At 43.4% G+C, this 230747-nt stretch overlaps 2 protein-coding genes across 3 annotated transcripts; both read right to left on the bottom strand.

Moving 5' to 3' along the window:
• Positions 1-5072: 5072 nt before the first annotated feature.
• Positions 5073-29300, bottom strand: CRTAM (cytotoxic and regulatory T cell molecule). Its single transcript, XM_046638159.1, has 10 exons — positions 29254-29300; positions 23502-23645; positions 20389-20541; positions 18613-18756; positions 17513-17674; positions 13248-13331; positions 11390-11473; positions 9503-9649; positions 7815-7914; positions 5073-5844 (listed from the first exon to the last, which is right to left on the bottom strand). The coding sequence occupies exons 1-10, from the start codon at positions 29297-29299 to the stop codon at positions 5727-5729; spliced, it is 1182 nt and encodes a 393-aa protein (XP_046494115.1). The 5' UTR covers position 29300; the 3' UTR covers positions 5073-5726.
• Positions 29301-38258: 8958 nt separating this feature from the next.
• UBASH3B (ubiquitin associated and SH3 domain containing B) lies at positions 38259-173438 on the bottom strand. 2 transcript variants are annotated; one of them, XM_046637806.1, is made up of 14 exons: positions 172528-173438; positions 72481-72538; positions 71556-71742; positions 69977-70175; positions 66584-66753; positions 61952-62160; positions 57652-57784; positions 56154-56274; positions 55401-55523; positions 54018-54110; positions 52611-52755; positions 45597-45703; positions 44148-44257; positions 38259-42900 (listed from the first exon to the last, which is right to left on the bottom strand). In XM_046637806.1, exons 1-14 carry the CDS (start codon positions 172577-172579, stop codon positions 42763-42765), a joined length of 1845 nt encoding a protein of 614 aa, XP_046493762.1. In that variant the 5' UTR covers positions 172580-173438; the 3' UTR covers positions 38259-42762. The 2 variants fall into 2 exon arrangements, with proteins under 2 accessions (XP_046493762.1, XP_046493761.1); XM_046637805.1 differs by having other exon boundaries at positions 72485-72538.
• Positions 173439-230747: the final 57309 nt, after the last annotated feature.

The following is a 230747-nucleotide window of genomic DNA, read 5'->3' as shown; positions in this document are numbered from 1 at the left end:
AAGTTTCTTACAAGTCTTCAGTCCCACTGAGTTTTTCTGTGAGTCTTTCTTCAACAGCCATCCCTTTGGGTCCTATTAGCTTTAACGTTAGAATTCTGCATATCTGGTTATCAGGGCATCCTCAGTAGATACACCCAGACTCAATGGTGTCCATGTCATTATCTAAAATCAGTACAGGGAGAAAACAACGAATGTAAGGAGGAGGAGAAAAACACTAGCATTTGTTATATACTTACTAATCCTAGGCTAGACACTGTGCTGCCTCATTTAATCCTCACACTAATCCTGGGTGGGGAGGATTGTTATCCTCATTCGACAGATGAGGAAACTGAAGATACAACAGGTTATTCATGACCATAACCAACTAACACAATTTGAAAATAAGAAATTAGGGGGAAGAAAAGAGAGAGAGCATCCCCCCATTTTAAAGGATAATATTTATTTATTTATTTTTATGTTTGTCTCCAGTAAAGGGGTAATTCAGTCTGAACATTTGGTCTGGATGACTGTGGCTTAGTTCCCTCAAACCACACTGGAGGTCACAGAGTTTAGCATTTTTCTAAAGGGACATAATTTTTAGTTCACAAACTAGGACCTAATTCAAAGGCGGCATCCTGGCTTAATTAAAAATTGTGACCCATTGCAAAAGACCTGGCAGAATTATTTTCTCTTTTCAAATGTCAATACAGGGTATTTCCACAGTTAGGCCTCTCTAGCATTAGCCAGATATCTTTTTTAAAATAAACGGTGAGGGATTTAGGGAGAATATAAAAAGTTTTTGCAGCCTTAGTTTTGATTTGCCTCTATCTGAAAATAAGATGTAGTACAGAAAATGTAGGAAAAAATTAACATATTCCAACAGATCTAGGGTAATGATTAGTGAGGACAAATTTGCTCATGAATGCATTACAGGAAGGAAAAGGCTTCTCTCTAGAAGGTGTGACATTGTAAAAATAGAACTACATTTCATCTAGATCAAAACCCCTGGTAACTATAGCAAATTACCATGACTTCAACCAGGGGAAGTAACAGGAGATTATGTTGTTGAGTTAAACTAGTGGACTCATGAATGATTAGCAGTTCAAACAATCTTCTTGATCTGCAGGGAGCCTCACTACTTGACGCGTGCTCGGTCTGTTGGGTACTGCAATTTCACTCTCTGTTATGTTCACCTAATGATAAATATCACAGCTGATACAGAGTGCCGGAAAATTTTGGTTTAGGTTTTTTGAGTCATTTGAGGAAAAGTAATAAAAGCATCCTCTTGCCTTAGTCCTCGAAAGGTAAGATTAAGAAAGACCATTAGAGATTTCCTAGTCCTTTAGCTCCACCTTCCAGTGAGTAAGAAGTGAGCATTAAATGCTCTCTCTGGGATTTAGGTTAAATGTAAGGGAAGACGCAGAGTCCTGCTGTGGTCTCTTTAGGAGCCAGGAGACCAAGGTTCTAATCTCGACTGTCTTCCTAATTAGTCGCGTGGTCTTTGATGGCCAAAGAAAGCTCTCTGGGCCTCAGTTCCCTTATCTTTAATACAAAATGCTTGTTCTAGAGCAATGCTTCCCAAATTGTTTTGTTAGAACACGAATGTTCCATAAAAGAACTGTTTTGTAGTTTAACAGGTATTCCATTTAGGAGCTAAAAATAATTTAAAATCTGGCTCACCCAGCTTAAATAACAATATGGGAATCTTTATCTCACTTAACAAGAAGTTCTGAAATATTCCTCAGCCTAACAAAATCATCAAGGGTTTAGTTATACTCTGTCTCTTTTCTATGGCATCCTCACCACATTAGCTCAGAGTGCTTGATGGGGAGAGAATGGCTGTGGCAGTTCCAGGCATCACTGGCAGTTATGACAACATTATGGGGGAAGCAGGATGCTTTCATTCTGAGTGTCTCTCTTATCATTAGGAGAAATCTTTCCCAGAAGCCCTCTGGGAACTTCCACTCCTATCTCAATGGCCAGCATTGTTTTATGTGCCCAAGCCTAAACTGACCATCAGCAAGAGGAGCCGGACCATGACTGGTTCAAACCAATCATGATTTCTCTTGTTGGCTGGAGATGAGGCCCACCTCCCCTGAAACACAGGATTATACAGTGGCAGGTGGATGCTAGAACAAAATCACAGATCCACTAGAAAGGAGGAGAATATTGGCAGGGGGTCGTTGGGTAGGCGCCCATTGTCAACTGTTGTATGTAGTTAAGTAAGTTTGAGCTTTGCTGGATTAAACACAGCTACACAGATTCCCTTATGAGAAGACTTTCCAGAACCCTCACATGCATCACCTCTATGAGGGAGATATAGTGTTCAACGTTTTTCAAACTTATTTGACCCCAGAACATTTTTTTTCCCCCACAGAGTGCCTATTAGCAATTCTAAGCCACCATAGTTCCTCAAAATACATTTAAGGAATGCTTGAGATGAACTCTAAAATCCTTTCTAATTATAATATTCTATGATTGTGTATAATCTATATCTATAGATTATATCCATACCTGTAGATTCAAATTTGTTAAAATGCAAGGAATCTGTAAATATAGCTGTTATATTGGCTAGGGTCTCAGCAGGAAGCAGGTGACACATTCAAATTGGGAAATATGAGGAGATTTAATAAGTGAACTAGGTACAGAGCTTTGAAAGAACCACAAAGATAGTGCAGGATCCATCTAGGCTTGATGAGGTGAAGGAAGCAAGTAGATTCCAGAACCAGAGACAGAGACAACACCCTGACAGGAGCTGTGACCTCCAGTGGGGCGACAGCGAGTCCCTAGCAACCTTGCACACACGTTCTCTACTCATCTGCTGGAGGACATTCCATTCCCCAACTAGAATCCAGTGAGAGGGCAAGGAAGACCCCTGATATAGCTCAAAGTGTCAGTGTCCCAGGACACCAAGCAGGTAGAAAGGGTGGGGAGTGTGGAGGAGCAATTGAGTACAGCTGCCCAACATCTCATTTCCTCTTAAATGTCCCCCTGGGGTCATCCTAATATAGCAGTAGAAGGGGCACAGCATTCAAACCAGACCGACTCAGAACAGCATCTGGGCTCTCTCCTTAACTGGTGAAAGAAACGTGGTAGTCTCCTAAACCGTTTTGTAGCGTTTAGAGCATCTCTTATGTGTCAAATGTGCATTATAATACCTACCTTACAAGATTGTTGTGATGATTAAATTACTTTACTCATAAGAAGTGTCTGGCTCATTGTAGGTCCCCTGCAAATGTCATTTTTCTTTTTCCTGTCTCCCTCTGCTATTTGCTAAATATAAATTGAGAAACTACCGATTGAGCAGATAAGTAAATATGTCAAGGATAATGGGAGCTAGGTTTCTCAGAAAAGGTAGTTACAAATACAAAAAGGGAGAAAACTGGAATAAACTCATGGTTTTCAACAGATAGATTTAAATGTATATACACACAGACACATGTGTACATATATCTGTGTATATTCTCATATATTCCCTAGCTCTGTCTACTGAGATGACTTGAGAACAATGATACCCCAAAAGCAGTGAGTACATCTAGCACCTGGGTCTTGGCTTCTAAATCCCATCTTCCACTAAAAGGAAGCAGGGATCCCTCCAGAAATGGCTGATTACAGGGCTGGGGCAGGAAAGGTTTAAAATAAGCCTGGAATATCTTATATCAGAAAGTAACAAAGTGCTCAAAGATTGAGGATAAGAAGGCCACAAAAACCTGTTTCCCCAATTTGATCATCAAATCAGCAAGAGATAAATTTGATAGTAGTAGATTATAACCCAATAAATAACATAGTAACAGATTGTAACCCACTGAGTAACAGAGGAAACCATGAATCCATATAGATATAAATAAATAGATGAGTAACTTGAAAGTTGGATGAGGAACAGGTTATCTACATACTAACTTTAGAAAGGAGAAAAGAGTAACTTTACAGTGGAGAAGTCTGGCAGCCACCACCTTAATCAAGTGGTCAAAGTGAACCTCATCAATAATGAGGTAAAGAGAGTGTAATGTGATAAACACAACAACACTCCTGTGACAGTTCTGTCAAAGAGGCATAACCTGAATCTAACCATAAGGAAACATCCAGCAAAGCCAAACTGAGGGACAGCCTACAAAATAACTAGCCTGTGATCTTCCAAAATGTTCAGCTTATGAAAGTGAAGGAAAGATTAAAGAACTTTGAAACATGCGATTCTTCTTCTTCTTTTTTTTTTTTGAGGAAGATTAGCCCTGAGCTCACTACTGCCAATCCTCCTCTTTTTTGCTGAGGAAGTCTGGTCCTGAGCTAACATCTGTGCCCATCTTCCTCTACTTTATATGTGGGACGCCTACCACAGCATGGTGTGCTAAGCGATGCCATGTCCGCACCTGGGATCTGAACCAGAGAACCCCGGGCCGCCAAGAAGCAGAAGGTGCGCACTTAACCGCTGCGCCACTGGGCCGGCCCTGAAACATGTGATTCTGAACTGGATCCTCTATGACAATTGGAGAAACCTGAGTGGAGTCTGAGGCAGGCTGGTATAAAAATACCAGTGTGAATTTCCTGATTTTGACAGTTGCGTTGCGGCTAGAGAGGAGGGTATCCCTATTTGTAGGAAATACACAGTCATGTACTTGGGAGGTAATGGGACATCGTGTCAGCCTGCTCTCAAATGGTTCAGAGGGAAAGGTGCTATGTTCAATCTTTACAACTTTCAGTGATTTTGATGATTGGTGAAAAAATTTACCGAGAGAAAAAAATCAGCACAGCTGGATTTGGCCCCTGTAACAAATTACAAACTCTTAATATGAGTATGTGTGGTAGGATGGGGGTGAGGGGTATTATTTTGGAATTAGTTTATTCAGATCTAAACAATGAGAAACAAATCCATGGCAGAGTTTGCTATACCTTAATTAAACTGGTGTGGGGAAAAAGACATGTCACATGTGACTTTCACGTGTGAAAGTGAAAGTAGGAAGGAGAAATTGTAATACAGTCACTGGAAAAACAAATATATATTCTGCTCTTTATTAAATAATTCTTTAAAAGCATCCATTCGGTCAATAATCAGTAAATTAAACTCATTATTTCTTTTTGTACATGTTTAGGTAATGAAGCGTCCTGGTAAAAACTCTGTCACCAGGTCAGCTTTTGTGATTTAGCAAGAAAATCTAAGAAAATCGAAGCGCTGGGCCTACCTCGAACTAACGCTTGTGTCTTGGGGCATGAATCTTGGGGCATTCATGCTCGTCGGACTCATTCATTGCTATGCACCACTTCTCCCGGAGAGTGTCTGTGCTGGTTGCATCTTCTGAAAGTCTGCCTTGAAAGAAACTCCTAGGATTAGAGAATCTTTTCTAGGTCCTTTTCATCCCAAAGTTCTTTATTTCGAGACCAGAAGGAAAGATTAAAAAGAAATTTTTTTTATATAGTTCCATTAGAACCCAGCATCTAAAAAACTCCTGTTTCCTTCACAGTGAGATGTTAACTGGTCACATGGACCCTGATCCCCGAGCCTTAGGAGAATCCTCTTGCTCTGAAGTAGTGTCAGGTATAATAGCTATTTTTTTTTTTTTTAACTGGGAAGCTCTGTGTCCATGGTTTGGTCCTCATTTTGCTGCTCTGAATCCGGGGCACATGGGAGGACACCATCTTGCATTGCACTCGAAGTACGTTTTTCGTTACAGTAACTATGCTCCTTCTTGCGGGCTGCTCTGTTGAGGTGACGATGCAGCTGCCAGGCAGCATGTTCTTCTGCGGGGCACACGCTACACAATGCTCTCTGGTACACAGGTGGGATCTCCTTTGAATTTTGCTTGTTGTGCCTTCTCCTTCCCCTTTGTTTTTGCTTCGGAGTACAACCTTGTGATGTAACTCATGCAGCTGCTAGAGCGGGAAACTGAAAGAAAAAACATGGTGAAGATGAATATTTATTTTGAACAACATTGCACTCGTTTATTTGAAACATTTTGATCGCACATGATATTTTTAGGTCTATATATTAATGTCTTAAAAGATCGAATCTGAAATTCACATGTGCGTATAAATGATCTGAATGCGTTTAGTCTAATTTTTTAAAAAAATCTTGTTACATAAACAGTATACTAATAAACCTGAAATAAAATATGTAGACATTTCTGCCATAAAATAACATATGTGTTGCTGAAAAAAACCCACATTGCCTTCAGCAAAATTTCATACTAAAAAATAACAGGGCTTGAGGCCGGCCTGGTGGCACAGTGGTTAAGTTCGTGTGCTCTGCTTTGGTAGCCCTGGGGTTGCAGGTTCGGATCCTTGGCACGGACCTACACATCATTCATCAAGCCATTCTGTGGTGGCGTCCCACATACAAACCAGAGGAGATTGGCACAGATGTTAGCTCAGTGACAATCTTCCTCAAGCAAAAAGGAGAAGATTGGCAGCAGATGTTAGCTCAGAGCCACTCTTACTCACCCAAAACAATAAAAATAAATTAACAGGGCTTATGGGAAAAAAGAGGGTTGGGGTGTTGGGGTGGACCACTCAAAGCCTATGTAACTCTGTACACAGACAGCTCCAGAGGATATCTTTTAAGTGAGCTAAAACAATGGAGTTGAAATGCTGGATTTGAGGGCACTGTGGGAAGGAGGTTGGAAGTGGAGTTGGAGCCTGGGAGAAAGAGCAACCTCCCACAGCTGTGGCAAGCCCCTGGGGTTGGACTTTTCTCGGGAGGGAGCCCTGAGTGCAGGTGCTCATTGTAAACTTTCGAAAAGTTGAACTGTGAGGGCTTCTGGTTGTTCAGCTGCTGAACTGAGGGCTTTTCTTTTCCCGCTAAAGGTTATTCTACTCCCACTGTTTTGGTTCCCTTGCCTAGGAAAATGGGCAGAGGAAGCGACCCAACTTACACGTATTGCCATCATTGTCCTACTTGCCAGTCAAGCATGAGGGGATTGCTGTTACAGAAACAGGTGTTGCCGTACAACAGACTGTAGCTTACGCACATTTTCCCCTCGCACCCCCGGTTCTCACACAGTCTGCTCACTCGTGCCCCTTTCCCTGCTAGTAGAGCTGTTCTTTCTTTCCATTTCACACCCTACTAGGTCAAAACAAAAAAAGCCGGAGGTGTTGTAAAAGACACACTTCCTACGAAAACCTCAATAAAACCAATAGAAACTAGTGGCAGGGCTCACCTCATTGCTTGCAACTCCTGGCAGGTGAAATAAGTTAATTTGCACAGAGAAAACAAAATGATTGGAAGGTATAAGATTCTTGCTTTACAATAGTCCTAACTTCTGTCTACTGGATCTTTGTCAAGAATACACACACTTTCTTCCTGTTTAGACTCGTCTTTCACTTTCTTTAAGTATTGTGCATGAGCAATTGCAATGAAGTCACCCAAAAGGTTTGAAACATTTCTGCTTGAATTAGTTAAGCTTTGTATTCATTTATTCAATATGAATTTATCAAACACTTCATTTGTGCCAAGCTCTGTGCTAGGATCTGGGGACACAGAGAGAGCAAATCCATTTACTCACCACCTGAACGAGTATTGTGGTAGCTAAATCAACATGCCCAGAATGACAAGCTGGGTGCTTCATTGGCAAAGGTGTGTATAGGATACTGTGGAGCACAGGAGGGACATATAGTCCAGGGGGTGCCTGTGTGTGACAAGAGGACTCAGAGATGGCTTCTCAAGGGGCATAATTTCAGCTACATGGACTTAACTGCTGCTTTTCATTTTTTAAGATGCACTTCCTTTAGTTGTACAAGATGATGTATGTGGTTGACTTTCTAGAGCTAAAAATCAGACTTTGAGTTTTACGCTCCCCTTGAAAGACAACAAATTAATGAACCTCATTGTTCGAATCTCAGATCACATAGTTGACTTACTTTGGCTGTTTTTCTCTTGGGATGATGTTTCTTCATTAGTTGACCTCGATTTGTAACTTTCCAGAGTGTGTTCTGAAATTTCATTTTCTGCAAGAAAAGAAAATTAAATTATTAATTTCTGGTATCATAGACATCATCTGTATGTAGAAATGTATGTTTGAATAAGAGGATACCTCTGTTATTGTAAAATAGTAGACTTATCACTCCCCTCCCATACCTCCTGTCCTCATTCATTCAACAAATCCTTCCTTACTCTTTACTGTGATTCCAGCAGGCACTGTGCCAGGCAGTATAAAAGAGTTGCAGATGTCAAATGACAGTAGTTTAAAATCAAGTATTGTCCTTTGGGAAGGAACAATTCCAGTAGCCCTTAAAGAACTATGAGGGAAGGGCATTAATGGGAGAATTTGAAACACTACTATTGCATTTGCTTATTGTATATGTACAGCGGAAAAATCAGACTGTGTCTCTAGGTTGATTTATCATGAGAATGTTAGTCCATCTGAATAGCTACAGAGATTGATATTAAACTAGGAGAAGTGGTACTTTTAAGAGAGTCAGAGCCATTCAAAGATGTAGTGTTTTGCCTTGGGACATAGTGAATTCTCTGTCACTGGAGGCATTTGAGCCATATGTGGCTAAATCAGTGATGTCCAATAGCACTATAATGTGAGTCACGTGAAATTTTAAATTTTCTTGTAGCCATGCTCAAAAAGTAAAAGGAATCAGGTGAAATTAATTTAATAATATATTTTACTTAGTAGATCCAATATATTATCATTAGATATATTCTTCGTGCGTGTGTGTGTGTGTGTGTGTGTGTGTATACTGAGTCTTCAAAATTGGGTGCGTATTGTATCCTTACAGCACATCTCAAGAGTGACCAGCCACATTTCAAGTGCTCAATAGCCGTATTGCAGCTACTGTATTGGACAGCACAGGGCTAAATAATCACTCAGAATTAAAGAGGGGATTTAATCCTGGCACACATTTATGGAATGAATTGAGTAGACGGTTATTCTGGATAACTTCTAAGGTCACTTCCAGCTCTGATATGTGTTGAATCTATGTATCTTAATGGATATCTTCTATGGGAGCTAAATGATTTTTTTTGTTTCCAATGATAACTTTTTAATCAGAATGCTTAGGAAAAATTATTAACATATTATGGTTGAGGGAGGCTGAGTGCATGCTTTCAAAATAAGAATGGGACTGAAACACTCTATTATAGTCAGACTTTGATTGATCACTCCTAGAATATGAACTCCTTGAGAGTAGAGACCTGCTCTGCCTTGTTGACAGATGTGTCCCCAGTGCCTGGGACAGTGCCTGGCACACAGTAGATGCTCAGTGAATGCTTATTGAATGAGTGAATGAATGAATGAACGAACTCTCCATCTTGTATCCTTTTATCCTTGAATAGAAGCTTCTATAATTTAATGCCAATTCCTGGAGCTACCCTAGTTTCTCTTGGTGATGCACTCTTTGACTATACTCCCTGGAGATTCACACCCCATGTTTACTACAAAACAAACAATTGCTTATTTGAGTGACAACACTTATCAAATAGATTGTGGAGCATCTAACAGAAAAGCTTTAATTGACAGAATTTTCCTTTTTGCTAGCCAATTATTTCAGCATCTCATAGCCTTCATCAGGTTCTCTGCCCACTCACCTCTTTTCCATATCATGTGTGCTTTCCGAAGCTTCATTATGAAGAGCTGGACTATGATGAAGAGTATGAAAATGAGGAAGGACACGAGAGTGAGCAGCAGGATGCCACTTTTCTTCCTCGCCAGTCCCACATACTGACGGTTTGCTTCTATAAGGAAAAGGAAAGGATTTTAGACAGTTTGAGGGGTTTTGGGCCACTGAGGAATATACACAATAGTACTGTGAAGTATTCAGATGAAGAGACAAAGGAGAGCTTTACCCTGAAGGTAAAGAGATTCATATTATTTATTCTCTGAAAACAAGTAAATCGGCATACAAACAAATAAAGCAATTTTGTGGAATGATTTGAAAAATGTTTTTAAGTTACACAGATATCAAACTAATTTTTCATTTCTAGAGAAAACATATGAGAATATTGTGTTAAATTATTGTCAGAGGATTCAAATTAGCTGTAAGGAATGATTTCTTAGCAAAGTGTAGTTAAGTAGCAAGAGAGGTTGTTAAGGAGTTCGAAAAACTCTGCAAATAAAATGAAAATTCATTAATCTTGGCTAGGTTAAATGTGATCCTACATGAAGGTATTTGGAGATAAATTAGATTAGCTCTTAAAGGTCTTTCTAAGCCTAGAATTCTGATTCTATGGGCTCTCGTTTTGCTACATGTCCTGGTCTCTCATCTTAACCAACAAGCAATTAAGGAGTGCCAGTCATGTGTCTTGGAGCCGCATAGGAGACAATTCCTATGCTTTAGGGGGTAGTTCTCTCTCCATTTAAACAAATAAATTAATAAAAACAAACAGAAGTAAGATATCTGTGTCAAATTCTAGATCCATATGTGTTAATATAATAATGTGTTTAGTGATTCAGAGGCAGGAGTGGTCCCTAAGTTGGTCAGGAAAGTTTCAGTGATGATGCTGGCCTTGAAGGAGGGGTAAGGAGAGGAGTCACAAGGACTTTCCATTCATCAAGGGCAGTTCAGATAGATGAGGGCAGGGCAATCAAAATGGGATGATGTTTTCAGAGAAAAATGTGTACTCTTGTCAGGACTTCACAGAGACAGGACTGCAGAGGTAGGGGTGGTGTGCATCTTATGGAGGGTTGAAGGCTCCTGTTCTGTGTTGTAGACTGTGGGAAGCCATAGAGGTTTTCTGAACACAGGGGTGAAGAGCGCAAAGGGGTGTTTTGCTGATAGAATGCTAAGAATAGATACCAAGAGGAGAAACTGAAGTTACAATACTTCGTGCAGGAGATGACGAGGGTCTGGATCAGGGAGGTGGCGGTGATAGTGGACAAAACACATGGAAGAGAAGACTCAGAAGTCCTTGGAAGCTAATTTTATATGTGTGCGTGTACGCACACACATAGGAGTAAAGGATGACTCCAAGGTTTTGGGCCTGTGTGATGCTTTGGACAAGTGATTTTGTGGAAGAAGAAGCTGTTCAGTTTTCAGCCATGTTGAGTTTGAGGAGATGGCAGAAAATTCAGTTAGAGGTATGTAGGAAATGGGATGAAACTAAAGCTCAGGAGAATGTTCTGGAAATACAGGTAAGGAAATCTGCCTAGTGGCAACAGAAACAGTCTTGGGAGTGGGTAAACTTAAAGACAGAACCAAGGATGGAGAAGTAAAATCAGAAGTATATCCACATGTAAGAAGTCAGAGGAGGAAGGGAAGTTCCTAATGGAATGGAGAGGGAGAGGTAGCAGGACCAGGCAGAGTATGTCAAGGGAGCCAGGGAGTCAACTAAGTCAAGGAACATGGTAGTGATTAACCAATCATGTCATATAGAGCAGAAAGGTCAAAAAAAGAGGGCAGACAAAGGCCACTGGATTTATTGATTGAGAGATTAAAATATTAAGTGTTTATTCTAAATGCTGTGGGGGACACTTACCAGTGATCAAGTCAGGGTCTTGAGTGGTTTGTTCTTCCTCTTTCTTGTCAATCTCTGATGTACTAGAATCTTCTGTTACTGTAACTAAGGTGAAGGAAAGTAAGATATGATATATGCACGAGACTATATACACATAGTCATTCCAAAGCAGCAAAGGAGATTTGGAAGCCAAATTAAGTGCTCTTTGTTAAAAAACAACAATGAGGTCATTTTTCAACTATTGACTTCTTCCAAAAATAGTTGCAAATGACCAGGCTCACTTTGCCTTATTTTTTTTTAAGGTAAATGTTTATTGAACACTTTGTGCCAGGCCTTAAACTAAGCATTTGGTATATATTATTAATATGGAGTATATATTACTTCTCACAAGAGGTCTGAGCAAACAGAGGTTTAGAGAAATTAAGTAAATTGTCTAAAGTCCTGTGGCCAATAAATGGCAGAGCCAATCCTGAGACTCAGAAACGCAAAATTGAAACCGTCATTGTACATTTCCTTCTTGACTCAGGCCTACTGGTGAGAAGGTGTTCAGGATGCTTCAGGAGAACAACTGAGCAGCGCAGAATGACATCTCAGGCTCTATAGAGAGAAGACCTACAGCCTGAAACGCACACAGCAATGATTTTTATGTTGAAAAATGGGCTCAGTTGTCATTCAAACCTGTGCTTGCCTCCCTCTTAGAAGTTGGGTGTACTATGACTTTTTTTCTAGCTAAGGGAAATTATAAAAATAAGAGATCTTTTTCTGATTTTGTTGTTTATCCTCCCTATTTTCTGTTTTCTTTTTTTTTTCTCTATAGTCTCTTGCTTTTTAGCCCATTGCACAGCGCCACAATGTGGACCACGAGAGGAATGAAACCACCCATTCTACTAAAAATGGCTATTATTAGCAGTAATAAAATCACAGAAATTGAAAGCTGAAAGGAATTTTAGAAATCCTATTTTTAAAATCTTATATATGAAAAAGCAGAGCATAAAATTTGTTTAGTAGTGATGTAAGCCAATTTAAAGACAACTAGATTCTAAACACGTTTAAAAATACTGGATTATTGATGATGCTATGAAGGCACTTATCGCACTAAATGAAATTATTATAGAGACGCTCTTTGAAATAGAAAGAAGACGTGTAGGAATATATGCCTTTCTGGATGAGGCTGACTATCTTGCTCTGAGCCCCATAACATCTGCATGCATTCATCTATTCATTCATTCATTCATGCTGCATTTTCTGAGCACCTGCTATCGCCAGATGCTGTGCTAGGTCAAAGACAAAGGTAAATTCAATATACAGTCATTGCCCAGAGTAAACCACCTAGTGGGTTCACTGTCTAAAAAACTGGAATTATAGTCCAGGCTTCTAAATTCTTCCGCATTTATAGTTGAATCCCATCATCACAAACTATCTGAGTTCTGGACAATCAAGTAACTAATGAGCCTTGAAAGGTGCTCTTGTTATTCAGGGACGAAGAGCCACAAATCTCCAGGTCCTCATTCTTTGCTTGTTGTTGATACCAAGTCTTTATTTTGCGTTTAGTCTGTTCTAGACAGAAAAACAAACAAGTCTCCCCATAAATGAATTCAACCTTGCCCTTTACCACAGAGGAAATTCAAATGTCACAGTCTGTGTGTGTGTGTGTGTGTGTGTACAAGGCATTAGGTACCCTGAAGCCCATCCCACTAAGTGAGCACTCCTTATACGGCGCTTTTCCAGGACACCACAAAGCTGGAGCCTGTTGCAGTGGATCCTGTGTGGTCTTATTAAAAATTAAAGTAAAAATATTCTCAAAACTTAGAATGGGAACAATGACCTTCCCAAGGAGGCATGATTTTTTTTTTAAAAGTCTGACTGGTTCAGCACTTACCGGTGGTACTAGCGGGCTGCTGAGGGTCTTGAGAGGATAGAGAGCTGTTCTCCAGGGCATTTGAAGCCGTCTGTTGGTCAGCAACTAGGAAAGGGGAGAAACAAAATTCTGCTACTACGGAGAGCAATTTTACCCACATTGTGCGCAGTACGATAGGTCGGAGAAGGTATCTGACCGCTACCTGCTCATGGAGGTTTTGCAGAAACCTCAGAACTATGCGTTCGGCAGCTCCTGCTCTGGTTTTTAAATCTATATCCCGCTGATTGCCCATCTGCTAAGCTGCCTGGCGTAGAGGTCCAGCATGCTGGAGGGGTGCAATTGGCAACAGTAGGCAAAGGCTATTCACTGTCTCTATCTGTATCCATCTGACCATCAATCAGTCCCTCTGTCTGTCCATTCATTCACATATCTACCTACTTATCTCTTAGTTAGGTGACTTTGGAGTCAGGCTCAGCCTGGGTTGAATTGCAGTGCTGTTACTTGCTTGCTGAGAGTGAGTTTGGACAGGATGCCCAGTCTCTCAAATGCTCAGTTTTTTCTAACCCGTAAAATGGAGATACTAACAGCTTTTACCTTCTCAAGTTGTTTTGTGAGAATTAATGAGTTCATTCATATAATGTCTTTAGCGCGATGCCTCGCTATTTATTAAGCACAATGCTGTCAAAAGGTTATTGTATAATACAAAAAAATGTTTAGGAATGTTTCTAGGGGTTCAGATTAGCGTAGATTTGACGAGTCAATGAACATGCCTGCAACCCGGTTGCAGATTAACCCAGTTAATCTACAAATATTGATACTGATATATGACAAGTGGGTAATGTCTTTATGAAATGTGTGAGTGCTTCTCAGCTTTTTAATCAGTGAATTTTCTGAGATTTAAAAAATTTATTTTTTCAAATATTTAAAGTTTTGGAAAACTATAAAAATGCCTGAATTGCATGCAAGAACTCTGAGAGAAGGAAGAAGAACCACTATGGAAACATTAGAGAAATTGTAATGTACCCTATACAGCTAAAATGAGCTCTGTGACCACAAAGATGCCATAGTAAGCTGAAGAAAGAGGAGAGCTGTTGGTAATGAAAAGAGGTAACAGCTTAAAAGCCAGTCAAATAGAAGTACTGGGAGCCAGTTATGGGAAGAGCATAATATGGGAAATATTGGGGACATATAGAATAAAATTTGTCAGTAATAATTAAGATCTTCAAGAATAATGGATATTCTGAGAATTCAGATAATTATATGTTTATTTGTGTACATATATATTTATGTACAAAACAGGTTTTATATGTGTATACATTTAAATGTATATATATACACATTTATATATATATATATATAAACCAGAGGTTGTATTTATACTGATGTATCCTGTCAGTCAACAAGCTGCTAAATAGGTCAAGTTAGACTGCTGGTTGTTTTGACTAGGTGGACACTAGTCTGTTATGATTTATCTCCCTAGTTGGTGAGAATGTTATAGACCTGTGCTGTCCAATACAGCATCCACTAGCTACACTGACTATTTAAACTTAAATTAATAAAACAATAATATTAAAAATTTGGTTCCTCAGTTGTAGTAGTCACATTTCAAGTGAGAATTTTGTAAAATCTGTATCCACCACTGTGTGCTCGACAGCTTCCAAATACTTAAAAGACCTCTGATGAGATCAGTGAGGATGCTAATAGATGCGATTTTGATCCTGAAACGTGTCAACATTTGGAAGATCCGTATAGCTCAGTGAATCGACATTTTCCAAATGGCCAAGGCGAGGTGTTACAAAATCATGCCTGGAGGAAAGATCCATGCAAAGTGCAAGACTGTTCAATGGATTTTAATGTAATAGAGTACGAAAAGTTTATTGATGTCACTTTAGAGTCCACACAGCAATGACCTTTAAGAAACGACCTTTTGTTGAGTTTTAGGGCAGCATCAAAGAAGAATATCCACAATTATCTGAAATGGTGATTAAAATGTTCTTTCCCTTTCTGACTGTATATTTGTGTGAGGCTGAATTTTTTTATGTATTTCAAGCAAAACAATGTATTGCAGGAGATTCAATGCAGAATTTATAAGAACCTAGTTGTTTTTTATGAAGCCTGACATAAAGGAGATTTTCAAAATGTAATACAATGCCATTTTTCTAATTTTTTTGATGTTGCAAAATATATTTTTCCATAAAAATATCCCATTTGTTTTAATATGTAGTGGATTAATTATTTTTAAAATACGTAAGTATTTAAACATTTTTTTCAGTTTTGATTTCTAATAGGTAAGCTTTGACAAATATAATTCACATAAGTAAAAGTTCTTTGGGATCCTCAATTATTTGCAGGAGTATAGAGGGGTCCTGAAATCAAAAAGTTTGAGAACTGTTGCTAAATTTTTCTTTTAATCCTGTCTCTGGATAAGTAGTAGGAAATCAAGATTCCACATTTGGAATACTAGTGAGATGAAATAAATCATCTTGAAGATGGTCTAATGTATTCCTGTTCTGTTCTCCTTCTCCAAGCGTCACACTGTGGGGTTTTCAAAGGAAGCCATTTCCCTTTTTAGCCCCCTCACAGATAAGGTGCTTGCATGGTCTTCCTTTTCCCCAGGTCCTACCGCGCAGTGTGTGGAGATGAAAGGGGTCGGAATCTCTACCTGTCAACATGTTTTAAAGCATCCTCAGCTAGCAAACTTTTTCAACTAATTGGATGAACAAAATGTCTGTAATATCTGTGTGTCAAGGTAATAGCTTGCCAAAGGGAAAAAAGTCATAAGCAAATAGAAGTCACCCACAGCTGATCCTGGAGTTCCTCTTTGAATATTTATTGGAGATCTGCCAGTGGGTGCTAGACCGTCAGTAGCTAGATCATAATTAAAAGTCAAGTCTTATCCTATTATTATTATTGGAAACATTTTATGGCTAAGATTTTGAGTCATATAGAACTATGGCCTTAAAGGAGGAGAAACTGCAATTTTCCCCTTAGTAGTAAGTTTTTGCAGATGGCTTGACTAGTTGCTTAAAAGTAAAAATACATTTTTTAAATATGATTGGTGCTCTTATTTAAGAATGTGAATATCTTTTGGAAGCATTTAGATAAATAAAGTGTCATCTTCTCTTTGATGATTTTCCCACATCCCCCTTGTGCCCTATGCGCCTGTTCCACTGATGGGGGTGGAGGCTGGGGAGGGGAGTGAATCATAAAGGGGTAGGAACATTTACGTCAGATTACAGTACAGCCCCGTCTGTGGGTCCTTGAGCTTTCTAAATGCAGCTTCCTCAAGAATGACTTTTGGTTTGATGAGAAAGTGACCAGTGGAAAGCATGTGGTAGTGAGGGGGGACCTGTTAACCACAGCTGCAGCCCCCACAGGGCAGCACATCAGTTTTTCTACTGGGGGGTTCTCATTAACCAATGCCTTTCATTTCAGCTATTTCATTTGCTAAAGAGCTTTTTCAACAAACGCGTCATCAGCCAACATCTTCCTCCTTCACTGCTGTGCGTGAATCCTTGTGCTTTAGGAATTTCTTTTTACACTGAGAAGTACTTTATAAAATAATGGTCAAAATCCTATTAATTACAGGTGTGTGATTCGTCTACTTCTTTTAGGATACTTCTTGGCTCAAAAAGTCCTATACAGTTTTAAAATGATTTCTTTAACTTTTAATGAAGGAATCAGAGAGAGATTCTGAAAATGGAGGCAGTTCCTCTTCACATTTAATATTTGATGTCTTATTTATTATTATTATTATTTTTTGGTGTTCTGCTCAGAATATCAACATAGTGAAAGTAGAATCTTCAAAACAACTGCAACAAAATAAATCTAAAGAGTAATCATGATTTAATGTGATTGTGTGTTTTATATTAATGTAAAATGATATTGACAAGTTTAGATTTATTTCTGTTAATATTATCTCTTTTTGGGTCAAGTGCAAAGATACAGTATGCTTCATATTATCTCTCCAAAAACACAACTTCAATAAAACTATTTAAGGTCAAGTTATGCCAGCTGTCATTATCAAAAAGCAAGCATGACACTGTTTGCATATGGCGCTCTGCTAGGCTTTCTGCCCAACTGGTGTTCTTCTGAATACTGGTACAGTTGCAACCCTGTTGCCCAGATGGAGAAATTTCAATTATTAAAGGAATTGGCTATTAAGAAGAGCTGTGTTGACAGTGAACTCACCCTGAAGGACTTTTCCCACTCCATTTAATTTTTTTTTGATAGTGTAATATTAAGGTAGATTAAAAATAATAAAGACAATCATTAGTTCTTCTTACCCAAATCTTCAAACCGGAAAACTGCTACCAGTTTCCTTCCTTGCAGGCCTTTGTGTCGGACGATGCAGTCCACTGTTGAGTTTTTGCTATATGTGTGGACTCTGAGTATGCTGGTGCTGTTACATTTCTTCCCATCAGTTTCAAATTCACGGTGGTTTTTACCTATGGAGCAATTTAAAGATGTATATGAGGTTATGGCTATTTAATGCTATTGGATGGATTTGGTTTTCTAAGAGACCAACGGCCTTAACATCCTGGCAAAAATGTTAAACTTCTAACTTCATTCTAACCTCAGCCAGCTGCCTTGTACATGCCTGGCCCAGGCACAAAGGGAAGCAAGTGAATAAGAATGGATAGACTTCTATAAACCCTTCACTACTGGGAACAAAGTTTCAGCTTATAATAGTTATGCAAGAAGGACAGCCTGAGGTGGTTGTGAAACACAAAGACCCAGGACCTTACTCAGGTTGAAAGAATAAGGCAAATTAAAGGTAAGGTCTTATGATGAAGTAGACGTGGCACTAGCCTGAACCTACAATTATATAAAAATCGAATGTAATGTCTGTTGAAATGTAAACAAATTATAAATAGTTTCCAAGCATGACAATTAGTTAGCTTGCTTTAATCGAAAGGCTCAAAGTTTAGATTCTTGGTTACCATAATAGTCTTACCTGTCCTTGGGGGTGTGACACAGGACTACACTGTATAAGGAAGGTCACACCTGTTCTGGTAACACGTATCATATTAAGTGTATTTTCAATTTTATGCCTGCTATGCTCAGAGGTAATGGTTATACTGTACCTTTTTCATTTTATGAAATTTTGTCAAATTTTAGGAAACCATAATAAGTATTCCATTTTAGGTTTCTACCTTGTTTTAAGCAAAAACGTGTAATCATGTTTTCTGTGATTAGGCTTTCAAGATTAAGGCATAATATTGATTGGTTATAAGGATAATTTGTCTGGAAAACAACCAATGAAATGATTGAATAGTGTTTTCTGGCACCTCCTGCCACCAGAGGGTGCCAGAACACTGAAAAATCCCTTGGAAATTTCAGTAGGAAGGAAAACAAAGGAGGAAAGAATGATTTCTCCTCTTACCGGAGAGCTCCATGTCATTCCTGAAAAGCCAGGTGATCTGCGGAGGGGGCTTGCTTCTCACCGTGGAGCATTTAAGTATAACGTGTTCTTCTCCATTTTTCGTTTTAATAATCGATGCTTCCAGAGTCGGCTTGAGAGGAGTTGCTAGAAGAAAATTGATTTTTCTATGCTTAATTAGCTGGTCTACATATCTCAGCAAAGCACAGAACCTAATAATCTACAGGGATCATTGTAGAATGGTCTAAATAATGGGCATTTTTTTTACTTTTTTCCCAGAACACAGTTGAAGGGCTGTTATGTACTTGTAAAGCTACTTTGGCTATAATCAGATTGTTTGTTACTCAGTGTGTGATCAGTGTCTGGAAATTCTCAAACTGATTATGTTAGAACAGCATTCTTAAATTTGATATCTGACTGTATTTGATGGGTAGAGTACTACGTAAGGAATAGAGACCTGAATTCTAGTCCCACCTTTGTCACCAACTAGTTGTAAGAATTTGGGTAAGCCCCCCACCTTCTTGGTGTATCAGTTTCCTTGTCTGTGACATGAAGGGGCTGGTTTGTGAGTTGGCTATTTCAGCTCTAAACTTCCAAGAGAGCCTATGACTCACCTCAAGGTAAGTTCCTTCTGTCCCCTCCTAACATCAGAGATGCATTTCTCTTATAAAGGGCCTTTTCTTCCTACTCTTCTTTTGGAAACACCTTTTAGTTAGGCTTACTTCTTCCTCTTTCCCATTCTACTTCACACTCTGGTCCTGAATTGCACTCTTCCACATTTATTTACTCATCCACCTGCCTTCGAGACATTGTACGGTCAGCTCCAAGTACACACTAGATGTGTTAGATGCTGTCAGTGCGAAGGTGGAGAAGATATGGCCCTGCAAGGAACTAATAGTCTGGTGATAGACTCAGTCCCTAAACTGTTAACTAAAAGGTCATGAATGAGTGCCGTGATAGAGGTGCGTACAGCATGTTCTGGGAGCCCAGAAGAGCACACATCAGTCTGAGGAAGAGTGCTTTGAGGGCCAGTGAGGTGGGGAGAAGACAACCCCTGAGCTGAGTCACTTTGGTTTTCAAAACCCTTAGGGAGCCATTCTGTCCCAGATGCTTTTCCACCATGCCTTTCCAACAAGAGAAGTCTAAGAAATTCATTTGGTGATATGTAGGATAATGTTATTTAGAGATCAATAAAAAGCAATGTCTTTAATTGATCTGTTCTGCCCCCAAAAGCAAAAAAGTAAAGGTGGTAAGACTGACACTGAACGCATCTGACCATCTATAGAACTGAGCTAGGCCCAGATGATCAGGAGGCTGTCACTTCCTATCCACGCTATATGTCAGTGCCGTTACAGCTGAACTCATTCTCTCTTAGGATACGCTGTCATAAGGTTCTACTTTATTTTCATACGTGTTTTGTTTTCCTAAACTAGTGTGCGAACTCCTTGTGAGCAGAGATTGTGCCTAATCCATCTTTCATTCTGTAGAGCCTGCATAGTGCCGTGCACATGGTCACAGCTTATCCAATATGAACTCTCTTTTCCTTTAGTTCCCTGGAGAGAAAATTTAGTTGATGCCAAAGATGAATTTCACAAATTCACATTTTAATCTGGGGCTCGCCACTCAAAATACTCGGTTTTGTTTGCTTTCAACAAAAGATGGCAGAGGCACCCCCAGGAAATGGCTTGCTGTAAGCTTAACATTTCAGTTTAAAAATGATATATCGTGTTCTTAAGTGTATGGCTCCCATCCTGGGTTTAGTGGCTTCCAGGCACCTACCTAACACAATCACTTTCACTTTCTTTGTTCTCACGGGCTTGCTGTAGTGTAAACACTTGTACACGCCTTCGTCTTGCTGGGTTACGTTAGGCACGCCGATGGAGAGCTGATTGGGGGCGTGATGAAGAAGCTGGTATTTGGAATTTTTCAAAGCTGTACAAGAGGGAAAAAAGCTGTTGTAAGGAAAGGTATCAGATGCACACAGACTCTCAGTGGATGGATTATTCACAGGAATAGCTTTTGATTTTCACATTTTAAAGGAACAAATGTCACATCTTCGATTGAGCTGCCTTCCAAATTCTAGTGTTACCAGCTGGATGCCTCTCAATAGCTTGAAGTTAGTTTAGGAAATGAAATATTTTGTTACTGGGATTTGTGAAATAAGCAGTTTGCTTTATTTGTGCTTGTAGGAAATTAAGAACACTACGTTGGTGAAGGGTTCAGGTTATAGGAGGATTTCAAGGAATTTTTTTTTACCTTATGAAAAATGCTCCATTGTGATTTACCTCTTTGAAATCTGATTCATTTGAGGTTGTCTTGTCACATGAATGTGAAGAACGGAAGATAAATGTGCCGATATTCGTTGCTCTAGCTGGGTGCTTTCTATTTCGTTTTATAAAATTTTTTTTTGAGGAGGATTAGCCCTGAGCTAACATCTGCTGCCAATCCTCCTCTTTTTGCTGAGGAAGACTGGCCCTGAGCTAACATCCATGCCCATCTTCTTCTCCTTTTTTAATATGTGGGACGCCTACCACAGCATGGCTTTTGCCAAGTGGTGCCATGTCCACACCTGGGATCCGAACCGGCGAACCCCGGGTCACTGAAACAGAATGTGTGAACTTAACTGCTGCACCACCGGGCCGGCTCCTATTTTTAATTTTTAAAAGTTCTTTATTATTTGATGTTTCCCAAAGATTATGACTTAGTCCTTTCAGGTATTTAGCCAACAGTGCAAAAAACCCCTCAAAACCCCCAAAAACAAAAATGCAAGCTCCAGAAAGTTCCAGTCAATAGCAAGTGTTCCTCTTGATTCTATATTGACCTGGGATTTCTATCTCAGGTCAAAGGTCCCTTAGCAAATTGGAGGCTCCTGAAATGAGGGGTTAGGGTTGTCTTTCTTTCTTTTCTTTTTACTGTAAAGATATATAATATGAACAAGCCTAAAATAGTTAAACCTTGAATGGCTGACCAAGGAAGGTTGTTACTCATCTGGAACAATGGTTGTGTGTCCTGGGACACTGATGTTCCATGAGCTAGAATTCAAGAGTTCTCAAGCTCAGCACTGTTGACTTTTGAGTCCATAATTCTTTGTCGCCGGGGGTTAAACTGTACGTTGCAAGATGTTTAGCAGCATCCCTGGCCTCTCTACTCACTAGATGCCAGACCCCCCTGCTTTTCCCCAGTTGTAATAACCAAAACTATCTCCAGACATTGCCAAATGTCGCTGCAGGCAAAAAGTACCCTCGGTTGAGAACCACTGAGCTGATCAAGCCATTCCCCTGTAGAAATCTGAGAATGTCTATCTTCTGCCAGTTCACCAAAAATAAAACAAAACAACAAAAAGCGTTATTTAACAGAATTATCTCTACTTACAGATTTTTCTCTCAAAACTTTTAACGGTTAGTAGCTACTTATTCCATTGGAATCTAGTATTAATAGTTGACTTAACTTGAAATAATATATTGTTATTTTACATTTAACGTATCAATATTTAATAACGTTTTCAAAGGATATCTAAAATTTTAGAGGCTCTGCTTTTACAAAGCAGAATGAAATTTGCTGTTTTGGAGACTTTTCCAAGTATTTGGCAGTTCGGAATACTAAATGAAAATACAAAATGGTCTCAATATGAAAGGGAGGGTTTAGTAAAATCCTGCTCAAAGAAATAAATAGATTTTTTTTTTTGCTAAGGAAGATTTGCCCTGAGCTAACATCTGTGCCAATCTTCCTCTATTTTGTATGTGGCTCACTGCCACAGTAGGGCTGCTGATGAGTAGTGTAGGTCCATGCCTGGGAACTGAACCCAGGTTGCTGAATTGGAGCGCACTGAACTTAGCCACTAGGCCACGGAGCTGGCCCCAAATAGATTTTTAAGAATCTCTTTCCTTGGGGCTGGCACAGTGGCACAGTGGTTAAGTGCACACATTCTGCTTCGGTGTACTGGGGTTCGCCAGTTCGGATCACAGGTGCAGACATGGCACTGATTGTCAAGCCATGCTGTGGCAGGTGTCCCACATATAAAGTAGAGGAAGATGGGCATGGATGTTAGCCCAGGGCAAGTCTTCCTCAGCAAAAAGAGAAGGATTGGCAGCAGATGTTAGCTCAGGGCTAATCTTCCTCAAAAAAACAAAAAAAAGACTCTCTTTCCATAAGAAAAAAAATGTAACTATGTGAGGTGATGGATGTTAACTAAACTTAGTGGTAATCATTTAGCTATATATATATAAAATCATTACATTGTACACCTTAAACTAATACAATGTTATATATCAATTATATCTCAATAAAAGTGAAAAAAAAAGTCCCTTTCCATCTCAGACATCTAGGACTCACTTAATGCATGTTTGTGGAGAGAGGAATGACTGCTCTCCTTTTCATATGTGCTGTCAATTCTTATCATTTAGCGACCTTGATTTCATGTTCAGATCAATAGGAGAAGAGGCCATATCTGGAAGGGAGCTTTGTGATATGAGTTTGGATTGCCCAGATGGAAAACGAAGCAGCTGGCTCCAGATGTGGGCAATGGTGTTGGCTGCACGAGGACAAAGGGCCCCAAGTCAGTCTCCCACCCATCTATCATTGCGCCGCTGGTTGCTTCATGTCCCCCAAGAGTCAAAAAGTGATATGGGGGTGAGCTGGGGGCATGGAAATGTGCTTTGTAATTTAAGCCCCCTTTACCAAACATTCTGATGGGGTTTCCATTTCAGACTTCCTGTCAAAAAAAGTAGCCGTGAGTAACATAACAGGCTTCGGGGTGTGATTGACGTGTAACAGTAGGTGGGGCCAAGCCTATGTTGCGAATGACTCATACTGGCTTTCTGTCACACCAACCTGCTGGCCTGGAAAATCCCTCAGGTTGAGGTCTGGTGGTGAGTTGCTTTTCCTTCACTTACCAGGATGCTCATTTAAGAAAATGGTGAACCCTGACGGGGCCAGCCACTGCAGGGAGGCGTTCTCCTGAGAAACGACACAGTCTAGAATGAGTGTCTGGCCTTCCTCCACGGTGACAGTTTCTGTGTGGTTAGTCAGAAAGGCCTCTGCAGAGGAAGAGAATTGGGAACAGTCAGGCTGGCACCAGCCATTCCACTCCGGAGCTGGGGCAGGGACTCCTTATTCATTCACTCAATCATTTATTACACATTTCTTATAGAAACAAAACATAAGTCAGTACCAAAAAACGCAAGGAAAGGAGTGAGCACTATATGTAGGAGCAGTAAGGATGTCTCCTGAAGGAGGGCTGAATGAGGGGGGTGGTTTTGATAGGGAAAAAGGGGAAAGTGGAACAATATCTATTGGGTACTTGCTTCATCACATGCCGGGAACTGTGTCAGTCCGTGCTACCTATATTTCATTTAACTTTCAAACTAACCTATAAAGGAAGAATTATTTTGCTCGCTCTACAGATGAGGGAATAGAGGCTCAAGGTCACAGGTCCTGGAACTGGAATCTGTACCCAGGTCTGTGGCCTTCAGAGACCGGGTCGGACTATCCCAGTCACCAGCTTGGACTATCTAAGTGATGAGACCCTAGAAAACTCAACCTTTCTGGCCTCGGTTTATAAAACGGGCAACTTGTACCTTTAAGTGCAAGTTGTGTGTCTAGGATTCTAAGAAGGAATGTTCTAAGCCGTGCTGCTCTTGTGAATTAGGGAGCTGCCCTTCACTGGGAGCACTTCAGCCCCACCTGCATAAGAGCTTCTACACCAGAGGGAGGATGTTCTGAGATCTCTTCCGATTTAATATTACACAGCAGCACTTTCTCCAGGCAAATGGGAGAGTCTAATTTTCCCAAATCACAGCCCCCAGAGAATGGTAAACAATTGCTTCTAAGCAGCTGCAAATTTATCCTCCCAAAAAGGAAATTGATAGAAAAATAAATTGGTTTTACTGCTGATTTGACACATTTATTACTGTTTGTTGTTTCTTCAAGTTTTAAATTAAAAAAATTTTTTTTCCTGAGGACAATCTTATGAATGAAAGTAGCAAACACTTCTATAAACAGAAGAATACCATGAGGTTCTAAATTATGAATAGCAAATGTAATGAGTTTTACTGCATCATCTTAAACCTTAGAAAAGAAAAAAGCAAGAAAAAAGCAAGATGAGACTTTATTTCCTTGTCATAAATTTCAAGTATTAGGAAAAGTGCTTTGGAGAACTCTGGGAATTAATTGATGCAGACTTTTTAGTCTGTTCCATTCCCAGGTCATTAATTTCAATCTAGCCTCCGGCAATAGCAACCCAGAAATACTGTATTGTATTCATATTGACTTTCATGGAAAAACAGTTTGCTTGAATCCTAGTGGAAAAATACTCATATCATGAGCCAGTATACTACAATGCACAATGAAGAGTCAATAAAAAATGGTCATGTTTTCAAAAACTGTTGAGGCATAAAGCCAGAATTCTGCTTAGGTTGGATCATTTGGAAACACTCTCATCCATAAAATCAACTCAGAATTGAGTAATAAGGGTAATATCGGTACAGATTCTTTGAAGTGACAATGGAATTTCTTTCAATGTTAAGCAACTTCTGAGCCAAGAATTTGAATCTAGAACTAACTTCCATTGCTTCCATAATTGTCCCATTATGATTCCTGCTTTGCTCTCTAGTTCTTGTGCATTACCTTGCTTTTCACAAACAGATGAAAGTTTCTAGAGGGAATTGACTTCGTTTTCTATTTCTCTAGAATTCATTCCTTACAGAAACTCACAGTGTGAGCTTGAAAAGTAATGGTTTAATGCCAGCTTTCACGATGACGCTATAATGCACAGATATCTTTGCTCTCCTGTTGCTAATAAGAATACTGAGAGACAGGAGGGAAGTTACTACATTGAGTCAATGGTAGAACAAAGACCAGTGTTAAGCAACATGCTCTGATTTCATCCTTTCGGCGAGAAGTTGACACTTGGAAGTTTACCAATGTTCTTACCTTCGGTAAATGGCTGTCTAGACAGGAAGCCTGCATTTGGGGAAATGGGAGTTGTGAGATTTGTTTGCAGCCTGTTTTTGAATAAATGTCTTCCATTTTAAAGATGTATATATCACTGTCTTTTTCTTGGGATTCTGCTTATGAATTATATAGCATCATTTAATTCTTACAGTGTCGTCAAACTTGTAATGAAATGTAGTATGGCTTTTTATCACAGACTAAGGAATTGTGTCTCCTAAGATTAGTGTTTGCTCTTGCTGTTGAGAATTCAGTATCAGGCTGCTGACCACGCTGACCACAACCATAGATGCCTGATTTTCAGTTGAAAAGGGCTATGTTTGAGGCATAGAACATTAGTTGTTTCCTCTACTCTTTGCCTTAAGCCTTACTTTCTGCTTTACAGGCCTATTTATCTTTCAGTGTTATCATGTAGACCCCATGTTTAATTTAGAGACAGGAAATCCTTGCAGAAAGGAACAGTGGCCCCAGTGAGAAGCCACAGACCCACACAGCTTCAGCCATAGTGCTTAAAAATCTTGTTCAATGTCTAGGTCACATTAAAGGGGAAGAGGAAGAGAGCTGTGCCCAAGTTTTGATGGCACGTCTTCTTAGGGAAATGTTCCCCATAATCCTCTCATCACCATTGAAAACTAAACTGGAACTCATCTTAAAATTTTTTTTTTCAGCTAAGTTTGGAGTCAAACTTTTACCTTCTTTGTGGGAGGGATGGGGTGTGGGGTGTCTTTGCTTACCACTTCCTCCTTCGGAGTCTCTAAAGGCATGTATATCCTTATTCACCCTTAGCCTTTCTTGGGTAAACCCTGAATGCCTGAGCTTTCTTCCTGGTTCTCCCTATCCAGGCTTCAGAATTCCAGTCTGCAAACTAGCCCTACGTTGCTCCACAAATGCTGAGCATACAGAGCTTGGCAACGAACGACTGTGGTGCTTCTCCTGGGAGGTCGCCACTTACTACCGCTAAGTCCTGTTGACTGACCAGTGGATTATTGACTTCTGGGCTTGATCATGATCTCCACGCCTGGATTCATCCATCCATGCATGGTCCTGTGTTATGAGGCTGTAGTTGACTCTGGGGCTGTAGATTGTGACTGGTTTATATATGGAACTGGAACCTGTGACCTTCACCGTCATCTCTACCCACAACCCATAAACTAGTGGTCCTATCAGTGGAATGGCTTCATGCCAAGGCACATGTGATTGACCCTTGAGCAGAAGGACAAGCAGCAGTCACAGCCGCCTACCAAAGCACCCACAGACAAAACCTGTGCAGGTCTTAAGATTCCTTGATTTTCCCCAAGATTTTGGGAGTTGCCATGTGTGATCTCCACCTCGACTGTAGGTCATCATGGTAGACCATGGGAGAAAGAATAAAATATTCTTTCCTTTTCTTACCTTAATAGCCCAGTTATTGCATGCAATAAATTTAAAAACTGCAGAACAGAGCAAGTCTGTCCTTCATGGATCCCAAATTGGTCATGTCCAATTGGAACTGGTCATCTCTAGTGCCCCCTGTGCTCCACACACACCTAACACAGATATACCACCTGGTCCGTCCCAATGTTTCCTTGTATTCATTAATATCATCACCAGCCACGGCGTACCAGAGATTTGAGAGACACCCCAGCCTCCTCTCTCTCCAAAACATCTCTTCAATCGGTTTATTCCTCTTTTTTCATTACTATCGTTGCCTTAGCTGAGGCCTCCATTGTTTCTTTCTTGGACTTGCACTGACTTCCTTCTAGTCTCTCTTCCCTTCAATTTATCATCCTCATCTGCTTCTAGAATTACATTTAAAAATGTAAATTTGATCATATGTCTTCCTTCATTAGAATATTTGCTATGGCTCCTGTTGCCTGTAGGAATCAGGCCAAAATTCCAGATGACTTGACTCCTATTTTCTCCTTCAGTATCTTCTGTCAATACTCTCTTCCAGATGCTCCATTCAAATAGCCACTTGCCATTTCCAGAAAGTTCCAAGCTCAAGTAGATAGTTTGCCTTTGTCTACACTATGCTCTTGGCCCCAAATGCCTTTCTTATCTCCTTCAAGACTCAACTCAGATTACACCACTTTTGTCAAACCTGCCCTGTCAAACCATTCTTTAGCCTTCCTCCTCCTCACAATGATAAACTCTGTCCTCCAGATCCCCAAAGGCTTTGAATGGGCTTCTATTACAGCACTTAGCACATTACTTCATAATTATTTGATTACGAGTATGTCTCTGTGGACATTAGATTACAGACTCCTGATGGAAAAGTTGTTTGCCATTCACTCATTTTATAGTCTCAGGGCCTAGCACAAAGTAGGATTTTAAGTGTTAATTGAATTAATGGCTAAAAATGAGTAAATGTATATATACAGTAATAAATAGTTTAATAGGATACGAACTTTGCTCTTTAATTGTTATGTTGAATAAGAAAAACTAGAGCTAATTTAAACCAGAGACACACAATGAGTTGTCTTAAACCAGAGCCCTGTTTACATGACTTTTATGAGGCAGTAGGCAAAAATGTGCCTTAATTCAGATCCTTACCAAAAGGGATTATTATTATTTTTTTTTAGATAGAATCAATAGAGAAAACTACAGGTATGAAAATGAGTCTGACTTTGTCAAAATCAAATTATTTCCAGCATAGCTTTCAAGAAGCTCTCTCAATAATTTGTCAACAAACACGTGATTCTTTCCTGGTCAGAAGAAGCATCAACAGGACCCTAGTCACTTTGCAACTGTTCTTTAGGCTTCCTACAGCCTACCCGCCACTGAATAACCAGGATAGAGGGTACAAATTGGTGGATTTTCATCCTCCACAATATAGGTAAATTAGATGCAGTTCCATGGTGAATGCACATTTCCAAGGACAGGTGCATTACCGAAACATAACTACGGATTCAGTATTTGGAAAGAAACACACACACAACAAACAAGCAATTTATATGGGGTTTCTTTTGCAAGAATCTCATACAAGTTGCAATCAGAGATTCAGGGACACCTAAGCCCTGCCCCCACCATTGGGTAGGAATAATTTGACCTGTGCTAAAGAGGTCACTGTATCCTTCTTTAATTTTCATAATGCTACATTAGAACTAAGCATTAAAAATCAAATTTGAAAAGTCTACTAAAACGTAAAGTATTATTGACTCAAAAAATAAGCACAAAGTTTTCATTGGGCTCATTATTATCTCTGAACTAATTAAGAGTTGTGTAGCACTTTGCCATTTTCAAAGTGCTTTCACATTTGAAATTTGATCCTTGTAACAATCCAGGGAGTTTTGTAGATTAAATGTTGTTATCATCTTCATTTCAAGATGTGGAAACTGAGTTTCAGAAAAATTAAATTATTTGGCGAAGGCTTATACAGCAAGGACGCTTTTAAATTCAAAACCGATGCTCCTTCAAGTGGTACACCCTTAAAAGACAGAACCTAGTAAGCTTGTTACTTTTTCCATAACAGTGATCCCATGGAGACACACACTACAATGGCCCTTTCTATACAATTTAGCAATTGAACAAGAGATTAACTAAACGCAGTAACATTGCTCAGAGGTGTGACTCTGGCAGGCTGGGAAAGCGTTAGCAAACTTACCTGGTTGTCTTCTGCAGTGAGCCCTCCGTGACTGCAGTTGACTGACTGATAGGTAGATTTAGCAAAACGTTAGGTCAACTGAGCATCAAAGAACGTTAGCTCTAAGTCCTTACCTTGCAGGGGGAACAAAAGCAGCAAGCTGCAAACTCTCCACCACATATTGTGCAGTGCTGCTGTGACACTTTGTCGACTTCCTCTAGGTTCTGAAATAAATGGAGCAGAGTGGTTTCTTTTGAAGGGGGAGAGGCAGCAGCCCTGTGACCTCACGTGTCTCAACTCCTCCATCGGCTCTGGAAGCCCCCTCTTAGTTGGCTGCCCCCAAAATACCTCCCAGTGGAACATTTGGGGACCACAAGTGTCATCTCGATTGTGGAGAGGTGTGAATGATGTGTTGGCACAAATCATTCTACTACCCGTGGGTAGGAGTGGTAAGTCAACTAGTTACAAGGCTTTTTGGGGGAGGAGGGGTGGGAGAAATATGAAAATGTCCCCGTGTAGTGATGTTACCTTATTTTTACTTTTCTGGTTTGTTAGACAATTAGACAATTTTTGCTGAACCCTTGTGAATGTTTTACATTTATAACTCTGGCAACAATTTATAACGGTTATGAGGGGTAGAATTTATTCATTCACATATTTGCCCATTTAAAAAAATCTGTGTATCTATTTACCCATCCATCCACCCATCCATCCATCCATCCACACATCTCTTTACCTATCCAGCCATCTGGTATGCATTGCTCTCTAAGATATGATCAGATGTGAAAGAGAAATTCCTTGTTTCCTGGAGAATATGATCTAGTGGGGATGACAATGGGCAAATGAACTATTTTGGTATTTAATTCTCATTAACTGGGCAAATTGAGATAGATAGATAGACTTTATTTCATTTTTTCTTGGTACATACAGCAAAATACCGAGAGACATGTTTAGAAAATAGAAGCTGGTCTGCAATGTTTAGAAAGCTGTAAATGAAATAATATTTACTGATTATAATTGAAATGTGTTAATATTCTATAAATGTGTTGATAGTTTGGGTAGGGAAAATTTTATCTATCAAGAATGTCTTTTGGGGCTGGCCTGGTGGTGTAGTGGTTAAGTTCACATGCTCGGCTTTGGCAGCCTGGGGTTTGTGGTTTCAGATCCTGGGCATGGACATACACACTGCTCATCAAGCCATGCTGTGGCGGCATCCCACATACAAAATAGAGGAGGATGGGCATGGATGTCAGCTCAGTAACAATCTTCCTCAAGCAAAAAGAAGATTGGCAACAGATGTTAGCTTAGGACCAATCTTCCTCACCAAAAAAAAAAAAAAAGTCTTTTAAATATTTTACCTATTTATTAACACATAGAAAGAAAATGAAAAGAGGAGAGAAAAATAGAGCTTTCTTTTAGTGTTTAACAGGATGTAATGTAATGTTTCTCAAATTGTATGATGATATGAATGTCTTGGGCCTCCAGCTAAAAAAATACAGATTGCTAAGGTCAGCCCCAGATTGATTAAATCAGAATCTCACTTGAATGAGGAGCCACCTGCATGTTTATCAAGCCCTCCAGGTATCAAGGCAAGTTTGAACAATACTGATAGTGAGAATGTTCTGGAATGGAAATCAAAAGATGTGGGAGCTTGCCCTGACTCTCCTACCAGCTGGTGTGGCTAGGGTCGTAGAAGGTTCTCCATAAATGCTGTTGACTATAGTGAAATGCATTGACTTGCTTATGGAAACAGAGAATAAGGAGTTTTATTGTACCATTTTTAAAAATAGAGAATTAAGGCGTTTGCCTCAGGTGACACAGCGAGTCAGTGGCAGAACTGAGAATATAAACCAAAACTTTTGAGTCTTTGGTCATATTTTTTTCCCCCATAAGATTCCCTCCAGGAACTTCCATGGTTGACTTTCCTGCTTATGTCGTGTCCTTGCTTTAAGGTGACGTTTTATTTTTGTACCGTGTCTCCTACCCCCTTAAGAAAGCCCAGGGAAAGTGCATGTCTCTTTGGGCCTCCATGGAAGGTATGAATTGCCCATGGCTAGTTAATAATTCTCACATTTCCACCTAGAAGAGTGCTATTCTTTATAGGATTTTCTAATAGTTCCTGTCAAGGCACAGAGGAAATGGCTTTACCCTCCAATGGTGTCAGATGTGACATCATGGAGCCAGCAACCTGTCTGGACATAGATATTGGTTGACTTTCCAGATCTTCCTTCAGCTTATCATCTGACTTGAATGCATGAGGAGGTCAAAAGTCACTTTTACAAGAAACAAAAGTAAAAATGTCATCATGGGACTTGTATTTTAAGTCCGTGGAAAAAAACTTGGACCAGTTCTGAACTCAATTCAGGTAGGGGGCTGGAGAAGGGTCACTTTCTTCTCTCTTTTCCAGTTGTGGTTTTCTGTAATTTTCTCTGTTGGGGAAAAATGTATAGAAACATAGGTGAAAACAGTATGAATACAGGACTCAGGTGACCAGAGAATAAAATATTCTGAGGTGAAACCTAAATTTATAGTCTAGTCTATCCCAGATCTATTGATTGTATGTGGTTGTAGTGCAATACCTGTGAACGGAGGCACATGAAATTGGCCAGGTGTTCGTTTAACTGCAGACAGGTGGATTTGTCTTTGCTTTCCATTCTCTTTCTAAAACACAAATTTGATGTTAGTCTTCTGCTCAAAAACTCTCAGTGGTTTCCTTTTGCCTGAAGGTTGTGGTCCAAACTCTTTAGCAAATCATTCAAGGCCATTTACACCCTGGCCCCAATCTACCTTTTCAGCCGTCTTTTCCACCGCTCCCCAAAATATGCCCAGAGAAAGTTGTTGTTACATTTCAAGCACACATTTTCATAGCTGTAGTCCTACTGTGTCATGGTTCACGCTGCCCTCTCTGCCAAAAATGGCCTTTTCTTTCTGGGGAGACTCTATTCGTCTTCTAAGGCCCAGATCAAATGTGGCACTTCTCAGAGAGGAGCAGTAACTAGTGATTAAGAACATGGATTCTCAGGGGCCGGCCCGGTGGTGCAGCGGTTAAGTTCGCACGTTCCGCTTCTCAGCAGCCCGGGGTTCGCCACTTCGGATCCCGGGTGTGGACAGGGCACCGCTTGGCATGCCATGCTGTGGTAGGCGTCCCACGTATAAAGTAGAGGAAGATGGGCACGATGTTAGCTCAGGGCCAGGCTTCCTCAGCAAAAAGAGGAGGACTGGCAGTAGTTAGCTCAGGGCTAATCTTCCTCAAAAAAAAAAAAAAAAAAATTAAGAACATGGACTCTGGAACCAAAGCCTCAGTTTCCTCACCTGTGAAATGGATATAATGATAGCACCTATTTGTATGGTTGTTGTGAGAATTAAAGAACTTAATTACTTAGTGCCTGGCACATAGTAAATGCTATATGAATTAGCTGTTTACTGTCCTCCTTTCACCCAGAAAGAAATCAATTTCATCCTTTTTTGGCCCCATAATAGTTTATTTCTGTTTATCGTACTAGGTTTTATTCTGAGTTGCATTATATTTAGTTGGATGTGCACCTGTCTCCCTTCCTAGACTCTGAGCTGCATGAAAGCAGAGTTGGTTTCTCATTTACCTTAGTGTTCCTGAAGCCTGGCACAGACCCTTTCACAGTCATTTTAAAAATAGCTTTATTAAGGTATAATTGACATAGTGAGCTGTGTATACTTGAAGTGTACAATTTGATAAATTTTGACATATGCGCACACTCGTGAAATCATCATCAGAATCAAGAGAGGGAACATATCCACGACCCAAAGTTTCCTCCTGCCTGTCCGCCCCCCAACCTCCCCTCCTGAAGCAGCCACTGATCCGCTTTCTGTCCCAATAGGTTAGTTTTAATTTTATGGAATTTCGTGTCACTGGAATCACATAGTATGTACTTCCTTTTGTCCAGCTTCCTTCACTCGGCGTAATTATTTTGAGGCTCATCTGATGTAGCGTCTGTGGAGAGTTCGTTCCTTTCTATTGCTGAATAGTAATTCATTATATGAACACACCACAGTGTGTTTACCCAGTCACCTGTAGATGGATTTCTGGATTATTTACCATAGTAGAGTTTTTAATAATTGTTAATTAAATTGAATCAGTTGTAGGATAACCTTAAATCAAGAGAATCTGGTATGTTCCCATATTTGCTTTTCATGATAATCTAATTTAGTGAAAAAGTTCAAGGTTGGTAGGAGTAGTTAAACTAAATGCTGGTCCTTAGTTGGCACTTGGGGTGTACACTGTGGTGTGCTACCCAGATTTTCCCTTGATTCCTAAGCGGCTGGAAGGATGGGACATGTCAGCTGGGTCCTTCTCTGGGAATTGACCTCAGTGGGAGAAAACCACTTTACCCAAGGCCAAGCCTCTTTCATGGGGCACCCATGAGGGGTTTAAAGGTCCTGTCCCCTTGCCTCAATGCGGAGCAACGTGGGCAATCCAGCTCCAGAACTCCCCTGGGAGTCAGGATCTGCTGACTGCGTCTCAGTTTAGCTTCTCTGTCCAGCTGATCTGGCTTCCTTCACAAGTATTGTCCGGAGAGCATGCTCCTATAAACTCCCACACACAAATCTCCATCTCAGCATCTGACCCAGGGAAGCTGACCCAAAACAGCACTTGAAATAGATTGTCAAATGAGTGAGTGAATGAAAGAATTAATGAACTCTCCATTTGAGATATAAACACTGCTGTTTTTGCTCTAAAGTCTAAAAGGATGTTGACTTATAATTCTTCTAGAGCATTAAAGAAGATCTTACTTTAAGTTGCACTTTGAGGGGCCAGCCCAATGGCATAGTGGTTAAGTTTGCACACTCCACTTGGGTGGTCCGGGGTCTGCAGGTTCAGATCCTGGGCCTGGACCTAGCAGTGCTCTTCAAGACATGCTGTGGTGGCATCTCACATAAAAGAGAGGAAGATTGGCACAGATGTTAGTTCAGAGACAATCTTCCTCAAGTAAATAGAGGAAGATTGGCCACAGATATTAGCTCAGGGCCACTCTTCCTCACACATAAATAAACAAATTTAAAAAATAAATTGCCCTTTAAGCAATGATGAGTATATCTTTTTCACCCACGGGTATGATATTCAACTGGTCACAAACTTTGACAAATGTCACAATACTTCACGGGACTCAGAGATGAAAAATGGCCCGTGGGGGAAATGCTGCAAGGCAGGCTTGTGAGTGACACGTACTTGTGGTTTGCACAGTCCTTCCCACTCTCTCATAACCCCCACTTCAACCTACACCCATAGGGGGTTCAGCAGGCAAAGGCAGCTCATTGTGGCTGCTTAGCAGAGTGGAGGAAAATGATGAGGTTGGAGGCTAGTGGTCAGAGACTGCTCTTCTACCTACTTTCTAATGGAAAAGCATCTACTGACCACCTAGTATGTGGGAGGCCCACCATCGACAGCCAATTTGTCATTTTGATCCCAACTTCATGAAATCCTCATATTATGGTTCAGTACTAATAGGAAGGAACATTTGGTGGGGTGGTGATGTAAGGACAGATTTTAGAGAGATAAACAAACATCATCACCTTGGTCAACCTAGGTTGTCAGGGTGAAAGATAGACTGTTCGAAGGGTCAGAAAAGATAGGGAATTTCCCACGCGTAGAAGCCACTGGGGTTTTTGTTGTAATTACAGGAGGGGCCTCAACTTTCTTTTTGACCTTTCATGGCTCCTGTGAAGAATCTGTGGCCTTTCCCATGGCCAGGGCAAGAGGTGCCCTCGCCTGCATTTCCCAGCAGATGCCTGGGATGGCCAGTTCACACCTAGGGTTGGCATTCTTTGAGCCCTGTTCTGGACTTGTAAGAAGCAGTTGTGGAGTTTCTAAGCGAAAGCAGCAGCCTTTGTAACTAGTTATTGATTGAGAAAAAGGCTTCCTAGGAGCAGCAAAGCTTAGTGGGCTGAGTATGGGGGCAGGAGGCAGACAGACCTGGACTTGTCACCTGGGCCCTGTCACGGTAGCCGAGTATCCCTGAGCGGACCACTTGCTCTTGGTATCAGTGTCCTCATCTGTAAAATGGGGAGAATAATTACAGCATGAGGTGACTGGGAGGTATGAATTAAATACAGAATCCAAAGTGCCTAGCATGGTGGCACATGAAAGATCCTGCATAAATCTGTAGACCTCAGGTGGCTGGGGCTGCATCTCATCCCACGGGAACCATGGTAGGTTAGATGTGCCCGGAAAAGGAAAGGGACAACTCGACTTTTGTTCTTAAGGCTTCTGCCTAGAACTTAATCTAATCAAATGGATCATTCTGAAAACAGAACCCAAGTAAAAGCTGACTTCAGAAGGAAACTGTGATTTGGGGGGACAGGGGAATGTACAACAGAACAGCAAGCGCCAGCTTTAGGTCCCAGCTCACAGATCTCTCCCAGGACAAGTGACTTCCCTCGGTGTCTCTTCATCTGCAAACGAGGGGACTGGATGAGAGTTTTCCAACTGTGTTCTGAAGACCCCAGGTATCCCCTCGGCACCTCAGGGTTCTGCAATATTATTCTAAAAATTTCTTTAAAAAGTATTTTAAACCATTAGTCCAGGCTCTGAAACCAGACTGACATGGCTGGAATCTCAGCTCTAACACTTACTAGCCACGTGACTTTGGACAAATTGTTGAATCTTTCTAACTCATCTTCCTCTTTTGTAAATTGGGAATAATAATAATGATTGGGGTTGTTGAGAAGATTAAAGAAGTTTAAAGACTTAGAAAAGTGCCCCATATATATAGAGATACTGGCTGTCACTCTGCCAGTTACTGGATACCACCAATCTATTAATTCATATGCCAGGTAAACTAGTTTCTGTGCCACACTCTTTGGGATGAGAACAAAATCCAAATGCTTCACCATGGTCTACAAGAGAGGTCGGCAGACTTTTTCTGTAAAGGGCCAAGCAGTAAACATTTCAGGCTTTGAGGGCCATATGGCCTCTACTATTCACCTCTGCCCTTGTGTCCTAGAAGCAGCCACAGGTGACATGGAAATGAATGAGTGTGGCTAGGTGCCAATAAAACTTTATTTATAGATATTGGAATTTGGATTTCATATAATTATCATGTATCATGAAATAGCATTCTTCTTTTGATGATTTTCAACCATTGAAAATGGTGAAAACATTCTTAGCTTGAGGGCTATTCAAACACAGGCTGTGGGCTAGGTTCTGCTTGTGGGCATAGATTGCTGATGCCTGGTGTACAGGACCCCATGTCTTTGGGTCTGCCTACCTTTCCAGCCTTGCTTCTTCCCACTTTCTGCCATGCTTACTGAGCTTTAGCTCCCATACCCCTTCTTTCTAACCCAGTTAGCTCCCTGCCACTTGGGGCTTTTGTACTCATCCGATCTTCCCAGAACTCTCCACATTTAGTGCTTTACTGTGACCAGCTTCTACTCAGCCTGAACTGTTACTTTAATTGCCACTTGCTCAAGGACACCATACCTGACCATCCTGTCTACAATGGCACCCCTGTAGTTATTCTCTATCACATAACCCAGTTTTTTCCCTAAACAACATCGACCAACATCTATAAGGATCTTGTTTATTTATGGATTCATCATGTGTAGAGACCTTGCTTTCTTATTTGCCGCTGTAGCTCCAGCTGCCACCCTGCTAGGAACATAGTGTTCAATGACTATTGTAGAATGAAGAATGAATCCACACCATCAGTATCTTAGTATCTCTTATACAATGAGCTGGTTAATAATACCTAATCTCCTTACCTTGTAAAATTGTTACAGGGATCAAATAAGAATGTGTTTTTTAAATTACAGAATTAAACAAAGGGAAGGTGAGGCAGCCTCTTAGACCACAGAATTCAACCAATGCACCCACTTTTACCATTCTCCTCTTACTCCAGAAGTAAACTTGTGGGGAGGATACTAAAGTAATACCAGGGTGAATGAGGCCCTTTTAATTTCTTGTCCCTGATATTTCCCATAGATGAGAGGACTGGCTAGATGTGTGACTTGATCTTGACCTAAGCAAAAGCAATTATTTATTTATTATCATGTAGAATCTTATTATTAGAATGTAGTATTAGGATTTTATATTCATTATCCCATTTGATACAACCATGCTATAAGAAAATCTATGTGCCCATTTTATAGGTGAAATGAGTTTAAGGGATCTAGAAAGCAGCTGAGCCAGGATCGTAACTGAGCTCTTTCTGATTCTCAGTTAGGGCTTCTTCTCAGGTACATGAGGTTCTTCTCCAGTGATACACAGACTTTATGGGTTGCCCCATCAACACAATGGCAACCAGCAAGCTAAATAAACTTTGGCATCTTTTTGTGGCCAGGAGCAAGCCATCTGGGTTTTACCTGTTTATTTCTGGCAAAATGAAATATTCTGTTTCATTAGAAGGAAGACTGTTGGTCCTCAACTTTAAAAAATAAAGGCATTTTGCTCATTTCAGCTTAAACAAATTCCAAGCACGCTGATTCATTCTCTCTGGTCGTGCAGGCAGCCTTTACGTACATCACAAAAGGGCAAAATGAGTTTGGGAATCTGTAAAGCAGAGAACAGCTGAGAACCAGCCACAAGGCTAAACATAGCTTGGTCTTTTGTCGGATATGAGCATTAGCTGTTATGTGTCCTCGGGAATTAAACCCTGCCAGGGTAGTAGCTGGTCACGTCAATGAAAATCTGCATTCGTGTCCTGGATATAAATTTGCATACATGGCTTTTTAAGAAATCTATTAGCTTAACATATCATTACTTCAAAAATGGGGTCTATGGCTTTGAGTAGTGTGGAACCTAGTTTGAGCTGGATTTCCCCTCTCTCTTGCCGGAATTCTCACTCTGGATTGTTCCTGGTGTACCTATTCGAGGTGTAGTGGTGAGGGATGAAGGCTCGCACATGTGGCCGAGAAAGCATTTGGAACTTGCTTTTTCCCTCCTGGGTGGGTTTTCACCGCTCCAGTCTGGGTGACTCAGAGAGATGCTTGCCCAGAAGGGACCAGAGGCCCACAGTGCTGCTGGAGCATCCTCCCATTTCCATCAGCAGCAAGTGCCCCTCTTGCCCTGTGAGTGAAGAATCACACTCTTAACAGACATTTACGAAATAACGATGACCACAATCACATTTGAAAACATGGTAGGAATAGAGACCACTCAGAATTTAATATGAGATCGCTCTGGATCGACTGAGGACACAGTTCCTCTTTATTAAACCGTCTATGATCCACTTAAACGGAGATGCTCACAGAATGGAATGAACTAATTACAATGATGCCAGAGCTGTATCTAGGGGAAGAGCACGCAGCCAGGAAAACACAAATGCCACAGGTAGTTTACAAGGAATTTGGCAATACAATTAGGTGTGGTTTTCTTTTTTATAATTACAAAACTTTTTCTTCAAATAAATACACCTCAATCACATAGAAAAAAATGATACAATAGCCTTATAAATGAGAAAGAAACCAATATACCTCCCAAAACAGTAGGTTTAGAATGGTCTATGCATAACGAAAATGCTTCAGGATGGTGTTCCCATCTTGAGTGGCAATCAAAGAACCAGACACATTTCCCATTATACATGTGTATCCTGTACAGAGTCCAAGAATAGTTGAACAGCTACAAAATTCCAAATTTTTGTGTAATGGCAGCTAATTGGTACTGGGAAAACATTTGTAAGAACTGATTGTATATTAGGTTTGACTACTCATCACTATAATTTTAAACCTACATACACTGAACATAATATTATATGTATTTAAAAATCAGGTTATTTCTTCTGTATTTAAAGGCCATTTTTTTCATCCCCTTGAATTTTTGTTATAGCTAGTCACTTTCCTAGGAAAATTCAATATTTTGAAGTATTAAAGAGAAGCAAATCCAATTTTAATCCTATGTTTAAACATGAAAAGCATCTGCCCTCACCTATAAAATATCCCCCATCACCTTTGTAAAGTGAATATTAACCTAAATAGATGTTAAATCGCTCTTTTCCCCACCCTCCTCCGCCAGTTTCATCTCTCCTAGCAAGGCAGGCAACCGACTAACGCCTCTTCGTTCTCACACGTGTGCGGGACTTCAATTTAAATGCAAATAACCCTGCGCCTCATTATCTGAGAAGTTCGTGCAGACACAGTACAGTTGTGACTGTGCCTGTGAAAATTAAAGGCGGTTCATCTGTATTCTAACACACACATCACTTAGAGTAAATTCAAAAGAGCAATTCATCACTGCTTGCAAATTAAACACTGGAGTTGCGGAGTGCCTAGGTTTCGGAGGAATGCCTCCCTTTTTGCTACACAGGGACGCCTTTCTGCAAAGGCAATGAGATAGGAACTTCTCTTTATTGTAGCTCTTCAATTAGTTCCCAATGACACTAGGTAATGGAAATAAAAGACTTCGTTTAATACGAACACAGCTAGTTGAGTGGAAAAGATACATTGATGGCAATGCTAAGCACAGCTGGATGACAATCTACGTGTATTCCAAACACCACTGACAGGAAAATGACCGCATCGGCCTAAAATGCAAGAAAATTATCAACAATGATTTACCAAACCGACATCACTCCAGAAGATTTTTTTTATTTTTATTTTTATTTTTTGCAAAATCATCTTTCAAATATAAGGTTATTTTAAAATAATTCTTTGGTTAAAGTATAATTCAAATAAAAAGTAGAAACTCCTCCAAGCCTTTCACTATAGGGTGAAGAATACCCCCCCTCTTTCAGCCATCAGATGGCCATTTAATCAGCCATTCAGATTCTATGAATCTAAATGTAATGGAAACACTGTATTCTGAACTCCATACTGGGGTGAAGCAATAAGCTCCTAGCTACCAATGCAGTGATGGAGAAGAGAGCTTGGGAAATTGACCCCCCTAGCTTGTGCATTAAAATGTGCCAATTATTCTAGTCCACAGAGGAATAGATGTGGCATTTTAAAATCACCGAAACCAAAGTCCTATCTATGAATAATACTGGGGCATTAGCAGATTGACGTGGCACTTGTACAAGCAGCAAACTGTTTCAGACTTTCAATCCCAGATTAAATCTTTTAGTTAATTTCATCTCAGTTTGTTTCAGGTAATTTTCTACGTTAAAAAAATTCCTCTCTACAAGAAACCATTTGGTTCCTCTTATCTGGCATTTCCTTCCTTCCTTCCTTCCCTCCTCTCTTCCTTTCTTCCTTCTTTCTCCCCTATACCCCTTCCCCCACCAATATTTGTTCTTAATAGGCATCAGCCTCAGATCCAAAAGAACTAGCCTGAACTTCACTTGGAATATCAACCTAGAATTTTTGGATGAATATGAAATCATGTGATATAGCTGTCTGTTCCTTTAATTACACAGAAATTCAACATGACTTCCAAAGAATTTCCTCAGTTGGAGTCCAAGCTTAGTTTTTAAGGAGGTGAAAAGAGGATTTAATATGAATTCAGATCATTCAGGCCATTTTAATAAACAATCCGGATAATTAAAGCAGAGGAATAAACTGTTTTATTCAGGGTTTTCCACCTAAATTATTCAGAAAATTATTTCAGATCTCTGCCTCCTTTTGCTCATATAGACAGCAGCCTAAGTCTCTGTCCATATTGGACGAAGGACAATGGATTGTACCCCAGCTAAGCTGATCTATCAGGTCACCATAGGACTAAGACAACTGAGAGGGAGGGAGAGGCTAACCTATTTGAACTTTCTTCTGTACACACTGCTACAGTTTTCACAGAAATCGGATGAGAGCTTCCAGCATTATTCTGAGCGCTGAAAGTCCAGGAATATTTGTGGAGAACCACTAAACATTATAGATCTGATTAAACAGTGGATTCACTTCGCTATAGATAAAAGAATGAATGGCAGTGACATTACATTAGCTGTAATGTGATTTTTCTCTTAAAACTTTTAATGGGAATATTTCTCCCATTTTAAGGTTGAAACCTGTGTATTACTCAATGATGTCAGCACAGAGTTATTTCTGTACTCAGAAGCTGGATCAATGTTTGTGCAATGCTACGCTAGAAGAAATCAACATTTGATTCTTCAAATGTAAAATTCATGACATATTTCTTTGACTTAAAAAAACCCCAACTAGAATCCTCTTGCTGATTAGTATACATAGCCAGCATCCTTTCACTTCCTCTTCTTTTCAGGGATCATCAAATTCTGGTTTCAAATAGGAGCACAGATCCATTTTTATATGCCATATGTTTTATGTATCTGGGTTTTGAAGCTTATTCAATGCTACAATGTATATTGATTTGTTTTACACTAATGTTCCCTTTAAATGCCTGGGATTTCATTTTGCACACATATTCTACACAGTGAACGATTCCATACCAGACCGTTGTCTGTTGCTGTCAACAGTCAGCTAGTCACACAATTAAACAGACATTGATAACTGATGTTTTTGGTTTGATTGTCACTGATTTTTCTTTTAAATTAACTGCCTCTAAATTCAGGAAGTAGGTATGATAAGAGACCACAGGATGTAGCTCTCTCAACTCTCCTCGAGTAGCCCTACCTGCATATTTTAAATTATCGTAGAAAAACAAACACACAAATAAAAACGACAGCACAAGCAGCAGTGCAGTCGTGACTGTTATCATTTCAATTAGTTCCCTGACATCATTATACATCCCTGGTACAGCTGATGCATTTGTGGATGTTCTGTGGTGACTGACACGTACTGTAAGTGTACAACGACCTCACCCTTGGTATGGTTTGTAAAGATGTCCATATTGCACAAGAATGAGCTTCTTGCTAACTCAAATAATGCATCTAACATACGTCCTTTCAAAATGTCAACATCCTTAACTAGTTAACATAGCCCAGCCTCTAGGGGCAAAGACGAGCAAATCATGGTGATTTAGAAGTGCTGTGGCTCGTTAGGCTACAACACACATGATTCCAGGTCACTTTCTATTTTGCAAATTCTTTGCTCCTACAACTGAATATTTCACACATTTATCTTCCTCCTGAGTATCCAAAAGTGCTTTGTCTCCCCATTTCACACATAGAAGCAAGGGGGAAAGGCTGTAGCAAAAAGCCGTAGCCAGCTGCTCTAGAGAAAATGTGGCGGTACCAGGGTAAACGGTAGCGTCTTCAAGCAGGTGTCGAGCCAGCAGCATTGGTGTATATGGGTCACCTTGAGGGTAGAATTCGATGTGTAACCTAAGAACAACTCGCTGTGGGGGCATGTTTTCCAGTAACCTTAAAAGAATTCTTCAGCTTGGCTTTGCCTAACTGGAACATGGAGTTCAAAAGAAAATCCCCTCACCAAACTGGCAGCCCAGTGTCCCCCCAGCTGGATTCTGGACGTGCTCCTTCCTCAGAATGGGCTGGCATCTCCCTTTGGGAGGACTCAGGCTCCTTAGCCATGCATAGATGGAAGGAAGAGCACATTCTCTGCTGTGGCAGGTGCCTCGATTTCGGAAGACAATTCTCGAAAGCCTTGTTAAGAGTCCAGAGAGAATGCATTTTATCCCTGAATCAAGTCTTTCTCTCATTCACACAGTCTCATTAGAAGAGCTTTAAAGCATGAAAGGAAACATGCTCAATTATTCTGAGCTGTCCGCTTAGAATGTGGTGCAGAATTTTCCACTGTTACTAAAACACATGAAAAGACACTTCTCCCAAAGGCTTTCTAAAGCCTTCTCTTCTCGTTCACTGTGTGGTTTATTCTTGCAGCAAGGTCTCTCTCCAGTTGAAGCCCCCAGTTGGTCCATGAGTAAGAGGAAGGATGGGTGGGTCCGTCAGCTGCCATATTCCAGTTTCTCCTAATTCTTCACAGGAACAAAACCCCAAATATGGGATCTGAAGTAAGAGTAGTAAAAAAAAGGGAAAATAGAAAGCAGGTTTAATGCTTTAACTTCTGTCTAGACACAAAGATCTTCAGGTGTCCCTTGAGAGTAAGGACTATCCATAGGAATTAATAGGGACTTTGCAGACATGCAGCCCCTCCCATAATCAATAAAGAAAATTAAATGGATAAAACTGATAAATGAGAGGGGTGCATATCTACGTTGTAAGAGGATTCATCGGGATTAATCAAATACGGAGCTCCCCCAGTACAACTGAGTCCTTGTTTATAGATTCCTTCTTAATAGCATGGGAGAAAAGAGGACGATCATATATAAAGCAAAGGTGCTGAGATTTAGTTCCCAATTACAAGTCAAGCTAAAAATGACGCTCAAATATTTCTGAAATTATACTTGGACAGTGGGAAAAATTATTCAATTTTTAAAAATTCATTTCATTCAGTCTCACCTTTTTTGCATGTGTATCTGTAACATTCAAAGCTGAAGCTGTGCCCTTCCTAACGTCAGCGTCAGGGCGTTTCAAAACTTATTTTTGCGTGTGTGTCCTGAGCTGCATTTATAACCAGGGCAAAAATCTCTGCCCTCAAGCAGCTTACAGAGTAATGGGAAGGAGAGACGCATAAATAAGCTTTTAAAAAATGAGAAAAGAACTACAATTGAGTTTGAATGAGCTTCTCCAGGGACAGATAAAGGAAGCATATAAGTCAGCCTGGAGGGAAGTGTGTGGGAGGGCGGCTGACGGGAAAACTGATTCCACAGGCCAGAGAAGGAAAAATCCAGATGTGTCGGTCAGCCTCCTGGGTATTCTGTCTCGCTGCCTGTTCCTGGGTTTGCCTTTCAGCCTGATCATTTAAATCACTGCTTCCTTCGGCCTACCAGCTATCTGACAGTTCTCTTCTAGCTGCACTGTCAGACGCTGTGTTTCAGCCTTCTCACCCGTCTTCAACCAACCCACGGTCGTTCAAGGAAATCCAGACAATTTCCTTATAATTCTTAGCTACTTCATAAATTTCGGCTCTTAGAAACTAGAACTAGCTCAAACATATCTTCGTCTCTTACACAAGGCCTAATAAAGTGTCTTAAACAGAGTACCACTCAATACATCTTGGTCCATTGAATCAATAAATGCATCTTCCTAGCTCAGAGTAAACTGGTGCTTCAAAGAATTCAGCTACCAGCCGATCACTGAACTGTTCTAAAACTGTTGGGCCCACAGGTCCCTGACACGCAGCTAGGAATTACCTTTCGGACCATCTGTACAAAGTCCTTGGAGTTCTGAGGTGACAGGCCCTGAAGCTGGCAGGTGCACGCTTCAAGGGAAGACGCGTGGGCCACAATCAGGATGTTATTTCCTGGGGGAGAAAAGCAAGGAAGACCGTTTCTATAAAGGCACATGCAAATTTTATAAATACTGGAAGCCAAGTGTTCTTGGGAAGGACAAACATCCTCAAGAAGGAGACAATGTGGCCAAGCAATATTTTGAAAATACTTTGTACAGTGAAGGAAGACTAATGTCATTAAAAAACCCCACAAAACCCTTTTAATCTTAAAATAATTATAGATTCACAGTTTACAAATGTATATATATGATTACATATTACATATGCCATATATAGTACAATATGTATGTACACAAACACACATATACACATATTATATATCTACACATAGTATATACACTATATATACATATACACACACACCAGGGAGGTCCCACGCACCCTTCACCAGTCCCCCCGACCCCCCAAGGGTGACATCTTGCCTAACTACAGGAAATGGACACTGGTACAATCCACATAGCTTATTTAGATCTCACTAGGTTTACCCAATTCTGTCACATGTGTAACTTTTTGTAAACACCATCACAATCAAGATGCAAAATGGATTTATGTCTACAGGGCTCTCTGCTACTCCTTTTAATATAGTTTTCAGTGTTGCCACTGTAGAACCATGAGCACCTGAGACTTTCTCATCCTCATAGGAGGGCGCCCTGGAGCGGTAATGGAGTGAGTGGCTTATGAGTGAAAACTGAAAGGTGGCAATCACCCATCAGACTGTTGACCAGGGTTATCCACTGTAAACATTTTGTTGTATATAATTCCAGTCTTTGCTTTATGAAGATAAATATTTTAACTTGAAAAAAAAAGCGATGGGAATATGCAAACTCTTTTGTAATCTGCCCTTTTCACTAAAAAATTTATAATAAACAGTCAGTCCTACATTATTATTAAATATTTGAGTTCAATGTTTATAAAATTCAATAGCGAACAGACTTGAGTCTTACAGAACACTGCTCTTGGTGGTAGCAGAGACGGTAGGTGTGTTTGTGTGTGGGTGTCCATGCTCCTGGATCAAATTATAGGCAAATAGTGTTATGCTAAAGAACTTCTGGGAAATTGTAGCAAAGAACTTCCTTCACAGGGACCAAGATAAATAGCTGTAAGGCAGAATTCTAAGTTGTTTTGTGCAGTAACTAAGTCTGGTGTATTCCCATGGAATAGCTACCATTTTAGGTACTCAAGAGAATATTACAAATTCAACATTAAAGTATCTATAAGAGAGTCTGGAAATATTGTTCTTTGCGGTTAAGCAAGTGTGCCAAAGCAGGTTGAAACTTCTTGAATAGCCTATTAACCAAGATGGAGAAATGATCACATATTTAAATATGGAATCCAAAATAATACCACCTACCTTTACTTTTACATTCACTTATTATTTCTTTTGTTACTTGGAAACTTCTACTGATATAAGTGTCATAGGATTCTGAAACCACTAATTTGCTGACTGGAATGTGAGGTCTGTAATAGAAAAACCAACAAAAGCAATGAGAACGTTTTGATCTCACGATACAGCAATGATACTACTCTAAATTTTTAAGACTTTTCTCAAGTTCCCGTATTTCTGTTTATCCATTTCCCTAGAAGGGATGGAGGTATAGGGAGGAGTATTTCCACCATACAGAAGTGGGGTTGAAAGGTAGAGAATGCACAAAAATAAAGGCTACGTGTGCATGGTGTCAGAATGAGCAGCTGAAAAATGAACCACTCAGTGCAGGTTTCTCTCGCAGGATAACTCCTCAGCAGTTTGATTAATTTTACTGACCATCAGTCTTAGGTCACATAGCTGACAGGAAGCAGAGCAGAGGTTGGATCTCTTTCTCTAGGTAGAGAGGCCTCTCTTCCATAGCCTTATACATGATAAGCTGAAAGGATAGGTGTTATCTATTTATTTTTTTTCAGCTTTTTGGGGATATAACTGACATATAACATTATATAAGTTTAAGGTGTACAACGTATTGATTTGATACGCTTATATATTGTAAAATGATTACCACCATAGCGTTAGCCAACGCCTCCATCACTCACATAATTATCATTTTTTTTGTGGTGAGAAAAGTTAAGATCTACTCTCCTACAACTTTCAAGTATATGATACTTAACACATAATACGGTATTATTAACTATAATCACCATGCTGTACGTATATAGACATATCAAATCAATCCCCAGAACTTATTCATCTTGTAACTGGAAGTTTGCACCCTTTGACCAATATCTCCCCATTCACCACCCCCCAAGTCCCTGGTAACCACCACTCTACTGTCTGTTTCTCTGAGTTGAGCTTTTTCAGATTCCATATATAAGTCATAGTATGTGCAGATATCTCTTCGAGATCCTCTTTTCATTTTCTTTGGATATATACCCAGAAGTGGGATGGCTGGATCATATGGTAGTTCTATTTTTAACTTTTTGAGGAAACTGCATACTGTTTTCCATAGTGGCTGCACCAATTTACATTCCCACCAACACTGTACAAGGGTTCCCTTTTGTGCACATGCTTTATAACACTTGTTATCTGTTGACTTTTTGATAATAGCCATTCTAACAGATGTGAGGTCATATCTCGTTGTGGTTTTGATTTGCACTTCCCTGATGGTTAGTGCTGTTGAGCATCTTTTCATGTACTTGTTGGCCATTTATATGTCTTCTTGGAAAAAATATTCATTTCCTCTGCCCATTGTTTAATTAGATTGTTTGGGTCCTTTTTGTTTTTGTTTTTTACTATTGAGTTGTATGAGTTCTTTATATATTTTGGATGTTAACTCCTTATCAGATATATGATTTGCAAATATTTTCTCCTATTCTGTATGTTTTCTTTTCATTTTGTTGATTGTTTCTTTTCCTGTGCAGAAGCTTTTTAGTTTGATGTAGTCCACTTGTTGATTTTGTCTTTTGTTACTTGTGCTTTGGTGTCATATTCAAAAAATTATTGCCAAGACCAATGTCAAGGAGCTTTTTCTTTGTTTTGTTCTAAGAGTTTTATGATTTCAATTCTTATGTTTAAGTCTTGAAAATTTTGAGTTCATTTTTGTGAGTGGTGTAAGATAGAGGTCCAATTTCATTCTTCTGCACATGGTTATCCAGTTTTCTCAGCAATGTTTATTGAAGAGACTATCCTTTCCCCATTGAGTATTCTTGGCTCCCTTGTCTTTTATTAGTAGACTGTATATTATTTAACTATATATTCAAGGGTTTATTTCTGGGCTCTCCATTCTGTTCCATTTATCTGTATCTATTTTTATGCCCGTGCCATACTGTTTTGATTACTGTAGCTTTGTAGTATAGTTTGAAATCAGGAAGTGTGATGCCTCGTACTTTGTTGTTCTTTGTCAGGTTTACTTTGGCTATTCAGGATCTTTTGTGGTTTCAAGGAAAGTTTGGGATTATTTTTTCTGTTTCTGTGAAAAACGCCACTGGAATTTTGATAGGGAGTTTAATCTATAGATGGCTTTGGGCAGTAGGGACATTTTAACAATATTAATTCCTCTAATCCATGAGCAGGGGATATCTTTCCATTTGTTTGTGTCTTCTTCAATTTCTCTCATCAAAGTCTTCAGTGTACAGATCTTTTACTTCCTTTGTTAAACTTATTCCTAAGTATTTTGTTTTTGATGTTATTGTGAATAGGATTGTTTTCCTTTCTTTTCATATATGTTATTGTTAGTGGATAGAAACACAACTGATTTCTGTATGTTGACATTGTGTCCTGCAGCTTTACTGAATTTATTTATTAGTTCTGACAGTTTTATGGTAGAGTTTTTAGGATTTTCTACATATGAGGTCATATTATCTACAAACAAAGACAATTTAATTGCCTCCTTTCCAATTTGGATGCCTTTTACTTCTTTTCCTTGCCTGACTTCTCTGGCTGGGACTTCCAGCACTATGTTAAATAGGAGTGGTGAGAGTGAGCATCCTTGTCTTGCTCCTGATCTCAGAGGAGAAGCTTTCAACCTTTCACCATTGAGTAGGATGTTAGCTGTGGGCTTATCGTATATGGCCTTTATTATGTTGAAATATTTTCCTTCTATACTCTTTTTATTGAGTGTTTTCATCAAGAAAGGATAGTGTATTTTGTCAAGTGCTTTTTCTCATCTATTGAGATGATCATATGATTTTTATCTTTCACTCTACTAATGTGGTATATCATATTTATTGATTTCATGTTGAGCCATCCTTGCATCTCAGGGATAAATCCCATTTGCTCATAGTGTATGATCCTTTTAATGTGCTGTTGATTTCAATTTGCTAATATTTTGTCGAGAATTTTTGCATCCATATTCATCAGGAATATTGGTCTTTCTTGTAGTGTTCCTATCTTGCTTTGGTGTGAGGGTAATGCTGGCCTCACAAAATGAGCTGGGAAGTTGTAAGGATAGGTTTTAAAAGCAGATGTTAGGTGCGTTGGATTTCTGAGCTTAAAAAATCTTCACCAGTCTTTCTTATTCTTTCTCTCTTATTTTGAACACAGATCACACAACTAGCACTAGGAAGAGCCCAGGGAACATAAAGATGAAGATAACCCAATTTCTCTGCTTGAGGCGCTCTCAGTGTGTGGTTGAGGCGAGTAGGCTGTTGATGTAAGTGATAATTATGACACAGTGTACAAGGCGTATAAGAGGATGATCAAAGCAGGGTCCTCCCATCCTGGTGACCCTACATGTCTTCAATCCCAGTCACTTCTGCCTGCTTCTACCTCCCTTTACTATTTAGTATTTCTGGTCTATGAGGTGTTTATCTTGTTTTTGAATACAACTATTCATATTTTCTGTTTTTCTGTTTTGTGTTTTAGCTGCATAGTGGATGGAGGTGGTAGTGAGTTCTGAAAGTGAGTTCACATGGCATCTTGATCAGAATACATTACTGCTGCTGCTGCTACTACTATTACAAAGATTTACCGAGAGGTTCCCAAGTGTCAGGCTCTGTGCAAAGTGCCCTACTTGCATTCTTTGAATATAGCCCTCCTAGCAATGCTTTTACAAATTGTGACTTTATGGATGACAAAACTAAGGCTCTGAAAGGCTATAGATGACTTGCCTATGATTACACATTAGCGACTCTTACACCCTCAATTTAAACTTGGGTCTGAGATCAATGCCTGTAAACTTATCTTCCACTTTGAATGACTTTTGATAGTATCTTCCTCAAGACTGGCCTTCTGTGCACTTGGGTTTTCTGTTCAGAGAGAAAGGATGTCATTCCATTTGAAGGAAACCTGCCCTCATCTAAACAACATTCTCTCAGCAAGTATACTTCTCCTAGGAAACAACCTTCTGAATCTCATAGCACCCTGGGAGATAGGGAGGGACATGAATCACCACTTGTGAGGGATGTAGCTTGTTGTTCTGGAGCAAACTCTTCCTCCTCACCCCCACCTCTCATCCACTTCTACTACCACTTGTGTCATCTGCTCTCCCAGGAGCCCCACACCCACTGTGACTAAAGGTCTCTTTGTATGGCCCAGGGAGTCAGTTTAGGGGTGAGACCACGTTGTGATGTATGAGGTTTGTGTAAGTGAAGAGCAGGTAGATGCTGGGATCCAGTTCTTCCTGGTCAGTTCTTGCCTTTAGCAGTTCTTGCCTTGAAGTTGAACCTATGAATGGCTTCCATGTGTGAACCAGTCCTGATGGGGATGGGACAGAGAAAACCTCTCTCACCCCTGTCAGCAGCACACATCATGCTTCCAGCCACACCTGCAGGACCTATGTGCTGTACTCAGAGTCAGGTGGCCTCCAACCACCAGCTAGACTGGGAATCCAGCGCTCAGGATGCTCGGGCAGCATCCCCGGAACAGTCTTCTCCTGGTACACTCTCTACTCCCCAGCCTGGTCCAGGCTGTATATCAGGCTTCTGCTTTGAGCCCCACCACAAAGTTTGATTTGTTGCCCCTCTAATCCTCCAGATCCATGCACCACCCCACCCCACCATCCCCAGTCAGGGCCCTGTTCTGAACCCCATCCAACAGTGTAGATTTTGTTTTTTGCTCCCTTGCTTCTCCCAGCCCAGCTCCCTAATAATCCAGCAGCTTTCTGCACCCAGCTCCCAGGCTGAGTCTTGCTGCCTGTGGATGACACTTGGATATGAGTCACTAGCCTGGTTAGTTTCCCTTAACCTGGCTTCCAGTCCCACCTCCCTCTTGTTCCAAGGTGACAGTGCTCTTTAAGTGTGCTAGCTTGACTTACAGTACCCTGTCAGTCCTTCCTCCTGTGCCCATCACTATGTTTCTTGAATCATTGGGGTACCACTACTTGCTTCAAAATGACTGCCCCCTTGGCACAATTAATTTCAGAGAGAATTTAACTCCAGGGGCTGTGCCTCTCACATACTTTGTTGTTGACTTTCATAATTGATGTATAGAATTAGACACTTTATTTTTTTTCCCCTCAAACACAAAATGGTTGAATTGAATTTTGATTTTTTTGTAGAGGAGAAGAAAATCTAGACTAAGGACGACGTCCTGACCCCCAGGCTCCTGGCATTCATCCATCTGCTAGTACTGCTGGTGGGCTGTGTGCTCTGTGTGTGCCTGGGTGTGTGCCTGCATGTGCATCGAAAGGCTCAGATAGAATGATCTGGAGACCTTTGACCTTTGTAAATCAGCTTGGGAAGAATTGCAGGATGCATTGAAGGGGGAAACTGAAGATATAGTTGGCTCAGGTTGGCCTGGGAGGGGCTGGTGATGAGTGAGAAAAGTCATTTCTTCAATGTTGGCAGCAGCTCATCCTCCTTCCAGGCCAGAGGGATGATGGCCGTTGGCATGGGGACAACAATTTATTGCTGTTTCTACCAAAGAACAGAAACACAGTGGACATAGAGTGGCTAGGACAAAATGTAAAGCATATTAGTAAGGGATATGATTGATTAATTTAATTTTATTTTGGAGGAATGCTAACCCTTTAAAGCAAGAAGAAGTAGCACACATTAATTAATTTATGGGGTTATCAGAGGTCTTATTTGCAGAGCAGGAAAATGAGTATGGAAAAAGAGATATTTTATTCTACCTTAGCCAGAAACTCACATTGCTTCATTTGTGGTTTGGATGGGTAATTGAAACAAAAGATTAAGGGATATCACAAGCAAGAAAGCTCTGCTTATATTGGTCACTTGTTCCAAATTCTCCCCTAAGAAACATGAAGTTAACTCCCCACTACAATGGTTATGAATTAACTGTCCCTCCTCAAGAACATTTTACAAATGCCTGAGTGGATTTTTGATCGTTAACGTAACTATATCATCATCGGTCAATTCTTAATTGTTTACATGTGGATTATTTACCTGTGAGCTATCTACAAACAGTGCTTTTTAACCCCAGCACAGACAGTCTGGTCTCACAGAAAAAGCAAAGGAGTAGGAATGAGGAAACTAAAGCAGATTACACAGTGCCTGGCATGCCAACAACAAGCAAGTGGGGCCGGCCCCGTGGCCGAGGGGTTAAGTTCACACACTCCGCTTTGGTGGCCCAGGGTTTCGCTGGTTCAGATCCTGGGCGCGGACATGGCACTGCTCATCAGGCCACATTGAGGCGGCCTCCCACATACCACAACTAGAGGGACCTACAACTAAAATATACAACTATGTACTGGGGGGATTTGGGGAGAAAGAACAGAAAAAAAAAAAAAAGGAAGAAGATTGGCAACAAGCGTTAGCTCAGGTGCCAATCTAAAACAAAACAAGCAAGAAAGGCTAGTTATTATTGTCATATGTGGCCACTAAATGGATAGCTTTCAGCAAGCCACTTGCACTCTGTTATGTAGAAAAGTGGCTTGCCTACATTCTGGGGTTATGGTAATAATAAATGAAGACAGAGAATTAAGAATGCTTTGAAAAATTACAAATGCCAATCCAAGGCGAGACATTGTCATTTCCCTTCTCTCCCCCCAGCCTTCTGGATCTGCATCATTAGCTGGTGCATGCTCCTGGAATCAAAGTGGTTTTATTATTCACTGAAAGAAATATAATAAAGTCAGGAAGATCCGATGTGCGTGGGGGGATATAATCCACACTAATGCTAACTAAAGGGAATGCTGGCTTTCTCCAGGTTTTTTTTTTTTCAGTGAATTATTTTGACCAGTAATTTTCTTTTCTTTTCTTTTTTTAGCTGAGTTCATAATAGTTTACATCAATGCGAAATTTCAGTTGTACATTATTTCTTGACTGTTACCACATAAGTGCTCCCCTTCACCCCGTGTGCCCACCCCCCACCCAGGCTTTCCCAGTTTTGGTCTTTCAAGTCATAGCTTGACTTCCACCAATATAAACAACTGCCTGAGGGCTCAATCTGGTCCTTCATGTCCTTAATCAGCCTGGCCTGGTGTGAAAAGCACTTCCACATGGGCCTCAGGACACAGTGGGTTCAGAGGGTTACCTGTAGGTTGTATCAACACTCAGGTTGGCTGCAGCTAACTCTGATGGAGGTATCCACGCAGGTAACGTGTTCCCAGCAACCCATTTTGTCCACTCAAATAAGCCTGGCTCTACACGGATCTTCAAGTGATTTTCTTGTTGTAAACCTTAGAGGTGAAATAAAATGAAGATGAAGGACGTGCACAATGCTCTCAGTGGAAAAGTAAGGTAGAGGCCAAATTGCTATAAAAATTCTGGTAAATCTCCTATTCTCTTTCTTACCAGATGCTATATAAGCAAAAGAAGGTGGAAGCGTGTGGGTTTGGACACAGGTTTTTAATTTTTGTGTGTGACAAACATACGAGTTTAATACTATGGCCACAGCACCAGCATGTCTACTGGCTTTAAGTGGTATCTGATTTAAGGAAAAAACCCACAAGTCATTAGCCATATAATTTACACAGTTCTGTGACTACTATAATTCCTCTTTCTAAAGTAAGTTCTGAGATAGCCTTACCATGAAACATCAGAAATTCTCTTAGCATCCTCTACTCTACAATAGCTTACATTGTATTTGAATATCATGTAAATTATTCATTTTCCCTATCAGAAAATCCAGTGTTGGATATTTACAAGTGCCAGTGCACAAGTCCTGTGTTTTACTGTCATGTAATTACTCTGAGAGTAGGAATTCGCCCTGTTTAACTCTCTTGATACTACCTTTAGCCCAGTTTTTCGGTGCAAATTTAATGCATAATGCCTTTCAATACACAAATGCACCTGGTTTACTTAAGGTTAACGAATAGAATTCTCGAATCTAGTGGAAATCTTTTGTTGGCTCAGCTCTTTCTGGCTCCTTTGTGTGTTTGGTGTAAGTAAACAGACCAATGTGTCTCTTCTAGTTTCCCTTCCAGTGAAATGAGAATGGAGATCCCTGTAACCAGCTTCCAAGGATTTTAGGGTGAAAGTTGAGTCTTTTTACGGCAATGGAGCTTTTAAAGTCTTTCCAATTAACTAAAGAAACAAGGAGGATTAAGATTTGCAGACTCCTAGGAGTACCATTGCTGCTGTAAACAAGAGGCAAAGAGAGTGGAGTGGGAGGAAACAATTTCACTGTTTCGGTGCAAAAAAACGATCACGCTCTGCAGGCTCTAAACTGTTGCCAGACGACAGTATTTTACAAGCCTACAACTCATCCAAGAGAGCTTTACATTTTCAAGAAAAAAATTATTTGTGTACTTCCTTTCATCTCGCTTATGCTGCCAGAGTATGATTTTGGGACTTATGCAAAGACATCTGAAAGAATCATTGCTAACAATTCCAAATTCAAAGCTTTCAGTTGGCTAATGTCCCACAAGTCTAGGATAATTTAAATGTGGGGCTGCAGAGAGACAGAGGGATGGACTAGTTGACCTTTGTCAAGTCTTACCTTTCAGGATGTTGTATGCAGTCTGAACGCAGCGCAGGGATGGGGAGCAGTAGACGTGGTCAATAATGGTGTTACTCTCCAATAGGGCTTCACCTATGAAGAAACCAAAGAGAAGTCAATCTGATGGATTTACTCAGCCTCAGCTTGACTCTCAATGTGGGAGAGGGTGCCAGGCAGACCCTGCAAACCTCTCTTTTAAGTGTGGGCTCACATAGGGCCCACAGTTTCAGCCTTGTTTCTAAAAAATCCTCTGAGCAGCGTTTCTGTGAAAGAGCCAAAGGGAAGACCCCTCTTGTCTTTCTCTTTCCTGCTCTCTGGTGTTAACAGGCAGTAAAATGTCCATTTAGGAGAGAACTATAAACATGATAATACTCTGATTTCAAGTTTGTGATAAAAGTGAGAGAGTTTATGTTATGAAAATTAGGACTTGTTTTAATTTTATCCTGTGTTAAACAAAATCTCAACTTGTCATATTCTTAGACACCAGAGGTAAATCCCAACACCCAGCGCTCCACCACTCTCCTCATGGATAAAGTCCAAACACCTTAACGTGGTGGTCAAGGTCTTCCGCAAACTTGTCTTCATCCATCTCGCCAGCCTGATCTCTTGCCCTGCTCACAATCGATGCTCTAGAAACAAGACAGCTTGTATCCTCCATACTCTTGATGCCGTTTCTTATGTCTGTGACTTTATCTTGTTCTTCCCACTGAGAATGCCCTTCCAGCCCTCCTGCTCCTTCTTTGCCCAGCTGACTTCCACTTCAGGTCTCAGCTGACCTCTCTTCTCCTCTGATGTGTCTTTTTGGTGCTCCCATAATACTCTCTACATAGTTCCATTCTTGACTCTCCCATACTCTATGATATTTATCCACTTATAAGTTTGTTTCCCTGAGGGCGGGGACTCACACTTGGACCCCCAACACCTAGCACAGGACCTTGCACAAAGTAAGTGGTCAATCAGCATGTGTCAAATGATTGAACAGAGAAAGGCTGCTGTTCTGCATGGCAGGTACAGAATAGCCCTGCAAAGAACTAAGCCTCTTCAAAGGATCACTTGGCCTCTATACATTCAGCTACTCCAGGGTTCCCTCCTCACCCTGGCGCTAGAAGCTGACCTGTCTGCCACACCAAGCCTGACCTTGCCCCATCACTGGACCATACGCCCCTCAATAGGGATCACACCTTGTTCATTTTGGTAAACCAATGCAGTGCGAAGCACAGTGTCCTGAACTTAATGATTATATAAAATTCCTTTTGAGTTGAGGAAATATACTACTTGTAGGAAAGTCATAGAAATCCCTAGGAAGTGTCCTGGCATAGCCACTGGAGCCAGTCTTTGCAAGAAGTAGCCAGGAAAGGCTGTACAGTCACTCGCAACACTTACCCACTAGTCTTGCTTGCATGCATCCAAACACGGTGATTGGAGCATCTTTCTCATAATCCCGGAAACCACCGCTCCGCTGAGGTAAACTGTGAGGCATGTTCAGGTTGGTGCGTATGTAGCGGCCTGGAAAAAAAAGTCCAACAAAGGCTGCATGAGTTGTTTCCTCAGGACTTCCACAGTTGATCCTGACAGCAAACCCACTCCCATTCCTTTTTGGCCAGAGCCCGAATTGAGTTCTCTAGAAAATATTCAGGCTGACACTCTCCATTTGGTAGAGTCTCTTGGAATCCACTCTTCCATTCTATTGACAAAAATGACAAGAGATAGTTTTTAAGTGACAGTAATAACCAGACACTCGAAATCAGATTATCTGATATGGAAGCCTCCCTGTCTTAAATATGCCACTCAAATGAAAATGGAACCACAATGTGAGCCAGGGTGATTTAACGGAGGGAACTCTGGCCATGGAATCGGGACACTTGTCTCTGCCTCTGACTTTGCCATATGACCATGGGCAAGACATCTGCCTTCTTTAGTCCTTGGTGTCCCAGTTTATAGAATGGGGACAAGGACACTTATCTCTTCCCTAACACTGCAGGCATCAGGAAGGACTTAGATGTAACAGATTACAGGCATTTCCTATAGCACATGCAACCACAGATGACTCCATCTAGATAGATAAATGTAGCTTGACTGTGCCCCCTAGAGGCCATGATAAATATGCCAATGCTGAGCAGGCAACCAACTACTCACCTTTGGCATCAAAGCACTGGGATAGCCAGTACTTCCCAAACACAACATCCATCCTCTCACCGTGCCGACACACAAAGAGGCATCTCTTTTGAGGGCCAGGCTGGCTATTGACTCTCAGAGCCTGCAGAGAGAGAAAAGCTATTAGGGGAGAAACACATGAGAAACTAGACATGTCCCAGGGCCAGGGGCCAGGTGAGCTAGCTCTAGAAATAGTTCTGCCAATGCGTGACTTGGATAAGCCCCTTAACTACCTTGGATTTAGCTTGGCCTATCTGTAAAATGTGGATAGTAAGACTCATCCTACAGACCTCACCAGTAGTTTTGAGATCAGATGAGATGAAGTGCAGGTGCTTTGCAAAAGAAGAAGGGTTATGAAAATGGTATTGTCACTGCTGCTGCTGTTGTTAGCAAGAGTAGCATTTGGCCAGTACTAAAACATGAAGGTCGCTTGAGTTACAGCTCAGAGGCACAACTGGCCTTATATAGCGATAGCCATCTGATGGGACAGCTTCCTCCCCTAAAGAGATGCTTTGTCAACTTCTTCAGGGAACAAGGACTTTTACTGTCACCAATGTGTCTGCCTCATTTCTAACATATGGTGGTTAGACCACAGGGTCCAATGGTCTCCTCCAGCAGTGAGGGCCTGCTTCACCTATTCTCATCACATTTAGGCTCTACTGTCTGACCACATGAGTGTTGGTGTTCCCAGAAATGGTTCAGGGAGGACAAGTGCTACCTCTGGGTGATGAAATAGGCAAGTCTGCTGAAGGGTATGTCCAAACGACTTTGGTTTCTGTAAATGCTGGGTGGATCTTTATAGACGTGGGTCCTTCTTTTTGGTAGAGTCAGCTATTCCCAGTTTCCTTAGGGCTGCCAGCTTCACGTTGGCCAGCACTTCACATTTGCTTCCAGTTGCCCCGATGAGGTCAACATGTGGGATGGTGGCCTGGTCTTTCCAATCTCTTCTCCTACTGTTCCCCTAATTCAAGCCCTGGGCTCCAGCGAATGTGATCTAGAATCTTGATCCTCAACATGCTTGAACTTTCAGCTTGCCTTTGTCTATGTTGTTCAAAACTTCTCTCCCCATTCCTCCATTCTGCACACTTGCTGGCATACACTGAGCACTCTAACAAAAATGGAGCACTCATCATGTGCCAGGTACTGTGCTAAGAACCTTATTCTTATTATTTCCTTTAATCTTCACAACAGCCTACAAAGTAGATACAACTATTATTGCTTTACAGATAACATGTCCTCCTCTCTGCAGAACAGCCTTCCTTACCAACCTAGACCCAGATGCTGGTAGTCATTTTCAGTACCACCCATCTGCCACTTCCTAGGCTTGAATTTTTGTATATCATTTATAATCTTCTGCCCTTTCTCCCCAAGAGATTGAGGACCCTTCAGGGCAGCAAGGGGGAGCCCTCATGCTTAGTAAACGGGTGCTAGGTGGATCACTGAGTAGAGCTGAGGATGTGACCCCGACAGTCAGCCTTACCTGCGTGGGCTGGCAGATGATAGTCAGGGGAGTTGGCTCCCCCAGGCCCTGGTCCTCATACTGTCGCCTCTCCAATATGCCATCACCAAATGACAGAGCATTGGAAGATGATGTATTCAAGATCGAGTAAGAACTGCAGAGGAAGGTAAGAAAGATGTTAACTGCTTTGGCCAGGAGTCATCAGCACCTCATCGTTGGGCTCAACAGGAGTGTGGAATTAGCAGGAAACACTCTCTGGGCGGTGCAGTGGTTAGGAAAGCTGAGCAGGGGGCACCCCATTCCTATGGAGGAACATCTTGTTTTATACAGACTGAAGTCTTACAGTTAATAAATTAGGGGCAGATGGATTTCCGTACTTGGAACAGATGCATTCATCCCTCTGGGAAGGGATAGGGCCCATGATTTTGTGCTTATTAGAATGCCGCAGGCATGGCTGGCACCAAAGACATGTGAAAGAATAATGAGGTATCAATTTTGTACCATTGTTTCCAGCTATTTTTCTTGTTCAAAAGAAATAAACAATCTTTGTTGCCTTTAATCTTTTCCATAGTGGTTTCCATCTGAACTGACAAATTAGAGGATTTTTACTATCTCCACCACTTTGCCTGTGGCTCCTATTGGTCAAGGAAACCTTATGGCCATTATCCTCTATTCTATCTTCTTCAGCCTCCAAACCCCTCTCCCCACCTCAACAATACCCCGAACAAGATGGTTAAATACAGTTATTTCAAAAGAGACCATTCTCACCAGATGCACAGAGCTGTGAGCCAAGAACTCTCATTTCTGGGTGTAACACTGTAACTACAGAAGCCCAAAAGAGGTCTTGTGAAAGGGAGGCAGCAAATCATGGCAGGTTTAAATTATTTTGATTAAGAAGGCCGCCAAAAAGCTTTATCTAATAAACATTGCAATTTAAATATGGTTGTTAGGCAAATCTCCTTCTGCATCACTGGGCTGTGTCAAGGCAAAGCATTTAAATTTTCGATTTCTTGCTTCTTTACAACCAGGGTAGCCATACATCCCGGTTTGCCCAGCCTAGTCCTGGTTTGTACCTGTTTACCCAGCAATCTGTTCAATTTTACATCTGTTCTGGATTATTTATTTTTAACACAGTATTATCCTTAGAATCTTATTTTTGAAAGGAACTTTTTATATTCACCAATATAATAAAACAAACTGGTTGTTAGTAAAAAATTTTTCAAAAAACTATGATTATAATAATTTTAGCCCCCCTTTTTCTCTCTGAAGTATCCTTTTTTTGACTGTCAATAGACTCATCCTACTGATACACAAAGGTCCAGAAGCCTCAGACCCTGTGATGTTTCAGCTTCTGTGCGTGTCAGAACCACCGGGGAAGTTTTAAGAAATGCACATGCCTGGGCCCCACTCCTCACAGACTGCGATTCAGCAGGTCTGGGGTGTCCAGGAACCTGCACTTTAACGAAGCAGCATCAGTACGTGTGGCGTGCAGCCAATGTGAGCTATTATGGTAAAACTTAAGCAACTGTAGACCAAGGAAATCTCGTGCCATTCCCACAGTCTAAGAGACAGTCTCTTCTCCTTGATTTCAACCGAGATCCTCCCAAACACCACACAGTTAAAGAAAATTCAGTTTCACTGTCTAATTCATCAAAGCTTCGGGGCCTGAAATGTCTGGATATGTGGAATCATCCTCAAGTCTTGCTTGTACATGTCCCTTAATTTCTTTACTTTATTACAGCTGTGAAGACACGGATAGAATCCTCTCTCCCCTTCAGCTCAGCTGGCAAGGAGAATGCCGACCTCCTTCTCTTCTTAACTGCTGTTATAATCAAAGGCCCTGACACACTCTGAGACAGTTGGGGCTGTCAGTTCCAGTCAGACAATAGTCAGATGCTTTATGTTGAAAGCAGCGAAGGGAGGAAGCGGAACCTGACACCCAGAACATCTTCTCCAGCACTGGGGAGATGCTGGGACCTCCCTTGGACACATAGGCCTGTGGGTAAACCCAGAGGGACTGGCCAGCCCAATCCAGAGGACATAATGGGCTTCGACAATTGACAAATATCTAGGGATACTCAGAACCAGGCAAGATGCCCTAGTAAGGGTGATAGGAAATATTTCTTTAGGAGAGACTCAGAGAACGGAGGGCAGGGTAGGAAGGGTTGGGAAGGGTCAGCGGTCCCCAGTCCCTACTTGTTGCTTGAATCAGCAACTTTCCATCAAGTCAGCCAGGTCCTGCGTGAGCAGGGGCTGTGCTTTTACGTCCTTGAGGCTAACTGTGGTTAGGGGTGAGCTGGGCTCTGCCTGCTGAGTCATTTCCACCTCTGGGGTTAAGTAGGAAAGTACAAGTCTTCTATAGGATCACTTTTGTGGAAGAGACATTTGACTTGACAGGCATATAAGAAAAGACTAGAAAACACGAGTTAGAAAGAAAAGAAAAATCATAAAGCTAATGGCTCTTTTAGATTCAGTGCTGTTATATACATGGTACTGATCCATGGAAAGCTAAGTCCCTTATTGCAGTCTTCACAACACCCCTGTGAAGAAAGTACAATTATTATCTACATTTTATAGATTAGCAAACAGGTTCAGAGTGGTAATGTAACTTAGCCAAGGTCACACAGCTGGTAAGTGGGAGAGTTAGGATTTAAATCCAAGACTATTGAAATAAAAACTCGAATTCTTAATTACAGTGTCCTAACACCTAACCTTAGTAGTTCCCCACTCTCAGCAGGGTTGGCTGTGGAAGCTGATAGTTTAATTTCAGACGTGGTTCCCAGGGAAATAACTCACAAGTAATCTCTCAGAATAAAACGGGATGACACACAGAGCTCTCTGTGATCCACGGACCGAAGTCCCTGAGGCTCATCCGTGTTTCAGCCTGAGCTCTAATCTGGGCGAGAGTGGCTCTGGATGGAGCGATCTGAAGTGGGTCAGCAGGGCTTCCCACACGCTCTTCTCCCACATGGAGCCTTGCTTTTAAGAAAGTGATCTGGGAGCTGTGCATCTTCAGACAAATAATCTTTTAGTTCTCAGTTTATTCATGTATGTTATGCTTCACTTGTTTTTATGGGGATAAAATAGTGACTTTGGAAACCTAACTTATTTATTTTGATGTTCAGAAACATTTCCGAAATAGCAACTGTTTGGGGGAAATGAGGCAGCTTTGACCTTCCAATTTGTGCCCCAAAATGCTGGATGTTCATGGGGTGGGGGCGGGGGGTAGACTGGAAGGAAGGGCAGGGGTTGCAGGGCAGGGGTTATTAATTAAGGAAGAAGGAGTTCTTTCCTATCGTTGGGTTTGTGATTTGTCTGCTTGCTGATAACCAGGGAAACTTCTTTTCTTTTCTCCCTCCAGGCAAAAAACTCACTGCAATTGCCCCTCTCTGCCTCTCTTTTATGGCGGTAATAACAATGTTAGACACCATGCAGCTGGTGCTCAGAGCTTCCGGCTCTCAGCCACGTTGGCACATGGCAAGAACAAGAGGGAGGAAAAACAAACCAGCATGCACACCCTGGCGAGATGCCCGAGTGCACCAGGGAAGCGCTGGCTGGCTCTGAGCTTTTCAGATTAAGAAAGAGAAGGTGGCTTTACTCCTATTTTATCCAGTGGGACGAAGCTGGGCATACAACACAGGCCACTCTCAACATGGGCCAATTTGGTGTGGGGGCAAAACAGTAGTGACCCATTGGTGGAAGTTATCATGCTAAAGAAGACTGGGTAGTCATGTGCCTTTTTTAGGTTCTGGCAGTCGCCCATTTCCTTAGACACAGTCTCTGTCGTCTAGGCATTCATGTGCCAAGTCTGAGGACTTGCACAGGGTCACCTAACAAGTGAGGGGTACAGTTAGGTCTCCTGACTCTTGCAAATCCTTTTACTACTGGTCTGGCTGGCATAGTGGGAATCTGCCAGCTGCCCTGCAGAGTCACACCACTCTGAGCAATGACCCAGGACAAAGTGGACAGAATCCTGACAGCCGTGAAGACTCAGCCCTGGGATGACCCACACTTCAGCCAGAAGAGATGGACCCCAAAGCAGTCTCAGTTTAATCTCCGATCAGGAACTCAGACAGACAGTTACATCAAATGCGGCAGGCAGAGCGGAGCAGAGCAATCCATCTTTCATTTTTCCCATGCCCCAAGTCAGCCCTTTCCTGAAAGTCTAAAACCAATAGAGCTTTCTTCCACACAGATTCCATTTACTGTTACTGCTGCCCTGTGTGTCCAGGATCAAGTCTATTTCCCTGCCACCTCCTCGAAATCTGCAAGTGCAATGCTCTTCGAAAAGCAGCAGGCAAACAACATTGAGTCTGCTCACCCATGAAAGATCCAGGTGCTGCATTCGTCAGCCTTGGTAATGTAGTTCTCGGGCAGGAGTCCCGAACAGCCGGTAGTTAAGGATGTGCCATAGATCCAGCCCTCGCTGGTGCTGGTCTGCTCCATGGGAGACATGAAGATGAAGTCCCCAGGGACCAGCTCCAGCTCATCATCATTTTGTGGCGTGTAAGGGTAGATCACCTGTAATGTCTGAACAAGGAAGAGAAAGATGAGCGAGGCCCACATCTGACCCCTTCTTCTGAGTGCCTCCAGGGCATGTCTGTGGGTTCTGCTTTGTCCAGATGTTGACATTTACAGGCACCCTTGGGGTCTGCAGGCTCCGAGCAGATTTGGATTCAGATCAGAAAACATTTCTTCTTTTTTCAGAGTATTGTGGGTGGGGGCCTGGTGCTACTGATGGTTCCAGACTTTCTTTCAGGCATGTCTTTGCTTCCCATCAGGATTCAGATATGGTTTTTAGAAATTCATCTACAAGCTCATAGGCTCTCCAGTCAACTGCTATACAAATGGGGTTGGACCTAGCTTCCCCTGCTCCACCTGCTGGGAGAGGCACCATAATAGACACTTGAAACCCAGCTCATGGAGAGTGGGGCTTCCATATGGGGCTTACAGATGGGCCAGATGGAGAGACTCTTCCATAGGAAGGGTTTGGAAATTAAGTATTTCTCTTTCTATGTAACTAAGCTGCTTAAACAAGACAGGTCCCTGCCTTCAAGGAGCTTTCTTTAAACCTACGTTTTTAACAAAGACCCTGAAAGAAAACTATCTTCCATAGCCATCAGTGCATATGTCTGCATAACCAGCTTTCATAAGCAAACAGATGGAGACCACGTGTTCCATCTTTGGGCTCAGAAAAAGCCCCCAGGGCCAACCGTAGGCCATGCCACTTGGCTGATTTATTCCATTTTTTCCCTCCTTTCCTGGTATATATGAACATCACAGGCATAGGCATGAAGGTACTTTAGAAAACACTTATTTTACTATTTTTTTAATTAACAGCAGGAGACCTTCAAAGTAAGGAAAATATTTCCTGTCCTGTTTGTTTCACAAGGGACACAAAGATTGAGAGGCTTTCACAGCTTTTCCCACGGTCCCAAAGCTATGAGTGGTAGATGAAATATTCTGGTTCCCACTTTCAGGTTTTAACTTTGGCCTCAGTTTTCTCACCTGTGAAATAATAGCTGGACTACAAAAGTTCAATGAGACAATCTAAGAAAACTCCTTAGGTCAGAGCCTTGTACGCAGAAGGGATGTCATTATTTCTATTGAATCGTGACCTCTGACTTTCCAGGTGGTGTCTTTCCTTCTAGCTGACCCTGACCCCTGGACCCCCGTGCAGGGTAGGCTTATGCGCTAATCAGCTCATTGGTGTCAAGGTGACACATCAGAACATGTATTAAAGAAGGGATTTCTTTCTGGAAGTCTCTAATGAAAGGAGCCAGTCAAAATGTGATTTATCTCAGAGAATGAAAGTGATAATGCACAGAACTTGATTGCACCCCTGGAGTTCTGATTTTCCTTTTATTTAGGGTACCCATGTCTTTCCCTAATTCTGACTCCAGCAGCTTTCAACTCTAGACCTTCCTGTCTTCTGATCGCCTCCCAATTCCTCTGCCACAGACACATTCAAACCACTTTTCCAAACCAACCAGGAAGGTTTTCTCCTGGTTTGTTAAAACAGCTTAAAGAAAACAAAATATTCACAAGAACTCTCTTAAATCTCAAAGCTAGGTTTGCGATGATTCACTAAAAGGAAGATGCTTTTTCCTGGAACAGGGTGGAGAGGCAGCGAGTCATGAGGCAAACAAGCCTACACTCGTGCTCCTCAGATGCTCAAGCACAGCACAGTTTCGGCTCATAACGCCTCTGGCCCGGTAGTGCCTTTCTCTGAGAAACTGCAAGCGACTTGAGAGAAGAATTCACTCCTCCTATCGCTCAGGGGGTGAGTATTCTGTCTCGAGGTTATCTCCAGGGAAATCGAGGCACAGCAAAGGAGGGGAGGAGACAATATGACCTGGGTAGAGAGTGGTTGGACAATAAGTAGCTTTGATTTATTGAATAAGCAATACAAGAGGTAAGGTATTGCAGCAAATCTTGAATTCTAAGTGGTGCCCATGTCCCCGGAGCCCTTTTCCACTCACTGAAAGCACAGGCCAAAGTCAGCCTAAGTTTGAGAGACATCAGGACACACGCCTAGATTTGTCCTATGTGATACTTACTCTTTTGTTTTACATTTAGCATCTACGTGTCAGAATTCTTGAGTCTATCTCATGTATGTTTTTCTCCCTTCCCCTCCTTTCTGCCCCCATAAGGGGACTAAACTCAGAGTTTGCTGACTGACGTCTTGAGAAGGGGTAGTCAGAGCCCTGTGGGATTCTAGGAATTGAACCTCATGGTTTGAAGCCCTTTTTACTCTTAGTAACAATAATAGCAGCAGCAGTTTTTGCTGTTATTGCCCCCGCTCTGTGCTGGGTATTATCTTAGGGCCTCTCCATATATCCTCTTCGTCCTCACAACAGTCCAGCGAAATATTAGCACCATTTTACACATGAGAAAACTAAGGACTGGAGAGTCAGAAGTTGTAGAAGCAAATCTAACAACTGCTAGAGTGATGGAGCCAGGATTTGAAGCCATGAGTGCTAGACTCCAGAATTTATACTTTTTGTATAGCTCTGTCCTTCCTCCAGATTTCTATTGCTCGGCATATCAAACTGGCATGGCCCAATGTAATCACCAATGTGGAAGAAACTACGTGAATTACAAGGAGGCATTTGCAAGCTGGGATCAAGTGAGAATCTGAACAGCAGAGGGATGAGACCTAGGAGTCTTCCTAAGCATCACTTGCTGAGTGTCCTTGCCTAAACCACTTTGCCTCTCTGGACATCTGTTACCTCCCTGGGACAATCAATCACACCTGCCTCCTGAGGACAGACGAAGGAGGCAGGAAGAGTTTACATATGCAGGAGGGCTCAGGTGAAGCCAAATGACCTCGGAGGGAGAACTTTATCAGAAAGAACAGTAACAAATGAGCTTTTACAAATAAGAGATAAAAGAGGCCAAGGTATTTTTAGAAAATAATTCATGTGGGCCTTGCTGCCTCTTTCCCTTGGTGCCAGTTGAGCAGAATGTGGGTCAGGCAGAAAAGCAATTACCCTTTGAGTTAACTGGAGGGCAGTGTTGATTAGAAGATATTCCTTGTAAAATTCCATTGCCACCTTCCTTCTCTTAGAAAGGTGACTTCTCACAGTCCATCTGCATGAACGTGACTTTTTTTTCTTTGCCCTCAGAAGGAGTCCAACTGGCCACACCTCTCTTGTTATATTTAGGGCGGGCCCTAAGCAATTCCAAGAGATGTCAGAATTCTTAAGTAAGATCAAGCCCAGTCTCCTTGTTGTGTCTTTACAGAAACTTGCATCAAATGACTCGGAAGGAGGACACGACATTCCCATCAGCAGTCAGACAGCACTGCATGTTCCTGACCCTCACAGGCCCATGCCCAGGCCTGGACCTGGGGTTCACGGGTCAGCTCTTCCCAGCACTTCCAAAAACATAATGAGGTCGCCTACTCTAGACCCTGAGGTTCTAACTGTTTTTCATACTTAAAAAAATATCTAAAAGAGATGTTAAAAGGCTATGTAAATTAACACAAATATCAGTTCTTTTGCTGCTGAAAAATTGGGTAACAAATATAAGAACTGTTTCATAAATGTAGTTAAACTGGATGGCAACTTTTTCATCAAACAATGTAGTCTTTTTAGATGACTTGCCCATCTTTGTTGGTCAGAATCCCTGGGTTCTGGCTTCAGCTCTGGTCCTAAACTGCTATTTAGCTTTGAACCAGCCACTTCATCTCTTTCTGTCTCAGCGTCTTCTTCAGGGAAAAAACGACAATATTGCTCTTCAGGGATGGCACATGCCAGTCCTAGAAAGCAATGTCGATGCCCTCAGAAGAAGGATGCTAGGATGGTGCCAATCCTTCTGCCTGCACTGGGATTCCATTGTCCCGTCATGCTTCTCATGTGATGTACACAAACTCTCACGACGTTTGGTCTGTGCTTTCACTTCATGTGTGTCTGTTCTCTCCCCCCTGCTGGACTCAAAGCTCCTTGAGGACAAGTCCACATTTTAAAATTCTGGTACATTCCATGGTGCCTTGCCTGCCATAGATACTCAGCAAATATCTATTGATTATCTGTTTACAGATTTTTTTTGTATTTATGGGTTCTTCTCCTCACCTAAGATCAGGATGATGTCTCCTATCTATTAACACCATGAAGTGATATAATATTTAAAATTCTTCCAACATAGTTTTATCTATTCTCCCACTTCATTTCTATATCATTCCAGTAAGGTTGGCAGGGCAGACAGAACAATGGGGATATTACACAGATGGGCCACTTGGCACCCAGAGAGAAGTGATGCAAGCGCAAAGCTTCCCAGTGAGTCAGACAGCACCTGGACAAAATCCCAGGCCAGCTGACTCCGGGTCTGGTGCCTGCTTCATTGCCTTCCTTTGGTACCCAACTCCTCGCAGCAGCAAGTAGCAAGCACTCCTGGTTCTGATTGCACCCCTGCACCTCTGGTAGAATCAGGAACCACAGTGACACATTACCTCATGGTTAGCAAATCGGATGTCCCGAGAGAATATGGTAGCCACCCAGTCACACCCTAGTTTCACATCAATATTCTGGGCTAGTTTCTCCAGGGTGGGTAGGTGGCTAGCTTGGAAGTGGTAAGCCAGGGTCACATGCAGCTGCTTCTTATGAGGTTCCACATGTACTTCTGGAAAAAGAAAGCAAACGGTCAGTTATTAGAATGTGGTAATCATAGCAATAGTGGAGACTTAAGGAAGAACATAGAAAGGTGCCCTCATACATTCAGCTTCCCAAATAACAAAGGAGGGAGTCCCTCCATTAGACAAGAGCTGTTTCCTTCCTTCACAACAGCAGAATAAGGGAGGAGGGATAACAAATCCTGAATTAACCCACAACTTGACAGATCAAGAGCCACACATCTGGCTTTTCTGTAGGAGCTATGGATCAGCTGAGAGGTAATCATTTTGGTTGGCTCCTCCTCACAACTCCAACTGATTATCACCAGCCCCACCGTTCAGATGAGGAAACTGAGACCTAAAGGAATGAACTAATTTACATAGAAATAAAGAGCAAATTTTATTATCCCATGACTCCCCAAGCTATATTGCCTTTGTTTTGCAATCAAGCCTCTTAGCTTCTGGGTGGCTCTGATGGAAAAACAATGGAAAAAGATAGAATATTTTCAACGTTTAATACCAGGTCTCTCAACAGCATTGGGTCAAATAATCCTTTGTTGTGGGGGCTGTCCTGTGCCTTCTAGGGTCCTTAGCTGCATCCCTGGCCCCTACCCACTAGATGCCAGTAGCGCCCCCCCCAAGTTGGGACAACCAAAAATGACTCCAGATATTGCCAAATGTCCCCAGGGGGCAAAATTGCCCCAGTTGAGAACCACTGGTTTAAAATACACAGACTGTTATTCTAAACACTCTAAAAAACAAACCAAACCAACCTACCTACACGAGGCAATGGCTTTTCTCTCTCTTTTGCACATGTTTAAATGGGGGAGAGAAATCTACTGTCCAAGCTAGAACACTGAAAAAGATGCGACTAGAGGGACTTGAGGGAATGTGAGAAATTAAGGGGCTTGCTCAAGTCACAGAGATAGAGGGAGAAGCTGAATCTTTGGTTTTGAGCACTTTTTCTGTTATACTGCATTGCATTTCTTTGGTACACGCCCCATGCACAGGCTATGTGTCTTGTTCACAAGGCAGCCTCAGTGCTCAGCACACTACAGGCTTTTGTACTAGTCAAACGAATGAATACACGTGAATGAATCTCCTTAAACCATCTAGGATGGAGGATGACACTAAATCTACTTGCTGACAGAAAAAACTCTAGAATACCAAGGCAGAAGTTCTAGGACAAAGACATGGTGGCCTGCTTTTAGGTTCCAAGAGCTGGGCCACCTACACTGGGCAGGGCCACCCAGTTCTCCAAGTCACCACCAGGGGGCCACACAAGGGCAGAGAAAGGAGCCGGCAGAGCTCTTAGAGAGTGCCCAAAGATTCTTAGAGAGGAACTGGCTCTCCCCTTTTTACAAAGAAAGCAAGCCAGGGCCTGACTGCCTCTCACTCAATACGTGCCTTAAGAACCCGCCGCAGTCCTGGCTGAGACCCGCTTTACTCATTTGTGAAGGATTTCGGTTTTGTGGCTACAACATTAGTTTTGGTCCTTGTGGGACTTTTAGTGGTATTGACAATAGCTACTGTGGGATGAAAAAGAGCCATTTCTCTGAGGTAGAGGGATAGGAACAGGAAATAATGTGCCTCTTTATTATGCCATTTCTGTGAAATATTAAGCTCCTGTGAAATGGCAAGCTCCACCAAAGTCAGAAAGCAGAGACCAGTCCTGGGGGAAGAAGCGTGCCCAGGGAAGGGGTCTAAGGAGGCCCCAGTCCCGAAGTAGAGGAGGTGTTTTAAGGACCCAGAGTTCCTCTGAGAGTGGAGACCTTGCTGTGACCCTGCTCAGTGGTGCTGAGCCCTCAACACACTTTTCCTAGAGTCCGGAGCCCTATTTGGGGCTTTTCTGGAGAAGAGGAACATGGAGCAAAAGGACCAAGTCAGGGATGAAAACAGCAGCAAGGAATAATGGCAGGTGAGGTACAGGCCACAGGTCAGGAGACCAATGATCAAACCATGCTGCTTTACTCAGGTCTTCCCCCTCTCTGGTGCTCTGTATGGTGTTGGGTTGGCAAGCTCCCGTCCAGCTTTGCATTCAACACTCGGATTCAGTTGTGCAGCTCACACCCTCCGCTCTGGCCAGGATGGCCTCTACACTGTCCTCCGCACGCACCCTGCTCCTTCCTGCCTGTGCTCATGCCACCAGCCCACCTGCAGGGCCCATCTTCCGTCTATGGATCAACATGGTCCCAGTGTGAGCTTCCTTTCTTCTGTGAAGGTGGAACCACTCCACCTGGTGATGGCCTCTCTCCTCTCAGAGCTCTGTGATCACACAGTGCCTGAACTGGGATTCCCAACTGTGACTCTGGCCAGGAGAAACCACTTCTTATGCTCTGTTGGATTCCTCATGGATAAACACATAGTAGGTGCCCAATAAATACCTGCAGATTGTGACTTCATTCTTAAGGGAGCCAATAGAGACTCCCCCACCCCACTGTCTGTCTGTCCCACTGCAGGTAAGGCTCTTGCTCAGCTCAGTGAGCTTGTGTGCACCTGGAGTCAGACAGGGGATGCTTGGCACACGTCTCCCTCTTGTCCTCTCTCCATGCCTTCCCCCTAAGTCAGCACACATCCTGAGCATCCCTTTAAGCTAATTCCTTTGATGGGAATTCTCAGTTGCTTGAACTAAGAGCTGCCATGAAAAGAGCAGGAGCCATCTTGTATGGGTGGCATTTTTGGACAGCCTTTGAGGCTTAGAGGTCTGTCTAATGGGTTTCAGTGAGTTGAAGGGCAATGGCTCAGTGGGTTTTATCACTGCTCGATGCTAAGTGGTTCCACTCTACTCTCTGTGTTGTGTTACCCCCTGAGCAAAGCCCTGGGTCCTCTTGGAGTGAGACCCAGATAAAAATGCCTGCATGGGAGGGAGTTTGGGAGGAAGAAAGGAAGGTTCCTTAATTCTGAAATGGGAGAAGAGGGTGGTGGTACCAAAGAATATGTTTATAGTTCACTGGGGAATAGTCATTTGTGTGCCTTCAACTTGGGCGTTAGGGAGTAGGCACTGGACATTCTCTCAAGCTTAGCAGAACAATAGTTTAATATTTTTTAAATGGAGCAAAGAGGTGTCGGGTGCTGCAGGAAGTGGCTGTGTTCTTTGTCATGTTCTGCCCATTCCTGCAGGACCCTCCAGCTCCTGCCTCCATCTCACTCCTCCACAATAATTTCCTAGCCTCTTCCTTCCCAACTTTCTGATCCACAGGCCCCAGGGCTGGCCTGGCAGCTGGGTTGGCTCACCGGTTTTGGATGCCGCCTCTGCAGCAAAATCAGCGGCAAACTTCTTGAGGACCTCTGCGCTGTCTTCCTTCACGAAGAGGCCAATGAAGTTGGAGGAGGTATAGAGCTCCAGGGGCAGCGGGGCTGAGAACTTACACTTCCAGCGACTCACGGTGGTCTGCAGGGCTTCCCCCAGGGCGTCCACCTTGCTGTCCTCACACTGTCAGGGGAAAGCAAGAGGCTTCATTCAGAGACAAGACGAGATGAACGTCTGCTGACACTTAACATTTGGCATCCTCTGTCCAGACCTGGAGGCTGAGGATGCAATTACTAAATGAATACTTCTGTTTGTGAAGAGGAAAAAGAACTGCAGACTCCCAATTAGGAAATGGATTATCCAACTGCTAAATTAACCTAGGGCAATGGCCCACCTCTTCCCTCCCTCCCTGCTATGATCTGCCCCTCTGAACCCAGCCGGAATGCAGTAGGACTGGTCTAGCAGAAAGGAAGAACGGAGGAACATGCCAGGAAAGAATACAGCGCCCCAGGATAAATTGTGTGTTTTCTACTGTTTTGCATCATCTGCACCTTTTCTATTCCTCTTAGACAATCAAAAGTTCGACTCTACTTCCACCCCCATGATAGATGGGAAGAATGAGGCTCAGAGAGCTGTGACATCCTCCTCCTACCCTCTTCAGAACACTGGAAGAAAGAATGAGTGTGTCTACAACTCTGAATGCTTTTGAGAAAGATTTTGGGATGACTAAGAGGAAATGATAATCGCTTTAATTTTCAGAGTGAATGGTAAGGGAGAAGGTGTTAGGAACATATTTTTACCTGAAAAAAAAAAAGAGAGAGAATCTGGAAAAAACAACCCAAAATATTAAAAAATATATATATTGTCTTAAAGTGCTACCATTGTTCCTTGTCTTGAATATATCTGGATAAATCAATTCTTCTCCATCTCCACAGAGAGCTAAAGTAGATGAAACGTATTTATATTTATTAGAGTGAGGGGGATTTAATTTAGTCATTAAATAAGCTTTGTGACAGCCAGGACTATTAACTAGGTAACTATGGCAGGTGGAAAGTATCTTTGCTGTCTCTAGAAAGATCTAATGAGACAAAACCTGTGGACAGTGTCCACGAGGCTAAAGTCGCTTTCCCTGTCTGTAGACTACATCTCTTGTTCCCAGCTCTCTAATTTCTACTCTTCCCTTGTTGTGAGAGTGGAAAGGTAGACAATGGACAAGGGGGAAGCTAGGTTAGTGAATCTGTTCCCTTTGTGGCTGTCAGACCAATGGGTCACTGAGTGGGTCAGGCTTTCCCTAGGGTCCTGAGGAGCAAGCAGTCATCACGATGCTACACCAAACCTGGGGTGCTCCTGGGCCTTGGCAGATATTGGAAAAAGGAGCTAGGGTGAGTAGCTGTGGACCTCACTGACTCCTTCAAGGCCCATCCAGCTGTAGCAGCCCACGACTATTTCCGCCAGCTTCCTGAGAGGCTCTTGACTTTGACTCCAGGTCCTAAGGGGCTGGGGGCTGGCTGCGTTATGGGAGGCAGGCTCCCCCGGGCAGGGGGTAAGGGGATTGTAGCTTACCATAAAGAACTGGCAGAGGGTGATGTGTGGGAAGATGTTGTGTGCCTTGTTCTTCCCGCAGATCTGCTTCGACTGTTGCCAAAAGTCGGAGAGCTTCTGTGCTAAGGGGCCAGTGGGGCGGAGGTAGAGGACGTACTCCCGGGGCAGAGGGTCATCCAGGAAGGGATCACCGACGTGGGAGAATAACCTGTAAGAGAGGTGAGAGCCAAGCAAGCCTTGCTTCAGAATAATGGAAGGGAAGGAAGAGACAGATCCACCCTCCATATGTTCCACATCCTGGGTACTACAAGGGGAAAGGTTTTCATTTTTGTGCTTTAAAAATATACCCCTCAAAGCTCACCCCTTATAACCAACTCTCAGAATACTAACTTCTCTTCTCCTGTCTGTCACATTGTACCCAGGGACCACAGCTCCCTAAAAAAATCCTAAATTCGCCTTCCAGGAAGCATTCTCAGATAAACCCCAAATCCTTTTCCAGTCCACCAGTACAGTTCCAACCTGGCCTGTCTCTTTAGTTCAGTCTATGATTAAATCCATGTGCCTCCAAAGACAAAGGAAGCTTCGGGAGGGTCGTCTTGCAGTGTCTGCCCTGCATAGCCATATTCTGGAAGGTAAGCAGGAATTTTTCTAAGTTGAATTGCCCAGCATCCACACACCTAAAGTGTATCTTTAAGTGACTGGAGCGGGGTGGATATTGTGATAGGGGCTCTGTCTTGAAAATACTTTGAATTTCTTTAACAGCTTGAGGAGAAGCATGCCTTGGGGCCAGGGCAAAGGCAATCAGCTTGATAAACGGGTTGTCACAAGGTCTTTTGGCTCATCTCCCCCCTGGAAGGGTCCATTAGAGAAAGGCTGCACATCTCTGCTCATCCACATACACTTAGAGTTAATTATATGCTATTTCCTCAATTTATTTATTTCATACCAACCAGTCACATGCTGCCTGAACACTTCTTCCTCCTGTGGATGCCAAGGCTTTTTGTCTGGAAGAAGAAATCAAATTTCTATTGTTAGTATTTTTAGCCTCCTATCAGCTTTTCTCCCTGCAGTGGCGAGAGCTGAGTGTGAAGTAAGCGACATCAAATCTCCTCCATGGTGGGGAGACACCTGCAGCAGGACTTCCCCCCGAGGGTCACAGCAAGGCACATGGAAGTTAGGACTTGTAATTAATTTCCATGTCATTGGCATTGGATTTGCATGCAGCCCGACGGATCATGCAGTCTATTTTCAGCAGCTTCCACATTAGTTTTATTTTCGCTTCCCGAAAGGTTGCCACGTCTTGCTTCTTCCACCTTCCCTTTCACCCACTTGCTCTTACTGACCCAGATCCCCTACAGAGCGTTTATTTGCAGCCCTTGGCAAAGTGTGTTACAAAGTGGTGCTGAGAGATTAAAACTTGAGGCAAGATGCCCACAAGGACCATCGGTTTGGATCAATTCAGTGCCACCTCCAACTGCCACCACCAGCCTCAGGCTGGATCCATAATCTCCAGCTATTCTATAGACATCTTTGGGGACAGGTAGCCCTAGGTGAAAGAGTAGGGCCAGAGCAGTGATGTTCTCACTCCCACGGCTGGAAAAACAACTCCGAGCCTTACTGGTGGTAGGGCAGTATCATAGGATGGTTACAGCAGAGGCCCTGTGGACAAGCACACAAGTAGAGCACTTCTAAAATTTCACACCGGTCTCCAAGAGCGAGCTGTGTATAAGGAGCCTTGAACAGTGCCTGCAACACTGGAGGTAATCAACAAATGATCGTTCCCGTCCCTTTCCACTACACTGATACAGGGGCGTTGGGAGAGAGGTGAGGGAAGGGAATTCTAGTTTATACTGACACTCTTTCTAAGCATCCTTTTCCTGGTGATAAACACAACTCTTCCGTCATTTTCCTGCTCGCTCTATGGAGCTATTAGAATGGCTGATGCTGTGAGAATCACAGAGGGTCAGATTGGAAGGGACTTCAGAGGTCATCCATGAGCCCAACTTCTTCACTTATATGAGGGGAAACTCAGGTGGAAGGAAGTAAAGTAACACGCTCAGAGCAGCCCGCTAAGGTGACAGCTGAGTGAAGGTCAGCCTCTGTTTCTCGGCTCCACAGCCCAAGGTTAAACGCCTTCCTTTTCCCCATGAAAATCTTAGCACAAAGACCAAATGCTCAGGATAAAGAAATCTGCACAGCTAAGTAGAACAACGTTACAGAAGACACACCTATTTACAGTAAGATGAAGTTACGGAAAAGCAAGGCAGGCTCCTCTGAACCCCTCGGAACAGAAGCTCATGCAGAAAAGGCTGGACACACAGGGACTCCCCCAACCATCCCCACACCTGATAAGGTGCTTAATTGCTGCGAGTTGCCAGCCTGTTTCCTTTACTGCTTACTAGACCATCAGAGGCCACACATCTTACTTTTTCCAGTTCCAGAAACCATGGACCCACAAAAGAACACAAAACATGGTCTTTCAGAGGTTAGAATCTCTGAGGATTAAACTCACCCAAAAAAGACCCATTGTTTCAAAAACAATTGGGAAAAGGAAAACTCATTTGTGGTACAATGTGCTATTTATATGAAGGATCTAATTTCTTATCTTTCTAGGCCCTTCCCCCAATGAAATATATCTGACTGAAATTTAATTTATTTTTCCTAAGCACTAGGAGTATCCTCTGGAAATGAAAGATCTAATTAAGTTATGGTCCTCGTAACTCAAAAGACAAGTTTTGGAGAGGATTCAAAGATACAAGTGAGAAAGATCATGAAAGGTTTGGGTGATAAGGCTGTGAGGAAAGGTTAAAGAAACCCAAATTCTTCTTTCTGAAAAAGACAAATCTGAAAAGTCTTCAGTTTTATGGAAGGTTATCGTATCTGATGTACCTTCTCTAGTGAGGGTCAGCCAAAGTAAAATAAGCTTTTGCTATAGCACAAAGGGCTCCAGTCAGATACCAGGAAGAACTTCCTGGCAGTAATGTACTATAAAAGTGTTTCATTTTTTGGGGGGGGGGGAGTTTCTAGAAAAAATTTACTGATCTGAAACAGAGGTGTGCGATTCTCTAGGCAAGAGGAGTAAATTCACCGCTTCCTTAGGGTCACGAGCGGAACTCTGCTGCTCCTTCACCCACTGTCAGGCTGACGACGACTTAGGTTGAGTTTGTTCCCAGAACTCTGCCCACAGAACAGACTGAACATGGGCACTGGCAGAACACGCCTCCCCCCCCACCCCGCCCCACCCCCACCCTGCTGAAGAAAGACTGTTGCCATAGAGCTCCCACCTCCATGGTCCACAGATGGGGCCAATGCCAAGAAGAGTAGGGTGTGTGGGGTGGACCCCAAACACCAGGCTGTGCCTGAACAGCTGCTATCCTCAGAGTGACTCAGAAGTTGGCAGAGACTGCTGGAGACCTTGAGCAGATAAAGGAGGAGGATTCCTTTCAAGTCAAAGGCGAGCAGTCCAGCCACTGGATGATAGCAACTAGTTGTTTACATGGGACCTTTGTGTTTAGAACCGGTGGGACATGGGAACTGCTGAAGTTAAGTTATGTCAGAATACAGATTTGAGTTCTGAACCTGGTCCTAACCTTCCCCATTATGTCTAGGGTTCATTCGTAGCCAAATGTGGGGATAAAAAGATGCAAACTCTGATGCCCTGCTAATGATGCGGAAGGACACACAAATCAGATAAAAGCAAGGGCTCATCAAAAAATCAGGCAAGCAGCTGTGAGGCAATTAGCCAAATTAGGAAGCAGCAGCATCCACCGAGGGCTTTGCTGCCTCGAGCTGGGATGGCTGGGATCCCTCCCACTGTCTGCCCTCAGCTCTGTTGAATTTTGGGTTCCTGGTTGGTCTGGTTCCAGGGCTCCGGCTTCATCCAACCACCGGGGTCAGAGGTTTAGGAAGGAAAAATCCCTTTCCAGTTTGTGTGAGACAAAGCAGCCTTCCTTCCTCCCTCCCTTCTCCCCCTCCTCTCCCTGCCTTCCTTCCTCCCTTGCTTTCTTTCCTCCCTCTTTCCTTTTCCCTCCCTCCCTCCTTCCCTTCTTTCCTGCTTCTCTTCCTTCCCTTCTCTCCCCAAGGAACTCTTACCAGGAAACCAAATTAAAAGCAAAAATAACACCAAGAGTTTACTGAGTGTAGCTTTCTGATCTAAAGTTCGACCGGTTGGTGCCGTTTCAGAGACAATAGCCTCTGGCTCCCTTGGCTGGACTCAGGCCTGCCTGAGTAGTTTCAGGCTGGTCCCATGTCCAAGTCCGGCAGGATTCTGACTCCCTCTCAGAACCACAGGTTTTGAGCTTGACTGGAATTTCCTGTTTAATTGTCATCCAGGCTGACTTCCTCTGCAGCCACCATAGTTCTCTGGGGTTCCACAGTGGTCTCTGACCCTCCTGGTAGGTCAGTTCCTCTCAGCTGAACACCAGCTATATGCCAGGCTCTGCATTACTACTGGGTATACAGAGAAAAGAATGGTCCTTGCCCTTAAAGAGTTCACAGCTTTACAGAAAGAAACAGACACACGAGCAGCTTCTTACAATGCAACATGGTGATGGCCATGACAGAGAGGTGTTGAGTGTGCTAAGGCAGCTCGGTATAGGCGTACTAACTCAGTATGGGGGCAGTTTCTTGGGCTAAGGTTTTCGAACTGTATACAGAACTACTCCAGGTGAGGATGCCACTGCAAACTCAAAGAGGTGCCATGGGATATTTTAAATTTTTGAGGGGAACTTAGCAATACCTATCATCTGTTGGACATTCCATAAGCTCCTAGCTTGAGGTAGTTATAACTTCAACACTAGATTGTATTGCATTCCTTTTGATGCCATATCTTTGTCAAGCAGGCGTTTTTGCAACTGCTGTAATAAAAAGCAAGTACCCAGTGAAAACCAATGTGGAACAGGACATGAGGGTGGCAGCGTCCAACCTGATTCTAAGGTTTGAGCAGTTGTGCAGTGCCCAACAGACACACGCATCCCCTTAGTAAGTACTTGTGATTATTTAAGAATGATACGAAGATATTACTTCTGTTCAATTTTGTGTATTATTTTTTCACACGGCTCTGTTAGGAGATAAATACTTACATTGTTTGGATCTAATGACTAAATAAACAGAACTATTAGGTATTTATGTTGGCCTACAGGCTCTACGTAAAAATTACTGAGACACTAAGGGTACTGTGAACTGAAAAGTTTGGAAATCTGACCTAGAAGAAATGATGTTTTATCTGGATCTTAAAAGCAGAGTGAGAGCTGGCTAGAGAAAGACAGGAGAAAGGGACATTTGCAGTGAAGAGAATGGAAAGAGCTAGTGTATGATGGCAAGAAACAGCACTATATGTGCAGGGAAATTAGGGTTTGGTGACACTAGAGCAAAAATGGTAAAGCTGGAAGAAAGTAAAGATGAAGCCGAAAAGGTAGGCAGGGGACAGCTCACCAAGGTCTTTGTGCCATTTTAGAGAGCTTGAACCTGATCATGTTATACAGTGGGCAGCAAGGAAGGACAGTAAGTCAGAGAGGCATGATGAGGTTTGCATGAGGGATGGATTTAAAGAGAGGAACTGTATGCTGGAGACTATTTAAAAGGCCTTGACAATAGATCAGAAGGGGGGCATTGAGAGGTTGAACTATAATGAGGATGGGAATATTGGGATTGTTGATTGAATAAAGCTTAGAGACTGATTAGGAGTTGTAACTTGAATGCCTATGTGGATGGTGGAGACACCTCTGAGTGAGAATGCAGCAGTAGAAACAAGTTTGGGCTGGGGTGGTAAGTGGGCCATGAGTTCAGTTGTTGTTCCCTGGGGCACCTGGGGGTCTGGGCTAACAGTGAGCCAAGTATCCTGAACAGACGCCAGTTCCAGTCGCAGTGTGACCTGTTCCTAAAGCTTTCTCTGTTGGCTTGACTATGAAGCCTTGTCTCTTTTTGTTTGTAAGGCAGACATCTCTTTTAGGCTGCCCATTGAGTTCCTATTTCCTGTCTCAGGATACCTGCAGCTCCCAACTCATTCAATACTGAGGTCAGTAAACTCAAGCCATCCCCAGCTCAGGGGGATAGGTTAGCCCAGAATCCCAGGTTCTCCGAGGTGACTCACCTCTCACGTGCCTTCAGAGGAGACTCCATCCCCTATTTTATTGCACTTGACTAAACTCAAATATCTGATGCCTGAAGAGAAAAATGGTAGGCAGCATATAGATACTAATGGAAATATATTCCCTTAAAATAGTAAGACCTTGATTCAGTTAAGTAGAAAACTAATTTGTTGAGCTTTCTAATTACTTGAAGTTGTTCTGTCCTTGGCTTTGAATTGCTGGTAGACACATACTCATGGCCTCAGGATCCCATCTGCTCTGTGCATCGGTTCTCTGTGACCAAGGACTTACTTATGTAGGAAAAGAGAAGACAAGGGGTCAAGTGTGTGATCCTCCAAGTGGACAAAGCTCCCTATGCAACCAAAATCAAATTATATCTTTCCTTCATGTAGCTAAGACAGTCTCAAATTTTAGAAACATTTAACGCTAACTATAGGATTTTAAAAAAGGTTCTCAACCTCCAGGATACTGGTTGTTAAGTTTTCCATATCTGATACTGTGAATTCAATTAAAAGATGGCCTAATTAGTCAGATATCTCAATCCTTTTCCTGGATCTGCACTGGACTGGGGGATGGGCAAACTTAGATAGACCCCGACTCCTATTTTTCCTGATTGGAGAGTCTAGTCACATCAAGAGGCCACTGGGGCCACGAAGCAACATTGAGGGATTCTTTTAGGGTGTATTTGAAAAACAGATGCTATTTTGTAATGTGGTTTTAGGTAGAAATATCAGAGACTTTTATTGTGCTCTATGAAGAGTCGCCTGCTCAGTGCCGACCTTCTTCATAGCACGGTTTGGGGCAGCTTCACAGCCTGCCTCAGGCTCACAGATATCCTGAGAAAAGAGGGCGAACAGGCGAGTCCGCATCTATTTGTTTCGGTAGCAGGAGAAAAATAAGGATAAGGAAGTCAATAATGATTGAAGGTCTTCTGTGTACCAGGCACTTAATAGACGTTAGACCTCATGACAAATGGTGAAGCCAGTGTTGTTAGGAGCTCCCTGGACCTGGGTGGCTCTGCCCTGACATGTCAGCTGTCCAGTCATGTGTGTGGTTGTCCCAATCCAGGGGCTGGTTCTGGAGGCTGTGACTAAAGTCTGAATCAGTGAAGGGAGTATATGGAGTAGCTGAAGCAAAAGCCTAGACCCCCGAGGAAGCATCTCAGCTCATGGCCTCCAAGCTCCCTCTTCTCTAGAAACCCGAGGAGAAGTGGCCCCCAAACCTCTCACTGGACGTGATCGTGGAGATCTGCTCCAGACCCCTGGGGTGGCTTCCAGGTTGGAATGGGACTACTTGGCGGCATCCCTCATGTGCAGAGCCTTCCATCAGGAGCAGTAGGGTATGACGATGAGGTGGATGGACACAAAATACAGATCAGACGTGAGTCTAGGCACTCCAGTGACCAAGGATGAGAGGTGCTTACAGAGTAACCAACTTAATCCCCTGAATTTACATACTTCAGCCCCTCTCATCGTTCATTGCCCATTAATTGAGACTTCACTTTCTGATATGGTTACCCTCTCAGCTACTAGTGGCCAATGAGATCCTTACAGATTCAATCCTACCTTTAATTGATGGTCAGAGGCCAAACAAATGTGGCAGAGCATCTGAGGAGCAGCTAAGAGACACATAAGCCAAGGAGCGTCTAGAGGTGGTATTTTAGCCAAGTCTTCTTGGCTCAAGTAAAATCAGGTTCTGGTCAAATACTGTTGCTCTAGCAGGTCCTTGCAGGAGGCTAGAACATGAGCACTGGTTTTTAGGTACCCTTTCCCCAAAGGAAGGCATTTTCTAATCTGCTGCTTTAGTTTTTTCATCTTCAAAGAAGAGGTGATGAATGGGCACACAAGAAGGTCGAGAAAGAAAAACATGAGATTTATAAAGTGTTTTGAGGTCTTCAGAAGCAACCCAAAGTGATAAACAGTGATTCTGTGGCTACAAAAGATCTTGAGACCATCCTGTCTGTTCCTCCTTATGACCAGAAAGAAAGGGGAATTCAACAATGTCTCTTGATTACCTAATGGCCCTTGTGCTCAGAAAGTCCTTTCTTGTGTCCAAACTCCTTCCACCTGTGCCCAGACTCATGCCACCTTTTTTGTACCTGGTAGAGTTGATCACTCTTCCCTATATAACAAAATAACTTATTCCGTCACTTTCACACAAGGAATCCAGCTACTTTTTGTCACCAAGGCCTGTAAGATAGGCTTGCAAAGAGCCTGGGCAGTTCAGTTTAACAAGCTCATCTCCAAAGTCTCTGCCCCTCTGGCCTCCTCCCTGTGAAGCTGAAGGAGGGCAGTGGAGACGTCTGTCAATAAACATAAACCATAATGGCCCTACCCATTTCCTTCAGAGGAAATGAACCTAATGGAGAAAGATATATTGATCATAAAGACCCAATTTCAGAATCAGTCTCCTGGCGGTGAACTCTTTCAGTTAGCTAGGGCTAATAGCCTACGCTTTCAGCTGCTGTGGCCTGTTTGAGAGCTGTACATCTAACAATCAATGGGATAGCAAGCCTGCCGGGGGGTGGGGGATGCGACTGCCAAAAGTCCGGCCAACGGGAAGGAAAAGGCTGTGGGCTATTTTATAAAGCTAATCAGAGAAGGAAAAAAAAATTAGTGAGCTATTTGGGGCCTTAAGAAGGTCTTCAGGTTGAAGAACTCCAACTGGCAGTGGCACCCCTTTTTCTCTCCTATCAACAAGACTCTATTTTCCAACCCATAAAGAGCCCAAGCAGGTCTCCTCAGGGGGTGGTTAGCAGGGAAAATGCCGCTTAGGTTCCCCGACGTTTTCATGTGGCAGAGCCCAGCAGCCCATATGGAGAGGTCTTCTTTTGTTCTTGCTAAAGCGGCCGGAGCTCTGGCCTCTGCTGGAGGGAGGCAGCAGTTTGTAATTGGGAAACCAGCCATTAGACCATGGGTGGTGACATCATAAAACACATTTCTCTTTGCCTCTGTTATCAGTCTCCCTAGGATCTAGAAAATAGCTTTCCCTCCCCACAACATCAATGAGTTTTTGCAGAGGCACTTTGCAGTATAAAAAGAGCACCTTCTTGGGAGCCCAACTCTTACTAGTTGTGGGACTGTGGACAAGTTAATTATCCCGAGACTCATCTTCCCAGTCTCTTAAAGGTGGACAACAATACCTCCCTTGTAGGATACAATGATGATTAATATCAATATTAGATACTGTATTTGAAGAGCTCAGCACAGGGTCTGGCTTATACTGCGTCCTTATAAATAACACCTGCACATACGCCTATGCATATTATCAAACAGTCTTTGCAATTTCCCCAGAATAAATGTCTGTAAATTCCACACTAATAGAAACATTTCAAGACTGGGTATCAGAAGACCCAGATCCCTTCTCGGCTAAAAACATCTGGGAAGGTCTTGAGAAGCATATGGGATCCGGGAGAGAGAAAAGCTTTCTAGACAAGGCAATAACACAAGAAAACGTGGAGGGGGAAACCAGCCAGTGATGTGTGACTATTGTGAGGAAGTCTACTGCAGAGTTTTCACTGGAGGGAGGGATGTGACCCAGATTGTCGGGAGGCAGGCAGGGGAGTTCAGATTCTATCAGGAAGGAAGTTGGGAGGCTATGAGAGGCTGAGAGGTTCTGAGCAGGAGAGGGACAGTTTCCACTCACTGAATGTATCCAAAGAGAGGAGCGACAGTCCTGAGCTGGGCGTCTACAGTCATCAGGAACTGGGGAGAGGCTGGCCAGGATTCCCTTTTTCTCTAAGGTCCTAAGTGACTAGCGCCCCCTATGGGGGCTTTATTCCTTACTCTGCAGAGTAATACCATCTCTCCCCACCTGACCTACCTCCCAAAAAACAAGATGAAAGTTTCAACAGTTCAATCCATTGTACAGTCACACACCACATAAAAATGATTCAGTCAATGACAGAACCAATATATGACGGTGGTCCCATAAGATTAGCACTACATAGCCTAGGCGAGTAGTAGGCTGTACCACCTAGATTTGTGTAAGTGTACTCTATGATGTTTATACAACAATAAAATCACCTAATGATGCAATTCTCGGAACATATTCCCATTGTTAAGTGATGCATGAAGGTACATGCTGAACTATTATTATTCCTCAAGAAATGGAGGATCAAAAGCTGCTCTCTTTTGCCCAAGGACACGCAGTAAGCAAGGATCCCAGAATCAGATTAAATAAGATCATGAATGTTATAACAACACTTGGCATAGTCCCCTGCCTATAATAGATGCTCAATAAATATGGTCATAATTTATATTTTTATGACTCTGTCTTCTCCAGGACTTTACCATTTCTGTGTGCGTTCATATACTTTTCCTCCTCTGAGAGACACCTGAGAATGGAATGTGGGTTAGTGCTCTAACCAGCTGCTCGGTTCAGTTTCACATTTAAGGCATCAGTCTCTGACTCTTTGTCGGGCCAGAAGACGCTGTTTCTAGGTTATGAGTTCTACAGAAAACCATGGAAATCAGGCACCCCTGGGGGGGCAGTGTCTGTTGTGCAGAGTGTCTGTGTCCCTGCAGAGGAAAGTCCAGCTGATTTGGTGGCAAAGGTGTCCACTGAATAAAAGAGGTTGTGTCCCCATGGGGCACCGTGGAGGGCGGAAGGTTAATACAGAGCCCCAGTGAACCCCAGACGCCTTTCAGGCTGGCAGCCCTATGCAGAAGTGCCCTGAGGCGTGTGGAAGGCAGGAAAGCTTCTGTGGGAAGCTGGGAAGGCAGTGACTGCCCTCAGGGAGGCAGGACATGCCTGGGGAAGGATGGAGCCCACTGATAAAAACAATGTGTAGCACCGGCACCACAGTAGTGTTAAAGCTTTTCTTAAGACTTTTACATAATCACTCATGGATCCTCCTAACAGCCCTGAGAGGTAGGCAGAACATCATTGTTATTTTTATTTCACAGATGAGGAAAAGGAGGCAACAGAGAGGTTAAAAGACTTGTTCCGCTCATGCAGTAGCATAGGGCAGAAGTGTGACTAGAACTCTGACCTGGTTTTTGTTGTCTAGCGCTCAGAGGTATGACTTGGTCTCGGAGAGTGAAGGAGCGGTGCGGGTCGGTGAGGTTAATCTCTGCTGCAACAATTGGCAAGAGGGATTTAAATGCCCCACTCCCACCCCCACCAGAAAACGGATCTGGAAGAAACAGATGAAAATGAGGAGTCATTTCAGGCTGCAGAGACTAATTTTTTTTTTCTCCTCTCATTTCCACCTCCTCCTTCTCTAAGCCACTAGAATCAGTTAAAATTACTTAAACATGGATGATTTTTACTCCTTCTGAAATGGTTTCAGCCCAAAGCTACATAAGAGGCTCTGACTCACAGCCTTGGTGGGTCAGAGAAAAGACCAAACAGACCAAACAGAGCCATTGTCGCCATTCTGTACCTCTTCACATAAGCGATTGGTTAGCTAACATGTACTGAGTATTTACTAGGAGCCAGGCACCGTACTAAACATTTTAAATAGCAATGATCTCATTCAATCCTTACTCAACCCTTTGAGGGAGGTGCCATTATTTCCCTCACTGGACAGGTGATGAAACTGAGGCTTGGAGAGATTGTAGAATTTGGACGAGGTCCCACAGCTGGAAAGAGGAAGATGTGGCACTCAAGTGTGTGCTCTGACAAATAAAAATGGCAAGCAATAGGATATATTGGAGTATATGAGGAAGCCATTTGGTATAAACCTAATTCGGCCTGACTTCTTTTTTTTTCAAAAGGGCCTGACTGTGGCTATTGAGCACGCATTGCATATCTACTTAGACATTTCCTATGGCCAGAACAAAGGCCCTTGAGATAAAGGTGCAACTTTCCCCCACATTAGCATTTCCTTAGGGATAAGCATTTTTCCTTAGGCTAGGAACTGATTGCTGCACTCACCTCCCAGCTCACCTGTGACCACCCAGCTGGAGACAACAGACTGCCACCCTGCTGTGTTCACCGAGACAGCAGACCTACCTGCTATTTCCATCAATCGCTGTGCTGACAGAGCAGTCTCGCGACTATTGTAAAAGGGACATTTCAATCCTATGTGAAACATCCTCTTTGAGGGTATATAACCACCCTTATACCCCGACTTCTTTGGAGTGCTCTGTTCCTTTGTGGAAAGACTCTCCCGGGTTATAATCCTCAGATTTAAGCTCAGAATAAACTCACTCAAATTTTCATTTATAGATTGGTTATGGATTATTTTCATCGACAGCTCAGCTGCTGGGCCACATGTCCTCCTAAGCAGAAGGATGTCACTGCCAACAGTGGCCACTCTGTTTCTGGATCATGGGAAGGTGAAGTACAGTGATGATCTTCCACAGAAACTTTCCACAAAACATGACTGCACTGCTTTCTCAACCCAATACTTGGCAGTTCATTTGTTTGTTCACTCACTCCATTAAATGTTCCTTCACCGAGCAAGTATTGTGTGAAGCTCTGTTGCCAAACACTGTGTTAAGGGCTGTGACTATAAAGACAGGAAAGCATGGCCCCTGCCCTTAAGGGAAGTCATCATATGACCACTTCAACAACAGATGGTGGAAAGAGAAGGAAGGTGACATTAACGGAGTACCTATTATGTGCTGTGCAATTTACAGGTATCATCTTACTTATTCTTTAAGCCAATTTGTTGGGGTTAGTATTACTGCCTTCATTTTACACATGATGAAACTGTGGGGGAGACAGACTAAGAACATTGTTCAAGGCATACAGTAGGTCAGTGGCAATTCTGGGATCAAACTAAGTCTGATTTTCAAACCCACATTCTTGTGAGCACCCCTGCCCCCAACCCTCCCCCATCAACACCTCTCTCCATTGAATGACTGAGGTGAGTTTCAAAAAGACTTACGTGGTTAAATGAAAATCAGTCCTGGATCTGAAGAATTAAGCTGAGGGTTTTCTACCAGGAGGATGGGTTATTATCGCAGGATTCTTGGGTGGACCTCTGAAGGAGAACGTAAGGCAGAGGGACACCGTGAAGTCTTATATTTGTACCAAATTCCACTAGGGTAATTACTCTTGCAGGTCAAATTCCATTCTGCTGGCCACTTATTTCAGGAGATATTCATGGAGACAAAAATCCAAGCTAGCAAAAGAACTGGACAGTCTTAGAGTTCACTATATGAGGCAATGATCAGTACAGTTATGTATGCGATATGAAGGGGCAAAAAGAGGAACAAGCTTTGCAGGAATTTAAAGCAAAGGGAACTGGCTAGTTTAGATACCTGCTGCCATCAGGGTTCAGTATAAAGCATTCCCATCTTAATTTTAAAGACCTTCATTTCCACAAATGTATAAACTCCTCACCAAGGCCACTGGCCCTTGATGGCCTCATCCTTGTCTACCTCCTCAGCTTTGCCATCAAGCATTCTGTTCCTTGGCTCTGTCTCAATCAAAATCTTTCTCCTGTTTGTTCCTTTTTCTGCGGTGCCAACTGTACCCTCAGTTAGCTGGCTGCTTCCTACCTATCCTTTAACGGTCCACATGGGTTTCATCTCCTTCAGGGAGATGTCCCTGACTGGTCTGGGCATCCATAACACCCTGTACGTGGTTGTATCATAGCATCTTGTGCATTATATTTAAATGATCTGTCTTCTGCAATAAACTCTGAGCTACTTGAACCTGAAACCATTTCTTACTTTCTTTTCAGCCTCAGTAGCTGGTATAGTATTCAGCACATAGTAGGTGTTAAATAAATGTTTTTAAAAAGTGAACTTCATGAAGATCTTAAAGGTATAGACACGTAGTGTGGCAAACAGACTCTAAGGTGACACCCAGTAATCTTTGTCTTCTGGTATTCACTCCTTTGTGTAACCCCCTCCCATGGAGGGTAAGTGAGACACAAAACTTGCTTTGCTACAATAGAATATGGCAAAGGTGATGGGTGTCCTGCTCATGATTATGTTACCTTATGTGACAAAGGTGATGGGTTTCACTCCTGTGATTCCATTATAATACACATATAAGACTCCCAGTGACTCACTCTCCTGCTGGCCTTGAAGAAGCAGCATGTTATGAACTGCCTATGGAGAGAGCTACATGGAAGGGAACTGTGGGTGGCCTCTAAGACCTAAGAGTGGCTTATAGCCAACATCTAGCAAAAAGCTGGGGCCCTTGGTCCTCCAAACAAATGGAAATGAATTCTTCCAGCAACCCAAATGAAGCTGGAGGTGAATCTTAGTTGAGCCTCCTGATGAGAACACAGCCCAGCCAATAGCTTAATTGCAACCAGACTCTGAGCAGAGAATCCAGCTAAGCCTGGACTCCTGGCCTATAGAAACTGTGAGATAATAAATGTGTGTGTTTTAAGTCACTAAGTTTCTAGTGCAGAGTAATAGAAAACTAAAGGATGTCCAGCTTTTCAGGAAGGGGTGAATAGGCATGAAAGTAGCATTGCTTGAGCATTGGCTGGTATGAGCTGGTGAGACCAACCTCAGCGTTGAAGAATAATCTAGGCATTTAATGCAAGAGATGGGAGGCCTCAATCCAAGAACCAGTTGAAACTGACTGATCTGATTCCTTTATCATGCACACGTCCCCATCTCATTCCTGCTACCATTTAAATTTGATTTAGACCATTACATGGCCAAGAATCATAGCTTGTTACTCAGGGGAGAGGGTACAATGGAGTGGCCAGGACCCAGACACGGAGTCAGACAGAATAGAGGTAGAATCTGCAGCCACTCCTCTAAAGATGCAAGACCCCAGGTAAATGACCTGAACCTCTCTAAGCTCAGTCCCCTAGCTAATCTAAGGCTGCTTATAGCACTCTGTTACGATTATGTGCAGTGGCATATAGAAGTGGCTACCTCAAGATCTGTGTTCCCAGCCACTGCGTCCCTCCCCACCCCCACTGCTGACTGCCCTCCCCAACTTTCCCTGACTCTAAGGTTAAGCCTGCTTCAGGATTCTTCTGGATGGAATCCTTCAGCAAAACAGTTCTTGGCTGATGCCTCAGAGGTTTACGCTGTAGTTGAAATCCCGGGAAATTCTACCCCACCTGTTTCAACAGTGCTAGGCTACTGAGAGGTCAGCTTCAATTTCCTGAAATGACTTACTGCTTCCCCTTTCATGAGGGCAGTTCCTATATCAGAAATGGGACTTTACCAAACGTGCTGGGAAGTGAGAGAGGTCCCAGACTCTCCAGGCAGCCATTTGTCTGCTGGCCTGACTCCATTCCCCCAGACCTTTGCCCCCACATTGTCCCATGTCCATGTTGTGTGTCCCCCACCCGAACTCAGGTGACATGCACTTCGGGGAGCAGTAAACACACTCCTGCCCTTGCCAGCCTGGGGACCCCGAGGAAGCCTCACTCAGAGGAGTGGCTGGGGTTTTTTAAATGAGGTCTTGTCTCTGCATTGGGCTTCTGAAAGCTTAGAGCCCTTCCACCTCATGAGCCCTCCACCCTCAATGCCTTAGCAGGGAAGGAAACAGAAACCAGAAGGCAATTATTAATTTTATGTTATGGATGGAGAACATGCAGCCCATTCTTCTACTACCCCGCAGCCTGGAATATCCAGATTTATCAGATGTCTACTAATGCCCAGTACTGCATCAGACACCCCGAGCGTGACAGCGTGAGTGCATGTGTGTGTGCGTGTCTGCAATTTCAGGATCTGCTAATGGTATATGTATTAAGATATGATATTTAGGATGCTCACAGAATTTCAGGCCTTTGAGATGAAGATCACTTACTTCAATCCTCTCATGTTACAGAAGAGGAACTAAGATCCACAGAGGTAAGCGACTTGACAGGGACAGGAAGAAGCCAGGTTCCCTAACTTCCCCACACTGCACTCTTGGCATGTTCCAAGGCTGTGTCTCTGCCTTTTTTGCTTAGACTGTGCTGCTTAATCTCCTTTTGATCTCGTGCCCCTTCTTGAGCTCCTGGGCAATGCTAATTTGCTGAGAGGCCTTGGGATGCCCTTCCTAGGGAGCAGCATCAAGAGAGGACCCCTCCGCGTGCCTCAGCCCCGCAGTGCGGTCTGGGCAGGGCTGACGGATCTCCTGCCCCAGGTCCTACTTCCTTCTTTGACCTCCTCCACACTGGGTGCCCCCGTGCCCCGGTCCTACCACAGCCCTCCACACTGGGGAGCTACAGCCTTTGAGAACAGTTAGAACCACCCTTGATGTGAAGAGAGGGGAATCTGTAAAGAGCCAAGCACGCCCCCTTCCCTGGGCTCTAGGAACTAGCTGGAAATCAATGGCGGGCAGTGGGGATGAGGAAGGAAAAGAAAGAAGTGTCAGAAAGACTGTGTGTCCAGCAGTGGCCTAACTGGCCTAGCGACCTTTGCTCACGTAACAATATCATCTTTAATCCTCAGGGCAGGTCTGTGAGGTATTTTTTAAAGATGAGGAAACTGAGGCTTAGAGAGGGAGGCAGTATTCTTAGGCTTAAGCTTACAAACGTGCAAGTTTAAGAATCCAACCCACTCATAGGCTCCAATTATCGACGTAGTTCTACATTCCTGGTACACAGAGGGCCCGACTTAGCTCTTGGTAACTCTGCATGGGTTTCAAGGCTGAAAGCGCTGAAGGATTTTTCACACAGCTCTTTCTTACTGCCACATTCAAATGTCACCCTGACTGAAGTGGGCTTTGATTTCCCGTGGTTCCTTGATTCCTCAAGGCCAACACATGGTAATACTTATGCCTCAATGTCAGCCTCAATTCCTTCCATCCTGATTAACTGACCCTCTTCTTAACCAGCTCGAGAGTTGCCCAGGAACACCTGTGTCCCGTGTCCCGCGCCCTCCGTGGTAACACGGAAGAGGCACTGTAATGTTTGGATACAATTTCTGTAATAAGCTCCATACCCCAGGAAACAGACAATCAAGTTAACCAGGGAGTAAGAAAACCAAAGCAGATTATAATTAATTACTCATGTTTAGACCAGGTTTGTCTTAGCCATGAGATTTACAGGAGAGCTTTCTGGTCTGTTTTCTTTTTTCTAAATATAAGTCCAGTCTTAGAAATGTAGGACCTTGAGCCTAAGTTGACAAAGGCTAAGTTGACTCTGTCCCCAGCTCAGAGGAGGATCCTAAATGAGTCACTTCCCCTCTGCCTGCTTCCCCTTAGCTGATAAGGCCTTCCTCTCGGGGTGGGAGGGAGAGATAATGAGCTGAGGGCTGAGAACCACTCTGGCATTAATCAGGAGCACAGGGCATGCCCTGCTCAGCAGAAGCATCTTAATTGACAGGGGAAGCTTTTTCTGAAGCTGACTGGGCAAGCCCCTCAGTGCCAGACCGTCACTCTGGGTGCACACTCTCTGGCCCACATTGCCTCCCCCAACCCATAACCTCACCCTCACTTTCCTTAGAAAAAAAAAAAAGTGTCAAATGTTCAGGCCTTTTCCACAGAAGGCTACAAGTCAAAAGGTCAACTGCTATCTGGGTTATCTGAGTCTCTGTTATGGACAAAGTGGGACGCTGAGAAGCTGAGAGAGGAAAGGAGCGACATGTTCCTTGTGCTTATGTATTAAACTGAATTCATGCTGATGTGCAGTTTGAGCTGACAGTGTGTTAACTTCATTAATATGCTTAAGAGCTCTAGGGCTTCATTGAAACTCATGCAAAGATATTTACCATTGGACTGTGAAGGGGAAAAATCATGTAATCTAACTTCTCCATTTTATAGCACAGGGAACTGAGCTTAGAGAAGAAAAATGACTTCTTTAGGGTCACAGTGAGTTGGTACAGAGCTTAACTTAGATGCCAGGACTTACAAATCCTTGGCATGTGTCCATTCTACCATTCCAACCTATGTCTTCTTGCCACCCCTTGTGACTGTTGTGAGGCCCTGGGAGAAGGACTGAGCTGATGGTGCGGCCAGGGTTCTAGACCAGACTCTGTCTCTATGTGACCCTGGGAAAGTCCCTTAACCTTCCTGGGATTGTGGAAAATGAAAAGGGACTTACATGGATCTCAAAGGCCCCTACCAGTTATAAAAGCTCATGATGTTTGCGTGCTGTAGATTCTCTTCTCTTTCCACACACCGGGGGAGGAAGTTGGACTGTTTCTTTAACTTTCGACAGCCATGAGGGACAAAGCAGAGGTGCCAGGTGTGGGCTAGGTTTGGGCTGATCATGAAGAGTGTCTTGCAAAGGAGGGAGGGAGGGGAGTCATGGAGAATCCCCAGTGGGAATTGACACCAGATACCAAAGCAGGAGTCATACTTATAAGACCCAATGCAACGTAAAGCAGCCCTTTCAAACTGTAGCCCTCTCTACATGGGGCAGCCTCAAGCCTCACTCTGCTTCATCCCAGTCAAAGGGACCATATACTCTCTCTCTCCAGGCCATCCATGCTCAGTCTGAGTCCTTCAGCTGCTCTCCCAGATACAACACAGGTCAGGGTCCTCCAATTACTGTTCTGTGTTCAGTAGTTAAGACCCAAAGAGAATGAGTCTTCAGGAAAATGAGGTGCCATTTTTAGCTTATCAGGAAGACAGTTTCCTTGAGGAGAAGCGAGAAGGCTAAAAGGCCCATCTCCACTTCTGGAGTGGCAGTGATACGCTAGAAAGGCAGCCTCCATTATTCCGAGGAAAAGACTTACTTCCCCCCGTAGTTTGCCTCTTAGCAATTGAGTGTAACATTTGGAATTCCCCTCACGATTGTCTGTAAAACCATTCCATGGGAACTATGCTGGCCTGTATGCTAGCCACGAGCCACATGCCAAATAAAACTGAATATTCAGTTCCTCATCACACGAGCCACATTTCAAGTGCTAGTGGCTACCATGTTGGCAGCGCAGATATGAACATTCTCAGAACATTCAATGGGGCAGTGCTGCACTGGAATGTAAGCTGCCCAAGAGCAGGGATGTGGCCTTGTTTATTTCTAGATCTCAAGTACCTAGTGAAGTGCCTGGCATATGATTGACACTTAATTTAGTGAATGCCTTTATTGAACTCATGGATAGACAGGTTAGATAGGGCAGAGAATACGGTAATGTCAGTACAGTTATGCTAGTCATTCAAAATTACGCATCAGACCTCTTCCAAGAAACTCGGACTTCTCCTAGTGTTCATCTCATCTCTAAGAAGTTCTCGAGCACCCACTGGCACTTCCCTAGGCTAGGTGCTAAAAGGGATATGAAAAACAACAGCAATAAGAGAAGAGGTAGTTAAATGTATTGGGAGGAACAGAGGACTGGGAAAGAGAAGACTCAGGTTCTAGTTCAGATTCAATCAGAAGGACAAGTGAGGATGAACCAGCCCCTTTGAGTCTCAGTTTCTTCAGCTGTAAAATGGAGTAATGATACTATCCCCAAGGAGTTGATTGTATGAACTAAATGGGATAATAGAAAGTACTGTGGAAACTATACAGAGTTGGATGTTTGTGGGACTGACCTTGCCCTCAAGTTGCTTTTGAGCCCCGCTGCCATGATCCTTAAGAATATTTTGCCTTCTCCAACTGCCTTCCCTGGCATGGGATCATTACTTCAATCCATCATACACACTGTTAAGGAAAAGTTTCTGCTAAAATACCACTATCTTCATGCCCCTGTGCTTGAAAGGCTAACATGGCTCCTCATTGCCTTAAGATCAAGACCGATCTCCGTCTTCTAATATTTGATACTATTACATGCCACATTTGCTTAGGAAGCTCCTATTTCATGTCTATCAGATAGGACCATCCTGAGGTGAGAAACATTACTCTGTTACAAATGTGCTCCTGCCCCACCCATGCCTTTCTTTCTGCCACCTCTTCAAATTGCACATGCTCCCTTGAGTTCACCCTGTCTGTAAGTCCAGCGCCCAATGACCCTGGCATTTGTAGTGCCTGCTTTCTCTTGTACACTATAACACGTTCTCCCATGTGGGCCTGTTCCCTGATTGCTTCGTGTATCTTATCTCCTCCCCAACACTGGACAACACTCAAAGAAGGTAATTGTTCTTAGGCACTACTTGGTTCCTCAGGCGTAGGTACCTAGGGATGGGGAGAGGGAGGTTGGCCCTGTAGGTCTCGGTTTAGATGGGGCCAGATAGAGAGGGGATGAGGCAAGCCAAGAAGAAAATTAGGTTTGAAAAGACAGGCCAACCAGCTTTGGACAGGTGGACTATGCTTTTCCTTCTGTGGATTCCACGTTTTAGTATAAACATTTCAAATGCCTTGTGTTTATTAAGTAATAATAATTAATTTCCCCATTTTGTTATACTTTAGGTTGATATAATTTCAGCCCAGAGGAACACAGAATTTTAGTTAGTTGAAGCTTTACTTTAGAGATCTGACTCCTTTTGGTTGCAGCAATTGGTCTCACCCTGGGTCAAGTCTCTATGCCTCCCACTATTCATCTAGAGGCTTCTTCCACTGGTCTAGGAGGTACAGCAATGATGGCTATGATGTGGAGCCCAGTGACTTAAAATGGCATTCTAGGGAAAAGTGGAACACTGTTACAAGCCAAGATTATCCCAGAAGGTGAATCCAGGCTCCCAATCTACTGCAGAAGGTCAGCTTGTGGCCCCAGGCTTCATAATAAACACCATCTTCCCAGGGGAGAGCAAGGTTGCAGCCAGGCAGCCATTGCCTGTGTGAGGCCTAAGCCAGCACAACAGTTCTGGCTGAGTATAAACAGAGGCCCAATTAAAACACCTAATTATAGGGCAGGCTGGAGCCAGGAGGTGGGCTTTGTTGGTGGCCCTGAAGCCAGCTGCCAGCCAGGCTGCCAGCATCTCCCAGATCAACCACAACCAGTCTCAGACTGGACTAAGCCTCCATGTGGACACATGCATTAGAGGGTTGGGAGGGCAGAGAAGAGCTCTGCAAGAGGGGAGAAGGCACACCTTGCTGCTGCTTAGCTCCTAGGGCTCTGGAGCACATTCTCCCAAGGAGCATCTCGGCAGCTTCCTGGAAGACTTCAGGGGAAGATGCTCCTTAGTGCAAGAAAACTGGGATTTCGCTTTTTTGGGGCCCAGTTGCCTCATCTATAGAATGGAATATCTAATTCCTAGGATTACTATGAGATAAATGCTGCCAGGAGTAACTTAAAAGCTCTTTGCTCTTGGCTAAGCACTGCAATAGATTATGCACTTTCCCCAAATGTGGGAGGCAGAGAAGTGTTGTGAACTGGGCACAAAGTAGAGTTCTTCCTGCCTACCTGCAGGTGTTTATCCCTCTTGCCAGGCATTGAAATGTTGATGTTCATGCAACTCTACCTCAATCATCACACTGTCAGTGTTTAATATATCGTTCTCGGGGATACTGACAATGCAATGAGTTTCTATGATATCCTTCCTCCTAGTATCTCAAAGCATGGTTCCACAGCTGTCTATTACTCCAACCTTCCTCTAAGAGGTTGACAGGAGAGTAAACACTTGGATCTTATTGGTGGAGAATGGGGGCTCTATGTTTAAGTGACTTGCCCCCAGGTTCTCTAGGATGACAGAGGTAGAGCTTGGACTAGGACCTTAAAATGCAAGCATCAAGATCATCTTCTTGAAACCCTCCAGGTTAGCCTTTGAGCATTGCTAAAAGTGGACACTCTGGAAATGGAGAACTGTTGTTGACAACTACCAGGTGGAATGCAGGCAGAGTCTGGAGTTTCAGCTTCTCTGGAATCACTTCACCAGCCTCTGTTGAGAAGAATGCTTCTTCTGTTTCTTTACACTATGAAGGATGGGTGGGATTTGGCCCCTCACCTCCTGGAGGGTGATATAATTAGTCAAGTGTTCTTAGCTCTCACAGCACTGGCTGAGTGGACATCTGTGTACCTTTGGGGGTTTAGATCAAAAGCATAACAATGTTATGTGGGTGTAACTGAGGGTACATTGTGCCCATGAGTGGAGAAAACACTGTGCCCCTCCAAAGCAGCCTGAGCAATCTGCCAGAGAGGGGGCCCTGCCACTGAACCCCATTTCAGTGATGGGCATCCCACACTGGCAAGCCTGTTCCCTTAGCAGCCCAGGCATTCTCTGACCAAGGGATGGGAGTTGCACTAACAAACACACTGAACACGGGGTCAGAGGATCTGGCTTTGAGTCTTGGCTTTGCTATTTACCAACTGCAAAAAGGGGAAACCTCCATGGGCATCTCATCTATAAAAGTGGAATGATAAGAATTACTTCACAAAGCTATTGTTAGAGTTAAGAGACAGTGTGGCATGGTGGTCTACCCCGTGGCCTCGAGACACAGACCCAGATTTAAATTCTGTTCCAACCACTCACTAGTTATATGACTCTTGGGTAATTTACTCACTATAACTAACCCCTAGTTTTCTCATCTGACACTAGAGAATGGTAACAATACTTAGAGTGTTGTTTGCAGGTTTTCACTGCCTGGTGCACAGTGGGCCCTCAGTAAACTTTCCCTGTTCGTGTTACAGACATGAGACATAAAGCACAATGCAACTGCAAACAATTGTGATGATTTTCCAGGCTTTGGGCAAGTGTTGCCAATATGCGAGGTGCTTTGCATATAGTCAATGCATAATAAGTACCCGTGATATGTAATTATGGCATCTGCAGCAGCAGTTTCACTCTGGAATTCAGCTCAGAGATTAGTATCATTTGCAATAACTATATTCCAGGCTGCCAGCCCTACAAATTAGACTGACGAAAGACACGCAGTACATGATTCAGCTGTATCTCAGAGGAGGGTTTCTGGTGACAATGAAAGCCACAAGGGATCCAACCTGAGTACTTTCGATGTGTCAGCAGAAGGCTCTTCCTCTCACAGTGAGGATAAACATACTGCCACGTGTAGTCGGGGGCATGCACTGTGCAGGGATTACTCTGGGACCAGGAGAACACACAGCTGTCCAGGGCTATCTCAGCAGCAAAGACTCTCCACATAAGTGCAGCCAAGTTGAGGGCTCCCCCTCCCTTCTTCCTTCCACATGCTCCATCCCTCACTGACAGCCAAGAAACTTGTTAGGTGGCAAGTCAGTATTCTCCCTGGGGAATATGACATGGTGCAGGGCTGCTATTGCTACTCATCTCCAGCCAACTGTGCACCTGCAGGATGAGAGCCCAGAGCTGCCCACAGTGTTTTTTGGTATGATGAATTTCATCAGTCTCCATCCACCGGTTGAGATCACTCTACCTTTTCTTATTTGCCACAACGTATTTCTCCAAGCACAAGAGAGGTATTCCTTCTCTTGTCTTGCAGGATCTGGGGACTGACTGCGCAGAGACCCTCTTCCCAGTCCATGTTAATGGCTAACATGATGTGCTTATCATGTGTCACCCCCTTGTACCAAGCTCTTCACCTGCATTGTCATTCAATCCTCACAACAATTAGGTCATTGTTATGCCATCTAACCCTCACAACAATCAGCTCAGGATTATCATCCTCATTAGACAGATGAGGAAACTGAGGCTGAGAGTTGCTAAGGAGCTTGGCCAAGGCACTATGAGGATCTTAAATTGCAGTGTCAGGATTTGAACCCAGGCAATCGGCCTGGGTCACTCTCTACTCCTGTGCTATAAAGCCTAAACTTTGGCAGACTCCCTTTGATCTTTCCAGAGATTGAACAGCTCTAATATTTTCATTGTGTCTCTACAAAGAAACCTTTCCAACACCTTAATCACCTCAATGCCCTTCTCTGGACCTTCTCCAGCCTCAATGTGCAAGAGCCAAATCACATAGCATCACTCTAGGTGCTGACCGTGGTGTTCATAAAGAACTTAAAAATATGTTACCTCATTTTATTCTCACGGCAGTCCCAGTGGGGGCTCAGGCAGGTCAGACAATTGTCCAAGGTCATGGAGCCACGGCTCAGCCCACGATCTATGAATCCAGTGCTCTTTTCTCCCCTCCTACCTAATGTTGCTTCTAGGTATTGATCTCAGCATTGTTCCCACAGGGTGCCCTGCATGTTCAGCGAGAGAATGACCTTCCCCAAATATTACTGGCGGATGTCACCAGTCCAATCCCACTGCCTAGGTCATTCTGGGTCCATTAATTCATTCTACTCTCCATGCATAAGTTCTTGCCTGGATGATTTTAGAGGTCCTCTTGGCTGCTGGTTTCACCCTCTCTTCCATTCCCTAATTCCCAGTCCATCCTCCACTGAGCCCAGAATAATCTTCCTAAAATAATAGCCTGGATCGTGCCACTGTCTTACTTAAGATCCTTCAGAGGTCCCCCCAAATCCCTGGCCACAGCCTATGCTGGCTCTCATCAGCCTGTCTGCCTCTCCTGCTGTTCCCCGCTTAACCAGGTGACCCCTCCACCAGGCAGCCTCTGCTTCAGCCACAAGAGCCCTGCAGTGGCCTGAAGGACCCTGAAGTTCTCTCTGTTGAATCTTTGCCCACTTTGCTTTTTCTAATGGGATTGTCCACGACCCCTCTGTCTAATGAACCTAAGGATGACTTTAAGACTAAGCCAAGACTTCATCTCCTCAGTGGAATGCTTCCAGAACTTTCTTTCTGAATCACACATCTCCCCTCACAGCCCCTCCCACAATTTACCTCTCTCTATCCCCCATTGGACTGTAAGCTCCTTACAGATAAGGCTCCATATCTGTTTAACTTTGTGTCTTTGGAATACAGCACAGTAAATCCCTGAAATGTTCATTAAATAAGGAAGGAAGGAAGGAACCCTCCCTTGCTGCCCCCTCCCCAGCAAAGCAGCTGTCTGCTGAGGTCTCATATCACTCACAATATTCTTCTATTAGCACTTGCCAGCCTTATCTCTAAACATTTCCTTCGATGTCTATTTTGCCCACTACCTTGGAAATTTTCTTCTTCAGTCATCTCTGAGATCTTTCAAGGGTAGGAGGTAGTCCTGAGCACAAAGCCCAGCACATAGCAGGTGCTTAATTAAGTGACTGAATGGAGCGACTCCCAGATCCTTGCTCTTTCCCACCAATGCTAATCACTGAGAGGCACCATCTTATACTTCAGATAACTTCTGCCAAAATGCAGTGGCTTGAATTTGCCCTCACTGAAGCCACCTTTCACTTGTCTGCCAACAAACATCTTAGGAGATCCTCCCATGGTCTACCCCGTTGGCGTAACACTTGACTACCAAAAGAGCTCTGTGTCATCCACAGACGTGCGAGTTTCACTCTGAACTTCCTTTTCCAGATCATTTATAAAAATGTGAAAGAAGACCAGACTCACCATCTGCCACTGTTAAAACTCCATCGCTTGCATGGTCCGTGGGCCTTGGCCTGCACTCCTCATCCTAGGCTGACATCGCTTTAGTGTCTATCTTTCATTACATAAAGGTGGTGAGGGAGCATTCATCTAACCACCCATCTGCCCACCCACCCATCTTCATCTGTCCCGTATGTGTTGAACATCTGAGAAGGACCAGGCCTTGCACCAGGCTCTGGGAAATTCAGTGATACATAGTTCCTGACCTCCAGGAGCTCAGTCGAGACAGAAGACAAACACGGAGCAAATAATCATAATGCCCTGTGATACACATGCTCCCCTGGTCATCTAAAGTGTGCAGATGGATCACCAAGAGGGAGAGATTCGCTCTGCCCAAAGAGTGAGCAGGATTTGAGCTGGACCTTGATGGATGAGTGGAAATTTACCATCTAGACAAGAAGGGAGAAGGAACAGTAGGTGTGATGTGGGAAAGGAGGGAAGGTGCTAGAAGCTCCAAGGGGCCAAGAATGGGGTGGGGTGGAGGTGCATGGCAGGAGAAAGAAATGTTAACAATTTATCTTTTCACACTAGGGGAAAATTTTTGTTTCCAAAAGACTGTGGTCAATAACATGATCTCAGTAAATGAAGAAAGGCCTATTGATTATGGCCTTCCTTCTGCTGACAGCCAGGAAAGGCCATAGCCTCATCTAAAACCCAAGGAAAGAGCTTTAAAAGGAATCCATTCTTTCATCCAACACTAACAGCACCTGCCGTATTTATATATGTATTCATGAAACTGCAGCTGTCTCCCCCAAAAGACTATAAGGTACCCGAGATCAGAGACTTTGTTATGGTCTGTGTTGAATCCTAAGAGCCTCAAAGAGTCCTTGGTACATAGTAAGCACCCCAGAAATACTTGCTTCATGAAGTCACTGGACTCCTGCTACCTGCCGGGAACTGTACTAGGTACTGAGCATAAAGAAACGGACTAGACACATTGCCTGCCCTTTAAGTTAGTTCTATTCCAGGATCTGGTTCTTAGGAAGCCATTTTTGGATCGGTAAATCATTTCTGTTTTAAAGCTTGGAAAAAAAATAAGAAGACCTTTCTACAAGCTAAGCGATGAGGTTTTTAGAGTTGACAGAAAAAGCCTCGGCAACCTTCCCCGAAATGTTTGCAGCCACTTAGTTCACAGCACTCCCCGCTCTCGCCACTCAGGCGGAAAGGTCTGCTGGGAGAGCCACAGCTCCAGGCAGCCCCCACCCCAGAGGCGTCCCCTGCAAGGGCAAGCCCTCTGCCTCAGCTGCCATTCCCAGGCCGTGGGGTACACTCATGCTCACACAGTCGCACACAGACACGGCCACACAGTCACAATGTCACACAGATACACGTGCTCAGACACTCACAACAGACACTCACATACATGCTGTTTACATACATGATCACACTCACAGAACACATATTCACACAGATACACACAATCACACATACATCTGCCCACACTCACACACACGTTCTCACACACACTCACACAACAAAAGCTCATACACATTCACACAGCAAACACTTTCACACACCCAGATGACACATATACACACGTTCTCACACACACACAGACTGAGCCGTTAAAGTGACAGCACTCACATTTTCCATCTATTGGTGGTTTCAAAACAGGAAGCCGGAGAAGGGAGGGGAGGTGTTGGTGAAGTGAGAGCTGTGTGAAGGGGCCCAGGTGCATGGGCCAGATTCAAAAGGGACATCTCGCTGGCGCCTGTCTCCTTCACAGGCAGAAGAGCTGGGCTGCGCGAGGCCTCATCTTGGCCCAGCTCCTAAGCGGCATCAGTCCTGGCTGGAAGGGAGCTGAGGCCGGCTCTCCACAGCCCAGCTGCTGACTGTCCAGCTGGCCAGGCCAAGCAGAAGCAGAGATGCAGCCACCCAGATCAAACTGCATCTCACCCTTGGCCAGGGGTTTTCTGTGAGGAAGAAGGGAACACCCCATGCCTTCTTGTCTGCCAGGGTGGAGCCCCCTCTCTTTTGGGAACCACTTCTTCTAGGAGTCTTCTGGGACTGCATGCCACTCGACCTCACCCCTTAGGTCCTCGGCTACTTACTTGGTCATGCTTCTTTGCAATGCAAATATTGTTCTGTGCCCCATCCCTAACCCCACTCTAAGATGAAATTGACCGAGGACCTGTTTTCTAATATCAAATCCTTGCAGCACACTATATTTTACAAAGTTTTTCACAACCAGCATCTTTTTCTTCAAGACAGCTCCCTGAGTTTGTTACTACCATACCCATTTTACAAATGAGGAAGCTGACAGCAAAGAGATGAAGGCACTTGTTCCAGGGTCGCACAAGCAGACCTTCTGATCTCGACTGTCCATTTTCGAGAATGTCACAACTCGTATGTCCCACTCTGGCTTTGAATGCAGGTGTGTCTAAGATGGATAAGTTCATCAGAACAGCCAGAGCAAAAACCGATGGTGAGAAGGGAGCTGAAAGTCAAGAAGACTAAAGAGAGAAGGAATAAAGCTGTGCCACTGGCTGGCAAAGATCTAGGCCCACCATGGGCCATGGAGGCACTCCTGTTACCCACCCCACCTCTCTCACACACATACCAAACCACATGCGCAGAAATAAACTGCAGCGGCCTGGCACCCAGGGGTGGGGTAGGTCCATTTATACACTTCAATTGCCCAAGGCAGTTGGGGCTGATTTCCACAACTTCCAGAGACAGACTGAGGGGAAGCCATAGTGAGATGACATTTCTAGGGGTGAATGACATTTCTGGAACTTCACTTTCTCTCTCTCTCTGAGAAGTGATTACAAACATTTTTTTTCTCTCAGCAGTGACCTTGCAAAGGAAATTGGCCTCACTGCTCTGAAGCTGAGGGAGGGCACACACAAGCGCTTTGTGCTGTCTTCTTGCCAATGGTGCTCTGGAGGAGAGAGTGGGGGTGTCAGCAGGCTGCTCCCTGCAAACCAGCCTGAGAGAATAAAACCTAGTGGCAGCATGCGTGTAGCTCAAGGAGACAAGAGGGGACAAAAAAAAAACAAAACGAGACCAGGCTGGATTTTTCTGCCAGGCTAGCAATTCTGTCAGATCATGACCTTCTTTTCATGTTCCCCTTCCTTTTAGGTTGCACATATTTAACAGCCGGAACCTATAAAATGGGACATCAGAGGTCACAGGAAAAAGGATGGGTTAGACTCAGGGGAAGCCCTGGAATTTCCTTTCCTGGAGATCTTCAGGACCGAAATGAGAGACTCCTGAGCTTGGGAGCATTTCTTGCTCTTCTTGGCTTGCTTTTCTTCTCCTGTCTGCAATACTGTCCAAATCTCTCTCTCCTTCTCCAAGTCCCGCCCTGTTTTTAAAAGCCTCTCCTGACCCGTCCAGGCTTTAGTGCTCCCTGAGGTCAGAGACTACGACCAATGGAGTCTCGCTGACTGACAAGTGAGAAAAGGGATGCCTGAGATGACCTTGGAACCCACCCAACTGCAGAGTGTGTCATCACTGGATTGTTTCTCTTGGGGGTGGGAAGTGGGTTCTCCAGGCTGGACTCCACTAGCAGATCAGAGAGGCTCAAGTCCAGCTTGTGTAGGTGATGAATGTGACCCAGGTTCCAGAAGAGATCTGGTAGAAGGGGAGGAGGTTGTTCTAGAGGAGCTGGACTGCCTAGGTTGAGTGACACACCAAAGAATTGCTCAAGGCTCATTTTGTTGGTCAGCAAAAGGATCCAGGAAGCAGAGCTCGTGGGAGGGAAACTGGACTGCTCTTTGCAGAAGAGGTTCCACAGCAGCCTGGCCACCCAAGTTCAGCAAGTTCATGTTCGAGGGGCCTGGAAGTCGTGAGGGCCTGTGGGAGGGAAGAGGAGCAGCTGGGCTGCTTGCTATGGGTCCGTGCTTTTCCAAGCAAAGCATCTCTGGGCCTCATAATCCAAACAGGTCAGCACTCCTACCAGGAGACTGGAGAAGATTTTAAATTTGGAGTATTCGATTACTTACGCAGCTCCTGTGAGGTGGGAAGTTGAATAACCAGTACATGAACTACACAGATCTTAAAGTGAGGGGCTTGAAACGGAGCAAATACACTCTTTACTGATGTGTATCAGTTGAACTCTGACGTGAACCCAAATGTTCGTTTATTAGTAAACAACAAACACAGTGTGCTATTTCTGTAGTTGATTTACGTTTTTGACTGTTTGAGTTATTTTTGCTTTTTGAAATACTTCATGAATATATCTGTACTAGGATCAAATTGATAATTCTTAGGGGGAAAAAAAAAAACCCAGAACATGAAAATGTTCTATGAATTGAAAGTAAGTTGAACACATTTTTTTTCTGTGCAAGTTTCTACAGAAATGTGAATGACATCATAACTTAGTCCTTAAACTAGCTGGACGTGAAAGCTAATCTACAGTCTTTAATTTTTTAAGAGAAATAAATTTCATCATTTTTAAGGTGAAAAGCATGAATAACTTAGAAGTACTCTTACATTACTGTGGTTTACTTTGATGACTAAAAAACAAATCAATGGATGCATCAGTCTGCATTTTTCAAGCAAGCAGGAGCAAAATTCCTAAGAATAATTGGTTTTTAAGGTAGATTTCTTGTCCTAACTCTCTCATTTAAATAATTATTATCTCCCACTAAAGCAGGACTTCTGCTAAAAAAAAATGAGTCTTAAATAACGGGTTCTATTTCGCTTTAAAAGTAATACAATTAAATTTTTATAAAAAAAATAAACATGCAAAGACATATCTACCTATCCCATCTTAGTGTTCAGTACCTCAAAGCAGGTCTCAATTCACCTTCTGCCTTCAGCTTGCCCCCTTGCCCCTTGTCCCTTGTGCCTTGCCCAGCACCCAGGTCCTGTCCTGTGCTGGTTCAGAGTCCACAGACCCTGGAGTAGGACAGCTTTATGTGAAAATCATAGCTATGCCACTTTGTGATTGTAGGCAAGTTACTCAACCTCTCTAGGCATCAGTTACCTCCTGTGTAAAATGGGAATAATAGTAGGACTTGCCTCATATGTGTGTTCTGCGAATCTAGTGAAATAAAACACAGAGCACTTAGCCCCCCACATGGCACATACTGAACTCTCAGTGAACATCTGCTAGTATCCTAATCCTGGAACAATGAACGATTCACCCTTTTCAGGGCCGGCCGTCCTCTTTCAAATTACATGCTGTGTCATGAGGAAACAAGTCAGGAAAGCCCATCCCTTATTTCCTCACCTGGGAAAATCAAACCCACACTTTGAGGCTCAGTTCAAATGCCAGCTTTGCTAAAACTTTTTCTTGTAGCTTCCTAGTCCCTACCCACTTTAAAGCCGATGGTAGCTCCTACTTAACCTAGCCACAATCTACTGAAATTATGTCCTTAGGCCTTGCTTTTCTACAAAATTTGGAAGCATTCAGAGTGCAGAACTGAAGAGTATTCCTCTTTGCACTGTAGATGCCAGGCACCAAGCAGACACTCAACAAATATTTATTGAATGAATAAAACCAAATGGCATCAAATGGCATTTGTGTGGATGCCAGGATGTATGGAGTATATGGCTTTAGAGAAATATCATCCCCCTTATATCTTTTCCAGAAACCAGTTATTTCTAGGTGGAAATGAATTTAACCAAATCAGATGTCACGGAAAATGGGATAAAGAGGAAATTGGAGGAGAAATTAGGGGAGCGACTTTAGGGTTTTGCATCTGTCCAGGAAGGACGTGTTATCCATCTTGTAGGTAAGTGCCTTAAAAGCTTAACAGGAAAGTGATGCTCTCAAGCCACTGCCCAGCCCCAAACACAGAAACTCTTATATCAAGATAATTTGGGGCAAAGAAAATAAATTATGTCAGTTTGCCAAATCAGGGAGTAGGCAGAGATGAGAATTTAGCCCTACATTTGGAAGGAAACTTTTTGGAAGATGAGATTGTAATTTTATTTTAGTACAGCAAAGAAAGGTAGGAAGCAGGGGCTGGTGCCGTGGCCGAGTGATTAAGTTCACGCGCTCTGCTGCAGGTGGCCCAGTGTTTCGTTGGTTCGAATCCTGGGCACAGACATGGCACTGCTCATCAAACCACGCTGAGGCAGTGTCCCACATGCCACAACTAGAAGGAATACAACTATGTACCAGGGGGGCTTTGGGGAGAAAAAGGAAAAAAATAAAATATTAAAAAAAAAAAAAGAAAAGTAGGAAGCAAAGTTACATCTCTTGAAAATCAGGTGACAGCAAGACATTCAGGTATACTGCCCAAGGTGGGGGAGGCAGGGGATGGGCAACGGGAAGGATATTGATTGACATGTTCATTGCAAGCCAAGCACCTAGGTACTTAACATGAAATGCAATGCTCAAAAGAACCTCAGAGATAAACATTATCATCCCAATTTTAGTGATGGGGACATTGAGTCTTGATGAGGTTAAGTAACCAAGCCAAGGTCAAATGCTCACAAGAGGGTTTTTGCTCTGTGTTAAATTCTTCCACCAGCAACCACAGTTTGGACGGCTCTTACCTAAATCTTCCTCCTCTATAATCCGTCCTTCTCTCTATTGTTAGAGTAATTTCCCTAAAACAAGTTGAGTTAAACTTTCCACTCCTGTAAAACTGTCAATGGTTCCCTTACATTCACAAAATAAAAAATTCAGATACTCCAAGTCATTAATGTAACATTCTTTATAGGCTCAACTCCCACTATAGCTCGTCCTACATCTTCCCAACCATCACTCTTGACCGTATTCCCTTGTCATCCTGTGTAATAACACACCTCAGGTGCCTTGGTTCATTCCTTACCTGTTGTTTTGCTTTATTCCCATTGAAAGCTAATTCATCCTCCTCCCGGTATCTTCTATTTCTTCCTCTCTGTAAACTCCTCCTTTACATGTAAATAGTCTCTTCCAAATCCTCAATCACACTTTTCCCTCTGGCTCAAAGCCACTCTAATTTGGCACCTCTCCACTAAAATTCCTCCACAAAAAGTCCCCAATAGTACTCCATGTCAAAAATAATGAGAAAGATAATAGCTAATATTTACCGATCATTTAGAGGCTGGTCTGAATACCATACAATCACTTCAATTCATAGATGAGGCTCAGTGTAAAGTTAAGTGACTTGTCTAAGGTCACTCAGTAAGGAGCAGTGAGAATTCGAAAAACTATAGTCTATTCAATGGGCTTTCTGAATTTCAGTCTCTCATGACCTCTCCACAGCATTGCACGTTTTTGACACTCTCTTTGTTCTTTACCTTTTACTTCCCTGACGCTTTACCCTTTGGTTTTTCTTCTGCTGTTTTCTCTAGCTGTTCCTTCTCAGCTTTCTTTGTAAACTCTGACTGTTCCACAGGCACTTTGCTTGTATTCCTCAAGAATCCGTCTAGTCTTTCTTTTCATATTCTATTCACTCTCTCTAGGAGATCTCAGCCACTCCCATGGCTGTAACTCCCACGTCCACATACTAAGGATGCCCCAACCTCTATGTGCCATCGATTTCTCTCCTAACCTTTGGGCTTCCATAACATGTCCCTTCCTGGAAATATCCACTTGAATATCTTGCTTGTATTAAACCTCATGTGTTCAAAAACCCAACTCCACCTTTCCCCTCTCCAAACCTGCTTCTTTCCAGATTCTCTTGGTTAATGCTACATTATCCATCCAATTTCCCAAGTAGGAAGCTTAAGATGAACCTTTGACTTCCCTCCCTCTTTCCTCTCATACCCAGTTAATCATTAAGTTCTGTCCCAGTCTGCTTCCTAAGTTCCTCACACACCCATTCTCTTCAATCTGTCGCCTCCTCTCTATGCTAAGCCCCATCGCTTCTCACTTTGACTACTGTAACAGTTTCCTAACAGATCCACTGCTTCAAGTTTTGCCCTTTCTAATTTACTCTCCAAATATGCAATAATCACACTACCCTTCGGCTTAAACCTTCAGTAGCTCCCTATTTCCTTTAGGATAAAGTTCCAGAACCTTAACATGGCTAACCAGCCTGTATGATCTGTTTTCTGGCCCCTCCCAGCCTGACTTTAGGCCACTCCCCCTTCTCTCTACACATCTACATTAGATTTCTTTAAGTTCCTTAAACAGGCTACATTTTCTCACAACTGAGCAAGTGAACATGTACCTCTCTCTCCAGGAACACTCTTTCCTCCCCGACACTAGTATCTCTGCTCACCTTTTACGCATCAGCTTAAGTCTTCTGGGTGGCTTTCCTGAGCTCTTAGACTAATCTCTCAGTTACTTCTTCTCATGACACCCTCCATTTCTCTTTCCAGTGTTCATTTTGCTTGCAATTGCTTACTCATTTAGTTCATCTTCCTCCTCATGGTGTGTACATACTTGACTGTTATGCTCAGTGCCGAGAGTGAAGTAGAGGGCAAGTGGAAGATGCTCAATAAAAATGAACAGCCTAGTCAAACACCATCTTGTATGTGAAATCCCCCTGAATTCACCCAGGCTTCTCTCCATGCTCCCACAGCCCTTTGGTTTCCATTCTGCCTCAGTTAGTATTTAGTGTTTTACCTGTCTTTCTCCTCCTATGAGGCTATGAGGTTCTTCAGGAAAAAGACCAGGTCTTCATTGTGTGTGCCTTATCTTCTAGCACGATGCCAAGGATGCTTACTGAATTAAAGAGGAAAGAGCTAAAAGTTCAAGCCTTGTATATTACCAAGTCCTCAGACCTAAGAGTCAGGATGCAGAAGGAGGTTGTGTCCCCCCAAAAAACTCTAGGAATGAGTTACCCATTTCTGGAAGGAGATGGAGGAACACTGAGAAGAAGCAGGACCTGTGCTTTAGCAGTAAATATTTTTATCTATGCACTTCAAAAATTGGCCAAACCACTGAAATAAGCAGAAATTAGGAACAACTTTCAACTGCCCTGTCTTCTTCATGCCCATTCCTCTATCAGCTACCAAAGCATCCTAAATGAGGCTGACTGCACCTCCTTCACTCCATCTGCACCTCTTCTGTCTTGGGCCAGAAGAGCTTCATCTCTCCCCTGGAAAGTCTTCTCTGGTTTCCCCTAGTCTTTCTCCCCTCTTATATACCATCCGCATTGCTGTCTGAGTTGTTATTCTAGACCTTAGATTTGACCAAATTACCTCTGCTTAAGCCTTCAGAGACTCTCTGCTACCTACAGGATAAAATCTTTTCCACACAGCATCCAAGATGCTCCATGATGGCGCCCAAATCCACCTTTCTAGGCTAACCCTGCCATTTCCCTCCCATGCCCTCTGCATTTCAACAGCCCTGAACCCTCTCTCCCTCAATACGCTGTTTCCTTCTTTGTCTTTGCACATGCTGGGCCCTCTGCCTGGAACACTGCTCCACCATTCCCACAGATAAATGTCTTCTATATACTTTTCTATATCCACATCGACTATTTCTCTGGGCAATATAGTGGCGTTAGTTGTTCCTACCAGGGACTCACAGAGCTGTTTGGACATGTGTCAGGCTGTGTTTTCCTTTACTGAACTCAAAGAAGACAGGGCAATGGCTTTTGCTTCTTTGAATCTTTGGCATCTATCATATATTAGGTGCTCAATAAATATTGAATAAATAAAGGAATGAAGTCTATGCCTTTGTGAGTCAGGTTGGCAGAATAGGCCTTCCTGGCTGTCTAGGCTTTTATTTCTTTCCTTAACTAGGAGATTGTATATTTAGTTGCTCTTTATGATGATTTGTTCTTGGTAGAAAAGAGTTATATTAGTCTAGCTTTCTGTTACCCACAGGCTGATGAGTTATCCACTGTACATTTTGTTGCCCATCTACTATAGTACAAGAATTGCAAATGAAGCAGTTTAGTGTGCTAAAAGGAAGATCGTAAGTACATTCCAAGGACAAATAAACAAATGGGGAATATATGTCATTGAGTGTTATCTACGTGATTGCTCTAATGTCATTTTGCTGATAGTTTATTCAGTTCCCATTCTCTACTCAATTCCTTAAGTGCAAATAATTGAAGGTTGTAAAAACATTTTAAATAACTGTGAACTTTGTGTGTACCGTGAGTAAGAAAATGCAGAAAAAGTACTGGCCTGCAAAAAGAGGAAAAGTTCACTCCTGAATTGCTTAAGAAATGACAAAATGAGTTTATACAAGGCTTGATAGGAAACAGGAAGTTAAAAAAAAGACTGTGATAAGGAAAGCCATAAAGAGAAATGCTGACCCAGAAAAGATGGATCTGAAAATGCAGAGGGAAACTTTTTGACATAGACGCAGGATCATTTCTTTGAGAGTTTTTTTTAAAGGTAGGGCTAAAAAAGCGAGCATTGAACTCATCATAATTCTGTAAGACAAGCATGTCTGATGAGAGGGGGAAATGATTACTCACTCCATTGGAATTGCTTTAATGGAATCTTCTTGATGAAAGCTGCATCTTAAAATACTCATCCAGTGATGAGGAGTTATTTCAAGATGTGAATCAAGGCAGTGGTTGCAGTGAGGTCTGTATGTGAAGCATGCCACATCTTCAGGATGTTGAATTGAGCCAGATGAGCAGCGTGCTGACAACTGTCTGCACTGGCCTTTCTGGATGGCTGGTTCCCATCCCAGTGGCATACTGGAAGCCATCAGCAACTAGTAAATCTATGAACTGCCCAAGCAAAAGGGTGAGGTCAGCCCTTGAACCCCTTCCCTTCTCCTTGGTCACCGCCATCTGCCCAGACAGAGTCCTTTCCTCTGGCTCAGCGGTCCTAAGCACTTTCCAGTTTTCTCTCTCTTCACTGTAACTGTCGACAAGGCCCCCAGTTGATCATCAGGCCACCAGCCCTCTTTCTGTGCTCATGAAAACCAAAAGCTTTTGAAGTGTAAATTTCAGGGGAGCAGAAATTAAATTTCCACTGCCCAGTTTAGTGGTCTCTGTTCTTATGCATCATTCAAGATCCAAGTCAAATGTCACCTCCTCTAATACCTTATCCAACTCTTCCAGGCAGCAATCCACTACTACTCCTGAATGCATACATTTCTGTACATACCTCTCTTATCAGACACTCTTATCATCACTATGATAATCTGTTTACATACTTTAAGGCAAAGACTGCATGGTAATCAGTCTCCCTTCCCCTTGACCTAGCACAGGGCTACTCACTACACATTTACGGAGGAAATGCATGAATGAATGAACTTCTGAATGAAGGAGGATGGTGGGAAGTAGATTTTGTCTGTCAACACCCATTAAGAGACAAGAGCCAAACATGTTGAATGGCAGGAGCTGCCAACATACAACTTGGATTTGGGCCGAGCTTTGGAGCAAGGCACCCGAGCCACACAAACAAGTAATCTGGATGGTTGGGATTTGTTTCCAGTGACTTATCATTGACATACTTGAGGATGTTAAGACTCCCCTTTCCAAAGTCAATACCCTCATCCAGTCACTGCCAGAGATCTTTCCCGGATGTATTTATTAAACTGGGCACCAGGGAGCTCCAGAAATAGGAGCTTCAAGAAAGCACTTTGCGATGATCTGGATTAAAATTTAATTGGGGTTTGAGATGGAGTAAGTGGGAAGCTGCTAAGGTTAGTCTTCCAGTGCAACAGGAGCACATTTTCTCTTACTGTGAAGCCACCTATTTGTTCACCCCACCCCACACACACTCCCCATATCCAAAGTCCTTTAGCATTTCCCATTTAGTGCAAGGGCTTTATGTCTCCAAAAAGGGGGAGACCAATTATATAACCAATATGGTTGAGAGACATTTGCTCTGATATCCCAAAATGCCTTCAAAACACTTCTGTTTGAGAGTAAGTGGGTATAGTGATGGGGGACCATAACAAGTCAGGAATTTCAATAAAACTCATTGAGAGAAATGGAAACATTTCATTGGAGGGAGAGAGAAGGAGGGTGGGATTCTGGCACTATTTGAAGAGGTGTAGCCATTTTGGGAAACTATAATTTAAAAGATAGCTCAACTTTTTGGGTCTTAGAGCTAATACCCATTGAGTGGAGTCCGGAACACTGCCAGTCCCTTTGAATTGCCCATAGGAAATTACAGGGGAAGCCTTTTATGATAAAGTTGTTGGCACACACAAGTGACCCTCACTTTAAGGCTATTTTAAATTAGCTTGTTAGCTTATGTAATGGAAGCCTGTTGGGAATGGGAAGGTGGGGGGGGTGGTGGCAGGAAGACAAACCATGATTTCACCTCCATTATAAACACAGGAAGTAAATGGTGCTACAATAGGACTTCACAAGTTGTATTTTACAAGCTGCAGGAAATACCACGGGAGAACATAAGCTCACCTTAAGGCGAGATGGAGGCCAGCCTGGAGCAAAGTTCCTGAGTCTCAATTAGGATACAGATGCCTAAAATGGACAGGGCCTGGGCAAGAGTATAAAGGGAGGCCCGTATATCCAACGTCTAAATGTTGAAAAGTAATAAATCAAGCAAACAAACTAGGAAATAAAACAGGTCCTGTCGTCCTACTTGACAAATATACCTTCCTAATGGCCTAGTTAGATCTCTCAGACTCCTTGGCATTCTGTACCAGAACATGGCAGCTTGGCAAGAGCTGGCAGCAGGCAGCCCCTGATCCCTCTAGCCATGATCTGTCCCCATCCACTGTATGCCCTGCCCCTGGCTCCCTTGGGTACTAGAAAGGGCCTCATATGCAGGTATCTGGACACTCCAGGAGCAAGGCAAAGCTTTGTCCACACCCCCACGAACAGTTGCTTCTTGGTTACCCTCAGAGCTAGGCATGTCTCTCCTCAGGAAGCTGGACATGACGGGAGAAACCCAGGCAGCAGGCTCCTAGTCATTGGGTCTTTAATGCCCAAGTGGTGTGGGTGTGTGTGTGTGCGTGTGTAAGGGGGGGTGGACACAGACTCCAGGTAAGCATGTCTCTATGAACCTAAGATATCTTTATTTTATACTAAAGGGCATGGCCATAGGATGACCAGAATGGAGCCCTCTGGTCTAAGAGCAGGGCTGGGTAAGAAAACCTCATGAATGAGTAACATAAGAGAGAAAAAAATGAAACGAACTAGTAACAGACAGTGAAATCCCTACACTGCAGAGGCTAGGGCTGACTGCAGATCCTTCCACAGAACTATCAATGGGTAGATGTAGTGATGGTGTCACTGTCAGGGAGGAAGAGGAAGAAACCAATATGGACAAAAGGGTGAATAGGGATTCAGATATTTGTACCACAATGGGCCAGAGAGATAAGCTCTGTTGTGCAGCGATGTGCAGTGTCGGCAATACATCACACAGCAGCTCAGCAAGAGCATTTGCCTTCCGATGGGCCTCCCTGGATGAGTCTGAGGGGGCTGGCCTGGAACAGAGATGGACTGGCGATGGAATGGAGAACACCAACGATGGCACTGTGTTCACCTGGTTAAGGAGGAGGCAGCTTTCAAAGACACGACAGGGATGAGAGGGAGGCATCGGGTGACATCATACACGCCCTTGAACAAACAAGCCCAAGAGGAAGTGTTCAGTCCTTCCATGTTTCCTCTGAGATAACCAGAGACTCAAGCCAATCACTCCGGGGCCTCTGCAGCATCATCCTCATCTGGTTTGCCCTTGCAGTGCCAGCCTCCACCCTGTCTGAAAGGGTTTCCCTGGAGGGCATGGAGGGCAGGGGAGAGATCCCGGCCCTATTTTTTTAACTTTTATTCTGGAATTTTCCAAACATATACAAAAGTAGAGAGTATAGTATAACAAGCCCCCTGCACGTATCACCCAGCTTCAATAATTACAATGATCAATGTTTTGCCAAATTGTCCATCTATTCCTGAATTTTTTTCTGGAATATTTTAAAGCAAATCCCAGGCATCATATCATCTCACCCCTAAACATTTATGAAGACTTCTTTTTTTCCCTAGAGTATTTTAAAACAACCTAGACATCAGTAAGCATCTCCTACTGATGAATGTTTTTCCTTTAACACATCCACTGTGCTAATGTCATATGTAACATTCATGATCATTCCTTAATATCATCAAATATCAAAACCACATTTGTTTTCCCCTGATTGTCTCAAAAATGTCTTTTTACAGTTTGTTTGAATCAGGGCCAAACAAGGTTGTGGCCTTATTTTAGTAGGATGGAAAGCTCTTCTTTGTGGTTTAAGAACCAGAAGCCCTCACACATCTAAGCCGGAAAACCATTCGGCACCTCAGCCGAACGGAACCACAAGGTCAAAACTGATGATCCTTCAGCTTGGGAATTCTGGCCTCTCGAGAACGACATCCCGGTAGGAACTACAGGAGGCTGGACCCCTGCTGCCTTTGCGTAGCTCGCTCTGCAGCCCAAGGCCGAGAACCAGTGTCCAGAGCTTCCAAGTACTTACAGGATCTAGGTCACTGAGCAACAGCACACGGGCAATGAAAGTGGGTTCCTGCTCTCTCTGGTACTGCCTCTACTTTTCAGTATTTGATCTTTCTGGTTAAAAGCCAAAAGCAAGCTGCATGGGGTGCTACAAAGAGGTGAAAGCAGGAACTGCGGATGGAGTTCTCTCTCGGCCCCTGTCTGACTGGGTGGCCTTGAATGCAAGTCTCTCACCAGTCAGTTTCTTCATTTCTGAAGAGAGAGGGAGGGACTGCTCAATCCCCAAGAGCCTCTAGCTCTATCATTGCATAATTTTAAGCTCAAAAGCCACCAAGTGATGACTACATTTCTGGCACTGTGCTAGAGGTTAGGAGTACACAGCTGCCTCTCCTCCTAGATTATAAACTCTTTATGGTGAGGGGCTGGATCTGATTTTGGCACTACCAGATTCTAGCACAGTGCCAAGCACAAAGTAGATAATCAGTGTTGATGAAGTACCCAAACCAGCAACAGACTATTGAGTATTCACAATGAGCCAGACACTGTGCTAGGCTGGGGTTCACAAATATCTTCCTGGAGAGGCTAATGTTTAAATATAAGCTGTTCAATGGGAAAGGAAAGTTCTCTCATTGTAACAGAAGTGGTTATGGGTCCTAACAGCTCAGACCTATGGTATAGACATTGGGCTGGTGGTCCCAATTTATAGGTTTCCTGCTCCTCAAGTTGAACCTCACCTGCTCCAACAGGAACACCATAGAGAGTGGTCCTAGCAAAAAACAAAGTGCAGAAAGCTGCCTATGCCAATTTACAAAGGAGAACATCTCCCCGACAGCACTCATAGCCCTTTCAAGGGTCAGTCTTCCTGAAGGGAGGCCTCCTGGGAATGATACAGATGGCTAAACATTCCATAAGTGAACTCAGTGATTCTCGCATCCTCCTGAAGACTGAGTAGAGATCCGCCCAGGACAACTGTGTAGTTCCTCTTCAATATGGGCTAAAACTACAGAGCAGGAGAGGGTCCCTACCGCATGGATTTCCCAGAGGTGAGGGCCGTGAGCCCTCAGGATGAGGAATATGCCAACTGGTTGCTGTCCCGCCTGGCTGGGCGGGAAAGCTGAAGCAACTGTTCAAAGTCCTCTGGGTCCTGGAGTGGGACAAAGATCTCTTGAATTCACAAAGCTGGCACTGGCAAGGTTTTGAATCATAACTCAGAATTAAGCTCCCCATCACCAAGTCCACATCTGAGAGACAATCACCTTATCCGCTACCTCAGAACCAACACGAATATTGCCTCCAGGAAGCTTTCCAGTAAAACAAAACCCAAATCCGTTTCAAAACATGAACAGCTTCTGTGGTTTCCACACAATAGCATCACTGTCGTTTTTCTCCTGGTGCACATCTCAGAGGCTTCCACTCTTACCGTCCACTAAACTTACTGTGCGCAATGGTTAACTCCTGGCATTGGGACAGGTAGTCCCCGAAGACGCCGTTAAAGTGTAATTTTAGAACTGAAGAGATCTTAGAGATCATCTGGTCTAGCCCATCCCCCATTTCACAGACAACTTCCTTCCTCTGAGCGTCTCCAGCGACCCCAGAGACGCAGGAAATTCTCCACACTGAGCAAAGATGTGAAGATATGATGTCCTTCTGACCAGGAGGAATCTGCAATTCTAGCTAATTACAGCCAGCACCGGCTCACTGCTGTGCTGTGATCTGAAGTCTCGAAGCTTCTGTGTGGCTCAGCACGTGCAGTGGAAAAAATAAAGAACTGTGCAACAGATACCTCGAGAAGCACTTAAAGCCACATGTGTGCAGGCAGGAGTCTCCGGCAGGATGCAGCTTAAAATCAGACACACATGGCTTGGGCAGAGACTGAGGCTGCCAATTAAGGCTCAGAGGTTTTGAGAGGAAAAGCTGGAGGGGAGGAAAAACCCAACAACTCGTTAACAATTAGCAGTCTAAATTTGAAAATAAAAAGGTCCTAGAACCAGTGAGCAAGAGAGAAATATCTCACTGAGAAATCATCAAAACAGCACCACTGTGAGAATCCCTCCACCAGAAAGCTCAAAGCAGTTTATGAATGCAAAATCACTTATAACTTTCCCATATGGGAGTTAGGGTAGACAGAATATTGTCCCTATTTTACAGAGCAGGGAGACAAAGTCATAGCAAAGCTTCTACTCTCCTTTATTTCACTCTTGAAGGAATAAATGGACTTGTTAGAAATCCCCTAATAAGCACGATTTTTATTTTTGAAAGAGCTTATGGGTATATTGCCTGAAGAAGAGATGATACATATGCTAAAAGTGCCCATACTTACATAAGGGGGTACAGTAAGAATCTAAATTTGTAGTTGCATAAGTCAATGCTGGAAAGATACCCAAGAAACTAGTAAGAGTGCTTTCTTGTGGCAAGCAAGGATGGGGACAGTGGGTGGATGTGCCTAGCGGTAGGAGCAAGACTTGTATAATTTTTTCTATCACTTTGCCTTTTGAATCATGAGAATGCTACCTATTAAATAATAGCATTAAATGCAAATATATTCTATAGAAAGATCAAACAAGCAATGGACCCACAGTTTTGCTTCTGAGTAGGCTACATTTGGGGAGAATAGAGTGCAGTACACTGCTCCCACGTAATCTAAAGATGACGTAGGGAGAGCGGGTATGCAGACACTTGCAAGCCCCTTTTCAAGGTCATCCTGAAAGCCTTGGGCAGAACTGGTACCAACTTCTCCATACCCTTGTCTGCTGGCCACAGATGGTGTTGGGCCCTCTGTGAAATGGTAGATGAGCTACACTCTCATTTAATGAGGGTGAGAGACTCAAGTCATCAAGTTGGTTTGTTCCCATTTTTATCGTTCTATGTACCTCACAATAACCAGCATGATTTTATTACAATACAAACTTGAGCATGTTGCTTGAACGCCCCCAATGACTCCCATGTCTGTCCTTAGGATGAGGTCCAAATCCCTCAGCATTTATGGTTCTTACGATGGTGTTCACTGACCCCTCACCTCACCTACCACCTCCTACCTCCTTTCGATGCATCATATTCTCCACCTTACACATGTCAGAGTTTTCGTGCCTCTGTGGACCTGCTCGTGCTGCTGCCTCTGCCTGGAATGCCTTTCCCCTTTCCTCCATCTGGCGAATTCCTACGGATCCTTTAAGATCAAATGCTGCTTTCTCTGCTAAGACGTGGCCTTTGCTCAGGCCTAGCCCAGCCACTTCCTAGTGCACAGCCTACCTTTTGTCTGGGCTCCCACAGCGCTCTGAATGTTCCTCTGGTACAGTGCTTCCCACTTTACGCAGTAACTTTACAGTCAATGATCAGTTTCTGCGTCTGTTTCTCAGGAACTGTGAATTCCTGCAGGGCAGGGTCTCTGGTTTTCCCCTCTGTACTACAGTGGTGGACACAGAACTTGATGTTTGCTGAACAGCATGACACCAGCACCAGGCGGCACCTTCTGTGTGTCTGCCTCCATTCCAAGCATCCACACGTAATTCATCCAATCCTCACCATCACCCTAGCAAGTGGGGACTAGGTGTTATCACAATTCTTACAGATGAGGGAACTGAGGCACCGTGACACAAACAACAAGGCTAGTAAGTGGCATAGCCAGATTCTGAATCAAGGGAGGCTGCCTTCAGGGCCCATGCTTTTAAACACTATGTAATAATGCCTATAAGTAAATGATTGGATTAAATAACTAGAAATCAAACTCCCCTCCCTAAGGCAAAGGTCTTCCAGGTTCCAATTTCTAAAATCCTAAGAACAGCAGCCACACTGGGGATCTGGGTTGAGGAGGGCACCTGTCAAGATCAACACAAGTATTTCAACCATAGGAGCACGTAACAGCACCAGGCCGGCTAGAACAAAAGAGCTTGCTCTCTAGTTACTTTTACACGCTGACCAAGCACCAGAAAATCTACTCAAAGTTTCCCATACCCACCCCAGGGCCACCCTGCATCCTTCCCATTACAAGGGAACTTGAGATTTTGAGGTTTCTCCATGATGATCTAGCTCCAAACACAACGTACATGGAAAGAGGAAAGATTTACCACCAACCAACTCTCCACGCCAGTGGTCAGTGGTTTCTGCCTATGCTCTTCAGAATTCTTTCTTGGAACTGGACTGAAAGATCTGTTTGGGCATGAAGGCTGGTCTGGGGCCCCTGTACTGCTCAACTGGCGATGGCTGCGCCTCCTCCAGCATGAGGCTGGGCCTGTCAGCCATTGTTGCCTGACAGGCCCAGATAAGTGACATGGATAGATGGTCCAAAATGCTTCCCCCGGGACCTGTATTTCTACTGTCTTCTCCAAACCTGCTCAGAGCTGTTCTCAGGGAAGAACAGTTGGACCTTGTCAGTGAGACTGCTGGGGAGCAATCAGAGTATGAGGAAAAACCAACACCGCTAGGGTAACTGAGAGACGGAAGAATGAGTCTCCAAGGGAGAATGTAGTGGAAAGAGACACAGGTTTGAAGACACAGGCCTGAAGCTGGAGGCTTGGCTCTGCCATTCCCTAACTTAGAGACTTGGAATAAGTATTTACCGTATTTGAGTCACATCTGCAAAAGAGGTTAACAGCTTCCTCATGTGCTGCGAGGAACAAATGAAATATTATATACAAAAGGGCTCTGTAATCTAAACAGTGGTTTCTAAGCCTGGTTAATTGTCAGAATTGCCAAAGAATTTTTTTTTTTTAATTACAGATTTTTGGATCCTTCTCAAACCTACTGAGTTAGAATGTCTAGAGGAAGGGTCCAGGAATTTATTTTCAAAAACTCTCTGGGAGCGTCTGAAGCCAGATGCAATTCTAAAGTGCTGTACAAAGGTTGTCATTGGTATAAATCTGTGGTCCTAGAAATAGCAAGTCTGAGTATTATGACTAAAGATACCCACTAGAGTTGCTTGAGTTATGTGGAAGATTTCTAAGGGATGTGACTTCACTATGGATGTCCAGAGAAGCCTACTGTCTACCAAGTTGGAGCTGAGATACCCATGAACTAAGGGAGGGCAGCTCTCCATGGAGGGATAGATGGTTCCTTCTGCCACTGAGCATTCTCCTAGGGAAAGAATGGTCCCAAAATACACAGAGACACACAGACATTTCCTTTGTCTCTCTCTGAACCTGGAGGAAGAGGGAGAACCATAAGCAGGATACTGCAAGTTAGAAATGGACTCCCACAATAAAGGGCAGTCATCAAGGGTTTATGACAGGGACTTCAGCTCCAGGAGTGCTGGGGAGAACCAGAGAAATACCTATCAATATTACAGGGAGGCCAAAGGCTGAAGTGGAAGTTCTGCGAGGCCAGGAAGTGGGAGAGCCTCAGACCCAGAGCTGACTGGGCCATCAACCAAGAGCAGTCTTAAACAAGTCACTCCCCTTGCTGTGCCTCTGTTTTCACCTGTAAAATGTGGATACCACTTGCCTACTACAGGAAGCTTCATGAGCATCAAATGAAATAACAGATGTGAAGGGTTGCAAAGCATGATGAAAAGCCATGCAAATACAGCGCAATGTTTCTTCAAAAGTATTATGACTAATGCACTGTACCACGAATACAGAACATTCTCCAAAGAATTAAAAGTCTGTGCAACTGGTCCATTCAATAAAAAGTATCTTCTATGACTGTCATTCTTTGACTCCCCAGGGAAAAGAAGCTTTGCTCTCCTAAGAGACATCCCAAAAGAAGGGAATGGCATGTTTCTTAATTTCACCCACTAAGAGATGGAAGCACAGAGGAAGTGCACTAAGAGATTTGCTGATGAGCTATCAAGTCTAAGAGGTTATGTTAGGTGACTCAGAAAAGAAGGGTTAAAAGTGAGCAATCTCTTTGGGGTAAAAAGGAAAGAGATCCTGGAAGGCTTTTCAAAACCACTAAGTAACAAATGTAGCTCCCACCTCCCACCCACGCACCACTGGAAATAACTTTAAATAATGCATCTGAGAATGTCTTCAGAACACACAGTCTGGATTAAGGACTTTTAAAGGGATGATGTTCCAACAAGGATCCTTTCAGGGAAACCATCTTGAGAGTCATTGAATTCTCAGTTAAGTACATCCTGACAAATATCCTCGGGCAAACTTGGAGCTGGAGCTGAAATCTTGGTATGATAAATACTATCACATGGAAAAGGAATTTATGGCAAAAAAGGTCTAGTGGCCTTCCCAACCACCATGCCCCCAAGCCTGCCCCCAATAATGTTGTGAAAGATTCACTTACTCTAAGTGAACAGAATTCCATAAACAGCTTGGCTGGTCATTCGGAATCTGTTGTAGAAACTGACTTATAGTCACTTATTCTTTTAATAAGTATTAACTGAACATCTGCCATGTGCCAGGCACTATTCTAACCCTGGGGATACAGGAGTGGACAAAACATAGAAAAATCTTCGCCCTCATGCAGTTTACATTCTCAGGGAGAGGACAGATAATAAATAAATATGTACATCTTCAGTAAGTATTTTGGAAAAGAAAAACGCAAGGAAGGATGGGAAGGGATTCCTATTTTATATAGGGTGGTGAGATAAGACAAGAAATGAATGGGGGGGTGGGCCACAGGAGCCTTGTGGACACCTCCTGAAGAGCATTCCCGGCAGAGGAACCGGCAACAACAAAGGCCTGAGGCAGTAGCATGTTTAGTGTATTCAAGGAACATTAAGTAGATCATGCGGGCTTCAGTTGAATGAGCAAGAAGGGGGGTGATGAAGATAATATTTGGAGAGGTAACAAGGAAACATAGCACTTAGGGACTTGCAGGTTTTAGATTTTACTTTCACTGTGATGGGGAAAGCCCTGGGGCATTCTGATTGGTGGAGTGAGATGATCTGTCTTAGTTTTAAAAGGATCTCTGGTTATTTTGATGAGGATAGACTAGGGAAAGCAAAAGTAAAATCAGGGAGACCAGTTTGGAGGCAATTGCAATAATACAAACAAGATGTAAGAGTGATTTGGACTAGTGTGGGAGTAGTGAAGCTGACAGAGTTGCTGGGGATTGAACGTGAGAAACAGTGAGGCACTGAGATGACTCCAAGGCATTGGGCTTGAACATCTGGAGGAATGGAGTTACCATACCTGGAGATGAGAAAACTCGGTAGGAGGAGCTGTGATTGAGGTGTCTGTTTGACATCCCAAGGAGATGTTGAATATGGAGTCTGGGAAACAGGAGAGAGGAGTGGGCTGGAAATGTAAACGTAGGGGTTGTCAGCAGGTGGATGACATTTAAAGTGAGGAGTCTGGATGAGGTGACCACAGGGCTGAGTTTAGACAGAGAAGAGGTCCATGTTTTGGCCTGAGACCCTCCAATATTCAGAGGTGAGGAGATGAGGAACCTGCAAAGGGGCAGAGCAGAAGCAGCTAATGAGGTAGGAGGACCAAGACAGAAGAGTCTCCTGGCAGCCAGGTATCTTCAAGGGAGTGTCAAGGAAGGACGGAGGGGTCTCCTGTTCAAATGCCACTGATAGATACAATGAGCATGGAGAAGTGACCCCTGGATGTGGCAATGCCAAGGCCATTGGTAACCTTAACAAGAGCAGTTTGGGCAGGAGGTGGGACAAAAAGCCTGACTGGAATAAGTTCAAGAGAGAAGAGGATGATAGGAAGTGGAAATAGCCAGTACAGATAACTCTTGAGAAGTTTAATTCTTAAAGAATCTGGTTTTAATGCTTAAGGTTTTACAAGAAAAGAAACAGCTGCAGCGATCTCTCAAGCTGCTAAGCCTGACTGCTGCTTCCTCTGACCTGAGGCTCCTTGACTTACACGATGGGAGAGATGCTTGGTTCTGATGAGTTAATGATGCATACTAAGGTGTTTCCCTCTCAGAGACTGATTTTAAGGAGGAGGAAGAGGAAAGACAAGGAGAGAGAAGTGAAAGAAGGAGGCAAGAGGAAAAGTAATACTTTTTAAGAGTTTCAGGTCATTTTAAGCTTCCTAAACGGTTTCTTTTCCACCACTAACATCACTAAGGTAACTCAAATTCTCATGTACTCCAGAAGGTTCCCCACGTAAATTTAGCGTAGACATAGAATTTTGGACATTAGCGAGTATCCAAGCCAAACCCCTGATAAGGAAAATGAAACTCAGAGAGGGCAACCGACTTTCTGGCTCTCCCAGTTATTAGCTGTACGGTCTTGGGCAGTTACTTTTAACCTCAGTGCATTAGTTAACCCATCTGTAAAATGAACAATTGTAATGGCACCCACCACCTTGGGTTGTAATGAAGATTAAGATAATCGTTACATATAAGATTCTTAGAATAGTGCCTGGCACATGGTAAATCCTCAAGAAGTGTTATTTTTAATTTCTATTGCACAAGTCCCTCAGACGGCTTGTGTCATATTGGAGTAGCAAGATGATAAAGTAGAACCATTCTTTTTCTACTCCAATCTGACACAAATCTTGATACAATCGTATGCTTCCCTCCACAAAAGACACATACTCCATGAGTTAGCTTTTAATCTCTGCTCCCCTATTCTGCCTTTATTGGCTCTGATCAAAAAGATTTTCTTTATTCCAGGCTATTACTATTAACATAAAAACTATTACTGAGGGTCTGCAGAGTGATAAATTCTTTGCTTTTACATATATCATCATATTTAATCCTTGTACAATCCTAGGAGGTGAGCTAACTATTCTACTTCTCGGGTCAGGCAGTTGGTGTTCAAAGGTTAAAGAACTTGCCCAAGGTCACACGCTGAAGGTGGCAGAGCTGAGATTGAAGCCCAAGTCCATAGGACTCGACAGCCTCGCTCCTTGCACAAGCCGCCCCAGCACCGAACGTTGGGGCCTTATACTAATGTCTCAGCCACCTGCCAGGAACCTGAGGCTCTAGGGTTTTATGTTGGGTTCCGCTGGAACAAGAGAAGCAGCTCTATCTGAATTGTATTCTAAACATCTGCCTAGGTACATATGTATCTACCTTTTTTGGAGGTGTTTAAAATTTGGGTGAAAAATCCATTTACAGTTGATTCATTCTCACCAAGCAACTGCTGGCCCGGTGTCATGGGGGCTGGGCCGTTGGGGGTAGTAGGGGAAGGGAACAGGAAATCATTTGCGGGTGGTTGACCAGGCCCTCTGTGACTTCTCAGAGTTACAGACCTGCCACCAATAGTCACAGCAGTTCCTGGAGAACGAGAATCTTGGGGTCAGCCAGAAGGCACCTGTGGTGACATCATGGGGTGCAGCAGTGGAAAATATACACTCTCCAAGGAGTTGTTTCCCTCTTTGTGAACACAGGGTACTAGAGAAGATAATTATAGCCACCATGCCTAGCCTCCACTGAGGGCAATTGACATTTACAAATGCTTTTGTTTGTTTGTAGTGTTTCCCCCCATTGGTCTGTAGCCACAGCCACACCTAATTCGTGCGGTGGAGACCACGGGACCCAGGTGGCTTGGGTGGGGGTGAGGACACCTCATCCCCATCCCATCTCAGCTCCTGCCAAGACATCTCTTACAGTGCCACAAGTCCTTCAGGTTCTGCTGTGATTATCTTGTGGGACTACAGGGTAGGATCATTTCCCTAGGGGTGAGGAGGGGGGCCTGACACTCCCGTTGTCAGTCAGGCCAGAGTGTAGCAGTTTCTGGGGTAGTCAATGAGGATTTAGAGGCTAGGCCTTGGAAGGGAGAGGAAGAGGGAATCTCCCTGTGTCTGGGCCTTGCTTTCCTATGCTAAGACTCCAGGGAGTCTGTCTGTATTTGGAGATTATTCTGGGACCTGGGGGACAGGGGTCTCTACCACATGGAGGCAGCCAGGCCCAGGCCAAGAGGTAGCCTGGAGGGAATGCCATGAAATTAGGCCGGTCCTAAACCCTGAGCAGTTAATCAAGTCTTGCCCAACTTGTTACAAGTGTGGCTTCAGCTGTGCTATGGAAAATTTAGGCACTAACCTGTGTCAATACTTGGGCAGGAGGGGAGAATGAGAGGCGAGGCTGTAATCGACATGACTCCCTCTGTCATCTACAAATTATGAGGTTGGAGCAGCCGTGCCCAAAGTCTTACTCTAGGAGGAAAGAAGAGGATTTTCTTCTATCTCAACTCTGGCAAAACTTTCTGGGGCTCCATTCTTCAGCCTGGTCTGACGCCCAAGATTTGGAAAACTGGACTTGACTTCACAGACAAGAGTTTTATCTAAGTGGGCAACACGGCAGTTGTGTTATCTGCCCAGGAGTGGCGAGAATACATGTCTATAACCCAAACCTCCTTAGAGAGCAGCCAAGACTGAGAGCTCTGAGCAAGGTGTCCTAGGCAGACTGGCCTCAGAAGATGCAAGGGCATCCTGATGGCCCACATCTCAGGGTGGACAGAGATTCCCCAAGCAGTTCCTCATAACTCCCACTCATGTCTCAAGATTCCCCTTCCTTTTGGGGTTTTCGCCAGCCCCAGCTTGCTGCCACCACCACATAGCTCTTCTGCCCCTACAGAGGGACAGTGTGACATGATGAGAAAATTCCCTTCCTAATCCTCTCTCCACGGTCCCCACTGCCTCTAAATCCAAGGCAGAAAGGTGAGTAATGGTGTGGTGAAAAAAGGGAAGGGAAGCATTTAAATCTTCTCTATTTTTTGGAGTGTTTTCAAAAGAGAGGAAAATGTAATTATGATTAAACTTCAAGGGGTTGAACTCCACGACCCCCAGTCTTTGAGGGAGGGTCTTTGAGTCTCGTCTCTGCTGCAAGCAGTCCCAAAGCTGGGGGCTGTGGTGGAGGCTGAAGACCTCTCTCTCTTTGCGGTTTGCAGAACCTGGCAATGGCTGAGAAGCCATATGTTGTGTTCTGAGACTCAAGCATAAACTTCTGCTGGATGTTTGGATTTTGGTTTTTTAATTATTCCCTGTTTTGAAAGAGAGAGGAAAAAAGGGGTGTGTGCTTTGAAGGGGGCGGGGGACTGAAATGGATGGGGTGGGGAAAGTAGAGAGTGGAGAAGAGTAGCAGTTATCATTATGGACTTTCTAATCAGTGTTTCTCCAGCAAGTTCTGCTGTGTCTCTTCCGGCGATAGATGGGGTAAATGACCCTAAAAGATGATAGCTCAGCTGAAGCTACAGCAGGCATGGGGCCCTGTTGATTCAGAAGCTGCCTGGATGGTCTCTGCGGAAGCGCAATAAAGCAGCACAATAAAGACAGTGTCCTGTCTCATTCCCAACAGACATAGACAGCAGGGCTACAATTGTTCTGAAAGAGGCTGCCACCTCCCCCAAAGGCAGCAATGCAAAGTCCTTCCAGATCCAGGAGTCATGCCCCCACTGCCAATCAATAATGACAAGAAATAACATTTCTTGAGTGTTATGTGCCAAGCACTATGTAAGCCTTTGACATTTATTCCTTTTAATCTTCAGAACAACTCTATGATGTAGTTACTATCATTATGCCCACTTTACAGATGAGCAAAGGAGAAGGTAAATAATTTGTATAAGATTATGCAGCTGGTGAGTGGGAACTGGGCTCAAACTCAGGCTTGCCTAACACCTCTGTTCTTAACCACTATCCTACTGTGCCCTCCCGTCATCAGTTCGCATTGCTTCCCCCGCTGGGCTCCAGGAGCTGGCATCGCTCCACTGTGAGCAAGGCTGGAAGGAGGAAGCACATTTGTAAAGTGTTTGAGCTTAATTCTCTCCACCATTAGTATCTCCAGTTTTACTGATGAGGAAACTGAGGGTCACAAGTAATTTGTTGAAAGTCCCACAACGGAGAAGCAGCACAGCCAGGATTCAGAGCCAGGACGGAGTTCAGCCCTGTGCTTTCTCCATTGTATCATGCTGCCTCTGAACCAGATTCCTGGAGGGAGGAGTCTGCCTCTCAATTGCTTCAGATTTTAAAGTAAAGGTGGAAAAGGAAGCTCAGATTTTCTTAAATGTCCCATGAATATGTTTAGCTGGGATTTTCTAATAGACTTGAACCTGAGGGTCAACAGCTAGCAATTTCAGGGAAGCAGATCTGTGAAGAACTTCCTAATCAACGAATATGTTCAAAGATAGAATGGACTGCCTTATAAGGTGGAGAGCTCCCCGACGGTTCACACATAGCCTTGATGCTACTTGGTGGCAATCCTATAGAGAGAATTTGTAAGGAACAACTATCATTTTGGCTGTACAGTATCTGAGCACCCTTCTTATTTAGGGGGCCTCCCAATATGGGTGAGACGGGAGCCCCACTAAGGAAACTGGGGGGCAGATATTCTCTCTCTCAGCTTCCTGCCAGATAACACCCAGGCGTACAACCTAGACTTAGCCAATCAGCTGCTCCTATTAAGGACTTGGAACCTTAAAAGAGTAGCCTACAGTGTAGGGGCGGTGACAAGCGGCCAGCAGCAGTGTCCTCGGTTCCTGTTTTCAGAGCCTGGTTATCCACGCTCCAGGTCACTTCTGTGAGCTACCTAAAACCTTCTGTTAGCCAGAGGTGGTTTCTGACGTGGGATACAGGCATCTAGTGGAAGGCTGGATTAGATCAGACCACCAAGCTGGCTGCATATCTGGATTACTGGTGCAGCTCAGTAAAAATACAGATTCCAGGTTCCCAGGTTCCCCACGACCCACTGAATCAGAATCTTCAGGGATGCACTCTAAACATCTATATTTTTTAAAACTCCCTAGGTGATTCTGACATGTAGCCAGATTTGGAAGAAACTAGAACAAATAAGCTCTACAGACTCCAAAATAAAATACTGTGATTCTCTGAGAAACTCTTACCAAGAATTTGGGCATGGCTCTCAAACAAACAAAAGATGTCTATAGTTTATTTACATTTTTATTTACAAGCTAACAAGAAGCTTATCTCCTTGGACAAATGACATACACTCCCCAGGGGCTAAAGCTATGATATTGCTTCCATTTCTGCAGGATATTCTTTTCCAAGGGCTTTCCCATCTACAGACCTTTTCTGTAGCTGATATAACCCTTGCACCTTCCTCAAGTGGGTCAGATCAGTATTTTTATGCTCATTGGTCTGACGCCACAACACTGGCCTATCACAAGGCTTTTTACTTCCCATACCAGGCCCCCCCTCCATTACGTGGTGCTGCTCTACCACGCACCTTCCGTGTGCCCAAAGGAAAGAAAGCCTTATCTCTACTCGGAGCCTCAACTTCCCAGCCTGAAATGAGGAACACTAACACCACGCCACTTTGTCTAGTCTCACAGCGTGAGAAGGACAAGTGAAGGTGGAGAGGTTGGTGCATCACAGTCTCCAGATTCTGCCTATCAAGGCTCAGAAAGTAGGCATTTTAGAGAAGAAAGATGAACATCCAGCCAACTTCCTGGGGCTCAGCTCAGAAGCATGAATCCCTGTACCACCAGTGCTCCTTCATCCTAGAGCAAAATCCCCCTTACTCCTCGAAACAACTGCTTTTAAGAAGTTGTACTTGAGGCTATTGGAGCTTTATGTGTTTCCAGGTTGTTTTTTTTTTTTAAACACCAGGGGTAGGAAGGGAACTACAAAGCCCAGTGACACCTCCCCTTGCCTCCCAGCAGTTAGACTTTTCTAGTGAAGGCACTTTCTAGGGCAAGAAATTCCACAGCCTCCCTTAGTAGCTCCTGGTACTCAAGGCAGGAGAATGCAAGAGACTGGGCCAACTGGACCCTAGCTGTGCCAAACCATCACTCAGGGGCAGGATGGAAGGAGGCATGAGACTCCTGGGTCCCTTTGGGCTGCCAAGAAAGCCCCTCCACCCCCCTCTCTGGAGAAGCTCCCAAGTCACCCTGGGAGTATATCTGCCAAGGCAGCTCCTTAGGAAAGTTAACTGACCTCCCACCTCCTCACCCTAGAGCTTCAGATCGGCCACTACCCTGGAGAGGACCTTGAGGACAACTTGGCCATCTGGTTTCTGTACAATCTGCATCCGTACAACGCACATAAATTTATCTTCCAGTGCCTTCAAAATGTACACAGCTGAATTCTACTGCTGACTTTGGCACTTGCTTCTGGTATCTGAGAAGAACAGATTCAATTAAAAAGGAAGTAACAGATGCTGCAAATCACTCCCTCATTTTGAGAGAAGTATTTTTTTTTTCCAAATGGCCTGAATTACTTGATGATGAACAGCAATGCAGCAAAAAAAGCTGGCATGACAACTTCCAACTTGGCTTCTACCCAAGGGGAAGCTGTGGCTCTTCCTCCTAGGTGGTCTTTATGCCCTGGCACATTCTTTTGTCTCGTACGGGTATTGTTGTGTAGAGAACTTGGCTAGAGGTAGAGAATGGACAAAATGAACCCTGGGGTACTTTTTAGCCTTGGGAGTCTTTGCTTTTGCTCATTTGTCCTCACAGTATCCTTGTGGGGGGTCTGTGTAGACAGCAGGGACAGGACTAGGATCCCCATTTTAGAGGTGGAAGAAGAAAGGCCCAAGGAAAGCAAGGGATTTGCCCAAACTTAAACACAGAAAATCAGTTCTGTCAGGAAACCTCGGTTCTTTTCCCACATGCATCTGTGCCCAGTACGCAGAATGAGGTAGCGCTAGCCAAGGTCAGGCTGAAATGCCCCAGGAGCATGCTTAAGAGAATCAAAGGCATATGTTTTCCTGGTATGTGTCCTCATGAGGCACTTGAGGGTTGCCAGTGCCTGGCCTGCCTTGCCTACCACTCAGACCTGCTCACCAATACCACATCCTGGCCTGAGCGCAGCTCCACCCTGCCTGCGTCCTGTGAGCCTGCCTAGGACTCAGGGGCAACCATCTGATGACTTTGGATGGGACCCCCCCTAACTGGAGAAGGAGGCAAGGAAATAGGAAGAAAGGAGATGGATTTTTGAATGGCATCCAATCGCCTCTCCTCTCTTTTCCCTAAGCACTAAAGCACTAAAAACGATTACGAATTCCAGGACTTGGACTAAGGATGGGGTCACCCCCCCCAAAAAACAAATCTGCTACAGAGATTTTTGGAACCTGGAACTGCAAGGCTAAGAAGTTTCCTTGCCAGAGATTTTAAAGAGGAAGGATCGGGGCTCCCTTTGGGGGAACTGGCTCAGGGGATCCTGCGTAGAGACAGAGGCACAAAGTCAGGAGTGCTCAGACTTTCCTTTCCGTGAATCCTGCTTCCAACAAGAGCAACAGGGCTCCCACACTTCCTAACCCTGTGACTTTCCTGGTGACCTTATTTTCTGAAACAAGAGTCAAGATCAATGTTTTCTCTATGGCCTGTCAACAAAAGGCATGATTTGAAAATTAAGCTTGTCCCAGAAAACCCAAGATGCATGCTTAGCTTTTCCCGTGACCTCTCTACCACCTCCTCCAATTCCTCCCAAAAGCCTACACCTGGGCACCCTCTCCCGATGGAACGAGAGCACAAAAGCTCTAGGGAAGTGGCGTGCAGCCCAGGTTTTGTGTGTTCTCATAGCCCACCAATGGTAGCCCCCCAGCTCTCCCCAGTATGCCCTACTGGGGCAACCTCCACCCCCATGACCACCTCTGCTTTGGCCCCTTTGTTTTTCCATTTTTAGCCATTTCAGAGTTGGCTTCCATTTAACTACAGCTCAGGATCACATGCTTCTGGAGGTGGAGGTTGGGGACACTGCAACCAGCTGGACGAGGGTTTCACCTTTGGCTCCACTTCTTTTCAGTTGGGGGACATCAAGTACAGCACTTAATGTCTCTGAGCATTCTCTTCACAAAATAGGAGGAGACTGTACCTACCTAGCAGAGTGGTTGAGATGCAGAGTGAGATAATATATGCAAAGGACAGCACCACGCCTGGCATGCAATAAGCCTGCATAATAATGGTGGCCCCACCAGCTCCCAAATACCAGCACCCTCCCAAACTTGCTCTTCTTCCTTGTCCTGAATGCCTCCCCTGACCTGCCTTTACCTGTATATTCTAACCTTACTTCTGTAGTTCATCTTCCTCCTGTTGTGGGGACCTGGAAGGCCAGGCCATGTCCTTTATTATCCATCATCTTAAATGTATGACTAAGAATGCTCTTTCAGTCTCAAGCGAATGAATGAATGCACAAACGACCCATAAACAAAAAACAGTTCCGAGCTCTAGCTTCTGAGGCCTTGTGATAATCTCTTCCAGGTCTCCAGGAGAAAGAGCTGGGTGGGGACTCAAATTTCTCATTTGCAAAAGCCTTGTACTAGATAATTCCACTGCGGATGTCAGGAGTGCTTGATGACTTGAAACATTTCTGCTGCTCATGGGCCCACACCTGGAAAGAGTTAACCATCAGCTGTTGGGGTTATTTTCGTCATCTTTAATAAGGGATCAAAGCAGCAGGACACACAAACACTGACTCTCCAATCCCTCGAACACCCACACGTGTTCCCCTCCCCCTTCTGATTTACTGAAGTTAAAGCTCACTTATCAGGCAATACACTTGGCTTGCTTCTCTTGGGGCTGACTCTGTAAGTGATGAAATCCCAATTCTTCCCCAAAACCTTCACTCCTGAAATTCCATCATTACCAAATTCTTCCTGTGGGATAGATGTTGGTATTTTTCTCTCTGAAGCCTCTTTTACAAAGTCGGACATAAAGGTGGGAATGAGGAAGAGAAGGTGAAGAGTTTCGAGTATGAATGAGTTTCTCATGTTTAAGTTGGCCAGGTCTGGGGTAGTCATGAGAATACCCCTGCATTAAGGAGAGGTGATGGGAAATGACCACGTGTTGAGCATTTAAATTCCAGGCACCATGCTAGATGCGTTACACACATTTTCTCATTTCATTGTCTCGACAACTATGACAGACGGAATTATTATACACAGTCTGCTCGTGAGAAAAACTGAAGCCCAGAACAGGGACTCGTCCCATGTCACATGGCTCCTAGAACATTGAGCCAGGACTCAAACCAACATCAAACTGAGAGATGTTCTGACTCTAAAACCTAAGCAGACCTTTTGAGAGATACAAGTGAATGGTACTATTTGGCAATAAAATTTGTTGGAAGAAGGAGTGAACAAATAGGTTACCAAAAATCAAACTAAAATAAAGTTTAAAATGACTTAGTGAAACTCCTTGGAGAACAGTCCTGCATCTCACATCTGAGGTCCCCTCGCAACCAACACTTTCCTCTCTAGGATGTTGACGATGGTGAGAACCTTTGAGATAATCGCGCTCCATCCCTTTCCTTTACAGATGGAACACTCAGTCTCCAAAGAGTAAGTGACCTGGGACAGAGGCAGAACTAGAGTCGAGGTTTCAGATTCCTGTCCCAGTGCTTGTCTACTAGTGTCATTATTACATCAGGAGAAGAGCTGGCCAAAGAGGGAATCCGTCACAGTATTCATGCATCAGAAGGATTATTATACAGATTAGCTATTTATTTCCCCTCAAGGGGACAATAGGCTTTAATGGCAACTTGAGATTTAGGATGCTTGTTCATTCAACAAATATATATTTATCAGGCATTGTGCTTAGTAATCACACACAAAAAACGATGAAAAGATAAGCTGTCAGGGACCTCACAGCTTAGTGAGGAAGAGCCTCATTCAAATGATTATCTTTTATCTTGGTAAGGGCTACAAGAAAGTATGGACACGGTGCTTGGACAGCCTATAGGATGAAGAGGTAAATTAGCTCTCTTGCAAGGGCTATCTAGGAGGTTTCAAAGGGAAGAGATAAGGAAGGAGGGCATTAAGCAGAGAAGGCACAGGCTAAGAACAGATTACAACTCCCCATTAGGGGCAGGAAGAAAGTATTGGAAAAGCCTGCAGAAGAGGGTTGTAGAGTGTTCTCCTAGGATAGGGAACAGGAAAATCTTATCTGCCTGGTGGCTTACGAGAAGGTGGGTAGATCTGTTGGTCCCCAATATTTGCAATTTCTGGACTAATGCACATTGAAAACAGGGGTGGAGGTGGATCGCAAGGAAGTGCTAACTTTTAATTTTCTTGAGTAAGAATCTTAATCTAAAATCGCCACTACTGAATATCACCATTAGTTCATGAAAGAAAGGATGTTTTAGTACCAAAAAAGTAGGAAGGTACAATCTCAGAAGAAAGGGCACTTCTTCCTGAGGAAGACCATCTGGAAACTTTCCACCAGTATTCTTTTCACTCTACTCATTTCACTTTGGACTAATGACAGCGTTGACAGGATTTGGACCAAAGTCATGACTGAAGAATATAGCGCATCAGCCCTGCTAGATTTAGATAGAGGCAAACCATTTTCTTTTACCTGGAATGGTGCAATCTTTTGCTTGGTATACATAAGACAACCTACAGGTATGTGCGGCTGAAATTCTCCATCTTACAGTCCCTTTTCAGTATATGAACTAAGCTGTAAATTATTGTTTTTGTGTATGTAAGGTAACTTCTTGGTATTCCTTCGAGCCAAGATTTCTATACTCATCCATCTACGTAGGTCTTCTGAAACACTTCTACTCCGTTTTTGATTCCAACATCAGGAGGGCAATAAGCCTAAAATTCATTATTCCGAAGGCTTATTCCCAAACTCCCCCACCCTCCCAACACACTCAGTTATGAGGATCAGTAACTCCCCCTAAGGGAATCTTGTATCCAGGGTGCCAGAGTACAACGCAAAATGTACACTCTAGCTTAATAACACAAGTTGCTGGCAACAAAGCCGCTTCTCCAGACCGTTATGGGAGGATCTTTCCCACAGCCGGCCAGATGTACAAACAAGACCCTCGAGTGCTCAGATTATAGATGCCACCAAACGTGTAGAGCTGAGGAGAGGGTTCTCAAATCTATTTTTTCAACTTTGTTCAGAGAGGAAGGATGGGTTTTTCCAAACAACACATACTTTCTAAAGTCCCAAGCCCTAATCTGAATCTGGGGATGGCATTAAGAATTAGAGCTTTGTCAAATAAGGAGCGAATGTTTTTATCTTCTTTTCTCATGAGGAACATTTTGATTCCTTAGGAATAGCCATTTGGGCTTAGGTGGCCTGAGGTCCAGACACAGTCAGGCCACATGTGGCCCCCCTACCTCAGTGTGGCTTGTGGAGATTGATGCCACACCCGGGACCAAAAGACTCTAGCTGGTCAACTTCTGACCTCACAACAGACGGATATCAGCCTCTGAGGACTGAGTTAGGCAGAGCAAGGGTAATACAAAGTCCTGTGATAAAGTTGGGTGGTAAGGATGAGAACGTCAGACAGAATCCACTGTCAGTTGTTTTCTTTCTCCGCTTAGCTACTCACAAAGCTCCTCAGCCTCCCAATTAACAAACCATGAGATAGCTGGTGATGGGGGGCGGGGGAGGGAGAGGGATGGATGCCCCACTGGGTTGTGAGTTTCAAGGTCATTTCTGAGGAAGCCCATGGGCCACACCAGCACATTCGGATGGTAGCTCCTTGGTAAATAGTCTCTCCTCTTTAGGACTGAGAAGCAGGCCTCGGTTCTACAGTTTCTATGAGACATTGCCACGGCATGTAAAGGGAAGGAAGGTCACTGGCTTTCAGGCAGTGGACTGTGGGCTCTTGGATTGATTGTCAGTAATGGAGAAGATTTTAAGTTGAGCCAACTACAACCTCGAAACCGCTTCCCTCTGGGATGCATGAGTCTGGCTGGCACTAGGAGCACAACCTATGTCCATGAAGGCAGTTTCTCTCTGCGTAGGGCCAGGCAGCTGGGACATGGTAAAACATATCATTTTGGCCAGGTGAGCACCTGCTCTCTCCCGCTGTTAGCTTGGAGCCCTAAGACAAATCCTTCTTTAACCATAGGTCTTTCATCGGGGTAACACTCTTTCCCTTTCTTCTAACCCCCCACATAAAGAAAACATAAGAGGGCTGTCTATTTCCACCCATTGCCACCTCTAAAAAGTGAAGCCCTTAAAGGAATCTTGAAATAAAGTCCTCTATTTAAAAAAGTAGTTAACCAATTGTTTCCAGAGACATCGGTCCATAATCTCCCTGGGGAAAGCGGCCTCTCTAATATCCCACCAGCCTTAGAATCGAGCAATTCTCTTATTATCTGCTGCAACTGAAGCCTCTTCAGTGCCCCGTGCTCAGTCCCCGTGGAAACTGTTCTTATACCTGCTGGCCTGTCTGACCTTTCACAAAGGAATCTGCAACCAAGGTAAAGAGCAGCAGGTGTTTTCAAAGCTGAAAACTGTGAACTTCTCCCAGCCACCTTCTCAAAGGAAGACACCGGGAGGTTGTGATTCAGATGCTCCACATTTGGCCAAATTAAACAGTTCAACTGTCAGGTTTCAGGCACCCCAAACCAAAGACTCAGCCCGTATGTAAAATGTCAACCGGCTCTGGTTCCTCTGAGTTCACACATAGCCCACGAAGCATTTGCTGCTGTTGGCAAAACTTTGCTTTGGTCTCCATGGGACCTGTAAGCCACAGGCTCCTTGAGCAAGTCAGGCTGGTTTCTGAGTCCAAGTGAGTCATTCTTGAGGCTGTGACTGTTGGCCTGTAGGGGACAGTGGCCTCCAAGCCAAGAGATCCTCTTGTCCACCAAGATAGGAGGAACAACCTCTCCGAAGTAGGTAGGGCACATTCTAAGGATGCCTGGTCACTAGAGTGCACTTCCTAGGGCCCATGACCTTGCTAATCCCTCTTCTACCCCAGAAAAATGTACTTTTCCATCAATGCCTAAACCAGTACCAGGTCTCCAACTCCTTTTTCTTTTAGAACTTCAGTCAGTCATTTCCTGCGTCCTGGGAGGCAAGATGCTTGCCTTCACAGAATGAGGGGCTTGAAAGCAGAATAAAACAATACTTTATATTTATGCCAAGAACTCTGGAGTCTCAGGTGGCCCCACTATTCTCTATGTCTAAAAGTTTCTATTCAGACATGGTCTAAACTTCTTTTTGAACTCAATAAACAGCCAAAGTTTCAAAACCTAGTCTGTGACTCTCAGTCAGGTAGATTTTTCCATATTTTTCAAGCAAATAAGCATTATTTGACTGATATTTGTTTTGAAAAGTAAAAAGAAAAAAGTTCCAAAGAAGTATGTGGCATGTCTGCACCAACCCAGTGCAACAACCATGTCCCAAGTACCTGCTGTGGGCCAGGCTCAGGGGGGAGAGGGAAGAAGAGGATATTCCAAAACTGAACCAGACACAGCACCCATCTTCAGGGAGCATGTGATATGTTTAAAAAATGAGAGAATAAATGAATAAAGGAATGATGAATAAATGCAAAATCAGGATGAGTAGTAAGTTTTATAGCAATTTTTCTCCTTCATTTAATTGCATTAATATGGTCCAAAGAAGAGTAAGGAGAATATACATTTTTCCTAAGTTAAAATCTAATGGTTCTTCTTCCTGCTTAATATTTTATCTGTTCCTCAAAATCCCAAATACATCTTTGGTTTCTAGAATCTCTTGCCATTTGGGGTTCTCTGAAGTCTCCAATCTGACCTTGAATGATGAAAGCAAGGAGTCTTCATGCCTTTTGGGGACAGAGTGCTCTATTTTATTTTATGTGATGATATTCTCTGCCCTCCTTTAAGTACTTTCAACAGATCTTTATTTTGGACTCTTACATCTCTCTCCTGGCTGATGTCCTTAGTGTTTTGGACGAAAAGTTTCCTTGCGCGTAACTATGTTGGACTTGGATTCATTTAGTAAAGCAAATAATTCTGTTTTCTAAGGAACAAATTCCACTTCTCATGGGGTGTTTGCTGGTCATCTTTCTTTGTTGAGCATACATGAGAGTACTTGCAAGCCACGAGTTAGGATAAAGGGAGACACAAAGAAGTAAAGGACAATGCCCTCATGGAGTCTGTAGTCCCCACTGGGAGTCAAGACTAAAACATGGGAAATAGTTAAATGGCAGTGCAAGGCCTTGTAAGGGAGGAGGCCACACACACCTTAGGAGTTCAAAGGAGGGAGATGGTTCGCTGTGGGCAAGACAGGGCAAGTTTTGAGATGGTGGCAGAGACATCTCCAGTCGAAAGTCAAAAGGAAAGAATTGGTCCTATTCTGAGCCCTCCATCCCTTCCACCCCAAATACCTTTAGCTCCTCATGAGAAGCAGTGGACTGGTGAGTGGGTGCTATGGTGGCGTATACAGATGCAACCCTGTGACTCTGGGTAAACCTCTGCGCCTCCGCGCAGCTCATGGCCTTGAGATGAATGTCAGAAGAAAGAACAAGCTCCTTGTGAAAAGCCCACAAATGTCGGAAACTGTGAGTATTACCCAAAAAGCAGCTTGAAAAGGCTCCCATCCCATTGGATGACCAGCAGAACTTGCCACTGCAAGTCCCTCACTCTTGTTAATAAGACCTCATTTTATTATTTCCATGCTATGTAATTTCTCCTGCTGCCTTTTAGACTGGAACATTTAACTTTTTGCACTTCATGTTAATTACCCTAGGGGACTTCAGGCTACAGCACACAATAAAAAGACCAATTAGAACATCTCCCACTGTCTTTTCATTTCTTTGTAATCCAAAATCAATCAATAATGTCCTTACACCCTCTCAAGAAACAGCTAGATTTGTTGGTGCCCTTGGACAAAGAAGCCAAGAAATTCAAAGCAGATGGAGCAGAATCACACAACCATGCAAATTAGTACAGGCCCATGGGCTGGGCAGGATTAGAATGCTGGGGACTGGGAATTATTAATATAAAAAAATCATCACCCATGGCACTCATGTTCTTTCTGTGATGAAACAAGATGATTCTGGTTAAATGTGGAGCAGAGCGTCTTTTTCTGGAACTCTGGGCACATGTAGGCTCTGGTCCTCCCAGGGCTTGCCCCCATCACGTGAAGTTCATTGTTGGGGCAGTTTCCTGTATATACCAGGTGAAGCTTTCCCTCACCTGTCAGCAATAAGCTTCCAAACTACATCCCAACTGCTAACATCAGGATCAGTAAGTAATGTGAACAAATAAACACACAAAAATTTAAATTGAAAAAATAAAATAAAAAATTAAACGAAAAGAAATGTTAAGTTTATCCACTAAACTGTAAGTTTAATAAAAAATCCTAAACTTGGAGAGTGATTTAAAAGAAAAAAAGTACTCAACATCTGTAACTCTGGTCACGGCCCAAACCAAGGAGGAGGCAAAGCTGTGGATGTTAAACCATCTACTCAGCGCTGGGAACTTCACCCTTAGTGTAAAGCCTGGAGGAATCAGATCTCACACCAAATCTGGAAAGAATAACTTCCGGGGTTCCACCTAATCAGGGACTGACTTCTTCCTCGCTCAATGGCGGGGCTGCTCCCCGGGGAGCATGGCTGCTTCAGCTTCTCCTGGCCTCCTCTAATACCCACACCTTATTGCTCACACCACACACCTGCCCACCAAGTGAGTCCAGGTGGATAAAGCTCCTAATTGGGGAACCACTGACAATGCCACTCCCTCTAGTTCCACCGCTGGCCTGTGTACCATTATCAATTCCTTGATCGATTTTTAAAATTAAACAATATGATTTACGTAGGGCTTAACAGATCACGAAATATTTTAAATTTGTCAGCTGATGGGGTTCTCATAATAATTCCAAAAGGTGGATACTATTATTTATAGAGATTTCACAGAAGAGGAGACAGCACAAAGAGATTGAAGGAAATGCCAAGAACACACAGTTAGGAAGCTGCTGGGCCAGGATTCAAACCCTGTATCTGTCACTCTGCATGCCACGCTCTTTTGAGTTGTGACTTCTTCGAGATCAGGGGTTCTATTGTTCCCCGCTCAAGATGTTGAAGATAGGTACTCTGCTACATCTGATGCAAGGCAAAGTGGAAAGAGCACATGCTCTGGAGAGAAAGCTGGCTTCTGACTCTGGCTCTGCCACTTGCTAGCTGGGAAACCTTGAGCAAATTACCTACCCACTCTGAGCCTCTCAGTCTTCTCCTCTGTAAAATGGGACTAACACCCACCTCATAGTGCTGTTGTGAGGATTAAATGAAATAACTTATGTACAGCAGGCACCTAAGAGATACTAGTTCCCTTCCATGCAACCCCTCCACCTCCCCTGCCCCCGAGGCCCTGTCTGGGACCAAGAGATTTAGAACTAATCCCAGTATATGGTTTGCACAAATTACACATTTATACACACAACTTCAGATTAAAATGAACATCAATGACGGCACTGAAGCAAATAGATTTTCAAAGAGAGGGAAGTGCAGGGTGTAAGGAGAGTAGAGGATGGCAATTTATGGGACTGCTGGGGGCTGGGGACCAGCTTTGTGTTGGGCTTCGTAGCAACACTGGCAGCCTCCACACGTGGCACTCAGGATGCCCCAGGGCCTCATTTCTAGTTTCCTCAAAACTGGTGCCCACCTAACACTTACCCTGGGCTCTCACATACTGTGGGTGCTGTTTCTACTATGTGATGCTTCCATCTTCCTCTCCTTGAGCTTTATGCTATCCTACTCTTCTGTAGTTTCCTAAGCCACTCTCTCCTACCTTGTTGCAAGGTAGGGAGTAAACGTACAGATCAAATGGGCAAATGGGGTTACTTGTGAACAACTTTTGTTAGAGCCTAGATGAGGGGCATGGAGGATTCTGGAAGGTGGAGAGCAACAGGAAGTACAAATCAATAGCTGATGTGAATTGCAACAAAGAGTTCTCATGACTACACAGGCATAGGTGGGGGGAGGGGAGGCCATCTGCAATGCTGACAACTTCTCATCTGATGGGACAGAGGAGAATCCCAACCCTCAGAGATGAGGTCTGCCAGGTGTGCTGGAAAAGGCCTGGGATTATGCTGATGAGACCCAGCTGAGCCATTGCTATGAGACCATAGCCGTCATTCCACCACCCTGATTTCCTCATCCACAGAATGTGGGGGTTGCAATGGGCTGGTTTTGGAATCAGACAAACCTAGGTTCAAAGTCAGGCTCTATCAATTACTTGTTACGCAACTTCGGCCAAGTTTCTTTGTGTCTCCAACCTCCAGTTCTCTCATCTGTCAGATGGGGATGAGAGACCACATCTCCAGAAGTTGGTGGAGGATTAGGAAAGGAGGTATGTAAATATATACCCTCTTGCACAGTGACAGGTGCACGAAGCTCCCAGTACAACAGCTGCTTGCTCAGTAAATACAGTCATGTGCCATACAACCATGTCTTGGTCAACGAGAGACCACATATACAACGGTGGTCCCGTAAGATTAGTACCACATAGCCTAGGTGTGCAGTAGGCTATACCATCTAGGTTTGTGTAAGTGCACTCTATGATGTTCACACAAAGACAAAATGACCTAACGACACATTTCTCAGAACATGTCTTCATCGTTAGGTGACGCATGACTGTACTATTCTCTTTCCTTAATTCTATCTCTAGGCTGCTGTAAAGTTATGAGTTTGAGGTGCAATGCAAAAGTCAACCCCCAATTATCTTACATGGCTACCCTGCCCCCCTAACCTCAACTATCAAGGCACTAAGGTGCTGTATACTGAAGCAGCGAATAGACAGTTCAATTTGGACAAGAAGATAAACAAACATTAGGCAGGACGGTGGAGGAAAAACGGCCCAGAACTGGGAGGTAGTGGACCTGGGTTTGATTTCTATCTCCTCCAGTCACTAGTCACAAAACACATGACTTTGGTCAAAATTTTCTCAGTATTTCAGAGCTTCGGTTTCTCATCTGTAATACGGGAATAATCTTATACGTAAAAGTGCTTTGTGGATTGGAAAGTGCAATTGGAAAGTTAGCGGTCCATTGTATGCTACAAATCCTGGCGATTGATTTGAAAATTGTCCAATTATTTGAGTTTGAAAATGTAGTTTAGATGTTTAGAGAGCTACCTAATGCCTCTTAGCAGTCCAACAAAACTTCAAACTTTCCCCAAACCCTCATCTCCAAAATCAAATGACTATTATGTGATTGTTGATGTAGTCCCCAACAGAGCTAGGCTGGCTTTTCTTTGCAATCAACAAATCCCTCCAGTGACCCACTAGAGTCACCAACTACTGGTGGCTTGATCTTTACTAGAAAAACAACGATAAACCACCCTCATATTTTAACAGCTAACACAGGGCTAGGCAGGAGGAACCCCCACCCACGCTTGTTCTGAACAGACATCATGTTGCAACCGATGTGAAAACAAGATAAGGAGGAATGTCTGTCAACAGACTCGGGCCTCCCCTAGAGTTGGGCTGCTTTCTGTGTACTCTGCACAGACCGGAAGCCAGAGGCCATGCAGTCACCTGCAGTGCGGCTGACATGGCGTGGTGCTAAACATGGCCTGAGGAACGTTGGGCAGCAGCTCGGACACACAGACAACTTACTCATTCTAGCCTTGAATTGTCTTTAATTTAAATTTAGCGACATAATGCCTTGCGGAAATCATCTTTAAGGTTAAAATCCAGCCTGCTTAGAACTGAGGAATTAGAACTGCTCGGTCCTCGGGCTGGAAACCTTAGGCTCAATGTTTCTGTTCAATAACTTCCTGACAGCTCTGTAGTATGGGTAGCTCTAAATAATGTAATTTGAAAACTTCATTTTAAACCCCCTTTGACATAGCTGGGATGCAGGCACTGATGAGCTGGTGCAAAAGTGCTGCAAGGCAGTTCTTTTCTCTGTCTTTCCTGAGCATTATCGGACCTCCAGGGAGAGAGGCACAGTGTAAATGAGAGTCTAAACAACATATCCAGGGCACTAAGAGGATCATAATGCATAAAACATGACACGCATAAATACTTACGAGTAGGGAAAAAAAGCTTTCTTAAAGCAGCAAGAAAGAAACCACAAAGTCTGTTAGAGCTACTGAAAGGGCGATCAGCATCCACCGTCTCAGGTTGTCATCTCTTTGAGAATAATGGAGCCACTACCATAGTAGGATCCAAGGGGACAGTCTCAGGAGGGGTGCAAGTGTCATCACAACACAAAGTCAGGAGAACTCAACATGTTTGCAGAGGAGGACCCAGGTGCGCACGCTCTCCAGTCTGCCAGCCCTAGTATGGGAACTCCTGTCCAACCACAGGCTCCTGTCAGATAATGCCAGAGCTTCCAGCTCCTTCCAAGCATCTATGCAACTGAGTGATGACAGGAGCAGATGGAACAGAAAGAATAAATGTAAGCTTTGGATTTTAAAGCAGACCAGTTGTGAACGGCATGGCCTGGGAGACCCAAAATTAAGTACATGCTAAGTGCCAAGCTCTATGCTAGGAGCTGGGACGTCAAAACCAATGTGACACACTTAACTCTGGCACCCAAGCAACCCCCAGTCCAAACAAGTCTCTTTTAGCTGCTCTTCCTTCCCAGTGCTTGCAACGCTTCCCATCGGCAATGGCAGTGCTTCCTAGGCTTCAGCCATTTCCATGTCAACTCATTAGTTCTGCTGTTTCTGCATCTGTATTCTACTGTATTTAAGTACTTTTCTTTAAAGTAATTCATTTACTTTAACTGAAATACACTTTAAAGAAAATTTTATACAGCTTGTATAAATGGAAAACTAGTACCACTTGCCATAAACAGAAAATATCCAATAATTTAAAAAAACAGGAAACAAAACAACTTTGCTAAATTCTAGTTACACTCTTGCCTGCCAGTGTTCTGAGCCTAAGGCCAATAGCTCTCTGTTAAAAAGAGAGATTAACAAGTATTAGAGAGGTATTAAAAATTGACTGGCTCATAAAAAAAGACAAAATTGGCCCATTCACAGCAACGTGGATGGACCTCGAGGGTATTATGTTAAGCGAAATAGGCCAGTCAGAGAAAGACGAACTCTATATGACTCCACTCATAGGTGGAAGTTAGTATATTGATAAGGAGATCTGATCGGTGGTTACCAGGGAAAAGGGGGGGTGGGGGTAGGGCACAAAGGGGGAAGTGGTGTACCCACAACATGACTAACAAAAATGTACAACTGAAATCTCACAAGGTTGTAATCTATCATAACATTAATAAAAAAAAAAAAAATTGACTGGCTCACAACTCGGCCCCTCGCCCTTGCAATCAGAATTGGAAAGGGAGTAATTGCTCACCATGTGAGTCATTGTTTCTTAATGTCATGTCTGCATCTCACCCAAATCAGACCCTGTGGTCCACTAAGACCATCTGTGCTCCCTAGTCTACTTCATGACTGAGTCTCCACCATGGCATCTCCAGAGCCTAGAACTTAATACAGGAATACTGCGGGCACTGAACACACATTTGTTGAATGAATGAATGCATGCACATCTTAGCCTCATCATTCTTTATTCGAGCCATACCTATAGGCTTATTCACCCTCAAATGACCCATGCCCACTCAAAAACTTCCATGCCTTTCCCCATTCTGTACCCTTCATGGAATGTTTTTCCTTTTCCCCCCACTTTCCTCCAACTGGCTAACTCTCAAATCTTCAAGACTTTTAGATTGTGTCATCCTCCATTCACTGTTTTTCCTTCCCGCTTCGACTGAGAATAGCAACCCTTTCCAGTGTGCCCACTACATGAGTACCTTGATTATTGTGATTAGCACATAATAATCACTAATTTGCTTGTTTTTCTGTCCCTGTTAGTCTCAAAACTCCTTGAGGGGAAGAAATGTGTCTTCTCTCTCTGGCTATTTCCCCATACGCTCTTCCCGCCCCAGACAAACCCCGCCTTTGCCTTCTCCGAGTCTTTGTGCAGACTGCATCTTTGCCTAGAATGCCTTCAGCCATATGCAAACGCCATTCCAAGTTCCTGCTCTGAGAAGCCTTTCAGGACGCATTCCCCAAGCCAGCTGTGACGTTCCTGCCTCCCTGTTCCCACAGTACCCCCTGTAGACCACTTTTCCTGGAGGGCTTACGCCACGTCAGTGCAATTCTTTGTTTCTGTGCCACTAGGAATGGGCAGGCAATGAGCCGCTTGCTTTTATGTCCCCAAGGTCTAGATAGTGCTGGGCATATACTAAGTAACCACTAAAATTTGCTGAAGGAAGGAATGAATGTATATAGTAGGAAAATATTGTTCTATTCACCTCTCTCCTCTTATTAATTCCAAAAGTACCTGGGGTCACAGTCAGTAAAAGCATAAAAGAATTGATCGCTGACATTTATAGAGTGCTTACTATCTGTCAGGTACTTCATAAGCATTCTTTCCTTTAATTATCCCCACAACTTTGTGAGGTAGGTACTTCTACTGATGCAGATTTACAAGTGAGGAATTCTGGGTTTAGGAGATTAAGCCACTTGTCCAAGGTTACATAAGTGGCAGAGCCAAGAAATGGACCTAATGTTCTTAGTACCACTCTGCCAGGTCTGTGACCTTATTCTTTCTGACCTACTGCCCTCCTTTCTGATCAGAAGCCAAATCTTGGGCTCTTGTGGGTACTTTGTGCCCTTTGAGAGTACAATTAAGCCACCAGGCAGGCCCTGCCCAGAGCACAAGGCCCTGCCACAGAATGTTCATCATGGTCTCTTGCTTGAGCCATGGCACTCAGCAAAATCACCAGCTCCAGACTTACCCAGCAGAAGGCAAATCAAGGCAATCTTTCCATTGATTCCAGAGGTGTCTCTCTCTCTCATTTGTAAACTAACCCACAATTTGACATGTGGGGATTTTCCTGCAAGTGGTGGGTGGCTACTGTGATAAGAGATGAACCGGTGTCTTTGAAAGCTCACTAAAAATACTTTTTTAATAAAGATTTTAAACTTTAAATTGACTGAGACACTAAGCGAGAGTCCAGTAGCACCCCAGAGGGAGAAAGAATCTTGGCGCAGTTTTTAGAGCTGCATTCTCTGCACGAGAGAAGGGGCCACGGCTGCTCTTTCTTCACTCACAGTCCTGTGTTGAAAGCGTCCGAGGTAACAAAGGCCAGTTTCCTCTAGTTTGCACCCGAGGAAGTGAGAGAGAAATGCTGCTTAGCTACAGAAGTTTTTGTCCAGAAAACACTGACTTTATCCCACAAAAACTAGCTTCAAATATTTGTCTGAAATTTAAGAGAGGAAAGATGAAATAAGAGCCACCTTATAAAAGTTCCTGCCTGCTTTATGATGATCTTAACAGAATTCTCTGCAGGAAGGCCCAGCACGGGCAGAGGACAGAACACACAGCCCTGTGGTTTCATCTTTCCAATGATGAACCTCTTAGGAGAAACACTCCGTTTTGGAAAGAGAGGCAGACGTATCTGGACAACAAGTTAACCGCAACGTCTAATCCTGGGTTCCTTTTCGCTGGCTGGAAATAACCATGGTCCAGGGAGAAAAATCCTGGATCGGGGAGGCATCCGGAAGACTTGGGGTTTGGTTCTGGCTTTGCCACTTATTTGTTTTATGGCCTTGAACAAATCATTTAAATGCTCTGGGCTTCAGCCTTCTACAGAAGTGAGGGATCAGCCTCAATTTTCACTAAGTTTCCTTTCAGTTCTGAAATTCTGATATCAGATAGTATATTATATAGAACAAGATGACACGTCTGACCCACTTTTGGGCGTCACACTGGAAGGTAAATCCTCTTCCAGCAGCAGCGATAATTACATTGAGCCCAGCACACCACCCATAATCAACATTCCTTACAGTTAAGGCACAAAGATGTGAAAGTAGGGGACAAGGATGAGTTTTGGCGGGAGGGATGGCTTTATGTGGCTCTCACTGGCTCTCGTGGGCACGTATTTAAACCTTAGCAGCTGCTGGGACACACAATATGTTGGTACATCAGGAGCCCATGTCTTGACCAGGGATGCTCAGGACGGCGGCAGTCTGACTGCCAAGACCCCATCTGTGGGTCGGTGGCTGCTTACCTGATTGGCTTAAGCAATGACTGAGCTGATACGTTATAGCGGCTTCCTGTTTCACCTGACCTTTCCACTGACCTTCAGATAAGCTATCATAATTAAACCACACAGCCCTCAAAACCTTGAGAATGTAACTCCACTTCTTGGCATTTAATTTAGGAAAATAATCAGACGTATAATAAGCTAATCATAATAGCTACGGTTCATGGAGATCTAACTATGAACAAGACACTATACTAAGTACTTTATATATATTATTCTATATAATCTTCATGACATTGCTATAAAATGGGTATTATTATTTCCATTTTACAAAAGCTAAGACTAAGCTTTTAATCTCACTCTGCTATTCAGGACACAGAAATTTATGTTAGAATGTTCGTTGTAACAAAATGACCCAGACTTCCAAAAATAGGGACTTGACTAAATGGTATATTCATATAACAACATACTAGAAATGCATGAGAAATCATGTTAGAATAATTAATGACATAGAAAAATGTTCAAAACAAATTGCTAAATAATCCCAACTTTGTTTAATTTATATATAGTTATATATAATATATATAACATGATATTTGTTTGTTCTTCTTTGTATTTTTCTATATTTTCCAAAATTTACACAATAAGTATATATTACTTTCTAAATTGTGGTGCTATTTAAATGCCCATCAGAAATAACCAAGAGCCACCTCCATCCCCTTGGATCCTAGAGACAGCATTCCAACAGATTAAGTTTCTATATGACTGATCTCTCCCTAATCAGAACCAAGGGGGGCCCTCAGCTGCTCACTTATTCCTGAAGCATGTGGAGCGTGAGTGAGGGATTGGGTGGAATTTTAAAGCAGGTGAACAGTCCTCTCTTCAAGGTTACAGCTCCTGCCATGCCAGCTGGCTCAGACTACTATGCCGTAAAGTTAGGCAGAGAACCCCAAATGAAACCACCTAATAAAACAAAACTCATGAACACTCTTTCTCTGCTCAATTACTATTATTATTGTCATCATTAGTAGTAGCAGTAGTTATTTAAATAAGGCTTTTGTGTCAGGATAGGGATAATACACAATACAGAGTAGGCTTCATGACTTTGAAAATTCTCTCAGCTTGGAGACCTGGGAGCACCAAGAAGACGGTCATAGAGAAGTGGCAAGACTCTGTGGTGTGAGGGAAAGAACACAGGCTTTGGCTTCAGGCAGACATAGTTTAAAATCTTGATCCCATTTACGAACTGAATAACACCGGGCAAATTCTTGATTTTCTAATCTGTAAAATGGCTTAAAAGAGCTGTTGAAAGGAATAAAGAGCCTGTAAGACACATGGCGTAGTAGGGGACATGCAGTCAGTGCTTAATCTTTCTCCCAGACCCTCACCCATGCCCCTCCCAGCACAACACTCCTGTTCTCCATCATCCTCAAGTTCTAAAATCTTCCCCCTTGCAGGATAGTAGCAAAAAAACCTCCTACTTGAAACCCAGTGTTGAGAGACACCATCTCAAATAGCAGGTTTGAATCAAAGTGCCAAGCCATTTTATCAGTCATCAGGGCCAAACGGGAATCAGGCAGGATGCCAAACAGAGGGCAAATTGCTATCTTATGCACATGTGAAGATGCGACGACCTTATCGTACTTCTTAGACATTATTAAAGTGTCTAAGATGATGGTATCAAAACCATCCACCATTTGTGTAGCACATGATAAGCTTTTGACTTTCATATTCATTGCCCCACATCTTGCTGGAGGTATGAAAAAGTAGGAAGCAGTTTCATTTTACTTAGGAAAAAATAGGGCTCACTCAGAGAGTTTGGTTGATTTGTCCGAGATCACTTGGCACATGGGAGTGGCGGTGGCACAAGAAGGGGATTTAAGGGAAAGGAGGAAGTCAATGCCTAGACAAGTCATTCCAGGGAGACATTTGTGGCAGGATGGGAAGAGGAGACAGAATATTCTATTCTCATTCTCCCCTCAACATCCACCACCCCAACCTCTATTCATGTGCGCCCAGATGGCCTTTCCTCGGAGGCCATGTTCTTTCCCTGCACATCACGGCCAAAAGCCTTACTTACCCTGCACAGATCCAGCCCTCAAGTATGTTTTATAGTTGTTTTCTTAACCTTTAAGACCATCTCAGCACTGTTTCAACCTTTCCTATAAACCTAACACTGCACAGTCCACAGCATCGCTGGGTTCCAGCCAGCAGAAATGGCTGCTGCCAGCTCCGAGCCCTGAAGTCAAGCAGAGCCCTGTGCTTCCTCACAGAAGTGGACACGGGTCTTGCAGTTTCCACACTAGGTCATGGATGGCCAGTTTACTTCCATACCGTTCCCTCATGAGCATTTGTCTCTGACTTGACATGACTCAGTTTGTCGGAGAAAAAGTCGGTTACTCTGTATTCATGTAGGCTTGGTCTGGCAGCTCCTATACACCGAAGCAGCCCCCAATATCATGTTCCCCAAAGGACCCCAAACCATTTAAGGCTGAAGCTGGGGTCAGACTTCCCCACAGGGCTTTCCGAGTAGCCTGGGGCAAAACGTGCTCCTTGTTGTTCTTTATTTTCCGAGAGCAGAGAAAGGAGATGGGCCTGGTGGTCTGACAGAGTGTTCTGCCAGAGAGAACACTGGCTTAGGCACCAGGCAGGCCCGTTTTCAGTGCCTGCTTTGCTCCTCCCTGGCTGTGTGACCTTGAATAACTCGGCCTCTCAGAGCCTCGGTTTCCTCATCCATCAACAGTGGTAACAATATCTGTTCTGCCTTCACCTTAACAGGGCTGCTGTGAAGCTCAAGTAAGACAAGAAAAACAGAAATGTTCTGTCAACTGTAATGTGCTGTAAGAATGAGAGGTGCCGTCATTATCATGGGGTTGTGTCTAGTTGTAACTTTACATTTTAATGAGTCCATTTCTGCGTATCAACTGCAGCACTCACACGAGCGAGGACTCCGAGGGAAACGCCACTCCAGGTAAGAAAAGCTGGGAGTGGACAGAGATAGAGACATTCATCAATTCTACAATATTTCTGGAGCAGATGTTCTGGCAAACTCTTCTGGACAGTGGGATCAGGGTGATGAAGGAAACAGTCAAGGTTCTTGCTCTCAGGAAACTCCTTTCTAGTGGGAGTACTGCATTCTAGTAAGCAAGCAAAAAAACCAATAAAAAACAAGGTGAGTTGTCCTCCCACTGTGGGCACCACTGGGCTTTGCCTTCTCCATTTTCCTGCTCTGATGCTGTAGGAATGTTGGCTGTAAGCTCTGTGTTCATCCAAGAAAACTCAGAATTGGTGAAGGAAGCTACCTAACCCCTGACAGGACACGACACCCAGTTTCAGACCTGGGGCATGTGAAGATGTATTGGTTCTTTATGTTTTTGGCATAGTGAAAACATGATGAAATGTCGGTGGGCCAGAAAGAAAGATCCAGACAAATGATTTTCCAGTTATATGAGGATTCTACCCTCTGCTTGGGATCCTTGTTGAAAATCTTAAAAAATGCATACAAGTCAGCATCACTTTGAGTTATTCTCCATTATTCCAAATGCAGGAAACTGAACCAAATACTTTCAGTTCTAATTGTTCATACCTCATCCTTCATAATATGTCACCTCCTCCAGGAAGCCTCAAGCTTCCCAGTGAGATTAATAACCCCCCCTTCTCTGCAGCTCTAGCATCCATGAGTAACTCCACACAGTGCTTTCACAATATACCATCGTCCTTGACTTACTAGTTTGTTCCTTACTCGAGGACAAGCATCCCGGGGCCTGGGCCCTGCTTTATTTGATTTTGAATCATCAACACCTAGTGTCATGGAGGACACATCTTAGGTACTCAGTAAATGCTTATTCACAAGATCGCTTCACAGTGGTCAATCTTGTATCCACAGCCAAGTTAGTAGATGGGCTGAATGTGAACACAGACTCTACAACACACTTTGCAAGTTGATTTAACAAGACAAATGCCCCATCTTAGCCTATTCTTCAGTGACTTTCCCTTTTCTCCTCTAAGGTCCTGTGCCATCTCTGGTGTCTTACCAAGAGTTCCTGGTCAGGTCAGATTTTTGATCCAAATGAAATCTATATTAAAAACTGACAATTTCCTCTTGATCTAACTATCAATTTATAAAATCTACCAGAAAAAGATGTTCCATGACATTCTGGGGCTGACATCAGCATCATCCAGACTATAGGAAAAAAAAATATGACCTAGTTTCATCAACAAAAAAATTACAAATAAAAAATAAGAGAAGGGCAGGGCAGGCCCAGTGGCGTAGTGGTTAAGATTACATGCTACGTTTTGGCGGCCTGGGCTACAAGGGTTCAGATCCTGGGTGCAGACCTAATACTGCTCACCAAGTCACGCTGTGGTGGCATCCCACATACAAAATAGAGGAAGATTAGCACAGATGTTAGCTCAGCAACAATCTTCCTCAAGCAAAAAGAAGAGGATTGGCAACAGATGTTAGCTCAGGGCCAATCTTTCTCACCAAAAAAAAAGAAAGAAAGAAAGAAAAAGAGAGAAGGGTAAGAGAAGGTAGTCACACTAAGAAACATATTTGCCAATTTAAGTATGGACCTTACTTGAATCCTGGTTTACACAAAAAATTATTTTAAAAAAATTATAAGGCAATAAAGGATATGTGACCACTGACTAGATATTTAATATTAGATCATTATTTATTTTTCAGGTATGATAAGGAACCCATGGTTATATTTTTAAAAGACTTGCAACCTTTTAGAGATACATAGGAAATATTTACAGATGAAATGATAGGATGTCTAGGATTTAATTAAAAATAATGTGGAAGAGGGTGGAGGAGAGGGTAGGGATGTGCATGTATAGTTAGTTGAGATAAAACTAGGCAGGAATTACTCAATACATCGTTTCTTTATATTATTCTTACTATCTTTATATAAGTTTGCAATTTTTCATTAAAATTTTTTTAAATCAGTAGTTTATTGAATTTCCAAACAGTGACTCTGGTGAATTCTACAGAGCTGGCTGACCCAGGACAGCGCTGTGCTTGGTGCCGGCCCCTCCTGGAGTGGTAGAGTGGGCTGCAGGCTGGGTCCAGCCCCGCCATAGAGAGAGAGGGAGAGCGCATCCCCCATGTCCTGATTAGCATCTTCCTCAGAGAAGCTCCTGGTTAGACAGAGATGCGCACGTCAGGCTCTGGGAACCAAAGCAAGGGGAAAGAAGCATTTCTCAACTGCTCATATGGAAAACTAAAAGCTCAGGAGAGGCAGACTGGAAAGAATATGGGATCTGGAGTCAGAAGTTTTGAATTCATAAAAATTCACAGTTTGTCTCACAACTGGGGCAAGCGAACTACTCAGTGCCTGAATGTTCTCATCTACAAAATGGGACTCTTAGTACCGTCCATGCCAAAGAACTGTTGGGAGGATAAGACGAGATCTCACACTGGAAGGGAAGAGGCAGTGTGGTGCGGTGGATCAGGGACTCGGCTCTGAACGGTGGCTCCATTGTACTATCTGCCCAGTCAAGTACTAAATAAATGAAAACTACTATAATTAATTATTTAAGAAAAAGCAATTTGTTCAGGGCCTCAAAGTGAGTCAGCAGGGTACTGCTCAGGAGGAGAATTTGCACTCGCTGTCCTCCCCACTAACACTTTGAGTTTCCCCTGCGGCTCTTAGAAGGGCAGCTGATTCACAACGGGGCGCTTTTTTGACAGTGTGGGGAAGACGGAGAGGGGGAGATGAGCCAATCTTGTTCTGACAGCTGGGCCACCCTGGGAGGCAGCGATGAATCAGCCTCGCTGCTGCCATGCTCAGCACACGATGCTGCCCAAGCCGAGGGAGAGCAGAGAGGATGCCCTGACCAAGCGGTTGTATGATGGCAACAGATGACTGTCTCTTTGTGCCCCCCTCGCCCGCAGCACTCGGTAACCTCACAGGCTTCTCCCAGCCCCGAGTAGAAGCACATTGTTTTCCCAACCCTGCAGGAATCAGCCAGCAAGAGCGACACGCATGTGTGCATGTGTGTGCATGTGTGTAGGAGGATCCATATGAACCTACACCTATTCCTTCTGCGGGGCAGTGCACTATCCCAGCGCCATAGTAGAAGAACAGGGAGTAGTTCACCCCGACAATGGATGCCCAGACCCCCGCACCCCCGGGGCCAGCTTTATGGAAAGGTGTGCTCGCCATGTTTCCCAGGACCTCCCTGCATATGGGATTTCAGAGGCGAGTATTCAGTTTGGCTTATCTGGAACCTATATTCTGCATCTCATCATTGTCTTTCTGTGTCCAAATAAAAAGCACAAGAGGTACAAGGAGGCAGAAACTCCATTTCCTTTGTGAGCGACTGCTTCTGTTTGAGTAAACAGCTTCTGTTGAGTAAACCTGGGAAAAGAGAAAAAGGGCCACAGCTGGGGATATGTATTTATGGAGGATGTAGAATTTATTGGTGAATTTTTTGTTAATCTACAATGTCTTAGATTTTGCTATAAGAATCCCTTAGGTTTCATCCAGTTTTGGACAAGAAAACAAATGGAACACTTGATTTGTTCTATTATGCTTTTAAATATTTTAAATATTTTAAACTATTATAATGAACAACTCATTAATTACTATGAACAAGCAAGGTTTAAATAAATACAAATAGGTATGAATGAAATAATTTCTGATCACCTTCATTTGTTATGGAATAGCACCTAATCTAACTTTCATTTTGCCAAATTAAAAAAGAGCTTTGATGTCTTATCTGAGGTGTTGAAAAGCCTTGGGTCTTGCTCTGCATAATCCATTTTCCCAGGACGGTTTGCTCACAGCATTTGGCTTGACAAACAGCCTTGACATTAAAAAGCCCTTAACTGACCTTTGTAACTTATCAGAAAGAAAAAGTTAATTTGCCTTGTAGGCATTCTTTATTCTGCTTCAGTTGTGGAAAAAAGATAGGGCTCTAGTCCTCCTTTCAAATTGGTTGCACGTGGAGTGGGGGATGAACGTTTTCTTCAAAGTAAGCAGACCAGTATTTGAGTCCTCACCAGTGAAGAGCTGTGTTACTTTGAGCAAGTCATTTCCCTCTCTGGGCCTCCATTGCCTCATCTGAAAAATAAGGGTTTGGTTTGGATGTATTTCCAAGCTCATTTGATTTTCACAATAAAGTATAAAGGTCAGGAGGGATTCTGTGAAAGCTGACGATCAGAATGCTATTGATCAGGGTTCAGCAAACTACAGCCCATGGCCCCATCCATCCTATTGCCTCCTTTTGTACAACCTGCAAGCTAAGAATGACTTTTACATTTTTAAATGGTTGGGAAAAAAATCAAAAGAATAACATTTTGTGACGAGTGAAAGCTACATGAAATTCAAATTTCAGTGTCCATAAATAAACTTTAATTGGCACACAGCCACCTCATTTGTTTACACGACGTCTGCCTGCTTTTGCACTACAACGGCAACATTAAATAGTTGCCACAGAGACATGTGGCTACAAAACCTATAATATTTACTCTCTGACTCTTTACAAAGTTTGTTGACCCTTACAATAGATCAATATGTCTCCAACTGTAATGTACATACTGGTCACCTAGGGATCTTATTAAAATGTAGATTCTAATTTAGTAGGTTTAGGGTGGAGCTGAGATTCTGCATTTGTAACAACCCCTGGGTGGTGCCAAAACCACTGGCCTGGGGTCCACATTTTGAGAGGCAAGGATAGACTCCATCAGACGAATCTGGGTTATGCCGTGAACTTGTTCAACACCCTTCAGTGCCTTTCCAGAGCCTTCAAAGTAAACTTAGACTCCTCAGTACCATGTGATTCTTGCCAGTCTCTCCAGCTTCATGGCCCGCCATGCATCTCATGCACATACATGGAAACACGCTGCCACGTGTGCACACACATGCCCTCGGCTCCCTGATGCACTGTGCTTTCTCAGCCTCGTGGTTTTGACCACACTGACCTATTTGTCTATAACAGCCCCTCCTCAGCCCACCCCTCCACCCTCAACATGTGCAATTGTCCAACTTCTTGTCCTTCACGTTCCAGCTCCAGTGGCACTTCCTTCCAAAGGGACCTTTCTGAATTCACTGAGGCTGGGCTCAGTGGCCCTTCAGGAGGTCCCTTAGTACCTCATGTCCCTCTTCACAGCCTTAATCACATGGCCTATGACACTAACATCCTTAAAGCAGAGATTGTCTTGTTTATTCCTATGTGCCCACCAGCCGAGCACAGTTCTTGGTACATGGTAGGGGTATAACTGTGATATTTGAAATGGACAAATGAATTGTCCAGGATCACCCAGGAATCCAAGTGAAAAGCTGGGACTAGAGCCCACCCCTTATGAATCCCGGTGTATGTTTTCTTTTCCCTCAGCCATTTCTCAGAAATTAGAAAGAGACTACTCTCTTTCTAATTGATGGAGGAATTAGTTCTATGGCATTTCAAAGAGAGGGAAACTCAGCCTGTGCTCTGAAACTCTTAGAGTGTTCAGGGATAGCAGCCCCTTCCCATGGCTGGCCACTTTGTGGAGCACAGAGAACTCCTGAGCACAGGCAGCAGCTCCTGAAAATGCACCCTGTGGCCTCAGAGCAGCAGGTCCTGGTGGCAGTGCTGGCAGAATCAGCACTCACAGCAATGAGTCAGTCATCTCCGGACTGATCCCGCGCAGAGCACCCGGTAAGTGGGTAGTGAGAAAGCCTGGGAAAGAGACACAGGCTTCACTCTCTCCCCCTGGGCTGCAGGCATTTCCCTTCTCACTTCTTGTGGCTTCTGTTTCCTTATTGGTCACCTGGACCCAGAGGACTGTGGGTCAGCCACACAGGCCTAGGCTGGGTGCAGCCGCAATGGACAGAAGGGCAGTGAACTTTATCCCTTTTGTTAGCCCAGCTAGTGGAGAGGGCTGGGGCAGGGCCGAGTGGGTGGGAGGGACAGTGTGCGGAGGAAGCTGTAACTTACCCTGAAATATGCCCCTGCCTCTCAATAAGGCATCCTCCCCGTCCCTCCCCCCACTGCTGAACATTCCCATCACTAAATTCACATAGATATTCTCTCCAGAAGGCCACTGATAGCTGCTACGGACTGAACTAAACTGTGTCCTCCCTAAATTCATGTGTTGAAGCCCCGGCTCCCAACAGGATGGTATTTGGAGACGGAGCCTTTGGGAGGCAATCAGGGTTAGATGAGGTCATGAGGGTGGGGCACAGGCCCGACAGGATTAGTGCCCTTATAAGAAGAGACACCAGAGAACTCACTCTCTCTCTCCATGGGCACCCACCCAGGAAAGGTCATGTGAAGACACAGTGAAAAGGCTACTGGGCGCTGGCCCAGTGGGGCACAGCAGCTAAGCTCACGTGCTCACTTTGGTAGCCTGGGGTTCACCAGTTCGGATCCTGGGCACAGACCTACACACCACTTATCAAGCCATGCAGGTGTCGCACATATAAAGTAGAGGAAGATGGGCACAGATGTTAGCTCAGGGCTAATCTTCCTCAAAAAAAAAAAAGGATGCCATCTGTAAGCCAGGAAGAGAGCCCTCACCAGAACTCTAACCCTATCACACCTTGATCTTGGACTCCTAGCCTCCAAACTGCGAGAAAACAAATGTCTGTTGTTTGAGCCCTCCAGTCTGTGGTGCTTTGTTATGGCGGCCAGTGCAGACTAAGACAGCAGGCTTCTTCCATAGGTAAGTTGATCCATTTCAGTTTCCTCCCACAAACGTTTATTAAGCTCCCGAAGGCAGGGACAAGTGGAGTTTTGCTTGCCATTGTCTCCCTAGCACCTAGCACATGGCACATCAATAATGACTGTTGATAAAGAAATGAATGAATGAACTGAGTGCTTGCTAGGTACTGGGCACCACACAAAGTGCTAGGAAAATAGACAAGCCTAAGACACTGTCACTCCAAGGAGACACGATTTAGTCTGGGAGACTGATGTAAACCAACTGTGATGATGTGTCATGACAAGTGCTCTAACAGAGTGGGGGATGGGGTACATCCAATGTGCTGGAGCAGTGCACAGACACACGCACTCATACATTTTCTGCCTCAAGCTGGGAATGGAGAGAAGTGGGTGGAGGAATGAGAAAGGGTAATGCAATCTGAGAAGTTTTCTCAAAGGTCAGTATATCTGAAAAGAATGCATACAATTTCACCGAAGAGAAAAATGCACCCAAGGAAAAGGCATTCGTCGATTCATTGATTCATTCTCAAACTTGAACAAGACCCAGATGTGTTAAAAACGCAGGAACTTGAGAAGTCAGAGATAGCTGAGTGCCACAGAAGGCATCAGGGCCGGAGAGAAAGGTGGGGAAGAAGGGGCTAGAAAGACAGGTAGCAGCCAGACTGTGAGTACCTTCTGATTGACAGTGATACCTGCAAATACCCAGAAGCAGAAAGAAACAGAAGACATTCGAATAGCAAAGGGATGTTGGACTGTGGGTATCTTGAAACTTTAAAAAAAAAATCTTCAAAGGGCTGTTAGAGTGAGGTAGAAAGGCAAAAGGCTCTAAGGCCAGACTAACTCAGGGACGCTGGCGCAGTCATTCAGAGGTTGGATAAACCCTTCCATTGCTCTGCCTCACTTTCCTGATTTTTAAAATGGAAAGACTACCTACTAATCCCTTCAGGATTGAGAAGAGTCAAATAACACATAGTAGGTTCACAACAAAGGTAAGTGCTCACTAGCTGTCTGTCTCTAGTTAAGAAGCTCCAAACACCCTGCAGTTCCAAGACGGTCCTTTGAAAACTTGGAGGAAACACAGCTCCCCTTGCAGCCTGTCGTACCTCCTGGCTTAGTGATGATCCACCGTTTCTGTATGTAGCCCCCTCTTAATCTCAGCAATTCACAGGGGCCAAGAATGCATCCTGTTTGTCTCTGGGGCCCACGGATCTATACGGTGCTTGGCTCATCAGAGATGCTCCTTGAAAACTTGGAGAACTAAATTGCACAGAAAGGCAAAGCAGACGTAAACTGTCTTACCCAAAGCACAGGACAGATTAGCAGCAGAGCTAGTTCTAGAACTTTGACCTCACAGTTCATTGATTTCTAAGACCACATGGTCTCAGACCAAACATAACAAGGACTCTGATCTCAACCAGTGACATACGCATTCCTCTCCAAAACCCCAGCAAATGGGAACTGCTACCCAACACTGAGCATCCCATGTCACCTTCCTCTCTCTCAGAAGCAGCGTCCACAGTTTCGCATGGAGAAGCAGACACAACACTCGAAACGACTCTTAAAACACTTTCCTGCAATGTGGTCTATAAACACAGGAAGCAGCAGCTGGCTGGGTTGCCAGTAACGTTTACTTGCCAGTCAGGGTGCTGGAGCTCTCTGTGTGTGAGTTTAAAACTGTGATCCAGGAACGAAAATAAACCAGTAAAGCAGAAACTGAGGCACCCTGACTATAGATCTAAAGGAAAGGCCTTTGGAGTCAGAAAAACTAGAGTTAGAAACCTAGCTCAGCCACTTAGGATGCATATTAAACAACCTGTTGTGCCTCCATATCCTCATTTGTAAATGGGTCCATTAATACTAACTGCATAGGTTTTCAGTGAAGAGTAAGTAACATGGCATTTGTAAGGTGCTGAGGCTAGTGACTGGCACATAAAACATGATTAAAATGGCTTTGACCATCAGGCTCTTTGGTATGTAGCCAAAGGAGTTGAAAACTTACATCCACACAAAAACCTGCACACAGATGTTTACAGCAGCTTTATTCATAATTACCAAAGCTTGGAAGCAACCAAGATGTCCTTTACTAGGTGAATGGATAAATAAGCTGTGGTACATCCCGACAATGGAATATTATTCAGCACTAAAAAAAAAATGAGCCATCGGGCCACGAAGACATGGAAGAATCTTTTAAACGCGTATTACTAAGTGAAAGAAGCCAATCTGAAAAGGCTGCATACTGTGTGATTCCAACCCTATGACATTTTGGAAAAGGCAAAACTATGGAGATAGTGAAAAGATCAGTGGTTGTCAGGGACTGGGGGAGAGGGAAAATAGGAAAAGCACAGAGGATTTTTAAAGCAGCGAAAATAATTTGTATGACACTATAATGATGGACCTAACACACATTTGTCCAAAAACATAAAATGTACAACCCCAAGAATGAACCCTAATGTAACCTCAGGCTTTGGGTGATTATGATGTGTCACTGTAAGTTCATCATTTGTAACAAATGTACCACTCTTGTGGGGGATGTGGATAATGGAGGAGGCTATGAACATGTGGAGGCAGGAGTACATGGGAAAGCTCTGTAGCTTCCTCTCAATTTTGCTATGAACCTAAAACTGCTCAAAAAAAATAAAGTCTTTTTAAGAACAAAGCTAGAAGCATCACAATCCCTGATTTCAAAATATACTACAAAGCTAAAGTAATCAAAATAGCATGGTACTGGTACAAAAACAGACACACAGATCAATGGAACAGAAGTGAAAGCCCAGAAAGAAAACCACACATCTACGGACAGCTAATCTTCAACAAGGAGCTAAGAACATACAATGGAGAAAGGAAAGTCTCTTCAATAAATGGTGTTGGGAAAACTGGACAGCCACATGCAAAAGAATGAAAGTAGACCATTATCTTTCGCCATACACAAAAATTAACTCAAAATGGATTAAAGACTTGAAGGTAAGTCATGAAACCATAAAAATCCCAGAAGAAAATATAGGCAGTAAACTCTTTGACATCAATCTTAGAAGGATCTTTTCGAATACCATGTTTTCTCGGGCAAGGGAAACAAAAGAAAAAATAAACAAATGGGACTTCATCGGACTAAAGAGCTTCTGCAAGGCAAAGGAAACCATGAACAAAACAAAAAGATAACCCACCGACTGGGAGAAAATATTTGAAAATCATATATCCGACAAGGGGTTAATCTCCAAAATACATAAAGAACTCACACAACTCAACAACAACAAAAAAAACAACCCGATCAAAAAATGGGCAGAGGATATGAACAGACTTTTTCCAGAGAAGATATACAGATGGCCAACAGGCATAAGAAAAGACGTTCAACATCACTAATCATCAGGGAAATGCAAATGAGAACTACAATGAGACATCACCTTACACCTGTTAGAATGGCTATAATTAACAAGACAAAAAACACCAAATATTAGAGAGGATGTGGAGAAAAGGGAACCCTCATACACCGCTGATAGCAATGCAAACTGGTGCAGTCACTATGGAAAACAGTATGGAGATTTCTAAAAAGATTAAAAATAGAAATATCATAGGACCCAGCTATCCCACTACCAGGTATTTATCCAGAGAACTTGAAATCAACAATTCAAAGAGACTTATGCATCCCTATGTTCTTTTTTTTTTTTTTTTTTTGAGGAAGATTAGCCCTAAGCTAACTACTGCCAGTCCTCCTCTTTTTGCTGAGGAAGCCTGGCCCTGAGCTAACATCTGTGCCCATCTTCCTCTACTTTATATGTGGGATGCCTACCACAGCCTGGTGTGCCAAGCGGGTGCCATGTCCGCACCCAGGATCTGAACCGGTGAACCCTGGGCCGCCAAGAAGCGGAACATGCGAACTTAACTGCTGCGCCACCGGGCCGGCCCCTGCATCCATATGATCATTGCAGCACTATTCACAATAGCCAAGTCATGGAAGCAGCCCAAGTGCCCACTGACTGAAGAATGGATAAAGAAGATATGGTGTATATATACCATGGAGTATTACTCAGCCATAAAAAAGCAAAGCCATCCCATTTGCAACAACATGGATGGACCTTGAGGATATTACGTCAAGTGAAATAAGCCAGACAGAGAAAGACAAACACCACATGATTTCACTAGTCTGTGGAAGATAAACAAACACGCGGACAAAGAGAACAGATTAGTGGTTACTAGAGGGGAAAGGGATTGGGGCGGTGGGCATAAGGGGTAAAGGGGCACATTTATATGGTGACTGACAAATAATAATGTACAACTGAAATTTCACAATGCTATAAACTATTATGACCTCAATAAAAAAATTTCTTTAAATAAAGCCCTTTTTCTTCAACACCTTTGAGGTTCTAATGTGAATTCATTTGACAATATCCAGATCTTTGCAGGAACTGAGGACCCTCAAGAGGAGATACTTGCTCGCTCCTGTGTGATTCTGTAGCACCATTCACATCTCTGTTTCTGGGCACCCAGCAGAGTGCAGTACACTTATGTGATCACTTCTCTGTCTTCCCTGTTAGACTGGGAGCACCAAGGCGGCAGGGGCCCTTCCTTACTCATAGTAGCTTCTTTTGATCCTAACATGGTACATGCCTAATAAATGCGTGTTGAAAGAAGACAATCCTATTATCAGCAAATTAGTGGAAGGAGAAGAAAGAGGCATCCTGAACCCTTGACACACAGCTCTAAAATGATACTCCGCTATTTGGCCAGGAGTCCAGCAGTAAGCTGAGAAAGGCTGAGGAAACAGGAGAGGACTTCCTCCTTCATCAGAATCTTCTTTTGCTTTTAAAGAAGAAAACGCTCTCTGTAGAAAAAGCAATTCCAGGGCAAAGAGAACCAAACAAGGAAATAGCCTTGGATTCTTCAGTAAAAAGTGTCGCAACACACATTCTCTCCATCATCAGAAATTGCAGTGACAACAAAGAACATCAGCCCTTCTGGAATTTTCTATCGTGAGCAGTTAAAGGCTGCCCTAAGGCTATTCCTCTTTCTGCTGCAAACTTCAGCCTCCTAAGTCTATTAGAAACTCAAAGCCATCCTCATTCCCTTTCTCTCCAGCTGAACAGTTCTTTTTCTTCCTTCTTAGGGTGGCTGTTCTGCACCGGCTTGGTTACACTGGACTTGTTTGCCATCTCCTTCACTGCATTTTGTTCACTGCTGCTTCCCTGAGCCGACACCTACGCCCTCTGTCCCAAAATGCTGGTCACGAATCACTGTCACATGCCCAGAGCCCAGCTAATGGCTGGTACACATCAGTGAGTACTAGCCCAACAAGTGAGTGCTCAAGGCTCACTCCTTCTGAGGCCCTTGCTTGACTCTCTCAGTTCTTCTCTACATATCCCTTCAGTCTTGTGTGTGGATAATCCATTCCTAAGCAACCCTGGTGGGACCAAAAATGATGATGCCTGGAATCGCACATTCAGGGAATGCCAGAAACTTGGCACCAAGACACTTGAAAGACAGCAGGCTTGGCGGGCAAGTGCGCACACCCTTGCCGTGGGATTACTCCAACAGACCTTCTTACATCTTGGCTGTTCACCACCCTGGGGAGTCAATGAAGTCTCTTTGTGGTTCTCTATCTGCATGCTCATGATTCTGGGACTGCCTGCCTAGTTGTACAATTTAATAGCCTTGTGCGCATTTCACATCTTTTAAATAGGGGAAAGTCTCTGTTTTACCATCAAAGCCATGGAGGGAATTATGCATGTGAAGCCAACGATCCAGAAATGTATCCATAAAGCATACTCTCAGATGCCATAGCCCTCCCTGCAGACCTCAGATCCTAGGCCGGCCCAGCCTAATCCTCCAGGGACTTCAGATGTGTTCTTGACTCCAACCCAGAACTCTTAAGTTCTTCTGAGGAGGCTGATAACATTCAATCATAACCAGAGAGAAAAAACACTGCCTCAGGAGGCAGAGTATACCATAGTTGGGGCACTGGTTTCCAAAAGTTGTTTTTCCTGGTGAACTGAAATCTGCACCCCTAGCAGTTATAACCCTTCACTGAAGTCCAGAAAATAAGTGTTCTCTTTTCACATGAGAGTTCTCTAGATATTAGAGGAGAGAGACATTGCCTCCCTCTCTATCTTACCACATTATCTCAGTCATCTGCTTGAGTCTGTCTTCCTCAAGAGCTTGGGAGCTCCTGTGGTTGGGGACTGGGTCTTACTCATATTTGTACCTCCAGCACTTACCATAGATGCCAGGGGCCTGGCGCAGTCATTACTCAGTGAATTTCTGTTGAGTTAATAGGATCTTCTTTCGCCCTGCCTCAACATCTTCCTTATCCCTTCAAGTCTTCTTCAGGCTAAACATTCCTAGCTTCATACTATCTGTTTCCCGGATCAACTCAGAAAAGTAGTGGCTAGTTTCCCAGAATGCATCAAATGGAAAGCAGAAATAAAAAAGAAATTTCAAATGAAATTTCCCCCCTTATCCTCCACATCTTTCAGAACCAGCTGCCTAGCAAACGGCAAACTTCTTTGTTTATGCAAAGTCCCCTGAGAGTCCTTCCATTTGAAAGCCTGTCACGCACGATATAGGCCATCTTGCTGAAGCGGTGTTCCTGGTGCCCAGTCCCTCTTTCCCTGCTGGCCTGTCCCCGACTCCACTGGCCTGCAGGGCTGGCAGCCGCAGGCCATAACCAGACAACCACACTTGCCGCCTCCCTACCAAGGCTTGATGGATGAAGTGACACCCGGAGACCGGTGGCGCCTGAAGCAGCCAGACAGCAAAGGGGTATGGCTGGCTGTTCAGCCTTACAGTAGTAAGCCTATGATCTCACATTCAGAGGAAGATAAGAACTTCAGAAGTTCTCAATCCTGATGCACAAAGTTGCTGCAGGTCTGTCTGAGTGAGGTCTGAGGTTCCCACGGGGCTCATCTTGATTATCAGTTGATTTTCAAGACCTACCTACAAGCTGACTCCCACAGGGCCCCTTGCCATCATCACCACACTGCTGATGCATCAGGGATTCTTCTTGATAAGGAGAGCAGCTCTGTGTACTCGTGAGGCCAGGCAGAAGGCAGGAGCCACGTGGTTAGGATTCTACATTGAGGAAAGAGAGCCATCCCACGTTTCTAAGCCAACTCCCCTCATCTCCCCAGAACACTTATTCAACCAACTGAATGCTATTTCAATTATCCCTAGGCGCAGGTCTTAAAGATGTTGGGGAGAGAAGTTAAAAAAACACTCTCACCAAAGATTTAGAATGGCTTATTAACTTGTACCCAGAGTCCCTTTCTGCATCCCACAGAACGCTGTGATTCCGAAGCTGCTGATCTGAACCATCAAAGCTACCATTTATTGTGCACTTAGGAGTCAGGCTCTGTGCTAACTGTTTCATGTGTTATCTCACTGAGTCATTGAAACAACCCCTTGAGCAGACGTCATTACCCTCGTTCAACAGGTGAGAAAACTGAGCCTTAGAACGGTTTAGTAACTTGCCCAAAGTGGACGGAAATTTGAACATATGTCACTTTGACCACAACTCGAGCATCAGGAAAACCACTATGCACTCTGTCCAAGGAGCCCCTCATCAAGGCCATGGGTACAGGTGCCCGTTTCCTGTTTCTACTGTGGAGGTTCAATTAGCAGCAACAGGTGGATACTGGGAGAGGTGGCTGACAGGGACTTGGTGTTCTACCAACTCCTGAGGACAGTCCTGTGCCTGTCTTCTCATAGTGTGGAGCTGAGGTGGGTAGTATATACACACACACGCATACATTCACACTCACACACCTCCACTCAGACACACACACACACATATTCACACTCACACACAATTTTAGAAAGAGTGATAATATCATTGCAACTCTAGACCACCACACTGACACACTCTGACACACTCAGACAGCCAACCACATGGCACTTAGTTGGGGCCCAGCAAGAGACCAAACCAATGGACAAGTCAGGTTGCCCTCTCTTTTTTTTTTTTTTAAAGATTTTATTTTTTTCCTTTTTCTCCCCAAAGCCCCCCGGTACATAGTTGTATATTCTTAGTTGTGGGTCCTTCTAGTTGTGGCATGTGGGACGCTGCCTCAGTGTGGTTTGATGAGCAGTGCCATGTCCGCGCCCAGGATTCGAACTGACGAAACACTGGGCCGCCTGCAGCGGAGCGCGCAAACTTAACCACTCGGCCACGGGGCCAGCCCCTCAGGTTGCCCTCTTGACCTCAGTTCTGTGTAATCTTGGGACATCACATCATTTCTTTGGAGCCTCATTTCCTTCCTCCTGCTATTCATTGAACTATACTAAACACCAGCTACACACCAATACTGTGGGTGCTGGTTAAGAACTGAGACTCAGGAGTCAGACCACCTGGAGTTTGTATCCTGGTTCTACCACTGACTAGTTGTGTGATCTTGAGCACCTTAAAGATCTCTGTGCCTCAGTTTCCTCATCTGTAAAGTGGGGATAATAATAGTTCCCATCTCATAGGAACTCAAAGAGAGAGAGGAGATGTGATGACAGAAACAGAAGTTGGAGTGCTGCCTTTTGAAGATGGAGCAAGGGGCCACTAGCCGAGGAATGCAGGCAGGCTCTAGAAGCTGGAGAAGTCAAGGAAACAGATTCTCTCCTAGAGCCTCCAGAAAGAATGTAGCTCTACTGACATCTTGATTTTAGCCCATAATACCCATTTGGGACTTCTGATCTCTAACTTTAAGAGAATAAAAATTTGTGTTGTTTTCACCACTGAATTTGCTAGAGCAGCAATTGGAAACTACTACGCATGCCTTGGGTCACATGTGCGATATTTCACAAAACCTCTTGTTTTCACAAAAGCCACTTCTTAACTCATTATGACTCATGTCCCGACTTCCCAAAAGAGGTGAAGTGAAAATTTAAGCTTCCAGAAGGAAGTGTTCACTTTGAGGGAACTGGCCTCTCAAATGGCTCCTGCTGTTCCTCACTCTGACAGAATTAGCCTCTCTGAAACAATGAAGCTTGGTTAGGGAAGACTAGAACAGCCTGCCAAGCACCAGACAAAACCAACAGCTCACAGACTTTCTGGAAGAGCCTCAAAGTACCAGGACCCAACCGTTAATAACAAATAATAGTATCACTTTACGTGTGCACGACTTTTTGTGGTTTTTGTCACATTTATATACACTGCCTCATTTTGATTCATCCAACCTATAGAAACAACTTGCTCAAAACCACATCCTCAGAAAGTGACAGATCCAGAATTTAAACCCAGTCTTTTGACTCTAAAGCCAATTTTCTTTCCCCTCTAGCAGAATACAACTTTGTTCTTACCGTCATGGATGGGTGACTGAGACAACTATGGATCCCCTCTAACACTTACTCTATAACTGGTGTGACACTTCCTCACCCACCCATTCCACCCAGCTTCTCAGAGGTAACCATTCCAACTGGCCTATCGACAAGTTAGCTTCATCTTCTACAGACTGAGACCCAAACAAATGGCAGGCAGAATGGGGGAGCAAAAGGGAAAGAAAAGACAGAGAAACTAGATGAAAGGGCCAATCCAGACAACAGATCAGTCTACTCTTCCAGGAAACAGAGCCAAACTTTGTTAGAAATCTATTTCTTGGAGGCAGAGCCTGGAAAAAGAAGCATGGTTTGGACTGGGAATCACAGACTAGCTATTAATGGTTGTTAGTCTTGAAAATTCACTTCATCTGCTAGTCTCATTTTACTCATATGTAAGAAAAGGGAGTTGGACTAGATAAGCTGTCCTAGAAATCCCCAGCTATACAGTTCTGAGATTCGACCTCTGCAGGGTTTTTCTGAGCAGGAACTCTATTTCAACAGGGATACTTGAGTCATCCTGAACCAAGGACAGGAATCTGATATGAGCTTCTTCACCCTGAAGCAAAACCTATCTGCCCTCATACGTGACTCTCAAGTCAGGAGCAAGTGATTACTATCATGCAGTTAAATATTAGGAACAGTCTAGGATATGAACAATAACTAACATTTCTTGAGCATCTATATCTATCTACACTTTCTGTTATCTACAGCTTTCACAAAGTATTTTGTTCAGGACACGGTTCATCTTCACATCCTTTTGGAGCCCATGAAGAACCATCACTCACCAAATCACCTAAATTTAAAACTATATCTTCTGTGTTTACATTTTCAGTGTCTACCAACTCTTAGAAATTCAGTTCCCACAAACATACAACCTATCATGTCAAGTACAACTTCCTTTTATTTGGGGTAAATGTACTTTCTCTAAGTTTGATTCAGGTACCCCTGGTTCAAGGTCTTCTGCTTGTTTCCTCCTCTATATTCTTTCCTCTATCATTCCTGTCAAAGCACCCGATAAAGCTATCATCCATTCATATTCCACACCTCCCCACTTATGTCCAAGTTGTAGGTGAGTGCAGACAGACCCAAGTGTGCAGAACAACTTGCGATGACTTAGAAGACTAGAGAAAACCTTCCCTCAGGTACACAGAAGTTGCTCCAGCCCCTGACCACCAGCCATCTCTTGAATCTTGATGTCTTACAGGCAGAGCATAGACCCCAGCACTCCTTGGTGAGTCATTTCTGATGGAGAGCGGTGGTTGCAGGAGCTTGCTGGAGAGAGGAAATTACAGAAATGAGCTCAGTGCACGGCAGGCTGAGATCTCAGCATCCTGACACCAAAAAGGGGAGAAACTGAGAAGGTTTCTCAATGATCTATCCACAGCACTTAATGCACTGACTGGCATGCAGTAAGGATCAGGAAAGATTTGTTGAATAAAGAAATGAATGATGGTTCACTCCTGCAAAGATAATCAGGTGACCTTGCCATGTTTTCCAGTGAGGACAGGTAAGTTCGGATGTGATATGGATGGGGGTGCGAGGTTGGTACTGAGGTAGGAATGGGGGAGGCAGGTAAAATCTGTAAGTGGAAATTAGCAGTGGGGGAGGGCAGATGATTCTTACATCAGAGATGCCAGATACTCCGCCTATTCACAGTCAGATCTCAGTCAGCAGTCTCAGTTTCAGAAAGCAGATCACAGCTCTCTGTGCAGAGCTGTCAAAGAGCTAGGCAGGATCTCAGGATCCTGGTCCTCAGGAATCTGGAGGAGCTGGAGAGGATTACCAGAAAACCTAAAGAGAGGCTTTGGAACTTTTGGGAACATCTCATTCACAACCAACAATTTTACTCACTTGGGAAATGCATAAGAAAGAAACATTTTGTTGACCCGAATCTTTTTCATGAAATTCTATTCTTCCAGAACATCTCTCCTTTTGTTCTTTTCCTGACTCTCAAGCTATTCCTCTTGGCCTCTGTCACCTGTTCTTTTTCTCTACCCACCAGCTTGTCCCCTAAAATTCTATCCTTGGGAGTTGGCTTCTTTCCTTTTCTTTTACACTCTGCCTGGCTTGTTACACCTACTCTCATGCCTTCTACTACCATCAATTCCCAAATCTATATTTCTAGCCCAAATCTCTCCTCTGAGTTCCAGATCCCCATTTCCAACTGCGTCTTTATCTACATGTTTATAGAACCTAAAACACATCTCAAACCAAACTTGTTGCCTCATCCTCTAAATCATCCCATCTTCTGTGAGCTCTGTCTTGGTTAATAATGTCTCCACCTTTCAGTTTCCCAAGCTGGAAATCTTAAGTTATATTTTTGCTCCCCAACTCTTCACACCCAATAGATTTTAAATCTTGTCAATTCAATTTCAAAAATGTCTCTAGAATCTGGCTCTTAAACTTAATCCAAGCCCTATGAATCTTTCACCTGGACTATTACAACCAGCTCCTAACTGGCTTCCGTGTCTTGTTTTTCTCTGCTCCATTCCATTCTTCATACTGACTTCTCTGCTTAAAATGTTATTCTCCATAACCTCTAGGAAACAATCTGGCCCCACCTAATTTCTCTACTCTCATCTCTCCCTACTCCTCTTCTGTCTCCTTGCCACCAATCCCCAGCCTCCATGTGCCTTATGCTCTGAATTTCATGCTATTCTGACTGAAACGCCCTTCCCTCTTCTATGCCTAGAAAAATCTCTATTCATTGTTTAAGGTCTGCCTTAACTGTCACCTCTTCTGCTTTCCCCAACCTTCTCAAGTTGCACTAGTTGGTTTTTCTCAGCCCCACAGAGCTTTTTCAAACCTCTACTATGGCACTAATTGTATTATTATATCATGTTTATGGTTTATATGTCTTTCTCTCTTGAAGAAGGCTGAGCTCCTGGAGAAAAAGGACAGTCTTCACATCCCTAACAAGGTCCTGGCATAGAGTAGGCACCCAGTATCTGCCCAATGGAAGAATGATTAATAATGTCAAATCTAAAGTTAAGCCCAACTATGGACCAGGTGTTTCTTTTGGTAGCCAAAAGATCTCCTCTTCTTTCTAAGCCAGATAGTAACGTAGTACCTAAGGTACTCATTTAGTTGACGGGGGCGGCGGGGGGGGGGGGGGGGGGGGGGGTGTCATGGTGAGACAGAAGGTGGGAGGATCACGAGCAAAATGATTCAAGAAACCCGTCTAAATGAAAATCTGCCTCTATCTGACACCTGTGGTGTGATATTAAATCATGTGACCTGTCTACTGAACTTCCCAAACCCCTATCTCTCAAACTCAAGAAGAGTATTGTTCTTATTTGCACTTTAAATTTACTTTAGGGCTCCTGTCTGATTAGCCTCCCCATCTCACATACATACTACATTTATCTCTTGCATCGCAATTACCACATTTTATCATAATTTTCTATCTTCCACACTAGATTGCCAGTCCCCTGAGGGCAGAGATTATATCTAATTATCTTCGTGGTCCCAACTCCTATTATAATAGGCTGTAACAGCTGCCCATAAATATGGGGTGAAGAGTCTATACGTTAAAAAAAAAAGTTGGCATTAGCCAGGGAAGTTGTCATGGACGTAAGACAAACACAATGTTGCGTTTTTTTTTTCCTCTTGTCTTGTTCTTCAAAGATTTCAATTGTCAAGATATGTTATAAGAGACTCTAAAGTCGAAAGCTCACTCTCTACACCTTGCTTCCTTCACAGGGTGAAGCTTAATAAGGCTGAGGAAGAAGACAAAGGGAGAGAGAAGAGAAAAAGAGAGGAAAGGGGCGGGGCGAGGAAAGCCAAACGAAGCCAAGTACTGTGGTTAAGCTGGTTTTCTAGGACGGGTAAAATCTGATTAGGCAAACAGAGGTGAAAGGATGGGCAGGCAGGCAATTTGAGGACAGGCTGATTAAGAAGTGAGACAGCAGACACCACTGGTTCGGAACGCCAGCAACCCCGTGTAGTTCTGCATGTGTTTGTCTGTGTTTAAACAGACTGTACACAGAAACGGCCACTGGAGGAAGATTTCTTTCCTACTCTAAGTGCTTCCTACCCAAGATGAAAGAACAAACATTTAGAGAGCAAATGCTTGCAGTAAATATTTTTGAAGGGGGCACAGTCAATACGGAAGTAGGATTCTAAACAGTCCAGCTACCTGATTCATGAAGAAGGTTTATCTAACAAAATCGGAAAAGAAATCTGAAACATTCGGCTGCCTCTGGCCATCTGTGCTGTCAGCTTCCCCTTGGCATTTTCCGGACTGCTGTGAGCTGCTAGGGCTGTGTTTCTTTCAGCTTCCCACTGTGTGTGGCAACAGCCCTGGTCCTGGTGGAGTTCATTGCTGCTGTTGCTTTATGTACAAGAATGTTTATGTTTCCACTGGGGCAACGAACACAAAGGGAATTGTTACACAAACACCTGGTGACTTGCAGAAGGGAAAATGTCCCTTTAATTAAAAAGATGCCCATGAGCAATTTATCTCCCCCAGGGGCTGGGCTCAAGGCAGTAACTTCCTCTCTTATTTGACTAGCACTTTGGTTGTATTTTGCAAAAAAAGCACATTATGTACCAATTTGAAAATTATATTAATGCATACTAGTTAAACTTGTAATTGCCTCATATCTTTCTTTCTTTTCATTTATTTACTCTCTAGAATATCAACAGAGAGAAGAATTTGACAATAAAGCACTGGGGAAAATCAAATAAAAACAAAAAAGTCAAACACTCTGGAACAGAAAAGCAGACATGAAGCAGTGAAAACATCTTTGTGCTGTCTCAAGACACTTGTCCATGTCACCTCTCAGTCACCAGAACTGCAAGGGACCTGAAGGGGACTTCAACTCCTTTTACAGCTGGGGACACTGAGGCGTGAGGAAGGAAATGGATGTGTGTGCATCCAAACAGCAATAAGTGAGAGCAGAGCAAGAGCTCAAAGCCAGGGTCTGAAAAAAGGTAAACCAAGTTTGACTTCATGTGTGGTACCATTGGGCTACCTGTGGGGTGTGAGCCAAATGCAAAGCCTTTCGACTCTCTGTAAAGCGTTATTTACCCAGGCCAAGAAGAGGCACACCTGTTTCTCAGAGGGTCACTGTGGAGGATTTACAGCCAGCTAGAGAGAGGGGCTGACTTCAGAGCACCAGCTGGTGAAACTTGACATTCACCTTTTTCCTCCTGAAAATTGCACAGAATTTAGTAGAAGGCTATGCACATAGTAAGAGCCCAGCCAACTTCTGGAAGTTCATGTGAAGCACTTCACCATAGGCTTCATCCTCATAATAGCAGGTGGCAAAGAACACGACTGCAAAGTCACTGGAAAACGACTATATAAGCAAGACGGACCAACAAGAAAGGGGATCCTCTATCCCATACCCTGAGCCCCTGACAGAAGGTCCAGAGGACTCAAGCAGCTGCTACATCTATCCATCCTTCCTCTAGGGAACAGAAAACCCAGAGATTCTCCCATGAGCCTGTAGGTAACACCTGGGTAACACCCAGTAGCCTGTAGGAAAATCCTCCAATGAAGAAGACAAGGGCTTTCAGTCCTGATGGGGACCGTGGGCATCTCATTCTCCCAAAAGCAACTCTGTGTCCTGCTGGGGCTGTGCCCATCACAGGGCAGAGGAGCCATTCTTGAGTGTGCTTTTCTTTTTTCCTCTCCAGGGCTGGAGTCTGATTCCATTCGAGACTAATCAGAAGACAACCACAGGCCCTCCTTCAAATCCCCAACCCCGGCCATTTACAATAGTCAGCAGCTTGGGAGGCACTGGCTCTGCTCTGGGTCTGCTTCCACTCAGCCTGGCACCCCTTGGGGAGCTCTACAGAGATAGAAGTGCAGGGGAACAGAACTGAGGTGCTGAGGGAATGCTTCAGTCAACCTCCACCCCACACTCACTACTTTATGTCCACAGCCAGTGAGGAACCGGGAGATGTAAACGTGGAGGGCAACTCAGGAACCAGGCAACAAAGAGAGCCTACTGAATAAGTCACCATTGGAGGAGCAGTAACACCCACCTCCTTATTGAAGGCTTACAGAAGGCCAGGCACACTCCAATTGTGTGCATGGAACAGCGCCCTTGGCCCGCACAACAGTCCTTCGAGGTAGGTACTGTTATTGTCATCATTTTATAAATGGGGAAACTGAGGCTTAGTGTGTTCAGCAACTGCCCAAGGTCACCCAGCAGGTAAGGGACAGAGCTGGGATTGAAATCCAGGCTGTCCGAACAGCTGCCAGGAGTTTAGACTCTTGTGTATCAGGCAGATAATGATGGGGTCTCTTTAGTTCCTGGTGGCCCAAGCGGAGGGACACCACCTCTCACACACACACCCCAGATGCCTGCTGGGATGGGGGTGGCACTGACAGCTCCAATCGGCAGGAGAACAGCTGGTGGGAGACACGGGATTCCCTAGGTTTGCTGTCTCTCTAAGAAGCAAAGCCTTTAGCTCTGAGAATTATTGTCCACTCTGAAAAGTAGCTAGAGTTTGAGGTGGCTGAGGGCAAAGGGTGGGGTGGTGACAGAAACCACAGGACAGTGTCATAGGAAGGATGCTCTTCACTCTCTGTGGCACTTAATCTTCTGAACCTCAGTTTTCTCATGAAATTACCAACGTCTGAGACTTGATAGTGATTATCTATATAAATCTGCTTTGTAATCTCTAAAGTGGCCTAAAAATCTAAGGTAATATTAGGGCATAGAGGGCAATTTTCCTAGAAGCAGTGTGCAAGTGGTTGTAATTACATGAGTAGCACATTCAAAAATTGTACATCAAGATCTACTCAGCAATAAAAAGAGACAAACTACTGATACATGCAACATCACGGAAGAGTCTCAAAATTATTAGGTTGAAGAAAAGGAGCCAAGTAGGCACAAGAGTATGCACTGTATGATTCCACTTCGATGCAAGTCTAGAAAATGCAAACTAATCTAGAGGGAAAGAAAGCAGTCAGTGATTGCTCAGAAATAGGGGTGGAGAAGGGATGGACTGCAAAGGGGCACAAGGAAATTTTTAGGGGTGACAGCCATACGTTGTCTTGTGGTGGTGATTCCAGGGGCATATTCATTTGTCAAAACCGATCAATCTCTAGACAGGTTTAGTTTCTTGTACATAAATTACATCTCAATAAACTTTATAAAACACACATATCAAGGTCTTTCCCTTTGATCCAGGGCCTCTGTGTAAGCTGGAAAGTTCACTGGACTTGCTGTTTCAGCCCAAGGCTGTCATGGCAACATGGTCCCACGCAGGGCAAGTCCCTGAACTCCTCCGGGCCTCAAGTCTCCACGTCTTTAAAACGAGGCTTTATCATGTGCTTTACCTCACAGGACTGCTGTGTTGATCAAGAGGGATATTTGGTACATACGAGAGCAATTTTTCAGCTGCAAAATAACACACAAATGTAAGGGAGTGTTGTGTGGGCGTATGGTCGTGATGGGTAGACTAGAGACTTCCTTGCTCTGCCCACCCATAAGATCCCTTCGGCTCCAAATGGGCCACGGTTTGTCTTCTCTTTCTCCCCAAGGTCCCTGGGAAAGCAGCTGCAGTCCCCATCTAGAACGGGCCATAATTCAGAGACGCTGAGTTGACCGAGTAGTTTCAGGGGATCCAATGTCAAGCACCAGGTAAGCTGTAGAAGGCCAGAGAAACTGGATACTTTAATTCATGGGCTCTGCAAGATGCCTCTCAATTCCTCGTGTAGCCAGCTTTTAGCTGTTTTTATCCTTGGGCAGTGAGGCATAGCCAATGCAGCTCACTGTCCAAAGCAAAGTTGAAGGTGCTTATTCTAGCTCTTTCCTTCTGCCACTGTCCTGCTCTTTAATTAGGTGTTGTTCAAATATTCTCAGAAGAAAAAAACGACAACCTAACAGCACACGTAAATCCTGGCCGGAGACCTCAACCACCATCTCACCTCCCGACTTTTCTTCCAATCCAACACAGTAACACCATAATCAAACCTCGCATCTAGATTATAGTTTTAACTTTTCCAAGTCCTTTCCTGCCCATGACCTCATTCTGTCCTCACAAAGCCTCACGGTTACACAGGACAGGTACTGCCATGCACAGAAGCTGATCAAGATACTGAGGAAAAGGGTTGAACAGAAGACCTAAAAGTTTCAAGTGTCAGTTAGAAGCTGGACAAGAATTCGGACATCGCACCCCTACCACAGCATCCTTTCGCAAGATTACATCTCTCAAAAGTAGGAAACATTCAAAGCCATTTGCAGTAGACAAAGTTCTAGCCACAGGCAGCCTCAAACAAACAGAACCAAAGCAAAACAAAAGGCCTGAGTGGTACTAGCCCGGATCCTCAACTGTGCAGTGACTTGCTCCCACATTGGCCTCAAGCTACAGAAGAGATAAGAGAGACAGCCTTCATTTCCCCAGAAACCACAGCGGCCAGGAGGGGGATGGTAGGAAATCGAGTTGGGTTACTCAAAGCCACAGCTCCATCAGAGTTCCTGTCCTGCTTCTCCCGGAGATAGGCAGCCCCTCTCCAGGGCCCCAGGCATCCCTGTCCTCAGGCCTTAAAGCTGGACACACACTCTTCCTCTTCCTTCCAAGCTACCTCACTCTAGTCCTGACGAAGCTAGACCTTTATTTTTAGAACTTTAGGAACCAGGAAGAGCTAACAGGCATAGAAAGAAAAAGGAACGGATCGGCTATTTTGGCCCCCTGAAAGTTTCCTTGCCGAGGCCTCCCTAACACCTCCTTACCTTTTGCGCACACACACACATACACACACCCCATAAACATGGTCACTTCTCAATCCTTCTCCATGTGGCAGCTTCTACAGCGGTGTCTAAGTTGGACCAAGGTCGTGGGATAGGATGGAAAAAACCTAGCACAGCTCCAGGGGAGCCCTGAGCTAGAGAGAACGTGCCCTGAGGTCACCCTGCTTGCTCAGCACTCCTGTCTGGGAGCTCCGTCAAGCACTTAACAAGTGTGCACTAATTAATCCTGTTCCCCTCAGAGGGAGCCAGTGAGGCCCTGAGGGGTTAAGTGGCTTTTCCATGACCACAGCACAGCTCGGGCTGCAATGGGACCTGGCCCTTGCCGGCCCCTGGGCTCTGGGTGGGCCAGCAGAGAGCTTACCTCTGAGCTCTGAGCTCACCTCCGAGTTCTGGTGGCCTCTGGGCTCTCTGTCGGCCCACCTAGAGGCCAGTGGAAAGTCGATTCTCGCTGCTGCACACCACCAGACCCCGTTACACCCAGATGGGAAACCAGAGCTGTCAGCTCTGGCTATCACCATTGTCTCCAAAGGGCCATGTTCCAGACATCGGTCTTATCCCTTCTTGAGGCATCGCAGCCAAGTCGGCCTGATGATCCCAGGAAACCATCACTGCTCTCTCCCTGCTTTCAATTTCATCCTGCTCCTTCCTCCAGGCTGCAGGCCGAAAAAAGGGGCTTCTCAGAAGCTAAGCCTGACGCCCTCGCTCTCTTTCTTCTCAACTCTCCAAAATGAAGTTAAAAGTCTGGTCTCTGGAATCTCAGATGGCCCCATGGAGAGATCCCTCTTTTTACTGACCTGAGTTAAGCTAGTGAGGGGAAGGCTGACCACATCAGCCTTTCTGGATTGAGGTAGAAGCGATGCCAGCCTGAGTAGCATGGAATTAGATCAGGTGACTGCCAGGGCTCCCCCTGGTCCGAGGCAGAGAATTTGAGGGATACAGAATAGCAAACCCAACCTTCCTTCACCCAGACTGTTTCATCATGACCCACTCTGTCGCTTTTTCAGTATGAAGGACAGTGCTAGTAATAATAGTAGCTGTGAGAGGCTGAATAATGGCTCCCCCAAAAGATATTCATGTTCTAATGCCTGGAACCTGTGAATATTACCTCATAGCAAAAAGATGGATTTTGCAGATGTGCTTAAGTTAAGGACCTTGAGATGGGAAGACTACCCTGAATTATCTGGGGAGGCCCAAAATGCAAACACAGGTGTCTTTACAGGAAAGAGGCAGATGGAGATTTGACACAGGCAGAAGAGAAGGCAAGGTGAGCATGGAGGCAGAGACTGGCACCATGCAGCCACAAGCCAAAGAACCCCGGCAGCCACCAGGAGCCGGAAGAGGCTAGGAATGGACTCTCTCCTAGAACCTCCAGGAGGGAGCACAGCACTGCGGACACGTGGATTTCAGTCCGGTGACACTAATTTAGGGCTTCTGGCATTCAGAACTAGGAGAGAATAAATTTCTGTCATTTTAAGCCACCCAGTTGGTGCTAATTTGTTATAGCAGCCACAGAAATGAATGCGGTAGCTTGCACTTAATGATCGTCCACTCTGTGCCAGGCGCTGCTCTAAGCATCTTACCCACATTAGCTCATTACCTCCTGGCCGTGGATGTGAGGCCTGAGCTGAGCAGACACACTGCCTGGATTCGAATCCCAGATTCACTGCTTACTGCTGTGACCCTGAGCAAGGTATGTAACCTCTCTAAACCTCTGTTTCCCAAGTCATAAAATGGGTCTACGGTTACCTTTCTCATTGATTTGCTAGGATAATAAAATGGATAATAAAAGTAAAGTGCTTAGAAGAGCACATAGTAAGCACTCAATAAATGCCAGCTATTATGAGATCTCAGAGATGGAGGAAGCCAAAATTAGAGCATCTGCCTCATCTGTCAGGACATGGGCAAGGCCGCCTGCATCCAGTGTAGGAAAAAGATGTCCCTTTAAAGCCAGTTCAGTAGCAAATACGACCATCTGAGGAGTGCAGTTAAGTATTTCTTCCCTTAATTAAGTAATTTAGGTATTTTATGCTGGCCTCACTTCAGAGAAGGCAGATGCCTAAGACTGAGGTAATTCTGCATCATTGCCCAGCAGACTTCTCGGCCCCTACCTCTCGTTCTTAAGAAGAGCTATGCACAGCCATCATCCATACGAAGGACGGAACTTGCAGCATCCACACCTGACACACCCCTGCAGAGCCCACCACATCTTGTCCCTGTAACTCTGCCACCAGGAACCGGAGCCCCAGGGCTTGGAAGTCAGTGGGGAGGCAAAAATGTGAGTCCATTTTGTGGCCACTCCAACCTGCCCCAGTAGGTTGCGGGGAATGATAAAATAAGGGGCTTCCTTTGATTAGGAGGTTATAACCAAGTTAGTAAAGAATAAACAAGGTTTGCCCAGAGGTGGCAGAAGGGAAACCAGAGCTATCACCTGAAAAAAGGGGGAGAAAGAAAACTTTTATTAACTTGGCCCTTTCTGATAAAGTTTGCCCCAGCCCCCTTTCAGGTGATGTAATTTAAAGAAGCAGCACCCCACAGGATCCCATGCCATGTGTCCCCACCTAAGAAATCTGCACCTGAGTAATTAACCAAGGGAAGGGTATGGCCACCGAGCCTTGGCTTCCTCCTCGGCAGGGTTCCAGCCCCACAGTCCTGGATAAGCAGCGTCAGAAGACTCCTGCTGCTGCGGCTGCTGCTGCCTTGTGCTGGCTCCCAGGCCTCTTCCCAGCAGGCTGCAGGGGCAGCCACCTGCGCTGTCTGCCCTTGTCTACCCCATGCTCCAGCTCCCCCTCCTTACTCTCAGGCACCCACAGATTTCTGCGCTGCCGTCACCACTGACGAGAACCCAGGTCCCCGGAGAAATTGCTGCTTCTTCTCATTCCATCCTCCCTATCAATGAACACGCAGCAACACCCACGTTCCCGCTCCTCCTACTCCGGAGGGAGACCAAACCAGAGAGACATCCGGAGCTGGAAGCCGCTGCAGAGGGAACGCCGGCCTCCCTGCCCCGCCGTCCCTTGCCCTTTCCCAGCCATCAGAGGATCCCAAGCCAGTGCAGCGCTCCGGATCGAGAGGGTGCCTGAATCCACTATGGGGCCCCGCCTCCCTGGGGGATCGGCGCTGCAGACCTCCAGGAGCCCGCGAGACACCTGCTTAGCCCCATCCGCGGAGGCCAGGCGCTGGGCACGGTACCCGAGACTCGAACCTGGTGCTCTCGCCCTTAGGCATCCCTCATCCTTAGGCATGCCTCACCTTAGACATCCCAAGCAAGCCCCCAGCCCAGCGCTCGGGCGCGGCGTCTTCCCTTGCATCCCCGCCCGCAGGAGACGAATCCCAGGCTGCCTGCGCGCCCATCCTGCCCCCAGCAGGTCGTGGGCAGCAGGGAGCGCGCCGCCTGGGAGGCAGGCGCGGGGAGGCGAGCCGGAGCGAAGCCGAGGGCCGGCGCGTGGGGCGGGAAGGGTCGCGAAGGCTGCGAGCCGGCCACTTACGCGCGCGCTCTGGGGAACCCCATGGAGAGGAGCACGTCCAGCGCCGATCCATGCTTGATGGTGCCAGGGCGCTGCTGGCGGTTCCTCCGCGGGGTGACTTTGCTGTACAGCTCCTCTCTCGCGGCCATGCCGAGCGGGCTGGGGTGGCCGTACTGAGCCATGGCTCAGCGGCCAGCCATCGCCGGGGAAGGCACCCGAGCCGAAGCGTCCGGGAGGAGGAGGGAGCCGGCCTGGGGCAGGGGCACGGGCTCGGGGACCGGGAGCTGGGCGGGAGGCGGCGGCGGCGGCAGCGGCGGGGGAGGCGGCGTTCGGAGCTTCCCCAGTGTCGAGACTGACGCTTCCTGGTGAGGCCACCGGTGCCAGAACGGCCCGCGAGCTGCTTCTGCCGGACCAGCCGTCAGCTGCTCGGGCCCCCTGGTGCCCCCAGCGCGGCGCCTGCAGCAGCCCTCTCTTCTCCGCCCCCTTCCTTCTCCTCTCCTAGCAGTCCGGGAATTTGCAATGAGTAATTTTTGAATGGATCAAAAAGGAAAAGGAGCCTTGTGGGCTGGCCCTGCCTTGGCTGCACCCGGGCCCCGCCCCTCTCTTAAAGCTGCAGCACTGCCGAAGGCCGCTAGAGGCCGGGAACAACCTTATAGACGGCGCTTCTAGGCGGAGGATTCGAACCGGCGAAGTCTGCCTGTGTGTGTTGGTTGCGGAGAGTCATTCCCAGCGCCCCAACCTTCTCCATGGCTTGCATATAAGGCCAGCAGGGCCTCAAGACACCAGACGAACCCATTTCAAGTTTCACGTCGTTCTAGATGGGGTTAATAATGGAAGTTGGGCGAACTGATGGTTGACATTAATGAACCAGAAGGCCAAGCCATAAGGAGCAGATAAAAGGTTTTGCTTCCTATAGACCATGCAGAACCCAGAGGATTATTATGGGCCTTGGAGACCAAGTTTCCCTCAGCCGCCAAGTGGCTACACTGAAGACTGACCGTGCTCTCCAGACTGAGAGAGTGCCTTCAGGGCAAAGAGGGCCACCCGTGGCTCTCAGGCCTGGGAGGCTATAGGAGAGGAGTGAGAGGGTGGAAAGAAGAAGAGAGAGGGGAAGATGAAAGGAGGAAGGAGGAGGAGAGGGAGGAAGTGGGAAGTGGAAGGAGGGTGGAGGGAGAAGGAACAGAGAAAGAACACTTTCTAATTATGAGGCGTTCAAAGTGGAACGGATTGCTTTTCATCAGGGAATAAGTACCCTGTCAATAAAAGGATTCAAAGAAAGACTGGTTCATCATCACTGTTCAGCAGTGAGGAATAGGTGAATTGAGTCATAGGTTGGACAAAACTACTCCCACCTCAAAGGTGGATGTCCCAACCACACCCACCCACCGTGCCCCACACCACAAGCTTGGCTTGCGGATGTTAAGCTTCTTTCATTTGGAGATAAACTTACCCTCAGTCAGAGGCAAGGGCCCCACTTGGTGTAATGGAAAAGGGACAAACACAACCCTAGCTGCTTCTCTTTTCAGGTAATAATAATAATAAAATCTAACATTTATTGGGCTCTTGTATGTATCAGTCATTGTGCTAAGTGTAATAAATTGCTTAACTCACTGAATTTTTACATTACCCTATCAGGTGTATATGATTATTATCCCAGTTTCACAGATGAAAAAAGTGCTCAGAGAGGTTGAGGAAGATCATAGAGCTGGTAAGTGAACAGCCAGAGCTTTTATCCACTGTGCTGTCTTGGACACGTTGCTTCTGCCCTCTACAGCCCTATGTCCTTATCTATATGCATCATAGGAACCTAGCCTTACACACGTTGGGTTCTCCAAAAATGTCAGCCCTTTTCCCAGCCTGAAGTGTGCAGGAGGAATGGTGACCAGCACACATGGAGCAGTTTCTTGATATTGCTGTATAAGGCATGCAAGGGTTTTACCAGGGGAAATGACACAGCTTGGTTCTCTTAGCCCAGAACTGGTTTTGTAAAGAATATCCAGTGGTGTTTGAAAGTGGGGAGATTAGGACTACGGGGACTTAAGCAACAATGTATGTAATTCTGCCTCCTGCTGTGTAAGGCATGAGGAAAAGGTCGCACTTCCTGGGTGGGAGCTTCTGCCACAGCAGAGGAAGTGCCCTGGAGCATTGCAGAGTGCTTTTCCAGGGCACAGGGCAAAGAGAAAGGACTGGGCTGGGAAAGCCATACCTTGTAGACTAGCCTTCTTGGGATGTGTTCAGTAAAGGATGCTGGACTTTACCCAATATTCTGAATTTCTTCCAGATGCCTGGGCTGAGAGTCCAGTGATCTGGAGCCTAGACAAGAGATACTAATGTCTGTGGAAGCACTTTGTAAAACATAAACACTACACAAATAACATGTCAAATTTATTGAGAACTTACTACGTGCTGGTGCTGTTTCTTAGCTTCGTACACATATAATTTAATTCCTCAACAAGGGAATGGGGCAAGTGCTACCATTTTATCATCAGCCACTTTACACATGAACATGCTGAAGCAGACAGAGGTCAAGTATCTTGCCCAAGGTCATGTGCCCAGTAAGTGATAGAATCAGGATTTGAACTCTTAAAATTTGTCCAAATAGCCTCTTACCGCCATTGTTAGGATGATGAAGAGATGCCAACCACTAAAATAACAGGATCACCTTTTGCCTCTTTCCATGCCCCTTGCCACAGAAGTGCTGGGTCTCTATTTCTGAAGAAGAATCAAATTGTCTTTCTCCCTACCTCTAGGTAAACTGTGAGAGGAAATGATGGATATAAAAATAGTTTTACATAGGCTGGAAAAAGCACTATAGAAAACCAGACCCCTTAGATGCAAACTGCCTTGTCTGGGGCACCTTGACAGACATCCCAGCCTGGCTTCCTCACCTTTCTTCAGCTTGGTGCCAACACTTGTTTTATTTAGGACTATTGCCATTTGTTCCGCATAAGATAGGGGGCTGGCCATTAAGACGCATTGTGCTTTAATTGTATTGTCTTTGAAAAGTGAGGGAAGCTTTATAAATGTCCATATTGTTAGATCACACAGAAAAGAGGAAAGAGTGCTTATCTGACAGGATATCTAACAGCAGTGGGAAGGAGTGAGGCGGGAGTGGGGCCCTGCACACTGAGAGAGCTGATACATGAGCATTAAGCTGCTCCCTCAGAAGGAGAAGCAAGTTGTCGTGTCCTCCTGTAACAATGGGTCATGTCAGAATCCACCCTGGACCACACCTTTTTGTTCATGTGAACACTGTTTAACTCCATTCTCACTGGCCCCAGCCACTTTCTTGGCGTGGCAGCCCTTCTGAAATGGCCACGGGGATGCCCAGGATGGGGCTAGTCAACTGCACTCATAATTTTTGAAGTGTGTCCTATGCGTTTTTCTTCTATTTATCTCTGTCCTTGAGAAAAGGTCAAGTGATTGCATTAAGAATAGGCAGTAGGGGCTGGCCCTGTGGCCAAGTGATTGAGTTCACACGCTCTGCTTCGGCGGCCCAGGGTTTCACCAGTTTGGATGGGCACGGACATGGCACTGCTCGTCAAGACATGCTGAGGTGGCATCCCACATGCCACAACTAGAAGGACCCACATCTAAAAATATACAACTATGTACCGGAGGGCTTTGGGGAGAAAAAGGAAAAATAAAATCTTTTCAAAAAACCCCAAAGAATAGGCAGTGAGGTCTGCAGGATGTCACCAGCCCCGAGGGTTGGCAAATAAAGGCAGTTTTCGAACCACTGGGAATGACTTCAGTCCCTAGACTTCAAGGGGATTCCTCATGGCCAGAAGATTTTGAAACCATGTGGTAAGGAAAGAAAGGAAAGAGCGTGGAAGGGCTCCAGAACTGGCAATTGGGATGCCTAAGTGTTGGCTGTGACTCGAAGATTGTTTTCTGCCCTTCTCTGGGCCTCAGCTTCCTCAGCTGCCAAATGAGGGAGTTGGTTTAGACTGAGGATCCTCAGGATTTTGCCAGGGGACCTTCAGGGACTCTTTTGGGCTGGGGTTGGGGTTTCTCAACTGAAGGTTGCGTGAGTCAAGTGTGGCATCCTCTCTTCTTCTTTTCAGAGTGGATACACTTTAAGTCTGTACATGTTGGGGTTTTATGTATGGTTTTCCATGAGAAGATAGTTTAAAGGATCAAAAACCATTTTGAAAAACACTGAACTAGATGATCTTTCATGCTCACTTTAGTTTTGACAGACCATAATTTAATAGAAAGGACAAGTAAAGCAGAATGGAGTGGGGTTAGAGATGGGGGAAAAGGCTACTGGGAAGGGAGAGACAGCTGAGGGCTGGGCTGGGGCGAGAAGTGAAAGGTCTACACAGGTAGAATGTTAGAGTGAAACGGACTTTAAAAAGTCATGTTGGACAGATGGCAACTAGACTTTTGCTGGTGAACACAATGTAGTCTACACAGAAGTCGAAATATAATGATGTACACCTGAAATGTATATAATGTCATAAACCAATGCTACCCCAATAAAATAAATAAGTAAATATTTTATTTATTTATTTTTTTAATCTTTTTTTTTTTTTTTGAGGAAGATTAGCCCTGAGCTAACTACTGCCAATCCTCCTCTTTTTGCTGAGGAAGACTGGCCCTGGGCTAACATCTGTGTCTATCTTCCTCTACTTTATATGTGGGACGCCTACCACAGCATGGCTTTTACCAAGTGATGCCATGTCTGCACCCAGGATCCGAACCCGTGAACCCCGGGCCGCCAAGAAGCAGAAGGTGTGCACTTAACTGCTGCGCCACTGGGCCAGCCCCAATAAGTAAATATTTTAAAGTCATGCTGTTCCTGCCACTAGAAGAAATAATAATAATGTGACTTGATAGAATGCTACAATGGCAGCCATATTGCAAGACAAATGTATCCAGTATGTTGTATACTTTAAACTTATACAATGTTGCATGTCAATTATACCTCAATAAAAAAAATCAAATTAAATTAAAATTTTTTAAAAAAATCATATCATTCCTACCTTGTCCTAAGGCACAATTAGAATAAATCTAAGGACCTAGAGATTGGTGACTATTTCACAGTCTGAAATTTGTCCCTAGGCTTAGCACAGTATTGGGCACATAGAAAGTCTGTAGCATTTACACGATTGTTTTTTCCCCCCAAAGATTGGCACCTGAGCTAACATCTGTTGCCAATCTTTGTGTTTTTTTCCTTCTTCTTCTCCCCAAAGCCCCCCAGTACATAGGTAGTTGTATATTCTAGTTGTAGGTTTCTCCTGGTTGTGGTATGTGGGGCGCTGTCTCAGCATGGCCTGAGGAGCGGTGCTAAGTCTGTGCCCAGGATCCAAACCTGTGAAGCCCTGGGCCGTTGAAGCGAAGAGCAAAGTTAACCCCTCGGCCATGGGGCTGGCCCTCCACAATTGTTGATGGGTTGTTTAATCTGTGAGGCCCTGTCACGCAGTAGGAAATGCTAAGGCTGAAAAAAAGTTTGAAGCATCACTCCAAACCAATAAAAAGCTTATATTTTTCTCATGTATTGAAAAAATTAAGATCTCTCCCTCAATTGCAAAAGGAAGGGGGGGAGAGTCTATTTTTGTTTCTTTTTTGCCCGTCTCTGAACAAAAATCCCAGCATGTCTGTTCTGGAATCCTCATAGGAGACACTCCATTGTGCACGTTTCCTCCTTGTAAAGGCCTCATCCCAAATGTCACTGCCCCAGGGTCTGTGTCCGTGATTTGCCACGTAACAATAGAAGTGTTGTGAAATAAACAGTACAGCACAAGCTAAAAAAAAGTAGTTTTTTCCTCTTCTCACACAACTTCCTTTTTGTATACAAAAGGAAATGTACAGGCAGCATAAGCGGAAATTTCATTCCCAAGAAATAGAACACAATTAAGTAGCTATAAAAACTTACGTATAAGGCCAAAAAACTCCTTGATTTAAAAGAGTGGAAACAACAGTCACGGACCAAGATACTTGCAAACATAATTTTTACCATTTAAAAATTCAGAGTGGTCTCTGCAAGATACAATTTTTGAATATTTCTTTTTAAAAATGTAAGTTTAAAGTTTTATGAAATGCATTTTAATGAATCTTTCTGGGCCTGTGTAAATAGTTGTTAGATATATTTTCCCAATTCATGCATAATATATGATGTCAACATAAATAACTTATGACCTGTACAAATAGGGAAAATTTGTTATGCCAAACGATAGGTAGAATAACATTCTGGTCAGTGATATTTCTTCCATCTTTGACCTCGCAATTAAAATATTAAAAGTACCAGCTGCCGCTTCCCCCACCCACTGCTTGCCCCATCCTCTACCCAAATGACCCCACACATACTTTATGGCAAGTCCCATTCTCGGACTGGGTTATAGGTTTGGGAGAGTAAGCAGAATAATTTACCTCAGTCTCCTCAGCTTTAAAATGGAAATAATGCTTACCTCATAGGGTTTTTTCGAGATAGTTAAGTGAATCATGAATATGAAAGTATCAAGGGAGGTGCCACACGCTTGCTGAGGGGAGAATGACACCGTTTTTCCCCTGTGCACTCTTCCCCTTCTCATTCTCGTGACATTTGTGCAGTTTATTTGTTTAATTAGACCTGAGGACTGCAGAATTAGATTAATCATAATCCGTGGTCCAGATATGGCTCAAGTGTAACTCGTTATTTAATCAATTCATTTTTAATAATACAATAAGCACCTACAAACCCTTCACCTAAAACAAAAGTTAGGACCTTGACAATAACCAATATCTCACCAGATGGCCGCTGTCGCCTCCAATAAGCTCTTCTCCTGCCTCACCATACCTCAGGTATCTCCATCCTTATCCTGTGCTCATCGTTCCCTTGTTTTCCTTTCCATATAATTTTATTGAATCTATGAGTAGTCTCAAAAAGTATACTTAAAACTTTTTTAGCTGTTTTTATGTCATAAAAGGGTGTAATGCTCTTTGCAATGCTTTTGAGAGTTAGTTTTTTTGCTCAATAGTGTATGGCCAATATATATCCATACTGTTGAATATTGGGTAGTTCATTAGTTTGGTTGCTGTATAATAGTCCATTCTCCTGTTAACTCATGTTTGGATTATTTCCAGGTTCTTGCTTTTATGACTCTGCTGCTACGAACGTTCTTTACTGTCTCCAGCTGTATGTGTGTAAGAATTATTCTTGGACATATCCCTAGGAGTGGAATTGCTGGGTCATCTTCAACTTAGAAGGTGATACAAAAATGTTTTCCAAAGTAGTTACCAATTTATATACCCACCAGCAGCACATAGAGATCTCTTCGCACTGTAGTTGCCTGTGGCTGTGTAATTATTCCGTATTCTAGACTATTCTACAAGCCACTTGAGGTAACATAGAGCGTTCAAGAGTATGGGCTGTATATTTGACTTCTACTTTCTTCCTTATTAGCCATGTGACCTTGAACAAATTTATTCCTTCAACAATTATTCACTAAGCATCTATTATGTGCTGAGGACACAGAAATAATCAAGATAAAGCCCCTGTTCCCAAGTAGCCTACAGTCTAATAGGAAGAAACAGACAGTCGAAGAGTAAATGTAAATTCCATACAGTGATAAGTGCTATAAAGAAGGCAAACAGGCTGATCTGCTAAGGAGCTGCTGAGGGTGGGGAGCTGCTCTAGCAAAAGTAGGTATGAAGGTCGCTCTGGAGGTGACGTCAGAGCCAAGATCTGAGTGACAAGGAGGAGGCAGCCAAAAGAAGATGAGGAGGGAGAGGGTTTTAGGCAGATGGCACAGCAAATGCACAGGTTTTAAGACCAGACTCCTCAAAGGAGCCTGAGGAAGGCCGGCAAACCTGAAACACAGTGAGTGAGGGAGAATTGAGACAGGCAGTGGGTGCGTCCGAGCCAGCTCAAGTCGCTGGTCAGAGCCCATTGCTAAATGTTCAGCTATTTTTACTTAAACCATTAGTAGCTGGGAATCAGCCATGGTAGGAGTATTTACACCGTGGGAATGGGCACGTGCTTCCTCAGGGCTTTTTCCTCCTGGCCCCGAGAGTGGCGAGGGAGGTTGGGAGGAGGGGAAGCACACAGTTAAAAAGTGCGGAGGAGTTATGTAGCCTCTCAGAACAGAATCTCAAAGAGTTGCTGTTAGAATTAAATGAGTTGTTAACATAGGGCACAGGGCACGTGATGAGCAACGACTGACCAGTACTTGTCTGCTCCTGCCAATTTTCATACTCCTTCCCCAGCTTCCTTACCCTCCAACAATCTGTGCACCATGATCCCTGGAGGAAAAAGAACAGACACATGTCGAGTGGTCACCATAAGCTAAGACGTCCACAAATTCTTATACCGTCAGCAACACTGTCAGGCAGATATCTATGTCGGCAATTTACTGATAAACTTATTGTGGTTCAGAGAGGTTATGAAACTTGCCCAAGTTCACACAGTTGCTAAGTGGTGGAACTGGCATTGAAAACTAAAACATAGGAATCTAACTTCAGGGTACATTACAATTAACCTTAATTAATATCAATTAAGAGATTTTAACAGGCAACTCATTTCAGTGGATAATTCATTTGGATATGCTATTAAATGAACCACAGGACAGCTTGAGCCCACAGGTCAAGACTGTTTGAAGACACGTGAGTAAAAGAGGTTGCAGTGAATCTGATGTTGAAGTAACCTTTACTAAACTCATCAAGTCATCAGGCAACTAACAGGTAGAAGACAAATAAAATTCTTCCCTCCTCTCTCCTTTTGCCTTCTGCGGTAATTGGATGCCTACTATATCTGGGAATTGGGCTCAAAGATGGGGTGGCTCCAAGATGTGCAAAGTCTAGTGGGAGACAGGAAAGATCAGAGCAGGACAACACAGGATGATTGAGAGACATAGAGCTTTGCCTAAGCCCTTCAGGGGCTGAATGGTGGGAGGATCGTTGGGAAAGCTTCCTCAGAGAAGGTGATGTCTGAGCTGGACATTGGAAGATGAATGGAAGTTAATTAGATGCAGAATGGGATGCTAGGAGTAGGATGGGGCCGGGTAGAAAGAGAAAGGAAGAAAGAAAAGATGTTCCAGGCATAGAAAATACCACATGCACAGGCCAGAGATGGGCGAGATCAGGTCATCTCTGAAAACCTGCTTAGCAGAAGCACGGGGTTTGAGGGGAATGGAGGTTCGGATACTGGAGCGAGGTTGGAGAATTTGGGTTACTGCAGAGCCAGACTTCTCTATAGGTAGTATTTCCTTAGCTGATGTCTGCTCAGCTTTGGCACCTAGTGAGAAATCCATCGCCACTTAGTGATTGGGTTAGCAACCCAAAACCACGTAGAAGCCAAGGTGCCATGTGCTTGTGTTCCTCCAAAATTCACATGTTGAAATCCTAACCCCTAAGGTGATGGCATTAGGAGGCAAGGCCTTTGAGAGGTGATTAGGTCGGGAGAGTAGGATGCAATTAGTGCTCTTAGAAAAGAGACCCCAGAGAGCTCCCTTGCCCCTTCCACTATGTGAAGACACAGCAAGAAGTCTGCAGTCCAGAAGCGGGCCCTCACGTGACCATGCTGGCACCCTGATCCCGGACTTCCAGCCTCCAGAAGTGTGAGAAATAAATTTCTGTTCTTTATAAGCCACCCCGTCTGTGGTATTCTGTTATAGCAGCCTGAGCAGACGAAGACACAAGGGCAAATCAGAGCTACGTCTCAAAACACTGCTCATTCTTCAAGGCCCAACTAAAGTCCTGAAATTTCCAGAAAGTTTTCCCAGGCACCCAGCTACTAAGAGCTCTCAGGGCACTTTTGAAATCATGAAATCTCATGGATAATTTACAATATGCTGCCTTTCATTTTTCCTTTACTTTTTCATTCTGTGTATTTTAAATGTAAATGCTTTCTTAAAAAAATTATAGAACCAGTATAGTAAGGTATTTTTATCATAAAATTAATGTCAAAAAACAAAGAAGGAAAAATAATCACTTTAAATAAAAGTGATCTAAGGTAATGTTTTAGTACATTTTCTTCCACTGTTTTTTAGTAAAATTGATGATCAGTGCTCTGCCCTAGTCAAATTAATTCTAAATTACTGAGAGTGGGGATTATGCACTGTCACTATATCCTTTTTATCTCCCATGTGGAGCCCCTTAAGTATTTGTCATTGATGGACACAATACTCAATGGGTTGTGTGCTCCCAGCTAGTTGGGACCATGGCATGTGGTGAAAAGTGTGTTAATGTCGATTTGCTTGAAAATTTGTGCCCTGAGTGAGGAGTGTTGTGAAAAAGCCCAGAGGAGATGACATAGTCAGCCTTGTCAACGTCAAAAATGCAGAGCAAGTCTTTACCTAACTCTCTAGAGTGGAGACCACCAGTGTTGGCCAATATCCCATGGGGATGCTGGATCCATCTCTGGCGGCAGGCAGCACACTACCACCTGAAAAGTAAAAGCAAAATTAATAAAGCAAGAAAAAGATAGCCTCTTTTTCCTCTCTTCTCCCTCCTCTTTCCAAAAGTCGCCTGGGCAAAAAAGATGGTTGGTCTTTGGAGGAATCTGATTGTTATTAGTCTCGGTGGCTGCTGTAACACATTACCACAAACTGCATGGCTTAAAACAAGAGAAATTTATTCTCTCACAGTTCTGCAGGCCAGAAGCCTTAAATCAATATCACTGAGCTGAAATTAAAGCGTCAGCAAGACTGGGCTCCCTCCTGGAGGTTCTAGGGGAGAATTCATTCCTTGCCTCTTCCAGCTTCTGGTGGCTGCTGGCATTTTTTGGCTTGTGGCCACGTCACTCCAATCTTTAAGGCAGCATCTTCAAATCTGTCTCTGCTCTGTCTTCACATCACCTTCTCTTCTGTGTGTGTCTGTCTGAAATCTCCTTTTGCCTCTCCCTTATAAGGACCCTTGCGATTGAATTTAGGACCCACCCAGAAAATCCAGGATAATCTCTCCATCTCAAAATTCTTAATTTCATGACATCTGCAAAAATTCTATTTTCCTTGTAAGGAAACATTTACAGGTTCCAGAGAGTAGGACCTGGTATCTTTGGGTGGCTATTATTTAGCCTACTACACTATTCTTTAGAGCAGTTAATTTTGAGGCTGGATGGACTTCAGGGTTCAGGAAAGCTTTTTCAATCTCATGATTTGGGTTAAGGGGAGGAGACAGATTATGCGGAGGGACAGGAAATGAGTAAGTCAGTCATACTTTCCCAGTCCTTTGGGAAAAGGCCACTTTCCTCAATTTACACCATTCCCTCTGCCTGGAACTCTTCTTTCCCTCCCTCCTCTCAGGGGCCTTGCCTGATCTCACCTGCCTTCCTTGCCCATACTGCCTGGATGAAATCTGTCACCCTCTTGTCCTCTGGGTCCGTTTATCATAGCACTGAACACAGGAAAGGCATTTCGTACACCTAGTGCTTACGTCCAGAGTAGCATATGAGCTCCATAAGACTGCAAAGGACTTACCCCCTCTGTGCCCTCAGTAGGTGCTTAATAAATGTCTATTGAACTGACTTGAATTGCATTCCAGCTGAGATGAGAGGTACCTTGATAGTCCATGTGCAATTGCATTTCCTCGCTTCCCTGATTTGGAGCCCCACACTGAGACTCTCTGTCCCACTCCACTGGCTAGACTGGCTCAGGGCCCTGGTCAGAACCTTTCCTCTCTCTCCCTCCATTTCCTTGGAGATTAGACAAATCTTCATCCTGAGTTCATGTCTCTGATGCATAGAGTGCCATGAGTAACCCCAAAGTGAGCCTCTTGTTGAAAGGTCTGTCTGAGGGGCACCCACCAGAAGGGGAGCACCTGTGACTGGAAGCTTGTGGGGGTCATAGAGGGAAAATGATCCCCCTTGAATGGGCTGGCCTGAACCAGCAAGAGAGGTAATATTTAAGCAAATCTCCAACGTTCAATGGGAAGGGTGGTTTGGGAAAGACGTGTCTCTAACTGACAAATGACTCTGTTCTTTCGGGCTCAGACTCGTGCATTAGTCATTGCCCTCCCGCCACGCTAAGTCTGGGTGCTCCTGGGCGGAGCGTCCAGCGCAAGCATGGTCAGAGCCTCTGGACCACCCTGAGAGGTTTCCTCATGGCCTGTTCTCTGCTCATTAGTTAGAAATTCCTGTAAAGGGAAACCGAGAGAGGAGAGATGCAAGTCCAAATCGGCCCCTTAGTTAGGGACTTTGGTTAAAGAACTGGGGACTGGGACTCTGCTTGAGTTTCAACTATCTCTGCTGCTTCTGTCCACCTGGAATATCATCCTCTTCTTCCTTCTTGTGACGCTGTTTATATAGCTCTTTACAATTTTCAAGCACTTTCAGGTTTAACACCTTGTTGAATTATTATCCCCTTAAGAAAACAAAACAATATGAAGAAGTTACATTAAATATATGTTTCTTAGGGACAGAAAAAAAAAGACTGAGCCTCCCAAAAATTATGTGACGAACCCATGATAATACAGTGACACAGGAGAGCAAATTTGGTAAACCCAGGTTTTTCAGAAATGAAAGACGTTCTGGTGATGTCCTCTCTTTCTTGCACTGGTCCAGAAATGTCTTATGACTTGGCACTTTTATGAGGGCAGGGTAAGCTCCTTAAAGTAACATTCACAAATCTCTCGAGTGAGGCCAAATTACCCCTCATACTCTGAAAGGCATCAGAAATGGAGTTTCTCGTAGGCAGAAGGTTTAACAACCCTCTGGAGTCATGCTGTACTGCTGTAACCCTCACAATGTCTTGGGAATCCCAGAGCTGGGTAGCAGAGGCCTAGAAATTTATTGATTTAAAATTGCATTTGAGAGCACATCTAGCTCATAGATTTTGATTTCTAGGTACCATTTCTTACTAAAAATAACCAGGGCTCCATGGAAAGATGCTGATTTCAGGTCAGAGGCAGGGAAAGCCCAAGGTTGGCCTGGAACATCTTGTGCTATGATGTTGGGAATTGCCACAGATGAATGAGATTATATGAAAAGGATACAGAAGCCAGTTTGAAGGAGCTCCCGCAGCCAAATCCAACTGGGACATCTTCCTTCCCTGCCCCCAAATTATGATATTGGATTATAGTAGCCTAAATGAAAAAAAATCCATAAATCCATAGTGATACTTTAAAAGATGAGGGGGGAAAAAGGAGTATAGAAAAGAGAAAACTGTTATTTACAAAGCAATGCCAACAAATAAACACAGAAACAATGATAGAATTAGAAAAATCACCATTTTGCAACCCTCAAAGTAATGGCAGTTCAGTTAAGAATCACTAATAGATATTAAAGCCATTGGATAAAAAGGTTGTTGGGGACTAGGATATTCACATTGTTTCAGTCTCACCCCACAGATTGTTTATTAATTAGAGAAGGAGAAACAGGCCGTTACAATGGAGAGACCTAGGGGTCTCCTCTTTAACCGAGAGCTCAACCTTGGCTTTGCCAGTCATGGGATGGCCTGACTTGTAACTCCTGAGATGAGATGCAGTAGGAGGTACACATCATGAGCTATGCACTGCTGCTGTCAGAAATGTCACCTCATTCTAATCCCGAGGAAACAATCCTTCATCCAGAGTGTGGAACATCCTGCAGGACAAGTAGCTGAGGCTCATTAAAGGACCCAGTACCATGAAGGTCGGAAGGAGACGGCAGAGTGTTCCACACAGGGAAAAAGTAAAGAGACACAACAGCCAAGTGCAATGCTTAGACCTAGATTAGATCCTGGATCCAAAAAAGTCCACCTTAAGGATGTTTTTGGGACAATCTGGGAAATCTGAGTATGGATTTAATGTTGAATGATATTAGTGTATTAATGTTGATTTTCTTAGGTGTGATAATGGTGTTGTGATTACGTAGGAGAATGTTGTTGTCCTTGGGAGATGCAAGATGAAGTTTTTAAGGATGAAATGTCATGATATGGGACGCCTGCTGTCGGATGGTATAACTAAAGGGAAGCATGTGTATAAATGTATAGATCCCGAAACAAGGTCGCTATGGCAAGAACTTAGTTGTTGAATCTAGATGAAGGGATATATGGGTATCGTATTATCCTTTCAACTTTCCTGTGGGTTTGAAAATGTTCAAATAAAAAAATTTAAAGAATTGCAATTAAGCCTTTCAAATTACAAAGTAGTGATGTGTTTGCAGGAGAGATGGCAAACTTGAGTAGGGGATGGTCTATAGCCTTCGGGCAGAGCTAGCACAGCTAGAGATGAAATTGGAGATGCAAGTCTTCTTCCTGGGAAGAGTGCCTAGCAGAGGTCCCAAGAGCCCCGAGGCCCCAGGGGCATTCTCACTACTTGGCTTCTCATTCATGGACTTTTCCTCTTTCATTTGACCACACAGGCTTTTCTCATAAACCCACAGACCTAACTAGTAATCACTAGTTAAGAGCATCAATATGGCTGGCCTTTGAAATATAAGTGGTTCTTCTTTAGCATGCTTATAGTCAAAGCAAATTTTTCTGTAAATAAGGGCTCTTGAGACCATCTCCAGGGAAGTGCTGTTCCCTGAAATGAGGTTGCCTCAGTCTCACATAAGCCTTGTTACACACCACCCTACTCCTCCTCATTAAAGCTAGTGTTTTTGAACCTTTCTCTAGACAGGAGAATGCTCTAGATATTTGTAATTCTATTCCTGGTTCCCTCTGTTTTCAAGCATGTCACCATCCCTCGCTTCCTATGACTAATACACACTGTCCCTCGGAGCCAGTCTACTTCCCCATTTAGAAAGTGGCTACTGGAAAAGTTGCCCACAAGTGCTTCTCTGAGCATATCTGGAAAAAGTTCTGGGAAGCTGAGTGATACTTGATCAGAGAGCTGAATGGCTACTCTGTAAAGTGGTGTGAGTGTTGTGGCTTGCTTCTTATCTGTTGGTCTATTTTGAAAATAATCACTCATTCACTTGTCCAGGATGAGTAACAATCCACGATGGATGAATGACAAAGTGTTGATTTCATTTCCTGTGAATGTCTTCTACATAGAGGTCTGACTGGTAGACAGAAGCATTCCAAAAATGCTTTGAGCCAACACAGCACAGTTAGGGAAAGTGGGTACCTTCCCAAGATGCACTGCTGCTGGGGGCCACATTCATTTAGATGTTGGCATTCCAGCAGGTTTACTTGCAGTATCGATCTTGTTCAATCCTGTTTACGATCACATCCAATATATGGACTAGTAAACCATTATGAACAAGGGAGAGTAGAAGGAGACCAAAATTTACTTATCACCAGTTGCACACCAGGTAGTTTTCTATGAATTGTTTCATTTAATCCTTACAACATCCCTGTAAATAAGGTTTTATTTTCTGCATTTTACAGATGAGAAAAGCAAGACTCAGAGAGCTAAGAGACTTAACCCAAAACACATTGTTAGAAGTTCGAGAAGTTGAAATCCATGCTCTGTTTACTATCTGCAGTAATTTATAGCCAACTCTAGTTATTTGCTTGATAGGTGATAGCCAACAGGTTTTAAATTGTTAATTTCCGTTCACCCCTAAACACACATCTGGGCCATCCTCCCTCATGACCAGTCAGCATATGTTCTTAGTGAAATGATCTTCAGTAAAATGTGTAGAGAAGAATGAGAAAATGCATTTTCAAGCCGGATATATTTGAGGCCCATACTGCTGTTTGTTTCCATTAGTCTGAAAAATACACGTGAATCGTTTCATTGTTGTACACATCAATCATATGATAGATTTCAGTAATTGTCAACCCTCCTGAAACTGGTAGATACTAGGATGCCATCAATTTTCTTAAGAGATGTTGTAGAAGTTATACATTAATTCTGAGAACAACAACAGAAAAAACAGCCCATCCTAAAAAATAATCAAATAGCACTTTTAAGGGACATTAGCACAGAACTTAAAAGTGTGATCATTGCAGTCAAATATCTGAACTCTTCTCCTTAAACTCTGCTACTACTGTTTACACTTGGAAAGTAACCTAAACTTTATAAACTTCTGTTTTTCCGTAAGTAAAATAGAGATAAAAGTGATATTAACTTCATAAGTCTGTTGTGATTATTTTATTAAAGAACGGAGGTCAAATTCAGACAGAGCCTGGCACATAGAATAGCTTACAGACTTAAAATCAACAACAATAAGATGATATCAAATAGCATTAGCTATAAGTGAGGTGGAGAAAATAAAACAGGTGAATGGGAAAGAGAGTGAAGGGAAGAGGGCACTGAGCAAGCAATGCTGAAGCTGAGACCAGAATACTCAGCAGGAGGTCGACATACTAGAGGGAAATGGCAGGGGTACCCGGCTTAGCTGCAGAAGACCTGAGTTCAAGTTCCCATTGGGTTACTTCTGGCCTCGTTCAATGTAGGCAAGTCTGGATCTCATATTCGTGGTCTGCAAAAATAAAAAAATAAGGGCCAGCCTGTGGCCGAGTGGTTAAAGTTCTGTATGCTCCACTTCGGCAGCCTAGGTTGGCGGGTTTGGATCCCAGGCATGGACCTACTCCACTCACCAGTCATGCTGTGGAGACATACCACATATAAAGTGGAGGAAGATTGGCACAGATGTTAGCTCACGACGAATCTTCCTCAAGCAAAAAGAGAGGCAATGGACGTTAGCTCAGGGCAAATCTTCCTCACCAGAAAAATAAAAATTAAATTAAGAAATTGAAAAATTAAAAGCTAATTAAAGGGATGTGAAGATTAAAATAAGGTAGCATATAAATGTACATTGCTGACTCTAAAATCCGACAAAGGCTGAGTGAGTATATCATTCTGCTCATACTGATGATAAACTGTTATATTCATTCATTCATGCACTCATTCTCACGTTCCTTTATTTTCTCCTTCCTTCTGTAGGGTTGACGTAGTCCTGCTAAGAGCCTGAAACTGGATAGGCATTGGAATAGCTCTCATCTGTGTGGTGCTTTATAGTTCTTGTATTAATCATCTCCCGACAGCTGGGACATTTATGGCATTGTTGCCATTGGAAAGATGAGGAAATTGGGAATCACCTTTAATGACATGCCTGAAATGACAATACTCACGTAAAGACAGTTGCCTGTCTCCACTGCCCCCTGAGAACCCTTGAGGGCAAGGATGTCATTCACAAGGGCTTGGCGTATCTCCTCGTTGCTGAAGTCCTTACAAACTCTCAGGGGTGCTAGGTACACACTACAAAAATGAAGACAAGATGGACAAGGCCAGGCTGACTTTCTTCCCCAAGAAACGTGGTGGGAAACAAGCCTCGGTAGGCCCCAGAGGACCGTATGAGGCCACCTATGAAAGAGGTGACTATTTTCTGGACCCAACATCAGCTCACATGGCCTGACAATAAGACATAATATTTAAAGTCAGACTGTCCCCAGTGGGCATATGGTTGGCATACAGTTGCCAAAGAGAGGAACCATCCTTCACAGGGGGCTTGGGTCTAACTGACTTGCTGGCTAGTGTAAACACTGAGACTAGAGTGGGAGGGAGGACAGGAAAAGAGAAAACAAACCAGGTCCAGGTGAAAACACAGTCCAGGCTCATCCATCTCCAAATTCCTAAGTTCTCCTGCTCTTACTCATTAAAACCTGAGGAGGATGGCTCTCAGGGTATTCTAATCTCCCTGGAGTAACAAGCACAAAATGATAGCTGGCACTGGTTTCGAAGGAACCATCTGTATGGAATGAAAATAAGTAAATTTCTTGGAATGTTTGGTAAATTCAAACCTCCTGGACCCCTCTGAGGGGACAGAAGCCAGTTCCAGAAGCTCCCTGTAGTTGTCCCTTCCATTAGTCTGCAGGGTTTCAAGCCTTGCTGTATTCAGAAGGCAGAGGTGGAGGAGGGATATGAGGAGGAGGGATGAGAGAAGAGAAAAAGGAGGGAGAGACAGAAGGATTGGCCTTTTGTTATGGCAGCTTTTGCACTTCTGGGGTCTCTGGCAGGATGTGAAGTGGGAAGTGTTTTGTGGTAATAAGAAGAGCTGCAGCTGGTGGGGGATGGCGTGGGCCGAGGGATACCCTGGAGAGAGACAGCAGAGGACAGGAGGAGGGGGGGAAAGAGCTGAGTGGGTGGTGGGATCAGGAAGACTATTTTCCCCTCCCATCAGGCGGTCTTCCTCATTTGCAAGTCCAAGGGTTGCAGATCGGTGCTTAAGGTTTGGTGTCCTGCCACAATCACTGGGTTTGGTTACTGGGTTTGGTTACTGGGTTTAACTTTTGGCTTGTGTTCTATTGCTTTCATGTAGTGTGGCCTTGGGCAAGTATCTTAACCTCTTGGCCTCAGATCCTTCACCTGTAAACTGGAGATCTTACTACTTAAAGCATAAAGTTGTTGAAAATAAATGAAATGCCTTGCAAACTGAAACACACACATGTAAGGTATTCTTGGAGATTTCTAGAAATGACTGAAAGGCATGATGGTGGCAGAGGGCTCCAGAAGGGCAGCATTGTGGTGCAACACACCTGGTAAGTCCACATCATCTGCAGCTCACCTGCATTTTCTAGCCACTTCTCACTTTATGGACATCAGGTTCTGAGGTGTCCAATGCCAGCTCACTTGCAGTGCCCCTCACACCCCCACTCATCTCTGCAAGCCCACTTCTCCCATCCTCTCCCCACCTGACCACAAAGGCGCTGGGAGGAAGACATAGTGTCTACCCTTTGATGGCTTTCTTTGACTGAGCCTCAATGGGAGAGAAGCAGGGAGGTGGGAGGGAGGAAGGAAGGAACAAAGGAAGGTGGATTGGTTTTCTTTTTACTTACTCTGACTGCAGCCTCTATTCTGCTCACCCTAATGCCTTTTCCGGACACAATCTCTGATCATGAATTGCCCAGGGCTCCCCTGGTCCTTCATTTTCTTCAACTCCTCTCCTCTCCACTCAGTTGCACTTGAGCTATGCAAATAATAGAAGGGGAAAAGAAATAATGGCCATTCCATGGCGTTTGAACATCACCTTGCGGTTTACAGTCATTCCATGCCCATGACACCACATGGGCCTCCCGGAAAGGCTCCTACTATTATTGATACCAAAACTCTTACTCTCAAATTTGTGTGCCCAATACACAGTAAGCCAAACACTGAGATATCTGTGCTTAGAGATGGAGAAAGATTTTATTCGCATTGGCCAAAATGAGAAGGTGGGAGCATGGGTTTGCTCAAATCTCGTCTTCCCAAGAGCAGAAAGCATGGGGGTGGGGGGCTGTTTACAGAGGTAAGGGGCTTGCCAGAGGAGCTTCAGAGAAACAAAGGGGTCACTCTTGATAAGCCCCTGGGCAGTCTGACTTCTAGGAATCAATGGCAGCTGGGGACTGGCCATCTGGCCATCTGGGATGGCAACCTCCCCGAGGGCATTCTCTTTCTTCTGCAAAACAAGCTCACAAATCCTCTATACCCCTGAGTCACCTCTTAAGTTAAACAGGAAAACGGCAAATTGCCTATTGAGTATCTACAGTAAACCTCAGGTACCCGGCTTCACTGTGACCCCGTTGCACAGGTGAGAGACTGTGGTCAGTGAGGTGAACAGACTGACCCACAGTCACACAGCTTGTAAGTGCTAGGTCTAGCGCTCAGTTCTGGGGATCTGACTTCAAACCCTGACCTTTTTCCTTTCTTCCATGTTTGCCTGGGGATAGAGTGTATGTAGGGGGAAGCAGACAATTCTCTGAAAAAATTTGCACCTTAACAGAACTGAAGGAAGAATTTTCTACAAAATATTAGGACAGTTCCAACATAAATCACCCCTCCACTAACCATGCCCATCTCAAACATTGCTTTTAGTTTCTCAAGAGAAGTCAGAATCACACTGTTGGAAAAATCACACAGCATTCCTCCATGCTTTGGACACTTAAGGAGGTACTTAAAAACAATTCGTTAAGAGAATGATGGTGTCTGGCTTTCACACTTGGCCCAAGCCAGAGTGTGAGGTGTGCAGAGGCCCATGGATCCTGAATGTGGTTGTGCCTTCCCTTCTCCCAGATAGAAGGACAGAACTGGAAAATGTCACCATATGACTTAGAACCCAATGAACAAACATGAGCTCAACCACCCACAGGTTAAAATAGATTTCTTGCACTTGTACTAAGACAAAATATCACCCAACATCCAAGCAGAAGCCTAGAGCATTAGTAATGTTAAAAGGGCTGTTATGTTATCAATTAAATTAGCAATAGATAACAGTGTCTTAACAGAAGAGTGGCCTTCTGAGAATGTGAGAAAAAAGGAGCTAAAATAGTAAAAATTAGCATTATCTGAGCCCTGCCTGCAGGGCAGGACATCCTGGTCTCCAAGACAAATACTTTGAGATGGAATCTTGCCTGCCTGGATCTCTGTCTTAGTCTTTTTGGGATGCTGTACCAAAATACTACATGGGCCGCCCAGTGGCATAGTGGTTGGGTTTGCGTGCTCTACTTTGGCAGCCCAGGGTTTGCCAGTTTGGATCCCGGGCGTGGACTTATGCACCCACATATAAAGTAGAGGAAGATGGGCACAGATGTTAGCTCAGGGCCACTCTTCCTCAGCCAAAAGAGGAGGATTGGAGGCAGATGTTAGCTCAGGGCTAATCTTCCTCAAAACAAACAAACAAACAAACTCATAGACTGAGTGGCTTATAAACAACAGAAATTTATTTCTCACAGTTTGGAAGACTGGGAAGTCAAAGATCACGGTGCTGGCATATTTGGTGCCTGATGAGAGCCTGCTTCCTGGTTCATAGACTGTTTTCTCTCTGTGTCCTCACATGGCAGAAAGGGCTCTCTCTGGGGTCTCTTCTATAAGGGCACTAATCCGCTTTATGAGGGTTCCATCTTTATGACCTAATCTCCTCCCAAAGGCCCCGCCTCTTAACACCATTTCATTGGGGATTAAGTTTCAACATGAATTTTAGGGGGACAAACCTTCATTCTATAGCAATCTCTGAACCTATCCTTGAGGTAACATTTAAATTATTTTCTGTTCCCTGAGAATAAAAACTTAGCAACACCACCATTTCTCCTTTCTAGGCCTTTGCCAACTTCAAATGCTATTTATGCCATAAATCCTTCCTAATTTTCCTCCTCTCTTTGCTAGAAAAAAAATCTCTCTTTTTGAAACCCAAAGTCACTTTGATTTTGACCCTCACAGTCATTTTGTATGGAGGTTAGAGCCAGAAGTATTTCACCCACAGTACCAAGGCTGGCTCTAACTGAAATGAAAGTTATCTTCAGGGGTCCTGACTCCAGACCATGTCCTTTGCACCAGGCTTCCGTATCTGAAAGGACTACTGTGGTAATCTATGGTCCCTGTGGGCAAATTAGCAGATTAGTTATGTAACTGCTGTCACAGACCAAGACCCTAAGGACCCAGGACCAGGTAGCTTTGGCAAGGCATCAGGAGGCAGGAGAGATCTAGAATGTGAAATACCCAAGAGCAGGACAAGCCTGGTGAGAGTGCTAAAGGGAAGGTTGGGGGGGAGTTAGTCTTGACCATCATCCATCCTCCACACTGTAGGTAAAGTACTCTTTCTAAAATCTGATCGGGCAATGTAGTCATGGCTTTCCCAAGCTAAAACGCTTTAAAAGCATTCTCCACTGCCTTCAGGATAAAGTCAAATTCCTTAACATGGTATTAAAGGCCCTCTTCACCATGGCCTCTGTTTTCCTCTAGAACTTCATGTCATACAACCACTACCACCTCTCCTGTGCCCTATCACCACCAGTAACACACATACTCTATGCTCTAATTCAACACAATGATGAGTGAAACAATATCCCTGCCTTCAAGACATGCACCGGCGCTCTTGAAGGCAGATAGGTAAACAGGCGATTACAGTGCAGATAGATCAGTGCTGTGAAGTTCTGGGTTTTATGGGAACTCATGGAAAGGACACCTGGGCAGATTTAGGAGATCAGGGAAGACTTCCCAAAGGGAATGATAGGTAAGCTAAACGCTGGATGATGATAATAAACCAAGAGGGTTGGGACAGAGAGTGTTTCAAACAGACAGACTGGAATGTGTAAATGCAGGAGTTAAATGAGGACATGGAGTTTGGGAACTAAAGGAAGAAGGAGTGGTTGGTGGGATGGGAAGAGATGAAGCTAGAGGTAGGCAGGAGACAGATCATGCTAAGACCTTCGAAGCCATACCACAGCATTTAGACCATGTCCTGGAGACTCTGGGAGACCAGCAAAGGGTTTTAAGCTTAAACTGAGGTGAACAAGGAATTGAGGAGACAGAGGGAGTTTGTGAGAGAGATCACCAGCCTCTACGAGTTTTGCTCAACCAATAAACATTTGTTGAAAGCAATCACACAAAGCTCTATGCCAAAGCTGGTAGGGAAGATACAGAAAAGAACACCCAAAGCTTTCTTTTAAGAATCTCACAGTCTAGAACGAGAGATAAGATAAAATGAAAAAAAACAAAAAGCAAAAAAGAAAACAAAACCAAGCAGAATATTGAAACTGTGATAATAGAGGTACAATCAAATGTTAGCTGAATTCAAGAAAAAGTAGTTCAGTTCAGTCAGAGAATTAAAGCTCTTAAGAGGAAGATGCTATTTGAGGCTGTGTTGAAGAACAAGAAGGATTTCAATCAGTGGTGATGGGGAGAGCAAAAAGGGGATGGACTAGCCCACTGAAGGTCAGGAGTCAGGAGGAGAAGGCAGGAGAGCAGGAAACAGCCCCCTTAGAGGATTTCCTCACAGGATTGCGGAGGAGGATAATGAGAGAGAAGCCTGGTAGGTTGAAGCCAGTGGACCAAGGCCCCCAAAGGCCAGGCCAAGGAATTTGGATTTAACTCAGCAAGTAATGGGGAGCACTGAAGGCTTTTAAGATCAGAAGAGCTATGATAAGAACTTGAAGATTAATCGGCAGTGGTATCTACATACTAGTGTTACACAAGTGGGGTTGGTGAATATCTTCTCAGTGCTCTGAGAATTCTACAATAATTTTCAAATTATGTATTTTTATCCTAATGAGAATCTTAAAATATTATGATATTCTGGAGTATTTGAATCACCATATTATATAACAGAATTCTGCCACTCGAGTTCAATGTCCATTTCTTCACTCGATATATTCCTGGAGCACCCACCATGTGCCAGGCATTGTTCTAAGCATTGGGCATACAGTGGGAGACAAAACAGACAAAAGTCTCCCTCTGCAAATTTGGACACTAACTGGATATTTGTCAATATTAAGAAATTATTGTTATCTTTTTAGGCATGATAATGGTATGTGGTTATATTTTAAAAGGAGTTCTTACCTTTTAGAGATATATCCTGAAATATCTATGTATGAATTTACATAGTGTCTAGGATTTACTTCAAAATTGTCCAGTGGTGGGGTGGGGTGGAGGAAAGTGGGTGAGGATATAGATGAAACAAGATTGTCCAGGACTTGATGGTGGTTGTGGCTGGGCAAAGGGTACAAAGAAATTCGTTGTGTTATTTGCCTTACTTTTGTGTATGCTCAATATTTTACAATAGAAAGTAAAAGAAAAAAAGAAGACAGAAAGAACTCCTGCCCTGTGGAGCTTACTTTCTAGTGTCTGAATTTGTGCAACGACGTCAACACTTAGTTAAGATGATACGCTGTCACAGCACCAGAAAAGAACAGAGGTTGCGAAGCAGGTTAAATAGAGAGGAATGAGGAACAGAGGCCTTACCTGGCACATGAAGCACATGCATCTTGGATTCCAAAGATCTGGTTCCATCTGGTTCCATGGAACACCTGGGAGTGGACGTTCCTGAGTATCCTGTCTCCTACATTTTAACCTGTGTTGATGACAATAATCCATAACCAATCTATAAATGAAAATTTGTGAGAGTTTATTCTGAGCTAAAATGTGAGGACCATGGCCTGGGAGAGTACTTCCACAAAGGAACAGAGCACTCCAAAGAAGCGGGGGTATACAGGGTGGTTATATACCCTCAAAGAGGGTGTTTCTCATATGATTGAAATGTCCCTCTTACAATAGTCACAGGATTGCCCTGTTGGCACAGCGCTTGATGGACACAGCAGGGAGTGGGTCTGTTGGCTCGGCGGGTGCAGCAGGAGGCAAGTCTATTGTCTCAAGCTGGGTGGTCACAGGTGAGCACAGCAATCAGTTCCCAGCCTAAGGAAAGATGCTTAATCTTTAAGGAAATGGGACTGGGAGGTAAGTTGCACCTTTATCTCAAGGGCCTTTGTTCTTGCTATAGGGAATGTCTAAAGCAGATATACAATGCATGCTCAACAGCCACGGTCAGGCCCTTTTGGAAAAACAAAATCAGGCCGAATTAGGTTTACAACATGTGGCTTCCTCATACATTCCAATATATCCTGTTACTTACCATTTCTATTTGTCACTTGAAACTGTTCATTTGCAAGTAAATAAGAAAGCATTACATTTTTAAAAAAATTTTTTTAGAATTACGGAGAACTCTATTAAAAATAATTCAGTGACAGTTTTAAAAATGTTTACTTTTAAATGAACAATGTCACAATAACTCAAAAAGTGGCCCACCCCACTCAAAATAAAAATGAACAAATTCACCTTTCTAATACTAATTTCAGTAAAACAACATACTGCTACTTTAAACTAATGTGTTTTATTTATTTTATGTTTTTTTGAGGAAGATTAGCCCTGAGCTAACATCTGCCACCAATCCTCCTCTTTTTTGCTGAGGAAGAGTGGCCCTGAGCTAACATCCGTGCCCATCTTCCTCCACTTTATATGAGGACACCTGCCACAGCATGGCGTGCCAAGAGATGCATAGGTCAGTACCCGGGATCTGGGCCAGTGAACTCCAGGCGGCCAAAGCAGAAAGTACAAACTTAACCGCTGTATCACTGGGCCGGCACCTAAGTAAATGTATTTTAGTCTCATTCATTCTGCATGTCCATTTAATCTAAAATGTTTTGGTTATATAGTCTAAGAACTATAGCTAAAAGAAAATAATTAATTTCATGTTTGCATGTATAAATAATATCACAATAAAAAATGGATTACAACAGCACTGGAGGATCATGGGATTTTTTCCCTCCTCTAGTGCAAAGTCAACATCATCTTCAGGTCCGTAGACTGATTATGATGTTTCAAAAACTCAGATGAGAAAATTGTTTAAATAGGATGTTGGCTGTGCAGTTGAAAATGAAAAATTAGATCTTAGAGATATTTTGGAGGTAAATCTACCTCTTCTAGAGCATTGGAAATGACTTAGATATGGGAGGTAATGAGAAAAGTTTGAGTCTGGAGGACTAAGAAAATAGTAAGGCCGTTCGCAGACACTGGAGACAGAAGAAGAGAAACTTACTTGGGGGTGGATCGGGCTGAGTATGAAAAAGCGACACGCAGAGCCCAAAGCAAGCCCAGTCCCCCAGGACCAGAGATTCTGTCAGCCTGAACCACGCTCTAAGTGGAAGGCGCCAGGGCCAGCAGGACCCTGTAGACAGGACCACGTGTGGGGAGGGGCAAAGGGCCCCAGGGCTCCCCCTTACTCTGCTCCAAGACAGAGGGAATTCCTGGCGTGACTTCCAACCATCGGTTTTGCGAGTTGTCACTTGAAGGCAATTGTATCTGCCTCCTGTTTTTGGTTCAGATTACAAACAGTAAACAACCAACGAAAAAAAAACTTTCCGGTTTGGAAATCAGAGACCATCTGTTTCTCATCCTATTTCCCCTCTCTTCTCTGGATTTCTTCTATTCTCCCCCCCGCCTCTCTTCCACCTTTAAGAGCACACAGCTCTGCTGGGAGCATGGTGACCTTATTTGACTACCTTCACTTCAGTGAGAATGTTGGCTTTGTTATTGGGATTAAACTAGAGAATTCCTTGTCCCTACTCAAAACAGGCGTCTTGAATTGTTTACTTAAGAATATTTTTTGTCCATGAAGTTTCTCTATTTAATCTAAATAATAAATAAACCTAAATAAAGTAAAAAAATAATAAATTCATGTCTAAGCCAAATGTAGTTTTGTTGAAGGCAATGCACAAACTCAATCTTAATGTCTTGTTAACAGACTTATTTCAATTTAACCAAAGAATGATAGTTGACTTTTAAGTCAGTTATGGAAAAAAATGGTACATTAAACTGGCTAAATTGGAGACAGCAACTGTGTTGCTGGGACCACTGCTCTCTTGGGATCGAGGAGTGGGCAGGCTTGCTTCAGAAGCTGTCTGTAGTCTGGTGTTACAGGTCCCTCTTGTGTTGGTTGTTAACATTGTCTTGCTTCTATCCCTAGAGTCAGGAGAACATGATTCCCAATTGAGTTCATCAGCTTTTTGTAATCAGTATCCTCATGATCCATTATCACCATCGTCTTCATCATCACCATCAGCATCAGCATAACGGAAAAACAGCAGAGCGTAGTTCAAAACCATGTGCTTTGGAGCCAGCCAGATCTGAATTTGAATTCTTTCATCTCTACTGTGTTACGTTGGGAGAGTTACTTACAGCTTTGTATGCCAGTTTCTGCATTGATTAAGTGGAGGTGATAATGATACATCATTGTTTTTAGAAGAAAAGAGGATGATATATGTAAAGTGTCTGATGTCAAGGGCTCAAAAAATATTGCTTCCTTTCCCATTCGTTTCTCCTTTCTCTCAGGAAGACAGACATTCCTACAAAGAAAGAGTTAAGACGTAATTGAGGCAAATTGGATGTGCTGTGAATTTATCAAAGGATTGAGTACTCTTTAAGCTACCTACATAGTAACAAAGCAACCAAATCAAAAAAAAGAAAACTTAGCGATACTGTCTTTGCTCATCATTGTGCCCTAGGGGACACTTTGCTCACTTCCTGTTTTCCGAACTTCCTGCCTTTACTGTCACTACTCCAGAAGGCAGAAGGACCTACCTTTTCTTCTAGCTGTTGACTTCTGGCAAGTGCCTGTTTCTTCTGTGCCGTAACCTTGCTTGTAGCAAGACCTCAGATCAAAACACAAACACATTTTCTCGAGATTAGTCAGGAGAATTGTGTGTACGAAGTATTCCCCAAGGCAGTATTGCTTATACATAATTATCCTCCTGCTCAAAATAAAGGATTTCTCCTTCCTCTGAATACATGTAGAACTTATGCAAAAAACTCATTTTGCCCTTAGCATACATCATCTTGTTGTTTTATACCATTTGTTCTAATGTATGCCTCTCCAGGGTCCTTGGGCTGTCTTAATTCCTTTCTGAATTCCTTTCTGAATTCCTACCGACAAGCACAGGCTTAACCACAAGTCAACTTTAACAAATATTTATTGAATTAAGTTGAATTATGTATCTTGTTTGCCCAAGGATACTGGAAATATTTCAAAGACAGGAACTTTATTCTCTGCTTCTCTGTACCTCTTTTTCCCTCCTCTTATCCCACCATGATGCTCATGACATGATCAATAAATACTGTATTTGATATATTTACAGTAAGCAATAGAATAAAGCAGATCTAGAATTCCCATGCTGCCAAAAACTTTCACAAGCATCCAGTCCAGACCTGAATTCTGTGACAATACTCCTGCCACAGGCCATTCTGCCTTTGCCAGGGCAACTCCTGTCTCCAGGAATGCACTGCTTAACCAAGGCAGCCGTGTCAGAAAGAAGGTCTTCTTTATGCTGAGCTACAGTTTGTCTCCCTTAAGCTTTCATCTTTGATCTACAATCTATCCACTGGAGAAATACAAAACACTTTTAAGCCCGCTTTCCACCTGACAGCCCATCACATATTGAAAGACAGCTCTTGAATCTATTCTTTCCGTGATAAAAACTTCAGTTCATTACACACCATAATTTTTATTTCTTTGTCATCCAAGCCTCTCTCTCTGAGTTTTCACGTGGTTCCTCACTTGGAACTAGTTATGATAATTATTATTTTTCTTAGTTGAGAGTTTACTGTGTGCCAGGCCCTGTGATGAATTGCTTACAAATGTCTCTTAATTCTCCTTAACTTGTGTGAGAGCTATTATTGTCACAGGTGAGCAGACTGAACCTTAGTGAGAAGTAACTTTGCCTAAATGGTGAACAGCAGATCTGGAACTGGAATCCAGAAACGTCTGATTCCCGGGTCTAAGCCCATATTTACGATATTACACTTCCTCCCCAAGTTAAAATGGATCAGTCTGCTCAGCCCTGAGTTCATTTTTCATCTAAACTGGACTCTTTCTGCCTATTTTTCCCAAATTTTATTTCCTCTTTAATTTGTAGTTACATCTACTTGCCTTCTAATGTTGATATATTTTTTTCCCCTCTAGATGTTCTTGCTTCTTCTAGTATAAGACAATTTGCTTTTTTTCTTTAGCTTAAAATTAAAAAAACCCTGTTTTCAGGATGGCACGGTGACGTATCTAATTTGTCCAAGTCATGTCCCGACACATTCCCTCTTATAGTCATTTTCACACGGTATGTGAGGCAGAAACATGTCTACATATTATGTTTTCATGTCCATACAGCATGCACGTAAGCTTGATTGGGCTGATGTTCCAGTTACCTTGGCAACATGGAAAATAAACTGTGTTCTCAGAAATACTCTCCTTAGACTCAATTGAAAATCCCCTTTGCTACTATAGTACTTTTTTTTCTAAAAATCAAACCTTTGTGGTGGGAACCTGTTGAAAACTCTATATTTCAACCAGTTCTCTTATACTTATGACAGTTATGCAGCTTGAAGTTTCAGACATACACCCAGTTTTAAATACTTTGTCCTCCTGGACACAAAGTCCATGCAGTCTGATTTGTGGTTGGGAAGTTGTGTTCACCATCTCAATACTAAGATGGGCTGAGGATGCTCTGGGTACACGGAGAAAAGAAGAAAATGGGACATGGGTTTTCTTCACTCCTTGGCTGTTCTTGCCACACCAAGTTCATTTCTGTCGGCTGCCCGAAAGTCAAACCCCAAGACAACAAGATTGCAGCAGAGAGAGGGTTTTAATCACAAGGTAGCTATGTGAGGAAGTGAGAGCATGAGTCTCAAATCCACTTCCCTGAAAATCGGACTCAGGGATATTTATGGGATAGGGGTGCAAGTTGGTCTGAAATGTGGAGCTAGATGATTGGAGGTGAGGAGAGGTGAGGTAATTGATGATCTGTGCAAGCATAGTCAGACTCCATGCCTCTTCACAGGATGCATGTTCACAAAATGGCGGCATTAGCATGATCTGACAGTGGAGTTTTTAGCCTCTTGAAGTCAAAATATTGCTTACTGGACATCTGCATAGGCCCAGTTTATGGGTTGGTGGTCTCAACTGGCCTGAAGTGGACAAGGGGTTCTAATTCCTGAAAAATAGCTCACACACCCATTACCATGGAGACCCAGGCTCCAGGGAGATGTTATCTATAGGAACCTAATGAGAGTCAGATAGCATAAACAGCACAGTTAACAATGGGTGGGTTAAACAGGTAAAAGCTATAATCAGTAATTGCAAAAAGGAAAAAAAAACACTTTAGTTCCTAGCAACTTAATCATCAATGGCTGTTTGCCAGTTTCACTGTCTCGTCGCTCTAGGGCCTTTTCCTAAGAGTCACTGAACGCGAGACCCAGTTTGAAGCATTATGCAATGTACTTAAGGGATCAGAATTACGTCTAGGAAAAATACTAGATACAAAAGAAGACAATTTTGTTGTTGGAGCATGGAGTTTGGTTACCCAAACCAAAAATATTCTCCTACACACCTAGGCAAATTGTATTACTTGTTTAAAAGAAGAAAACTTCGTCATTTTGGTAGTGAACTATTGGTTATCCAGAGACAATGTTGATTCTATCTTTGGAAGTAATTACTCTCAAAGCTCTAGAAAGACCCACCCAAAAGCCACGTGGCAATAGCTTTATATTTGTGAATTGGATACAATTTGCCTTTGGATTTCTGGGCCCGAGATGGTCTGAACACTAGTCATTTTGTGGGAAGTTGGATTGATTCTCTAAGACTTAAGGTTCTCGTTCGATCCTAGGTGTTCTGGTAAAATCACAGGTGGTTTGGAGACAAAAAGTGAGCAGAACTTCTCTATCTGCTTTATAAATATCACCTGAAAGGGGGACTTACAGTGTCTTCTATTTGGGATTCTGATTTGTAGGTTTGCTTTACTTGGCCTCAGGGATACCCTACTCCTTGGTTTCCACCCCCTTCGCCTCCAGGGCTGACTCCTAAATCTTGGTGCCCTAAGGTTCCTCTGGGCTCCTTCTAAGCTCCCTTTTCTTCTCTATACGTCTCCTTAGGTATAGATAGAAACGTAGATCTTTGTCATTCTCATGGCTTTTTTTTCTTTTTTTTGAGGAAGATTAGCCCTGAACTAACTGCTGCCAATCCTCCTCTTTTTGCTGAGGAAGACTGGCCCTGAGCTAACATCCGTGCCCATCCTCTTCTACTTTATACGTGGGACGCCTACCACAGCATGACTTTTGCCAAGTGGTGCCAGGTCCCCACCTGGGATCCAAACCGGCGAACCCCAGGCCGCCGAGAAGTGGAACGTGCAGCACTTAACCACTGCGCCACCAGGCCAGACCCCACAGAAATTTCTTTTGAGGCCAACCTAACCCAGAACCATACAGGGAAGGGAAATGTAGTTCTAGGTTAGTTAGTTGACACAGTACAAAACCAATACAATATCTTAAGAACTACTTAGAGATGATTATTTCAATATGTCAAATTCCAAGTGCTTTTGATTCTCTCGGCAAATAATTGTTTCAAAAAGTCTGGAGTAGGGGCTGGCCCCGTGGCCGAGTGGTTAAGTTCGCGTGCTCCGCTGCAGGTGGCCCAGTGTTTCGTTGGTTTGAATCCTGGGCACGGACATGGCACTGCTCATCAAGCCACGCTGAGGCAGGGTCCCACATGCCACAACTAGAAGGACCCACAACGAAGAACATACAACTATGTACCGGGGGGCTTTGGCGAGAAAAAGGAAAAAAACAAATGTCTGGAGTAGATCCAATGCCTTTCCCTTTTGCTGGGGGACAGTGGATATCAGGACATCTAAGTGACAGCATCAGCTTCTCAATTGTCTATGTCATGAAAAAACAAACAAACCCTGAGTCAGAGTTTATCGTACACAGAAGAATAAAAGTGAAAGGTTCCACATCATCCAGCAAGTTCCAAAGCCCTGGAGGCCTAGCACTGCATTTGAACTTTTGTTTCTGCTCCTGTATCTGATGTGTGGGAACCACCACCGTGGCCTCAGGGAGGCCTGAGGATTGAGATCACTACTCTTCCCTGCTCTGGTTGAGAAAGTGAGGCTGTCAGCGTACGTGAAGGTGTCCAGACTACTGAGAGTGATTTGTGTGTGTGTACGTGTGTTGGGGGTGGCAGGGATATGAGAAAAGGATTCCAAGAAAATATCATTTCCCTGGGGGCTGGCTCACACCAGGAAGTGAGCTGGAAACCTTTCCCTTTGCCAGCCTTCCTGGGGAGGTACATTCTAGTGATACCCAAATGGGCAACCAGAGTGGTGATGACCACAGTTTTTGACTCTGATCCAGTTATTACCTCTGCCTGCCCGGGTCCAGCCTGGCCTGCAAGCTCCAGGAGCCGACTGCCCAAAGTCTGTGTGGCTCATTGCACTCCCAGGCCACATCTTCCATCACAGCTGCATCTTGACTGTTTCCCAACTTGTTAGCAGCCTCCCTGGAGGTCAGCTGGGAGAGGAGACGGAAACTCAAGTCTTCCCTGATTAGGAGCTCTGGCTGGATTCCCGAGGAATGGAGAATGACACCGTTGGCTTGGATTACCCATAGATTTTGATTTTTTTTTATTGCATTGTTGGTTTACGAAGTTAAAGATTTGTAAGATTGTTCTATTAGAGGAGTGTCTACACTCTCACCTATTATCTCACTTTCCATTTATTTATTCCTTCAATAAACATTTAAGGTATTGAGGATACAAATATGAATATAACATGTTTCCTGTCCTTGAGTCAAGTGGATGGGGGGAAACACAAGCATGTATCTCAGTCATTCAAATACAATGTGGTAAGAGTCATGATAAAGCAATGAACAGGATATTAGCATATCATAAAGAAGCAGCATTGAATTCTGGAGAGATTAAAGGAGGCTTCTTGGAGGAGATAATATCTGAGCTCAGCCTATCTTTGTGCTATTTCTATGTATGTGACTGGCATTGTGCTGGGGCAGGTGGAAAGGGGTATGTTTAGTTATCTATTGCTCTGTAATAAATCCAAAAACTCATTGGGTGGAAACAACAATTTGCACCTGATTCTGCAATTTGGGCAGGGCTTGGCAGGAATGGCTTGTCTCTGCTCCTGTAGTATTGGCTAGGGAAGCTCACCTAAGGCTGGAAGATCCAAGATGGCCTCACTGGCATGTCTGGTGCCTTAGCTGGTGAGGCTAAAATGGCTGGAGGCTGGCTGGACCCCTCTCTCTTTCATCCCCCAGGGCTCTGCTCTCTCCACATAGCCTCTTTCTCCAGCAGGTTAGTCAAACTTCTTTACATGGTGGCTGGCTTCCAAGAGGATGAAAGTAGAAGCTGTCAGTCTTCAGAATGTGGAGGAGTAGGTCTGGCACAGTGTCACTTCTACCGCCTTCTACTGGTCACGGCAAACCACAAGACCAGCCAAGATTTAAGGAAATGGAAAATAGGCTCCACTTCCTGATGGGCTGGCGGGAAATTTTGGTGGCCACCTTTGCAGACACTCTACGGTAGGGGAAGGGAGGGTGAATAAGACCTAGTTTCTTTCCTAGAGGAGTTCATGGTCTAACCACCTGTGGAATAAGATGGACACATGCTTTGAACAGAGTGTAACAAATCTCTGAGCCCTATAGTCTGTTCCCTTGGGGAATGGCATGCCACACTTGATCCCTACGTGGTCCTGTGTCCAGCTTGGTTAGGAAGATTTCTGGTTACCTGATATTGACTCTCAGGGGAACAGAATCCTTCCCCTGGAATGTTGTGCCTCCCTTGCAGAATGTTTGGGACACTAAAAGAACAGAGCGCTGGGAGTTCATTGTATTTACCAAACAAGTTATACGAACTATTCTCTGTCAATTTGCTCCTATCTGCTTGTTTAATAATTTCTTGTATATATTTGGTTTGAGGCTTATTTTCATTTTACTCTGGTTGCTACGTTGTAGGGGAGCAGCTAATTTTCACCTTCTTTAAACTTCCTTTGTAGCTATGATTTATTCAAAAAGGACCTAGGAATTGTGCATGAATTGACTCAGCCAGTTTACAAGTGGTCTCTCCTTTTCACACCTTGGGCTACAATCCCCAGCTACCTTCTCTGCTCATCTACTGCCATTGGAATTTTGTCTCCTAAACCAATTTCATCTGTGCACAAAAGTGACCCCTTGTGGTTTGCCCTGGGCCCTGCATCCCTAGAGGCTGACTCCCATTCCTGGAGGATCGTGCCTCTCCCTTCCTGCACACGACGCACCAGTCTGTTGGAGGCACAAATCAAAAAGAACAGTCTGTTTGCCAAGGGAGTCTGTCTACGCAAAAACATATAGCTCAACACAACTGCTGTGCTGAGAGGAGAATCAGCATCTGCCAACACACGAAGCCTGCCACAGCTTTTCCCTGCTCTCCTTCCACTTCCCAGAACAGCCGCTGTGGTTATTCCAACCACACTTAAGCGATTATTCTGGAAAAGAAGAGCCCAGGCCTGCACCAGCCATCTGATCTAAGAGCTAATTTGTACTTGAGCACAGGATGAAAAGTACTGGTACGATTGACCTCAGGGAGTTGTAAGCCATGGGGTGAAATTTTAATGATGTTTACATTTTCAAAAAGTTATTATCCAGGACTTTGAGGAAATCTGCCCTAAGTATAAACCCAGAAAAATTAATGTTCAACAATACTGAAAACTATTTCATGAAACCCATAGCAAATATTTATTGCATATCTGTTATATTCAAAGGGCTGTGCTACATGACATAGGAAAGTGAGAGGTACTTATACATGGTCCTGATATTTCCTTTTGGCCCCTACTGAGTTTAGAAAACAAATATTGGTGTTCCATTTGAGTTCCTTGTGGATCCTGGTGCCATGATCTGTTATTGCGCTCAGAATTAGAACCACTGGATGCGTATGGGACTTTACTTTTTTTAAATAGATAAATTTATTTATTTGTTTATATTCATTCATCAAATGTGTTTTGGTCTCCAATCACAACTTTTTAAAATTGTGGTAGGGATATTTAACATGAGATCTACCCTCTTAAATTTTTTTTTTTTTTTTTGAGGAGGATTAGCCCTGAGCTAACTGCTGCCAATCCTCCCCTTTTTACTGAGGAAGACTGGCCCTGAGCTAACATCTGTGCCCATCTTCCTCTTCTTTATGTGTGGGACGCCTACCACAGCATGGCATGCCAAGTGGTGCCATGTTGGCACCCGGGATCCAAACCAGTGAACTCTAGGCCGCTGAAGCAGAACATGCACACTTAACTGTTGCGCCACCAGGGGGATCCATTTTCTATTAAGGAAATTAGGCTTTGTGTATAATGTGAATTGAAAATATTTTTCCCCTAGCTGTAACTTGTTTTTCAAATTTATGGGGCTTTTAAAATGCAGATTTTTAAAAATGTAGTAAAATTTACAACTTTAAAAGAAGTTTATGACTTCTGGTTTCTTTTTTTTAAAGATTGGCACCTGAGCTAACAACTGTTGCCAATCTTCCTTCTTTTTCTGCTTTTTCTCCACGAATCCCCCCAGCATATAGTTGTATATGTTTTTAGTTGTGGGTCCTTCTAGCTGTGCATGACTTCTGGTTTCTGTTTCCACAGGTAAGGAGCTTGGAAGTTGCTACTTCATCTTAGCAACAAGTTAAAGCTGAACACACTGAAAAATCAATAACTTTTCTAGGATCCATAAGAGAGGTGACGACGCAGGGAAAAACTGGTGAGACGGTCAGAGGAATACAGGGAGTCATTGCCTCCCAGAGCAAAGACTCATGAGTGGAAACCGTGCCGAAACCAGTGACGGGGTAGGAAAACCCAAACTGTAATTGATGAATTGCTGGAGGCTCAAGGTGGGCAAGCCTGGGAACTAAAAACTGTGGGGGGACCTAGTCTTAGAGGGACTCCTGCAATATTGTGAGATTTACCTCCAGGACCTTGACCATGTTCCCACAGAAAATTCTGGAGAAAAATCCCCTAGTTCTTTGGCAGGGGGAGGGGAAAAGGAACCCTTTTGAAATAAACCAGATTGCAGTGTTCTTAACAAGGCTTGTCCTCAGGGGAAACTAATTAACAAGAGCCTAAACTGCTGGGGTTAGGTAAGCCTAGCTGACCCGGGGAGAGAAATACCCAACTCCAGCCCACTCTAGCCATCTTCTCCCACCTAAGGGAGGAGAAGAGAAACCTGAGAAACATCTGTGAAGATCACAGTCCAGGGGCACAGGCTCACTAAAGATTGAGACCTAATCATAGGACTACAGAATGCTTCCCCTCCCTTACACCCCACCACCACATTACCAAAGGCCTGTTTACAGCAGTTCCTTTTACCCAGTACGTCATTCCTGGCTATCAAGAAAAAAAAAATCACAAGACAAACCCGAAGGCAAAACGCACAATTTTAAGAGTAATCATCAGAACCAGACAGGGCAGGAATCTTGGAATTATCAGACCAGGAACTTAAAACAACTATTATTAATACCCTAAGGACTTGAATGGATAAAGTTGACAGCATACAAGAACAGGTGCACAAGCTAAGCAGAGAGATGGAAATCCTAAGAACCAAAAAGAAATACTAGATATAAGAAACAGAAATGAAAAATGTCTTTGATATGCTTATTAGTAGATTGGACATGGCTGAGGAAAGCATCTCTGAGCTTGAGGATGCCTCAATAGAAACCTCAAAAACTGAAAGCAAAGAGAACAAAGACTAAAAAAAAAAATCCAGAACAGAAATATCTAAGGACTGTGGGGCAACTACTAAAGGTATAACATATGTGTAATGGGAATACCAGAGGAGAATAAAGAGAAAGGAACAGAAGAAATATTTGAAGCAATAATGACTGAGAATTTACACCAATTAATGTCAGACACTAAACCACAAATCTGGGTAGCTTAGAGAATGTCAAGCAGGATAAATGCCAAAAAACTATACCTAGGAATATTATTTTCACTACAGAAAATCAAAGAGAAAGAGAAAATCCTGAAAAAAGCCAGAGGGAAAAAACATTACCTATACAGGAACAAAGATGAGAATTACATCTGACTTCTCCTGAAAATCATGAAAGCAAGAAGAGAGTGGAGTGAAATATTTAAAGTTTTGAAAGAAAAAAACACCAACTTGGAATTTTTCACCCCGCAAAATTATCCCTTTCAAAAGTGAAAAAGAAATACTTTCTCAGACAAACAAAAATTGAGGGAATTTGTGCCAGTAGATCTATCTTGCAAGAAATGTTAAAAGAAATTCTTTAGAGATAAGAAAAATAAGTCAGAAATCTGGATCTACATAAATAAAGGGAAAGCATCAAAGTATGAATAAAAGAAGGTAAAATAAAAACTTTTATTTTTCTTATTCTTAATTTTTCTGATAGATAACAGTTTATTCAAAATAATAATAGCAACAATGTATTTGATTATGACTATTTATGTATATATCTTATGTGTGTGTATTCTCATGTATGCTTATATATAAGTGAAATGAATGATAGCAATGATATGAGGATATAATGGATGGGAGAGAAGATTTAGGATTATTTTGTTATTATAAGATACTTACACTGTCCATGAAGTGGTATAATATTATTTGAAAGTGGACTTGGACTAGCTGTAAATGTATGTTACAAACTCTAGGGCAACACTAAAAAAAGTTTAAAAAAAGTATAAGTGATATGCTAAGAAAGCATATAAAATATGCAATTAAACCATAAAGGGCAGAAAAACAGTGGAATAGGAAAAAGAGACTAGGGTAACAAATATAAAAACAGTAAGAAATATGGTTGATATTAATCCAACTATATCAATAATCACTTTGAACATCAATGATCCAAATGCACTAATCAAAAGGCAGAGATTATCAGAGTGGATCAAAAAACAAGACTCAACTATATGTTGTCTATAAGAAACCCATTTTAAATATAAAGACACATATAGATTAAAAGTAAATGGATGGAGACAAATATACTATGTTAACACTAATCAAAAGAAAGCAGGAATAGCTATACTAATTTCAGACAGAGCAGACTTCAAAGCAAGAAAAGTTATCAGGGATAAAGAAAGGCATTACATAATGATAAAGGGAGACAGCAAGAAGGCACAGCAATCTTTAATGTGTGTGTGCCTAATAACAGAGTGTCAAACTTGGCAAAAACTGATAGAACTTCAAGGAGAAATAGATGAATCTACTGTCATAGTGGAAGATTTCAACACCCCTTGATCAGAAATGGACAGATCCAGTGGGCAGAAAATCAGTAAGGACATAGTTGAACTCGACAACACCATCAATCATCTGGAGACAATTGACATCTGTGGACTATTTCATCTAACAACAGCAGAACACATATTCTTTTCAAGTTCACATGGAACATTCACCAAGACAGACCATATTCTGGACCATAAAACACATCTTAACAAATTTAAAGCAATAGAAATTATGCAATGTCTGCTCTCAGATGACAATGGAATTAAACTAGAAATCAATACCAGAAACATAACTGGAAAATCTCAAAATATGCGGAGATTAAACAACACATTTCTAAATAACACATGGGTCAAAGAAGAAATCTCAAGAGAAACTTAAAAACATGTTTAACTAAATGAAAATAAAAACACAGCTTATCAAAATTTATGGGATACAGCAAAAGCAGTGCTTTTAGAGGGAAATGTATAGCTTTGAATACATACATTAGAAGAGAAGACATAAAATCAATAATCTAGGTTTCCACCTTGGGAAACTAAAAAAAGAAGAGCAAATTAAACCCAAAGTAGGCAGAAGAAAAAAAATAATGAGAATTAGAACAAAATCAATGAAATTGAAAACAGGAAATCAATAGAAAATAAATGAAATAAAAGCTAATTCTTTGAAAGGATCAACAAAATCAACAAGCCTCTAGCCAGCCTGGCCAAGAAAGAAAGAGAGGGGACAAATTACTAATATCAGAAATGCATGAGAGGATATCACTACAAAAGCCATGGACATTAAAGGATAATAAAGGAATATTATGAACAACTCCATGCCCACAAATTTGATAACCTAGATGAAATGGACCAATTAATTCTTTGAGAGACACAAGCTGCCAAAATTCACACGTGAGGAAATAGACAAACTGAATAGGCCTATATTTATTAAAGAAATTGAATCAATAATTAATAACCTCCCAAAACAGTAAGCACCAGGTCCAGATAGGTTCACTTATGAATTCTAGTACACATTTAAGGAGGAAGTTAAGTCAATTCTCTACAATCTCTTTCAGAGGATAGAAGCAGTGGGAATACTTCTTATTCTATGAGGCCAGCATTACCCTAATATGAAAACCAGACAAAGACATTACAAGAAAACTACAGACTGGTATCTCTCATGAATAAACATGCAAAAATCCTCAATAAAATATTAGCAATTGAATCCCACAATGCGCAAAAAGATTTATAAACCATGACCAAGTGGGATTTATCCCAGGTATGTAAGGCTAGCTTGACATTCTAAAACCAATTAACATAATACATCACATCAACAGGCTAAAAAAGAAAAATCACATGATGGTATCAATGGATATAGAAAAAGCGTTTGCTAAAATTCAACACCCATTCATGATAAAAACTCTCAGTAAACTAGGGAACTTCCTCAACTTGATTAAAAAAAAACCTATAAAAACCCTACAACTAACATCATACTTAATGGTGAGAAACTTGAGGCTTTCCCATTAAGATCAGGTACAAGAAAACATGTCCTCTCTCACCACTCCTTTTCAACATCATACAGGAAGTTCTAACTCATGCAATAAGACAAGAAAAGGAAATAAAAGGTATACATATTGGGAAGGAAGAAATAAAATTGTCTTTGTTTGCAGATGACATAATCATCTATGTAGAAAATCTGAGAGAACTGACAAAAAACTTCCTGGAACGAAGAAGTGATTATAGCAAGGTTTCAGGATATAAGGTTAATATACAAAGTTTCCCCTATATCAGCAATGAACAAGGGAGATTTAAAATTAAAAACACAATGTCATTTACATTAACATCCCCAAAAATGAAAAAGGTATAAATCTAACAAAATATGTACAAAACCTGTATGAGGAAAACTACAAAAGTCTGATGCATGAAATCAAAGAAGATTAAATAAGTGGAGAGAGATTCCATGTTCATGGATAAGAAGGCTCAATATTGTCAAGATATCAGTTCTTCCAAACTTGATCTATAGATTCAGTGCAATCTCAATAAAAATTCTATCAGGTTATTTTGTGGATATTGACAGTCTGATTCTAAAGGTTGTATGGTGAGACAAAAGACCCAAAATAGCCAACATGATACTGAAGCAGAAGAACAAAGTTGGAGGACTGACACTGCTCAACTTTAAGACTTACTATATAAAGCTACAATAATCAAAACAATGTGGTGTTGGTGAAAGAACAGACAAATAGATCAATGGAACAGAAAAGAGGGCCCAGAAATAGACTCACATAAACATAGTCAACAGATCTTTGACAAAGGAATAAAGGCAATACAAGAGAGCAAAAAAGATCTTTTCAACAAATGGTGCTGGAAGAGCTGTACATCCACAGGCAAAATCAATCAATTAACCTAGACACAGAGCTTACAATTTTCACAAAAGTTAACTCAAAATAGATCACATGCATAAATGTAAAATGTAAAACTATAAAATGTCTAGATGATAACATAAGAGAAAAACCTAAATGACCTTGCCTATAGTGATGGCTTTTTAGATACAACATCAAAGGCACAATCTATTAAAGAAATAACTGATAAGCTGGACTTCAATAAAATGAAAAACTTCTGTTCTGAGAAATACAATGACAAAATAATGAGAAGATAAGCCACAGACTAGGAGAAAATATTTGTGAAAGACACCACTGATTAAGGACTGATACTCAAAGAAGTCTGAAAATTCAACAATGAGAAAACAAAGAACTTAATTAAAAAATGGGCCAAAGATGTTAACAGACACCTCACCAAAGAAGATATACAGATGGCAAATAAGCATATGAAAAGATGCTCCACATCATATGTCATCAGGAAAATGCAAATTAAAAATTAAGATGCCACTCTATACCTAGTCGAATGGCTGAAATCTGGAACATCAACACCCAAAGCTGGTGAGTAAATGGAACAACAAGACCTCTCACTCATTGCTTGTTGGAATGCAAAATGGTACAGCCATTTTGGACGACACTTTGGTGGTTTCTTACAAAACTAAACATACACTCATAAGATCCAGCAATCATGCTCATTGGTATTTACCCAAAGAAGTTGAAAACTCATGTCCACACATAAACCCGCACATGGATATCTACAGCAGACACAGCTTTATCTGTAATTGCCAGAACTTGGAATCAACCAAGATATCCTTCAACAGGTGAATGAATAAACTATGGTGCATCCATACTACGGAATATTATTCGGTAATAAAAACAAATTAGCTATCAAGCCAGGAAAAGATATGAAGGAATTTTAAATGCATATTACTAAGTGAAAGCAGACAATTTGAAAGGTTGTACTGTATGATTTCAACTATACGACATTATGAAAAAGGCTGAACTATGGCAAGAATAAAGCGTAGTTGCCAGGGGCTGGGATGGGGGTAGGGGGGAATAGGTGGAGCATAGAGAATTTTTAGAGCAGTGAAAATACTCTTGAATGTTATTGTAGTGATGGATACATGTCATTACACGTTTGTCCAAACCCACAGAATAGACAACACCAAGAGTCAACTCCAAGGTTAACTACGGACACTGGGTGATTACAGCGTGTCAGTGTAGGTTCATCAATTGTAACAAATGTATTGCTCTGGTGGGGGCTGTTGATAATGGGGGAGGCTGTCGATGTGTGTGGGCAGGGGGTATATGGCAGGGGGTATGTGGCAGTTCCCTGTACTTTCTGATCAGTTTTGCTGTGAACCTAAAACTGCTCTAAAAAATAAAGTCTTGAAAAAAATTATGGCTTCAAGGTGTTGATTCTTGCTTGGAAAGATTAAAACGTGACTTCCTATGTTTTCTTCCAGTTATTCGTAGTTTCACTTATACAGTTAAATCTATGATCCAACTGGATTTTATTTTCATGTACAGTGTGAGACAGGGATTTGTCTTGAGGTTTTCTCAGCATCTATCTAGCTGTTCCAATGACACCATTTCCCCTCTGATCAGAAGTGCCACCTCATCATGTATCAAATTACCAGATGCAGGGGCTGGCCCCATGCGGCAACTGTTAAGTTCGCACGTTCAGCTTTGGTGGCCCGGGGGGGGTTCGCCAGTTCAGATCCTGGGTGTGACATGGCGCCGCTTGGCATGCCATGCTGTGGTAGGCGTCCCACATATAAAGTAGAGGAAGATGGGCACGGATGTTAGCTCGGGGCCAGTCTTCCTCAGCAAAAAGAGGAGGATTGGCAGCAGTTAGCTCAGGGCTGATCTTCCTCAAAAAAAAAAAAAAAAAAAATTACCAGATGCCTTTGAGGCTGTTTCTATAATCTATATTGTTCTAGTGATCTCTTTGCCTGTTTGAATATCATTATCAAGTTATTTTATTTACTGTGGCTTTATAATATGTTTTAACAGCTCTTGGGTCTTCTTCGTCCTCAAAATTTCATGATTTCATGTATATTTTTGATGTGACTTTTGGAACCAGATTGTCTAATATTAACAAAAATTCTTGTTGGTATTTTTACCTACTTTATTCATCTATTTATTCAATTTTTAAGATAGACTTTAGTGTCTGGAGCAGTTTTAGGTTTACAGAAGAATTGAGCAGAACGTGCAAAGAGTTCCCATAGACTTCCTGCTCCCCACCCCAGAGTTTTCCTTATTATTAACATTTTGCCTTAATCTAGCACATTTGTTACAATTGATGAACCAGTATTGATACATTATTATTAACTGAAGACCTTAGTTTATATTAAGGTTCACTATACCGTAAAGTTCTATGGGTTTCGATAAATATATAATGTCATATATCCACCATTACAGTATCGTGCAAAATAGTTTCACTGCCCTGAAAATCCCCTGTGCTCCATCTATTTATCCCTTTCCCTCTGGCCCCACACTGAATCACTGGCCATAGCTGATATTATTATTATCTCAGCAGTTTTCCTTTTCCAGAACGCCGTATAGTTGGAATCATTTAGTACATAGCCTTTCAGACTGGATTTTCACTTAGCTATTTGCCTTTAAGTTTTCACCACGTCTTTTCATGGCCTGGTAGCTGATTTCTTTTTTTTTTTAAACTTCTTTTCCTTTTTTTTGTTTTTTGCTTTTTCTCCCTCAATCCCCCCAGTACATAGTTGTATATTTTAGTTGTGAGTCCTTCCAGTTGTGGCATGTGGGACATGGCCTCAACGTGGCCTGATGAGCAGCGCCATGCCCGCACCCAGGATCTGAACCAGTGAAACCCCGGGCTGCTGGGCCGCCGAAGTGGAGCGCGTGAGCTTAACCACTGAGCCACCGGGCCGGCCCCTGCTAGCTCATTTCTTTCTAGCGCTGAACAATATTTCATTGTATATATGTACCACAGTTTATCCATTCACTTATTGAAGGACATCTTGGCTTATCCCAATTTTTGGCAAATACGAACAAAGCTGCTATAAACATTTGTGTGCAGATTTTTGTATGGACATAATTTTTCAACTCACTGGGGTAAATATTTAGGAATGAGACTGTTGGGCCACACAGTAAGACTATGTTTACTTTTCTAAGAAGGTACTGAACTGTCTTCCAAAGTGGCGGTAACATTTTGCATTCTCACTAGCAATGTGAGAGTTCCTATTGTAGTACTGTTAGTATTTTAATTAGAATAGCATTAAATATGTAAATTAATTTAGAAGTACTTGGCCTTGTCATTATATTTAGTGGTATTATCCAGGAATGGAATAGATCTTTCAGTTTACGTAATCATATATAGTCCCAAACAGCATTTGAAAGCTTTCTCTACATATATTGGGAGGCAATTCTCCATGGGTCTGTCACATTTCTGCATTTCTTGTGTTTCTGCCTTTGTTTCAGACTCTTTTCAAGGATGTTTGTATAGTAACAACCTTAAAAGATACAGAGGGTGTCTTCCTCTTGAGCAAAGTGTAGGTATGCTTCATGTCTAATATGAATGTCTCAGGTTCCCTCAGGATTCTTCTTCAGTGATGCAACCCACTGCGTGTGTAGGTGTCACTTGGCCTTCTTTCGTGTTGCCCTGTGGGAACTAGAGCTCAGGGAATTGGCCCAAGAAAATGCTAATACTCTGACTACTGTAATTACTGTGAGTGATAAAATCCTTTGTTTCTGACCCAGGTGTCTCATGTCTGCTGCCAGCATTCATGAAAAACTGTGGTGGACTAAAGTGTTAGTTTGCAAGTAAGGTAAGATATAATTGTTGTTTAGGAAAAAGACATGTTATTTAATGGGAAAAATATGTCATTTATGTATAAGAAAGCTATCATTACTAATAAAAGTCTATTTTTAGACTTCTATTATTATCAAAAGTCCACTTTTTGGTTATATTGTCACCTTAGTGAATTCTCTTATTCTTTCTAGTAATTTTATAGTTAATTATCTGTATATAGTCATGTCACTGCAAAAAATAATTTTGCTTCCTTCTTTCTAGTATACATATATGGGTGTGTGTATATACACACACCCATATATGTATATTTCTTTTGTCTAACTGCCTTGACCAGTACATCCAGAAATATGTCAAATAGAAGTAATGGTAATAAATAATAAATAATACCGTGTCCAGTTTCTAACTTTAATGGAATTGCTTGCATCACTTCACTGTTAATCTTGACACTAGTCTTTGGTTTTCGAGTTCATACAGCTATCAAGGTAGATATAGATACAGATAGGCATGGACATATACAATTGTATTAAGGAAGAATTATTTAACAATCAAGAGTGGATGTTTTTCAAATGATTTTATAGCATCTCTGGATAAGCATTTCTTTTACTTTGATCAATTAGTAGGCTAAGTTAGCAAATTATGTAAATAGAATTCTTAGTATTTACCCATTCTTTCCAGGTTTAAATTCTATTTGGTCCTGGTATACTATTTTTTAACGAGTTGCTGAGTTATGTTTTTACTACTTTTTGTTTAGGTCTTTTTGCACTCATATTCATAAATTAGTCTTTAAAATTTGATATTATTGTGATATACTTATTAAATGTGGCATCAATATACGATGACTCCATAAAAAAATTAGGAAACAATTTTTTTGGTTTTGGAATAGTTTATTCATATTGGAATTTTATATTCCTTAAACATTCATAGAATGAAATTGTTCAGTTCTAGTGCTTTTAAAATTGGAGCTCTTTGATAACATTTTCAATTTTTTTCTGTTAGCTTTTAAGGCACTTACATGCTGTGTACTTGGTTACATTCCCCTGAACTATTCTAAAATGCGTTATACACAGCTCTCTTATTTCTCTAGTTAGACTATGACGACCACAGTGCCTCACAGTATTTGGCATATTCTACTTTGCTCAGTACTGACTTGTAAGTTAATTGAACTCACTCCCTGAATATACTTGGCAGACTAGTACCTTCAGTTTATCAGTACTTTCAGATAAGTCTGAAATACATGAAGTTTAGTGAGTGTTTTGTGAGAGCTGTGCTGGATGATTAAATACATTTTATAAACTCTGTCTTCAGCAAGCGACCAGATTCCTTGATTGCAGAATATCCCAGAACCTAGGAAATGCAGAGACTCTCAGAGAGGAGTAAACAGTATACATACTGTGTTTTTAATGTTTATTTGGCCATAAAACTTCCCTCTGGCCACCACCAAGAGTGGCTCATATGTTCTGAAGCAGTAGTACTCGAGTGTATTTTTAAAGTTTTTTAAGAAATTTCATTTTTCAAGTAATTCATTTCTACTGTATGTTACAAAAATATCAGTCTGTCGTTGGTTGGAAATTTAAAAAAAATTTGTCTTTCACCACAGTTTGAGGAACACTGTTCTATAGCCCATTTTGTGATATATGGCACACATCTTTGACATCTTTTCTGATTCCTTTACTGCAATTTATTTATTTTCATTTTATTTATTTATTTTTTTAAAGAGTTTATTTTTTTTTCCCTTTTTCTCCCTAAAGCCCCCTGGTACATAGTTGTATGTTCTTCGTTGTGGGTCCTTGGCACGCTGCCTCAGCGTGGTTTGATGAGCAATGCCGTGTCCGCGCCCAGGATTCGAACCAATGAAACACTGGGCCGCCTGCAGCGGAGCGCGCGAACTTAAGCACTTGGCCATGGGGCCAGCCCTACTGCAATTTATTTTTTTAATTTTTTTGTTTTTTAAAGATTGGCACCTGAGCTAACATCTGTTGACAATCTCCATTTCTTCTTCTTCTTCTCCCCAAAGCTCCCCCAGTATATAGTACATAGTTGTATATTTTGGTTGTGCTATGGGGGACACTGCCTCAGCATGGCCTGATGAGCGGTGCTATGTCCTTGCCCAGGATCCAAACTGGCGGAACCCTGGGCCTCCAAAGCAGAGCACGTGAACTTAACCACTCGACCACAGCACCAGCCCCCATTAATGCAATTTAAATTCCTTTATTGTAACTGAAAAGGATGGGAGAGTTAACTCCTTATGGAGTGACCGTCAACCAACGGGAGATGTGAAGTTGGTGGGTGCAAGGCAGACTGATTCCCCTACCGTCTTTTCTATATAGCCTTTCTGGAGACATCCCATGTGTCAGATGGACACATCTGCAAAGATCTGCTATGTCTCTTTTTGGCTTGTCATGAACAGTAGCCAGAATGCTAACACATTGCCTTAAATCTATCAGGCTCTGTTTTCTAGAGAACCCTAACTAAACCTGCTATAGATATATTACAGTGTCTAAGCAGCTTTCAGAGTAATTTTTCCATATGTAAGGATAAACATACAAATATAAGAATATGTAGAAAGATATATATATATCTTTAGAATATATAAGTCTAAATTCTAGGCACCATAGCAGAATTTTTGAAGATCTTTGACTCGCATTCATTCACTAATCATGTTTTGATGGCTTACAATATGCTGGGTGTGGTAGGAACTAGGAGATGTTGATGAGTAAAACCTAATCCGTGTGCTCAGGGAGACCACCACGTGGTGGAAGACACAGGCAAGCACAAGGCAGAAACAGTGCAGTGAGGTAAGTGTGGGCAGAAGTGCATACAGCTATGACGGGGCAACGGAGGCTGGCACCAAACCCACAGGATGGGATGACGATCAGAGGGAGCCTCTTCAGAGCTGCATCGTGAATCATTTCAAGTAAGCTGTGTGGGTGCAGGGGTGCAATGGGAGAGGGGAGCATTTCAGGGAAAGAAAGCATCCATGTGCAAGAGCATGGAAGTGGGCCAGGTCCTGACAAGTTCAGTCAGGGACCTGAGAGTTGTTTGGTGTGACTGGAGCTTAGGTCTGAGGTAGGGAGGAGAAGGGGCATGAATCGGTGAAGCTGAAATTCAGACAGCCAGACAATGCCCAGATCAAGAAGGGCCTTGTGCGCCTGCGAAGGGAGCTTGAACTTCATCCTGAAGGCAATGGGGGACAACATATGGGTCATAGTTTTAAAATATGTCTACGAAGTCTATGGCACTGTCGTGACTTTGTAAAATGAATATTTGTGAAGTAGAACTCTAGAGTATTGGATGGTGAGCTATAGCTCAAAAAGTGACCACAAGGGAAATTGGAATAGAAAAGTTTATTACTCACAGGTCCTGGAGAAAGTACATAGCACGCCTCCAGAGAGATCAAGGCAGCTGGCAGACAGAGAGAGTGGCAGGACCTGCCTTTGTTAAGGTCTGTGGAGGGAGTGCTAAGCGGTTCCTGTGCTAAGGTCAGATTGGTCAATTCAAATCAAAAGGTGAGGGATTTTGACAAGCATCAGGGTCACAAAAGGTTAAGGCCCCAGGAGGTGGGGGAGACTGTGTTCTCAGGGCTGCTGGGGAAGTCACATCTGGAAGGTACATTGCTTGTCACCCTGCAGGCTGTTATCTAGGACATGTGCTTGCATGAGGGGCTATTGTCAGTTTAAGGCCCTGCAGGCCACTCGGCTAAATAAGATGGATGCTGAGTCAGCAATACCATGGAGTAGTTTAGCTAAAGTCTCGACAGATGCTCTTCCTTTCAAAAGATGAAGTCTAGTTCTCCTCCTCTTGAATGTGGACCAGACTTAGTGACTCACTTCTATTGAATAGAAAGTGGTAGAAATGACACTGAATGATTTCCGAGGCTATGTTAGAACCGAAAACATAGCTTCCACCTGGCTTTCTCTCAGGGCTCTTGACTTTGGAGCTCTGGGTCACCATGTCAGAAGTTTGCCTACCTTTTAGCTGCCACACTGGAGGGACCATGAATACAGATGAATAAAAATAGAGAGGGCTGTCGAAGGAGCCCCCAGCTATGTGAGTCTTCCTAGTTCGGGTACCAGTCGTGGGAGTGAGCGAGGCTTTGGGTGATCCCAGTCCTGCAACCATGGCGAGACCCGGAGTGAGAACTGTCTAGATGAGCTCAGTCAAACTCCACGACCGTGAGAAATAATAATCAAAGATCATTGTCATTGTTTTCAGTCACCATTTTAGGCTATTACATGGGGATAGATAACGAATACGGCTGGCATGGCAGGATATGCAGTTTAGAAACTCACTCTGGTTGCACGGTGAAGAATGAAGATGGAGAGAGTATAGCTGTATGGGAAAGAAATGCTGAGCTCTCAAGCCAAGAGACTCCAGAAACTACTTGGGCAACCTGTAGGCTCTTCCTGATTCGGGAGTCCTCCATGTCCCGCAGGAGTTGCCTAATTAGCACGGTGTCTATGGGGTTACTGAAAAGCTATTTTAACCCAAGAAAAATCAGCCTGTGGGGGATCCAGCCCCTGGATCCAAATCAGTTTGGCCAGGTGGAATGCGTGGCCCAGATTGGGGTTTCTTTGGCTCAGATTGGTCACTTGCTGGAACATTGAAGCCTGCAGCTGAGGACTGAGGCTCTCACACAGCTCACACAGGGGAGAAGAGGGGACCAAGAGTGCAGGCAGACCACAACAATCCCTTTTGCAACTCTGGTTTTGTGCCAGACATTGTTCTAAATGCTGTACATCCATGGAGAGTGAATCGAGGGAGACTGTTCTGGGGACCTTCTATAGTGTTGCCTATCTCCTTTGCCAAGACTAGGAATTGTATTCAGTTTTGGCCAACGTTACTCATACTTAGGTCCTCACACTGCAGTAACGTTTCACTCACCCAGTTTTGACTTCTGGCATTCTTGAGTGTTTACAGTGTAGCTGTGAACTTAGAAGGAAGCAATGTAAAAGGGCCAGAAAATGGATTCCACCAAGCTTATAGCCTTTACTTTCTGCCTTAGCAGAGAATGGAACCACCTTCAGGTCTGTGGATTTCAACATTTTTTTTGTGACTGAAGTGAGCTGATTTGATTGTCTGATGTCCTGTAATGGAGGACAAACAGTAGAGATGGAAATGAAGTGTTGCCTACAGCGACATCCTCAGAAATGGCCATAGGCAGAAAAAACAGGATGAAATCCCCAACAATAAGAGAGGTTATCTTGTTTAGAGGGAAACACTTCTAATATAACCCTAAGTCATGAAGAGAAGTTAAATTATTGCCTACTATGTTCAAGAAAATAGGAACATCTGTGATGTATTTTAGAAATATTCCCACCAAATTAACTTAAAAATAAATAAATAAAGGTTATATGCACATAATAACATAACCTTTGTTGTCCAGTCTTAGGGAAGTTCTGTGATTAAAAAGATACACTGCAATAAGTAAAATGGTTCTAAAATAATAGCATTTTACTTGCATGTCTCATGCACATGAGGGTGACTATGGAGAGTGCAGCAAAACTTCTTCCAACCCCTTATAACTTTCCTCAGATCAAGGGTTATCCTTTCTTACTCTACCCCCCACCTCTTGTCCCCACCAGGTTCTCATTCTTTTCTTTTTGTCCACTTCGTCTACTTTATCCTGATTGGGCATCACAATGTCTCCTGGGCTTGGCCAGGTATGATCTTCCTAGGAAGACGGGAGCGCAGCTGAGCTGAGCCAAAATCCTTAGCAAGGAAAGGAAGAACCCAGGAAACACACACGACTTTATCTTTTTTCCCTCCACCACAAAGGGCGAGCTTCATTTATCTTTTTGTTTCACAATTTCTTTTTTTAAAGAAATGTTATTCTCTTTTTGAAACTTTTTGTAAACTTATTTAAAAATCTTTTTGAGTGTTGTATTATTTACATTATATTAGGATTGATTTTCTTGGCTCTTTTCTCTTAGTGTTAGTTTTCCTCGTGTCCTTTGAAAAAACAGCCAACAAAATCAACATTTGGGAGCTGAGTTTGCTTTCAATAAAGTGTAAGTAATAGAACAGTCTTGGAATGATCTGAAAATTCAAGTTTCTAAATGAGAGTTTACCCCCCTTTCTGCAGTCCCTCTTTCCTGTACTGGAATGTTGTGATTGGCTCCACTTCTTCCCCTGGAAGCTCTAGTTTAGAAATTGTCTCATTTTGATAGCTTGGGGCTCCTCCCAATTGGTGGTAATGGGGAATTATCCCAGATCCAGCAGATGCCTTGGCCCAGGATCTGTGTATGTTTCTCTCAGCCTCTCTGCTTTTCCTCTGACCACAGAAACCTTTTATGCAAGCTGTAGCCCCAAGTAGTGGTCATGGCTTTTCCAGCTTCTGTTTCCTGCCAGTGAGCCTGGTCCTGGCCCCCTCTCCTCTCCTGCTTGTTATCTTTCAGGGCTTGGATTCCCTCTGCCTGTTTCCAGACCAGGAGACAGATGCCTGTGGCTTCAATCCCCACTTACAGTTCCACTTTGGGCCCTGCATATAGTAGCACTCAATAAATATTTATTAAATGAATAAATTAATGAATCTTGTTTTGGGGAGCGGCTATGTCCTTTTGGCTTCAAGAATAATTTTTCACTGCTGAGTTTGGAAAACAAAAGGACATTTAAGGATGAATGCATCTTGACCACAGGTTGAATTTCAGTTATCTGGAACTCCACTTAAGTGCAATGGTTTATTCTTTGCTGACACTTGACAAGTTTACTGTTACTATCTATACTCACGGTGGGGGAGGTGGGGTGATGAGCTTGACATAGTAGACTAGGGCACAGAGACCAGGAATGGAAAGGTTCCCATGACTAATTAATCATACTGAAATTCACAAAGTTGTAAGATCATAGGAATTGTAAAGGAACATAGAGATCATCCGGGACAAACTCTATGACATTTCTGATGGATGCTCATCTGGCTATTTGACTACTTACAGCCGTGGAGAGCTTCTTATCCTACAAGTTAACTCCTAAGCACTAGGAACAGAAAATTCTTTAGGTTGGACCAAAAAAAAAAAAAAAAAAAACCATGTCCTGGAAATTTCCAGCCATTGACTTGCAAACAAATCCATGTCTACATGGTGTCAAGTCAAGTATGTGTCCTTGAGTTCTCTCTGTTTTGGGTAAAATATCCCCAGTTTCTTTGACAGCATTGAGTGGTGATTCAGGGCAGGGTGTCTGCAATCAGGCTGAGGGGCAATGATTTATTTAGTCCAGGAGTCAGCAATCTTTTCCTGTAAAGGGCCAGATTGTAAATATTTTAGATTTTGTGGGCCATATAGTCTCAGTTGCAACTACTTAGTCATGCAATCGTAGCATGACAGGAGTCACAGACAACATGGCTGTGTTCCAATAAAAATTCATTTACAAAAACAGGGACAGGCTGGGATTTGGGTCGTAGTTTATCGATCCTTGAGTTAGCCAGATCTCCCATAGATTCAAGACTCTAATCTGTTTGATCCCCTTGTCCCTCCAATACTCTCTTAAAATGTGGTCTCCAGATTTGAGGACAACACTCAAGATGAGGGTGACCAACACGCAGTCCAACAGGCTTCTTGCCTTTCCTAAGAAGAACACTGACACAGGAAGAGAGTGCCACACAGCGGATTAATGCACAGAGGATATAGCTCTGCCACATACTAGCTACATGCCCTTGAGCAATTCTTCATCTTGCTCTGAACCTTGGCTTCTGCATTCGGAAAATCAAGATTCTCATACCTATCCTGCAGACTTGCCTTGAAGATCTGGGATAAAGCACATAATGTACATAGCACAGTGTAGGCACTTAGAAAGCAGTTATGAATATTAGTTGTTATAAACGATGTGCTGTTAAGTTCTATTGTGCCTGAGTTCTCTGAGCCGAAACTGAGGTAAGGAGAAGGAAAATTCCACTCTGTTTGAAATTAGGCTATGGCAGTCAGCTTTTGCCCTGTTCACTCTGCTGCTCACTCCACCCTCTGTGCTTCCACCTGTTATCCAATTAACACCCTATTAAGCTGAACACCTGCACGGAAGCCATTAGTGGGCCCCTTTCCAGCACCCTCGTTGCCGCCTCACTAACATAGAGCCCCCTGAGTCCACTGCCAGGTCTCGCAGGTGTTTGCCTGCAGGGGGGCTCGAGAGTTTGCTGAGCTTTCCCTTGGACAAGAAATTAATGTGGTAATTAATGCAAATATCTTTCCACAAGCTTCTCTCCTGGGCTCTAATCAGAAGAGATGATCTTCACATTTTAACTTTGAAAATATAACTCTGTATGGATGTGTCTTAGGGGGTGGATGGGGCAGGAACACGATGAGTAAAGGAAAGAGACAAGGAGAAGGGCCAGTGAGAAGCAGAGAAATGACAATGAGAGGACAGAGGGAGAAAACCAGCTTCCTAATCTGTACCAGGCAGTGACAGGAAGTTCAATGATAATGGCTTTTGAAATTTCACCGATCACATCTCAAGTTCAAATTAAGGAAAGTGAAAATGTCTGGTAATCTCATTCCTTTTCCCATAAAATGGACTAAAAAGCTACTTCTTAAGTGGCTCCCATGCACCTGGCATAGCACTAGATGCTCTATGGTTGTTACAATGTTTTTGTTTATCCCGTATATGTAATCTTGGCGTCCAAGATGGCAGCAGTGGACTTATACTAACACCTTCTCTTCGTAGCATGCTGGCCAAAGGTGCTAAACAGGAGGATGCACGTATAAAATCATTGCCTGTAGAACCTCAAGGATAGGAGGGAGCTCAGAGAAGTACTTCTCAAGTAGAATGTGGATATGAACCACCTGGGACCCTTGTTAAAGGGTGGATTCTGATTCAGTGCATCTGGGCTGGAGAGGAGAATCTGCATTTTAATGAACTCCCAGGCAATGCCCATGCTGCTGGACCACACTTCAGTAGCAAGAATATAGACAAATTCCATTCTGAGTCAGTCTGAAGGACTGCTGCTTCCAACATGGGGCCTGCCTTCTATTACCAATAGCCGTGCTCAGTTGCATAATACACTTTTAAATGATCATAAAGATAAGAATCAGTGGGCCCATGGCCTATTTGTGCACTGAGCCTGCTCACTGAGTCCTGAGTCTGACTCTGAACCTTCCAGAGTAGCCTATGGTCATTGACTTTGACCACGAACCAGTATTCGATCCTCGACTCATCCTAGGAAGGCTGTCACATATCTGACAAACCCATGACCCCAAATCAAGTGGTAGCTAGGGGAGGAAACTGCTATCGTTTTGAATTAAAAATGAAAGTGAAATGAAGTTGGAAGACCAGAGTTGAGTCAGCAGAGACTCTGAAATTTACTAGCAAAATAATTAACATTCTTTGGCCTTAATTTTATCACTTATAAAATGGCTTACTCTCGAAAGGTTGATGGACAGAGAAAAGAATCCCTAGAACCATAAATGGAGACAATCCATGTGAGAGGGCTCTACAAAGTAGCACTATTTTAAGATAAAATACACAAATGTCTCATCTCTGCAGAATAAAACCAAAGAACAAGGCTGTGCATATGGCTCTGTGTAAGTCAAGGATGAGTAGCAGAGTCTGGGTGTCTCATACAGGTCTAAAAGTTTTATGCCAAAAGAGACTGTGCTTTCTTATCCAACTGTCAGGGACTATAGTCTAAGTGAGATGTATTTATGGGAACAATGGGACAGAACAATTAAAATACGCAATGTCTTAGAAAATCTGAGCTTTTGGTTTCTCTATAATTATGTTACCTCTCTACTCACACATAGGTTTACTCTGTCATCAAATGAAGCATTCAATTCCCACAACTTCCATGTCTACTCCAAGAAGCTGACTCAGTTAGGTTATGGAACTCCAGGGAGCTGCACATTTCTGAGTCTGCCTGGCTCTCCATGGCTGTTCTGTGAGTCAGATCATGGAATCCATGAATCTGAGAGCTGGAAGGGTCCTTCGAGACTGTCCCCTCCACGCCGTTCATTTCCAGATGAGCTGTCATGGCTGGCCAAGACCACACTGCTTGTTAGTGGAGAGCCAGGGCTGCGATTCATGGCTCGGGCACCCGAGCAGGGTGCCTTCCTCTATAACCAGGTTGTCAGTCATTCTTTAGGAACCTCGGAAAACTCAGCAGAAGGTTTCTTTCTTCTGGGTAGCAGACTGTGCTTAAAAACAAATGACCTTGGCTGCCTCTGTGCCTGTTGTCAAGACCACCCAGTCACTCAGGCTAATACGTCACCTTCCAGGGAAAAGCTTGAGGTATTCATCCGGAAATCCAATCAGAGACACTGAGGACTGAGGTGGAGATAGAGTAGTTTAATGCAAGAATTCCTCCATGGAGAGGGGCCATCCAGAATTCATCGTTTTCTTGTTATGGGCAGTGCTGCAGCCAAGTGTCCTTATTACTGGACATATTAGTAGTAGTAATGAGTTATTAAGACAATAATAATAATGTGAGTAGAATTTTGATGGCACTTTTAACTTGCCTAAGAATTTTCACAGGACACGTGAGTCCTTACAGTTCTGGGTCCACCATAAACTGACCATGCGACCCTAGGACAATGATTTCAACTTCATGAGCTTCAGTGTTATCATTTTTACAATGCAGATTCCATTGTTGCATTCCAGAAGAGGAGCTGTTAAAGTGGATGATAGAATTTTGGCCAGAGTCGACATCTCTTGTATGGATAATAAATTGGCTCCAAGATTGTACTTGACAGACAAATATAATCACAAGTTAAGTTCCTCATCCTTGCCCCTTTTTTGTTTCTTTCGCTAAGTAACTCAGAGTCCTTTTTAGCTTTGACTCAGTCCCACTTGTTTTTACATTTACTCCAGAATGACAATCTGAGTTTGAGACTGGCAAAAGGTGAAAGGACTCTGTTCTGAAGGGACTAGCCTGGCTGTGTATCTCCCAAATGGGTCCCCATTTACTCTGAATCCCTCAGGGTCTGCCATTCAGACAGAAGACCACATTTAGTGTGGACACCCCACGTCTCACGCTTGAGAAAGACAGCTACACAGTTCAGTAACCCCGAAGTTTGCTGCACGTTAGAATCACCCTGGGAACTTTGAGAAATATTGATGCCCGGGCTGCACCCTGTCTCAATTAGTTCAGAAGAGCAGGTGGGAGCCCAGGCACCAGTGTATCCTAAAGATCTTGGCGATTTCAATGTGCAGCAAGTTTGTGACTCACTGAGAAGGGAGGCAGGCCCATGTCCACAGAGCAAAGCAGAACAGGATCTTTGGTTTTCCTTTTTGCGTCCCTTTAGATTGCTTTTTATGGAGTAGGATGAGGAGAAAAAGCTGCAAAAGGGACAAATTGGAGAAACTAGAACGAGGAAGGTGGTTAGATTAGAGAAGGTGTGAAGGAGGAGGAAGTGTGGAGAGGAAACAGAGGGAGGGAGGCAGAAGGGGGGCACCCAGCGGTGTCTGTTGCAATAAGATCTTATCTTCAAAGGTGAAGGGTTCGGGATCCCGTAGAAGGTGGTGGAGGGCTTAGGAGGAGAACAGCATCACTGAGAAATGCGGTGAGGCATGGGTGTGTAGACATAAACATGTCAGCCGCTGCACTGTAGGTATTTCCTGGGGATCTTTCTGGGTTGGGGGACTCATTCTTTGTAGCTAATTAAGAGAAGGCAATCCTTTCTGAAACACTGCTCAAGTTCTCCAAATGGAATTTATGCACCAGGTACAATTTATCCATTTATTATCAGACAGGTAAAATTTTAAGCTTTCAATCTGCTTGATTATATCCTCTCCAGGTGAGAGTGTTGTCCAAGCCTAGAGAGAAAAGACTCCTTTCTACTTGCAGGCCCATACAACCTGAAGCTCTTTAGTTGGGAGCTTAGCGAGAAGGTTCTCAGGTGCTGTGGGGAGAGGGTCTGAGGTTAAATAGGCTTTCTTCATAATGGTTCCACGTCAATGACAGCAGGAAGCTTTGAAGCCAGGCAGGCCACCCCATGTCTGGGTTAGTTGGCCCCCTCATTGTAATCATTCACTTGCCTGCATCCTCCACAGACTGCATGCTCTGTGGGGTAGGGATTGCTCTTCTCGTTCTTCTCTGACTTTTCAGCACCTACGTGTGCCTGACATTCCATAGATGCTGAATACTTACCTGTTAAACGAGTGAATACTGATTTTCTAGACTACAGCTGAGTAAATCTGGTTGGGTTACTCACCCTCTCTGTGCTCCAATGCTCTTTATCTGAAAAATGAGGATAATAAAATGGATCTCGTGGGAGATGTAGTAACAATCAGAAACCCTCAAAGTAAAGTGCCTTTAGAGGGTCTGGTCCAGAGCTGGCGCTCTGTGTCTGATCACTGTCGCAGTTCTTGTCCCGGGGTAGGCGTGGAATTCACCTCCAACCCCTTCCCTGCAGACCTGCAGTGGTTCCCTCTGCAAGTTTCCATGAGTCCCACTTTAGCTGGGCTTCCATACATTTTCCTTTTAAAATGAATCACAGTGGACACGTGTTGACTAAGCTTGGCATATAATTATGAGTTTCCCAGACATAAAAACATGGCGCAGAAGGCCAGTAGTCTGCCATGTTCTTCATGACGTTCTTGTGTGATAATACTGCTTAAGTGCTTTATGTCCTTTAGGAGCTAATTCATGTTGAAGTTTTTATGTGCTAACACTGCTCCTCCAAAAGAACAAACTTAAAGAAGTTTTCTATGTTAATGTAGGACAGTGTCAGACTGGTTTGTGAACATCATAACCCGTATTTACACTCAAGGCAGGCTGTTGGGCCCACTGTCACCTCTGTTCTGGAGCTCTGGTGGCCACAGGATGTGGGTCATCAGCCAAACCCTCTAACCACACTTTCTCATGTTCATTATCTTGCTATGAAGATCAGTTTTCTGACTTTTCCTAGGGTTTGGTTTAATCTCATGTTTTCTAGCAGGAAGTTTGCCTTTCAGGGCAGACATCTTTAGGGTTCCTCTTTCCATCCCAGCTGTTGGAAGGAGGAAAACTTCTTTCTTCAAGTCTTGAACTGGGTGCCAGAAGATCTGAGTTCTAGCTCTGGCTTTGTGCTTGTGGTTCCCCCACACCGGACCTCAGTTTTTTCCTCTGTAAAAGGGAAAGATTGGACTACAATGGTTGGTTTATAAACTGTGCTTCAGGAGACCAAGATGTTCTGTGGAACTTTTGGAGGTCTTTAGAGAGAAGAAGGTGGAAACTTAGCAAGTTGCCCCTCCCCTCCAAGTCTCATTTCTTCAGGCAGAGCAGCTCCCCTCTCCTCTGCTTTCCTTCTCTCTCTCTTTTGCCCTCCATTCCTTCCTTTCTTCTTCTTTTTTTACTCATGAGTTTTGTAGCTAAATAAAGTTTGAAAAACACTGGACTAGCAGAATTTTTGCAGTTCTAACATTCTGTGGTTCTGATTACCCTTATATTAGTGTTAAGCAATATTAATAATCAAAAGAGATCTGACAATTCATAGAGTCTTGATAACTCATCAAAGTAGAAAACATTCACATCTTCCTTCAGGCCCCATTTGCTCCTGCGCTCCTGTAGGAGGAAGGATACAGACAGCTAGATATTTGCATTCCTATTGTTCTTGTTGTACTTTTTCTTGTCCTTTTATATTACTTTTCTCCCCTCCACTGTTATCTTCTCAAAAATAACCAACTTTGCCTATAATAACACAGAGGCACTTGCTTTAAAAAAAGAAAAAAGACTGAATTTGTTGGTAGCATCATATGTCTTGGAAGAAGAAAGGGCAAGACAAGACCCCTAGATGGAAGGCTGAAAGGAACCTCTGTTACCACCTCTTTATTATGCGGGCTTGTGTTGGATTCTGTCAAAACTTGGGACTCCTCTTCTGTTTAGTCTAAATCATAATTTTTTGTAATTTGTTTTGTGAGAAAGATTGGCCCTGAGCTAACATCCATTGCCAATCTTCCTCTTCTTTTTTGCTTGAGGAAGATTGCCCCCTAGCTAACATCTGTGGCAATCTTCCTCTATCTGGTATGTGGGATGCCGCCACAGCATGGCTTGACGAGTGGTGCATAGGTCGACACCCAGGATCTGAACCTGTGAACCCCAGGCCGCTGAAGTGGAGTGCTTGAACTTAATCACTATGCCACCGGGCAGGCCCCATAATTTGGTTATTTTAATCACATTGAGATAAAAATGTCAGGATATCAAAATGTAGTGTCAAGAAACGCGTCTATATTTTACGCACAGTTCCTGCCCTCTTTCTGAAGGTGCATGTCTTTGATCTTTGGTCTTTGAAGGCAGAGGACAGAGGAGATGGCTGCTGTATCTGCAGCCACATCCCTGCAGCATAACCAGGGGTCCACCTTGAAGGAGGGAAGTGTCGTGATCCCCTTTATTGTTCTTCTCAGTGCAGAAATTGTAGGCTAATTGTGTTATTCAAACCTAAGTCTCTTACATACTTTGGAGCAAGCTTTATAGGGATACCCCACCCCAACTTGCTTTTTAAAAATCTCATTTGGACACTGAGAGACTTTCCTTCCTTATTCCTTAACAAAAATTTCAGAAAACAAATATGTATAATTTCTAGCAAAGATGGACTTTTCACAGGACATTTGCAACTATCATATGTTCTTTTCTTTGTTGCAAATCTATAGCTTCTCTTCTGGGAAGGCATCTACAGATCTTTGCAGTACTTTACTTAAGAACAGCGGACAATTGTCAGACCCTGTTAATCTTTCCTGAATGCCATGAGATGAAGAGCTGTTATTGTGATGATATCAGTGGTCTTCAAGGCTTCCCCCTAACTGGCTTTCCACCGTAACAGGGGGCATGATCAGGGAGAGCCCTGGGGAGTTAATGTAGAATCTTTTGAAAATCTTTCTACGTGATTCAGACTGAAACTGACACATTACCTGATTTCCATGATGTGTTCTACCAACACAATCTCATAAATCCTCTCACCAAGTGGTTTTGGTCTTTCAACTTATCCTAGCATCCCCCAAGAGTCTTAGCTACCAAACTTGGGGGATGGGTCCTGGTAGCCAAGATGATATCTGTCAATCATTCAATCAAAACCCTGTCTCTAAGGTTTTTTTAGGTTC

Source organism: Equus quagga, chromosome 14 (genome assembly GCF_021613505.1).
Source record: "Equus quagga isolate Etosha38 chromosome 14, UCLA_HA_Equagga_1.0, whole genome shotgun sequence".
Classification (NCBI taxonomy): Eukaryota; Metazoa; Chordata; class Mammalia; order Perissodactyla; family Equidae; genus Equus; species Equus quagga.
This window is presented reverse-complemented; position numbering and strand designations above follow the sequence as displayed.

Coding starts and splice junctions, on each gene's coding strand:
- UBASH3B (XM_046637805.1), bottom strand. CDS start 172,688: ATGGCTCAGTACGGCCACCCCAGCCCGCTCGGCATGGCCGCGAGAGAG. Junction 57,785..61,951: donor AGCACCTGGATCTTTCATGG/GTGAGCAGACTC, acceptor CTTCCTCTGCAG/TTCTTACTCGATCTTGAATA. Junction 52,756..54,017: donor TGCATACAACATCCTGAAAG/GTAAGACTTGAC, acceptor TTCACCTCTAAG/GTTTACAACAAGAAAATCAC.
- CRTAM (XM_046638159.1), bottom strand. CDS start 29,299: ATGTGGTGGAGAGTTTGCAGCTTGCTGCTTTTGTTCCCCCTGCAAG. Junction 18,757..20,388: donor AGTGAAAGTGATTGTGTTAG/GTAGGTGCCTGG, acceptor ATTTTCTTCTAG/CAACTCCTCTCAAGCCGACT. Junction 17,675..18,612: donor GAATGACATGGAGCTCTCCG/GTAAGAGGAGAA, acceptor ATTGCTCCATAG/GTAAAAACCACCGTGAATTT.